This window comes from Leptopilina heterotoma, unplaced genomic scaffold (assembly GCF_015476425.1).
Source record: "Leptopilina heterotoma isolate Lh14 unplaced genomic scaffold, ASM1547642v1 Lhet_90, whole genome shotgun sequence".
Taxonomy (NCBI): domain Eukaryota; kingdom Metazoa; phylum Arthropoda; class Insecta; order Hymenoptera; family Figitidae; genus Leptopilina; species Leptopilina heterotoma.
Window position 1 is genome coordinate 226936 of NW_025111194.1, and position 251455 is coordinate 478390.

The following is a 251455-nucleotide window of genomic DNA, read 5'->3' on the forward strand; positions in this document are numbered from 1 at the left end:
AAGAAGCCTACATCTAAATCTCTAATAGATATACAGTCGAACCTGCATAAGCAAGAGTTCAAGGAACAGTCAATTTTTTCTCGTTTATAGAGGTTTATAAATTAATATTCAAGCTCATAAATTTTATAAAAAAGTGAATTATCCACATTAGTCGAAAATTAAAAAAATCGATGCCTTTAAAGTCTTTTTCTTGTTTGGGAATGGTTTATTTTAACCCAATCGAAAACGAACCAATGTATTCCGCTAAGTCGGTAATGTCAAATCCTACCAAATTTTTTTCTCAAATTTAAAGAAAAAATAGTAGTGGCACTTCGTAAACACCCTAAATAAGCAAATAGTGTAAAAATAACAGAAATTGATTTGCAAATTTCCTCTGCAAATTAGTAGAATGTTCGAAAAATAAGATATGACGCTCTCCAAACTTTAGGAAACTACAAACAAAAATCATTAATGAACACACCTTTTTCACGACAATTATTCTCGAGTACTTCAAAACTATATAAGAATCTTGTTAAAGAGACTCGATTCCCCTTTAATCAATCACGAAATCCAATAGAGCCGAAAAAAATAAGACAAGGTACAAGAGGAGCGAAAAAAAAATGATAAACTACTATGTTTCATGTTTATATAATGTCGACAATCATTACAGTTGCTAGATTAGGAGACTTCCCCCCTTCTTGCTTCCTTTTTTTGCACACGTCATTATCTTCACCCTGATGGTTGATTTTTCCTAAACGCGCCAGAGTTTGTGTGTGTGTGTGTGTAGAAAAATGTGACAAAAAAGAAAGGGCAGAGTCACGCGACTTTATTTCCGATTCATCGAACCGCCCTTGGCTTAACTATATGAATATAAGGGATGAATATGTATATCTATATAAGAAGCATCCGTCCTTTCGATTCACTACTTGAAGGATGACGATAATAACGATCATTAACCTCACTCACTCACTCACTCACTCAGTCACTAGCGAGAGCGAGAGGGAGAGAGAGAGAGGAAAAAAAACCTGATGGAATCTCACGTGAGGTGAGTGTGGCTCGAGGGTGAGAGTTAGGATGAGGGTTGGAAAGGTTTAAGGAGAGGGCAGAGGGGAGGGGGTGAGGTGGCTTGTGCGGGGGCTGAAGGGGCGGTTGGGGGAGGGCCACAGACAGTTAACTGTGTCGGACCGAAAGAATCAATAGCCCAGCAGTCGAGTGCATCGAGAGTGCGAGTTCATATTAAAGATGCCTTTGGAGAACACCCGACCCTTCCTATATCTTTCCCACAAAAGACCCTTTTCTCGAATGCGAGTCCTTTTGATCTAAACATAATGCACTTACTTTTCAAAAGGAGCCTTTCATATCGATTTAAGATTGGGGGAGAGCGCGACAAAAAATAATAATAAACTTGACACCATTGAGTCTTGTATTATATATAATACACTTTTTTGCAATGGAAAACTTATGCCTCCTTTATTTTCCTGCCAAACGGGAAGAATTATTGCATAGATTTCTACATTATCGACAAGCGAAATGCCAGCGTTCGAATTATTCTGCAATTTCGTGCAGATTCGGAATGAATTTGCGAACTGTATTGTATATATGCATATTCAGCCATTTGAAATAATTTGACCTTTACGAAGTACAAGAAATAATTCGTCGGCACAACTAAAATTTGCTTTTTCCTAACTCTTTCCTATAATTGATAATGACTACTGCCTTAACTAAGCATTCGTTTTTTTAAGATGTATTTCTTTACCAATACTTGAATCTCGATATACACATATATCTTGTAGTAAAAGATCTAAATAGTCGACTAGAATTCAAAGGTAATGTTCAACTATATAGTTTTATTTCTGCCCGAACTGCTTTGATCAGTTTCTTTATAAGGCATTTTTATTTTAGCTCAGATTTAAAAAAAAACCCTTTCTTTTTTTAAAAGAGTTGATTCTGACATTTATATAGTTTTGTCTCACATTGGTACAAAATTGATGACACCAATTTCTGCTCGTTGCACTGGTTTCCTCGATAGCTGCTGAATTCTCTGCATAGTATCATTTACATGAACATTTCTATTTTTACACCAATACACTGAAAATTGCAGATAATTAACGTTAATAATAAAATAGGAAATGTACAAAGCTTCTGTTTTGACATTAATTATTTATAAGGCCTGCCAACCGAAGAAGGTTACCTACTGCTGCTGATGTTCTGAAATATTTTTAGAATTCGCCATTCAAATGCTCTACATTGTAGGCCTCTTTCCCTCTTATTTATAATTTATAAGATTTAAAAAAATACTCTCCCTTCTTCGAAAAAAGATTTAAAAAAAGACAAAAAGAAAAGTTTTTCAATAACAACAGCAAAGGGTTTGACAAACTTTTATGACAATAAATAATAGAATAATACTTTTTCGCTTGCTTTTTAGAAAATAAATTTATTACCTACTTAAATTTGAAGACTAACCAGAAAAATAGTGTTATTTTTTGTTCGTTATATAATTTTTTGAAAAAGGGTCGAGTCAAGCCTTTTGAAGTATGTTTAAAGTGATTTCCATTAAAAGACACTGCTTTGCCAAGAGGCATTGCGAGACAAAACGGTGATTTCGTATAGTAACAGCTTGTCTGAATAGAGAGTCGTTAGTAGAGCACTCTATATTCGAGGTGATTTTCTAACGATGCAGAGTTTGTAATAGGGAGGGTGGCGCAAAGCAATCGATCATCTGCAATGACTCCTATATTTCCGAATTTCTATACCCCACTCAAAAAAAATAATCCCATCAATTTTTTAATTTTCATAGTCAAAATTCATACACAAAAAAATTTTTTTTGAAATGATTAAAATCACTGGGAAAACAAATTTAATTTTAAACACATCAATTTTTGAACTCAAACTAAATAGATACCTCGAAAGATTATTGTTATAAAATAAGAAAAAATAGATCGATTTCTTCATGTTTTATAATAATTAAAGATGCCCGAGTGATAAAATCATTATTTTATATTGTAAGAATATTTTTACTGTATCTTAGAAAATAAAAACTTGAAATAATTTCAAAACAAATTCAATAAAACTTTTTCAAAAAAATTAATTATACAGAATTGTTAATTAAACGAATGACAAATTCAGATTTTTAAAGATTTTAATTTTGAATTCATTTTTAAATCAATTTTTATTATAGAAAATTCTATGAAAATTGTATTAAAAATAATTGAAATTCTGCAATGAGTTTAATTATTTATGACAATAATTTGAATTCTTAAAAAGAATTTTATTATTTATCGACAATGATTGAATCTCTATTAGGAATTTTTTTATTTATTGAATTATAGCGGAGAAATTTATAAAAAATGCGTGTAAACAATTGAATTCCTATGAAATTTTTATTATTTATGAAAATAATTAAATCTTTGCGTAGATTTTTATCAAAATTTTTATTAAATAATTAAATTCTTTTGGAGAATTTTATTAAAATAGTAGATATTGAAAATCATTAAGTATGGATATAGTTGAAAGTATTAAAATGATTTGCAATTTTCATGAGAGAATATTTTCTATGAGAATTGCAAATTGTTTTAATATTTTATCATTTTGCTAATAATAAATGTGAAACTATAGTTGAATTTTATGGATATGATGACCACCTCAAAGCTTCGTGAGCAGACATAATATGAGTGTCACATAATTACTATTAACACGTAAAGTTCATATATTTATGAGAAAGAAAAAAGATATGTGAACTTGATTAATTTTTATACGTTAAAATAGAAGATAGGGAGAGTTTGGTGTTATAAATGCCAATAATTAAGTGACATAAATTATGTAATGTAGGAAAAGACAGTGCTATAAGCTTAATCTATACAATTATTATATTCAATTATAATAATTAATTATTGTAATAAACAAATACTACTCTTATAAAAATTAGAGTAGCATTATCTATAAAAAATTAATTATAATTATTTAATTGTAACAATTAATTCAATTTGAAAAGTTAATTATCCTTTTTGCCAAAATTAGAGTATAATCTATAAACAATATGGAACAAATGATTAAATATTTAAGACAATTTAACTTTCCAAGAAACAGATTTATATAAAATTTAAATGGAAAATTTATTTTCATAGAAGCTATAATTATGAAAAATTGATTACTTTTTATTGAGAAAAATAAAAGCAGGAAGCAATGTAAAATTTTGATTAAATAATGAAAAATAGCATTTCCTTTAAGTTAATAGGACTAATATTTTGCATAAAAATAGATTAAAAGAATTAATATTTTCGTATACCTTAATATGAATGAAAAATCAATATTATTAAAAGACGAAAATATTTTAAATAAATTATTCAAATGTCACACGTTTATATTTTAAATCTTTTTTTTTAATATATATAGCCAAAAAAATAACAGACAGTTAAATTTTTAAATGGTCTATTCGTTATAAATAAAATACCTTTTTTTATACCTACATGGACTCAAATTCGTAGCAGTGACCCAAAAAAATCCCGTTTAACAAGTTACAAGTTGTTCTGATTAATTTATCATTTTATTTTTATTGTCCTACATTTTGAATTAATGAAAAATTCTTTTTCAATGACCCCAAAATTCTCGAAATATTCAGTACTAATATTTTATGGAAAACGAAAAATTTTTAATTTCTTCTATTTTTGTTAGAGACGTTACCTTTCGACTGCGATGTCATTTTTACCGATTTTAAATCGGTCAGGATTTTTATTTTTATTACAATTTCAGTAATATTGGAAATATATTAATTATTTTTGTTAAATCTGTATTTTTGTACGTCTGTGAATTGTATAAATTTTATTTTTAAAAACTTACCCTCGCACTGTCCGGCTTTTCGTTGCGAATTCGACGAATCTTGTTATATGTACAATCCATCGCAAAAGTTTTTCGAAGTCCTTGATCGTGGAAAAATTCTTGAGTAAAAAAATTAACCGTAAATTAATAAACGTCTGGTTTTTTACTTTAGACCAAAAAATATACATTTTTACTAATAAACTTGTAGTAAAAGAATTTATTTATTTCGCTAAAATATAATTATTATTTTGTTGAAAACCGTGTGAGAGAAAATAAGTTCTATTAAAAGCAGTGCTGCCACCTGAATGAAACCATAAAAACTAGTTCTTAATCTTTTCCTCTGTGCAAATAAAAATAAAAATAAAAAAAAACTTGTTCACATAAAATTTATTATTTTACTTTCTTTATAGAATGCAAGTGCAAAACAGTAATTTCAATCTAGGAATCTAGTAAAATCTATTTTGTGTAAAAATTAAGTATGTAGCAAAAATAACAATCACTCACTCTTGATAAAATATCCTCTCAACGTTTCTTTCTTGCCACTTTTGTTCCTTTTGTCTTATTCAATTCTTCAAGCACACAATATTTTTCGAAAATTCTCCTCTTCATTTTCCTCTCTCGTACTTTACTTTTAAGGGAAATTTTCCCTTTAGAGGAACTCTTCCGACTAAGGTCATTAACGGTCAATGTTTATTGTCGTTAACTATAACAACATTAACTTCACTGTTCGTCGTCGTGTTTACCGGGCAGTCATCGATTGCGTCCCGTGAGGGGAAACAACCTTCTCCCACCATGCGGTCAGGGGCTTAAGTTTGAGTTTCGGAGCGAAGATAGCATCGGGATAGCACAATTATTATTCAAAATAATTTTTTTTGTCAAGAGTTAGTAATTAACAACAATTATTTGTTTAAACAATTGATAAATTATTAAAATCATAAATTATCTTCATTTTGTACTTTAAAGATTTATTAGTTGTAAAGTTAGAAAAAAAACTGCAAGTTTCCAACTGCTCTGTGTTAAGAGTTAATAATTAACAACAATTATTTGTTATTTAATTAATTAATTATTAAAAAAAATTGACCGACTAATTTTTTCTCGTGTTTTATTTTTTAGAAAGTTGAAAAAAATTATTTCTGACATAAATAATTTTTTTTTCAAGAAAAAATGTTTCTCACAAGCGGTGAAAAATTCCATCAGTTAGTATATAAGGACGGAGATTCCTATAGCTTTTGGTTGTTGTCGGGATGTCCCAGTCTCGCTCTGCGGACTGTGGACACAACCAGCAGAAACAAATTATACTACAAGTGGTTTTTGAACGAAGTAGTAGTTTTCTTGCTTACACGCACAGAAATGTGTGTGTATTTGAACGCCATCCCGACAAAAATGTACCTAATCCATTTGCCTTCTGCAGTTTAACTGCGATGTGCCTATGTCATTGATTTCATGTCAATGATATACCACGGAAGTATGAACTGACCAAGTATCATGCATCTGAGGAATGGATTGTTGTTTGAGGTACTTAAAAATATTATAGCTTTCTTCTTTATCCGAATGAAAGTTATAGGCAGTTTTATGCGACAACTCGATCGCACTGCCAGTCCTGAGTTCGGCTCGGGATACAGGCGTGAATCCTTTCCTAGTGGTGGAGGGGGATTCTGACTTCCCCTCACGGGACGGAATCGATGATCGTCCTGTTTACCCTTTAAAATATTTTTTATTTTAACGTAATTTCTACCTTTTAATAATTTTAATTGATAGGTAGTGAATTACTTTTAAGCATTAATAGTAAATTAATTTTAAGCATTAATAGTAAATTAATTTTAAGTAATAATAGTAAATTAATTTAAAGTATTAATGGCAATTTAATATTAAATATCAACAGTAAAATTAATATTAAATATTAATAATTAATAAACAAAATTAAACCAAGAAAGAAAAATAAATCAAACAATAAAACATCAATACGAATTAAAACCGAGATATGTAAAATTTTTAATTTTCGGTTTATTTAATTTTTTTCTTATCAAATTAAAAAATAGAAAATCCTACAAAAACCGGGAAAATCTTTTTTTTTTAATTTCACAATTATTATAAAGCGACTTAAAATAATAATCAACAACTAATATCTAATTGATAATAATATATTTTCTATAATAGTATAATCAATGCGTTATATATATTTATATATATATATAAAATCTATCTATATATAATTATATATAAAGGGCTGTACAGAGAATACGTAGTGGTATCGTTTTCCATTTTTTTTTTTATCTTTTTCTTTATTCTGAATTCGCGTGTTTTCTTGCACAAAATTCTTAATTAATAAATCGATAACGCTACAAAGAACCAACTTTTATTTCATCTTTTTCTTTTTGTTTTTTTTTTACTTTGTTAATTAAACAAATCGCAAAAACTATGGCAACTAACATAATAATGGCAAGTATTTTGCTGACAATAATGAAACAACTTCTCATGTGCTTCGACGTGGAATGAAGTGACGACGAAATTTTTCGCTATCGTTAACAATATAATAATTAATAATATAATTAATAATAATAATAATTAATAGTAATTAATGGACAATAAATACAATGCGCACGTTTTTTTTTATACCTCATTAAATAATAATAATAATAATACACAATTTGTCAATGAACGAAGAAAGGAAAAAAAATAAAATTTAAAAAATATATTCATACACGGATTCTATATAAATGAGGGACATGAAAATTGTATAAAATCAATCTCAATAAAATGAATTTTTTTTTGTTCAATGGCCAGGGAATGAAAAGAAATTCTCTGCGATTAAGATTGAAAATATTAAGTTTCAATTGGAAGATTTTTGTAAATGCTTCTTTGAAATTTCTTTTTTTTCTCTCAATTGTGAGAAAAGTAGATTTTAAAAAAAATTCAGAAAGAAAAACATTCAACAAAGAAACAATTGAATCACGTCTCAGCCTTTGTTCCTCGTCAATTTATTTTTCTAAGTAATCTAAATATGAAAGTTTTTTTCACACAAGTCACGAAAAATTTTTTTTTCACAAATTCTCATTTTTTCAGAAAGGAGAAATTTTTTCCGGACTTGTAGCACTGATTAATTAATGTTAATTATTACCAATTGCCAGTAATTACAATTATTTAATATAAGAGTATAATAATAAGTATTTTCAATAATTTATAATAATTGTTTTCAGTAATTATTCGTCATTATTATTAAATTAATACGAAACTTTAATCAATATTAATATTATTAATATTCCTTAATATTAATATTTATTACTATTAATATTCAATATTAATTTTCTCATTATCAATATTCAATATTAATTTTCATTATTATCAATATTCAATATTAATTTTCATTATTTATCAATATTAAATATTAATTTTTATTATTATTAATATTCATCAATATTAGTATTTATTAACAATCATAAATATTAATATTTTCTATTAACATTTATCAATATTAATATTTTTTCTTATTAACATTCATCAATATTTATATCCACTATAAATATTTATTATTTAATATTAATCATTGTGGCATTAAATGAATTTTTTTCATTAAATGAGTATGGGTAATTAATATTTAGGAATACGTGGTTAATTAGTCATTAATTATGATTTACTTATTGATTATCAAAATTCTGGCAAATTAAAAATCTTTGGAAGTAATTATACAATTCATAATAATCGGAAGCTGTGACGTGAGACAAAAATGTTTCGTTATTAATATAATTCTTTAAAAAAAGATTTAAAAAAAAATAGTGAGACAAGGGAATTTTCGAACTATTTGATAAAAACGAGCGAATTAAAAAAAATCAAATCAATATTAAAAATACATTAATAATTCCTATACATATACTTAAATTAATATTCACATTTTTTTGTTGTTGATACTAAACCTTTTGAGGTACAAAATTTTTTATGCGCCGAAAAACAAATTATCATAAATTATAAACAAAAGAAACAAATGGTATTATTGAAAACAACAAATTTGAACACAACATTTTGTTTACAATTTTAATCAGAAGGTGCAATTTATTTGAATTTATTCTTTTTTTAATTGTTTTTTTAAAATTATTCCTTTACCATTGCAATTTTTCCAAATCTAATTTTTCCGTTTCTACTAAAATTGAAATCACCTTCTCATGTGATAAAAATAAAAAAAATTACAAAAAATAATTGATAGTACAATTTACAAAATAAAAAAAAATTAATTTCGAATTAAAATATTTTTGCATCTAGTTTGTCATTTTTATAAAATTTATACCACTTCGTTTATTTTGTTTGTTTGTTTGTTTGTTTTTTTTTTGATAAATTTACAAATATTTTGTTTCACATTCGCCAAATTTTCTTTTTACTTTTAAATCGAAAGCTTTCACAGTTTATCTATTAAAAAAAGAAATCCCTTATCTCGTTCTTTCGAAATAAATTTTTTATACTGTTTTTTTAAAAATTTGTTTCGTGAAAAACAAGGACAATGTACAAGTAGCAAATAGAAGAAGAAGAAGAAAACCTAACTGAGCACAATATATTTTTTTAAATTAATTAGTTGAGAAAAGAACGTGAAAAAATTGCCTTTTCATGCTTGATATCGATATATTTCTATCTATTTTTGTTTATTTTACTTTTTTATCACTCACACAAAAACACGCTCACACACATACCACGTGGTGCCTCTACCTTTTCATTAATTATTTTAAAAGCAACTGTTCTTTATTCTTTTTGTATAACAAAAATTTTTGACACGTAATTTTTGTGAGAAAATAAATTTTAATTTAATTTAATTTAAAAATCTTTAGAATTGCAAAAAAATCGAGACTAACAAAATATTTAGAAAGTTTTGAATTCGGAACGAATTTATAATTTGAATTGAATTCTTAACAAAATTAAAATTCTAATAGTTCATATTTTATTTCTGTGACAAGATTTCCAAGTCCAATTATAGATTCGCGAACGCAATGCATTTGATTAAAAATTCCTTTCTGAATTCGCAATTTAAAATTAAATTTTATTTTTTTTGCAGAGAGAGAGAAAATTTTTTTTCTTTTCTAAATATTCCAATAATTTTTATTTACCAGGTAATTTCGTACCACGTGGTAGGCATATATATATTTTTTATATCATTATAATATAGTTTATACTATGTATAATATGACACTGTTGTGTATTTATTTAATATATTTATACTTTTGTTATAGTGACCTTAAGGTCCAAGTGTCAAAGGCAATTTTCACTCGCTGCTTTTCCATTTTATTGCGGGAAAACTTTTTTGTAGAATATAAAATCTCGACAGTGATCATAAAGCAACTTTTCTCTTGTTTTTGTTTCTAACTCGACGAATATATTCAGGAATTTATTATTATTACAAGATTATTATTATTATAGACTATTATTTGTTTTTCATTACTATTGTCATTAAAAATAATTATTTTCTACATATTTTTTTTATATAAAAATCATATGTATATATAAATGATTTTTTTTATTATTTACAATTGTGTATTATTTGAAATTTTCAAATTATAGTCACATTGTTGAAAAGGTTTTAAATGGTTGAAAAAGAAAAATTGGCCTTATAGAAATTTTGCCGAGTTTTGCTATAAAAACCGAATTTTTTTTAACTTTTTTCATTTTTTTTTTCTATAAATCTCAATATAAAATTTTTTTACAAGTATTTGACGGTATTTTTTTACAAAAAGATTCGTTTTTATATTTCTTAAGTGAAACAATTTTTTTTATTAGATTTTAATAGAAATAAAGATACTGTTTCAAAAATTTAACAGTAAAATGTTTACTTCTATTTATTTTTTATGTATAAATTTTTTTAATGAATATACATCAAGAACCGTGAACGTACTAAAGCCGCTGTTAAAATTTTATTTTCAAAGAGTAAATAAAATTTTCTCAAATAAAATGAAATTTAATAAATTGCGTGATTTTTTTTTATGAAAGAAATTTTGTTGATGAATTTCAATTTCCTCTCACAATTATTTAAATAGTCAAGTGTTAAAAATAGAATTAAACAAATCTTTCTCCACGAAGTAGCAAAAACAATTAAATTTACATTGTTAAAAAATTAATTTTCAACTATAGAAATTTTTTAAAGACAATAATATTGACTTTCGATAATCGCGAATTTTTAAAAATTGTTCCACTTGCTCCATAAATAGCAAAAAAATCAAGAGACAAATTTAAATAAGGCGAATTTTTTTTTCGTAAACGTTTACCAAGTAATTAATTAATTCGTTAAATATTCTACTTACTAAGTAATGGAATAATTAAAATGAAAATGAATCTTTGCAATGAATGAATTAGAAATATGAACTTGAATCAATATTTCTAAAATTATCATAAAGTAACAAATTTATTCGAACTAGTTGAATTATTAATTTGATTAATTTAATCAATTTCATCAATTATGATTAATTTGATTAAATAATTAACTTTTTAATGAAGTTACAAATTAATTAATTGTTTAAACAATTAATTAAAAATTTAAAATCGAAAATTTCTTGAAAATTAATATTCAGTTAATAATTAATTTTCAAACTAATTTCAATGTAATTCGGTAAAGAAAATTTGTTTTCAGTTTATCTCTGTTATTAATAATAGTTATCATTAATAATAAATTCCCGAAAGAAATGATGTAAAAATAGACGATGAAATAAAAATCATTTTACAAAACAAAAAAATTACAGAAAGCTGCTTTTCGATACATGATAAAAATTTGATTTCCTGTTTCACTCATTTTAAGAGTTTATAAATCGTCTTAAATTACGCTAGGTAGGCGGTTTTTTTCCATATAAGAAGATAGATTATAGAAATAGATAGAGATAGAGAGAAAGGGAGAGCGGGAGAGACGATAATTCTCCCCTTGGATATACAGTTTTACTATTTATGTATATATGTATAATACGATTAAATGTTAGAGCACTAAACGTAATATTTTATAAGTTCAGATTACTTGAGAAACTCGAGATTCATTTCTAGTAATTAACTGTATCGTTCGACAGTCTTTTTTTTAATTTTAATTGTTTATATCGCTTTTTTTCACTGGTAAACCACATTTACTTTTCTTTTTGTAGTAAAATTTTTTAAAAACATTTTCTCTCTCATTTTTCTTGATTTTTTTTTCTCCTAAATTAATGTAAATAATTTTTTTTTTATTTAATCATTATTATGCACTTCGCCCTTGGGCTGATTCTGAACCATCACAGTGAGAGGAGAGGAGGAGTCCATCCTTTGCTTTCTCATAATTTCATTTTCGACCGAATTTATTCTTCTTTTTCTAATCCTCTAATATTTAAATTTCATGTTCAATTGAATTTCAATTTATTTACAATCACATTTTTTGTTCATTTTGGTGTTTTTTTCTATTTTTTCAGTTTGGAGATAATTTCCAAAGGGAAACATTTTTGCTGATTTGACATGATAAATTTTTCGGATTTCTTTGTTGAAAAAAACATCCATTCTAATAAAAATAATTAATCTTTTTCTCATGAAGAAAAAATATTTAAATAATGGGACCCAATCACAATATTTTTATCTCTCGATCCATTTTTTACAATTTATGTTTCTTGAAGAAATTCTCAAATTCCATTCTCTCGAATTATTCACAATTTTTCCTCCTCTCAAATATTCACAATTTTTTTTTTCTCTTCTTGAAAATTCCTCTTCTCGAATATTAATTTTCTTCCTAATTCACGAGTTTTACTTTTCCTCCCCTCGAGTATTCACACTTTTCCCTCTTCTTCTGGAACATTCACATTCTTCTTCTTTTCGAAAATTTACAATTTTCTCCTCTTCTCCAACATTCACAAAATTTAATCCTCTTCTTGAATATTCACAAAAAAATATTCTTCTCTCCTCTTCTCTAGTCACACATTTTTTTAACACTTCAATTTCACTTTCTTTCAATTTAATTGAATTTAATTTTTGACGTAGAAAAAAGGAATTTGTGATGTGATTTTAAAATTGGAGTCGTGAGAGAGATGATGGGGGGGAGTGGAGGAAGGGAGACGTAAGTGCAGAGCTCTTTATTAACTCATGTATTAATAATAATATTATAATCAATCATAATCGTATGGTTATTGTAAAATGAATAAACTATGTACAGAGGTAATGATTTTACTCATTACATTAATTTTTACTAGCTTGAGTAGAACATTCACGATTCTTGATATATACTCACAAAAAAAAATTTAAATCGTGCAATCATCAAACTCTAATATTTTTTTTCCATCCAACGGAATTATTTCACCTTCCCCGATAAAATTATATCCATAAAAGAAATAATTTACCCTCATCAGTTCTCTCTGGTTTTCTTTTTTAATTTCCACATAAAAAATTCAATTGCCTATCATAAAAAAACAAAAACAAAGAAAAAGACCAGAGAATGAAAATAATTTCTTCCTTCTCATTTACAAAAATTGTACTCAAAACTCTACGAAGTACACAGCAAAAAAAAAAAAAAAAAAAAGAAAAAAACATAACTGTTAAAAACAAAAAACCTTTTTTCCCGGAAATGACAAAAAAATCACAGGCACAATTTTTTTTTATAACAAAATTTCCGGTGTAAAAAAACATAAATTTATTTTATTTTCAATTTGAAAATTAATGTAATAAATTGTTTTTTTCGCGCGGAAAAATAATATAAATATACACAAATATAATATGAGATTAAAAAAAATTGTTCTAGAATTTTTATCGAATAATCGATAAAGTAACAAAGAACTCTGCAATTTTCTGAGGGATTATATAGACAATTAATTGGAAATTGATAAGTTCTATTTCTTTCAAATAAATGGAGAAAAAAAATGATAATGGACTTACGGATGAATTTGGGGAGGATGATGTGGTCATTTGATTCGTTTTTTTAAGATTAAAAAATTTATGTTAGATCCTAGTTGACCATGAGTGTGTGAGATTCTATTGGAGCTGCACTATCGTAAAGAGTGTCAGTGTCTTGTGTTGGCTCGCCCTGAAGTTGACACTGATTACTCAATGTACCGGCTCCGCAGTCGCAAAAGAATCTGTCAAATTTAAATAAATGTTTAGAAACCAGAAAAATGTTAATTTTCAATTTTAACGTATAAATATTCAATTAAATAGCTAAATTTTAATTAAATTCATGGAAAAAAGAAACTCACCGATCATGTCGAATAAATTCTACATCGTGTCCGGCATGACAAACTTTTATACAATTAACGCAAATTGCGTTTCGATCGGTGGTGTTACAAGTTCTGCATCGATAAAAATCGTGCATTGGAAACGAGGTATACGAGGAAATTTTGTAGAGACATTGACTGTTGGCCACCGCTTTTTCCACTGCATCTTGATTATTAAATATTTTGTTACCTGAGGAATAAATTTTTCAATTTTAACAAAATATTCTCAATTTACACTTTTTTAATTAAAAAAAAAAAAATAAGAAAAACTTTGAAAATAGATTTTTCAAAAAAAAAGAAAAGATAAGATAAATATTTACCCCTCCTTGCAGGTTGAACGCCACTAGCGAGGCAAAGGCCGCCAAATCGATTATTGAAAATATGATTAAATTCTAAAGTGGCAGTCGCATTATTCGTGACTTCGACTCCGGCCGCGAGTCCATCGAAAATTCTATTTCTTCTCAGCACCGGATGTGACTGCGTCGATATAAGAACGCCCGCCTGTGCGTTTCTAAATATATCGTTTTCCTCCAGCATCCCTGAAATTAATTTTAAATAAACAAATTTAATATTATGTACTTAATTAGTGATTTCTTTAAATTATGAATCTGTAATCATTCAAAAAATGTTCATTCTTGAAAATATAAAATTTTTTAATTTACAAAATAATAATAAATGGAATACAGCGCGTATCATTTTCTAGTATAATATAAACTACGAAATATAACATTTTTTTTCGAATAATAATAAATTTGTCTTACCTTTGCCTCCATTAAATATACAAATTCCACCGTCTCGACCATCGAAAATTTTATTCCTCTTCAAGGTGGGATTACTGTCGGTTTTGATCCAAACGCCGGCCATTGCATTGTCGAAAATTTCATTTTGTTCCAACAATCCCAATCCGCTGTTGTAAACCAAAACACCGCCATTCTGACCACCCCAGATTTTATTTCCTCTAATCACAGGATTACTTCCGGTTCTAAAGGCAAAAAAATTAAAAAATTTTAATTTAAATTTAAATTCATTAAATTTATTAAATACTAAAAATGATTTGTGAAAGTAAACAAAAATTGACAATTTGGGAGAAAACAAACCTGATTTGAACGCCCGAATAAAGATGATTGAAGATGTCGTTATCCTCGAGCTTTCCATGGCCATTATCGTAAAAATAAACGCCAACCTGTTTACCACTGTGAATACGATTACGTCGTAAAATTGGCGTTGATCCGGTCGTAATCCATACGCCGGCCAATGTATTGGCAAAAACTTCATTCTCTTCAATCAATCCTTGTCCTTTTTCATGAACATAGATGCCACCATGCTGGCCATGGTGAATTTTATTGTGTCGAACAATCGGGTCCGAATTCGTTCGAATTTGAATTCCCGCCAGTGCGTTTCCGTAAATGTCATTGTGCTCTATTAAACCTGAAAGCAATTTTTAATTACAAATTAATAATTATTCCGAAATATCCACCAATTATAATTATTAATCGGAAATCAATATTTTCCCATTATGACAATTATTATTTCGAATTGAATTTTTGTAAATATAATTTATGAAATTAAATAAATATAATTTATGAAATTAAATAAATATAATTTATGAAAATAAATAAATATAATTCATAAAAATAAATTAATAGTACCTATAATTTATGAAAATAAATTACATTGTTCTGTAAAATATAAACAATTTTCTTATTAAAAAAAGAGAAGAGGGAGAAATAAGCGAAAAAACTCCTCAAGAAAAGACAAAGTAACGAAATGTATTCGTGAAAATTAAATAGAAGAGTCCGAGGACCACACAGGTTCTTTAAAAAGAATCCTAACGGTACCCTCATCACAAGTAAAAGGTAGACACAAACGGATAGAGTGAAAGTCGAAATACTTGGGGAAAAAAACTCCCAATAGAATTAAATTACAAGTAATAAATTCTTGACCTTGATAATGAAATCGAAATCAATATTAATTTCCATAGAAATTAAATCTCAGTCATAAAGGAAAGATTGTTAAAGAATTATCTCAAAGTGATAAAATTTTATAATTTGTTTCCCTACAATAAAACTTGACTAATCAATATTATTTTTGAATTAGAAAATAAACCTCTTGAAAATACAAAAGGTTTTATTAACTCAACGATTAAATATAAGAAATAAAAGTGTCAGAGCAATTATTTCTTTCGAAAACAAAAAAAAATTGAATAGAATAATAAATAATTACCTCTGCCCTCGCCGAATATATAAACACCACCCTGATGTCCATTATAAATTTCATTACGTCGAATCGTTGGATTTGAATTTGACGTAATCCAAACGCCGGCAAAATTATTCGAATGAATTTTATTATCGATAAATTGTCCCAATCCATTCTCGTGCACATAAATACCGCCAGTTTGTCCATGATGAATTTCGCAATGTACAACTGTTGGATTTGCGCCTGCTTTCACTTCAAAACCAGCGATACGATTATTGTGAATGTCATTTGATTCAAAATAACCGAGACCATTGTCAAACGTGAATATACCAACGTCACGACCATGATGAATATGATTACGTCGCATTATTGGATTCGCGTAATTCTTCACCCAAATACCCGCTAGGGCATTACGCGAAATTTCATTGTCCTCATATGTACCTTGAGCGTAATCTGTCACATACAGACCGACGTTCTCGCAATCCGAGATATCGCAATTTCTAATCACTGGATTTGCACCGACTCCGGAGACGCAGACCGCCGCACCAACTGTTGACACAGAAAAGAAGACAATTTTTTAATAACAATACTTTTAATTGGTTAAATAGATTTCAAACCTTTTTGAAATTCAACAACTTATAAGAATATATATTATAAAACGTGAAGATATCGATCATTCCGAGTCTACGACTCGGACTGATCGCTTTCTTCATGTTTTATAATAAGTAAAGATGACTGAGTGATAAAATCATTATTTTAAATTATAAGAATATTGTTACTCTAACTTCTTCAAAATTATTTTCATCACTTCAATTCAATTATTTTTTCCTAGAATTTATAACTAAAATTCTTCTTTAAATCAATTATTTTTAATAATTATTGAAAAAGTTCTTTTTAGAATTTTCAAATCCTTTCGTTTACAATTCAATTTTAAGTTAAATTTCAATTATTTGGAAATTCTTCAATTAAATAAATTAGAAAATAAAAAATCCAAATAATTTTAAAAAAAAATCAATTAAACTTTTTCAAAAAAATTAATTCTACAGAATTGTTAGTTAAATGTATGAAAAATTCAAATTTTCAAAGATTTTAATTTGAAACTTTTTCAAAATTCAATTATTTCTAAAAATCCACGCTATAATGCTTTTAATAATATTTAATTATTATCTAAAATTTTAACTAAAATTCATTTTTCAAACAATTTTTATTAAAAAATTCTGCGAGAATTCAATTATTTTAATATAAAAATAAATAATTTATGGAACAAGTGAATGTTTCACAAAATTGAATTCTAATAAAGAATTTTATCAACAAATTTTTAAATAATTGAATTATTAAGAAGAATTTCAATTTTTAATAGCATTTTTAAGAATAATTGAATTCTTTTAAAAAATCTAATTAAAATTGTAGTGAAATATAATTGAAATTCTGTGCTGAGTTTCATTATTTATGAAAATAATTGAATCCCTGTGGAAAATTTGTAAATAATTGAATTCTTGTGAATTTTTTATTATTTATGAAAATAATTAAATGTTTGTTTAAAACTTTATTCAAAATTTTTTTTACATAATTGAATTCTTTTGGAAAACATTAAAATAAAAGATATTGAAAATCATTGAATTGGGGAAAATTTTTGAAAATAACTGAATTTCAGAGAAGAATTTGATTATTTTTAAAAATAATTGTAATTTTCACGAGAACTTACAAAAAAAATTTGAAAATACATAATTGAATTTTTGCAAAGAATTTTATTACTTTCGAAAATAATTAGATTTCTACAATTATTTAAAAATGTAACTAATTTTAGAAGAATTTGAATTATTACATTTTTCCAAAATCTTAGTTCTTTAAAATTTCTAATTAAATTCATTCAAAATTGAAATTTTCTAAAATTTTAAATTAAAACCTTTTGATGTTAATTTATTTATGAAAATTGTAAATTCAAGTTTTTTAAAATTAAATTAATTTAGAAATATTTAAGTAAAATTATTCATTAAATAATTTCTAAGTAATAATTTTCGGCGGATAGTTCTTGAAGAATTAATTATTTAAAGAGAAATTCTTGTCAGAAATATAAAAAATTGAAGGTTTTGTATTAGAATTCGTGTCAATTTCACAAAAATTCAGAATTTTCTTATGAATTCTAATAATTTACTTTTTTTCAGTATACTTTTAATAAAAATCCCAGAACTTGTTTCAATTGGTTGAAAAGACAAAAAATTGAAAAAAGAAAAACTCACCAACACTGGAACTGCGAATAATGCAATGATCAATGGTCGGACTACAATTCTCGCCGACCTCGAGACAATAATGTTTATGATGTGGCACTGTACTCGCAACATCGGGAGTAAATTTAAGTGTAAGATGTCCAACGTACGCTTTCTTCGCTCCCTCAATGAACATCACTGTTGATTCGCTTTCACGCTCGAGTATAACGGACTCGGCAACATTTCCAGGCGCCGAACCAACCAACGCCACATCGTGATCAATGACCAAAAATTCACCGCGATAAGTGCCGGCGTGTAAAAATACTAAATGCTGATAAGTGTCCTCCGTTGTTTGTGTATTGCCGCAACAATTTCCAGAACTGCTTGAACTCGACGTGCTACTACTACTCGACGACGAACTACTGCTACTGCTATTACTTCGATATTCATCGGCATGATCAATCGCACTTTGTATTGTGTTGAAGTAAGGAAGATTTTTGAATTTGCTTCGATGATTTTGAAAGCCGGGCCTGACGTGAACGCCACGATAGAGTTGTCGAAAGCTCTCCTTCCAGGGATTCGCGTAGTCCGACTCATCGGGCGAGATGAATTCAAATTTACACGGCTCCGGATTGAATAGTGGAATATCGTATTCGTAAATTTGTTGATATAATGACTTCCATAGTTCGGTGTCGTTTGCAATTACTTGAAATCGTTTACAAACTTGTGCCACTCGACACAGGTCCTGTTCCATGAAATAATTAAATATTGTCAACAGAACCTCGTCCGGTAATTCGTACTGGAGATAATGGGCTGCCGTGTGTGTGTATGTGCCTGTGAAAATAATTGCATTAGTACCATTTTTAGATTTTATAGATTTCAAAAAAAAGCATTTTCTCTTTGAAAAAATGCATTTCGAGGGAATGAATTTAAATTGAATTTTATTCTTGACATAAAGTGTTTTAGCGAGAGAGATTGATTTGAAGGTGAAAAAAAAATTACCATCGATGGATAATGAACATGCTCGCCGGGGTCGTTTTCTCGCCGGAAGAGAGGATGAGACAAATATGGCGGCGGCGTAACTGCTGCCGCCTGCTGGAGGTAATGCAGAGCTGGTTCCGGGTGCCGGATCCGGATGAGGGGGACTTTTTCGTCTGAGGTCATATGGCGAGGAGTGCGACGACGAAGGCGCTGCGACCCCTGAAGTACTCGGAAAAGGTCCTCGACCTCCGCTTCCACCGCTGACACCGCCACCGCCTCCTAGTGCAATTTGATTCGATGCCGGGCATGGCAAATCGTACGCCTCGTCTGAAAATTACATTTACATATCAATTAATTTCACATTCATTTATACATGTCACTTCTTTTTATTTAATGCACCTCCATCAACGTGTCAACCATAAAACAAAAATATTTACATTTCTCCATTTTCTCTTCTAAGAAAATACAATATTTTAAATTTACTTTTCATTTCTAATTATTATTTACCATAAATTGGAAAATTTTCTCATGTAAATTTTACTTATAGAAAAAATGTTTTTAAAAAGACTTTTTTATTGGAAATTTCAAAAAAACTGAAAATAACACAAAAAATTCATTTTTGAAATAACGTTACGTAAATTAATATTTTTTTTGCTTCGATTCAAGTATTTTACACAAATCTTTAAAAGCATAAAAAAAGGAACAAAACGAATTATTGTGAAATTAGTTCAATTAAAATGAAATATGCAAAAATAAAATAAATTCTAGTGAAAAAGGCAACAAAAGAAGTGTTCAAAGATTTTAATTTGAAATTCATTATTAAATCAATATTTATTAGAAATTTCTACGAGAATTTAAACAAATTTTTGAAAATAATGGAATTTTAGAGAAGAATTTTATTATTTTTAAAAATAATTGAATTTTAAAGAAGAATTTTATTATTTTTAAAGATAATTGAAATTTGTACGCGATTTTTAAAAAATTTTTGAAAATAATTTAATTTTAGAGAAGAATTTCATTATTTTTAAAAATAATTGAAATTTTGACGAGAATTTTTGTAAATTTTTAAACATAATTGGAATTCTGCGTAGAATTTTATTAAATTTTTTTTTAACTAATTGAATTCTTTAATGAATTTTTATTAAAGCAGTAGATATTAAAAATTATTGAATTGAGGAAAGCTTTTGAAAATATTTTTCATTAAATTTTGAAAAAATATTTTTCATTAAATTAGAAAGTATGTTCATATTCGAAATTTTAAAAGGAATTCAACCAAAAAGCACTTATTCTGCAGATAAATTTAATTTTCGCAAACTCATTTTTTGCCACCTATAACAATTTATTTTTAAATTCAGGATCTTAATCTGAAAATAAAATAAAGATTTAGCTCCAAAAATTGAAATAAAATTCAGAAAAAAAATAAAATGTTAAAATTTAAATTAAATTCCAAAAGTAAACCAAATTTCCAAAAATAAAATCTTATATAAATAAAATACAATGAATAATTAAAATACAGTAAATAACAATACAGAAATAAAATATAAAAAAATAAAATTAAAAAAGATAATTAATTTTTGTTATTTAATATATTTAATTTGGGCCATAAGAGCAAATTTTTTTTCTCTTATAAGCCCGTATAAAAAAAATGTTTAGGAAGGAAATTACGAAATCGCAGGAATCGGAATTTTTGCGAGTGTATATAAAAAAATCAGAGGAGCATGAATATACGAGTGTCAATGGAAAAAACAGAATTAGAATTTCAATTGTCATAATTGTGAGAGCTGAACAACAAAAAAAATAAAATAAAAAGGAAAGGAAGGAAATTCCACGACCTTGTACTTAAACAAGGATTCATAATAATCTTTGAGTCACGGTTTATATAATAATAAACTAAATAGAAATATGAGAAAAAGTATTTGCAAAATTACATAATTTCGTTGAAAGAATTTATAATAATTTTTTTCCGCTTGTAAAAAAAGAAAAGAATTCCTTTTCACACGTCAAAAATATTGTCAATAAAAAAGAATTAATTACTCATTACTGGCGAGTGATAATAATACATTTCTGCTTTTAGCACAATTTTCTAATCAATTTTCCATACAAACTCAATAGAGTGAAAATTTTAATTAAATTACGTATTATTGTAGATGTTCTATAACAAATAAAACAAAATTGATAATAGGAGTATTTTTTAATATAAATAATAATAATAATAATAATAATAAATAATAGTAAGGAAATAATTGTCAGAAAATTAATAAAATGAAAATATTTTTTGAAATAATAACAATAACAAAAAAATAAGAACTTATCTTTTGTAATTCATAGCATTTTTTAAATTTATCATTCTGGAAAATTTTCAAATTATGATAAAAATAAAATACATTTTAACGAAGAATATGAAATGTAATTTATTCTACATTTATAATTCAAGTTGAGTTTTCCATTTAAATATTTACTAACTATAAAGAACAACTTTCTGATTGCCTTCCAAATTAACTATATTCTAATTCCGTTACTTATAACTCTCACGCTTTCAAGTGTTAATTCTTTGAAATTGCAGTGCTTTCAGAAAAAATTGTCCCAACATATTGCTCTTGAAATGAAAAAAATTTGAAAATATTTACCCAATTAAAATAAATTTGGCAAAGAAAATTACAATACTTCTTGTGTTTAAAACAATCTATAATTATTACTAAACGAAAATAAATTATTACGATTAATAGATAGGAGTCAAAAAATTGAAATTAGAAGTTTAATACACAGGAAAAAAGAAACAAAAGTGAAAAACTATTATTCACGCACAATACAATTTCGTCATTTTCCTACAACAATGTAAATATAGGAAAATTAATCACTAAAAAAAATAATTAAAATTCTAAAAACTGAAAAAGTTTTCTTAACTAATTTCCCGCAGCATCTTTAAAATTCCTCCGAAGAAAAAAAGAAATCAAAAAAAGATTGTCGAAACTCGAACAGCGATAATTTGTAAATTTATCTCAATCACGAAAAACTCGTCCAACTTTTCCCAATTGATAAATCGTGAACGGAGAGAAATAAAAAAACCTCAAACTTTGGTCCTACCATTTTAATTTTTTATCAGGTCAGATTTAAAAAATTTCTTTCATCACGAATTAAGAAAGGCCCGAAGGGATTTGGGAAAGGATCGTCGTCGAAAGCCGGAATTTGACACAAACCCATATTATACTCATCAAGGGAGAGAAAAGTCACGGGACAAAGGAGAATGTAAACTTCAATTTTTTTTCTCCTCTCAATTCTCTATATTCACAGAGAAAATTAATTTCTCACAATCAAAAAAATAGGGTTGAAAGGAAAATGCTTCAAGGAGAGAGTGTTGTAATAGTTGGAGAAAAATTGAAGAAATGTATTTTTAGCATATAGATATGGAAAGAGTGTTTTAAAAAAAAATTGGGGCTCGGCAGGTGAAGGCGAGAGAGTGTTAAAAAGGTATATAAAGGGGAAAAAAGTGGCGAGTGTGTGTGTTACTTACCAGAAGCTCTCGATGGTAAAGGAATCCTATTTGCACCTTTTCTTCGCGAACGACGGACGTAGCCGCGCCCAGAAAACGAGGCGCTTGGCATATTGGCGTCGTGAGCCCCCAGGTTGCGTGTAAAATTAGAAGAAAAACCAGATAAAACTCAACTAAACACTAAACAATGGCGACACTTCCACTGAGCACGGCAGCCATTTTGTCATTGACGGCAGAAAGTGAGCGATCGCAGCGCCAATTGGGTGTATGCGGTGATATTTTCCGTCGCTTCTGTCTCACTTGCGCTTCCTTTCTCGATAGTTAACTTGTCCTCGTTCCACATGCATCAGGTACGTAGCCAGTCATCACCGGGCCCCATTCACGTTCATCTGCGCAGGCGGGGTTTTATTTTAAGGATGACCGGTCGGATTTATCAATTTTTTTTCTGTTTCTCTCTCTCCTTTCCACGTCTCTATAGTGACTATCGTTCGGCTTTGTAAAATTATACCACAAAAAGGAAGAAAAATATTATTCGATACGATCAATAAAAACTTTTCATTGTTTTCTCTTTTTTGTTCATTTAATTGATTTCCCCCAAGTGTCAACACTTGTGCAGTATAAATACTTAAATCATAATAATTCAATCAATTTATTCAAATCAGTTATTCATTAAATTAATTCAATTAATTAAATAAAATTCAATCAATTTTTTGCAAACCTTTTTAAATTCTGGGAAAAAATATTTTAATCAAATGCCTCTGCATTATTCATAATCTGTATTTTATCTCGGAATTTATTACACAAGATCTTTTTATGAGACATTAATTAATAATCAATTAAATGCGGTCTATTGTCATTAATTTAATGTTTCTGAAATATGACGTTCGAAAAGAAATGGAATATTTTTCTTTCCTATTGTCCTTGAAATTAAAATTTTTTTTTATCATATCGAAAGTAATTAATCTTGTGTAAATAAAAACAGTCGAAAATTATTTTTGTCGTGCGACAATATTTTTTTCTGATAATTTCGATCAAAAACAAATATTTGAATTACCAGAATTAAAAATATAATTTATAATTAAAATTATTGGTTTAATTATTGAAGAGTTTTTATTTGATGTAAAGAAGGTTTTATAGGTTTTATCACGATCGTTAATAGAATTGGCTTTTTATAGGTTAAGATAAAAAATTCTGACTTTTATCAGCTGTCACTTTTTTCTAAGAATATTTCTTGAAAGATGATCCCAGTTTACAGAGATAGTGATAAAAATGCACACAAAAGAATACAAATTTTCAGGAAACAAAACTGATGATTAATTTATCAAAAAATTGATAAAATAGAAAAATCGGAAAAAATTTGCAACAAAAGAACTAGACGTAACGCTACTAATTACGGTTTTATGGTATCGGCGTATCGGTATGTCAAGTTCTTTGTAAATCGTAACGGTTATCAAGATTTGTTTCCACGATATAAAACACCAGTAATTTGATTATCAAGAATTAATAAATATAAACATACCTCAAAAGATTAGAAGGCTCTATGATAAAATTCATTTTTTTTTCGAGAGAGAGAAAAGGGTTAATATTTCACGCTTAGATAGTATACGCTCCTGGGCGGGGCCCCTCGCCCCGGTGCCCCGCTTCACCGTAAAATTGGAACGCGACACAAGTAAGGGGATCGATGTCAGTATGGAGTTATGGAGACCGCGGACAACAGAAATTCCTATTTACCATGTATTTCCGCGATCAGCTCGTGTCTCGTTCTCTCTGTTGTTTACGTGGCCAGCTTGTACGTTTGGAATTCACAACACAACAGGTATGCTCTTCTCCCACAGCTCCAAACAGTGCTCCGCTTTTCGGAGTTGATTATCTCTCCGCGATTCCGCCACGCACGTTTCCCTTACACTACACACACATATTTCCTGCCCACATCGAAATGCCGAAACTCGGCAACGCTGCACCGCGATCTTCCCATGGAACACAGAAACTCACATATACATAACCCCAGGGGTGTACGCAACAGCGAGTCAAATTTTAAACCCATAAAAGTGTTATTGGACGAAACCTGTTCTTTCCCCCTCTCTCCAAGTTAGTGATCACGGTGATCACCGACGATCTGCCGATTTGAGGTTAGGAACCATGTGCCGCCCTCTAAGATTTTCTCTCTTAATAAAAATTATTTCTTTTAATTAATAATATAAAATCTGATTTACATTAGTACAAAAAAATTTTTTTTTATAATTAAATATTTCTTAGATATAAAAAATCTAAATCATTCAAATCTGAAGTCTAGGTTAGGGATTAAATTTTCATGAATTTAATACTTAAACTGATATTATTTGAAATCGAAAAATTTGTTTATTCATAAAATTTAATTTAGAAGAAATTTTAATAATTTTAACAATATTTGGCAAAAAATACAAAAAAAAAAAGAAGTAGAATAATTGTGCACAGGATAAAATGCCTCGGGATAACGTTTTTGTAAGTACGGCTCTGGGTACGATCATTTAATTCATGTGAGAGACATGAATGACTGCTGATTGGTCAATTTCAAGTGTAGTTGTACTATGTTACTATGAATACTATTCACAACTTTCACTATATCCTTCACATGAGTGTGCACAAATCTTTTTTAAAAAAAAGAATTTTCTTTCACGGGAAAATGGAAAATTTACCAAAATTCGGAAATTTTTTAATGGAAAATAATTTTTCGCAGGTATTTGTTTTTTTATCAAGAAAACAATAAACCTTTGTTGTATTTTTACTAATTCTTACACTGTTTTAAAAATAATTTATGAAAATAAATAAAATAAATTAATGAATAGGGAAAATTAAAATTAATTTCTTTTTCAGGGAGCATCCAAGCACAATAAAGAAACGATTTTTTAGTTGTTTTGTTATGACACTAATTTCTCCAGCCTCACTGTACTTTGGCCTAAGTGAAAAAGTTTTTCAATCGGTAATACGAGAATTGATTAATTAATTAATATTATTATTATTATTATTAATATTATTGTTATTATTATTATTTTTATTTCTTATATTGAATTTATTAATTGTACATATTTTTTTTTAAACTTAACTGTTTGGAATTTTTTTATAGGCAACGATATGGGAATTATTGGGTCTGAGATGGCCTGGTTTTATTCAAGCAATCATTCTGCCTCTGTGTCTCACGATGATTTTATTTTTAGGACCGCTCAGCTTGCAAGTCATTAATGGAATTTGGAAATTATACGCAGGTTTTTATTCTGACCTAATTTCTCATCACAAGTACAAAAAAGGAAATAAAAAAAAATATTATTATTGAATTAATTACCTATTATTATTAATTTATTAATTTTTCTATTATATTTAGTCTGATTTTTTTCCTTTTTTAAAATAAAAATAAATTAATAGTTCACTATAATTTTTGTAGTTTGATATTAATAATAATTAAAATTTCTGCTAATTAGAGCCAATGTACTGGTTGGGAAGTGCGAGGACGTTAATTTGGTGGAGGAATCAAGTGATCGCTCCCCTTTCAGAAGAATGGACTTTTAGGGCGTGTATGCTCCCACTGCTTTTGCAGTGTTTTTCCCCAACGACGGCAATTTTCATATGTCCATTATTTTTTGGAGTCGCACATTTTCATCACGTTCACGAGAGAATAAAAATGGGAATGGAAGTCAAACACGCCCTCATCGTATCCTGTAAGTTCATTTATAATATTCATTTTTTATTATTTAATTTAATATTCATTTTTTATAGTCGAAAAAAAATTCTAACAAATTTTTTTCCAACAGGTTTCCAATTTTCGTACACAACACTTTTTGGCGCTTACGCCGCATTCCTCTTCTTTAAAACCGGTAAATTTTTTAGTAATTAAATAACTAATAAATAATTTCTTAATTAAATTTTAATTTACTAATAATTATTTATTTAATTAAATAATTAATTTCATATTAAATATAACTAAATACACTTATCAAAAAACGCTATTTTCTTTTTGAACAATTTTGGCGTTAACTTATTTATTTCTATTAAAATGCGTGATATTTATAAATAATCTTTTCGTGCATTTTTTTTAAGGACACTTTGTGGCGCCGTTCGCCGCCCATTCGTTCTGCAATCACATGGGATTTCCGGATTTATCGGAAGTCGCAACTTACGAGGGTCCATGGAAACGAGCAGGACTTATGTCCTTATTTGTTCTAGGACTCATTGCCTGGTGTTTCTTCTTAACGCCAATGACGAATCCATCTTTTTTTAGTAATAATTTATTTTGGCACAAACAACTCGTTTGAAAAATACTTTTATCGCACTCGTATTTTTCAAAATGAGAAATTATTATTTTAATAGAATAATACTCGTAATTTTCTTTTCAATTACAAAAATACTGAAAAAAAATTTCACTCACTTTTTTTAATTTTGAAGAAAACATTTTTGTAGTTGATAAAAAATTATGTGAAATCTAAAAGTTCACTTAATAATTTTTGTAATAATTACAATTTTTAATTATTAATTTTTTTTATTAGACTAATTAATCGACTGACTATTTTTACCAACGAAGCATATTTAGGATCAAAGAGTTTTGCATTTTTTTAATTATTACTTTGTAGAGTGAAACCCTTTCTGTTAAGTTAATGAAATAGTATATTCATTTCTTTTCCGTAATTTAGAATTTCTTGATCATGAAATGACAATTCGACAAAAGAAATTAGAATTCTTTAATTAGAAATCATTTTTTTATTTTTAAAAATTCTTTAAATAGACAAAAATTTTTAGAAGTATTCTTTAGAAGAATTCTTAAGAAGAATTCTTTACAAGAATTTTTTAATTAAGAAAATTTGTTAATCAAGAAACAACGATGTTTCTCAAATTCTAAAAAATAGTCGCAAATAACGAAATTTTTTCGTTTAATAAATAATTATTTCGAGGAAAGACAAAAGAAAATTCCTTAGAAAACTGAAATATAGAGGAGAAAATTTAGCAATTGTATTTATAAAATTATAAATTAATGTAAAATCACCGTTGTGCCTCAGAATCGAAATGAATTCGATCACTTGTAGTTATGTTGAAATGCCAAGAACCTCTGCCATTAAAAAAACATTGACGTTTGTGATAGAATATTATATACTCGATTGTAAAAATTTCAAATAGAAAACTACTCCTTTTGTATGCAAAAAGAAAGCGTTGTCGAATTCTATTTGAAATTTCCAACATGAAATTGTTCCGTATTTGTGGTAAAAACTAGTCATTACTTACTAAATAACATAATTAACAAATTTAATCAATTTTCAGAAAATTTTCCTCTCCTAAAAAAGAAAATTGTTGGCCAATTTTGCAATTTTTCAATTACTTTAAATGTAAATAGTCAAAAAATATTATTTGAATATTATTAATAAATTTTTAACAATTACAAATTTTTATTGTAAAATATAAAATAATTAAAAATTATTAACAAAATTAAACTTGAATATTAATAATATTTAAATACTATTAAGTAATTAAATTTTTCTAAAATTCTACCAATAATGCAATAAGGGGAGAATTTTCAAAAAAATTATTTAAAATTGAAAAACAAATTTTTTCCTAAAACTAAATATCAAACTAAACATATTCTGAAATTATAAAGATTCTGAAATAATATGACACTGAAAGCTGTTAATTTTTAACTCTTAAGAATCTGCGCATTTATTGATAATAATTCAGATCACAGAGAAAAACAGTTATTACAACGTCGTTACGATTTAAAATATTTATAATCACACATTCGAACGTAACAAAAATATAAGAGTTCTTACAAATAACAACTGTTTCATTTTTCTTCCCTAATTATTATCACCAGAAGAATTATTAATTTTTTTTCTCATATTTTAAATCCCCCCCCCCCATCAAAAAATCACATTTAATAAATAAAATTAATAGAACCTTCCTTAACCCCTTACAAAAAAAAGAAGGGAAATTTAATTATTTCATTAGAAAATGCCGTAAAAAAGTTCTAAATAAAATTATTAAAATGCGAATAAAGAAAATATAAAATTAACAGTTTCCATTCATTCTCAACAGAAAACCATAAATTGCACTTTACAATTATAATTATAAATTCGACTAATTTTTCCTGGTCTCAAAGACATAAAATTTGGACAAAGAATTTTTTTTCGAGATAAATATTTTCTCTTCTCTTATTAATATCAATCTTTTTTTCTCATTTTTGCTTGAATTTACAAAATAATAATATCTAATAATTTTACAACTAATTAATTAAGTATTGAAATCAACGAACAACTAATTATTAAATCATTGAAACTCTAGAGGAATAAATAGAAAAAATTCAATGTCGAAAGAACTAAAAATATATACAAAAACAATTAACTATCTGTTAATAATACTATTGTACAAAAATATAACTAATATAATTATAATCAATACGTAATGTAATTATTACATTATTATAATTTTTCTTGTCTTAATTATTACCATCATACAATAATACTATTAACGAAAAAATATCAATTTACTACAGTTAATAATTATTAATAAAATATTTACTTTTAAGAAAATAATCTCTCAGTAACTTTCGACTCAAAAAGAGAAACAATAAATACTGAAAAAACTGAAAAAAATATTCTAGTAAATAGAAAATTATTTGCTAATAAATGCAAAAAATTTAATAATCTTAAAATACTAAAAATTCAGATCGTGAGCAATTTTTCAAGTGGTAATAAAGAAAATAAATTGAGAATTTCTTTCATTGATTGTGAATTTCATTCTAAGTTTGACTCAGACTCGGAGAAGGTTCAACATTTTGAGATTGATTGAGAAATAAAACGTTGCTTGCCTTAATTCTCGGTCCAGTTGCCGCCATCGATGGACAGGGACTAATGCACGGGGTGGAACAATAGCTGTTACTTAAATCGCACTGATCCAAAAGTTTCCACAACTCCTCTGGTGTTGGTCCGCCCGAAAATTCTTTATCTAAAAGGCAAATTTCATTTTAATGCTCATTAATTTGGTGATACAAATATTTAATTAAAAGGAATTTTTTGCTGTCTAAAAAATTAATTATAACTGCAATTTTTATTGTCTAAAAATTTAACTATAACTAAAATGTTTACTCTCTAAAAATTTAAATAAAGAAAAAATCACAATAATGTAACTAAATGAATTTTTTTCTAAAAATTCATTCGATTAAATGAAAATTCACCAGAATGAATATTTAACAGAATAAAAATTTAGTTCGATATAATTTTGACTGAATAAAAATTCCTTAGAAAGGAAATTTAACTAATAAAAATAAACTAATTTAAAATTTAAGTAAATAAAAACTTAATAAAATAAATATTTGACTAAATGAATTTTTAACTAAATAAACATTCGATTAAACGAAAATTCTTTGGAATAAATATTTAACAGAATAAAAATTTAGTTCGATATAATTTTGACTGAAGAAAAATTCCATATAATGGAAATTTATTTAAATGGAAATGTATTTAAATAAAAATTGAAAAAAGAATGTAAAATGTAGTTTGAGAATGAAAATTAAATATTGAAATGAGTTGCTTTTTTTATTGTTATTTCGAAAGAAGAAGAAGAAGAAGAAGAAAAATGTGACAAACCGGGAACGGCATTGAAAGAGGGATCGAGGGCGGTTGTAAGGTCCCACATTTGAATAGCGCCGTTAGAATGACCGGTGAAAATAAATCGTCGTGGCCTGGAGCCCATTCGACTGGAACCTTCACATTCGTGAACGCAAAAAGAAGATATCACACTCCCATCCACCGATTGTATCACACAGACTCTTTTTCCATTAGATGCCAATCGTACGAACAATTGATCCGTTTCGGGAACAACTTTCTGGACGAAAACCTGCTCGTCATCTTGCTCACCAAATGGACCTGAAATTTCAATTTAATTTCAATACATGCATAAAAAATATATTTCCTTTATAATCTTCAATCAAACTTATACACTCGACATTTCGTATTCAAATTTTAAATATAGTAATGTAAAAATAATTTAATTTAATTTTAATCGAGTAATTAATTACTTCGTCGAATTGTGAATTTTTTTTATTTAGTTAGTTAATTACCGAAATCATTGCCAGCATTGTAACTAATGCAGGGATCGATGGCGTCCAAAGAAACGATTTTGAAACTTGCTTCGGGCATGGAACCGGGTTGAGTTGAAATCATACCACGAAATCTTGTCACTGCCCAACTTCGTACGTGATTATATTCCGAGCAAACGGACACTAAATATTTTTCGGACAGAGTTACCTGTTGGGAAGAAAATTAATATCAGAGAATTTTACATTTTACTAATTTTCCCTTTTTTCAACTCAATATAAATAATAATTTTTACTTCGAATTCAAATAAAATACAAAATTACAAATTTTTAACATAAAATTAAAGAATTTTTACTTCAAATTCAAATAAAAATACAAAATTACAAATTTTTAACACAAAATTAAAGAAATCAGGAAAGAAAATATAGAAATAGAAAAAATAAAAATATAGAAAGAGAAGCAAATAATTAATGAAAAAGAATTAAAAAGATAAATTTGAAAAAAATAGAAAATTAATATAAAAACAGAAACTAAAATATAATGCCGAAAATAAACTTTCGGCAATAAATATTGCCGAAATTATTTAATTATATTTGCTCGTTAATAATTAAATAAATATTCTCTTTGAAAAATTGATTAGAATTACTGTTTATATCGAAATTATATTTATTTCAACCTTGGTAACGCTGCTTTGATGGACCGTGAAAGTTTGAAAAAGTTGTGGTCCATGTCCCACGGTTTCCGGATGCTGAACGATTACTCTTACACTTCCAGATTTTGTTCCGTAAGCAATTTCGATCCAATTTCCACACAAACCTGTGAAATTGAGGAGTAAAAGTTATTTTTCTAATTATAAACTAAAAATCTTTTTCAACACAGTCTCACAAGTTTTCTACTAAATATTCATATTTTTATAAAAAAAATAATAAAACGTGCAATTTGACTTGAATACCAATTAATTAAAAGGTACAGGTACTTAGTCGGCCAAGCAATTAATTAATCAGTAATTTATTAAATAAACGAATCAAATAATTACTCAGTTATTTTGATACGTTTATCAAACAATTAAAACAGTAAATAAAAAAAATTTATTAATAACTGTAATTATAAAATATAAATTATTTTCTCGATATTTTTTTATCTTATTTCATTTTTTCAACTAACTTTATTCAATTATAATAACATTTTAAATTATGAGTTACAATAGCAATGATTGTAATTAATTAATTATAATATAATAGTTAACAATATAATGAATTTAAAATGAAGAATGATGTGAATGAATGATTTTTATGAAATGACGTTCAATTTAAGTAACATGCAACAAAAATAGAATTTTTCTTATTACGAAAAGAATAATAAATTCATGCGACGTAATAACATTGAATAAAAACAAATATTTTTAAAAAGCGACTAAAGCTCTCTAAGGCATAAAAAAATCTCGTCCTTGCAGGCGAAAATTCATAAGAAATAAATTTATAAATTTATCATTGAATGTTTCTTTTAAAAATTTTAAATAAATCGTCATTAAAATTTTCGCAAATAATAATTAATCCTATTATTGATATAAAAATAATAAATTTTTGGAAAAAAATATTTAAAAAGGAAGAAAATTTATATTGAAAAATAGTTTTAATAGTTTTAATAATAAAAAATAGTAAAAATATTTGAACATTTTTTTTCACTTAATAATTTAAAGGATCAATAAATACAATTGTTTTTCTGTTACCTTCCCTCCCCCTCTCAGATGCTGGCATGGAACATAATACTATGAATAGGGAGAGCAAGCAGGCAGCTCTAATAATCGAACCAATTCAAAGAATTTTTTTTTTATAAATATACAAAAAAAAAGAGAATCATATAATTAACGTTCATTGAACTTAAATATAAAATGCATAATTTTTGCATTAGTACAACTGGACACATGAGGATAGCAGGGTGCATTTTGCTATAGAATTTAATATTCAAGTGCCTGAAAAATTAAGGAATTATATCACACATCTCAATTCCACAATCTCTAATTAATTAATTAATTTATAATTCACTAGTTTAATAAACAAATTTTCTTCTAATTGCACATAAAATTTCTTTCCCCTTTATTTTAGGGAATTTTTTTCTAATTTTCAATTTAAAAATCTAAAAAGCCATTGTCGATTGCAAAGGAAAATTATTTTCGAAATTCTAGTACACAATATACATTAATACGATAATAGTCACACGTGGTTATGAAAAGAGAAATTAGACTGTCAATTATTTAATTTTAACTCAAGTTTTTAATTGATTTCTATAAATGGACAAATTTTTGAAAAATTATCTCTTCTTTCTTGATTTTAATCATAATATTTATTATGAATTTAATTTCAAAATTCTAAAGGGAAATTGATAAAATTTAATTCAAATTCATATTCATTCATACTCAAAATATTTTTAATTATCAAATAATTAAAAATTAGAAAGTCAAATTGTTTTCATATAAATATGAATATTAATAATTAAACTGAGAAAAAGGTAAAATTTTATACTTTTAAAATTCTCTTGGAAAAATATGTTTTAAATCAAAGTTTATTAAATTAATTCAAATTAATTTTATTAATTTTATTTATTTTTTCTTTTATTTTGTTTATTAAAATTAAGAAAACAAAATTGACATCCCATTTTCTCGGGGAGAAACGAAAAGTGTAACTACAAACGCAAATGCAACAACGTTTATATGTAGATAATATAAAAAATGCGAACGAGATGCGATGCAAGATAAACAATTGCGTGAATCAATGACTGTGATGATTGTTTGTTGAGACTAAAAAAATGATAAAGGTATTATTATTATTAACCCATACTTGCCTTGCGCTATGTATCCAGTTGTACGGTACGAATTTCAAGAAGCAAAAATAAAAAATGTATCATTAAGTTTTCATTTATTTCGGAGAGAAAAAAAAACCCACAAAAAAAATAATTGATCTCTGAGAGAATGAAAATGAATCTGAAATTATTTTCTCAAAAAACTAATTAATGAGCGAAAAAATGATGATTCAAGGCGTGAAAAATGTTAATGATCAGTGATTCAATTTTCCTTTTTCAATTATCCGCATTCTTATTATATAGCTGTTCAATAAAGTTAAAAATAAATCTTATACACTAAAAACTCGAGACTTTGAATATTTAGATATTTTTTATATTCAAATCAAAACTTACAGCTTAAAAAAATTTTTAAATCATTTTCAAATCATTTTTCAAAAAACTAAAAGAAACTGAAAAAATAGAGGACTAATATTGAAATAAAATTTTCATAATTTTGAATAAATCGTACAAAATCCGTAAAATAAATTTTAAAAGTTTGTCGTAGTAAAAAATCTATTTTTCTTTTTTTCCAAAAAATTTCCATTTTTTGCAATAAATAAATTTTCTAGCCTTCGAGTTTTTAATAATTAAAAAGCAAGTTTGCACTAAATAAATTTTAACTCACTTGTTTTTGGGGTGAGATACACCGAAATTGCCGTGATTGGATCGTGACTCGGATCTCTGTACAATTCCGTGACCAATAAATCGTTGTCTTTCATTCTCAGGGGAAATTTTTGCATATCTAAAAAAATTAGCGACATTAAATAATTACTATTATTTTATTTTTATTTTATTATTTTAATTTGACCGGAAAAAAATAATAATAAGTTACCATTAGCTATTTCGGTAGGAAAATATTACTATTTGAATAGTGTCCCCCTTTAGCAAAGAATCAAAAATTATTAAAAATGTTCAAAAATTCGAAAAACCAAATTTCTTAAAATTCAGCATTTTTTCTTTTTATTTACTGCATTTAGCTTCATTATTTTTGGGCTCTTCAAGAACACTTTACCCAATTTTTTTATCTATGTCCTTTGGTTAAAAATTTAAAATTATTAAAAATTACCAAAAATTCGAAAAACCGATTTTTTTAAAATTCAACATTTTTTCCTCTCTTTCATAGGATTTAGCTTTATTATTTTTGTGCTCTTTAAAAATACTTTACTTAATTTGTTATCTCCACCCTTTCGTAAAAAATCTAAAATTATGATAAATTAGCAAAAATTCAAAAAACTGAATTTCTTAAAATTCAACATTTTTCCTTCTTTTTTATTGCATTTAGCTTCATTATTTTTGTGCTCTTCAAAAATACTTTACTTATTTAATAGTCTCCACCCTTTGGTAAAAAATCTAAAATTATGGAAAATTAGCAAAAATTCAAAAAACTGAATTTCTTAAAATTCAACATTTTTTCTTCTCTTTTACTGCATTTAGCTTTATTATTTTTGGGCTCTTCAAAAACACTTTACTTATTTAATGTTGCCAATGTTACTGGAACATTACGTGCTACTAGGGAAGTAGAATGAAAATGATTATTAGGTATCAATATTTTCATTTCTATATAGGTATAAAAATATTTGAACTTTTAAATTTTAGATTTAAAATTACTAATTTTTTTTATTTTTATGATAAAATTGAAATATAGATATAGATAATAATAAAATCGAAAGCTCACCAATATAATAAATAGAGCCATTATTACAGCCCAAAAGAAGAAAAGAACCAGCCGTGTCGAAGGACGATATTGGCACGACATCTTGAATTTGCCAATGATGTGTCATTGCGTGCCAAACGCCAATTTTTCCAGTTGGCGATAGTGCCACCAATTGGCTGCCAATAAAGAAAAGATATTCAACGCGCACATTTAAATTGAATGTGCCAACGTTCGTTTTAATTCCACCCTCTGACACACTCCAAAGACGCACTTGACTGCCAAACGAAATTGCCACCATTTTTCCATCGGCGCCACTAATTTTTGCATTAATTGCCACACGTTCGATGATAAATTCAATATGAGGACTGGTGAATGCATGCTGCCAGCCTGAAGAATCCTTGAGGCGATAACAAGTGATAAAATGAGCGTACGCAATCACAATCCAATTGTGATGCGCCTTTATTATTTGTACACGTAAAGGATCAACCCAACCTGAAACTATTTCAATTAATAATATTATTATTTATTTTCTGAATAAATAATAACTCTCTTCTTGTTTGCACTTAGTAGTATAATTATCAGGTTTCGTCACAAAAATTTCATTTTGCTTTTCCTGAATTTTCCCTGATTTACAGACTAAATTTCGACTTCTTCCCTGACCCTAAATCCCTTTTTGATTTACTCTAAAAATTATTAAATATGTACTCAAAAAAATGTTCTATTACATTTATTTACAAATTTATTCAAAAGCAGAATTATATTGTATAAAATATTTAATTCAGCTGCGTAAACGAAAGTTGATCCATTACCTTGTTGAGGCCCAAAGACAAGGCTGATATCGTTCTTGAAAACCTTGTTCAAATCTGCAGAACTGTTCCGAGCATGTCGAAGGTCAAGCGAAGGCGTTCGTGAATGTGGAACACCTCTGGAAACCCGATAATCCAGTGACGAATTCCGAGCATGAGTTGGTAACGACGCTCTGTGATTTTGTTGATCTAAATGACAAAAAAGCGTAAATTAAATTATTTAGTAACTAAATTACAATTAACTAAATTTAATAAGTTAAAATTTAATTGTTTATAATTAATTATAATTTATTTTATTATTATTGCCTATTTTTTTCAAATATTGACAAGTAATTAATTAATTAAGAGTTTTCAGTAGAGAAAAAAGATGGAAAAATATTAAAAATCAAAAAGTATTAACTGTTGGAGTTGCTGGGCTGATTAGAAGAATTAGAGGACGATCCCGAGGATTGTGGAGCTGCAGCTGTCGTGGAAGTCGCAGCTTCCGTCCGAGGAACTTGAGGAGCACCTGCAGGTCTCCCATGAATAGAAACATCACTTATGCTCGCTGAAACGCTTGCTGGCTCTTGTAGAGGAACATCTGCAATTTTAAAAATAAATTTTCAAATGAAGAAAAATTTTAATCTATAAAAATTTTAACTCTTTCAATCATTACTTCGCTTTGCAACTAAATTCAATTCTTTCATTCAAAAAGTACCAAAAAAGTTTCTTATTCAAAAGTACCGAAGATTTTCGGTATTATTTATTTATAATAAAATATTTTCTAATAAAATAGAATAATAAAATAAAAGAACAAATAAATAAAAAAAAGAAATAAAAAATACTCACTTGGAGGTGGCAAATAGCCATAAAATAAAACATCACCACAGGAGGATTGCGACAAATCTTCGCAGAGCATTAATCTCTTGACGAGAGGAGTAATACCATAATATTCTGCCTCGTGTCTCAATGCACGAATATCAATATTTTTCAAGTCAATGTCCTTTGTTCTTAAATAATTGAGTATAATTGAAAATACTTTTGGATCGCGATCAATGAAAAGTGCTCCATTCTCGTCTCGACGACTCGCGATCCTGTTGCTCAACAGAGCGGTGAAAAATGAATCCGGAATCCACGATAGAGTTTGACGTGATGTCGAAAATCTTGAAAAAGAAAAATTATTAAATAAAGAAAAGAAAAACAAACAAAAAATTATTACTAAAAATTTCGATAACAAAAAAATTGTATCATTTTTGATACTTAAAAACAAGTTTAATTTCCAAGTGTTGAACAATTAAACAATAAATTTCCTTATTCTATTTATCAATTATTGCTATTCTTCATTCAATCATCAATTTTTATTGTCATAAAAAAGTAAACAAATTTTCAAGAAAACAGCTGTCATAGTAAAAATATCTATTTCTCGATTTCTTTTTAAATAAATAAAAAAAAAATAAAATAAAATATGTAGACAACTTCGAATAATGTGGAATTGTGCAAAAATAAATTGTAGCAATACCAAAGGGAGGAGAAACTAATATTAAATATTTAAAAAGAAGGGTAATAATACACAAGGGAAGGAAATCGATCTGATTTTTTTTACCTTGTTCCACCGACGTTCAAATGAATAATTTCACACAAAGAACCAAAACCTTGTGAAGTTGACATAATTACAAAAATTTTCGAGACAATAAATTTAAGTCAAACATGTCACTTTTTTATACAAATAAAAATAATAAATATCAAGAGGAAAAAGAAAGCGACGACGACATGTTGACATCTCATTTGTACTAAAGTTTAACTTTCACACTGTAGATGTCGCATGAAATTTTAACAAATTATCGATTTTATTTGTCGTTTTAAATAAATAACTAAAAAATTACTAAAAAAACTAAACAAAAAATTTCTTTACAGTTCCATTTCTGAAAAGAAATTTTTTGTTCTGTGTTTTAGTAAAATTCAATTAATAATAGTAAATACTTGAGACAAACTTTTATAAAATTATACATTTGACATTTTAAATTTCCCGCCATTTATACAGCGACACCTACTAATGATTAACTATTTAAAAAAATTACCTTTTTTATTAATTTATTAAATTTATTCTAAAAAATTAGAGAATATATTCTTTTTCACAAAAATTTATTCATATTTTGTAAAAAAAAAATAATTTTAAGTGTCAAATAGACGACGTCACGTTCATTTCCGGTTACCGGCAATTTGCTAAGCTAAATGACACGTGCAGTCAGTGAATTTTCACTTCTTTTCACTGTTGTCCCTTTAAGTAGTTTCTTTCTAATTGTGAGAATATTATCATCTACTTTTCCAAAAATTGGCACTTGATGTTTCAAGGAAAATGTTGCCAAAAGGAAAGAAGAAAAGTTTGACGGAGGAAATCAATAAATTGATGACCACAAAGCAAACGAATTTCGATTCAGATGAGGATGAATTAACGAAAGCAAAGACAGTCGAACGTGACGACAGTGATATTTCCGAAGATGAATATCAAACATCGAGTATTCGTAAGAAAACTGCTCCACTTTTAGCTGACGAAGACGAGAGGTAAATTTATTTACTAATTGATAATTTATTGTTTACCAATCGGACTGTTGAATATGCGAAAAACATAACCTCACTTTTTCAATTCTCGACACGATGCTTGTTTCGTTGGTTTAAATCGTTTGGTTTAAATGATAATTATTCAGTTTTAGAATTTAGATTTAAAATCAAGATTTAGAATCAAAATTTAAATTTAGATAAAAAGTCTTTTAAAAACGTTCATAAAAAATTGTTGTGTTCGGGAAAATTAACTTCAAAGAGACAATTATATTTGATTTACGAATTGTTTAATTTACACTTTTTCTTACAAAATGATAACACAATATTATTTATTTATACAATATATTTTTAAATTTACACTTACCATTCAATCTTTGCATTCTTATTTCTCTTTTTAATTTCGCTCTTCATGCTCTTGACGAAAGTCTGTAAATTTTCGGATTTTCTTTTGAAATTATTATTACTCCGTTGAAGTGATGTCACTTTTGAATCTAATTTTTCAATCAATTGTTTGGCTTCCATAAAATACAGGACTTTCTGTTTATCCGGTAATTTACTAAATGTCTCTTCGTTTAATGTCCTTACTGTCATTCTTCTATAACTAAATGGTACTTCCTCGACGACAGGTTTTTCTTCGACTTCACTAAAATTATAATGAAATTCAATTCTTCTTTTTACTCTTAATTTTTATACTAAAACTGTTATTGGAAAAAAGTAATTCTACAAACCTGAATTCGTCTGGACTGAATTCCTCAAGATTCTCATAATCAAAAGTTTCTGTTTTTTCCTGAAACGTTTCGATTGTTCCTTCACTATAATTATTACACTCTTCTAATGATTGAACATTCTCGATTATAGGAATTTCACTTTTGTTTTCAATTGTTTCGAAATTTGAAATTACTTCTAAACTTTCGTTTTCAATTGTTTCGAAATTATCGTCTGATTCCATATTTGTAATATCGTCTTCAGTTTCCAATTCTATGAATTCTTCCAAGGTTTTAATTGTTGGAATTGCACCTTCAATTAGTCGTGGATTTCCGGTATAAAAAGTTGGTTTAAAGCATTTTTGAGAAAAATGAATGGAGCAAAGGCGAGAACTTTTCGATAATTCTCTTTCAATATTCATATTTCTCATCCAAATTTTTCGTAAATCTTCATTCTTGGGAAATCTATTTTTTTAAAGAAAGACAAAATTTTTACTATTTTTAGTAAAATTATTATTAATTATTATTTTACTGTTTTTTTGACATATTATTTTTACGCTTATTTTCTTTATTTTGAGGTTAGGTTCTTACTTGTGAAACATGAGTTCTGGTCTTCCTTCTGCTTTTCCCTTACACACTATGCAAGTAACTGTCATTTTTTTTCAAATATAATTTTCACTCGATGATTAAATAATTAAATTTTAATTTTCCTTCATTTGTCACACTAGTAAACTTTGGACGCTTACAGCAATTTATACGATTCATACACTTGCAAAATTCTAGAAGTTTGTATGTGTCGTTTATTGATTATTCTACGATAACATTGATGCCCTTATTACCTTACCCTGTCGGTAATATCGTTTTTTCTTGATTACAATTCTTTATTCTTTTCGTAACTATCATTAATACTATTTTTATTAATATTTATTGATTTAATAATTAATTAAAACTTTGTTATTAAGACTTTATAAAATATAAACATTTTCCAAATATGCAAATATTGGGAAAATGTTTTTAAAATTCAATTTTAATTTTATAAATTCTAAATTTTATTCAAATTTTAGAAAATAATTGAATTCTATTGAAATTTTTTATAACAAATTAAGAAAAAAATGAAGTCTTTTGTGAAATTGTTTTAAATATAATTGAATTTTTGCAAAGATTCTTTAGTAAAATATTTTTGAGAATAATAATTTAATTTTTGCATAGATTTGATAAAATTAATTAGTAAGTTAGTTAATAAAAAATGTTGTAATTTGCATAATAATAATAAACTGAATATCTGAATGCTATAGTTAATTAATAAATTAAAATGTAATTATTTCTTTTTAATTTTTTAAAATTTCTAATTACAAATTCCTCAATATTTTATGACAAATTTTTCAAAGAAACTAATTTTATTATATTTTTTCAGATATGCCGGTAAAAAAATATCCCGGAAAGCTGCATTTGGCAATGAATCAGAAGACGAATTAAGTGAGGAATTATCTGATGAAGAATTAATTTCCGAGGACGATGAATCGATATCAGGCTCTGATAAAAAATCTCAATCACCTTTAGAATCTTCCGACAATTCTGACAATGATTCTCAATCGGATTTTGATGAAGATTTCAAAGAAAATGATGACGATGAAGAAGAAGAAGAAGAAGAAGTATCCGACGAAGAGAATTCATTCCAAGGCGAAACGGGAATTAAAATTATTTCCGACACAAATCTAAATTCTGAAGTTGAAAAAGGAAGGTGTGTGAAAAATCAATTGGAACGCTGGGAGAAATTGCTGAAAACAAGAATTCTGATGCAAAAGTGTCTCGCAATTAGCAATGAAATGCCTCAACACGATGTTCATGAAACATTCATGTCCAATTCGGAAAATAAGGAATTAAAGGCGAAAACAATTTCCGAAGTCTCGAAACTTTTGGATAATCTCTTGGAATTACAGAACAACTTTTTGGAGACAACTTCCGAAATTAAACGGTTTAGTTCGAAGGACAAAAAACGAAATTCAGAAGAAGATGAAGAAATTACGAGTGATGAGGATATGAACGAGGAAATTCCGTCAAATTCAGAAGACGATTCAGCTCAAGATTCGGAAGAAGATTCCGAGACCGAAATCAAGAAGCCCGTAAAACGAAGAAAACTCAACGACTACGAAACAATCATCAGTCAGAATCACAAACAATTTTTACAATTTCGTAACTCAGTAATTCAGAAATTCGACGACAAGACAAAAATTTCATCGGGAAAGTCAAACAAAGGTACACAAAACCAATCAGTGCTGAAACAGATAGAATTCGTTCTCAACGATAGAGAGAAACTTATGAAAAGAACTCAACTAAAGCGTTCGAATTACAAAACTTTGGGTAAAGCAAATATCATTGAAATGGATCAGGACGGAAGGCACGTGCAGGACTATGATCCAGAAATTTTCGACGACGACGATTTTTATCAGCAACTATTACGAGAAGTAATTGAGTCCAAGTGTGCCGAGAATACAGATCCTGTTCAACTCAGTAGACAGTGGGCTCAATTGCAAAACATGAGGAGTAAAATGAAGAGGAATATCGACACTCGTGCAACAAAAGGCCGACGAATTCGTTACGTTGTTCATCAGAAATTGGTGAATTTCATGGCTCCAATAACGTACAATGACACTTGGACGGATAGTGCGAAAAATGAATTGTATAATTCAATTTTCGGTAAGTCTATCAATAATTAGTCAACGAAAGAAAATTTTAAAAAATTGTCATTCCAAAGAGAACTGAATCATTAAATTTATCACTGTTGCAAAAAATTACAAATTTCATGTTTTATTAGATGTGACTCAAAAATTCACTCCTAAGATTAATAGTTAATTCGAAAATTTAAAGCGATCAAAATAAGAAAAATCTTTTAAGGATTTAGATTATAATCATAATTCGTAATATTTTCATATCGATTATTAATAATTCATTGCAAGTGTAAAATACAGAACAGTAAAAATAATTCTGTAAACCAGTTTTTTAATATTGAGAATCTTTAAAACGAAATAACGGATTTACTGAATTCTACATGTTTACACTTTGACACTTACTATTTTCATTCTTGAAAGTTCGTTTTCGATCTTTGGGACAATTCACTTCTATTCACTTTGTAAGTACAAACAAAGTTTAACTCATGATTTACAATTACTTTACGTAATTGTAATTAATATGCATTTCGATTTTCTAAAACAAAGCATTAATAGTTATTTCGAAAAATTACAGCGATGTGAAGAAAAAAACCCTTTTACTTATATTATTCATCATATTTTTCACTATTAATTTAGTGATTTCGATAAATTTCAGCGATGTGAATAGAAAATCATATTTTTATTAACCAATCTATACAGAATAATTTTAATCCATTCATTTCATTAATTCTAAAATTTATCTATTGTAATTTAACTCAACTGCCTAGTTTCTTCCTACAAACATTTTAGAAAATATTTCGAAAACTTACAGCGAACAACAATTAAACTGTTTTCTTAGTGTTGGAGTGTAATTGCAAAATTTGCAGTGTGTTATCTCTTTTAGAGGTTTATTCCTTTTTGATAAAAAGGACCAACTTTCACTTATTGAAAAAATTAAAGAAAAACAAATTTATGCTTTTTATTAGTTAACACATTTTCTACGCAAATAAATTTGTATTAAGTATTAATAAATTATGCGTCTTCTTGTTTCTTAAAGTAGGCATTACGTCGCATAGATCCATGTAAGTGGGTTAAAAAATTTTCTTTTAATTTAAAAAATATAAAATTGTATTTTTTCAACAATGAATTTTTTCGCATAAAAATATTTAAAATAATTGTATATATAATAAATTATTTTCTAAAATATAAACAAAATTTCTTTTTCTTTCATGGAATTTGTTTTTAATTTTTTCTAAATTTAAATCTTCTCTTTTTCTTAGTTTAAATTAAATCTTTGAAAAATTAAGATATATTTTTTTATCTCTTAATTTCATAATTATTAACTTATGGAATTGCTTTCTTTAATTCAGAAGTTCAAAATAGTTTTAATAAAAAAAAATAAGCAACAAATTGTTAAATATGTAAATCCCAATTTTTAATTGCAAATGCAGGTGATTCCCCGGAAGTTGGCAGTACATTAAACGGAATTGTAACGGTTGGTGCTTATGTGAAACGAAGGCGGGATTTTTCGAAAGTTTACTGAATTCTTTTCTGTCAAATCACACTTTTCGAAATTCTATTTTGCTTTCTAATACTATTAGGTAAAAATTGAAAATAACAAAATAACGAAATATTATTAAAATAAATATAATATAATAAATATAATTCATTCAATAAAGAAAAAGAAAAATAAATTAGAGAACAAAAGAAAAACTTCAGGTGAATATTAACGGTAAATTTGAAACAATTTGAAAGGGGAAATAAGCGATATAATTACCAATTTGATTTCCGAGTAAATAGGTTCGAGCTAATGGGTCAAATGGTCAAATGATGAAAATGAGAATCAAGTGTAAAAACAAGTGCAGATGAGTGACAGCTTCGAATGATGTATTCGAAAATTATACATCAGCCTCTCTTATTTCTTTATTTTTCTCACTTTTCACGCATTCTTTTTTCACCAAAAAAAATTTTAACCGAATTTTCTTCTTAATAGAAAAAATGTAAAAAAAAATAATAAAAGTTTAAAAACTTTTTCTCAATTTAATGATTTTGAATAAATTTTAATAACGTTTACCAAAAGAATTCAATCATTTAAAAAAAATTTTAATTTATAAAAATTTCACAATAATTTGCAATAATTCAATTATTGATATAAATAATAAAATTTTTTACATTTCTTCAATGATTTTCTTAAATAAAAAAATTCTCTTTAGAAATTCAATTATTTTTAAAAATTTAAATAAAATTCTTTATAAAAATTCAATACTGTATTTCGAATGCAATTTTAATTAAATTCCTCGAAAGATTTTAATTATTATCCTAAATTATATAAAATTTTAAGCAATAAAAAGTTAATTGAAATTGTTCTAGCAATAGTTTAGGACCAGGAAAAAATTTTGTGACTAAGAATTGTTAGTAAATGGAAGATAAATTCGTTCAAAAAATAGTTTTTCATCTTCTGCTGATTATCGGCTGTGGTTACTTTTTATGAATTGTGAATTAAATTAATTTTTGTGACCCAGATATTAATTGGAATTGCTCTAGCAATAGTTTAGGACCAGTAAAAAATTTTGTGACTAAAAATTGTTAGAGTAAACTGAAAATAAATTCGTTCAAAAAGTTTTTCATCTTCTGCTGATTATCGGCTGTGGTTACTTTTTATGAATTGTGAATCGAATTAATTTTTATGACCCAAATATTAATTGGAATTGTTCTAGTAATAGTTTAGGACCAGTAAACAATTTTTTTTTTAATTAAAAAAAAATTTCTTAAATTTTGCCTGTGTTTAAAGATTTTTAGGAAGATTTTAACTTAAAATTTAAAAAATGTTTTTTATCTTTTTGAAATTCAACAACTTATTTATTATAAAACATGAAGAAATTGATTACTCCGAGTCTTCGACTCGGAGTGATCGATATTTTCATGTTTTATAATAAATAAGTTGTTGAATTTCAAAAAGTTTTGAGTTTGAATATTTTGAAGAATTTTAATTTCTACGGAAAAATAATAATGATGAAATATTTATTTAAAAATAAAGTTATTGATGTTTTTGAATAATTTTACTTTTAGGTAAATAAATGCAATAGAGCATTTTTTGAAGTATCTAATAATTTTTAGAGTGAACCGAATTTTTTTTTATGGTTCAGGGAAAAATTCAAAATTTAGTCTGTAAATCAGGAAAAAGTTATGAAAAAAAAATTCTGTTTCAACCCTGATTTAAAAAACACGTGATAATTATTTTTTTTTTAATTTTGAAACGACTGATTTTTCCAATCGTGTAAATTATATGAAAATCAACAATCATCTCTTATAAACTATCAGAAGCTGATTGACATTTGACCTACGATATACTGTCCCAAGTGCCCGGTTCAGGGTTCGTCTCAAGAGGATTCCGCAGTCTCTCTCTCACCGATCTTATAAATATCATTCAATGATTTAATTGGTCTCGAGGAATCGGAATTGTCTCTCTATTAAGTTATAAAAAGCGAGCATTTATAGAAATTTAAACAATTCTTATAGAGAGTGTGAGTCAGTTACGCTTATGATTAACTACTCTTGTAATCGTTTATATTAAAGAAAAAAAAAAAAGAAAACTTTTTTCCGTCTACTTTTTTTTTATTCATTAAATATTTAATTATTGAAAATGTTTTGCTCGTCGTCGATCGAAGTCTGATTTATTTTCGTTCTTTGCAAACAGTTGTCAGGCTTTTAGCTTGTGATCATTATGTTAGTTATGCACTGTGGTGATGAAAATTACTCATTATTGGCGCATTTATAATCGAAATACAAATATAAATTTTTATATTAATTTATAAAAAAAATTCAGTTAGTGTACGTATAAAAGTTAAAGTGGGGAAAAAAATATTGTTTTTTCACGTGTGTGTAAAAAGTGTCGTTTTTTTCTTTAAAACAGTCAAGAAAGAAAGACCACGGATTATATTGGAAAACTGGTGAGATAAAAACTTTTTTTTATGTTTTTTCATTTACTTTTTTTGTTTGTATTTTTTTCTCACTTTTTATATTCAGTCTTCTTTTCATTGTTGACAGAAATAAGAATATTTCTCCCTTCTTTTGTTATCGCTGTATTTTAACTGATGACAAAAATTTTTTTTTTATTGTAAATAATTTTTTCTTCAAGATCCGAAAAGTGACTTTTTAATTTTTATTATTATTGTTATTATAATTATTTATTTAAACAATATTCGGGGTTATTATTATTATTACTATATCATCATTATTTATTTAAACAATATTGGGAGCTATTATTATTATTATTATTATTATTATTATTATTATTATTATTATTATTATTTCCGAATTAAACTTCTTTTAATTCTTAAATCTTAAATCTTCTTAAATTATTAAATCATAAATTTATTAGATATTTCTTATCATTATTTATTTAACATAAACGGTCGAAATATTAAAAAAAAAAATTAGAAAATGATTTTGTCAATAAAAATTTACTATTTTTTAAATTTATCTTTTATTCCGAGCCTTTTGACAAAGTGTCAGAAAAATAACAAGTATATGTACTTTTGATTTATGATAATATCTCAATCAACTTTGTTTTCTGTGTTTTTTTTCCACATTCTGATCAATACATTTCCACATTTTCTTCTTTACACACTATAAATCATACCACTACTTTTTTTAATGTTTATTAATTATTTAAAAATTTATTATTTAAAAACCTTTTTTAATTTCTAATTGAATTATCAAATGAAAATTGAATTATCAAATCAAAATTAAATTCTATATAATTAAAAATTAAATAAAAATTTTATTATAAGTATTAATATTTCTTGAATCAAATTTTTAATTTTCGAAAATCAGAAAATAAAATTTTCAAAAAAAACGTGACAAGGCTTAAAATTATTTTCAGTTTTCGTAATTTTTTTTAATTTCGTTTCAATGAGGAGATAATTTGTATATTAATTAAAAAGTTATAAGTAGGGGAAGAGGAGGGTATAATGAATGAATAGGGGAAATTTTAATTAATAAATTCTATAATTAGTTAAATTAACAGCGGAAATTTTAGTAAATTAAATATAAGATTGTGCGCTGTCCGAAGATTATTAATATTGTTGGTATTATTATTATAGTTTTATATCGATGTTTTCGTATAAAAACACAAGATGATCGATAAAATTTCTATTAGAATTTCAAGGTCATTTGATAACGAGGATCCAGATAAGGGAGGAGATGTCTGATTTATCAATAAATATGAATGCTAATTACATATCTGACAATAAACTTTGTTGCCTCAAGTACTTTTTTTTATTAGGAGCAAAAATTATATGTATTTTGTCACCATGAATCATATTCTATTTTTTTGTTAATTTTTTGAAAATAAATAACAAATAAAAATATTAATAAACAATAATAATAGTAATAATAATTTTTTTATTTGACAGATATTTAAGGGACAAGCCTTAATTAAGAATTAAATAGTAAAAATATTTAATTAAGAATAGTAAAAATAATAATAATAATTCCCCCATTTTTTCATAGTTTTAATTTATTTTCAACAATAATTATGTTAATAATAAATTATATTTATAATTATAATTTCAACTTTGCAGAATTTTGATAAAAAGAAAACGAAAAAAATTGAATATAAAGAAAATTAAAAAATTTTATAGTTGTAAATATTTAAAAAATATTTTTTATTCTTTTAAATTGATTGTAAAATCTTTGATCATAATTATATTTATAATTAGTTATAATTTCAAATAAAAAAAATTGAATAGAAAAAAAATTTAAAAATTTTGAAATATAAAAATTTTATAGTTGGAAAAATTGTAAAACATTTTTTATTCTTTTAAATTGATTGTAAAATTTGCAAAACTCGAGATTAAAAAGTTGTGTCTAACGGCGATAACCTTTTATTTAAGTTATATTTTATAATCATTTTTTTAGAAATAGTGGCTAATTGCTTTTTTAACTCATTTCTGTTATAATTACTTATTTTACTCTTATTTTACATAATTAACATTATTTTTACTTGTGTCTATCTATTTTTATCTGCTTTAAAATTATTTTTCAAAATTTTTTCTTTTTTTTTTTCTTTTATTTAAAATAAATTTAAATTCAAATAAATTATAAATTTGTATTTAACTATTGTGTTATTACACAATTTAAATTTTTTAAAATTTATAATTGAGAAAATTTTATTATTTTTGCTATTTAAATTTCAAAAAAAAAAATGTATTTTAATTTTTCTTTCATTTCATTTTTATTAAAATATAAATTTTAAATTTATTCAGATATACAATGTTATAGAGACTATTATTGTTTATCTTGTAATCATTAATTGAAATATATTTGTAATTTATTATTGAATAAAATTTGAAATTAAACCCGAAAGCTGCGCAAGCGCTTGTTTTGATTTCAACTCCATGAAAACTTTTTCATCAAACCTTTCAGTGTGTTTCGTATTTTTGACCGCGAAAGTTTTCCCAGCTTTCACACCCCCTGTTCAAAGAGAAAAAAATTAATTCACTTTATTAATAAAAAAAATTTTTCTAAACATGATCATTTTGCAAACAAATTCAAGATTTTCTTTTTTCAAGTAAATAATTTCACTGGATTTTAAAATTCAGTCTAAAAACTGAATCGTAAATTTTGTAATTTTTTTTTTTATTGAGAAAAAAGTAATTTTCAATGTTTCAAAAAATGTGTTTTGCTTTTAAAATTTAACAACTTATAAATTACAAATATTTTTTGTTTAATTAATTGTTAAGAGAAATAACAAATATTTTTTGGTTTTTTTATAAAGATATAAATTAAAAATATTTTTTGATTAAAAAAAAAATATTGGATGATTTTTCAAAATTCTGACTTTGATTAAAAAAAATTGGAATAAAATCAATTTTGCTTTCAGAGGAGAAATTTTCTTCAATAAAAGTGTATTATGTATAATAGGGTCGATGACACAATGATTTAAAGGCTAATATCAGCAGTGAAGGAAGTATCAATACTGAAGCAATAACTCAACTTAATTTGAATTATTACAAGATAATACCTCATTATCATGATCATTGTATTAAAAGGTACTGGTTATTTATAAATTTCTCTCATAATTCTACATTTTTCTCAATTTTTCCATTTTATTGCGTAAATAACGCAATTTTAATTTATTTATTTTAATTTATTTCTGTAACAACTTAATTAGTCCAATTAGTCAAATTAAAATAATTTCAATTAATTTCCTCCTCAATTATTTGTTGTCGAGAAAATTTATATCAATTTTTCGATAATTTTTCACACTATTTATTTTCAGATTTCGATTTTATAATAAGTTTATGATTTTTATTTTCTAACCGATGATTTTTTTATCGATTGATAAAGAATTTCTCGTAAATCCTAAAAGGTGAGTTTTTTGGGATCTTTTTGACAAAAAAAATTATTTACTTCACTTAATTTTTTTTATTTCTACTTTTTGATTTTTTAAAAATTCAATTAAAATTAATACTAGTTATTAATGAATATTAAATTATAATTATTAATATTAAATAATAAAATACAATTAAAATTTTAATAGAATTTGGTCGGGGAATTAAATAGAATGATCAAGTGAATTCGATTTTTTTTTTAAATACAATGACAAAAGTATTGTTAAAATGTCAAAATGATTATTTTTACGTGGTAAAAATTAGATGTAAAATATTATTTACTTGTTCGTTAAACAATTTTTTAAATATTTTTATATAATAATATAATTAAAAATATTTTGAGTTATAATAATAATTTAATAATAATTATTTATTTAATGAACGGAATCTTTTATTATGGTGCATTGGATTAATTTTTTTTCTATAAAATACTGGCTTTCCTTGACCCACGTCGTCGATCCGACTTGTTTCAATTTCTACAGTGTCACACTTAATTATCTAATAATTCAATGAGCAATTCAATTATACTTCTTCACGACACATCCGATTCAAAAAAAAAAAAATTAATAAGAAACAATCATTCAAGAAATAAAAAAAAATCACTAGAATTTTTCTAGCCCAATGAAAAAAAATTACTAATTATTTTTGAAAAATTTGGAAATTTCTATTATTTTTTGTCTAAAATATATTTGTTACCATTTTTTTTCTTTAATAAATTGAAAGCAAACATAGAGAAATACCTCGTGAACAATATATTATATAAATAAAAGAGATAAAAATAATTTGAAAAGTTTATTGGAATTATAGGAATTATATTTGAAATTAAATATTGATTTGAATGAAATGCGGAGAATGCGAGAAATTTTATTCGAATATAATCTTCTATGGATTATTTCCGGATTTTCGATGGCATACGTCGAACACAATCGAATCTTAAGTAAACCATTCAGTTCAAATATTTACAATGAAAATGACACTCGTGACTATTGTACTTCGTAATCCGTTTATTCGGTTAAGGAGCGACCTTGATGCGTGCCAATTTTTCTTTTCAGATTCAGAAAAAAAGACCGTCCCCAAAAAAGAAACAATTATTTCTGAATAGAATCATAATTTTTAAATTTCAATTAAACATTTTTTCACTTTTCACATTTTAATTAACAGTTACGAAAATTCTATTCTATTTATAAATAATATTGAAATTTATTTCTATCGAGAAATTACGCAAATTTACTAATTTTGATAATTTCTGCTAATATTTTAAACTTTAAAGTAAATAGTAAAATAAACGACTAATTAATCGAATCGATTAAAAGTAATTTGTTAAAATAAACTTTGTTGCGCTAATTAAAATTTTAGGTGACTCGGGAAAATGTCGATTATTGTGAATTTAAGTGAAATGGAGATGAATTTGACGAATAGCGAAAAATACTCGACGGAAATGGATCTTCCGATTGATATGCAATTTAATGACGGGCACGTCGTTAGTATCATAACATACAGTGTACTTATGGTAATATCAGCGATAGGAAATATAACAGTTCTGGTCCTCATTTGTCAAAGACGCAGAACTTCCAGGACGAGAATTAATACAATGCTGATGCATCTAGCGATTGCAGATTTATTTGTAAGTATATTTAAAACGTATGTTTCGCAAATTATTATTTATATCTTACCTTCGAAAGAAGTGCTTTTTCGTCTATGATGAATCGAATTATGTTCTTTATCCATTTCTCCAAATTTTCTTCTCCCGACAAAATAAGTTGCACCCAAGTTTCTTGACTACTTGTAGGTATTTATCTCGTGTTTTGACGAATTTTTCTCTTTCAATTTGTCATAAATTACTCCGTTAGGCACTAATGATAAACACTTTTTTCCTCTTTAACAATTAACACTGCACATTTTTACTTGTTTTTATTCTTTTTTTTCTTTGGCTTACTTGTTTTTATTAAAATGACACAAGAAAGCACCGGAAGCACAAAAGAAAGTTATCTGAAACTCTGAACAGAGTTGCCAACTTAGAAAACAGGGGTGGGTAGGCAAATACTTCACAAGGGTCATTAAGGCGAATTCACACGAATGCTAAAAAACGCGACAAAAAGTAAAAAATAGAATAAATGCAATAACTAAATGATAGTATTTCTACTAATAAAATTATATTGCACGAATTTTTCTACCTATAATTGATATTTTCCCCAGTAATAAACGTGGGCAAAACTTATCAGACTTTTATGATCTTGAATAAAGGTATAAAGGTCACTCGTCAATTGTGTCGCATTTCGGAGGTTCTACCGGTTCTACCTTAAAGTTCAGTGGAGGGGGAAAAAGGGAAAATGGAAAATTCGGGAAAGTTCGCGAGGTTCGCGATAAAAAAAAGACGTTATATTTATTCGAATTGTGTGATATTAATAAATATGAAGAAATTGTACACAAGAAATTAATATACTTTTGTTAATTATTAATCAGGTGACATTTTTAATGATGCCATTCGAAATCGGTTGGGCGATTACTGTCTCATGGCAAGCAGGCGATGTGATGTGCAGAATAATGGCTTTTTTCCGAATGTTTGGCCTGTATTTATCGTCTTTTATACTCGTTTGCATAAGTGTCGACAGGTAAATTAATTATTATTATTTTATTAACAATTATTTTAGTTTCTTTAATAACATTGTTTCATTAAAAATGAAAGGAATGGCAAATTTTTTCCTTCAAAGGAAGCGTTTCCCTTCAACTTCGATTGAATAAATTTTATTTAATTCGAAAGTTTCAAAAGGGAATTTTTCTATAAATTTAAAAACTATTTATTTACATTAAATTTTAGATATTATGCAGTAATAAAACCATTACAACTTGGAAATATTCAAAAAAGGGGGAAAATAATGCTTGTCGGTGCTTGGATGGGTTCTGTAGTTTGTTCGACACCTCAGGTAATGGGAAAATTGATTTTAATTTTTAACAAAGAAAAAGAACAAAGATTTTAATTTTTTTTTACAGATAATTATGAAATTGATTTAGAATAAATATGAATATAAATTTAGATACAAGAATAAATCTATTAAGTATCATCTATAAATTTTGTTATTCTACAGATGATAGTATTTCACGTGGAAAATCATCCGAATTTCACGTGGTATCAACAGTGCATAACATTCAATACGTTCCCGAGTTCTACGCATGAATTAACTTATTCTCTATTTGGAATGTTAATGATGTATTGGGTTCCACTGACAGTTATCATTTACACATACACCAGTATTTTAATTGAAATTTATAAACGCTCACGAGATTCCGACGTTGGTAAGAATAGATTAATTACACTCAGCTCGAAAGTAGACAATTTGTGTAAGTTTCAATATTAATTATTAGTTAATTGTTGATATGTTTCTTCTTTTCTTGTTTCTTTGTTACTTTTTTTCTTTTTTTAACTATCTCTTTTGTTTTCGGCTTTTATTCTCTTGTTATTTTATTTTTATTTCGTATTTTTTATACTACTTCTCTAGTTACTAAATTTACATTTTTCTAAATTTTTATTTTCTAAATTTAATTTTTAATCTGCTTTCTTTGTTTAACTATTTTAAAAATGAACTTTTCTGTTCTTTTTTTATTTAGAATTCATTTCTACACTTATAAATAGGAAAATAAATTTTTCCTTCTTTTTCAGATAAAATTCGTCGATCCTCATTGGGATATTTGGGAAGGGCGAGAATTCGTACTCTTAAAATGACAATAATTATTGTTCTTGTATTCTTCGTTTGTTGGACTCCGTATTACGTTATGAGTCTGTGGTAAAAAAAAATATTTTCTTCTATGTAATTGAAAATTATTTCTTCTATTTCTATTTTGAGTTTAATTCTTTTTTTTAAAGTAGAACAAAATTAATCAAGTAATAAAATTATCGAAGTAGTCGAATAATTTCAAAATAAATTAAATAAAAAATTTGAAAAAGTAAAAAATATGTACAAAATTGAATTTTTTACAGGTACTGGGTCGATAGAAGTTCTGCGATAAAAGTGGATCAGAAAATACAAAGAGCTTTGTTTTTATTCGCTTGCACGAATTCCTGCATGAATCCCATAGTTTATGGAGTTTTCAACATTCGTAAGAGAAAAAAGGTAAGAATCCACTAGTTTCTATTTTTTATTTTAATTACGCAATTTTTAATTTCTCGAAATGCAGCGTAAAAGCTTTTGGTTTCGTGAAAGCGAACTAATAATTAATACTCTTGGATTTTGTGTTGAAAGATCAGAAAAAAAATTAGTTTTTCCTCTAACGCTTCTTCTGAAAAAAATAACTACAGTAATAACTTCGAGTAAATTTGAATTCTATAATTCAACCCCTCTAACTTTCGTTATAATATTAAAAATATTAAAACTTTCCTCAATTGTTTTTCTGATTTTCAATAATAAAATTATTGAAATATTTTGTTTTCTATCTTTCTTTTTCATTTTTATACTTTTAGTTATTTAAATCAATTTTCTTCCGTTATTTTATTTTTATCTTTAATTTTCTTTCTCTATTTAAAGTATTTTTGTAAAAAATTTGGATTTGGATTTATTTTTTCATCTTGGAATTTTTATTTTGCTTCAAATTCTAATTGTTTTGGAATTGAAAATAATTGTATCCGATTGAGACTGTGATCGTTTTAGTGTTGTTTTTTCGCCTCTGGAAGATTATATAGCTTTCTGGTTGTTTTTTCTGGAATAAAAAGCCAAAAATATCTGTAAAAGAATATTCTATTAAATTTATTATAGGCGCCGGTTCGAGCGGGCACCATAGAAACAAGGGCGACTCCACTTTCACTCTCTGTGAAACTTCTTGGCTGACAGGAAACTGAAAACAGTCATAATAAGAGATTTTTTTAGTTCCTTCGAATTATTTTCGATAAATTTAATACTCAAAGTGATCTCATGAATATTCCTAACTTAATCACTATTTATATATAATAGTTTAATTTATTAATTACGAATGAAGATTAGTTTAATTTATTTATATTTAAGAAAAAATAGAATTTGTAATAAATTGACTACTTGATTTGATACTTATATTTTTTTATACAAGTAATAGAATCATATAATAAAAAATATTTAAATAAATAATTTTTTGTAACTTAAAATTTTTACCGAAACTTGATTTTTTGGTGGAAAAGTATTTTTGTTTTTCGAAAATTAGTTATTTTTTACGTAATAAGAAGAAATTTTTTTATTCAAGTTTTTTTTCTTAATTTTTTGGAATTAATAAATGTACGCAGGAACCAACGTCACAGAGGATATTGAGCACGGAGAAGAAAGCATTGCCGACTGATGTCCGGCAAGAATCCTGGAAAGGAAAGAAAAGTGTTAATTTCAAAAGTTATAAAAATTCATTGACCCAGAACAAAAATAATTCCACGGAAAAGATTAAATTAACTGAATTCGGTGTTGACATCTGCAACGTTCAAAAGAGTAAGTCAACATCTGCTTTCGTACACTAAAAAAAGAATTAAGGTATATTTATACTTTTTATTTTATTTTCCCCACAAAAACTATAAACTTTATCTGGAAAATGAATTTCCCCATAAAAAAGTATTTTTCTTTCACAAAAAATAGAGTATTTCGAAAAAATTCAATTCTAAAATTGTCTAAAAATATATATATAAGAAATCCTGAAAAACAAAATACTTTTCTAAAAATGTTTTTTGTTCTAAATAATTTTTTTTCTTTTGCAGTAGAAAATAATTACAACACGACAGTTCTTTAAAAACAAATCCAGAGGTTTCGTTCTTTCTTTTTCCAAACAAATTTCAAGGATTTCATTATAATAATTTCCAGCGGGAAAAAAATTCAAATACGTCAATTTTTCAAATCGGATAATATTTATAAATTTTATTTAAAAAAAGATGAAGAAGAAGAAGAAGAAGAAGAAGAAGAAGAAGAAGAAGAAAAAGTGGAGAAATGAAAATTCCGAAAATATTCGTAACGATAAATCTTCAACCCTGGATTGGGAATTTAAAAAGTTCAGAGTGAGTACTTTTTGGTTGATTTGAATTAAATTAATAAGTTCATTTAAAAAAATACTTCACTGCCTATAATTAGTCAATTTAATTAAATTTAATTTACACTTTAAAATTTTTTTGTAATTTTAGTAGTAAAATGATTTTTAATTTTTTTTTTCATTTTTAATAAAAGAAAAGTAAACAGTAAAAAAGTATTTTTTTTGTAATTAAAATATTTCTATTGATTTGTTTACACTTTTGGAAAATGAAAATAAAAGAAATGATGATTGTGTACTTTCCATAATTAGCAATATCGCGAATTGATTGAGTAATAAGTGTTAGGGGGATAAAAGCGTGTAGAAAAAAATTGCTAGCTGGTGCAGACAGGAAAGAAGAGAAGTTCTCTGATTCGAAAATACGAATTAAACGTTTCGTAGGTGGAACTACTTCCCACTCAATTGAAACTGGTACATACGTTTACTGTTATACATGTTGCAAGGTCGTATATGTGGAACAAGCCGCGCCTAAAAATTATTAAAAAAAAATAATGAAAAAAATTATTCGCCGAATAACAATTAAAAAGCTTCCATCGGAGAATTCAATTTTCACATATCGCCGACTAGCGCCGTTCAGTGGAGCTTTCGGATCGTTTATTTCAGTTCCAATGCCTCTCGTTTTTCTCAGGATAATTCCAATATTTAATTATGTTTTCATTTTTCTTTTATTTATTTTCTTAATACTTTTATTCGTATTTTATTTATTTTTTACTCCCGAACTATTTTTCTTTCTTTTTTCCATTTCAATTTGTTATTCTTTATCGAAATTCTTAATTTTTTAAAAAATTTTTCCGGAATTCTTAATTTTTTTATTTATTTAAAATAATTAAATTTTTCTACAATTTTGTTTTTTACTTTGTAAATTTATTCCGAATTTTGCAGTTAATTAATCAAATTGACTGCAAATCAACACGTTGGTGCAGTCCACAACGTTTACAATAAATGATTTCAGAAGAAAAATATTTTTTTACGCAAATTTTTATTACTCTTTGTATAGAAAATTTTTTAGTTCGTTTTTTGAATAATAATTTATAAACGAAATATTTATGAACAAATAATTTTATTCTTTTTGGTAGAAAAATAATTTTTTCCTTTCAATCGTTGATCATAAACGTTGCGAACTTCACCGACGTAAATTAACTGTGAATTAAATAAAAGACGAATAGAGTAATAAATAAAATTAATTAATCATAGTAAATAAAGTAAATTTATTTAATTTTTTTCAAAAAATATTTTACTGCTTCTAAATGCATCTGAGGGTTTTAAATTAGTTCATTTTTTTATTATTCACTATAGCGTTCAATTTTGACCCCATTTTTTCTTAAATTTCCGTGAAATTTTAATTTTCTTAATTAAATGTTAAATTTCTCGTGTTTAATAAATAATTGTTTAATTTTATTATATTTAGTTTCACTAACTTTTAGTTATTTTTTTCGAAATCTTTTTGATAAATTTCAACAAATTCTGGATGCATTTTAAATTTCCTTATAGTAGCAAATTTTTTTGTACTATTTCCAAATTTCAATTCCAGAAATAGAATTCAAATTAGTTCGAAATTTTATAACGAGATTCAAATATTTTTATTTTATTATTATTTTATTTATTATTCAATTTAATAATTATTACATTCTCATGTTTTTATTATTATTGTTGATATTATTATTTATTTATTTTATTTATTTAATAAAAATTATTATTATTTTGAACCTTTAGAACTGCAGAAAATGTATAAAATAAAAAATAATTTAATCTCATTGTTTTTTTTTATTTTAAAAATTTACCAGTAATTAATTTTTAGATATTTAATTAAACGTAAAAAATGAACTAATTCGCATTTAAATTGTTTATAATTGCAGGCAAAAACAATTGTGAATGAATAGTGAAAACGAACTCGAAATGAAAAAAATTAAAAATACCAACATCTTTCCCCTAAAGTCTTCAATATACAATGAGAAATAAATTCTTATAGGAAACACCGTGGGCGCCGTATAAAACGTCGTTGATTCGTTTCCGTGGTTCAGTGAGACCGGTGCTCCTGTGAATGGTCGTCTCGACCATTCTTATGTGCATCTTCATCAACTCTATTATTTTTTCGAAAAAAAGGAAAACAAAATTTTTATCTAAATTTCCTTTTTTTTTAATAGAATTACAAAATTAGAAAATTCTTTCGATTATTATTTTTTGTGACAGTGGAAATTGAGAAAAACGAAGGCAGTGTTTATGTGTTCTCTAAATTGTGATTGATAGTACTTTTTAATTAGTTTATAGAAAAAGTTTTTCGAAAAAAAAATTGTCGCGATGCGAGGTATCGCGACTTTTACCCTCCTGGGGATGATCATCACTCTTTCCGGTTCCAATATTGCGCCGGACGAAGGTACAAATTGATATTTTTCGTTTTTGTTTGTTTTTTTTATTTTATTTACAATTCATGTTTTTTATTCGATTTTCTATTTTATTGAATTTAATTCAAAAAATCGGATTTATTGTTACTTCGGTTTCGAATGTTTCTTAACTTTTCTTTTATCGATTTTTCTACCTCTTTTTTTTAATTTTCGGTTTCTTTTTTTACTTTCTATATTATTTTATATTAATTTCAACCCTCTGTCATTATTAATATTATTCTATATTCTTTTCTTTCAAATTTGATTAAAAATGTAAAGTTTATTTTTTGGAATTCAAAAATTACTTTTTAAAATTTTCATTAAATGAAAACTACACTTTAAAACTATTTTTGAAAATTAATGTAGGAAATTATATGCTGATTAAGAATTTTTAATTAAGGAAGATTTTCGACTTTTCGAACATTTTTGAAAATGTTTACCTTCCTCTTGACGTGTTTTTCAAATTAAAAAATCTATATTATTCAAATTTAATTAATTTATTTTCCAAACGTTTTTTTAAATTCACTTTTAATATTTATTTCAATTTACATTTAATATTTTTGTTAATTTTGTTTTAATTTTAATTTTTTAATTTTATTTGTTTTAATTTTAATTTTTCAATTTAATTTGTTTTAATTTTATTTGTTTCGATTTTATTTGTTTTAATTTTACTTTTTTTAATTTTTTAAATTTACTTCAAAATGTTTCAAAATATTTATAAAATTTTGTAAAAATAATTCCCAATAATAGCAAAATTTTTTAACATATATTTATTTCTCGAAAATACTTTCTCGTTTTCACTCTCTTAGAAAAGTTTCGTTATTTATATTTATAGGAAAGATGATGATTTTTTTTCTGTGAAATATATATTTGAAAATAGTGCTTTTGAACTCTTTATTACTTTCGGTTTTTTTTTTTTTTGAAACTGAAAGCAAAATCACAGTAACCTAAATAATTTAAAATAAAAATAGATACGCTTTTTTTCACAGTAAAATGTCGAATATATTTTTCTAGTCCCGATGAAACATATATTATTGTACATAATGTATTTTTAACCATCATTTTTACTTGGAACTGAGAAAACCCTCCCAATTATCTATTTTAGATTTCCAAGTTATATACTAAAACTGACACAGTTTTTACGGTTCTTATATGCGGCCTATTTACTCAATTAAAAATAAATTAGATACAGTCAATATAAAGGAGTTAAAAATAATATACGGTTCAATCAGAGTGAGGGAATTTCGTGCATTTAAAAACAGTTTTTTTTTCAGAATTTGAATTTCCAAAGTGAAATTAAATCTCGAATTAAAAATTGAAAAAATATTTAAAATATTAACTAAGAAAAAAAGAAAAAAATTTAAACTAATTTAAAATAATTACAAAAAGTGATTAATAAATAAATTTCAATTCTTTTCTAATTATAGAAGATGAAATTGAATTTGTTTCAGATTTTTTTCTTTTCTTATTTTCATGATAAAAAAGTTCGAATTAATTCTATTCGCGAGAAAATATTTGTATGTAAGTTTGTATAGTGTTACCTAGTTTTTTTTGTTTTTTTTTTTAGAGAAAAGTGTAAATATTGTAGAATTGTAGAAATGCATGTCAACTGTTTGTCCATCACACGTCGATGCAAGATCGAACAGGACAGTTTTGCACACATTGCAACACGATTGCATTACTGAAACCTGTCCTGAGTTTCAGCAAAAACCCCGGTAGTTTGCAGCTGGACTTTGAGTTCAGTAAACTTTTGTAAAACATTATATATATTGTTTATTCTGTTCAAATACATTTTTTTCTTTTAATTGTTTGATTTTTTTATATTTATCAGTATTATTAATAGTTTTTTCTACTTTTTCACTGAATGCTGAATTCATTTTGGTATTTTTATTTATTTTTTTTAATAATAATTTTTAATAATAATTATTTAAGATAATAAGAAAGAAACTATTTTTTTTTAATTTTTAAAAATTTATTTTACCAGTTGTAATTAATTTATTTATTCGCAAAAGCGAATAGTTAGGAAATAAATTTTTTTCTACGAAAGAATTCCCTTAAGAAATAAATTAATAAAATATATATTAAAATAATTTATAAATGGCAAATTTAAAAAAAGGGGTTTTCAAAAACGAAAAAATAAGTTTTTAATTGAAGTTTTCAGAATTTAATTATTTTGCATATGATATGAAAATAATGTCCAGAGAAAAAGTCAATAAACTCATTAATATGATCCTCGACATTCATCCAATGCTAATAAATTTTCACACCCACACCTTTTCAGTGTCATTCTCAGATAACGATCACTTTCTTCCTCCGTCTTCTCTTGTTTTGATTATTCTTATTGATTTGCAGCAATAAAATTGTTTTTCAATTGTTTTTTTTAAATACTATTCATTTATTTTGAACAATGCTTAAGTTTTCTGCATTGTAATTAATTTTTTCTAATTATTATTTTTATTATTATTATTATTACTTTTAAAAAATTAATTATAATAATTTTAATAAATTATTTTTACATTATTATTTTAATTATTAATTATATTAATTAATAAAATATGTAAATATTTATTTAAATTTAATTTTTTATTATGTAAATAACTTATTTTTTATTATTATTTATTACTATCAATTTTAATAATTAAGCATTTAAATTGTTTTATTTGTTTGATTTCGTTCGAAACTAAAAGAAGTAAATAAAATAGAAATAAATAAAATATTGTCTGAATAAAATTTGTTTGAAAAAACATTAAGTCTGTTAAAATAAAATGACTTTCTTAATTAATGATGATAATTAATATTTTAAATTAATGATTTTACCATATTAATTATAAGGGTACCGTGTCTGAATTTTCTTCAAATCATTCGACGTCACTAAGTGCAAGGCAAAAGCACAATTTATGGATGTTTAGAAATTATCGAAGTTAATTAATTTATAATTATATAAATTGTCATCTTCCTTATATTTTAAAAACAATTTTTTACGCTTCAATTTAACATAATTAGGCCTTTAAATTTAATTTAATTTTATAAAAATTATTGAAATAATAGATTATAAATAATAAAATTAATAAATAAATATAAAGCTTTTTTTTGCTTTAGATAAATTTTTATTACTAAACAAAAAGGTAATTTTATTGTTATTACATCGTTGAGTGGTTTTTTATTATTTGATTGTTTTGTTTTGTGTTGCAGTTCTTACGACACACCTGGAGAATGCACTGCAGGACGATAATTTTGCAATTTCTATAAATCACATTAGGCCTAAGAAAAAGCAAGTAGGTGGAGACGAAATTTTACTCGCCGCTGAATTCTCCAAGTCTAGAAATAAATTTGTACTTATGCTCGACAGGCACACCAAAAGAGGTATGATGACACCATTTTTCTTCTACAATAGAACAAAAAAAATTCAAAACAAACTTCTGTTCAATTTTTCAATTTTTCTCTCTTGAATTAAAAATTTGGAAACATTTTTTTTACTCCCTTGTGTTTTAATATTTGAATTGTAATTTGAAATTGAATTTTTTATTTTGTATAGAAATTTAACGTCCGAGAATAATAATTTAAAAATAAATAATTTTTTATTTGACAGTAATTCTCGAAACGGTGGAAAATGGTCGTCAACGATCGGAACATTTGGTGATTGACACATTGGACGTGATTGAACCTGTCAAAAGTCTCGTTGTGCTTGTTCGACAAAATCATCCGGCGCATCTCGAAATTTACATTGATTGCCTCTATCAGGGGGAAATTCCCATTAAAAAAACCATTAAAGAAATGTCAGAACGTGAGGATTCGTCCACGCTACGAGTGGTGAGAATATCAATTTTCTTTTCAATTTTTATTCTTTCGGAAATTTTTCGACATAGAAATGTCCAAAACCCGTTTATTAATAAATTAATTAATTAAAATAATCCTTCTAAGAAAGGAAGGACTTCATTGCTTCCAAGAAACAATAAAGAAAATAATTATGACAATAAGAATATAAATAACAATAAAAATAAAATAATTAAAATAGCAATAATAATTGTAATCGTAAACAGAAAAATAAATTTTATTAATTGGTTTGATAATAATAATTTATTCAAAATTTAGATTTTATTCTTCTTAAACTTTGATAAGCAGAATTTGATAAAAAATCGGAAAAAGTTAATTGTTTAGTTTTGATTTCAGCGATAATAATACGAAAATAATAGCAAAATGGAAAGTAGCCTTCGTCCGTGTTCTAGAAAAAGGGTTGTGTGGGCACTTAACCCACGTGCATTCCATAAAAACCGAGCGTCGTCGCATTAATTCAAAATTTCACGGTCTCTCTGGTGATACCTGCGATCATCGCGAATTTTGCAACCATAACTAATGCGAATACAAAAACTATTTTATCCACGCTAATTTGAAATTTAATTTCAAAACTATAGAAATATATTATTATTTTACTTTCTTAATGAACTTCATATTTATTATTAATTAGAATATTCGAATAATTTAAAGGAAATATTTTCAATTTCATGTCTAACTCTCATAATCTGTAAATCTTCTGATTATTTAGACAAATTGAAAATTTCAGTTTGGATTTTACGCGTTCGCGGCGCGGAACTTTAGATGAATTTTTTTCACCATTAGGTAAATTTTACGTCTTTCTTTACTGTTTGTCGCGAGTAAACAATTTTATTTATATGTATATACGATGTATATGTATAAGTTTACGCTTTGCTCGTGGGACGAAGTCTAGCCAAATATGGATGGCAATCAGTAAGGTTACAAAGGTTCTCTACACACACCGCCTATAAGCACTTGCCTAACCCGCATCCGTGACCAGCATCCCGATTTGCGATACATATAAACACTTTCAGAATTTATTCTTCTTTACTCCTTTAATGAACAACAATTTTTCGAGGACTATTTATGGACAGAGAATGCAATTTTCAATTAATATTTTCTATTATATTTTGATTATTATGAAATGAAAAAATTTATTATTATTATAATTATTAATTAGTCAATATGTTTGACGAATTAAAAGAAAAATGAAAATTAATCTTTTTTTCTATTGCAGTTCAAGGACAGAAGATGTAGAATAAAAATCCACAGATCTGGAAATGTGGAGAGCATATTAAGGGGTGAAAATTGTCCTACAAGTCTTACTGATGTTTTCGATGATCTTAAAGAACAAGAAGCGACGCAAGTTGATCGAGTTCGTCGGGATAGAGGAGATATTCCTGCTCCTGTTTATATCAGCTCATCAGGTATTTCTAATTTTTTTTCCTATGAACTTAAAAACTAAATTTAAAACTCATAAAATTAATTGAAGCTCCGCATCTTAAAAGAGCACTTTTACCATTTAAAATCAATGCTGAAAGTGCCCTTTTAAGATCCGGAGCCTCAATTAATTCAATTAATTATCAGGGTTGCCACAAAAATTTAATATTGTTTTTCCCTGACTTTTCTCTGATTTCCAGACGAAATTCGGAAATTCTTCAATTAAATATATAAAATTATAAAATAAAAACTTCAAATAATTACAAGAAAAATTGAATTAATCTTTTCAAAAAAATTAATTTCTAAAAATTTGATTAAAATTAAGCTAAAAATTAAAGAGCCCAAAAATAATAAAGCTAAATGCCATAAAAAAGAGGCAAAAATGTTGAATTTTCAAAATTTCAATTTTTCCCAAATTTCAGAAAAGTAGTTTTTTAACCAAAGCGCTGAGATAAAAAATTGGTTGAAGTGTTTTTGAAGAGCCCAAAAATAATGAAGCTAAATGCCATAAAAAAGAAGCAAAAACGTTGAATTTTCAAAATTTCGATTTTTCGCAAATTTCAAAAAAGTAGTTTTTTAATCAAAGCGCTGAGATAAAAAATTGTACAAAGTGTTTTTGAAGAGCCCAAAAATAATGAAGCTTAATACCATAAAAAAAAAGAAAAATATAAAATTTTCAAAATTTCGATTTTTCGTAAATTTTGTAATTTTTTTTTAACCAAAGGGCTGAGATAAAAAATTGGGTAAAGTATTTTTGAAGAGCCCGAAAATAATGAATCTAAATTAAAATTGCATTCAAAATACAGAATCGAATTTTTATAAAGAATGTTATTTAAACATTTGAAAGTTAGGTATTGAAATCTTTAAAAAAGTTTTATTAAAATTGTATTCCGAATAATTACATTTTTGCAAAGAATTTTATAATTTATGAAAATATTTGAATCCCTATGAAAAATTTCTTTATTTATGAAAATTGTAATTTAATTATTGCGAAAAAATCTTTAAATAATTGAATTCTTGTGAAATTTTTATTATTTATGAAAATGATTAAATGTTTGCGTAGAATTTTATTAACATTTTTTTTTGAAATAATTGAATTCTTTTAGAAAATTTTATTAAAATAGTAGAATTGAGGAATATTTTTGAAAATAATTGAAATTTCGACAAGAATTTTATTAAAATTGTAAACACAACTTTTTGCAAAAATTTGTTTTTCGATTTTTTAAGTAATATTAATTAATTGATAATTTAAGTAATTCATTATTTTCGTTTTCAGAATGTATCGGTCATGGAGAATTGGCTGACGTTATAAATCGTCTTGTGAAAAATGTCATTGCAATCCGCGACGAACTCAAAATAAACGTAAGAAACTATAATAGTAAATGCAATATGCAATAAAAATAAAAAAGTAATACTAACAATAATAATACATAGGTAATAATAACAAAAATATAATAATATTAGTGTGAAAATGAAATAGTTACTGCAATGTGAATTTTTATTTTCTATCATCTTTTATTTTTATTTTCTTCTTCTTATTTCTTATTTTCTTTTTCATTTTAGATGGAAGAAACACGTGCAGTGAGAAATCTTCTGGACACTTGTCTTGCTTGCAAGGGTAATTATACATTCTCTTATTATTTCTACCGGATTAATAATAATTAAAAATTGAAGGATATATTTTTAATTATGAGTTTTCCATTCTTTTAGTTCCAGCGCAACCAATAATAGATCCTTGCACAAATTACTGTTATCCTGGTGTTCGTTGTGCAAAGAATCAATATGGTGAGCCACAGTGCGGTTCATGTCCAGATAGATACAGTGGAGATGGTCGAAGATGCAACAGATTACCTTCGTGCGCTGATAATCCTTGCTCTGAAGTTGTTCAATGTTACGATGTACCGGAAGGTTTCAGGTAATTTATTTATTTACTTATTTATTTATTTATATTGAATAGTAAATAAGAAAAAGATTTATTTCAACTATCCCGAAATAATTGTCAATCATTTATATTATTGTTGTGTAGATGTGGTCCATGTCCAAGAGGATACACCGGAGATGGCAGACAATGTTCAAGGGTTCGAACGGGCTGCGACTTAAAGCCCTGTTACACTTCTGTCAAGTGTTATCAAAGAGATTCGTATCCATACTTCTCTTGTGGCGCTTGTCCTCATCCCATGCACGGCAATGGAACTCACTGTTCTCTCGATCTTTGCGATCTTGAAAGACCCTGCTCTCCATTGGCATCGTGTCACAACGTCGACTCCGGCTTCAGGTAACGAATATTTAACCCTCAATTTTGTTAAATTAATTAATCTGTCAACTTTATTCATTTCAAACCCCCGAAGGTAAAAATCGTGGTAAATTGTACCCTGGGTCAAAAATTTCGCTTGGAATCGAAAATAAAATTCGAATATAATTTCTACTGTAATTCAGCTCTGAATTTGAAAAATGAGAAAAAATCGACCTAAAATATTTTTTTATTAAAAGAAAAAAAAGAAAAGGAAGAAAATGTGAAAATTGCAGATGCGGTCCATGTCCAGAAGGATACACAGGAAATCAACCGCACGGCTCAAGTGTGGATGACGCACGAAGGAACAAACAAATATGCGAGAGAATAACCGAGAGCTGTAACGATGGAAGAAATGGAGGCTGTGTACCAAATTCGCGCTGCTACGACTCCGAGGTGAATTGTCCGTGATTACTCTTCTAAGCCAGGAACGAGTCAATCTTTCTACTTCTGGTCGATCACACCTTAAAAAACACAAAAATAATAATCTTGCACATAAAAATCAAACACTTTCCTTCGAAAGTTATCCTTTTTTTGTACTATTGAGAATATATTTAGTGCACGATACGAGAAAGCATGTTTACGTTTTCCTTCCTCCTTTTCTTCCTTTACTTTTCATCTTCGAAAGATAAAGTATTTTATATTTTATTTCTCGCCAATCGATCAATTTTCAGTTTTTAATTTAATTATAAATTCATGGAAGATGTTATTTAACCAAAGGAACTTTTCAAAATTTCACTCTATTTACATATATTATCTTTTCTATTCTTTCTCCTATATTTAAACATTTCAAAAAAAATTGAATGACTCTTTTGCTCTATTTAAAAAAAAATCCCACCTGCTTCAAAATATTCTATTTTAAAGTTATAAAAATAATAAAAGCATTTTTTGTAATTTAAATTTTAAAAAAACTAATATTTATGATTTAAAAGTTTTAAAAAGTTGTTTTTCAAAATAATAAGAAAATAAGAATTTTTTAAGTAATCGTTGTCTTTAGAAAATTGTTTTCTTTGGAAGGATAAATTTCCATTTTCCATTTTGTTTTGAATGTAAAACTTGTCTGATAAAAGTGAGGACGAAAAAGGAAGGAATTGTTTTTAAGAAGGCGTGTAAAGGATTCTTTTCTCAGGGGTCAGTTAGATGCGGACCTTGCAGAGAAGGTTTCATTGGCAACCAAACTGTCGGCTGTCATGTGGCCGCTGGATTGTGCGAAGACATGGTTACCAGGTGTGATGGACATGCCAAATGCGAATGTGTCGGTGTCAATCAATACATCTGCAGGGTAATTTATTTTTTCTCTAGAAAATTTACCAATTTTCTTTTTTTGTCTACTTTTTGTCAATTTTTTTAGTTTCATTCTTTCGCTTTCTTTACCATTTATTTTCAAAATTAAATCTATTTTTCTATTCCTCGTGGAGGAAATTCTTTTTAATGAACAAAAAATTGTCATGAACAAAATTGTTGTTTCTAAAAGAAAGAAATTAAAAATAATTTTATCTTTAGTGCAACATTGGATGGGCGGGAAATGGACACGTGTGTGGATTGGACACGGACAATGACGGCTATCCGGATTATAATTTGGCGTGTCATGAGGAAAGATGTAGAGCTGACAATTGTCCCACGACGTCGAACAGTGGTCAGGAGGACGTGGACAACGATGGCGAGGGCGACGCTTGCGACAGTGACGCCGATAATGATCAGATTGGAAATCTAGTCGACAATTGTCCGCATCACGCGAATTCCGAGCAGGAGGACAAGGACGGCGATGGAATCGGAGATATTTGCGATAATTGTCCCTCGGTGCCGAACGCCAATCAGACCGACACTGACAATGATCGTCGGGGTGATGCCTGTGACGAGGACAGCGATAATGACGGTATTAGACAATTTAATTAAACCTAATTTCTTTATTTACAAATAAATAATGTCAGGGAAAGTAGAATTGTTTCAAATTCAATAATAACACAATTCATTCGGATTTAGACAAAAAAAAATTTGATTGATATTAATTAATATTTGATCAACTATATTGAATTGTTTTTTTGTGTAGGAATTTTCGATGACGAGGACAATTGTCCGAGAGTGATGAATCGAGAGCAGGAGGATATTGACAACGACGGGATTGGCGACGCCTGCGATAATTGTGTGGAATACGCGAATCCCAGTCAATTGGATTCGGACAATGATGGAGTGGGCGATATTTGCGACAACGATCGAGACGAGGATCAGGATGGAATTCAGGATAATTTGGATAACTGTCCTCACGTTTCGAATTCAGATCAGAGAGACATCGATGACGATGGAATTGGCGACAGATGTGACGATGACATGGACGGCGACGGAATTCCAAATGGACGCGATAATTGCGTTTTTGTCTACAATCCCAGTCAGAGACGAACTCACAGTAAGCCGACAAAAATCACAATTGAAAATAATTAATAGAGAATAGAAATAGATTTCTATTGATTTTTTTCAGTTTCAAGGGAATAGAATAGAAATTAAATCCTTTTTTCTATTTTCAGACGACGTTTATGGAGACGACTGCTGGAACGATAACGACAATGACACAGTGATCAACAGTATGGACAATTGTCCGAATAATAGTGCCATTTGGACCACAGACTTCCGGCAATACACGAGAGTCGTCCTGGACCCGGAAGGAGAATCCCAAACGGATCCCAACTGGCAGATACATCACAATGGGTCCGAGATTGTACAAACTTTGAATAGTGATCCCGGTCTCGCAGTTGGTAAGCCATAAGAAAAAAATAAGATTTTTAAAATTTTATTACTTAATTATAATGAAAATAATTTTTACAGGCATGGACAGATTCGATGGGGTCGATTTCGACGGCACATTCTTTATAAACACGCCAATTGACGACGATTATGTGGGCTTTGTCTTCTCCTATCAAAATTCGCGACGATTTTACACAGTGATGTGGAAGAAGGCGTCGCAAACGTATTGGGAACCAGTGCCATTTAGAGCGGTAGCCGAGCCGGGAATACAAATAAAATTAGTGAATTCAGAAACGGGACCGGGAAAAATGTTGAGAAATAGTTTATGGAGAACTGGCGACACGGCGAATCAGGTGAAACTGTTGTGGAAGGATCCAAGGAATGTGGGATGGAAGGAGCACACTGCCTATCGATGGCGTTTAATTCACAGGCCGAAAATTGGACTAATTCGATTGTGGATCTACGAGGGTGATCGACTCGTGGCTGATTCGAAGAATATTTTCGACATGACCCTCAAGGGTGGAAGTCTCGGTGTTTTATGCTTCTCTCAGGAAATGATTATCTGGTCCAGTTTACACTACAAGTGTCGAGGTAATTTTATTACTTTATAACATTTTTTTTCTATTTCTTCTTATTTGAAATTTTGTTTCAAAATATTTTTTGTTTCATTAGAGAAGTATTTAATTGTAAAATATTTCAATAAGAGTAACAAAATAACATAAATTTGTCTATAAAAATTAGTTAATAAAACGATAAAATTGTAATTAATACTTTTCTTTCAATTTATTTTTGTAGAAGGAGTATCGGAAGAAGTGTATCGAGAACTTCCGGCAAGTGCGCAAAAGTTGATCCACAAAGATATTTATTCAGACGGCGCAGGATGGATGCAGCATTAATTTTTTTTAAATAAAATAAAGTTGTAAAAAAAATTCAATTTTCGGGCACAATTTATCAAACAAAAGGTTTTTTTTATCCTTTGGTTATGAGAAAAAGAAGGAAAAAAAATTACCGGACGTGACGTGAAGGAGGAATAATTAAAGACTTCCTGTCTAGATTTCTATATAAAAATCTTATATTTTATTGGTAGTTAAGATTTTTTAAACGAAATAAATGTAAATTATGAAAGTTATGAAATTGTGTACTAAAAAATGCATTTAAATGAATTGTACATTAATGGAATAAAAATTGAGGGAAAAATAAAGATTGTTAATTCTTCGAAAATGAATTATAAAAAATAATTTCTTTAGACCGACGACGAAGTTGAAAAAATATATGAAAGTTGAAGTAATGATCAGAATTTGATTAGGTTCCTAATTTGATTACAATAATTAAATTGATTTTCATCAATAGAGACTCGTTAATTAGTCAATTATCTAATTTATAATTTTTTTCGTTAATTAATTTATTATCTATTTCTTACTTGTCTAGTTTGTTTTGATAATAACTATTCCTTAGAAATCATTTTCTGCAATTTTGGATCTAGATCTCGATAAATTTCTTCTGTGACAGTCTCTGAAAAATTATTGTAATATTTAAATATTTAATTCAAAAACCATCTCAGTGATTTTAAATCTATTCTAAAAATTTAATATTTATTATTATTAATTAATTAATAATATTAAATTTATCAATAAATAAAAAATAAAAATCTCACCTCGACATTTGTATTCAATATTGGACCAGACAATATTTTCCTGTGAGAAGCAATAAACGCCGAGTTTTCCTCCTTTCAGGGTATTATCAAAAATATTCTGTGAATCGGCAATTAATTCCTGTCCACTGTAAAGTTTGAGTCTTATTAATCCAATAGAGGGTCGATGAACGAGATTCCATCGATAGGAAACAAATTGTTCCCAAGGAATTCGTTTTGGATCATGCCAAAGAAGTTTCACTTCTCCAGGATGACCGTCAGTGTTCCATAAACTGTTTCGTAACATTGGTCCCGGTCCACTTTTTGAATCAACTAATTTTATCTGAATTCCCGGATCTCCACGTGCTGGAAATGGTGTATTGACCCAATAATTTTGCAGTCCCTTCTTCCACATGACAACGTAGAATTTTTTATTGCTTTGATAGGAAAATATAAAGCCAACAAAATCATCGTCACCATTTGCATTGTTTATGAAAAATGTCCCATCATAATCAACACCGCCGAAATTTACTAAACCTATTTTGGAAAATTTGTGTATTTTATTATTTATTTTTATAAGAAACAAAAAATTAAAAATAAACTTTTAATCAAGATAAATCTAACACGAATCTAACCTAAAATTCGTTTGCTTCTTAGGTACCTTTCTTGGGAGCGCGTCACAATTAATTAGAAATTAAGTAAATTTGTTTAAGAAAAAAGTTTACAAACCAACGCCAATTCCAGGATTGCTGTTAAGCTTTTGTACAATTTCTTTTCCGTCATTATTGAATTCCCATTTAGGATTCTCCTGTCCGGAACCAACTGTCGGATCCAGAGCAATAGTGTTTATTTTCCTCAAGTCCGTTGTCCAAATGTCACTATTATTCGGACAATTATCATTGATGTTAATGACATTATCATTATCGTTGTCATTCCAACATGCGTCGCCGATTTCTGTGTTTGCTGATTAATAATAAAAACAAGAATAAATGTAAAGATTTAAAAATAAATGTCAGGGAATACCTACCGCGAAGCGATAGAACAGGGTTGGGCAGCGATGTTTCCTATTTTCAAAGTAATGGTACGTTTACACTTGCAAAGTAGTTTCCTAATTTCAACATTTTTGTGATTATGAACAATTAAGTACAAATTATTCTTCTATAAAATTCTTAAAATAGTATAGAATTGATGTTTTCTTTTATAAAATTCATAAATATTTACAAAAAAATGTAAAAAACGATTAAACCCATTGCTACCCAACTCTGTTATATATACATTCAGAATTTCATCTTTCCAACCCTGGTATAGTTGTTTTGACAGTTTTGGCAACATTTCACGCTCCGCTGATCATTATTGAACTTTCTTCTCGTGTGCAAATTAATTAAAAATTATTTCACAATATTTGAATGTTATTAATTAGCGTGAATTAGAACTAAACAGTTTTGGTTGTAAAACGATTGAATGGAATTGATGTTTTCATGACGATCGTAACTATAATTGACTTTTTTAGGTTATGTCATTTCAAATAGTATTTTGCTTTTTTGTAGTTGACAAGGAAATAATTTACAATTTGTTTATATAATTATGCAAAGATGCAAAAGAATAATTTTTTAAAAGTGATTTTGAAAGTGTTCGATATTATTTAAATCGTGTTTTTTCCGCAACATTTGGAAATACAGATCGGAGCGCTGATCATCGTATTAGGCCTACATCGTATTGTAAGTTTTTATCACGTTTTTATCTTTATTTTTATTTCACGTAATTATTTTCTAATAGTGAATATAAATAGTAAAACAAGTGAGTGAAATGATTGTCTTTTTTTGGAATATATTATAAGGAAAAAATATACTCACAGTGTGTCGCTGTCTGATCAGGATTGTAGACGAAAATACAATTGTCAACATTATTGGGAACTCCATCGCCGTCGATATCATCGTCACAGGCATCGCCGATTCCATCCTTGTCAGTGTCTTTCTGATCGGCATTAGTTACATTCCAACAATTGTCAAAATCATCCTGAATACCATCCTTGTCGGCATCTTTTCCAGTTTCGCAAGCGTCGCCAACTCCATTATCGTCTTTATCTTCCTGATTAGGATTCTTGACAGTTGGACAATTATCGCAAGCATCACCAACTCCATCGCCATCCGAATCTTTCTGATCCTTGTTACTCACTTTCGGACAATTATCATTTGAGTTTAAAATATCTGCAAAAGTTTGAAATTTTTTTATTGTGATTATTATTATTTTTAATAATTTTCAGTGTTAAAAATGACAGTGTTATTTCAGTGTTGATTTAGTTTATTCATATTACCATCGCCATCCATGTCCGTGTCACAGACATCGCCAATTCCATCTTTATCGATGTCTTCCTGATAGAAATTTGGAATAAATGGACAATTATCACAGGCATCACCTATTTTATCCTTGTCAGTATCCACTTGTTCTGGATTGACAATCAACCAACAATTGTCGACATTATTTGGTTTTCCATCATTGTCAGCGTCAGGATCGCAAAGATCGCCAATTCCATCACCATCGGTGTCCTCTTGACCACTGTTTGAAATTTTTGGACAATTATCAGCTCTACACTCGTGTGAACAGCATTTGAGTGCCTCATCTGGATATCCATCATTGTCCGAGTCTATTCCACATTTCCATCCATTGCCTGCATAGCCAACTAGACACTACGTACAAATTGAAAAATTAGTAATAAATTTTTTTTTATTCGCAATTTTTTTTTTAAAAACTAATTTTTGTTAAAATTACATTAAAACAATTAAAATTGAAATTAAAATTGTATTGAAAATATTAGAACCGTACTTTTTCTTAATAATTTCAAAAAATGATTTTTATCAAATATCAAAAAATGATTAAAGTGAAATTAAATTCGATTGTTATTCATATAACCAAAAATACTTGAAAAAACGTTACGTTCACTTTTAATAATACATTATCTATAATATATCAGATAAAATACGTAATTTAATTAATTGTTACGATATTAAATTTTTTTCCTGCTGTTAATTAATTATTACCCTGCACAAGTACTGATTAGATACAATTGGTACACATTTTGCATGATCGTCGCATTTTCTAATCATTCCAGGACATATATTTTCAATTGTATTTTTATTAAAAGATACGTCATGTCCTAAAGTTTCTGAAAGTAGCGAAAAATTATTTTTATATTCTGTCTTAAGTTAAATCAAATTTTTTTTTTATTTTCTTATGAGAAAAGAAGAATAAATATCAAGGAAATTAGTCTTTTTCAAATTTCCATATAATTTAAAAATTTGAAAAATTATTTATTAAACAATTGATACTTACTCTTGCAGGAGGAACATTCTTTTAGTAAATCAGGAATATTCAAAGCCTCAAAAGTCTGATAAAATAAGAAAGACAAATAATTTTGAAATATTATTTATTTTAATAATTTTTATATAATGATAATAATTGTTATTTTTTATATCATTTATTTATTTTTTTCTTAAACTTACGTCTATTTTTAATTTTACATCCAAGTGGGCCAGATTATTTAGTAATTGATTAAAATGATTACATTTTTTGCAAACTGTAATAGAAGAAAGTTAATTTTAGTTGATAATATGAAAACAGTTCAATAAAAAAGATTTTATTTAAAAATTCAAAAATAAGGAAAAACTGATGAATTCAATAATTTTTTTTATTTTTTAAATCTATTTTAATACAAATTGGTTCAATTTTTTTTTGGTTTAACAATTTTGATTAGAATAATAACAACAACTATAATAATAAAAATAGTAAAAGAAACAATCATAATAATAATAACAATAGAAATAATAAAAACAAGTAATAAAAATAATAACAATTATAATAATATTATAAATCGCAAATACCTGAGATTGAGGAATTATTGGAATATGCTAGAGCAACAATTGTTGCAAATATAACAATAGCAGCAATTTTTTGCATTTTTGAAAAAAATTAAATTACACTAAAAAAATAAAATTAGTTTTTTTCAACAAACATTGTTCGTGTATTTTTGTCAAATAACGGGAAACAAGGGAGTTGATTGTCTATTTATAAGAAATTCTAAGAGTTTTGTTATCAATTAAATTATCACTTTTGTTAAATCATAAAATATTTCGAAATACATATGTATATATAACGATAAAAAAATTAAAGGTAATTGTTTTTAGAAATTTGTCTCTATATCAATTTAGGAAATTTCATTACAATTTTTTTTTCGCAGTAATTTTTTTATCATCTTACATATATTGGGATTAAAATATATTGTTAAAATGTATAAGCAAAAAATTGTTTTTTGTAGATGAAAATTAATAATAATTCATAATTGAAATAAATTAAATAAAAATTAAAAAATTGGATAAATAAGTAAGAAAAATATAAAAGAATTGAATAAGTAAATTAAAGTATAAAAAAACCAAAAAGTAAATTTAAATAAATATAAATTAAAAAACAAAAATAATAATTGAAATAAAAAAAATTACAAATAAATAAAAAAAACTAAAAAGTATATATTATTGAACTTTTAAACAAATGTAAAATTATTAAAGGTACAGAGTCATCGAGTATGTATTGATGAAAAAATTGAAAAGACTGCCTTTGAAAAATTGTTTCAAATAAAAGTTCAAGGTTAAGACAGACTTATAAATCAATACTATTATATAAATTAAAAAAGAAACAATCAGTAATACATAATAGTCGCAGGTTAAGAACATTTTAACTTCCTATGGGATTAACGATTTTAAATTCACTGATTCATCAAAATCAAATTTTCGCAATAAAAACAAATAACAATTTTCTTTTCCTTAAATTATCTTTTAATATAAAAAAATAATATTAAATTATCAAATTAATTATTTACTATGAAAATATTATCAGTGTTTTTGTGTGTCGAAAATTATTGAAAAAAAGCATTATTGTCTTTATATAAAATAACTTCACTTTTTATCTGATAATAAACTTTTAGAACTTCAATATTTTACGAGTTTGACACAATTTTCCCAAAAAAGTAACATTTTCTCTAAAATTCAACGATGTAAACAAAAATATGAAATTTAAAGATTTTCTATTAAGAATTAAAAAATTCAATTAAACGGAATTTATTTACATTATTAATAAATTTTTTATATTAATTACACGTGAGATTTTTTCGCATTAAAAATTTTATGTAAAACGCAAAGGATAAGAATAAGTAAAAATAAGTTTTAATTTTTAAAAGTTTTATATTTTTTTATAAATATTATTTGTTGTTATTATGATTATTCCTATTATTATTATTACAGTAAAATAGTTTAATAAAAAATTTCATTTATTCAATATTTTTAACAGTATTATCACATTTTTACTTTTCTTATTGCTAAATATGATTTTTAACGATTAATGATTAATGAAGTATTAAATTATATTTAATTATTAATTTAATAATGATCCTCTTCCATTTGAACCAATTTCTGCAATTTAGGATCCAGATCTTTATAAATTTCCTTATTCACAGTTTCTGCAAAAATATTAAGTAAAAATATAATTAAAAAAATTTATGAAGGATTTAAAATTAAATTAATTAAAATTGACAAAACTAAAGTATGAAAGTTTAAATTATTATTTTTTTAATTATTATTGAACGAAATTATTTTAAATTAATAAAAATAATAATTTATTTACTCATATTTGTCAATTGAAATTATATTTAAATAATTTTGTTTTCTCACCTCGACATTTGTAATTAATATTCGACCAAATAATATTTTCCTGCGAAAAGCAATAGACACCGAGTTTTCCTCCCTTCAATGTACTGTCATAAATATTCTTCGAGTCGGCAATTAATTGTTTTCCATTATAAAGTTTCAGTCTTATTAAACCAATGGTTGGTCGATGATTGAGTTCCCATCGATACGATGTAAATTCTTTCCATGGAATTTTCTTTGGATCATGCCAAAGTAATTTTACTTCATTCTTATGTCCTTTTGTGTTCCATAAACTATTTCGTAACATTGGTCCAGGTCCTGTTTTTGAATCGACTAATTTTATCTGAATTCCCGGATCGGCGTACGCCTTAAATGGTTTATTCATCCAGTACTGTTGTTTTCCCTTTTTCCACATTACCACATAAAATTTGCGATTACTCTGATACGAGAATATAAAACCAATAAAATCGTCGTCCTGCTTTGTATTCACGTAAAATGTTCCATCGTAGTCGATGCCGTCGAATTTTTCTTTTCCTGCATTTTGGAAAAAAATGGAATATGTACTTACTTTGGTAATAATATTTTTTTTAAAGATGAAGATTATTATTTTAATATTTATTATTTTTTATTTTATTTCTTATTTGTAAGAAGTTGAAAAGTATTTTGCAAAAGTAGAAAAAACAATTTTTTCTACTTTTGCAAAATCCTTTCCTATTTCTTACAAATAGGGAATAAAATATTGAAAAGGTTGAAAAAGAAAATTACAAACCAATGCCAATGCCGGGATTGCTGTTGAGTGTTTGAATAATTTCTTGGCCATGATTATTGATAATCCATTTGGGATTCGCCTGACCGGAACCAGTCGTTGGATCCAGATCGATAGTCTTAATTTTCCGGAAGTCTGTGGCATGTATGTCACTATTATTTGGACAATTGTCGACACTGTTGATGATGGTGTCATTGTCATTGTCATTCCAGCAAGCATCACCAATATCCGTGTTCACTAATAAGAAATTAGAAAAATAGGAAAATAATCAGAAAAGAAATATTCTTGAAAAAATTTCCAACTTTTTAAATAATTTTTCTTTTAAAACGTTTTCAATTTTAAAATTAATGTACTGGAAATCATTGAATTATAGCAAAGATTTGAAAATAATCGAATTCATTTCGAGAATTTTATCAACATTTTTTTTTTCAATATTTGAATTCTTTCGAGAAAATGTATTTAAAATTGTATTGAAAATAATCTAATTCTTGGCAAGATTTTCATTAAAATTCTTTGTAATAATTGAATTGTTTTTAAGAATTTATATAAATATTCTTTAATTTTCTTTAATTAATTATTTTCAATAATTGTAATAAAATTCTTTGCAAAAAGTTAATTTATGAATAATAAAATTCTTATCAGGATTTCACTTATTTTCAATACAATTTTAATTGATTTCTTCGAAAATTTCAATTATTTTTAAAAATTGAATTTTTTACAGGAGTTCAATTATTTAAAAAACTTTAATAAAATTCAGTTCAAGAATTAAATTATTTTCATAAATAATGAAATTTTTACTGGAATTCAATTATTTTAAATACAATTTTAATTGAATTCCAGGGAAAATTAAATTATTATTTTTAAACATTGTTTTTTAATTCTTCGAAAGAATTCAATAATATCAATAAATAGTACATTTTTCACAGGAATTCAATTATTTTAAATACAATTTTAATAAAATTCTTTTCAAAAATCCACTTATTTTTTTTAAGTTTTGCAAAAATTCAATTATTTGTAGAAATTTGTTAAATGTAATTAACGATTTTTCTATTAAATTATATTAAAATTATTCATAGAAAATTGAATTCTTTTAAACAATTTTATTAGAGTTTTTCTAAATAATTACATTTTTTTAAAAATAATTTTAATTAAAAATTTTGAAAATAATTGGAATTTACAACAAATTTTATTAAAAAGTTTTGAGAACAATTGAATTGCATAGAAAAATTTTATTACAATCTTTTAAAAATAATTGTACCTGTAAGAGAAAGTTTATTAAAATTATCTTGAATATAATTGAATTTTTTCCAATAGAAATTTTATTAAAATTGTATTGAAAATAATTGAATTTCTCAGAAGAATTTTATTATTTATGAAAATATTTTAATTCTTTAATTCCTGCGGAGAATTTGGTTAATTATGAAAATAATTGAATTCTTGCGAATTCAATGCTCTCACCGTGTGTTGCTTTTTGATCAGGATTGTAGACGAAAATGCAGTTATCAACATTATTGGGAACTCCATCGCCGTCGATATCATCGTCACAGGCATCGCCTAAACCATCCTTATCAGTGTCTTTTTGATTTGCATTCGGAACTTTTGGACAATTGTCAAAGTCGTCCTGAATACCATCCTTGTCGGTGTCTTTTCCAGTTTCGCAAGCGTCGCCAACTCCATTGTCATCCTCATCTTCCTGGCCTGGATTCTTTACAAATGGACAATTATCACAAGCGTCACCGACTCCATCGCCATCCGTATCTTTCTGATCCTTATTACTCACTTTCGGACAATTATCGTCAGGATTCATTATTTCTACGGAAAAATAATTTTTTTTACTCGCTTAATTTATATTCACATTTCTAATTTTAATTATTCCAATCAATTGAATGATTAATTATTATTATTTATTGCATCATTTAGAGATTAATTAATTTAATTTTAGAGATTCAGGTAGAGATTGATAGAGATTTGCGTGAATTTTGAATAAAAAATACCGTCGCCATCCATGTCGGGGTCGCAGACATCGCCAACACCATCGCCGTCAGTGTCCTCCTGATCGGGATTCGGAATTGTTGGACAATTATCGCAAACGTCTCCAATTTTATCACCGTCTTCGTCTTGCTGTTCTGGATTTACATTTAGCCAGCAATTGTCATGGGGATTTTCAATGCCATCATTATCGGCGTCCGGATCGCAAACGTCGCCTATTCCATCGCCATCGGCGTCTTCTTGTCCGCTATTCGCGATATTTGGACAATTGTCGACGTGACATTCTCGCGAGCAACAATTGAGAGCCTTATCTGGATAGCCATCGAGATCAGAGTCTAATCCACATTTAAATCCGTTTCCCGCCCATCCAATCATGCACTAAAAATAAAATTCGATCATCACATCCTTTCTTTTTGCATTTTGAGTTTAAAATTAATTTAATTAATTTATCTTGCTAAGAATTTTATTAAAATTCTTTAAAATAATTCAATTCTCCTTCGGAGAATTTTATTGTTTGTTAAAATAATTCAATTTTTGACAAAGAATTTTATCGAAATTCTTTAAATTAGGCATTAAGTTTTTTAGAAGAATTTTATTATTTATAAAGATTATTGAATTCTGACCAAGAATGTTATTAACATTTTTGATAATGATTAAATTAATGTCAAGAAATTTTCGAAAATAATTGAATTTTTTCGAGGAATTTAATAAAAACTGTAATAAAAATATTCCAATCCTCATAAAAAATTAAATCAAAATTTTTCAAAATAATTGAATTCTTCTGAGAAATTTTATTGAAATTCACTCTCTTTATAAATAAATAAAGTCTAATAAGTGTAAGAAAAGAGAAAATATAATTAAAAATTCATTACCCTGCATAAATACTGCTTAAAACCGATTGAAATGCATTTGGCGTGTTCGTCGCATTGTCGAAGCATTCCAGGGCAAATATTTCCGGTTACATTCTTCAAACTGTTAAAGCTGAGATTTTCAATGTTTATAATACCTGAAAATATCGTTAACATTAATATCTTGAAATTCAAGTTATAAATTGTTTAAATATTTAAAAGAAAACAATTCGGTTTTTAATTTAAAAAAAATTATCCTCGGAAATCTTTTACTTTGCAGAAAAAAATGTTCTTATCCCAACAGAAATTTTCTTAATTATTAATTAATTACTTTAAATAATAAATAATTTCAATAGATTATTATCAATTTTATCTCGATTAGAAACAATTTTTTTGAATTGATTTTATTTATTTGATTTTAATTTCCGTATTTTAAAAAAAATTTTAATACTTTTTGTTTTTTCGATTCGAATTTTCTTGATTGAAATAAATTTCAATCTGTTAAAAAAATTTTTTTCAATCTAAAGGAAAATTTGTTGACTTTATAAAATTTGTTAACACTTTTTACATTAGAAACAATTTTCAAAATTGCAATGAAATATAAATGGAAAAAAAATTACTCACTTTGACAGAAAGCACATTCTTTTAATAAACTTCTAATATTCAAAAGTTCATAAGTCTGGAATGTGAAAAATTGACATAAAATTAATTTCATAGAAAATCTTATTTTTTTACTATAAAAAATAATAATTTAATACTTAAAAATACTAATAAATTATTTCGAAATTTTACTGTATTATTATATTTTTTTTTTATGGAAAATATTTATACTCACATCTAATTCAAATCGAATATCCAAAAACGCCAAATTACTTAAAAGCGGCTCGTACCGCTGACATTTTGTGCAATCTGTAAGTAGAAAAATTTTTTTAAAAATTTATAAGTGAAAAATCAATTAAATATTTTGATTTTATAAAAAGAAAAATACCTGTATTTGAAAAAACATGAGGAATCGAAAGAGAGAAAATTATAGCCAATTGTAAGACGCCAAGCGTCGTGACTTCTTTCATTGTAAATTAAAAACAGCCTTTCAATTTTTTTCAAAAACAATTTTCTCAAAATTCAAACGTAAAGTTCAAGTTTAATACTGCTAGTGACATAAGGAAACGAATTAACGTCTTTTTATATAGGAAGTGCATCAGTAACCACATTCTTATCGGATTATCTTCCGAGATCAAAGATTTTAATCCCTTACTGATAAAACAATAACTATTATTTATAGTCAAATAGACAAACAACTGTTTTTTTCATTAATATTATTTTTACTGTATATGAATACATTTTAGTTTTAAAGTCAAAACAGACAAAAATAAATACAAAATAGAAATTACATTACATTACGAAAATATAAAAATAAACAGAAAATCTAAGACAATCAATGACTTGATTATATATTTAGTTTCGATCTTAGTGATAACAAAACATTTTTTTACACGGTTCTAATTGCAATGTTGTGTTTTTCTTTAAAAATTAAGATAATAATTCGCATCTCCTTTAATCCTTCGTGACCGAGATAATGAAAAATTGACCTTGAATTTCTGATAAGCTTCCAGCAGAAAACAAACTTGGTCAAATATTAAATAAACTCTTTTTTACATTTTATAAATATCGACAAATATTTAACGAACAAAATATACTTTTTTTTAAACACTGTTTTTCAAACACAGAAATAAAAATATACAAACTTTCTAGAAGAAATTTTTCGCTTTTGGAAATTGGAAACTTTTAGGAGTATCTTGAAAATTTCGAACTACTGTAATTAAATTCTTGGAAATTTTCATTTAATGGACTTGATTTTTTTTCTATTGGCAATTCTTTAATGATTTCTAATAGAAGATGCGCGTGACTTTTTGTCAATTGTTCCAATTCTTTGGAATTTCGAAACTTTTCAAAATTACATTGAATTTTTGTCAAACACGCTTCTTTTAATGTTTTTGCCCGACAATTATCCGCGACCATCAAAGTATTCATCACATTATCGAAATTAATATTCGTTGACAGTGATTTTGAACAAATATCCCTTAATTCGCCAATTTCGTACAAATGTGCAACTTTTAAAATATCCAAAGTAGCTGATTCTGGCGATTTTTCAATTTTCCCTGTGTAAAAATATCGCAGAACTTTCATAAGATCTTCATAATTTACTTGGGTAGGATTTATTTTAATTTTATCCAATGATGGTTCATTTAAAAACATTTGATGAAATACTTTACTTTTCACGGACAAAATAATTTTGTGTGCGAAAATTTTTCTTCTTCCAATGTGAATAGTTACGTCACTGAATGTTTTGTCATTTAAAAAACTGTTATCGTTATTTTCCTGCTCTGTTTTTACATTGCCTGCTGTGATTTCTAAACAAACAAAACTGACGTCTATTTCGAAAACGAAAATAAGATCATTTTCGACTAAATTGTCAAGGAGGTGTCGATGGTCCAATAAACCGATTTTAAACCATTTGGCTTCAAATTTTCCTGTATATCTGTTGATTAGAGTTGATACTTCCTGATTTGATGAATCCATTATTGACAAACTCATGGTAAAGTTGAATAAATGCTCCTCGTAGGACTCCATTGAACGAACCGTTACGGAAACGTGATCGTTTATGTAAAGTTTATCTACATTTAAAAACCAACGCTTATAGGGAAAATTTTGCATTGTAAATGTCGGCGAGTTAAGCGATTTATCTCCAATAACTGATTTCTTGTAATTTCGAATTATCCACTTGAATCGTGTTTTATTATCCATTGTTGATCTGTAACAATCGTAACAATGAATCCGACATATGCATTTTTAGGTTATGTTCTTTTTTCATTTGTTTTAGAAATAAATTTATTTATTATAAATAATAAATTAACTGAATAGAATGAATAAAACTGAAAAACTGTATATTAAAAAATTTTATATACCTTTTAATACTATAACTGAAATATTTCTATTTTTACACAAATATTGTTATTTATATTGTTGCAGGAAGCGTGCAATTCCAAATATGAAAAATGAGACAGTGTGTACGTGACATAAGCAAATTTAAGGAGTATTCACATATCAACGCAGAAAACGTAAAGGTAAGTAGACAATTCTTAACTTAGGGTGAGATCCCATGTGAACAGAATATGTCGACCGAAAGCAGAAAATCTTGAGTGCAAAAGAGATATATAGATATTGTTGTTCTTTTCACTCTCATGATTTTCTGCTTTCGGTCGACGTATTCTGCTCACATGGGATCGCACCCTTACAATTTACAAATAACTTTATTTCTCTTCTTCCTGCTCTATTTTGAATTAATAATATTGGAATAATAATAATTAGATAATTAAAAAATCCCCATCAATAAATCTTGGTAGATTCTTTACGAGTTTATGGAGAAAAAATTTCTCCTTGTTTCTCATTGTAAACACGGCGAAACAAAGCGAAAATACTCCCAGGGTTGGGAACCTTTAACTTTTATTAAATTTTTTAGAAGAATTTTATTATTTATGAAGATAATTGAATTTTTTACACGAATGTTGTTAAAATTTTTGAAAATAATTGAATTCCAGCAAAGAATTTGATTATTTATGAAAATAATTGAATTCTTGCAAAAAAAATTTATATAAATAATATTTTTGTTTTTAATAAATAGTTGTTTTAATTTAATACGAGTGCAAAAGGTCTAAAATTTTGTGATTTGAAAATTTTAATTACTTTTAAAGTTCTATTTGAAAAGTAAAAAAAAATATTTCTTATTCGTAAGTTTTTATCGTTTTTATGAGTTTTACAAAGGGTAACCTCTATTACCTGAATAAGTGTCATACTTGTCGTTGATTGAATTTCAAAGATTGTAAATTTTATCAGCAAATATGTATTTTTACCATTTTTACATATTATGAAACTTGACCTCTGATAAATCAATAGATGAAAAAACTTTCATTATTGCAAATGTCATTGCTAAGCTACGAGGAAACAAACTTGTAATAAAAGTAATAATATCAGAATGCAGCTTGTTGTAAAGTTTGAACAACCGTGCAACAATAAGGTAAATGTAGAATAAATTAATGTAATTTTTATTAAAAAATTATTAAAAACATTGACATTTATCTGTTACGATAAATATTTGCAAAAATAAAAAAAATAATTTTGACAATCTTTGCACTAAAAATATTATTTATAGATACAAATGATGAAGCTGCAAGTTGTCGTCTTCATTTTTTTAATTATGGCGGATTTTGAAATTGGTCAGAATTTCAGTAGGTCTGAAATTATCATAAAAAAGAAAGAGATTCAATCAAAATGGACTCAACGAGTCATAACAACGATAAAAAATGATCCTAGAATTTATCAAATCATGTTGTTGAGTAACAATAAAAATGTAGGTACTCCCAAAATTGTCCAAGATGTTCAAGAAAATTTTCCAACCCTGCATTTCAATGATTCCTATCTTAAAGCAGAAATTCAACATCTGCAGAAATGGTATTCTTTAAGCAATCCACGAGATACTACGTTGTTTATTCTTGTCAAATTTCCAAACAAAAACAACACCCAATGGACAGAAGAGATGATGTCATTCATTAAACAATTGTCAACTGTTCGTATTCGACCAAAATGTCTAATTGTTCGCTTTTTGGATTCCCAACAAACCTCGAATTACGCAAAATTTCTGCAAAATATGTGGCGAGATTTATTTCTAGACGTCACAATTTTGGATGTTTTTCAAGAACGAGCAGTGATACATCAGTTGAATCCTTTCGTTAATTCCTACGAAGCAAAACCCTTTTTCAAAAAAACACCATTGTTTCCAAATAAGCTTCGAAATTTACACAGATATCCACTAAAAGTAGGAATTATGTACCGTCCGCCATACATAAAATTGAGTCGGAATTCGACAAATCATCCAGTTAATGTTTCTGGTCCAGATGCGGAAGTTGGAAGAATATTCGCTCAAGTAATGAATTACGAACAATTGTGGACACCGTCAACAGTTGAAGATTTTGGAATTTATTCTTGCGATACAAAGAAATTGACTGGTTTTAATTCTGCTGTTCAACGAAATGAAATTCAGTTCATTGGCGTAACTGGTACAACGTCTAAAAAAAATTGTCCGGTAGAAATGATTGAGAATACAATTCTTGCTGTAGATCACTATGTCGCAATTACTCCAATTTTTATGACGAACAATGTTTCCATTACTGTGGGAGAAACATTTTATTATCCAATTCTGCTGACAGTGTTGATTACAATGTTCAGCTGTATTATCATGAATGTCTTTAAATTTGAGAAAACAATTTGGAACTGGACAGTGGTAATTCAAATTTTATTTGGAATTTCAATAGAAACGCAACCGAGAAAATTAAGGGAACGAATTTTGTTCGTATGCTTCTTGATCTTAAATTTGTATTATTCCTGTAACATCTTGGTGTCGTTGACTGATTTTAATTTTCGAATGGGTGAGGAAAGGGAAATCAATACCCTGAATGATTTAATGGACAGTGGTCTTCAATTCAGTTCCGAATTAGATAAACTAACAATGCTACCGTTAGCCATCAGACAAGATAATTTTACCCAATGGGTTACAAGTGGTCGAGTGAGCACTTATGACCATTGTATTGAATTTCTTCTCGATTATAAGAATATAACCTGTATTATGAGATTATCCCAAGCAGAATGGCATGCAGGAATTTACAGAGAACAAAATCTCGTGAAATTCGTACCAGAGTATATCATTTCAGTGGGGATTGGATATTTTCTGGAAACCGGATCTCCGTATGTTGACAAATTTCATCAAATTCACAAATTATTGAAGGAATTTGGACTTTTGGACAGATGGAAGGTTGTAAAAATGCCGAATGCTAGGTTTCTTCAACTTGATGTCGCAACAAAAGATAAATTTGGTAATTCGGACGATGATGGTGAATGGAAATTACTGTCTTTGTTAATTGGAGTAATGATTTCTGGTTATCTTGCGTCAATTGTTTCATTTTTTATTGAATTGGTTCTTGACAAGTGGGATAGAAGACGAAGATTTTAATATCTTAGAAGGTATGATGGGATTGTTAATAATTCATTCGAATAGCTTTCAAAGACACTTTCTCTGCTCCAACACTTTTCTACATTGATTTCGTTTGATTTCAAACACATTTACAGAAATTATTGAACATTTTATAAAAATTCGATCGACATTTTATCCACCGCAATTCTTGTTGACTTTAAACTTTTAAAGAAATAATGCAATCATCATTACTTTAAAATATTTATTGACATTTAAGCGTTACAAAATAAGGTAATACTTTTTTAATCAATTAGCACTAATAGTTTTATTTCAAATTTTTAAAAAGATTACGTAAAGACACGCAATAAATCAATAAACAAAATACAATTTCTTAGTTGCTAAGATACCAAGAAAGAAACATATAACAAAAGAAATACCAACAATTCGACTGAATGATGTAATGTTTGCACAGTAGATGAAGAACTTTATTGATTATGCTGCTTAGCTGGATTGTCATCAAAGTCTTCAAATTTGAGAAAACAATTTGGAATTGGACAGTAATCTTTCAATTAATGTTTGGAGTTGGAGTCAATTTCAATCCGAGAAAATTAAAGGAACAAATCTTTTTCAGTTGCCTCTTGATCGTGAATTTTTATTATTCTTTCTATATATTCGAATCGCTAACTGATTTTAATTTCCGAATGAAAAAAGAAAAGGAAATTAAAACATTGAATGATTTAATAAAAAGTGGTCTACAATTCATTTCGGAGATAAACTCTGTAACAATTATGCCTTCAATCATTAATCGAAATGATTTCACAGCCTGGGTGAAGAAAGGTCGAATATTATCATTCGAGGAATGTATTGAATTTCTAGTCGATTATAGAAACGTGACTTGTATTATGAAATTGTCACAAGCTGAATGGTTCGCAGGATATTATAAAAAATATGATTTGGTAAAATTTGTTCCTTAATTTATTATGTCTGTGGGAATTGGCTTTTTTCTAGAGACTGGGTCACCATATGTGGAAAAAATGCGTAAAGTACACAGATCAATAACGGAATATGCGCTATTGAAAAAAATGGAAAGTCAAAAAAATACCGAATGAAGCGTGGAAAATACTTTCTCTGTTGATTGGGGTACTAGTTGTCGGCTATCTAACATCAATGATTTCTTTTCTGGTTGAAGTTATACTTGTTAAATGGAAGCAGAGGTGATCATTTTATTAAAATTGGATGCATAATTGACTAATTATCATGATTCTACTTATTCTAATAAGTTAGTATAAACATTTTCAAATTAATGTTCTTTACTTATTGCTGATTGAAATTTAGAGATTGTAAAATGCAGTAATATGACGTATTACTTATCATCAAACTTGACTTCTAGTGAATCAATAGACAAAACATTCTTTCTTGCCGTTACTAAGCTACAAAGAAAGAAACACACAACAAAAGGAATAATAACAATACAACTTGGTGTAACATTTCAATAGTCGTAGGGAACATACAGAATGAAGCTGCTAATACTCTTTACCCTTTTAATAGCAACACTAATTTTTGAAGTTAGTCAAAAGAATTATATAACAAAGTCTGAAATCATCGAAAACAAACGACAGAACCAATCAGAATGGTCTCAAGAAGTCATAATGACATTAATAAACGATCCAAAACTTTACCAGATTATGCTTCTGAGTAATAATGCGAAAAAATATATCAGATTTGTTCAAGATTTACGACAACATCTGCCTACCTTGTATTTCAACGAGGTCTATTTAAAACGAGAAATTCAGAATTTGCAGAAAAGGACTTCTTTGAGTCATCCACGAGATACTACGTTGTTTATTCTTGTCGAATTTCCAAACAAAAACAATACCCAATGGACAGAAGAGATGATGGCATTCATTAAACAATTGTCAACTGTTCGTATTCGACCAAAATGTCTAATTGTTCGCTTTTTGGATTCCCAACAAACCTCGAATTACACAACATTCCTAACAAAAATGTGGAATGACTACTTCCTGGATTTAACAATTCTCGATGTTGTTAAAGGACGAACTACGATTCACAGGCTGAATCCGTTTATTTCCTACCGAAGAAAGGTGTTTTCTAGGAAAACTTTACTGTTTCCACAGAAACTTCGCAATTTGAATGGTTATCCATTGAAGGTGGCTTATATCACCAGACCACCTTATGCAACATTGAAACGCAATTCGACAAATCATCCTTTTAATATTATTGGTCCCGATTCAGTAGTTGGTCACACTTTCGCCGAAATGATGAATTACAACCAAGTATTGGTACCATCAAAAAACGAAGAATTTGGTAATTTTTCTTGTAATGTTAATAAAATAACAGGCTTTGATTCGTTGGTTCAAAAGAGGATAGTCCATTTTATTAGTGTGACCACTACATTAGTTAGAACACTTTGTAAGAAGGAAGTAATTGAGAATGCAATTTTTGCATTAGATCACTATGTTGCAGTCGCTCCAATACTGAAGTCAGGAGATTATACAGTGACTATTGGAGAAACCTTTTTCTACTCCATTGCTTTAACTCTACTGATTACAGTAATTGGCTGGATAACGATGATAATCTTCAAGTTTGACGCACTCATTTGGAATTGGACGGTGATTATTCAAGTTTTATTTGGAGTGGCAGTAAATTTACAACCTACGAAAATAAAAGAACAAGTCTTCTGCGCAATCCTTTTTCTTGTGAATTTTTATTATTCTTTCCACATACTGGAATCTTTGACGGATTTTAATTTTCGAATGGATAAAGAAAAAGAGTTAAATAACATTGATGATTTAATGAAAAGCGGTCTTCAGTTCGGTTCAGAAGTAAACACAAGAAATATTATGCCTGGAGTTTTCGGCCAAGATAACTTCACAGCTTGGGTGAAAAGAGGACGATTATTAGCATTAGAAGAGTGTATTGAATTTCTTGTCGAGTTCAAGAACGTAACTTGCATTATGAAATTGGCACATGCTGAATGGTTCGCTGGATTTTACAAAGAAAATAATCTAGTAAAATTCATTCCAGAATATTTTGGATCTGTAGGAATTGGATTTTTTCTGGAACCTGGATCTCCGTATGTCGAGAAATTCGAACAAATTCACAGATCATTGAAGGAAGTTGGAATTTTGGAAAAATGGAAAATCTCGAAAAAACCGAATGCAACTAGGATTCTTCAACTTGGTATCGCAACGCAAGATAAATTTCATAATTCAGATGACAGTGTTGATGATTGGAAGATACAATCTTTGTTGTTTGGGATAATGATTGCTGGTTATTTTGCATCTGCTCTTTCATTTCTTCTCGAATTGGTTCTTGGCAAGAGAGAAAAGAGACGGAGACTTCAAACGGTTTGAAGGTATTATTAAGAATTTGAACTATTAGTCTACTGATAAATGTTCAATTCAATTGCCAAAGCTTAAAGTCATTGATTACCTGAGTATTCGATTTCATATTATTGTTCACAAACTTCATACTATTGTTGTCTATATAGTCAAATTTCCAATCAATAAGATGAAAGGAACCAGAAATCAAATATTAGATAAATCTTTATACTTTATGCTGCAGAAAAATAAACTAGTGTATTAAACTAAAGTAATTTACTTATAACTTCTGGAAAATAACTTTCCACTTGTCATCAACCTTCAAAACTGATAAATCAATAGATAGAAATCTTTAATTCTTGCAAATTGTTATTGCTAAGCTACAAAAAATCAAACATAAAACAAAGAAAATACTCAGAATTTGACTCAATGCAGTTAGTTTTACAATAGTGAATAGTGAATCTATAGTATTTTTGGTTCTCAAAATTAATAATAAAAATTACAATATTATTTAGGTTTATTTTAAGTTTTAAGAAATTGAGTTCGTAAAACTAAATTAATTTGTTATTTTAACTTAAGTAATTAGTTGTCCAATTTCATTTTTGGATTCAGGATCATAATAAAAATTGGTTTATAGAATAAAGAATGAGGTTACAGTTTATTCTGTTTCTATTCATCACTACGATGATTTTTGAAATTCATCAAAAGAATCATTCAACTTATTCTAAGATTGTTCGAAAGAAAAAAGAGATTACATTCAAATGGTCACAACTAGTCATAGAAACAATTAAGAAAGATCCAAGAATTTATCAGATCATGTTAATAAGTAACTATGAAAATGCAAACAATCCAAGAATTATTCAAGATCTTCAAGAAAATATTCCGACCCTGCATTTCAATGATTCCTATCTTAATGGAGGAATTCATCAGTTTAAGAAATGGTATTCTTTGAGCAATCCACGAGATACTACGTTGTTTATTCTTGTCGAATTTCCAAACAAAAACAATACCCAATGGACAGAAGAGATGATGGCATCCATTAAACAATTGTCAACTGTTCGTATTCGACCAAAATGTCTAATTGTGCGCTTTTTGGATTCCCAACAAACCTCGAATTACACAACATTCCTAACAAAAATGTGGAATGACTACTTCCTGGATTTAACAATTCTCGATGTTGTTAAAGGAAGAACTACGATTCACAGGCTGAATCCGTTTATTTCCTACCGAAGAAAGGTGTTTTCTAGGAAAACTTTACTGTTTCCACAGAAACTTCGCAATTTGAATGGTTATCCATTGAAGGTGGCTTATATCATCAGACCACCTTATGTAACATTGAAACGCAATTCGACAAACCATCCTTTTAATATTATTGGACCCGATTCAGTAGTTGGTCACACTTTCGCCGAAATGATGAATTACAGCCAAGTATTGGTACCATCAGAAGTAGAACGATTCGGTTCTTTTTCTTGTAATGTAAAAAAAATTACAGGTTTCAACTCTTTGGCTCAAAAGAGGAAAATCCGTTTTATTTGTGTGACTACTTCACTACCTCGAAGAATGTGTGAGCAGGAAGTAACTGAGAATGCAATTTTTTCATTAGATCACTATGTTGCAGTTGCTCCAATACTAAAGTCAGGGAAATATTCAGTGACTATTGGAGAAACCTTTTTCTACTCCATTGCTTTAACTCTACTGATTACAGTAATTGGCTGGATAACGATGATAATCTTCAAGTTTGACGCACTCATTTGGAATTGGACGGTGATTATTCAAGTTTTATTTGGAGTCGCAGTAGATTTACGGCCTTCGAAAATAAAAGAACGAGTCTTCTGCGCAATCCTTTTTCTTGTGAATTTTTATTATTCTTTCTACATTCTGGAATCTCTGACGGATTTCAATTTTCGAATAGATAATGAAAAAGAGTTAAACAACGTTGATGATTTAATGAAAAGCGGTCTTCAGTTCTGTTCAGAAATAAATTCAAATGAAATGCTGCCTAGACTTTTCGACCAAGATAACTTTACAGCTTGGGTGAAAAAAGGACGAGTAGTAGCATTGGAAGAGTGTATTGAATTTCTTGTCGAGTTCAAGAACATAACTTGCATTATGAAATTGGCACATGCTGAATGGTTCGCTGGATTTTATAAAGAAAATAATCTAGTAAAATTCATTCCAGAATATTTTGCATCTGTAGGAACTGGATTTTTTCTGGAACCAGGATCTCCGTATGTCGAGAAATTCGAACAAATTCACAGATCATTGAAGGAAGTTGGACTTTTGCAAAAATGGAAAATCTCGAAAAAACCGAATGCAACTAGGTATCTTCAACTGGGTATCGCAACGAAAGATAAATTTTATAATTTAGATGACAGTGCTGATGATTGGAAGATAGAATCTTTGTTATTGGGCATAATGATTGCTGGTTATTTTACATCAATTCTTACATTTCTTGTCGAATTGGTTCTTGGTAAGATGGAAAAGAGACGGAAATGAAAGTATTAGATAACCAGAAATTAAAGTATTAGTTAAATCTAAGGTTATCATACTTTTTGCTGCAGTTACATAAACTACTGTATTAAAGTATAAAGTAATTTACTTATATTACTTCTGGAGAATAATTTTCCACTTGTCATAAACCTTGAATTCTGATAAATCAATAGATAAAAATCTTTAATTCTTGCAAATTGTTATTGCTAAGCTACGAAGAATCAAACATAAAACAAAAAAAAATACTCAGAATTTGACTCAATGCAGTTAGTTTTACACCACTATAGTATTTTTGGTTCTCAAAATTAATAATAAAAATTAGAATATTATTTAGTTTTTTAAATTTTAAGAAATTGAAGTAGTAGAATAGTACAAAGAATGAGGTTACAATTTATTCTGCTTTTATTAATCACTACAACGATTTTTGAAATTCGTCAAAAGAATCTTTCAACTTATTCTAAGATTGTTCGAAAGAAAGGAGAGATTACATTAAAATGGTCTCAACTAGTCATAGAAACAATAAAAAATGATCCTAGAATTTACCAGATCATGTTAATAAGTAACTATGAAAACGCAGACAATCCAAGAATTATTCAAGATCTTCAAGAAAATATTCCAATCCTACATTTCAATGATTTCTATCTTAATGGAGAAATTCATCAGTTTGAGAAATGGTATTCTTTGAGCAATCCACGAGATACTACGTTGTTTATTCTTGTCGAGTTTCCAAATAAAAACAACACTCAATGGACAGAAGAGATAATGGCATTTGTTAAACAATTATCGACTGTTCGTATTCGACCAAAATGTCTAATTGTTCGCTACTTGGATTCCAATCAAACCTCGAATTACGACAAATTTTTGCTAAAAATGTGGCGAGATTTATTCCTGGACGTCACAATTCTCGATGTTATCAGAGGACGAGCTACGATTCATCGACTGAATCCGTTTCTTAATTTCTATAAAGCAAAATCCTTTTCCAAAAAGACACCATTGTTTCCAAACAAACTTGAAAACTTAAATGGATATCCACTGAAGGTGGGAATTATGTACCGACCACCGTATGTATTGTTGAAGCGAAATTCGACGAAACATCCATTTGATGTTTCTGGTCCAGATGCAGAAGTTGGCAAATTTTTTGCTACAATAATGAATTACAGACAAAGTTTTTTACCATCTAACGCTGAAGATTTTGGTCATTATGGCTGTAATATTTCAAAGCTTACAGGTTTTAATTCTGCAATTCAACGAAATAGACTTCAACTTATTACGATCACGAGCACCACATCAAGAAGTATATGCAAAAAAGAATTGTTTGAGAATACAATTTTTGCTTTGGATCACTATGTTGCAATAGCTCCTACTTTGAAGTCGAAGAATTTTTCAATTTCAATCGGTAATACCTTTTACTCTTCAATTCTGTTAACTTTCTTGATTACAATGCTCAGCTGGATTATTGTAAAAATTTTCAAATTCGAAGAAACAATTTGGAACTGGACATTGGTGATTCAAATTTTATTTGGAGTTGCGTCAAATTCTCAGCCGAAGAAGTTAAATGAACGAATCATTTTTGGATGTCTCTTGATTATCTATTTTTACTATTCCTGCAACATCTTGATTTCGTTGACTGATTTCAATTTTCGATTGGAAGAGGAGAGGGAGATAAATACCCTCAATGATTTAATGAACACAGGTCTTCAATTTAGTTCTGAATTAAGTAAAATAGTGATGTTGCCTCAAATCGTCGATGACGATGACATGAAAAAATGGGTGAGAAAAGGGCGAGTAACCACCCAAAGCGAATGTATTGAATTGCTCCTAAACTACAAGAACATAACATGCATTATGAGATTATCACAAGCAGAATTGTTTGTCGGATTTCACATGAAACAAAATATCGTAAAAATTGTTCCAGAGTTTATTATTTCTGTGGGAATTGGTTATTTTTTGGAACCTGGATCACCGTATGTTGAGAAACTTCATCGAATCTACAGATTATTGTGTGAATTTGCACTATTGGAGAAGTGGAGAATGAAGATGGTACCGAACACAACTTCGCATCAATTAGATATCGGGCCAGAAGGTAATTTGCATAAATGGGATGAAAAAGATGACATGCGAAAGGTTCTATTCCTGCTCATCGGAATTTTGATCGCTGGTTATGTTGGATCGATAATTTTATTTTTTATTGAACTGCTCTTTGCCAAGTGGAAGCGAGGAAAAAATTAAGTTACGTTTCATTTTTTGGTTAATAGCAATATTTAAATTTTTTACAATATTATGATAATCAGTTTGCTGAGTCTTTACGTGTATCTTTAAAAATATCAACTATGCGTGACAAAAATATTTTTTTTCGTCGAATTTCTATTATAATTTTCTTACTTCAAATACTTAACTTCTATCGAATGATAAAGAAAGTATAACAAATTTTTTAAATATTTTTAATATTTTTGAATGATAAGCTATTTATGGCACAAAGCAAGCAACTAAAAATCGTTATAAAATCTCATACGATAATCATAAAAAATATATATTTTTCTAATATGAGAGTTCAACTGAAAAAATAATACATAATTTTTTATAATTATTTTATTATTATGATGCTTTCATGTTAAGATTTTTATTTTAATTGTAATATTATCAAATATTTTCGTTGACACAAAAATATGTTCCTATAGCAAATTTTATTTTATTTTCTCTAAGTGAAAAAATTATAAAAATAATTATAATTTAATTATTCATTTCTGGAATCTCAAATGCACAAAAATAGTAAGTGCTACCATCATCTCGAATTACTTCCTCAACACAATAATCTGTAATAAATTATCAAGAACATTGTTTTATTTAAATATAATAATTTCAGTATAAATGTATTTTTTTTTATAAAAATGAAAAATTTACCAACCTTTGACTTGATTTATCCTGTCAGTAATAGGAATTGGACATTCATATCCCGTGCACTCGAAATAATTTAATCCTTCTACCTCTCTTGTGCAATTCACTATTATGGAATAGAAATTTAATTTTTAACTCTTTAAATCATATAATGAAAAACTGGAAAAAAAGAATTACTCACTAGCTGCTTCTTCTTTATTTTCGTATTTTTCACTAATTTCACTATCGAAGATATCCGAATATCCACTTTTGTTATAATTCAATGCTGAGTTTAAGTAAAAAATATTGAGAATTATCAGAATAATTACTAGACGCATGATTTTTTTCTTGTTTTTTATTTTCGAAAATTAATTTCAAGTAATGTTTGTAATTTTTTTTATAATATTTAAATTTTTGACAATATTATTATTTGTTGATGAAGTTAGTTTTTTTGTCGAATTTCTATTTTAATGTTTTTATTTTTGCATCACGAAGGAAGATTAAAAAAAATGTTTAATATTTTTTCCATTTTTTGCTTCCTCTTAAAGGAAGCCTTATAGTGATGTCGATTTCTGAATTTTTTAGAATCAATTATTTTTACAAATTTTCAAGTGTAGTATATATATAATTCGTCGAGAGGAACAAATGTCCGGATGTGTGTGTGTGTGTGTGTGTGTGTGTCACCGATTCTTGTGGACAAATTTTCTCTTACACGTCTTGACGGATTTTGATAAAATTTTGTAGGTGTATTACGGTCACGAATACCAAAAATCAGACAGAAGAATTTTCAAAAATATCTAAAAAAAAAATTTTTTTCAATAAATTTTTTAATTTTTGAAAAAATTAATTTTTGGATTTTTTGAAATAACTTTTTTCTATATTAAAATTTTTATTAATTCTTGGCAAAATTGCATACCTGACATAAAAACGAACGTAAAATCGTACAATTATTATTTCATTGCTTCAATTGTGGCAGAGAGTTTGCACAGTAATAGAAAGCGCTACCATCATAAGAAATAAATTCCTCAATGCAGTATTCTGTAATAAATTATTAAGAACAATTTTTTAAAACAATTCTTTTTTATATTAATTACATATAATTTTATACTGAAAATTAATTTTTTCGAAAATTAAGAATTTACCAACCTTCGCCATCTTTTATTCTGTCAGTAATAAAAAATGGACATATGTAATCCCTGCACTCGAAAAAACCTGGCATTTCTTCTGAATTTTTTGTGCATTCGCCTACATGTGGTATAAATTTATTTTTTTAGTATTTTTCAATATATTTAAAAAAAATATTATTATAAAATTATAAAAAAAATAAAATTTATAGGTATTATAATAAAAATACATTAAAATTAAAAACAAAAAAAAAAATATATATATATATAACCATATAATGCTAAATGATGAAACACTTGAAAAAAATTACTCACGAGCTGCTTCTTCTTCTTCATCATAGAATTCAAAGTCTGGCAGTGATATGCAACTGCAATAAAATGCAGAGAAAAATAAAAGAGTAGTGAAAAAATGCATAATTATATATGGTATTAAGAAAAATTAATCATAAAAACAATCGACTAACGAAATTTTGCAAAAAATAGAGAAAAATCTAAAAGATTCTTTTCGTGAATATTATTTTTTGTTTCTAAAAATATTTCCAGTCTTATAGCGAACAATTGAGCTGAATTTAAATTTTCATATTTATACAGTTGTAAATAACAAAAGAAATCTCCTTAAATTTAAATATTTTACAGACTTTGTTATTTGCAATAACTCAAGCAAAAAATGTGGTCTTTATATAACTCTAATTTATTAACAACTATATTTTAATAGCTATTATCTAATTTTTTTATAAAAATTATTATTGTTATTTTATAGAAATTAGAAATTTTTTATAATAATTATAGATATTTTATTATAATTACTAAATACTATAAATATGCTTTGCAAAATGCAAAAAATAATATTTTATACTTTTAATTAATATTTAATAAATAGTGAGACATTTTTTAAAAAAATTTTCTATTAACTTTTAACAGTTTTAAATAATTAAATTTTTTTATTTTTCCCATTTTTTCCTTTTAATTTTCTAAGTGTAATTATAAAATTAAAAAAATATATATCATTGAAATTAAAATGTTGTTCAGATAAAAATTATTCATTATGAATATTTTATGAGAAACAATTGCAAAGAATAATTATTCCGGACAATAAAAAATTAAATCAAGAATACATGAAATTCAATTAAAAGTTTAATTCAATTAAAACTAGATTCTAGATTAATTTATTCAAACTTGGATATTTAAAATATTTCTTTCTTTTTTATTCCTATTGTCTCTCGATTCTGGTATAAAAATTACGAATTTCGAAAAATTCTAATTAATGTAATAAACAGATAATAATTGAGTGTTTAGTAGAAACTTTATTCCATTACTGATATATTTAACATTTTTAAAAAAAAAAATCATTTTGGACGAAAAAATGCGTTTAATTGTTATTTTATTTTTGTTATCAATTTTTTACTACAACTGTGAATGTTACGATGTATATGATTTTGAAAATGAAGAGGAAGCTGCAGGTAGCGTTAAAAATTTATTTTCATTCAATAATTTTTTTCAATTGTGTAATATTCAAAAAATACTTCAATTTAAAAATTAATTTTCAAAAATACATTCAACATACACATTAAATATTAGATTTATTTTGAAAAAAAAATTTTTTTCCGGATAGATTAATTTAATTAATAATAGTTTAAAGAAATGAAATAAAAAATGAAATAAAATCAATTAATAAATAATATGAATATAATAAATGAGAACAAAAATAATAAATAATATAAAATGAAAAGAAATAATAAATAAAAAATATAAAAAGAATATATATTTAAAAAATTGTTTTAGAATTTTGCACACAAGAAGTGGAAGGGCATCCCGGTTTTTACGAATGCGTTGGTTATTTGAGTACAATGATTCCTGCTCGAAATCGAATTTCGACGGGTAAAGGTAATAAAATTTTTTTTATTAATTTAATATTATTTATTTATGATTCTTTACATAGTTTTAAAATACAAGAATACTGTTAATAAATAGTAAACATATAGAATATTAACTTTTAATTGAAAAAAATTAATTTTGGTAATTATTTTTTTCAAAATAAACAGGAACCTGTGTGGATGAGTTCATAACAATGGAGGGCAATACTTACTATTATTGTGCAGTTTCACTTCCAATACTAGACGGATTGTACAATTACTTACAAAACTAGATTTTTTCTAAGAAATCATAAATTATACGCCGATGAAAAAAAAAATTATTTTTTTAAAAATGATTTTTCTGAAAATGATAATTTTGAAAGCGATTTTTTGAAAATGATTTCTTTTTTCAATTTATTTATTGTTGCTTAAAATGAATTTTGAATAAAATATTTATTATATAAATGCGTTCATTTGAATTTCGCGCCTTTTTCAAAGCGTTGGCAATTTCTCTCTTCACGCCGCTATTTTGCAGAGTTTAGCAAAAAAAAATTATTCACCCTCATTTTAACAATTTTTTTTAGATTTACTTAATATTTAGTACTGGCTTTTTTGCTTTTGGTTATTAATTAGCTTTTGGTGAATCCCCGAAGTACAGAAAGTTTAAGGGTTCGTTCACACCGGATATATGCAATACACGTTGAATTTTATTGCACTAACTCAACCCTGATTGTCAAGGTTTGGATATAATAACCTAACCTTACAAAAAAATGTAAAAAAATACTTGTTATTGTGATGTTCTATTTTTTAATTTATATATGTATATATAATATATATAAATATATAAGAAAAATAATTTGTAAACAATGTCCTATTTATTTGTCCGTCCAAATGGAACGCCGTTGCAATTTCATTTGACTGATTTATCAGATAATTTGCTAATTCGGTATATATTTCTAATTGAGGTAAATATTTCAGTGTTATTAAAATTGATTCTCGAAAACCGAAAAGGTCTTACTTTGTTATAAAGCGAAAGCTAGATATTTTATAAAATAATTATATTGATCAGTTCTTTGACAAAATAAAAATACATTACGACAATATATTGACTCTGATCAACAAAATAATCTCAGTCGCTTTTTTTGGCTATTGTTAATTTCTAAACTAGAAATAAATACTAGATTATAAATAAATAATTAATTTAAATAAATTAAATAATTAATTAACAACTAGTTAATAAATTAATAGAAACAACGTAAATCGTCGTAAAAAATTGTGAATTCTACCTTAATTAATTATAAATTAAATTGAAACAAATTTTATTTCCAATTTACTAATTTAATATTTTTATAATAAGGCGGCAATAATTTTTAGAGCAATGGTGGAGAAGTTACACTAAAACCTGATGAACTTATTCTCACCTTCACTCTGTCGAAGTTTTGCTACAAATATCCAATTGTTTATAATATCGAATTCATCGACGATTGTTTAACAAGAAATAAACTTTTAGATATTAACGAATATTAGTAAGTAGTCAACAACTAAAAAAAAATTCCCTTAACGAATAAAATATTTTTTATTGTTTTGTTTTTGAAATTTTTAATAATAAATATAGGTAATAAATAAATTTATATTTATTGTTTTGGATATTTTCTTGTATAGCATTGGTGACACACGACATTTCAATGTTTGCAGAATGCCAGAAGGAGTGAAGGAAATAAAAACTTTTAAATGGTAAACTTATTATTTAAATAAAAATACAAAATTGAAAAATTCGGAATTATAATTATGAAATTTCAATTTTAATTAGCCCTGAAAGCAAAAAAGAACATGTTATGGAAGGAGAGCAAATAAAAAATTTGGACAAGGTAATTTGATAGTGAAATTTTATCATTTGTATTTAATTAAGTATAAATTATTATGACAAAATTTATTAAATTTCATTTTTTTTTAATTTTAATTAAATTCGAGATTTTAGTGAAATAATTTATCATTTAATTTACTCTTTTTATTAGATTTCTACTGTCGCCAAAAAATCTAATAAAATGAAACAAACTGTTTTTTATAAAAAACGGAAAAGCCAAAAAGAAGAAACACGCACTGAACGTAATTTGTGAAAAAAATTTTTTTTTCTTATTTTGAAAAAAAAAACGTATTTTAATATTATTTTCGGTAATTTCTATTAAAGATATGTAAATTAAATATGTAATTTCTATTAAAGATATGCTTTATATTTATTATTTTGTTTCGAATTATTTTTTCTTGAATAAGAAATTTTTGAAAGTTCGCGCGCAATTTTAACAGCGCTCCAAGCGGAGGAAGTGAGAACTTTCTAACTCTAACCTCAAAAAAACGATCATGTCGATAAAACCGTCATAAAGCAGATAATCGTTTATCCTCCCCCCTTCTCTCTAATATAATTAAAAGTAATTTATTCGGTGAGCTTGTAAAAGAGAAAATGTCATTGCGTGGGTGGTGGATACAGTGACAACGACAATTAAGAAATTTATGAAATTTATCTCTCATCATCCATTGTATGTGAGAACGGGTCAAATTTTTTAGCTTTCCTCTCTCTCTTTCTACAAATCAGAATTGTTCGGAACATCCCGAGCCCAACCGGCGGGCGATGCGCGAACAGCAATGAGTGCAAAGCGCGCCGCGTGCCCGACGGGTTTTGGTAATGTCGCGCTCGCGAAAATGATTATCGAATTCGTATACATATAATTATGCAGTGAGTGCTTTAGAATTAATATCACACGGCCACGAGGGACCTTGAAGAGACCATGTCGCGATACTGGTACAATCATTGAATATACCATATATAAATTCGAGAATAACAAAAACAAAGAGAGACACAAGGAATTGCAGAAAAGGTCGGGTATTTCGTTCACACCCGACCCGGCTGTCAGGACGCCATGTTTTTCAATCGAAAACCGATGGCGAAGTTTATCACGCTAACATTTTACTCTCTTCTTCTTGCTTGTGCTTCGTCTCAAAATGGTGAGTGTTTTTTTTTCGAAAAAGGAAATTTTATTTTTTTGACGTAAAAGAGATTTTTTTCATTGTGTTTTGTTCTTGAAAATGACGCTATAAGAGTGAAGTGGAAACGTTTTTACACCGATCGCCCTTATCGGCGACCCTTCTATGTGTTTGAATTATCAGGGGATTTTGGTGTCGTCGGGTCACTGATAAGGGATTTTTCGGTATTAAAGTTATTGGAATTTTTTGCTAAATAATTAAATGTATAATACACCCACGTGGTTCCTGGTAAATAACACGTGCTTTCCACTTTCAAACTTTTACCTATTCATAACAATTTGTTTTGAAAAAATTATTTTTTACTCGATGTTTTCACTTTTTGTTCACATTATTATTATTCTTGCTTTTGTTTGTAATTGCCTGTTTTGTATAGTGATTCACTAATCGTTTGTGTCATTGTTTATCGTTTTTTATTCTCGACAATGTAAAATAACTTCTTGAACATTGTCGAGTTTACAATTTTACAAGTTTTTGACTTTTTCAAGTAGTAACCTTTTTTTAATTTTACCGTGTTTGCAATACGTTTGTAAATTTACACGAGATTTACTATTTGTCGGTAAAAATTTACAAACTTGTGAAAATAGTTTTTTATTCCTTATCGTACAATGTAAATATAGATTGTTTTGTATCTATTTGACGTTTTTCAGTTGTTTTTTTTCTTGTTTCTTTCTTGTTTTCGAAAATATTTGAAACAGGGTGGCTACATGTCAGTAAAGTCAGGGAAATATCAGAAAACAAAATTTTTGTCAGGGAAATTAAGAAAATTGAGACTTTTTTCGACTTATTTTAAAAAAATGCGACTTTTTCGACTTTTTTTCCAAACATTGAAACAAAATACCATAATTTTTAGTAAAAGAGTGCAACGTATTTTGATTTTTTCCAATGTTAATAAAAAATCTTTAGATGTAAATTTAAAAATAAAAATTATGAAAATTAACTTCTAATTTTTATAAATTCAATACTTTCACTATTTTCAATTACATATTTCCGAAAAATTCAAATTGAATTTTGGAGAAGTTACAATAATGATTGTAGAAATTCAAGTATTTTTAAAAGTAATGAAATTTTCCCCAGAAATTCAATTATCTTCAAAAAATTTAGAAAAATTCTCGTCAAAATTTCAATTATCTTTATAGATAATAAAATTCTTCTCCAAAATTCAATTATTTTCAAAAAATTTAATAAAATTCTTGGTAAAATTTCAATTATTTTCAAAAATTTTCCTCAATTTTACGCAAACATTGAATTTATTTAGAAATAATAAAAATTTTACAGAAATTCAATTATTTACAAATTTTTTTAAATAAATTCCATCACAGAAATTCAATTATTTCAAAGGTAATAAACTTCTTCGCAAAAATTCAATTACGTTCAAAATTTTTAAAAAATTCTCGAAATTTTATAAATTTCACCGCATTAATTCAATTATTTTTTTAAAATAATGAAACTCATCGCAGAATTTCAATTATTTTTAATACAATTTTAATCGAATTCCTTGAATAATGTAATTATTCTTAAAATTCTTTAAAGGAATTCAATTTTATAAAATTTTGTTGAAAATATTCTTTATGACATATTTCCGAAAATTCAAATACATACATACAAAAAATTATAACATTTTAGAATTATTTTTAACATTTTGGAGAAAAAAACTCTTTAAAAATTTTTAATTACAATTAATTAATCATCAAAAATTTAATTAGTTTATGTAAATTATACAAAAATTCTTTTAAGAAATTCAATTATTTTAAAAAGATTTTACCAAATTTCAATTGTTTGGAAATTTTTCAATTGTATATTAATTACTATTAATTTTTCCAAAATTATTTTAGAATATTAAACAAAAAATTAATAGTAAGAATTTTTTTTAAAATAATTTTTTGAAAATATTATATTTTAAAAACATGGACTGTTACAATTTTCATAAAAAATTGAGTTTCTGTATTTAAATAATTGAATTCTAGAAGAAATTTCGTAAAATTATTTAAAAGCTAAATTATTTATGAATTATTAAAAGGTGAAGTTTAGTTGAAAAATTGTAGAAAATAATTGAATTCAGGAAGGGTTATAATTGTAATTTTTAGAAATTATTAAAATTCATAAAATTAATAAATTTTATGAATTTTCCGTAAACATTCATATTTTTCTGTAAAAATAATTTTAATATCAGGGAAATTGATAAACTGAAACTTGTGACCTTCCCTTTAAAAGTATAATAGAAATAAAAATGTATTTTTAGAAATATTTTGTTGTAAATTATAGATAATATTTGTGTTTGAAAGGAATTAATAAATGGCGTAATTTTTAACATTTAAGAGTAAATATTTAATCAGTAAACTATTGAATCAATAATCCGCGTTTGTTAGTCGTCGGTAAAGATTCGTTACACTAAGTTTGAAAGATCAACAGAGAGAATAAACAAACTCCATTGGGGTTTATTTGTCTTGAATTTTTTTACAATTAAAACAGAAATTTTGAAATAAAACAATTATTTTTAATTACAAATTAAAAAATGGAACAGAATTGAAAATAATATATTTTTTAAATAGAGAAAAATTAATAAACAATTAGAAAATGTTGATGAATTATGAAATTCATGAATTTCGATAAAAAATGAATTAAATTGTAGATTTGGGAGCAGCGGAAAATGCGGAAACAGGAAAAGAGCCGTCGATGCATGTTGAAGTGTCTCAGGATGCTGAAGGTATTGAAGCCGGTAGCACGCCTTCATTAACGTGTCAATTTAGCGAGCCAGGTCATATTGTTTGGCTTTCGCCAGGAAGAAATTTGACCTTCGTTAAAGAGTCAAAGGAAAAAGTGAGATTAGATCTGAAACCGGCTCGTCGACAAGATACGGGCAATTACACTTGTCGTGCACAAACGGAATCTGGCAAATTGGTCGATAAAACAATTGGTATTCGTGTCATAGGTGAGGACATAAAAACCAATTCAATTCATTGCGCCGAAAGAAAGCTAGAATTTATTTTACATTTCAATTTTATTAATTAGAAATTAGAAATTTTTAACTTTAAAAATTGTTTCCAGAACCGGGGAGAATAGAACCTGGGGAAAAAGTGCGAATAAAAGTATTGGAAGAGGCGACATTAACGTGTCATATTTACGGTGATCCGGTGAATAATTTGAGTTGGTCGAAAGGCAACGATTCGGATAATCAAGGACACTTGAAGGATCATATGAATATAACGCGTGTTAATGAGACTTATGTGCAATTGACATTGAATTTTCCGAGTGTGACGAGAAAGGACAATGGAACTTACATTTGTCACGCGGAAGATTACAGTAAACGAAGTCTGGCAGCTGAAGTGCATCTTTTTGTGATTGAAGTGCCACAAGTCAGTATTGACTTTATGAAGGCAGTCGGCGCTGGGAGTATATTTTTGAATTGGACCGTAAACAATGGCAATGAACCAATAAAAAGGTATTATATTCAGAATTTAAAGAAAGGCACCGATCAATGGCAATATAATAAAGAACAAATTGGAGGCGGTATCACGAGCTATGTTGTCAATGGATTAGAAAAAACAACGCCATATCAAATTAAAATTAGCGCCGAAAATTCTGTTGGTAAATCGCATATTCAAATTGATCCCCGATGGATTACAACCTTAGACGAAGGTAAGAAGTCATCTGACTAGTAGAAAATGTAAATTTCTTATTTGATGATAAGACATTTATTGAAAATTTGCGGAATTATTCCAATTTCATTTGATTAAAAAAGTGAATGTTTTTTCAGATCCAATTTTTATTCCAACTGTTGTGATGAATGGAGCGAATGAAAATTCGATAACAATCACCTGGACAACACCACCGGCGCATTTAAAGGAGCATGTACATTTTTATAATTTGAAAGCAACGCACAAGGAAGAAAATTTAGAGACGACTTATCCAGCTAAACCTGAATCTTATTATGCGTTTATGAATCTCGAACCGATGACAACTTACAATTTTAAAGTACAAGCGTGCAGTGAATATACGAAACAATGCGGAAACTGGAGCGCGGAGATAAATGGCACCACTTATGATGGAGGTAGTTTTTAAAACAATGTACAAATACTAACTTTTCAAAATTTAATCTTAATCTCTTTTTTTCTCCAGTGTGTTTCTTTATTTTTTTTGTGATTCATTCAATTTTTTCTTTTTTCTTCTTTAAATTCGTGTTTAATGTCTATAATAAAAATGTTATAATATGAATTACTTTTAGTAGAATTGGTTAGGGGAATCAGGGAACATTTAGAGATTTTTATTAAAAATACTGAAAAATATTTAATTTTTAGAATTCATAAAAAAATTCTGCGCAAGAATTAAATTATTTTCATTAATAATATATTACATCACGGGAATTTAATTCTTTTCTATACAATTTAAATGAAATTCCTCGAAAGAATTCAATTCTTTTTAAAAAATTATAATAAGAATTCTTTAGAAGTATTCAATTATTTTTAATACAATTTTAACTAAATTTCTCGAAAAAATTCTTATTTTCTTTGTAACAATTAGATTTATTTTCTATTTAATTGAAAAAAATTTAAATTTCTGGTCAAGAAATCAATTATTTTTAAAATTAATAAAATTTTTCAGAGGATTTCAATTATGTCCAAACATTTGAAACAAATTCTTGTCAAGAATTCAATTATCATAAAAAACAATTCTTTAAAAGATTTCAATTATTTTCATTAATAATGAAATTCTTCGGGGGATTTCAATTATTTTTAAAAAATTTTAAACAAATTCTTGTCAAGAAATCCTTTCGAATTCATCGCAAAAATTATTTTGAAAGTTATTTTAAAAGGTTGAAAAAATTCTTTGTTTAATTATTTTCATAAATAATACAAACTTCACAGGAATTCAATTATTTCAAAATTTTTTTATAAATTTATTTGCAATAATTCAATTATTTTCGTAAATAATACAATTTTTTACAGGGATTTAATTATTATTTTCGTAAATAATAAAATTCTTTTTAGGAATTCAAATATTTTCATAAATTATAAAAAGAATTTCAATTTTTTTAATACAATTTTAATTGAATTCCTTGAAAAATGTAATTATTCTTATAATAAAGTCTTTAATTATTCTTGAAAATTTTATTAAAATTAGTCAAAAAAATTCAATTATTTAAAAATTTGTTGAACGAAAAAAATATGAGAATTCAATTTTAAGAAACATTCGAGTATTCAATAAATTATTTATTTTTGTATTTAAATAATTGAATTCTCGTAGAATTTTCTAATAAACATTAATTTAAAAATTAATTTTGGTTAAAATTTTGGATAATTGAATATTAAAAGCTTTATAGCGTGAATTTTTAGAAATAATTGAATTTTGACAAGGTTTCAAGTTAAAATCTTTGAAAATTTGAATTTTTCATTCTTTTTTCCTGATTTTTAGAGATTATTTTTTAATTTTGTTTCACTTGAGAGTTCTCTAAATATTTATTTAGCGCTATTATTATAATTATTATTTTTTATTATTTATTATTAAATTATTTTTTTATTCTTATTTTGTTTTACATAAATAATTATTAAATATTTATTTAAAGATTTATCTTTTTTGTTTCTATTTATGCGTAGTTTGTGTAGAAAAAAAAATGATAAAAGGTGTGATTGTTTTGCATTTCTCTATAAAGAATTCATTGATATTTATTTGGTTTGTCTTTTTTGCGATTAGCTGCAAGTCCTCCACGAAATTTGTCCGTCACGTGTCGTTACGATAACATAAGCAGCACCAGTTTTCTCACTCTCAGCTGGGAATCGCCAGAAAAGCCGAATGGCGTCATTGATCGTTATGGTGTTAATTTGACGGGAATTTCTGTCTATCGAAACGACTTGGGACGACTGGAGGTCGATAACTGGGGACCGAGCGATAAAAATGCCCTCGGCACTGCACGTTCTTATCACTTTAATCAGATACCCCCTAATACGAATTACACGGTAAGCTTTATTTTATCAACTAGTATATTATTCACTATTAACTCTTATTGTTTCATCACTCTTGTGACTTGATTTCTTACTCATTATATTTAAATAATTTTTAAAAAATATTTTTCAAATTAAAATTTGTGAGTTTACGGGATTTTATTTTTATTTATTGTTTACGGACCTAGTTCGAGCCCTGCAACCTGGAAAATATAAATTTTATTTTATAATTGAATCATTTTGTATTCAATTGATTAAGAATTAAAATTAATTTAATGATTTTTTTGTTTAGGTAACACTGCGTGGAATTACGCGACATCGAAGTACAGGAAAGGAGGCGAGCGCGAATTGTACAATGCCGCCGTCAGTGCCGGATAAGGACAGTTTAAATTTACGAACATGGCGTAAAATTGACTATGAAGGACGAAAATTATTTAAACTCTATTTGCCGCGTATTTCCGAGAGGAACGGTCCAATTTGTTGTTATCGTGTATTTATGGTGAAATTAAATCAACAAAAGACAATTGCCGATTTACCATTGCCTGAGGATATTTCCGTTTATTCGTATAATTATGTTCACTCGGAGAATTCAAATGGTGCATATCTTGCGGAAATGTTTGACAGCAAGCATTTAATGACAGAAGTGTTTCTCGGTAATGGCGAATCGTTCAATGGAAGTAGCGAGTGTGATAAGTGCATTGGATTGAGACCAAAACCAATACCAACTGAACTTCATTTTATACCCGAGTCGAGTGGCGGTAATTCATCAATTACAACGTCGACGACGACGACTTTGAGTTCTGTCGGTGTGTCGAGTCCTTCACAGCCGGAAATCACGACGAGTGTTCCAATTGGTTTCACAGGATCGCCAGCGAGAAGGCGGAGAGACGAGGCGAGTGGAAGTGAGGCAGTGGAATTGCAACCTTTTCCACCGCAGGATGGATTTTTGGACGAGAAGGCAAATTACACTGGGTTCATCGAAGTTGTTGGTAAAGAATTATTTTTTTTATTTTAAATATAGAATTTTTGAATTCTGTTTATTTTACAATTAGTTTCGACTGATGGTGAATTTTGTAATAAGAAAATTAATTTTGGAAAAATTCTTTTTTCAGTTTATGGCAGCAAAGAGGGACAAGTACTGACAGCTTATAGTAGTTACTTTACACCTCTTTATGGTGGAGTTGAAATTTTGACAGCAGCTGCGGAAGATACAACGACTCTTGGTTTTATTTTGCAAATTTCGATTTTCATGGTTGTACTAATCGTCGTATTACTCGTTACCCTCTGCATTATGGTGAAATACTCGAAACGTTCTCAACAGCAAGGCGAGGAAATTATCACACTAACAGACAGTTTCAGGTGAAAATTTAACCATTTTTTAAAACAATTTATTATTCTCAAGTCTTTTGTTATTTTCAATATCCCATTTTTCGATTTTCTAACAGTTCTGATCTATCATTGAAATATTAAATCAAATTCCTTTCTAATTCACTAGAAAAGTATTTTTATTTTATTTTAATTTAAATATAAATTTTTGAATAATTTCATAATCAAAATTTTTAAAATTTACTTATTAAGTACATAATTAATTATTATTGTTTACATTTTCGAACATTTTAATATTCTTCGGAAGAAGAAATTAAATTTTCATCTTCTTCGAAAGAATTCAATTATTTTCATAAATAATAACATTCATCAGAAGAATTCAGTTATTTTTATAAATAATAAAATTTTTTACAAAAGTTCAATTATTTTCAAGAAAATTTTAATAAATCCTTGGAAACAATTTAATTATTTTTTAAAATAGTAAAATCTTTGCAAAAATTCAATTATTATCAATAAAATTGAATTCACGAAAGAATTCAATTTTTTTCTTAATTCGTTATAAAATTTTCCCAAAGAATTTAATTATTTTTTTAAATTTTATTAAAATTCTTCCTTAAAACTCAATTATCTTCAGCATAAAAGGTAAATTTCTTTTAAAGATTACAATTATTTTCCTAAATAATAAAATTTTTTGGAGGATTTCAATTATTTTCAAAAATTGTAATAAAATTTTTCCCAAGAATTCAATTATCATCATAAAAAATAAAATCCTTTCGAAGATTTCAATTATTTTCATTAATAATAAAATTCTTCGGACAATTTCAATTATTTTCAAAAATTTGAAACAAATTCTTGTTAAGAATTCAATTTTTTGCATAAATAATTGAATTCTTTACACAATTTCAATTATTTTTAAAAATTTGAAACAAATTCTTGTCAAGAAATCCTTTCCAAGTAAAATTCATCGCAAAAATTATTTTAAAAAGTTTAAAAAATTCTTTGTTTAATTCAATTTTTTTTGAAAATTTTCAATTAAAAGTATTAAAATAAATTAGATTATTTTGAAAAAATTCAAAGAAATTCTTCAAAAGAATTTAATTAGGATTTTGAAATATTTTAATAAAATTTTTCGCAAGAATTCAATGATTTTCATTAGATTAATTTTTAAATTGACAGGGTGGCCACATGTCAGTAAAGTCAGGGAAATGTCAGGAGAAAAATTTTTGTCAGGGATTTAAATTTTCAAAATGTACCTACAATTAAAAAGATTTTGAATAATTAAAATTTTTTAAAATTGAAAATAATTAATTTTTTTTGAAAATATTTTGTTAGAATTTTCAAAAATCAACTTTTGAAGAATTTTAATTGAAAATTTTCAAAATAATTGAATTATCAAAAATGTTAATGAAAAATCTTTAAACAAAGATGTAAACATTAAAATTAGTTTTTAATTTGTTTAAATTATAGTATTTTCAATATTTTCAATACTTTCAATATTATATATTTCCGAAAATTATTTAAAATAATTGATTTAGAGATGAAGTTTAGATAAAAATTATAGAAAATAATTGAATTCAGGAAGGGTTATAATTGTAATTTTTAGAAATTAATAAATTTCATAAATTTTATTTATTTTCAGTAAACTCTCATATTTTCCTGTGAAAAGAGTTTTGTCAGGGAAAATAATTTTAATGTCAATAAATTGTCAGGGAAATTGATAAACTGAAACTTGTGATCATCCTGAATTGAAAATATTTAAAAAGAAAAATTATTAAAAAAGTTAATAGAAAGTACTGATAATTATTTGAAATTTTTATTTTTTTTTTTTGCAAATTTTGTTTTTTATAAATATTGAATATAAATTGTTTTGAACTCTGGAAGAAAATCGACAAAAAGGACATTGAGAATAACGAGAAAAAAACGGGGCAGATGAATCGCTTCAAAATTTTTTCTAATTGACGCTTTCATTCTAACAGACATCTTTGCAGAAGTTTAAGAGGTCGTCATCAATTGGTGGCGGCGAGTCCTCCGGACATGCCACCGGTTCAAAAAGGAGAACTCTATCAATCATTCATCGATCGTCATCGAAATTCTGATTATGGATTTCAGCATGAATTTGAACTTCTACCAGATAAATTTACCGATCGTACAACGCGTGCCTCGGAAATGCGTGAGAATCTCTATAAAAATCGTTATCCCGACATAAAGTGTTACGATCAAACACGCGTTCGTCTAACACAAATTGACGGCATTTGTGGATCAGATTATATAAATGCAAACTTTGTCCTTGGCTATAAGGAACGAAAGAAATTCATTTGCGCTCAGGGCCCAATGGAGAATACTGTTTGTGATTATTGGCGAATGATTTGGGAACAACATCTGGAATTGGTATTGATGTTGACAAATCTTGAGGAGTATTCGAAGACGAAGTGTGCAAAATATTGGCCCGATACGAGTGAGACGAAGAATTTTGGTGATATTACGGTGGATCATGTGAGAGAGAGGGCGTATTCGGATTATGTTGTGAGGGAATTGAAAATGTCGAGAAGTGGTGAACGTGAATCGAGGACAATTGTTCAATATCATTTTCTTGTTTGGAAAGATTTTATGGCACCTGAACATCCGCACGCTATTTTGAAATTTATCAAGAGAGTGAATGAGGCTTATTCATTGGAGAAGGGGCCAATTTTGGTGCATTGCAGCGCTGGTGTTGGACGAACGGGAACGTTGGTTGCATTGGATTCACTTCTTCAGCAATTGTCCGACGAGGGACAAGTCTCGATTTTTAATACTGTTTGCGATTTGAGGCATCAACGAAATTTCCTCGTGCAATCGTTGAAGCAGTATATTTTTATCTATAGAGCTCTCATGGAAATGGCGCAGTATGGCGATACGGAAATTCAGGCTTCGCAAATGAAGGCCGCGGGCGAGAGACTGAGGCAGAGGGAGAACGGAAAGGAAATGTGTCGAATGGAAGAGGAATACGAAGTGAGTTATATTGTATTTAATTCAAAAAATATTTAATTTACGAAAGTAATCTTGAATCAAAAATAGAATATTAATACAGGGTTGCCACGCAACCTGGAAATATTAGGGAATTTTATAAACCTTGAAAAAAAAACCTGATAAAGTCAGGGAATTTTAATCGAAATCCTGGAAAATTGTTATTTTCTAAAGTTATTGTGTTTATTCTTGAAATCGAATTTTACTGAAATATTTCAAAAATTAATTCAATTTTAAAAGAGTTGCGATTTAAATTTTCGTAAATAAATAAATATAAAAATATTTCAATTTGGAATAAATTTAATTAGAATTCTAAAAAAATTAGTTTTTTTGAAAAATTTTAATAATTCAATTTTTTTCAAAACAGTTTAATTAAATTCAAAAATTAAAAGAGAATTATAGTTAAAATTTGAATTATCTTTATAAATAATATAATTCTTCTCCGAAATTCAATTATTTTCAAAAATTTTAATAAAATTCTTGTCAGAATTTCAATTATTTTTATAATACAATTTTCATAATTTGAAGTTTTTAATTTCTAATTTATATTTAATTGAAGAATGTCAGAATTATCGAAATTTCGTAAAATTAAATTGTAAACAAAAAAAATTCCGTTTTTTAACCTGGAAAACCTGGAAAAGTCAGGAAATTTGAAAAGAGGAAAAGCGTGGCAACGCTGTAATAAAATAAAGGATTCTTGAATAAAATAAGAATGAATTTTTCAATTAGAAATAAAATAAAAATAAAATTGAAGGTAGTATTGAAAAAAGAATAAAAAAGAATGTAAATTTGATTCCAATTTGTTTAATTTTAGAAAATTGTGGCAGTCTTGGAGGATCGAAAGTCGTTTTCGGTTGGCGGCGCAGATGAGAATAAGGGGAAAAATCGTGATGATTCAGTGATACCGTACGATAGAAATCGAGTGATATTAACCCCAGTTCCTGGACGAGAGCATTCTACCTATATTAATGCATCATTTATCGAGAGTTACGATAATTCCGAGTCATTTATCATCACACAAGATCCAATGGAGTCAACGATCGCCGATTTTTGGCGAATGATTTCCGAACATTGTATATCGACAATCGTCATGCTTTCAGATGTAAGACACATTTTTCTCTTCTCTTCTATTTCATTTTTTTAATACTATTACTATCGCAATTTTTTTCAATGTGAATAGAATATGAATTATAATTCTAATTCTAATATTTTCAATATTTATTATTTAATTTAGAAAAATCATTTATTTATACATATTTGAAAAAAATTGTTTTATATGTTGTTTCTTTCATTTAGTTTGAATGAAATTCGTATATTTAATTTTTCTCCTTTTTCGAATAGTTGAACGAGGGATACAGAAAATGTCCGCGATACTGGCCGGACGATGAGACAATGCACGATCACATAAGAGTGCGTTACATACAAAGTGAGAGTTGTCCATATTACACGAGACGTGAATTGTGCGTTTCAAATACAAAAATGGATGAAAATATTGTCGTTACACAATATCAATATCATGGTTGGCCTACTGTCGAGGGTGAAGTGCCGGAAGTCACTAGAGGCCTCATTGAACTCGTCAATCAGACGCAATCGAATGGCACGGAAAGTACCGGACCACTAGTCGTTCACTGCAGCTGTGGCTCCGACAGGAGTTCCATGTTTGTAGCCCTTAGCATATTAGTTCAACAACTCAGAACCGAGAAGCGAATAGATATATTCACGACGACAAAGAAATTACGATCGCAGAGGCACGGGATGATCAGTTCTTTCGTAAGTTGCATTTTTTTTACAATTTACAGGGCTCGAACCGCAGTGAAAGTATTTAAAAATACTGTCTTACATGGACTACATTTACGAACCAAACATGAAAAATTACGGACCAATTATTGACAAAAATATAACCAGTCAGAGTCAAATAAGAGAACATTTTATTAACAACTATAAATTAAATTTTTTATAATAATTAAAGATGACTCTAAATTATATCTTATAATTTACGAACTTTTCGCCTTTTCTCAATCAAATTACGGACTTTATGGACCTTTTTTTAAAAAAAAACTGACTTTTACGAACTTGAAACAAATTCACGGACCTAGTTCGAACCCTGAATTTATAAAAATTAAACAAAAATTAAATTTACAAAATAAAATCTAATCTTCATTTAAAAAATTGCAGGCACAGTACGAATTTCTGCATCGAGCAATTGTGAATTACTCGGATCTGCACAATCTTGCCGACGATGAACCAGCCTCTTAATGAAGGGAGGTGAAAGGTTAGGCCCGATGGACTCTGCAATTTATTTTCCTTTGCTTTACGGTTTTTGCTCTAAAAACACAAAAAAAGGTAATTCTTTTATTTTTCGATTGGCGTGAAGACGCTTTTCTTCGTCTCGATTTTTTTCGCTACTAATTCGAGACGTGAAGGGAATTCACCTTTTTATAATTTTTTTTTTTTTGAAATCTTTATGACACGAACGATCAAATCCACGATTTAAAGAGATAATAAATCTGGTTAATTTGAATATTAATTAACATTGAATAGAGCCATTGTTATTACTCCTTGTATTATAGAAATCGATTTTGTTCGATATATTTATCTGGATAAACTGTGCGCGTTTTCTCTCCTCGCTAATTTCTTAATTTCATTTTACATTTCATTGTAGTGAAACAAGAAGAAAAAAGAACTTTTCCTTTTTGAAATTAGTGACTTTTTTTAATTTGATATTTCCAAACTTTGTATCTTTCGATTCAAATTTTTATTTAAACTTAAAAGTATGTCAATTATCTGTTTCGTTTGCAAAATTTTTATTATTTATTGAAAAATTAAAAAGAAAAATTAATTTCTTAAAAAAAAAGAAACAAATTTTCTTTTTCAGTTCTGTAATTTTTTTCCCTCTCGCTTTCAAAACAGCTTTTTAAAAAAATCGTTTTATTGCAAAATGATTATTGAAAATAGAATTTGGTGAAAGATGTAAATTTTCGGAAATATTTTTTTCGACCCTTTTTTTATTTTGTATTTTTTTTCTTTAAATTTGGTGAGCAACGCAAGTTTTGTACGTAGAAACCTATCAAGAGAAAATTAAAAGGAACCATCTTTATTATCTTGGAAATCGTCGAGGATTGTTTTTTGTCGTGAAATATTAAGAGTATTCACTGGATCGAATCTCAAGTTACCCACAAGAAATGAAGAAAAAGGGCTTTCTCACAAACTGAAAATGTTGAGGCCACCGTTTTTGCAGTAACTAGTGAAAAAAAGAAGCCCAGGAAGTGAAAAAAAGAAAAACTACGATTATCATCATTCACAAGTGGAGAGAAGAAAAAACTGATTAGTTTTACAAGTTTATTTTTTGAACGCGATATTTTTATATATATACCATTTAGATATATATATTGTGTACTTTTGTATAAATTACTAATTGCCAATTAGTAATGAAGCGGTTTTTTATCGTCACTTCTTTGAGAATCTCTCTCTGTTTTTCTACCAGTGATTTTATAATTGGACTTTAATCAGGAGAAAGGTGAAAATATTTCTTTTTATAAGCATCGTATCACAATGATAAATAAACTATTTTCTATGTTTATTACTGAAAGACTGATAAGTCTATTCGCACAATTTCATATTAAGACAATTAAAACAAAAAAAGCAAATTTGATTGCGAAATTTTGTCCATAATTCGAAAAATCTGTTTCTTGTTTTTCTATTTGAAATCGTTTCTTTCTGTAAAGATTTTGCCAATTCGTATTTTATTTCAATGTTTTTGTCCCGTTTTTAAATATTTAATTGTCTGAAAATATATTTAATTTATATTTAAATTAAAATTTATATTTTTAAAATTTTTTATTCGAATTTTTCTTATTTTTTATTTTATTAAAAATTAAACTAAAATAGATTGTTTATCCAAAAGAAAAAAACGTTTTCATACTTGTAAAAAGGAGAAAATATTATCTACGAAATATGAAATTTGGAAAATTAAAAATTTCCAAAAGAAAATTTTAGAAATTAGAAAAATTTACCGAAATTTTGAAAGAAATGTGTTTTTTTGATAATATTTTGTATCAAGAACAAAAAAAGAGTGGAGGATGAAAAGTGAATATTTTTTACAATAGTTAATTAAATGACGACCAATAAGAATTAATGTATCGACAAATATTATGTAGTTACTGTGAAGACGGCGCCTATTTTTTTCCCCTGTCTAAGGGGAAGAATTAGTTTGTAAATGAGTAAAAAGAAAACAAGAAAACCCGGCGTGTGATAATGTAAATGATCACTATTTTCGAAAGCAACTAATTACTTTGTAAAACTAGTCAAAGATGTCTCGTGGCTTTCAATTTATTTGAAGAGTCAATGCTATACATATTATACAAATACCAACGTATATATTATATATATTAATATTCTACAATTTATATTCATATTGGTGATATATTTTTTTTTGTTTATTGAAGCGAAACAAAAAACTCAATTTCAATGTAATACCAGAGACGGCCTAGAATTTTATTATTGAAAATGAGTCGATTTTGCAAATTTTCAACACTTTGGATTTTGAGAATTTGGAAAGAGAATTTTAATTTGACAATTTTTTCAAGAATTTCAAAAAGACATTTCTTTTGAATTCCATTTTGAAAGAAACGTTTCTTTTCTTCAAACAGAAATTGAGAAAAACTGGAATAGAAAAAATTTCTTGAAAGAAAAGAAATTTTTCTTTCACAAAGGAATTGAAAAAATTTCTTATAAATTCAGAATTGAAAATTCTCTGTGACTGAATTTTGAAAAGATTTAATTGTTTTTTATTAAAGGAGAGAAAATTTTTCCAATTTCATAAAATGTGAAATTTAGTAAAACTTGTTTTCTTTCAAGAATAAGTTGAATAATTATTAACGTAGAAAATTTAATATAGACGGATTTTTATTGTCTTTAAAATTAAAAATTTGCTTTTAAAATGCTTTTTATATTAAGAAGCTTTTTATCATTTGAAGTTAAAAAAAAAAATTTTTAATATCTGGACTTCCAGAAATTTTTTAAACTTAGTAAAAGAAATTTTTTTAAATTTTTACAGAAAAAATTTTGTTTTTTTATGTAATAATTTTTAAAAAATTTATTAAATGACTTGAAAGTGATTAATTTGATTTACCAAGAAGAAAAGTGCAACTTTTATTCAATGGGCATAAGTGAGAACAAGTTGTTCGACAATAAAAATTTTCGAGACAAAGATATTCTTTATTCTAAGTCGATTAAAAAAATTATTTATAAGAATTAATTTTAATTTTTATTTGAACTTTTTAATTAGCTTATTTTATGTAATTATTATTTTAACATTTTATTTTAATCGAGATTTTAATTTTAAAGATGGAAATTTTAGAATTCGATAAAAAAAAAGTTTGTTTAAAAATAGTTTAAATAAAAATAAATCAGATTTGTTTAAAAAGGAAGTTTCAACATGAAATTCTTGGTGTGTAAGAAAAAACTTGTTTTGCGATTATTGTCCCTCGGGCTAGAAGTCAAGCCACTAGAGGAAAAGTAGCGCAATTGGAGAATTTTTTTTTCACTTGCGGTTATAGACTCTAGTGACCCGGAGCCGAGACCCTTGTAATGAGAATAAAACTACGTGCAAGTAATTATATAACTACTTGAGAGAGCCTCTTTTATTTTTTTTCTCATCGAAAGAATTTTTAGTTATATTTTACTTTTTTGATATAAAAAATTCGATTTTTAATTAAATGAGAGAGAGACAAAAGAACAAAAAATTTGTAAACATTCTAATATGCTTAAGAATACTCAAATATTTGCGAAAACAAATATTTTTCTTAGATAAATAAGACGACTCAATTGTTCGACGCGGAAAAATTTTTTACGAGAAATGTATTTTTTGATGTTAGAAATTATTTTAACGATACTATAAAAAAAAAACTAATGAATTTTTTTAAATGTATTTTCATATCATGAAAAAATTTCGTACACAAAAGTCAAGAAAAGAAAGTTTTTTTTATAGATGTTAAATAGTTCTATCATCAAATGATAATAAATAATCGAAAATTGTTCAATGTGCCATCAAAGAAAAAGATTCGATCCTGAGAAAAATAATTTCTTATCCTAAAAAGAAAAAAATCGCTATTTTTTCTTTTGCTGAATTTTTCATAAGTTTTTGGATATGAAATAATTATTTTTCTCAAACACAGGTTTTTGCGTACGCTTCGCGTGTGTATACTTGTATGATAAATGGCTGAAAATATTTACTTAGGATATAAGATTTTTTATAATAATCGATAAAAAAAAAGGAAAAAAAATGAAAAAAACGTAAATATAATGCGAACCAAGAATTTTTTATCACTTGAGTGTTTGTAATTACTGAAAGTGCAGTAAATTTAATTAATCACTAAATTTAATAATCTGAAAATTTTTGTAATTCAATTCGCAAAATTTTTTTTTAAGAGAGAATGAAAGAGAGAGTAATTTTGAAATTTTTGATACTTGCGTGAATGGAAGATTCGTATTAAGAAGAGAAAAAAAAATTAGTAGTAAAAAACTGCACTCGATGTGAAATGTGAAAAACTGCTCGACACAAAAAAAAAATTAACAGAAGAAATTTTACTGTATTTCTCATTTTACTTTGATATTATCCGTTAATCTAATTGTATTCTTTTTAATTTAAAAAAAGGCGTTTCCTACGAATAATAATATTGTACATAAATCTGCGACAAAAACGCGCTCATTTGCATATTTTTAAAAGCAATTTTTATTCTCCTTGACTAAATATCGAAAGTTTTTGTAACAAAAAGGAAAAAAACGGATTTTTCGAATTTTTAAATTGATTCAATTTCAACCAATAAAAATAAAAATAAATCTTTCGATATTTAGTCGAAAGACAACAACAACGCATTGAAGAAAAAAAGTCAACGAATCAGTGACAAACCAAAGGAACTTCTCTTTTTTTCTCTCAAATCAAAAATATTGCGGGGGAAAAAAGAGAGAATTAATAAAAATGCACAAATTTTTTAGATTGAAGCTTTTACTGGTTCGTTAACTTTGGGCGATATTTTCAAATATATATGTATAGGGACAGAGTGTGAGAGAGAAGAGAAAAAAGAGAACAATGTTTTTTTTGCGTTTTCACGTAAAATACAACGGAGACTGAACAAAGAGAAGTTTTAAAACAAGTTTTATTTTTGTAAATTATTTTCTTTTTTCTGTTCAAATTGCTTAATACCACTATCGTATTATTCTGCTGTAAATCGAAAGACGCTGAATGAAAAAAAAATGATTCAATGTAATTATCTGTGATTTGTAATTTGTTTCAATAGATCTACGTCTGCAGAAAATGACTTTATTTTATCACTAAATACCTAAAAGTAAAGCGTTTTTTTCGAGAGTTCATTTTTTTAAATTATTTAGATTTAAATTTAAACTAAATAAAAATTAAATAAAAATTTAAAAACTAATTTAAAAAAACCTAAAAAGGAAAATTGTTTAAAAAATTTTCATTGTTGTACAATATTACGTTTACGGGTAAAATTTTTTCGACTACGTCCCATGAAGGGATTTCGACGATTATCAATAGCTTCGAAAACAATTTTTGTCAATTGAAGTAAATCGTCGTTCTGTTGATTTCTCGGGATAAAGTTTCTCACTTGTGGAAATATCAAAACACCCATCATGAATAGTAAAGCCATACCGATAAAACTGCTGACAGCCACGAACAGTGGATTTGTCATCTCTTTGTTCGTTTCCATTATTTTTGTCTCCTGCATTACGTTGTCTGGCTGAAAAAAGTGGGAAATTTCTTTTTAAAACATTTTTAAAATAAAATTTTATAATGGATTTTTATCCATTTTATCGAATACTGAATATAGTGGAGAAGCGGAGAGGGAAAAATGTTTCCTAACCTAAAAAGTTGAATATTTTTCCGGTTACCGATGTTTGTGCGGAACCATGCGGAACTGCGGGAATTGTGCTTTTAAAGTTTAAATGCCTTCGGAAAGAGTTTTTAAATATTTAAAGTCCAGTGTGAAGTCATTCGGTAATTTGGCGTGATTTCTATTTTATCGACGTATGTCGGTAAAATGAATATCTGCACTTACCTACCTAGACGTCAAATAAATTAAAATGTTCGTAATTATATTTTTACAAATCATGCAAGTACATATTTGAATTAATGACAAACAATTTATTACTGATAATAATTACTAACTATTCTTCTTGTAATAAGCAAAATAGAACTAATTTTCAGTATCGAAAATTCCCGCTAGATGGCAGATCGGTGCGCGTACAGTTTTACAATTTTCCTTCCTGACGTCGTGTACTTAAATAAATTTTCATTAATAGTTTTAACCAAAGAAAAGTATATAAAAATTTACAATATTCGGTATTGTTTTATCTTGTGATGCGATAATATGTTCGAATTGCGAAAAGAAAACTCTGAAATACGTATATCGCCGCCATTTTGGATCGCGTGCCCGCACTGCGCCTGATCATTGTCGAAAAGTCCCTTTCTCAACTTTTCTCATTTTCTCAGTTTTAAACAGTTCTGAACAGTTCTAAAAAGCACGTGGGTCACGTGGGCGAATAAATTTTCTTCAATTTTGGAAAAGTAATCAGAAAAGTATCGGGAAGTGTTCGTTTTTAAAATCGCGAGTGTAAAAATGAGAATCGTCGTCTTCCCCGTTTTGTTCAGGAATATTTCATGGATGATGACTAAATTTCAGATTGCAACGACAGGAGGACTCAATCGTAAGTTTTTTGTAATTTAAAACTATTTATTTAAAAAAATATATTATATACGTAAAAATGGTGGATGGTGGATAAGAATATCAAGTTCTCCACTGCGGATTTTTGAGGTTATGTTTCAATTCGTGCAAAAAGTAAAGTGACATAAAGTAAAACTTACAATTGTTTTGTATCCATAATTATTTCTGAGTTCATTCCCAAATGATTTGAGGGGAAAAAAGTAGTAACTATATTGAGGTGAATACGGTATTTCCAGTTGATTGCTGGACGTGACTTTTGGTGCTTGTTCCGCTAAAAGTGACGTCGTCAAAGGTGCAAAACCAACAGGTGAACCTTTTTGCAAAGCTTTCTCATACATCGCCGCTAACTGAATTTTTGTCAAGCCAAGTGCTTCTTCTTTCCATGATTTATTAATCGCCTGAGGTCTCGACACAATTCCCTATGTGTCAAAAATATACGAATAAAAAAATTCTATTTGTATTAAAAGACAGTTCAATTTAAAATTCTATTTTTCTCGCAAATGACATAAAAGAAAACGAAGAAAACCATTTTCTTTTTTAGCATAAAAAATTGAATTATTATTACCTGATTATTCGTGACGATGGGAAAATCGTTGTCAATTTTCTTAATGGATATTTGATTACCAGGATATTGATTGTAATCAAACTGATAATAATCGGGAGATGTTTTCCAATAACGATTGTGAATAGACCCACCTCCAACTTTTTGTCCATTACGTAATGAAATTTTAGAATGAGAATGATCGGGTGGTGATGATGATGATGAGATTTCGTATTGATTGTGAAAAAGGGGATTATTAAATGTTTGCAGTTCGTTCATTACTGTTTTTAAATAAACGTCACTCGATTCCTTGTCGATTGCGTTGATTGCGTGCAATGGTAACAGTGGCATTATTATCATCCAAAGTGATGAACCAATTCTTTTTAATCTCATCTTACTCGTCCCAATCTACAGTCTCTACGTACTTCATTAATTAAAGCTCGACTAAAATCAGGGTGAAAAAAACTTTTCTTAATTACAAAAAAAAATTCTCCTCTTTCTCGTTTAAACTCTAAAATTAGTCCTGCTACGCTTTGCTGAATTTAACACAAAAAAAACTGAATTGGACGCTTTTAAATAGTTTGGCGAATTTTTTTTTTAAATTCAAAACTGTTACTTTTTATGCAGCAGAAAAAATAACAGTTTTGAATTTAAAAACAAAAAATTCGCTAAATATCTAAATGGAACAGGCTTTGCAAGTTTTGATACTTTTTGAAATCAGGAAACTAGAATAAAATACAAATTGTTTGTGAGTAGAGGGGAAAATTTATACACTGATTTCTGTTTTTAATTAGACTAAATGAATTCGCATGGTTCGTGTATTAATTAAAGCGAATCTATTAAATTTCTCCTAATTCGAAATTATTTATCGCCTCTCTTAATTTCCTATACACGCGTGTTAAAATGAACATTCCCGTCAATTAAATTAATAATAATAATAATAATGATCATCAATATTTTCCACGAGTTTATCGTTTGTTATTTAATATTTTAATTAAAATTTGGAAATGATTTTTTATTCAATACCTAATATCATCAATTCATTAACAAGAGTTAGTAAAGTAAATTTTGTACATATATATTTTTTTAATTATTAGCGATAAATGTCGAAAAGAATTATAATTCTCTAAAAATCTTGATTTAGTAACAATTATAATTAATTCTAACAATTTTAATTTATTTTAACATTTTTAATTATGATTAATTTTTGTTAATTACTTTTACGATGAAATTAAATTTTTTTATAACAGTAAAAAATCGGTAAAATTTAATAATTCAATGAATTAAATAGAAAGAGAATATTTTAGTTCAATTTTACAAATAAATTAGTTTAATTAATTAAATTAATTATAGTAATAATAAATAATAATTAATTTAATTAGTTTAAATTAGTTTAAATTAATTTTCCAAATTATTGTAGTTTGTATTAAAAATTGGAAAATTAGAAAAAATGTTAAAATTAAAATTTTTTTGAGTGCAAATTGAAATTCTGTTAAAGTTAAAATCGAAAATTTCCGACTACTTTATTAAAAATAAAAATGATTAAAAAAGGCATTAAATTTATTAATAGAAAAATAAATTTAAAGAATAAATAATAATAATAATAACGACAATAATAACAAAATAAATAAAAAATTTAGAAAAAATTAACTTTTCTTAATTCAAAATAATGATTAAAATTGAATTGAAAATTAAATAAATTATTATTTAAATAATTTAATTTCTTTTAATTAAATTTTTTAAAAATATTAAAAATAAGTTTTTTATCTACATTTTGTTGATTAGATTGATATGCTTGACTGAAATTTTATTGGAATGAAATTGAAATTTTATTTTTTTTATTGATTGATACTGTAAAAATTTAATTTTGTAAACTTACGAAAATTTCAATGAATCACTTTTTAGAGACACACATAAATACACAAAAAAAGAATACTTTTAGGCAAAAAATTGATCAAATATTTGCCAATTATTGAAAAAGTTATTTGCAATTTTTTTTTGCATTTTGAAAATTAATTAAATAATTTTGTCTTCAACGAACACTTTTGATTACGAACACTCTCATGTTGATTGAGTTCATGAAACTATGTACATCATATTCGATTCCATGAATACAGAACCGGTAGCGCTTTCTGATCTTCCCCTCTTTAATTTTTCCCCACACCATTTTATTCCAATCAAAACTTTTGATATATGTTCATATTTTTTGTTTGCAATTTTTAACAATTACTTGCTAATAGCAAATATTTAATTGTATCAAGTAATTAAAAAGGCCAATTAAATTAAATTTGGAGTCAATTAAATGGTATTTTTTTTAAATACTGAAATTATTGATTCAATTACAATTTAATTGATTTGAATAAATAATATTTTATTTAAGAAAAATTTATTTGAATTAAATAAAATTTATTCGATTTAAATAAAAATGATTTGATTTAAATAAAATTTATACTATTTAAATAAAAATTTTTTGATCTAAATAAAAATTATTTGATTTAAAATAAAATTTATTCGATTTAAATAACATTTATTTGATCCAAATAAAAATTATTTGATGCAAGTAAATATTATTTGATGCAAGTAGATATTTATTTAATTATAAACAAGTATAATCGGTTATTTAAATGAAATTAATTTTTTCCCGTGTGGATTTACTAATATGAAAATGTTTTTTTTTATTTTTGCAAAGTAAATTTAATTTCAAAGTTTTTTTAAGTATAAACAAATTTTTTAAATTCTATTTTCTAATATGTTCTTTTTTTCTATAAAGTATATTTTGATATAATGTAAGTTTCCAATTATTTGCAATTGAGTAATAATGGTTCATTAAAGTTTAATAATTACATTTTCAATCAAATTTTCAATTACATTTTCCTGTCAGGCAAATTTGAAATTTAATTCCCAATACGAGAATTTGCTATTAAACTTTCAAATCAAATGAAATATGAAATTAAATTCAAAAACTTGTTCTTTACATGAATAAATGTATCTTTACATGAATTTAATTATTTTCCGTAAAAAGATCATTTTTGGTACAGATGACAATTTGTTTTAGAAAATTTATTTATTTATTTAGAAAAATTTATTTTAGAGAAATTTTTCCCTATTAATTATAATTTTTATTATTTATTCCATTATTTTATTTATTACTTTTATTTTCTTTTAAGAACTTATTTGTTTTTTTCAATAATAATACCTAATAAATAAATTTCGGCATTATTATTATTTTTCTATAAGAAAATTTTTAGACTTTTTTCAAAGAATTCAAATTTGATGTGAAATTTTCATTCCTATATAAAATATTGAAAATTGCATAAAATTTTACGAGTTTTTATTTTGTTGCAAATAAAAGAGGAAAATATAAAAAAATTGGTGAGAACGATTTTAATAGAAATTTTTTTTTTTTTTATCTTTTTTCATCATCGTACTTGTTTTACGACGCAATGTCGGACAAATAACGACTGTACGCATAACGGAAGATACAAAACCGGGTCTGAGGATACATGTTGTTTCTCTAAATGAAACACGTATTACGCACATGTAACACTTTCAGAAAACATTTTTACACATTTCGATTAAAATCGAATCTTGTTAAACAAACAAACAAATTTTTCTATTTTTTTTGACAAACAAATTTTTTTTTTCGAAATTTGAACAAATAAAATTTCTCAATTGCAAATAATTTTATTGGGTATAAATTTTTTTATTTATTATATTATTATTATTAATATATTTTTATATATTATTTTGTTATTTTAAATTAATATTTTTTTGATTTATTAAAATTTTTTTTAATTCAAATTGAAAAAGATATTTATAAATTTTTTCAAAAAATTGATTTCCAAATTTTCGTGTCGAGAGTTTTTGAGAAAATAGAAATATGAAAATACGTGCGTAAATTTTTTTCATATGAAAAGTGTAAAATTTCAAGGCATTCCTGACGCTTTTCTTATTTATTGTTGCGAGATGATAATAAAGAAAAAAAATATATTGTATGAATTCTTGTTGGTACATATATATTAAAAAATATAAAAAGTTTTTTTTTTGCAAAAAAAAAGAAGTAACCACTTACATTTGAAATCGAGATGTATACAAGCTTTTCATGGTGAAATGTGCGCCATTGAATTGAACATGCCTTTTACAAGAGTAGCAATAAAAAAAAGAAAAAAAAGTGAGCTCATTCACCAAAAGGGAGTCTTTTATCGTCGTTTCCGCGCACAAATATTCTTCACTGGGAAAAAAAGCATGTTTTTTTTATTCTCTTTAAAAGTATTCGCACCCTCTACACATTTTTCTCAAGTGTGTTTTTTTCCCGAGAGTTTCATTCGTGTCATTTTTTTCAAGCGATAAAGAAAAACTTGTCAAATTCACATACGTACCTTTATTATGTCTTTAAATTGCAAAAAAGTTTAATTTTTCCTTTCTCTTTGAACTTTAGGGATTTTTTAATTACTTTTGCAATTTTTTTCTTTCAAATTTAAGGGAAAATGTGTTAAAAATGGTTTAAAAATACTTTTAAATGATTTAAATAGAATTAAAAAGAATTAAAATTAATTAAAAAGACTTAAAAAAATTTAAATGATTTTAAATGATTTAAAAACATCAAAAAAGAATTAAAATGATTTTAAATGATTTAAAAAGATTCTAAAAGAATTAAAATGATTTAAAAAGATTTAAAAATAATTAAAACTATTTTAAATGATTTAAAAAGGATTAAAAAGAATTAAAATGATTTTAAATGATTTAAAAAGATTCTAAAAGAATTAAAATGATTTAAAAAGATTTAAAAATAATTAAAACTATTTTAAATGATTTAAAAAGGATTAAAAAGAAATTAAATGATTTTAAATGATTTAAAAAGAATTAAAATGATTCAAAACGATTCAAAATGATTTTAAATAAATTTTAAACGAAAGTTAAATTGAATTTATAAATTAAAAACGTTTTCCATTTCGTAAAATTATTTTATTTATAACTTTTTCTTATTGTTTAGCGAGATTAAGTAGTTTTTTTCTATTTTTAGAGCTAGGTTGGCCGAGCGGTCTAAGGCGCCAGATTTAAGCTCTGGTTCCCGAATGGGAGCGTGGGTTCGAACCCCACACCTAGCAAAAGTTTTTTTTTAATATCTGTAGTTTTTTAAATTCTCCACTAATTAAAAATAAATTTTAAAAAGTCGGTTTGAAACTAAATTTTTGAATTAAACATTTTGTATATAAAAGAAGGATAATAAAAAAAGGAAATAGAAAAGCATCAAAGAAAATAGAAAAATTAGCTTTTGCTAATTTTTCTATTTTCTTTTATGCTTTTCTACACTTTTGTAGTTTTATTTTTAAAAAAAAATTTTTAATTTTAATGACTCATTTCTTTTTCTCAAAATTTTACAAACTTTTTTGAGTGCTTTGTGATAAAAAGCTTTTTCCAAAGCTTGTAAATTAAACATCTCAATCATACATATAAAAGCATTGTAAACTTTTAAAAACCCTTTTAAAGTTTATGAGCGCTAAAAATTTTTAAAGCCACTTGAAGATTTTAAATTTGCAAATTTTACGAGCGCTCAGATTATGGGAAGATTTGAATTTTTAACTTTTTATTCTAAAAAGAGGAAAAGAAAATAAAATTTTTTATAAAAACAATAAATTTTTTACATTAGAAAAATATTTTCTATTTTAGATAAAATTTTTATTTTACGAAAAGAAAGATTTTAGGAATTGAGAAAATAAAACTTTTTTTATAAACGAAATAAATTTTTTACATTAGAAAAAATATTTGCAGTTTTAGATAAAATTACAAAAGTAGAAACTAGTGAGAAAAAATTGTAAAATTATTTTTTAAGAGCTAAAGAAATATTCTTTTGTCATTTATCGAGTGATGTGGTATTAAAAAAAATAGGCGGATTTCTGGTTCGACGATTTGTTCCTTAAGTCCGTTACACTCGGTTTGACTATCATTTGTGACATACTCAATAATATAATGATAACTTTCAGAGAAAAAATAAAAAAGATTCCTGACATAAAATATAAAAATTACAGAAGGCGCAATTGAACATGTCAATTATGCGAGAAAAAAATTGAAATAATAAAATACTTCACTTCCGAGTTTCTTGTTAAGAGTTTATATTCATTAATTCTTGGTAAAGAAGATAATTTTATGTACAAAATTCGTTAGAGAATTACAATCTATCAATTGGGAGTGTTTTTAATTTTATTCAATAAAATAAAATTTTTTTTAATGAATTACAATCTATCAATTGGGAAATTTTTTAATTTAATTTAATTTAGCGGGAAAATTAAACAGTATTCGAGTTAATTAAAGAAAAGTTATTTTTTAATAAATTAATTGAAGGAAAGGAAAAATTACGTTTGAGGTTTGAATAAAAAACTGCGAAGAATTTGCGTGGTAGAAAGTGGTTTAATAATACCCTAACATTAAAAAAAGATCTACTAAAACTACATTACTGTTTTTGTTCAGTAACTCGTCACAGTTAAATTACAAAAAAAAGTCTAAAAAAAATTATTCGCGTTTCGGCAGGTAGAATATTTTTTTAACGAATCGAAATGAAAACGACGATAACTCGTTAAAAAGGTGACGCGAGAAAAAGAATTAGTTGCCTTTAGCGGCGCGTATTATTTTGCAAATTTCAATCCAAGTGCGTCCATAGGAGCTGCAAATATCGCAGACTTTGGGCGAATTCGAGGACGTTGCTTGACTGCTACTTTGACATCCAACAGTGCTCGATGACGAGAGACTGACACGATCTGAGGATGACGTCGTCGTCATCATCGTGAATGCTGTCGCTGCTGCTGCTGCTGATTCTTCTTCTTTTTGTGAATTTTTCAATGTCAATGTGAGATTACGTAATTCTTCCACGGACGGAAGATATTTTTTATTATTGCGAACGCGAAGCGATGCGGGCAATGTCGCCGAACTGAATGTGCTGCTGGACCTCGATGCAAGTGCGCTCGTCGGCAATAATAATTCGTCGATCTGAAGTGGCGATCGTTGAATGCCAATTGAACGGCCCGACGGCGATGACGAGAGGCGCAAACAGTGCAAAAGACTAAGTCAATCATTGAGCAGACCTTGCGACACGTTAATCAGTTGATCCTTCAGCACGCGGAACGATGGTCGCACTTCGGGATTGTGGGCCCAGCAAATTCGCATTACCTGCAAAAGAAAAAAAATTGTTAATAACATTGTTGGAAAAAATTCCCATTTTTCGAAAATCATTTCTAAGTTTTCTATTCTTTTCGAAATTAATTTCGAAAAGAATTGAAAACTTGGAAATGAATTTCGAAAAATGGGAATTATAATGAAAAACTAAATTCTCTGAAAGATTGACACAAACCTCGTAAACTTCTTTGAAGCAAGCTTTCGGTTTTTCGAGAATGATGCCACGTTGAACTCGCTCAACGACTTCGGTGTTCTTCAGTCTTCCGTAAGGCATTTTGCCGCATGTGAAAATTTCCCACATTAGAACACCGTAAGCCCAAACGTCGGACTTGGAACTAAATCTAGTGTAATTCAAAACCTCGGGAGGCGCCCATTTTATTGGGAATTTGGTACCACCGCTGCTGGTGTATTGGTCATCCAGAACATACCTTTGGAGAAAAGAAAAACACAATTTTAGTATTCAATTAATATATTTTTTAATATTTAGGTATTTATTTTAAATTTTATTTCTTTCTTAACTACAAATTTATTATTTAATTAATATATTTAATCAGGGTTGACAAAAAATTTTATTTTGTTTTTTTCTGACTTTTCTGATTTCTAGAAAAAATTTTGACTTTTTCCCTGGCTCTAGAGAATATTCTGATGTGCTCTAAAAATTATTAGATAGGTACTCAAAAAAATGTTTTATTATATTTAATTACGAATTTCTTTAATTGGAAAATTATTCGAAATCTACAATAACTTATTTTTTGAATAAATATTTAGTCATTATTATTGTTTCGTAGAAATTAACATTTTAATTTGAAACCTTTTCAGAATTCAATTATTTCTAAAAATTCACCCTATAATGCTTTTAATATTCAATTATTATCTAAACTTTACCTGAAATTCATTTTTTAATCAATTATTTAAATACAAAAATAAATAATTTTTAATTTTTAATTACGAATTTTAATAACATTTTTAATTAATTGCATTTTTCGAGAAATTCGATTGTGAAATTGTATTAAAAATAATTGAAATTCTGCGATGAATTTTATTATTTATGAAAACATTTGAATTATTCGGTAGAATTTTTTTTTTTAAATCATTGAATTGAGGAACATTTTTTTAAATAATTGAAATTTTGCCAAGAAATTTATAAAAAAATTTTAAGAATAATTGAATTCTTTGGAGAAATTTTATTGAAAATAATTGAATTCATGAGAAAAATTCAAAATAATTGAAATTCTGCAAAAATATTTATCAAAATTTTTAACAATAATGGAATTCAGATATTTTATTAAAATTGTATTGAAAATAATTGAATTCATGCAAAGAATTTTAAATAATTAAAATTTTGACAAGAAATTCATACAAAATTTTAAGAATAATATTGATTTCTTTCTACAAATTTTATTAAAATAGAAAAAATTGAAGATTTTGTTTTAGAATTCGTGATAATTTCATAGTTTATGAGGCGAACAAAAAGACACAAAAATTCAGAATTTTCTCACGAATTCTTGAAATTAAATCTTTTTCAGTATTTTTAAGAAAAATTAATTTCCCAGATCAATTCTATTTTCCCTGATTTTTCTCTGATTTCCATGACTTTTCTGACCTGTGGCAACCCTGTAATTAATTTATTCATTAAATTAAAAATTAATAAATTCAATTTAATTTTATAATTTAATAATTATTTATAAAATTAATAAATTCAAATTAATTTTATAATTTAATAATTAATTATTCAATTTAATGAATTAATTAGTTTGAAACAATTGTTGAAATAAAATGATTCATCTCAAAACGAATTGTTTGCAATTTTGTAAATTAATTAACATTTAATAGACTTCTATGTCGAGCGCAAGTAAAGTTTGTGTGTGTTCATTTTGGCGAGCCTTTATTTAATTAGAGTAAAGTATTTAGAATAATAATTATAGTAGTACTTTAGAGAGTAAAGTTTGCAGGGAAAATTGTGTTCTTTGGAAGATTGACAAAAGTAAAGCGAGTGTAAAATAATTGCGCGAGTAAAATAAGAAAGACCAGCATAATTTCTCTCGTGAAAATTCCTTAAGAGTAAGTGAGAGACATTTAGAGAAAGACACGTAACGGAGGAAAATATAGTTGTGAGACAAAAGATTTAGTGAAATGTTACCTGGCAAGGCCAAAATCAGCTACTTTGACTACGTTCGCAGAGCCAACGAGGCAGTTTCGCGCCGCGAGGTCCCTGTGGATGTAATTGTGTCTTTCCAAGTAAGCCATTCCCTTACAAACCTGAAAAGCAAGAATACACGTGGGATTATGTTATCTCGCTGACAATGACTTTTTTAACAAGAGAGAGAGAGAGAATATGCAGCATCACTCGCTTACAAGACAATAAAGAATAAAAAAAAAATCAAGAGCCAGGGGAATCGATTTTAAGGGAAAAGAGAGCAATGACGTGGAAATTGGGAAAAATAGCAGCAGCCAACGCTTTACAAGAGAAATTTTCCTAGATTAGTTATACAAATACCGCAATTCCGTGAGAAAAATTCTTCTTTAACTTCCGTTTAAAAAAATAAAATTAAAAACTAAAAAAAATATCGTCGAAACGCTTACTAAATAAATTGAACCAAAAGTAAAATAAGTTGAATGTATTTTATTAAATAAAAAAAATTCTTCCTTTAAATTCTGTTTAAAAAAATAAAAAAAATAAATTTTAAAACTAAAATAAATATCGTCGAAACATTGCTTACTAAATAAATTGAACCAAAGGAAAATAAATTGAGTGTATTTTATTTTAATAAATTTAATAATAAATTTTTGCACAATATTTGGAATTTATAAATTGAAAAACAAAAATTTAAATTAAATTAAAATAAAAATTTAAATTTACTTGCTTCAAGTAATAAATATTATTCGACTATTATTGAAATAAATTATTCGACTATTAATGAAAACATTTATTTACGCATCAAATAATTATGATTAGAGTTGAATGAATTTTATCCGAGCCAATAATTACAGTGTTTGAAACATTTAATTGTCTCAAATAATAATTATTTATTATTCGCCCGTAAACTGTTAGCTATACGGACAATGAATGAATAATAAATAATTTTTTATTATGAATCAATATTTAGATGATAATAAATTTTTAAAAATAATGTATGTTAATGGTCAATTTATATGATTATCGAAATATAAATAAATAAAAATACTAAATTATTAATAGTCGAATAATTTTTATAACATTTTTATTACAGATTAAAATTTTTTTTAAAAAATTGATTTTTAATTAAAGAATTAATTTTTCAGTATAAGAAAATGTTTAAATTACATTTTTTTCAAATGTGAAGGGCGCAATTTTATTAAGTAATTAAATTACTGCGAAAAATTTGATAAATTATGAGAAGAATTGAAATTTTGCGAAGAATTTAATTAAAATTTTCGAAAATAAATGAATTTTTTTGAAATATTTTCAATTCTCATAATTATAATTGAATTCCTTGGAAGAATTTTATTATTTGGGAAAAAAATTGGAAATATTCAAATTCTTTAAATTAATCGTCGAATAATTTTTACAACATTTTAATTATAATTAAAAATTAAAAATAAAATTATTATTTAATTAAGAAATTAATTTTTAAGTATTTCTTTAATTTACATTATTTTCAAATGCAGAGTAGCAATTTTCGTAAATAATTGAAGATAAAAAAAATGTCGTTCAAGACTTTAGAATTGTTGCTGGATTTGCATTTACCATCGACACTGGTACTTTCAATAATTTGTCCTTAACGGTAAATTATAAGCCGAGAAGAGGGCTAAATCCTTGTATTGTTTTTAGCATAAATTTTATCTTTTATGTCCCCGTGAGAAAATTGTAAAAGTAGAGAGGAGAAAAAAAAGGAGAGAAGAGAGATATTCTCCGGAGTAATAGGAAATAAAGCTTCAAAAAAAAGGTTCTCTTTCTCTCGAAATAGTGCATGCTCGACTATATTTTTCCCTTTCTTCCTTTTTTTAAACTCTCTTATTCTTATTTTTTGCGTTTCTCTTTTTTCTTTCCTCTTTACGAGAGAAAATCGTCGCGTTAAGTAATTCCTTGAGAATTCCAATGGAACTGTTGCATTTCATGATAAAAAAAAGAGTTTATCTGCAAGTGCAGGTCCATTCGTAGCGGAGAAAAATCATTCGAGTGTCGTTAAATTTCTTTTCATTGCCACTTTACTTTTCGTATATAGATAAAGAGTGAGAGAGAGAGAGGGAAAAAAGGTGAGAAAGCAACTTCTTTGAAATGGTTTTTCAGAAAAGTATAACAATTCCTTTTTTTCGACCCGATTTTTGTATTCCTTAAACTATTTTCTATTTTTTGGCATAGATTCTGATTTTTCATTCTTATCTCGGTAATTTTCTTCGAGAATAAGAAAATGTTTCCTTTTTCTTCAAAAATGATGTGAAATATATTTTTTCAATGTCGGAAAAGATTGAGAATGAGAGATAAGAAAAAAATTGATGGAATTTGCGTATGAGGTGATATTTTCTTTTCTCACCTGAATACACATATCCAACAAAAGTCCGACATTTGTTCCAAGAGTAGATTCGTGTCGACGGAGGTAGTTTAGGAGCGATCCGTGTCTCATGTACTCGGTGACTATATAAATTGGTCTATCTTTACTGCACACGCCATAAAGTTGGACTAGGTTTTGGTTCTGCAGTTTTCTGGAAAAGAAAAACAATGCGAAATCCATGAATTTACCGTCTTTTCTTGCTTAGAATGAAAAACTGAGAAAAATAAGAAAATTTCATACAGAAAAAAAAGGAAAAATCTATTCATTTCAGAAAAAATTATTTGGTTCACTAATTAATTGTAATAATTATAATAATTATTAATATAATTTGTTACACTTACTTAAATAATCGAATTTTTTCGAGATATTTTATTACAATTTTTCTAAATAATTGAATTTTTTCGAAAAATTTTATTACAATTTTTTTAATTAAAAATTATTTAATTGAATTCTTTCGAAAAATTTTGTTACAATTTATTTAAAGAATTGGATTTGTTCAAGAAAAGATATTAGGAAAATAATTAAAATCTTGATAAGAATTTTATTAAAATAATATTAAAAATAATTGAATTCTTATAAAGAATTTTACCAAAACTTTTCAAAATAATTTAATTTTTTCGAAAACTTATATTATTTAGGAAAAGAATTAAATTCTCATTAACAATTTTATTGAAATTTTTCAAAATAATATTTTTTTGAAGAAAATATTAAAATTCTATGAAATTATTAAATTCCTGCAAAAAATTTGCTAAATTATGAAAATAATTGAATGTCTGATAAGAATTTAATTTAGATTTTCGAAAATAATTGAATTTTTTAAGGAATTTAATTAAATTTGTATTAAAAATATTTCAATTCTCATAAATAATTTTATTAAAAAATTTTCAAAATAATTGAAATCCTGCAAAGAATTTTATTAAAATTCTTTAAAATAATTAAATTCCAGCGAAAAATTTGCTAAATTATGAAATAAAATTGAATTTTTGCGAAGAAAGTAATTAAAATTTTCGTAAGTAATTGAATTTTATCGAGGAATTGAATTAAAAATATTTCAATTCTCATAAAAAATTTTATCAAAAATTTTCAAAATAATTAAATTCCTGCGAAGAATTTAATAATTAAAATTCTCGAAAATAATTGAATTTTTTCCAGGAATTTGATTAAAATTGACAATATTTCAATTCTTATAAAGAATTTAATCGAAATTTTTCAAAATAATTGAATTATTTCGAAGAAATTTATAAAAAATTTGTAAATAATTGAATTTCTGCCAAAGAATTTTGTTATTTATGAAAATAATTGAATTTATGCGAATAATTTCATCAAAATTTGATTTTGAATAATTTAATTCTTTTGGAAATTTTTTTTATAAAAGTAGATATTAAAAATCATTGAATTGAGGAAATTTTTTGGAAATAATTGAAATTTTGCCAATAATTTTATTAAGATTTTTTTTAAATAATTGAATTTTTACCAAGAATTTTATTAAAATTTTTGAAAATAATTGAATTCTAGCGAAAAAATAGATAAACTATGAAAAGAATTGCATTTTTGCGAAGAATTTTATTAAAGTTGTTGAAAATAATAAATAATTATAATTAATCAGTAAATTAATTGATAATTGAATTTTTTAAAATTTTGAATCTAAAGTTATTCTAAAATTGAAATTAATGTATGAAAATAAATTTAGTTTATTTAGTTTGCATAATAATGAATGAAATACCACGTTTTGCCCACTGGCTAGTTAATAATAATAGTAATAACAAAAATATTGGAAAACAGAATGAAAAAGAAGAAAATTGTACGAAAGAAGAGAAAAAGATTGAATATTTTTGTAATTTGATTTCTCCGATTTCTCGATTTCTCCCTGTCGTGTAAAAGAAGAAATAAAGGGAGAAATTTATTGGAAAATCACTCACGTCATCACTTTAGCTTCTTCAATAAAATCATCCTCAGACATGGTGCCTTCTTTCATCATTTTGACAGCAACGTCAATGGATCCACGCCATGTGCCTCTTCGCACGACACCAAACTGGCCAGAGCCGAGCTCTTCCAATAAATGCAGCTCGGCTGGATCAATTTCCCATTTATCTGTAATGGAAAATCGGAGATTTTCAAGCTCAACCTTTACATTTTACAGAGCGAGGCTTTTGTTATACAATATATATAGGAAGAGAAGAGCTAGTATCTGATGCGGGCAGATTTATATACACCGGAGAGTGAAATTTCCCTGAGAAACTCGTAATATAGGTATATAGGGAAGATTAGTTCATTAAATAGGTGACACTTCCTAAAAGGAATTTTTAATTGGACTTTTAATTGATAATCAGTTCCCAAGCGCACAAATGACATTTGTCTTGAAATTCAAATTCCTAATTGACACTCTTATAAAGTACAAAAAGAAAATAAATAAAAAATCGATGGGGAAAAATGTTCATTCACTTTTATATGAAAATTCGAATAAAGTGTTCGACAAAATTTTTCTTTCTAAAAGTCATTTGTGAACAATATTATACTTTTAATTTCTATTTATTCTTTTTTATTACTATTTATTATTTTTTGTTAAAAAAAATTACAAAAATTTATTTATGTATTTTATTGTATTGCACTCTTTATTAATTTATTATTGTTTCCATTTTCTTTACTATTTCAATTTTTATTTCAATTTTACTATTTATTACTAAAAAATTATTTTAACTATAAAAAAATTAACAAATTTTTATTTTTAAATTTTAAATAAATTAAGTATATAGAATTTTTTTTACGTTAAAAATTTGCATTTAGGAAATGTTTTTCAAAATATTTTTATTATTATCCTGACATTTATTACAGAAAATATTCTGAAATTGTGTTCGTATTTGAAAAGTTCTGGATTTCTTCTTATTCTTTGAAAAATTCCATATCTTTGGAAAAAAATGGAAAATATGAAAATTTATATGTTCTAAGAATTCTGAAATAATGAATTTTATCGAACAATATTGAAAATCATATTTATCTGGAATTTCCATTTTACATTTATTATTTTTATAAAAAAGAAATAACCAGGTCATAAGAAATAAATAAAATATTTTGAAATTTATATTCAAAAACATATTCATAGATATTTTGGAAATATTTGATTTGAATAATTTTGGTTTTGTTGTTTTTGCGGAAAAATTGTAAAATCTCGACAAAAATATTTCCGAATACATAATAATTTTACTGGAAAATTTTTATTTTGTGAATTTAATGTATTATAAATTATAATATTTATACTTATATATAAAATATAAGGATTTATTATTATGGATATAATAATTATTAGAATATTCATGAACTTTTCATAAATCGGAAAATAATTACAAAATATTCTGAATTTCTGATGGAGCTTTTTTTTGAAAAACAATTTGTAACGTTAATTTTGTATAATTCAACAACTCATGAAATTATTCATCTAATTAATACATAAAACTCACAAAACAGAAGGAAATTTTTTCATCAATATTATATATAAATTAGTCTCTGGAATTTTTGTAATACAAATTTTCTGTAATTTATACGTTTTTCAAATATTTTACGATTTTACCAGGAATATTCATTATAGAAGATTTTTGAATTATATTTGTAAATGTTATGAGAACGCTTCTGAAATATTTAATTATAAAAGTATTCTGTATATTTCATTACTGGAAAAATTTTTCAACTTACTTACTTATTATGAAAATTTGATAATAAATTAAAAAGCTTATTAAAAAGCTTATTAAAAGTGCTGATTTAACCATAGTTTCAATTATGCAAAAATGATTCACATTTTGAGTGCTGGGAATTTTTCCAAAATCAAATTGAATTAAATTTGAATTAAATAAAATAAAATTTAATTAAATGAATTAAAATTGAATTAAATTAAATTAAGTTAATTTTATTGAATTCAAATTGATTTAATTTAATTTAATAAATTGATTAAAAATAAATTGTCGAGTTTAAATTAGCAGTGTTATTGGGGAATAAATGAGATGAATAATAATAGTAAAGAAATTATCGTTGCTCACCATGACTTAAACCAGCAGTGGCTGGAACTGGACGATCACAAGGGCTGGCTTTCAGTCTACTGGCAAGTCCACCACTGTTATGTTTGTGATAATTGACGAGATCCGGAATAGAAGAGGCGCAATGCTTCTCTGACAGGTAGAATTCTCCTCTCGAATTTTGTTTGATGTGGTAGTGTTTGACATGGGGATGGGGACTGAAATTTAACCACACGGTAATTCATTAATCCAAATAATTTCCCGTCACTCAACCTATACCTTTCATCGTTAAATTAAAATTCCCCAAAAACCAATTCTCATATTTCATAACAATTATTATTCTTTTTACAAATATTTCAAAGAAAATCGAGAATTAAAAAAATATTTCAAAGTATATTTTCCATACTTTACTATTTTTAATATTCTATTAATAAAATTTAATCAAACATGAAACTAATGATAATAAGAAATAAATAAAAATTAAATTAAATTTCGAATTAGTTGATTATTTTGACACTTTGAGAATTCGTTGTATTGGAATTTAATCAACAATTTTGAAAACTGATTTTCATGAATTGATTAATTAATTATTTAAATATTAATTAATTCTACATAACTGAAAATGAGTTTTTTTGTTTAGAAATTAATTATAGAATTGAAAAAGGAAACTGACAGGAAATCTTAATGTATAATTTAGAATTTATCACTCGACACTTGAAAGGCCTTTGTTTCCATTTCGATTTGATCTATTTTCGTCATTAATAAATGTAGCTTTAAAGCAAAAGCTCTTTGCACCTGAGAGTGACAAATGTTGAATTGGCAAAGTCTACAGTGAATAATAGAGACTAATTTATAATTTTAAATTAATACCCGCGACAAATCCCGTATTATAGAATCTTACTTGAAATTCTCTCGAATATTATTTTATTTCATTCACAAGACGAAATGAAATCAGGGCTCGAACCAGTAAAAGTATTTTGTTCTTTGACAATTTTCAAAAAAAATTAATTTCCATATTCAATTATTTCAATTATTTCAATTTACGGACTTGAAGCAAATTTACGGAGCTTTACGGGATTTACGGACCTAGTTCGAGCCCTGAATAAAATTCTTGATTCAAAGAAATTGTATTTAAAGGAATAAATAGAAGTGTTCCTTTTAGAGTCTAAAAAATTAACAAAGAAAATACAATAATTCGTTTCGTTTTCTTTAAAAATATCGTGAAATTGAAAAAATTGCCGTAGGAAAAAATTGATAATATCTCTCTTGGGGAAATTTATTCCCTGGGGAAAATTTTTGCTGTTTAGAAACAAAAATATTTTTCGTTAGAAAAAGGAAAGAGCGTGTTATATAAAGTAGAAAGGATTTGAAGAAAAATATTCTCAGAAAAGGTGAAAGAAAAAGAAAGAAACATCTTGGGGAGAAAAAGTTGGATTTAAGGAAAATTATTTTGATAGAACAAGAGAGAGAGAGAAAGAATGAGATTAAAAAAAATAGTAAAAGAGAGAGAAAGAGAGAGAAAAGCAAGCAGGAGACAATATAAAGTTTCGTGTCTTAGTTTCCTGATTCAATTATTCACTTTAAAGCTTCCATCCTCTTTTTGGTTGTTACTTGAAGGAAACTAACATTTTCGTATAAAGAGAGAGTGTATAGAGGCCTTTAGTGGAGGAATTACGGACGACGAAACAGCCCTCTTTCTCCTCCTGTTTCAGCAGAGACTCAGCCCGCTGCCGCGACATATCGCCAACGTACCACCTGCAATGACAAAGAGAATTTTTTAGAAACGTGTCACAAGTACCTCGTTGTAAATTAACAAGCGTGCTATTTTACAAAAGACTCTCCTATTCTGCTAGTATTATGAAAACGCTTAGCGAAACATCCACAAAACTATACATATAACGAGAATCGAGCAAACAATATGTTTTCTTCATTTTTCTTTTTTACTTCATTCCATTTTTCCGTTTCGATTACTAAAATTATTCACTCGACGAGTTTTGTTTTTTTTCTCTCTCACTCTCTCACTCTCTTCGGTGTAAAGTTTAATTAGCAACGGCGCATAAATTTCGCTAGAAAATTAATTTTTATCTTCTTGACATTCGTGTGTTGTAAATTTTACTTTCTCGGAAATGTTTTTCTGCTCTTTATTATTAATAATAATAATAAATTCATTTTATTTTGTCTTATGATGTAAATAAATATTTTATTTCAATTAAAATCCAAATTATTCTTCGTAGGGTTTCGATTGTTTTCAATTCAATTTTAATACAATTTCACGAAAGGAATTCAATTATTTTAAAACAATTTTAATAAAATTTCAGACAAGAATTAAATTATTTTTAAACTATTTTAATAAAATAATTCGTTAAAATTTAACTATTTCAATAAATTATAAGACTCTAAATAGGAATTCAATTCCTTTCAGAAATTTTGATAAAATTCTTATCAGGAATTAAATTATTTTTAAAAATTTTGATATCATTCTCAACAATTCAATTATTTTCAAAAATAATATAATTCTTAGCAGGATTTCAATTATTTATAATTCAATTTTAATAAAAATTCATAAAAGAATACTTTTAAAAAAATTTTAATAAAATTAATCGCAAAAATTCAATTATTTTCGAGAATTTTTTTAAAATTCTTTATAAAAAGTTATAAAGTTATAATATTTTCTTATTTTTTTTAATTTCTTAATTTTAATTTATTTATTATATATTATTTTAATTTTATTACTATTTATTTAGTATTTTTATTTATTTTTGATAATTGATTTCCAAATTGAAATAAATTTTTGATTATTTGCATTTGAAAATGTTTCACTGCCTAAATTAATTACACAACGGTTTTGCGAAAATTTTCCGTAAATAAATTTTTAATTAAGTTTACGTTTAATAATTCAATTATAAATTAATATCGATAGCAACAAGAATTTAATTTCTCAAAAAGAAGAAAACGAACCTCAACCAAAAATTATATTGAAAATTCAAATTTTAATTAATATGAAACTATACTGTAAGTTTTATATATCGAAAAACGGAAAAACGTTTTCAGATTTTTTTTCTTATTTTTATCAGTAGAAAAATAGAAAATAATTTAAATAAAATAGAATAGAAAATAATTTATTTGAAGTAGAATAGAAAATAATTATAAATAAAATAGAGTAGAAAATAATTTAATTAAAGTAGAATGGAAAATAATTTAAATAAAATAGAGTAGAAAATGATTTAATCAAAATAGTATAGAAAATAATTGAATTAAAATAGAGTAGAAAATAATTAATATGATTTAATAATTGAAATAATAATGTAAAGAAACTAGAATAATAGAAATAAATTTTTTAGTTTAAACATTAAAAAAAGTGGAGGCAATGAGATATGCAGATTTTTATTGACGAAAATAGCAATATCATTCTCAAAGGAAAAGGTTTCTCTGGTAATGATGTAATTTTAATTCACTAAAGGCAAAGGCACACTAAGTAATTTGCACGAAAAGAACATTTCGGTGAAATAAGTCGCCTCACTTATTGTGCAATGATGCGAAAAGCGACTATCCCTTTGCACGGCTTAGCATTATGAGATTGCTAATTTTCTCATTTTCCTTTTTTCTCATTCTCATTCTCATTTCATTCTCTCATCTCATTTTTCTTTCTTGCTCGATTTCGTCTCCATTATTTAAATATCCACACGAACTTCTTTTATTTCTTCTTATTCTTCTTTTTATTGCAAAATTCCATTTTTTTTATATATAGAAACAAAAGTGCGCAACAAACTTTACGAGTTATTTAATTATTAGTCGGAGAGGGAAGAAAACTTTTGTCTATATCAACTTTATTATTAAAGAATGAGAAATTTGTATTTTTTTCTCTTCTGCGCTCTTTTTTTCTCTATTTTCTTTTTCTACTTACTCGTATTTTTGCAGACCCAGAAGTTCCTTTTCCTTCACGTAATTGCTTGGTATATATCCAATGGAACTGAAAGAAGAAAGAAAAGAAAAAAAGAATTGAGAACGTTTCTACTTTTAGTTTTTTCTGGTTTAGATCCAATACAATAAGCATTTTCTTGAAGGAAAATTAGCTTTTTATTCTCCGCGAACAGTATATGGGAGGGAAAAAAAGAGAAAAACAGAGTAAAATCCGCTTCACGTCTATCTTTTGTTTTATTAAGAAAAAGAGAGTCACTTTTGTTTGTATAAATAATTTGCAACAGAAAATTAGTTTTCTAAAGTAGATTAGCATTTTATGAATTTTATTTCCATCAACTGTCATTTCAATTTCACTTGTTTCACTTGAAAGTCAATAATTTTTCAAATGGAAATTTTCCATTTTCTGGAAATTAAAAATTTCGATTTCAAGTGAATTTAAAATTTAAACAGATGAGGAATTAATTATTAATTTGTCATGATCTACAATTTTTTAACGTTTTTCATAAATTATTGTTTGTAATCAAAATTAAATACTTTTTGATAGACACAAAAATTAAATTTCAATTGTTAGAAATTAATTCAAATTCAGAACTTTAGGAAAAAAAATTGTTTTCAAAAAACGATTGATTATCGAAATATATTTTAATCGTTTTACATCGTTCAGAACTAATTTTCCTCTAAAAAGAAAAAATTGCTTTCAATCGAATTAATTTTGGGGAAAAAATTGAATTGCTCACCCATTTTCGTCTTTGACTTTCCACCAATGCTCCTGGGAGTCATCGAGAACCTCGTACTCTTTACCCTGAAATGAAGTAAACGAGAAATGAAAATTATGAGAATTTTATTTGAAGAGATTTTTTTTTTTTGAATGAAAAAAAAAGAATTGAGTGCTCGATTGCTCCGAACTATTTTTCACTTTCTAGTAAAATTAAAAAGAGATTGGAGCAGTGGATGCAGTCTAGTGTGTTCAAAAATACTTTCCGAATGGTTGTTCAACAATTTGTAATTAATTGAATGTAATTAGTCAGTAGTTAGTTACCTTTACGAGAGACAAATCGCCGCCCTCGATGGCTCGGAATGGATAAAGTGCCACCACAACTTTTGTTCTCAGCATCAATTTCTCCTGGAAGACACACAGTCAGATTAGTAACTTCTGCAAAAATCGAAACACTGATCAATAAATAAAAAAATAGCATTAACAGATTTTTATATTTAATTTCTTTTTTCAATTAAAAAATAACTCTTTCAAAAGGCTTTCGAATTAAAATTCAAACCATTTCAATAAAAAATATTTTTTAATTTTACAATTTCAATATTTTTTTTTTCAACAAATCACTGAAATTTATTTTTATGATTTGTTTTGAAAAAAAATGTATCAAATTTTTAAAACAAGTATTATCAATGGAATAAAATTCAGTAGAGGAAATTTTTTTTATCAAAATTAAAAAAGTAAACCATTTTTATCATTTTTGATTGAATGCAAAAAAACGTACTTTATATTTTTATTAAAACTGTCAAATAAAAAAATATAAAAATACCACAGATTGAAGTTAAATTCAATAGAGCAGGAAATTTTTGAAAAGAAATCTTTCTTGTTTTTGACAATATAATAGAAAAAAGCGAAAATACACGAAATTGAAAATATAGAAATAGAATAAATGCGGAATGAAAATTGAACAATATAGAAAAAGAAATGAAAAAAACAAATACAGAAAATAGCAAAAACGAAGATGAAAGTAAAAATACGAATCAAATCGAAAATAAACTGAAATTAAAAGTATAGAATTTAGAAAATAAAAAAGAGGATAAAAATTTAAAAAGGATAAAAATAAAGAAAAGATGAAGAAAAAAATAAGAGAAAAAAAAAGAAAAAAACAAAAGAAAAAAAAATAGAAGAAAAGAAATAAAAATGGAAAAATATAACTATAAATAGAAAATGTAGTAAAATAAATAAAAGATAAAATTGAGAAAATAAATAGTGAAGAAAAACTGAAGTAAAAATAAAAATAAAAAAGCAAATGTGGAAAAAGGAAAAAAGTCTATTCTCATTTTTTTTCTTTAATCGAGAAATTTTTTTTTCCATGAGGTTCCACGAGGACTTTCAACTCAGCGAAAAGTATTTTCAAACGTTGATCCCATAAAGGATCCCAGAGAATTATTTCTTTTCATTTAAAGTTAAGCTGATTAAAAAGTGATTTTAATCATTATCGACTTTTTCCGACTGACTGAGTTTATTTTCAGAGAATAGAATTTTTTCTCTAGTTTCAAAGTGCATATGACGATAAATTCTAAAATGTATATTATTTCTTGTCAAAAATAATTTTTTCCTCAATTTCGAATTTTTATTGCTTAAAAATAGATATTAATTTTCAATCATTTGACATTTTCCACGAATTCCACGAAACATATTTAATTATAAAATTATAGACTTTTGAAAACTAATGATAATATTCGAACTAATTAAATTTTTAATTGGTATAAATTTAAATATAAATTTAAATTCAATGTTCAATTTAGTTATAAAATTTTCATTCACAATTTATAGTAGAGAAAAAAAAAGTTGGAAATGAATTTGTAATGATGATGATAATAAAAATTTTTTATAATATATATAAATTTGTACAGGTATTGTAGGGAAAATGAGATTGCGCGTGTATGAAACAAAATCAAGAAGAGCAATAAAAAGACAGTCGTAAATTATAATTTATTGTCACGACTTTTTAATTTAAAAATGTCGAGAAACGAATATAAAATGTCAAAAGCACAATAATTCACTCGTCAAAAAATAAGGCGACGCATAGACCTCAAAGTTCCCAAGCTAATTATGCAACTCGCTTTGCCAATCGTATATACATATATATTGTATATAAAATCCATTCAAGTCCGCGCATGAAACTTTTATAATAATCTCAAATAAGTATTCAAAGTTTATTCTATTTTGTGGCGATCGTAAATCCACTTTGACTCTTACGATCATCATTATTCTATTTTTTTCCTTTATTTCTATTTTCTTTCATTTTTTTCGTATTTTTTTATTTGTATTCTTTTTTTATTTCTTCTTCTTTTTTTTTATTATTATTATTGTATCTCTCTGGTTTAATTTTGATTTATTATTTCATTTTATTCATTGAATTTTCTGAAATATTTTATTTATTTTGTTTTCAAATATAAAATTAGTTTTGTAATGATAATCGTAATAATTACGAATCTATTTTTTTTTGTTGCATAAATTTTTTCGACCACGGAAAAACGAAATAAACAACTAAAAGTTATTTTATTTGTTTTCTTTTCGTGAATTCTGTTTTTAGGCGCACTGAAAGTTTATTCAAATAATCGATCAAATTGATTAAAAAAATTATTTTCAAATATTTGTTTCAAATGAAAAAAAATCTCTTATTTTTCTAGCGGATTTTTTCGTATATTGACTCTCGCGTCAAATACTTCTGGCAAAATAATTTTTAAGTCAAGTAAATAAAAAAAAATAAAAATGTAGATAAAAATGAATATTTGGAAAGAAAAAAATATAATAAATAATAAGAAAATAATAAATAATATGAAAAATAAATTAAAAAACTATAATTTATTCTTTTGCTTTGAAATATGCTTTGTAAATAAATACTGGTTAGTAAGTATAAGAGTCGCAAGTAATCGATTATTTGAAGTGAAAAGAAAAGCAATTTTCCCTGATATGAATGCGTTTAAAATTTGATCCTTGACAAGAAGTTTATTTCTGTTTTTTTTTCTTTTGAGTATTTCGTCTTTTTCCCCTCTTTAATCTATGAAGCTATAACGGTGGCTGCTGGGAGCTTGTATGAAGTTGAAAAAGAGAAAAGTTTTGATGTTGATGTACCTTGGCTTTTGATGAAGGTGTACCTGGTGCACCGCCTGGCATTATTGGAGTTGAAGGTGTTGCTGAAACAAAAGCAGACAATTTTCATGCAAATTGTGTCATCGTATTATCATATTATCGTTTATTCTACATCTCAAGGACTAGTCGGGACAAATATTTTCCTTTACTACTACTTTGACTCTCTTTCTCTCTCTCTCTCAAACTATCTCGAAATTTCCATGGATTAACCAGTTTAGTTAAAGACAATCTTCAATCTCATTTTATGTAATCGTTTACAGCTTCCAACTAAATTCACAAGTTTTCTCTATGAGAGAGTTGAAATTTCATTTTCAAATGAAATTTTCCTAAACCAGTAGTAGCTTATATTAATCCGCTCTCTCTCTCTCTCTCTGTCTCTCGGCTTTTGGTCTTCAAATTTCAGCAGATTTCGAGAATTCAAAATCTCGTTTGGCTTTAATTTCAGTTTAATCTTTTCACAATTTATACCAATATACGAATCGATTTTAAATTTTATTTAAATTTCGATAAAGGAATTTACTAAATTCATTGAAAACAAATTACAATTCACAAATAATGAAATTCTTCGTTGAAATTAAAATATTTACAAACTCCACAATTTTCATAAAATTTCTCAAAAAATTCAATTATTTAGAAAAATTTTTATAAAATTCGTTGCAATAATTTAATTATTTTTATAAATAATACAATTTCTCAAAAGAATTCAATTATTTAAAAAAAAAATGTAATAATAAAATTTGTTGCAAAAATTCAATTATTTTCCTAAATAATAAAATTCTTCACACGATTTCAATTATTTAAAAGAAATGTAGTAAAAATTCGTTGCAAGAATTCAATTCTTCTCAGGATTTCAATTTAAAAAAAAATTTAATAAAATTCGTAGCAATAATTCAATTATTTTTATAAATAATAAAATTCTTCACAGAATTTCGATTATTTAAAAAAATGTACCTAATAAAATGTTTGTTTCTAGAATTCAATTATTTTCCTAAATAATCAAATTCTTTACAGGATTTCAGTTATTTTCAAGACAATTTTAAGTAAATTCTTCGAAAAATGTAATTAATTTCAAAATTTTTATTAAAATTCTTTGAAAGAAATAAATTAACAATTATCAATTATTTTTAATAATTTTTGAAAAAGTTCTCTGACAATTTTCAAATTCATTTGTTTACATTATTCAATTTTACGAATTTCAATTATTCGTAAATTATTCAATTAAATTTTTAGAAAATAAAAACTTGATTTTTTACTTTGTGTTACAATTAAAATTTTTCATAAACAATTTTTTCTCGGAATAATAATTGATTTTTTTTTTGTGGTAAAAATAATATTGTTTGACAAAATAAAGAAATTCTCGTACCAAAATCGATTGAAAACTTTATTTGGATTCAGAAAAAATTTACTGAATGAATTTTTTGAAGACAAAAAATAAAAATCATTTGGTTTTTCAAATAATGATTTAAAAAATTTTGTTCCGAAAACAAAAGGTTTTCTTATTTCTAAAATTTTACCTCAATTTCCAATGCTTTTAAACTTTGCTCACATCTTCTCGAGAATATGTAAAAATCTAAAAGGAAAATTCACTAAAATCACAAAAGGAATTTTTTTCAAACCGCACAAAGAACTTTTTTTAAACAAATAATGTTGTTAAATTAATTTAAAGAAAAATAAGTTTTTAACAATTTTAATAAGAGAAAAAATAAATGGGCGATCCAAAAATTTTAAAAAATAGAAAAAAAGAAAATAAAATTTAGGGGGAAACAAAATGAAAGTGACTAAATTTTTTTTTTTTTGGGAGGAAAAACGAAAAGATTAAAAAGAACAACGAACGAGCGTGTCCTCCGCGAAACGACCCGAGATAAACTGGATTAAAATACTAGACCAAGTGTGTGGCTCTGAAGGAGTCGAGGAACGATGATGAAAATAATAATAATAAAAAAAAGTCGAAAACTGTGGATGGAAAAAAAAATTAACTATATATATAGAAAAAGGACGAAACACGTGTAAAGGGCGCGTGCGTACGCGCATAGACGTTGGGACATTTTAGAGATTTAAGAGAGAGATTCTGCTGGAAACTGGCTCTGGAGAGAGTGAGAGAGAGAGAGGGGATCGAGGTTGCATTGATTTTGTCTAGACAGGGTGGAGACGAGGAATATTCTCTTCCTCAACATTGATAAGAGAACCCTTCGCATGGCCTCAAATAAGCCTACAGATTTCACTGCTCTTCCTCGAGGGCTTCGTCACCATTTATCACTCATCTCAAAAAAAAGTGGAAGCAAAGAAAAAAATTATGATGACAGCACCGTGTTTAATAGAGCCCTCCACCTCTCTCTTTCTCTCTCTCTACTTTATAATTCAAACAATGATGATCGATTATTACTTCAATGATGAGTCATTGAGTAGTCAATTTAACAGTAGGAACGAATTTATTCTGGAATATTTAATATTCTACTTATAACAAAAAGCGAAATTTTTTTCTTTCGAAAAAGTCACTCACACTGAATTTTATTTACAATGAAAACAAATTTAATCGATTTAAATTTTAGGGTCTGGGGGATAAAGTCAAAATAGTACTTTAAATTTGCATAAAATTTAAAAAAAAAAAATTAAATTATTTACAAAAAATTTCAATAAAAAATCCTTCATAAGAATTCAATTATTTTTACAAGTAATAAAATTCTTCACAGGATTTCAATTATTTAAAAGAAATATAGTAAAAATTCGTTGTGTAAGAATTCAATTATTTTCATAAATAATAAAATTTTTCATAGGATTTCAATTATTTTTAATACAATTTAAAATAAATCCCTCAAAAACCAGGAATTATTTTCAGAAATTTTTTGCAAGAATTCAATTACATTTCACAAATAATGAAATTCTTCGCTGAAATTGTAAAATATTTTCAAAATCTACTATTTTAATAAAATTTCTCAAAAAATTCAATTATTTAGAAAAAATTTTATAAAATTCGTTGCAATAATTTAATTATTTTCATAAATAATAAAAATAATAAATAATACAATTTCTCAAAAGAATTCGATTATTTAAAAAAAATGGAATAAAATTCGTTGCAAGAATTCAATTATCTTTCTAAATAATCAAATTCTGCACAGGATTTCAATTATTTTTTAATATAATTTTAAGTAAATTATTCTTCGAAAAATTTAATTATTTTCAAAAATTTCATTAAAATTCTTCGAAAGAAATAAACGCACAATTATCAATTATTTTTAATAATTTTTGCAAAAGTTCCTAGAGAATTTTCAAATCGATTTGTTTACAATTTAATTTTACGTAAAATTTTGATTATTCGGAAATTCTTCAATTAAATATTTAGAAATTAAAAACTTGAAATAATTTAAAAAAAAATTCACTAAACTTTTTCAAAATTCAAGTATTTATAAAAATGCATGCTAAAGCTTTTAATATTCAATTATTATGTAAAATTTTTACTGAAATTAATTTTTAAGACAGTTTTTATTAGAAAATTCTCCGAGAATTCAACTATTTTAATACAAAAATGAGAAAATTATAGAATAAATGAATGTTTCTTAAAATTCAATTCCCATAAAGAATTTTATCAACACATTTTTAAATAATTGATTTCTTTCGACGAATTTTAATAAAATTTTCAAGAATTTTTCAATTTTTCAAACATTTTTTGTGGAATTTGGTTAAAATTTTATTAAAAATAATTGAAATTCTATGATGAGTTTTATTAATCCTGAAAATAATTGAATCTCTTTAAAAAAATTGTATTATTTATGAAAATAATTGAATTATTGCGAAGAAATTTATAAAAAAAAATTTGTAAATAGTTGAATTCCTGTGAAATTGTTATTATTTATGAAACAAATTTAATGTTTGCTTAGAATATTTTTATAACAAATTTTCAAAAAAAATTGGATTTTGGAGAAGAATTTTATTATTTTTAAAGATAATTGAAATTTTGTCGAGAATTTAAAGAAATTTTTGAAAATACCTAATTGAATTTCTGCAAACATTTGTAACTTCTTTAAACTTCAATTTTTTAGTGTTATTAACTAAAATTCTTCTATAAATCCAGGATTTTTAATAATATTAATTAACATTATATATTATTACAAAATTAAATAAAATTAATTTCAGAAGAATTGGATTATTAAAATATAATTCAAAAATCTAAATTCTTTCCATTTTTTTTTTATTAAATTCATTAAAAAATTAAAAATTGAAATTTTCTAAAATTTTAAATTAAAACTAATAATAACTTTACTGATACATTATATTTTAAAATTTAGCGTGGTAATAACAAAAAGATGTTATTCATATTCTCATCACATGTGAAGATATTTTTAGGTAAAGTTATTATTATTATTTTATTTATTATAAAGTTTGTCGAAAATAGAGAACAATTTGAAATGAAACGGAGAAGAAGAGGAGAAGGGAAGGGGGGGGGGGGTAATGAATAGAAATTCGAAAAAGAGGAATCGGCATTCAATAGGATATAACTACACACGGGAGTAACAATATCTCGGAGTTGTAATTAATAGCAAATAGCAGCTTGTTTGGAATTTAATTAACAATGAGTTACTTTTAAAGTTTTCCCTTAGTTGGTTTTAATTAGCTTCCACTAATTGAAATCGTAACTCGAGATTTTATTTCACCCATCGTCAATTGTTGCCTCTCGTTAAAATCTACTTCTCTTAATTCCAAATCTCTCTCCCATCTAATGAAGTGTTAACTTTGTTATTATCTTTTTCACATATCATAATTTCTCATTACATTACGTTTATTATTCGCACATGTGTCATCAAATTATCAATCAAACTCTATTCACAAATCATTCAAATTTTATTCCTCAACCATTTTTTCTTCTTCAAAAATAAATCTGAATTAATCCTTTTTTTCTAAGAAGTCAAAAAAAGTCAAAAAATATTAATATTATTAATTATTATTAGGATCAATATTATTAATAATAATAAAAATGTAGTAAAACTATTTTTATTTTGCAATTTTCGCTCTCTTAATTATTAGTTGTCTTTCTTTCGAGAATAATTTAATTTCTTTTGTTCCCCCTCCGAAACAAAAAATAAAAATGGAAACGATTGAATTTCAAATTGACAATAATTAAAATTTACATAAAGTCGATTGTTTTTATATATAAATAAGAAAGAAGTACAAAAGAATAAAGAGAAAAAATTGAACCTTGATTTTTATAAACATGGACTGTCGATAAAATTAATTCCAATACGTATATAAAAATTGTAATTGTCCACCTTCGAAGAAACGTGCACACGCATGACCGATGATTATTTATCGCTTACATAGAATTTCCAAACAATTGTTTACTTCATTTTCACCATGGCCCACTTATTTCTTTTTCATCTTGAAAAAACGCCAAAAAATCTAACGTAATGTCAATTTTTATAATTTGAATAATATTTTTCATTTTATAATTTTTAAATCGTGGAAAAAATATTTTTTCCTTTAATTTCAACATCTCTTCATCGATTTCTTTTAAATTGAAAGAAAAATTTTTATATTCTTTCCTAATCGAACTTATAATGGATGCTTATTCGCTTAGTGTACCTATATAATTTATTATTACTAAATAAATAAATGTAATTCATAGAAGTTTTTTTGCAACTATTTCTCTAATTATTGTAAAATTATTCGAAAAAATGAATAACTTCATTTTTAAGTAATATTTAATCATTATTATTTTTCCTTAGGAATTAAAATTGTTTAAAAGATTCAAATTCCAACTTTTTAGAAATTCAATAACAATAACAATAACATCTTCATGTTTTATAGTACTTTAAAATTCCATGAAATTTTTTGATAAAAAATTAAATTATTTACAAAATTTTTAAAAAATCCTTTGCAAAAATTAAATTATTTTTATAAATAGTAAAATTCTTTGCAAAAACATTCAATTATTTTTAATACAATTTTAATAAAACTTCATGAAAGAATTCATTTTTAAATCAATTTTTATTAAAAAATTCTATGAGAATTCAATTATTTAAATAGAAAAAAAAAAAATTATTAAATAATTTGAAATCTTTCGAAGAATTTTAATAAAATTTTAAAGAAAAATTTTGTTGACAAAAACAATAAAAGTTTTCTAAAAAAAAATCCAAATACGAATTTAAAACCTTATTTTTGGGGATGATAATAAAAAACAATTCTAAGTGAATAGAAAAAAAATAATTCAAAAGTATAAGAGATTTTTTTTTTATTTTTCCTAAATATTGAAAGAAAACTTCACTATTGGATAGAAGTAAACAAAGTTGTGTGTTAGTCGTTATTTGTCAGGTCGTTTAAGAAAATTTTCCCAGTAGAAGGCCCGTGGCAGTGAAGTTTTTTCAGCAAACTCAGCCAATTTTTTTTTCTCAACCTAAAAAGCTTGACGAGCTTATCGGAAAAAAAGACGAGGTGCCACTTTGAAGTGACGCCTGGAGCTTCAAAGAGGTCAAAGACGATCCTCTCTCACACTCTCTCTCATATATGCATCAAAACCTGGCTCACTACACTGACCTCGATTTCCTGGACTTCATTTAACTTTTTAACTGGCCGCGCGTCTCGCCCTTATGCCAAGCGTAAAACAAAAGCGTTGAAACGATAAAAAAAAAGAAAAAAAATGCCGAAAAAAATAAGCTTGTAACCATCAAAATGATTTCGCTCTAGAAATCGCTAAAAGGCTTTTCTATTCGTTCGTGGATGACTGACGGGGGACAAAAAAAGAGACGTTCCAATCGTCACTGATTCAACGATTCGGATATATATATTTATTCTCCTCAGGAATATTTTCAAAAGCACGAAAGGAAAATAAAAAAAAAATATATCGCCTCTCCATTTTTCAATCGAGTCATAAAAAAATATGTTCTATAAAAAGGAGAAAAAATTTCCTCAAATTCCCTCAAAGGGTCAAATTTATAGAAAAAAAATTTCCCACAGGGAACATTTTCAAAAGGAAAAAATTGTTGATGAAAAACATTTTAAGAAGCAAATTTTAGATTTTTTTTTGTCAATTTGACGAAAATTCTCCCAAAGGAAAAATTTTTCAAAAAAGTTTTCCTAAAAGTAGAAGAATTTTCCCGTTGAGAAATTTCCAAAAAGAACAAATTTTCTTAAAGAAGTTCTTTCTAAAAGAAGAAACATTTTCCTAGGGAAATTTCTAAAAAAGAAATAATTTTCTCAGAGAAATTTTCCTAAAAGGGAAAAGTTTCCTAGAAAAATTTGCCCAAAGGGAGAAAAATGTTTCAAAAATAAGAAAGTTCTCTCTAAAGAAACTGTTTCTCAAAAAAAAAAAGTTAAAGAAAAAAAATTTTCCCAGAGAAATTTCGCCAAGAGGAGAAAAAGTTCTCCAGAGAGAAATTTCCCATAAGGAAAAAGTTTCCCTGAGAAATTTTTCCAAAAATAGAAAAATTTTCCCAAAAGGAGAAAAATGTTTCAAACATAAAAAAGTTTCCTCTAAAATAAATTGTTTCTCAAAAAAAAAGAAAAATTGAAAAATCAATTATTTTTCTCAAAGACGTAATTTTCTCTCTCTCCATTATTTTTGTCGAATTGAGTGGCAGGGAATTTCGCGTCTGATGTGTGCATATAAAGAAAGGGGAAAAAATTGAAAAAGTCCAAAAGGAGTAGGTATAAATATCTGAGAGTGTGAGGAGGAGAATCCAGTGAAGATACTCTCTCTCTATTCAGGTTAAACGAGAAACACTTTTCGTAACTTCGCTTTTTGAACGGCACGACAATAAATGCACTTTAGAGTGCCGCTAGAGTTTTATCGCAGTAGCAATGTTGTGAAGTTGACCAGCCGCCGTGAAAAGCTCCGGGAAAAGCTCCTTTCAATTCTTCTCACTTTAGTTCTACTTTTCCTCCTTCTTTCAAATTCTCATAACTTCCACTCCATCTTATATAGATGCATATAAAAAAAAATTATAGAACAATCGTATATTATATAAAATTGTCTTGTCTCACATTTCTTCAACAGTTTTCAAAAAAAAAAAAAAAAATTGAAACAGTATTGAAATAAAATATTTTTTTTGGTGCAGAAAAAAATGGTTGGGGAAAATAAATTTTGTAAAGAAAATAATTAAATTATTTCGAACAATAGATATTATTGAAGGTTTTGACAATAATTTAATTCTATCAACAAATTTCTTCAATTTAATGAATACAATAATCGATTCTATTAATAATTTTGTAATTAATATAATAATTTTACTATTAAAATTTTATTACAGTTTTTGTAAATAATTAAATTCTTTTGATGAATATCTTTAATTTTTTTTTTAATTTTAGAAAATTTCAATAAAATTCTCTTGATATTAAATTATTTTTAAAAGAATTTAAAGTAAATTTTATTATTTCAAAAATTTTCAATACAATTTTTTTAAGCTTCAATTTTTTTTAAATAGAGTTTTTGAATTATTTTAATTGAAAATTTGGAAACTAATTGGATTCTTTCGAAAAATTGTATTGAAAATTAAAAATAAATTGAATTGTTTCGGATTTATAAAAAATATTTTTAAAATAATTGAATTTTTCGAAAAATATTATTAAAAATTAATAAAAAAAATTGAATTCTTCCATGAAATTTGATTAAAATTGTTTTAATAATTGAATGTTTGCGAAGAATTTTACTATTTATAAAAATAATTGAAAACTTTTTTAACTAATTACGAAACAAATTCAGATTTAAAAAGAGTCTAATATTAATTTAATAATAATTAATAATTCTATTATCTATTAATAATTATTTCTATTTTTTGTAATTAAACTTTAATAAAATAATTTAATTTTTATTTAAATTTATTAATATTTTCAAAAATAGAAGGAAATTAATTTTAATTTTAATATATTATTTCAATCGTATATAATAATTGATATTAGTATTTATTACTGATAAAAAAATATTTAAAGTTTCATTAAAAAAAAAGATATGTTATTAATTGAATATAAATATTCATTATGAGGATGGGGCAAAAAATGGGAGAAGTTGCGAAAAAGCGTTTTCAATTAATGACCCGTTGAAAAGTAGCGATCAATTGTAAATTCTAATCTTTTCATCGATCATTGTAATTAAGCTTTGCTCATGAGAAATAATGATTGGCCAATCAACAAAAAGAATTTCCTAATCGAATTCAACACTGGAGATGTTTGACATTTCAACACACACCACACACACTTTTCTTATTATCCCACGTGAATAATAATATAATGTTTATATTATAATCATCATCATCCGCATATACAGGATAATTGACAAAAAAAAAAAATAATTGACAAAAATTTATACCCATATATTTCACGTTGACAAGAAAATGAAAAAAAAAGATTTCATTGTTATAAAATTTTAATGTAACTTTTCATTATCATTTCCCTTTATAATATCACGAAAAAGAAACTCGAGAGGAGATGGATAAAAAGTTTGTGTGTATAAGAGAGAGGGAGATGGAGAGAAATACTCACATTTGAATAAATCTCGTTCAAGGAAAAGAATCTCAATAAAAACTGGAGTGTATAAAAGAGAGTTTCCATAACCTTTACTGTTTTTTTCAATTTATTATACTGTTTATAGAAGTAATTTAGATGAAGAAATTCATATCACATTTAAATATAGAAATTATACAATGTTACATGTATTTATAAATATAAAAATGTTGGATCTAAAAAAAAAATTGAACGCAATTTAAAAATTTTGAAATTCAAAATTAAACCCAATATTAAAAATTCATTAGAAATTTATAAATTAAAATGAACCGATAAATGCGCGTGTTATAATAAAATTTGAAAAACAAAATTGTCAAATTCGTTACGGAATTGGGAAATTTAAAGAAAAACACGATAAAAATTTCAATAATATAGAGATATAAATTTCAATGAAATAATCTCTTGAATTTTGAATTAATATTTGAAAGGTAACTAATTGAGGTAGTAAAAATCTTGGATGTCTTTTTCAGAGTATAAATTAATAAATTATCAGTAATTAGAACAAATTTAATTTTTATAGTATATTTATAAAAAAAAATTTATAAAGTAAACAATTTCAAATATACGTCTAATTTAAATTTACATTTTTAAATTTTCATTTTAAAGATTTTTCGGTAACATTCTTGGAAATTCAATTATTTTGAAAAACTGCAAAAAATTCTTTAGAAATTAGATTATTTTTAATTCAATTATTTCAAAAATTTGCAATTGAATTCTCTTGATATTCAATTATTTTTAATAGAATTTTGGAAAATTTCAATAAAATTCTCTTGATATTCAATTATTTTTAATAGAAATTTTGGAAAATTTCTAAATATTCAATTATTTTTAAAAGAATTTTGGGTAAATTTCAATTATTTCAAAAATTTTCAATATAATTCATTAAAACTTCAATTATTTTAAATTTGAAATATAATTTTAAGAAAATTTCAATTATTTCAAAAAATTACAATCACCCTAAAATTCTTCAGACATACAATTATTTTAAATAGGTCATAATAGTACATTTCAATTAATTGTTTATAACATTTCAATTCCCTTTAAAAAACAGAGCAGAAATATTTAAAAATCTTAATTATTTAAAATATAAACAAATAAAATTATTTATAACTTCAATTTTTAAACAAAATTTCATATTGAAATCTTTTCAAAAATTAACAGACTTATAAACATTTTGATTACAACAATTTTGATAAGCGACTGACTTTTTGCTTTTAATTTTTTAAATTAGTAAATTTTACTTATAAATACTACTCTCTAAATCTGAATATGTGAAATTTCACTTATTGTACGTTATAAGTCGTCCTCTCGATCAATAAGTGCATATACACTTATAAATAAGTGAATTTTTCACTTATTCTGAGTGAAATTTCACTTATTATAAGTGTATATGCACTTATTGATCGAGAAGACGACTTATAACGTACAAATATGTGAATTTTCACATATTCAGATTTAGAGAGTAATTTCTACTAATTTATTAGTAAAATTTACTTTTTGCTTTTGAATTAGTAAAATTTATCAGTAAATTTTGTTTTAATTGGAAAAATCAGCATACTAATTCAAATTAGTAAATATTTTTACTAATAAATAGCAATTTCTTCTATAATTTATTAGTAGAATTTACTAATTAATAAAAAATAATTGAATTGAAAATGACAAATAAAAATAATTAATTATTTTCTAATAAGAAATAAATTTTTCTGTACTTCTAATTCTCTAAATTTTAATTAGTAAAAATCGTTTACTAATTTGAATTAGTGACTGACTTCTTGATTTTAAGCAAAAACTAATTAATTTTACCAATTCAAAAGCAAGAAGTAAAATTAGTAAAATTTCTAAGTTTTTTACTAACATTTCAGTATACGAAACATTGGAAAATAACTGACTATTGGCTTATACACTGGGAAAAAATTTATTTGAATCAAATTAAATTGACTTTTATTTGATTCAAGTAAATATTTAATTGATAATAGTCAATTAATCGGTTATTCGAATCAAATAAATTTTTTTGCAGTGTAGTTGAATATTTATTATATTACATATTTCAACAGTTTCCTTATAAAAAATACCTTACACCCAGAAATACTAAATCTGTTAATTAAATTTTAAGTACAATGATGAAAATACCTGAAAATAAAGGCGGAATGATCAAGTGTAAAATCCTTGGAGTTCGCATGTATAAATAAAAAGGAAACGGATAAAAAACTCTTTATTCCTTTTTCTCAAATGGAAACCTGAAGATCCATCCAAATTAGGAATTTCCTCTCCAGTAGGTCAGCAAACAAAAAGGATTCTCAAACCATCAAGATCCATATAGATGAAACCAAAAATTATGTTTACACTGCATCCCAATAGTGTCTTAAATTCTCGTTATCAAAATACACAAACTCACATTTTTCTCACTTTGCGATTTTATAAATAAATTGTTGCGAATGTTCTTTTCAAAGGCTCTTTCGTCGACCACGATTTATATTATATACAAGAACTACAGTTTCCTCGACTTTCTCATAGAGCGCCATTTACCAGAAAACTAGGCAACTCGAGTCTTAGAAACAGGATGCTCATCGAAGAGTGTGCAGCAAAAGAAGATATTTTAATCTTTTAAAGAGCAAAACAAGAAGAAGAAGAAGAAGAAGAAGAATTTAAGGACAGATGTAACGTACCTACATGCAAAAGGTTTGCTATTTTCTTCTGTAAATTTAGTCGACGTTGGTCTCAGAATAAGTAAATGCATGACTGGGCCCTCAACGGGCAAAATAACCGAGTGAGTGAGTGAGAGAGAGAGAGAGAGAGACGAGCAAGTGTGTCGCGCGCGATACGCAGGCTTTCACTGACTAAGGACCTGTAACTGTTATAAAAGGCGACTTTCGTGTGGCCTCGTGGTGGAAGAGAAGAGAATCGAGTCGCCAGTCACTCATTATTACGTCTGCATTGTACAATATTGTAAACTATAATTTTCTAGATTGTAGAAGCGAGAAAACTTCTTGGTTCATTATATTGTATTTCGGAAGCGAGTCATCATTCTCCCTTTTATAAACCATTCACCGCATCCTTTTTTATTTCTTTCCTTTTTTTCTATGATCCCCATTATACAACAATAATATAATTTTATTTATTTTTCCTGAGACTCTTTTTCATTCTTGGTAATGGATATGAGCGAGAAAAAGAAGAAATACAGAAGATACGCGGGAGATTGATTATTAGCTATTATTTCTTCTTCAATTGAAAAAAGATTTATTACATTCTTCGAATTTGACTTTCCCTCGTATAATGGACTTGTAATCACAATGCGAGAAATTTTGAAACTTCTTTTTTCTATAAATGACATTCATTTTTTGTTTGTAGTGATTGCTTGATGATGATGGAATTGCTACTTGGCTCTGGTAATGGGAAGAAAAACGATTTCGACAAAAAACGATGTTTGTCTCAAAGGACAGCTTAAGCTTTCCAAACGTCGTTTTCACCTAAAACCATATACCCCAAAAAAACTGATTTCTGATTAATATCGAGGAAGTTATGGCTATTCAAAGACACCTGAACTTCTTTTTGAGAAATCGTGTCTTTTATTCGAATGGCCATATCTTTTTTTGCATTTAGGATATGATGTTCCGGTTTGCCTCAAAAAAAGCTTATCTTTGTACCTAACTGTGAGCCATGTGCTTAAGCCATTTCTGAATCATTCTAGGAAAGTTACAGCTGTTTAAAAATAGTCAAACTTCTTTTTGAGAAACAAAGATTTTTGTTCGAATGGCCATATCTTTTTTTTGTATCAAAGATATGATGTTCCGGTTTACCCCTGAGGAAAGCTTAACTTTGTACCTAACTGTGTGCCATGTGCTTGAGCCATTTCTGATTAATTTTGAGAAAGTTACAGATGTTTAAAAACAGTTGAACTGCTTTTTGAAGACCAAAGATTTATGTTCGAATGGCCATATCTTTTTTTGTATCAAAGATATGATGTTTCGGTTTGCCCCAGAAAAAAGCTTAACTTTTTAATTAATAATTTCATTATTCGAAAAAATGTTTAGATCATTGATATCGAATCCTAAATTCATAATCACAACCCTGAAAAATCCACTAAAAATTTTCTAAAATGAAAACATTAAAATGAAATAAGAGTAAAAATAATTTTTTTCATTAAATATAATATTATTTTGAAAAAAAACTATCTATTCAATAAAAAATATGTATTTTCGAGACGAGCTTTCGAGAATTTAATTAGCAATGTATATATATACGTACTGGGGGTCTATATATTTATATATTGACACGATTATTGGAAAACTTTTGTCCCCTCGATGAAATAAGTTTATATGTATATAGATGTTAAAAATATATATCAAGAACGCGAGTGACGTTTCCTTAATAAAAAATCCGGCGCAATTTCCTCCGCCAGTGCAAAAAAAAGGATACCTGTCACTGGGAAAAATTCAGAGTTTGTTTGCTCTCATTTCCAATTACTGGCTTACAAAAAGAATTTTTTTTTATTTTCCCTTTTAATGTACCTATGACGAGAAAATATGAATAACTTGCAAAATAATATAATAAACCACATTTTTTGCGAATTTATTCTAATTAAGTTTAATTTCAAAACTAAATTTAAAAAAATAACGAAAAAAAATGTTTGCTGTATGTAAATTGAAATTAATTTCAAAGTTTGTTTTTGTTTCTTTTTTTCGAAAAAAGAAGAAATTTTTCTAAAAATAGAAAAATGAAACAAGTGAAATATGTTTGAAAAACAAAATAACAATAAATATTGTATTATTATCTGGGAGAAGCTAAAGGCGTAACATAAAACGAGGTTTTCTTGAATTTTGTTTTCGACATTTAGATGTTGAAAAAGAAAGTTGAATTTCTTGGAAAAGTTTAAAAATGTTCAATATCATGTTCCTTTGTCAGAAGCTCGCGGAAAAAGTTTTCCTGTTTGAAACTTGTCGATTTTTAGTTTTGTATCAACGATGATATAGATGGAGGAAATTTTTTTCTTCCCCTTTCGCCCTGTGTCTTTCTCTCTGCGCTCCAATTTTTCTCATTTCAAGTCATCGTCTTCTTTTTTTTTAATACTTTTTCTTTTTATGTTCAAAAAAGTTTTGTCAAACTTTCGGCTAGTTGAAGAAAGTTTGAGAAAGAATTTTTAATTTAGAGTAATTCGGCCGAAAAGTTGGGCATTTCTCTCTTTTACAGCAGCAATAGGTTCTAAATGAAGCTTTATTCGATTTTTGGAAAAAAGATTTTAGTGAAAAAATAAATTTAATAAAATAAAATTTAATAAATAATTTTTGTGACTAGAAATTTAATTATTTTACGATTAGTTTTTTCGACTTTTTTGTGATGATTGTAAATTGATGAAAATATGTTTTAGTTTTGGTGAGGGAGGAAATTAAAGGAATTTATTCGTCGAAAATGTTCATTAAGGGGCCGGGCTTTTCAATTCAAGCTCAAATGCTAAGCTCGGCTTAAATTTCGCCTCTCGACGCTCGACTGACTCGATTAAATTCAGTCTTCGGTCAAGCTTAACTTTAAAGCTTAAGTTGCAATAGCGCACACTGGGGAATAAAATCCTCCTCAATTGTTTCATCATGCCTCTCGAATAAAACTACTTTGCGTCTCGTGTCACTTGCCTTTATTTCCAGTTGCAGGTCTCGAAAGTGCCATATTGATCTACATGAAGGCGTCAATTTACATTTTCTAAAATACAAACTGCCGGGAAACTTTACGAGAACTTGATATGCACGCGCTTCATTGTAACAAGTGTTTCCACTTGAATTTCTAATTTCATTCACAAACCGCAAAAATTAATTCAATTAAATGTTTCTCGAAAATATTCTCTCATGTAAATTTTACATAATTTAAATTAAATTTTATTAAAATTAAATTGCTAGCCACATATAAACAAAAAAAAAAGAAAAAAAATTTCTTAGTTTATGAGGCAAACAAAAAAGACGACAAAATTCAGAATTTTCTTATGAATCCTAAAAATTTAATTTTTTCCAATACTTTTAATAAAAATCCCTGACTCTTCCCTGATTTCCCTAACCAGTGGCAATCCTGAGAACATTAAATAAAACAGTTTCATGTATTGAAAAGGAAGAAAAGCTTTTTCCAACCCCTACTCTCCAAGGCTTTCAAATTCATTCACGTGCTTTTCAATCGATTTCGAAACTTTTCCGAGTAAACAGAACTCGTTCGGCACTAATAGATTACTTAATGCTCCGCGCGCGTTACACCGCTTTGACAGTAAAATTGTCCAGCATCGTAATGAGTTGAAAAAGAAAAAAAAACTTTTCCCCAAAGTCCAAATCCTTCCATATGCAAATTAATGAGTTAGATCGAGGAAGAGTACAAAAAAAAAGAAAATCTGCATTATCCAGGCAGAAAGATAAAAAAAGCGAAAAAGAAGAATCTTCAATAGCGACGACAAATTCTAAATGAAGTTTCATTTGACTTGAAGCGAGAAAAATACTCGTTTTCTCTCTTATTTCAACCTGAATTTTCTGCATATATGAAAATTCCTCTTTTTCTCGACGACTCTCATCATAAAAAAAAGAAGAGGAAAAAAAGATAGGCGACTCTTCCTGATTAAAAACGTTAGACACGAGAGAGTGAGAGAGAGACGACATAAATTTCCCGTGGCGAGCTTGAAATGTTGCTTTAAGTATCTTCTTTATTCTTTAGAATATTTTTCTCTTCAACGAGACTTCAATTATCGTTAAATAAAATGTTTTCATCAAAGACTACGAATGTCTTTGAGAAAAGAGAGAAGAGTTTATTTTCACGAATGAACCCAATTTTGGATTTTCTTTTTAATCCTACTTTCGATATTTGCTTCTTTTTCAACCAGTAAAATAAATATTTAAAGGGAAAAAATGTTTCTTTTCGGAAGAAAAATTTTTTAAAAATATATTTTTATACTAATTTTTTCTATTCTTGAAAGATTTTACTAAAATTTTTCTTTTATTTATTTGTCACTCAAGCAGACTTCCCACTTGATACTTAATTTTAAAAAAGTAGCAAAAAGTATCTTTCAAAATAAAAAAAGTAGTAAAAAAGTAGCTATCAAGAAATTAAACTTGACGACCAAAAAAACTCGTTTTAGACACTTTACAAAACTGACGAAAATTCCATTCCATATTTTTTATTTTCCTGACTTTTTCCTAATTTTCATAAAAAATGTTTACTTCTTTCTTATTATGCTGATAAATTTAATTCCTGCAATGAATTTTATTATTCATGGGCGAATTTCAATATTTATAAAAATAGTTTAATTATTGCGAAGAATTTTTTAAAAATAACTTAATACTTAAGTAGAATTTAAAAAAAATTTTTTAAATAATTCATTTTTTTCGACTAATTTTATGGAAATTCTAATTTAAATAATTGAATTCCTGAGAAATTTTTATTATTCATGAAAAGAATTGAATTCTTACGAAGATTTTTACAAAAATTTTTTTAAATAATTGAATTCTGTTTCAAAATTTTATGAAAATAGTAAAGATATTGAAAATCATTGAATTGCGAAAAGTTTCTAAAAATAATTAAATTTTTTGAGAATAATTGAATATCTGTGTAGCATTTTATTAAATTTAAAAAAAAATAATTGAACTCCTGAAACGCATTTTATTATTTATGAAAATAATAGAATTCTTCCGCACGATTTTATTGGAATTTTTTTAAATAATTGAATTTCCAAGAAGAAATTTATTACTTCTAAAAATAATTGAATTCTTGTGATGAATATTATTATTTATAAAAACAATTGAATTGTGCAAAAAATTTTATTTATTTGTTATTTATCTTTAATAATAATTAAATTCTTTCGAAAAATTATTTATGTAAATAATTGAATTCTTGGGAAGAATTTTATTAAAAAAATTTAATTAAAATTGTATTTAAAATAATTGATTTCTTTCGAACAGTTTTATTAAAATATTTGAAAATAATTGAATTTCTGTGAATAATTCTAATATTTTTGTAAATAATTGATTTTTTCGAGGAATTGAAATTAAATTTTTAAGAATAATTACATTTTTTAAGCAATTCCTGAAAAATTGTATTAATAATAATAATTGAAATCCTGCGATGAATTTTATTAAATTGAAAAAAATTTTGAAATTAATTGAATTCCTGTGGAAATTTTATTATTGTAGAAAATAATTGAATTTTGGATGAATTTTATCAATTTTTTTTAAATAATTGAATTCTTTTGCGAAATTTCATGAAAATACTGGATATTAAAAATAATTGAATTTCGAATATTTTTTGAAAATAATTGAATCGTTTTAAAGAATTTGATTATAATTTTTAAGAATAGTTTTTTGATTTCTAGTATTAGTGAATTTAAAGTAATGAAAATTAAAAAAAAATACCAGAAATAGTATTCAGTATTTGATTCAAATAAATATTTATTTGATAAATTAATAATAAATAAAAATTGATCCTAATACTTTTTAACCTCAACGAAAAGTGATAAAAGTTTTTCTTCACAATATGCGGAAAAAAATTACTTTTCGCGAGCTAATCATAATTATTCCAATATAGACTTTATACTTCAGGGATTAAAATAATAATAAATGACATTGTTTCGTGAATTTTCCTATTAATCAAAAAAAAAAAAAAAAAAAAAAAAAGAACAGGGACTTTATAAATGGTCAACTTTTAGCTCGATTTATTGGGAAAAATGCTTTTTACGACATGGTTTACCACTCCTCGTAAATTAAATAAAGCCGAGTGGACGAACCGGCGTGAAAAAAAAAGAAATTGAAAGCGCACCCAAGTGACAAAAAAAAATAACAAAAGGATTTAAATTTGTATTTGTTCTACGAAGAACAAATATCAACGGCTTGAAAATCTCCCAATCGTTTGTAACATAATTATTTATATTGTCGAATAAAAATAGTTTACTCCATTCGAAAATTGAGACGAAAAAATTAAAAACTTTTTCTCAAATAAAAAAAAAAAAAATTCCAAATAAACGAATGAAAATAATTTATAAATCAAAATGAAGTGAATTAATTGATATGAAATTAATTCGTAAATAAAAATCGTAAAAAAATATGCAACTCAAAATATCGTAAAAGGGAATAAAATCTTTTAATAGGAAAACAAAAAATAAATACCTAAGTAAATTGAAAATAAAAATATAAAGAAAGCATTTAGTTAATAAAATGAGTAAAATATTGATCAATTTCTATTCATTCGTAATTTTCGCGAAATTTACAATGAGAAAATATTTCCGAGGGCGAAGGGGGGAGAAGGTTGATTCTTGAAGGGAAAGTTTTGTTCAATTCAAAAGTTATAGAATCAAAAGTTTCGAGACTTTTCAGCTCACACAAAAGTTTTGCTGTAAATTTAACTTTCGCACTTTCAAAAGGCAATTTTCGGTCGGGTCAGGGAAATTATTATTATTATTATTATCATAATGTTCAAGAATCTTTTACAAGACAATTTACAAGTTCTTTGTATATCTATACCATACAATTGAGAGATAGAAATACACTGTGCTCTCGATTGAAAATTTTCAATCGTTCCTCTCTTTTAAATCCAATTTCCTTTTACTTTATAACAACTCAATTCAATTTCAGCCTTTTTTTTATTCAACATTTAACGTTATAGGAAACAAAAAAAAAAAAAAAAAGTTCTATACAATATCTCTGGCACAGAACATGCGCTAAAAACGTTTTTAATTACTGCCTAAAGCTTCTTTTGAGAATGAATATTGCAAAAAAAAAATATATATATCTCTTTCTTTAATCATAAAAATTTTGTTGAAGAAAAAAATGTTTTTTGAAATACGATAATAATAACAGAAGTAAATGATACATTTTGATTTTCTATTCTTTCATTGTTGCACTAAAAGCTTTTTTTATTTTGTTCCTTTTTCTGTTAAAAACAGTAATTACTCATCTTTAATAATTTCTAAAAATTGTTTAATTATTAAAAATCTTATTAAATAATACGATCGGAATAAATATGCATAAAAATTGAAATTCTCCAGTTTATTGGATATTTGTAGTGTGTGAGAAAATTTCAAATGGATTTTTAATCAAAGAATTTCTCGAGTATAAAAAGGGTGAAAAAGAGCTATTGAATATTTAAGTATATTGGAATTTTGAAAACGATTCAAATCAGCAAATAACGGACTTTAAAAGCCTTTTCTAGTTTCTAAGAATTTTGAGAAAAAGATTTTTATTTTTTTGCAGCAACGTTTAATGGTTAATGTACTTTTTATCCTTTTTTTTATACAATTATGGATAAATTTTAGGATTATGAATCCTTTAACTCTGTCAGAAGCAGCAGGTGTGTGAACCGTGTAATAATTTATTGAAACAGCCTGTTAAAATTGTGGAGCAAAATTCAAATAACGAATAATTGCTTATTTGTGATTCATATGTACTTAATTTTCTTAATGGTTTTTTTTCATTATTAATTTTCCATAGAAATTAAGATTTTCGAAAATTTCAAATTCAAACCTTTTTGAAATTAAATAACTCATAAGAATATTATCATAAAACATGAAGAAATTGATTACTCAGAGTCTTCGACTCGGAGTAATCGATGTCTTCATGTTTTATAATTTCAATTATTATTTTCTTTAATTTTTAACTAATATTCTTCATTAAATAAATTATTTTTAATAATTTTTTGAAAAAGTTCTTTAAGAATTTTTAAATCTATTTGTTTACAATACAATTTTACGTAAAATTTCGATTATTCGAAAATTTTCCAATTAAATATACATTAGAAAAGACTTCTAATAATTTAAAAAAGAATTTAATTAAACTTTTCCAAAAAAATTAATTCTACAAAATTATCTTAAAAGTATGAAAAATTCAAATTTTCAAAGATTTTAATTTGAAACAATTTCAAAATTCAATTATTTTTTAAAAGTTCACGGTATAATGCTTTTAATATTCAATTATTATTTAAAATTTTAACTGAAATTCAATTTTAAATCAATTATTATCAGAAAATTCTACTAGAATTCAATTATTTAGATACAAAAATAAATTATTTATTAAATAATTAAAAATTATTTAAAATTGAATTCTCATAAGGAATGTAATCGACAAATTTTTTATAAATTAAATTTAAATTAAAAACAATTGAATTTTTGAAATGAATTTTAATAAAATTTTTGAAAATAATTGAATTTTTGAGAAAACTTTTATTATTTTAAAAGATAATTGAAATTTTAATCATTATTATTTTTTCTACCAGGAATAAAGATTTTTAAAAAATTCAAATTCAAACAAAATTTTTAAAAATTAATGAAAATAATTGAATTCTTGCAAAGAATTTTTATAACAATTTTGTTTAAATAATTAAATTCTCTCGAAACCGATATAAAAATTGTATTTTTTATAATTGAATTCCTATACAGAATCTATTATTTTTGAAAAATAATTGAAATTTTGCCAAGACTTTTATTACTATTTTTAAAAATAATTGAATTTTAGTGATGAACTTTTATTATTTTTAAAGATAATTGAAATTTTTACAAGAATAATTTAAAATTTCTAAAAATAATTGAAATTTTTGCAAGAATTCTATTACAATTTTTGAAAATAATTGAATTTTGCCATTTTGGTGATGAATTTTATTAGTTTTAAAGATAATTGAAATTTTTACAAGAATTCTTCAAAATTTTTGCAAGAGTTTTATTATAATTTTTGAAAATGATTGAATTTTTTTAGTGTTTTTTACTAAATTTCTTTTATAAATAAATTATTATTATTCATTAATTAAATATAGAAATTCAACTACCTAATTTCAAAAGAATTTGAATTATCATTATTTTTTTCAAAAACTAAGTTCATTACAATTTCTAACAAAATTTATTAAAAATTCAAATTTTCTAAATGAAAAAAATGATAGAAATTCTAACATGAAATTTATCATCATTTTTAAAAATTATTGAATTCTGATATTTTATTAAAATTGCATTGAAAATAATTGAATTCTTGCAAAGAATTTTAAAATAATTGAAGTTTTAACAACAAATTTTTATAATAATTGAATTCTTTCGAAAAATTTTATTGAAAATAATTGTTATGAAGCAAAAAATTCAAAATAATTGAATTCTATAAAGATATTTATCAAAATTTTTAAGGATAATTGAATTCAAATATTTTATCAAAATTATATTGAAAATAATTGAATTCTTGGAAAAAATTTTTAAATAATTGAAATTTTGATAAAAAATTTTTAGAATAATTGAATTCTTTCGAGAAATTTTATTGTAAATAATTGTTATCCTGCGAAAAATTCAATATAATTGAATTCTGTAAAGATATTTATCAAAAAGTTTAAGAATAATTGAATTCAGGTATTTTATTAAAATTGTATTAAAAATATTTGAATTCTTGCAAATTATTTATTTATTCATCTATTTTACCAGAGGAATTTAAAATAATTGAAATTTTGACAAAAATTTAAAAAAATAATTGAATTCAAATAATTTATTAAAGGTGTATTGAAAATAATTGGATTCTTGCAAAGAATTTTTAAGAATAATTGATTTCTTTGGAGGATTTTATTGAAAATCGAAATCTTATAAAAATTAATTAATTTATAAATAATAATTTTATGGTTCTTGTTCAAGAATTAAGTTATTTAAAAAGAAATTATTATCGGATATAGAAAAATGTGAAGGTTTTTCATTAGAATTCGTGGTTATTTCATAGCGTTTATAAGGCAAACCAAAAATACACCAAAATTCAGAATTTTCTTATGAATTCTAAAAATCACTAACTTTTCCCTGATTTCGATGACAAATACCAATATTTAGAACCGATTTTGGGTGTAAAATCGCCATTTGATTCAACAATAAAATTTTAACACCAGAAAGCGATAATTTATCACTTTCTTGTTACACGGTACAGAATTCCAAAAGAGAGAGAGAAGTGGAAATTACATTTCGAAATTCCATAAATAATTTTGATTTTCCATGAAGGGAGACTAAATTCGACTAAATTTTTTCTTTGTGAGAGACTAAATTTTGCGGGTTTAATGCATACGTAAATGAGAAATTGACTTACTATTGGAGCGTGCCTGGGAGGATTGAACGACGGGATTATTGTTCGCCTCGGCGTTGTTCTGTTGTTGAACACGATCCGTAGTGATGTTGGCAGAGGTCATCAAATTTGATGACTTGGACGACCAGTTGGTGCACACGTCACAGCCTTCCGCCGAGCGGGTTGTCATCCGGCAGCAGGACCACCGCCTTCCGTACCAAAGACCCGTGTGATAACGACCACTGAGACTAGAATTCTCGTTGCACACTACGAGAGAATCAAATGAGAAAAGTTCTCTTTTCATATCAATGGTTATTTTCAAACATTTTCAAACATTTTCAAAACCCACCCACACACACACACACATATAACTAAAAGCACCCAGCACAAGCATCTCCAATGAAACTGGGACGCTGATGGCTCCAAAATTTCCATACAAACGTGCTCGCTCCTCATATTATACTCGCGTGCTACTTCAACCCTCATCTTTACTTACTTGGGTCAATAAAATGCTAATTTACAATTTCTCACGTTTTAACGTACTGCTTCTTTCATCCCAAGTTCAATAAATTTACCCAGCCAACTGTATTCTAATTTTCTTATTTCAAAAACGAATATTGCAAAAAAAAACCCCATCGTGTAAAAGTTAAATTTTCCTCGAAAAATGCAGACAAAAAAAATTGATAGAAATTGCATAAAAAGCCCTGTGAAAAAAAGCGACAAGAAAAAAGAATGAAATAAAATAAAAAGCGCTGTTGGACGTGCTCAATTAAATTTAGTGCAAATTTAAATTTGCAAATTTTCCCAGAAATTATACACGTGCAAATTGAGCTTTTTACCGCAGTTAACTATTATTAAAACATTCATTCATTCTTCAACACTTTTACGAAATATTTCCGCGCACCTACAATTAAATATTATTAAAACTCAATATTTCATTTTTGATCCAATTTTTAATACCTACAATTAAATATTATTAAAACTCAATATTTCATTTTTAATCCTATTTTTAATACCCTTTAAAAAATATCAAAACAATTTTCCAGTTTTCTGAAAAAAAGAACATGCGCGAAGGATTCGGCAATTATAGGGGAGAGTCTCCAGTTGTGAGACACCTCCAGTTGTGAGACAGTCAATTTTTTTTAACATGCAATATTAAAAAGCCGATTGGTTTATATAAAAACATTTCTTTTTATATGAGCCAACTTTTTCGTGTACGCCGAAGCGGATATATAAACTGTTTTTGTTAAATACCAACACTGTGTGTGATAATCGACTAAAAAGCGTTTTTTCAATAAATACAAAGTACTTTTTTTCCAAGTTAATTAATTGGAAAAGGTAAATGTAATGCATTTTCTTTTAGTGTTTTCCTTATATTTTGTGATGCAATATTGCATTGTTCCAATCTACGGTTGAAAATAATTTAATTTTCCTTTTTCAAAATAGCGCCAATTTCTGGGTGTGAGACACAGCATATCACCAGTTGTGAGACGGTGTCAACACCCATCTGGGCAGCATAAAAAATACGACTTTGCAGGCATACTATTTAAATGTTGTTTTGATTTTTTTTCTAGAATTTTTGGGCATGTCAAGTGGAAAAAAGTCAATTGATTCAGAAGAAATCAATTTTAATGCTCTTGTTCAAGCTATTAAATTGTGTTTATTTGATAGTCATATTTTGGCGAATAAATATTATTATTTAGTATATAATAATATATATTATTAATATATTTAATTATTTCTACTAAACATAACGTTTTATGTCAAACTTATTAAATTTTAGCAATTTTTAATGAGTGTCTCACAACTGGAGACATTTTTTTTTTTTGAAAAAAGCGATGTGCTCGGAAAATGTATCGTAAAATTTTTTGAGTTCATCGAAACACTATACTTTCTTTTAATAAAAGTTGCGTATTTCTGTTACCTTTCGAACGGTGTATTTTATTAACAATTTCGTTTACCCGTTTACAATTTACGGGTCAAAAATGAAACCCGTCTCACAACTGGAGACTCTCCCCTACAGACATTAGGATAAAAAAAGAACGAAAAAATTGACAAATAAAAAGGAAACATTCAAAACCGAATTTATCGAAATTAGAAAACCAGTTCAAATAATCAGAATGAAATTGGAATTTCAAGGCATTTAATTAAGAAATTTTCGAAGTTGAAGCATTATTAATCATCGAAGATTCAAACTGGGAGTCGTTTCAATTAACAAAGTTTTCAACTTTGAAGCCCTTTTAATCAATAAATCTTAAAACTCACTTCCAATTTATCAACGCTTTCAACTTTTGATTAAAAATTATCATCGTAATTTCACTTTTAATTATTGACAGTTTTCTATTTTAAAGGTCAAGAATCGTTTTTGTGACGAAAATTAGGGAGAGGAACTTTTATCCCTTTTTCAAAATTCAAAAAACCGTATTTTTTTCTAGTTTTATTTAAAGTAAATATTTAATTATTACTATTTTTCCATAGGAAGATTGTTGCTCTAAATTTTTCAAAGTTATTTTCATCATTTCAATTCAATTATTATTTTCTACACTTTCTAACTCAAATTTAAAGAATTCAATTAAAAATCATAAAAAAAAGTTTACATTAAATATTTTTTATGGACTGTAAATAATCTAGATTGTTGCTAGGATGTTGCTAAACAACACCCTGAAAAATAAAAAATTTTATTAAAACTTTTAAACGCTTAATTAAATATTTGAAACCACAGCCTGAAACTAGCAGAAGATCAAAATTGTCATAAAGAGCAATTAAAACTAAATTCTTTTGTTTTTTTTAATTTTAAAGAATTGCAAACAATCTAGATTGTCGCGGGGATGTTGCTGAACAACATCCAGAAGAATAGAAAAATTTATTGCAACATTTAAGAACTTTTTAATAAAAGTAACCACAGCCGAACTCTAGCAGAAAATCAAAAATTGTCATAAAAATAATTTAAAATTTAATTCTTTTCAATATTAATAATTTTAATGGATTCCAAACAATCTAGATTGTTGTTAGGATATTGCTGAACAACATCCAGAAGAATGGAAAATTTAATTGTAACTTTTAAGGTCTTTTTAATAAAAGAAACCACAGCCGAATTCCAGCAGAAGATCAAAATTGTCATAAAAAGAAGTTTAAATTAAATTCTTATCAATTTTATTATTTTTTATTCAATGGAAATGATCTAGATTGTTGCTGGGATGTTCCTGAACAACATCTTGGAGGATAAAAAATTTTATTGCAACTTTTAAGTACTTTTTAATAAAAGTAACCACAGCCGCCAACTAGCAGAAGATCAAAATTGTCAAAAAATAATTTAAAATCTAATTTTTTTCAATATTAATAATTTTAATGGATTGCAAACAATCTAGATTGTTGCTGGGATGTTTCTGAACAACATCCTGGAGGATAAAAAATTTTATTGTAACTATTAAGTACTTTTTAATAAAAGTAACCACAGCCGAATTTCAGCAGAAGATCAAAATTGTCATAAAAATAATTTAAAATTAAATTCTTTTCAATTTTAATAATTTTAATGGATTGCAAACAAACTAGATTGTCGCTGGGATGTTGCTGAACAACATCCAGAAGAATGGAAAATTTAATTGTAACTTTTAAGGTCTTTTTAATAAAAGAAACCACAGCCGAATTCCAGCAGAAGATCAAAATTGTCATAAAAAGAAGTTTAAATTAAATTCTTATCAATTTTATTATTTTTTATTCAATGGAAATGATCTAGATTGTTGCTGGGATGTTCCTGAACAACATCTTGGAGGATAAAAAATTTTATTGCAACTTTTAAGTACTTTTTAATAAAAGTAACCACAGCCGCCAACTAGCAGAAGATCAAAATTGTCAAAAAATAATTTAAAATCTAATTTTTTTCAATATTAATAATTTTAATGGATTGCAAACAATCTAGATTGTTGCTGGGATGTTTCTGAACAACATCCTGGAGGATAAAAAATTTTATTGTAACTATTAAGTACTTTTTAATAAAAGTAACCACAGCCGAATTTCAGCAGAAGATCAAAATTGTCATAAAAATAATTTAAAATTAAATTCTTTTCAATTTTAATAATTTTAATGGATTGCAAACAAACTAGATTGTCGCTGGGATGTTGCTGAACAACATCCAGAAGAATGAAAAATTTAATTGTAACTTTTAAGGTCTTTTTAATAAAAGTAACCACAGCCGAATTTCAGCAGAAGATCAAAATTGTCATAAAAAGAAGTTTAAATTAAATTCTTATCAATTTTATTATTTTTTATTCAATGGAAATGATCTAGATTGTTGCTGGGATGTTCCTGAACAACATCCTGGAGGATAAAAAATTTAATTGTAACTTTTAAGTACTTTTTAATAAAAGTAACCACAGCCGAACTCTGGCAGAAGATTAAAATTGTCATAAATAGAAGTTTAAATTAAATTCTTTTTAATTTTATTAATATTTATGGACTGTTAACAGAATTTTCTTATGAAGTCTAAAAATTTAAATTTTTCCATCACTTTTTATAAAAATCCCTGACTTTTTCCTGATTTCTTTGACCAATTCTACTTTCTCTGACATTTTCCTGACTTCCATGATCTGTGGGAAAGGAGTGGGGACAGCGCGTCGTGATAGGATCTCGTCTGTTACTCCCACTCTCTGAATACTGCGCGCGCAACAAGAGACGAGTAGGGATAGCGTACGTTCAACCTGGACGCTATCCTCACCAGAGTTTTTCCAAATTAACCCCCAAAAACACTACTCGAAAATGAATTCCAAATGAATGAATTGAATTATATTAAAAAATGTAATAATTACCAGATCGAATAGCGCGAATCCACTCGCTGCGTTCCTCTTCTCTTGCTGCCAGCAGGTAAAGAGTATAATCCTGTGCAGTCTCACGATAACCCACTTGAAACGGAAAGCCAGCAGGTGCACCGCCACTTCCTGTTCCACTGGAGCTTGATACCGAATCACTTCCGTTAATCTCGTTGTTACCAATCCCAAGATTGGCGACCTCGACTATATGGACATTTTCCACTGCTATTCTACCTCGCTCCTTGCGTCTCTATAATCAAAATCGATACTTCATTAGGCATTAGGAATATCCCGAATTACCGATTTGATTTCGATCTCTAATTTATTGGGCGCTCAAATCCCTTGCACAAAATCCTTTAGGGAAATCTCTCTCGCAAATCTAATTCCAGAAATTTTATTACACATCCAATTGTCGAATAAAAAAAAGCAAAAGAGTTTTTCAGAAATTCGGTTGAAAAATAGTGTCAGAAAGATATTCCATAATAAATATTCCATAAGAAAAAGTTTCATATAAGCCAAAAATTTATGATAGCTCATCTCACGTTTTAAGACTTAATTCTCAGAATTGAAATTTTCCAAGGGCGATGATAATAATAATGAAAAAAAAAAAGAAAAACTGTCCAAGTTGATAAAATTCTGGATGCGGTTCGTTTTATAAATCCTTGCGCGGAAATCTCGTTTGCATTAATAACTTTGTGGTCTACTTTTTATCAGTATAGGAGAGTTCTGATAATTATGTTGAGATTCGCGTATGATTATAATATATTCTGCACGCGACCCAATTTTGCCGCAGATGATTAACTCTTGATGTTTGTACAATGAATAATTTAAAATGCAAAATGCGCATTGTTGAATATATAAATAGATAAAGGTTGAGGTGGGGGGGGGAGGGAAAAGTTAAAAAAAGGAAAAAAAACAATCACAATTCCTGTTGTGTACAGTGAACTTTGCTGAAATTTATTACCAAATTTATTACATGTAATTTTAATTGGAATTAACGTATGTGTAGTATGTACATATTCTTCGACCTTTTCCAAATATATATATATAATGAAACATTCGATTTAATTCCGTATGGATTATTTAACAGTAGTTGATATGAAGTTAATATCGAAGGTTCTTTTTAATTATGTAGAAACATGATTTCTACTTTATTTTTTCGATTCTTGGCAAAATTTCAATTTTTTTCAAAACTTTAATTTTGCTATTCATTTATAAAGATAATTGAATTGTTGACAATTGTTTTTAGATAGAACCTGAATTCAATGGGCAATCCACTTGCAGCATCTTGATTGGCATATGCAAAATTTATCGCCAACAGATTGATCAAAGTCCAGTGCACAAAGTTTTTCTTTTTCAATAAAACATAATTAGAACTGATGCGCAACAATTTCCCACAAAATTGACAAGTACCATACCACTCATCTCCACCTTGTTGAAACTTTGTGTTGCAGTTCACAATTAGAAGCAACTCTCCGAAATCTCCCAAAGAATAGACTCTCAGATGCAGCGTTTCCACACAGCGGGTGGAAATTGAAAGTTCCCTGAAGCGTGGAACTGTGCGGATGAATTAAAGGAAACTGCAAACTAGAACTTGAAAATACTTGTTGTCGAAGATGAGCTGTCTGCAACTACTTTTCCCCATCCTCTAAGTACTTGAAGACACAATATATACTCAAGAAACAACTAGCGAAACAATACTTCCAATTAACTTTCAAAATTGATAACCTTAGTTGAATTGTGGTCGAGGAGAAATAATAAACGGATAGGAAGAAAATGACATTGCTAATCTTAATTCTTCTTGGAAGTTGTTAACTGATGCTCTCTGCTCTCCACACCCTCTATACTTTAGGAATTATTTAAGGTAATGACCTAAATTATCCCCGAGGCATCGAACCCGTGACTGATCGTTCAACTTCTTGACAGAATCGATCAACATTATCCAAATTGCTTCTCAAAATCTCGTTATTGATGAACTTTATCAACTTTTCGATTGGAACTCTCTTCTCTCTATAGTGTTCATTTAACTGAATTTTGCCACCGCCATTCATTTAATCGATTTTTTCATTTTTCTCTATAATCTCTAAAAAGAAAAAAAACGAATCTTTATGGAATCTTTTCTGATTCTCATAATAATCAAAGTATTGAATTACTTTTCCTATTGAGAAAATGGTTTCCATCTGGAGTAACTTCACTTTTGTGGTTTATAATCATCTGAACAAAAAATTTTTGTCTTCCAAAAGAGTCAATGTTTTATTGGCAGAAATTTATAAAATTCGCATCAAACTCTTCACTCAGGGGTTTTTGGGGTCTGATCACGAATCTAATACTAGATTCTAAAAATTCAAGAAGACGTCTTCGTGTGAAATTGGTTCGATTTTTAAAAATCGTTCTTGCAGGAATATTAAAGCAAATATTGACGGTAAGACAGAAAGGAGAATTAAAAAAAATTGTTTTACCTTTGTCACTGAAGGGAAATATTGATTGAGTAAATTTGGAAGACGAACCAGAAATAATTCATTGAATCAATATGGAATAAAGTTTCTTTGGGCAGAAGTTGCTCATCGAGGTTGCGAATCTACTTCAAGTGGAAAGAGAGTGATAGAGAGTGAGAGAGAGAGAGAGAGAGAGAGAGAGAGAGAGAGAGAGAGAGAGTAACAAGAGTTTAATACGGGTGGTTTAAGTGAATCGATTATGTGCTGGGAGTGAAATGTCAAGACTAGTTGAGGACTTCGTTAGTAGAGGGTGGAGACAAAGTTTTCGATGCAACTTGCAAGCCCTCGCAGATTTGGTCTTCCAAGAAAGACTCGCACACACCAACCCTCCACTGATTAGTCATGCACAATTTAAATCAACTTGATCCATCTCTTCCATGAAATCACCTGGAAATTAGAAATCATACTCCTTATACTTTTATACTTAACAAAAATGTCAAGAAGTTCTTTGAGAAATTCTCTCATAAATAATATATATACAAATTCACTGACACGAACATTGTGCGGATCAACTTTTCGAAACTAGTTTCATATGCTTTGAGAGAGAAATATTTCATTTAATCAACGAGATGAAGAAGCCATTAAAAAATGAAATCCAACACTTTCCGCTTATTATACAAAGTGCAAGTGAGAGGAGAAAATTTGTTATAAAACTTTTCCATAAGGATTTTTTTTTAACAAAAATTTCTTCCAACATAAACATCCAAAAAAAAAAAATACAACACAAATAATATCGAAAATTTTCATAAGCAATGGTAAATAAAAAAATTCTACGAGAAAACCAGAGATACGAGAAAATACACGCAAACAAAAATTGAGGAAAAAAAAAAGTCCTCAATTTTTCTTTCATAAGAAAATTTTTCTTCTCTCTCATTAAAAAAAATTTTTTCTTAACGCGTCCTCTTCATCCTTTACCGATATTTTTTTCTTTACAAGTAAAAAAAATTTTTTTTTCCTGAACTTTATTAAGCTCTAAGGACCACTTTATCTTTTCTTGCTCCAATTTTCAAATCTCTTTTTAATCTCTTAAGAATATTGAAGGTAGAAATATAATAATAAAAAAGAAAATAACGGGAAATAAACTAGAGACGATACACAACAGAACACTATAAGAGGATTTCAGCATCTTTTCAACGGAGAAAGAAAAGCAATTTTTAATTAAAAAGATAAATTCTTCAAATTTTTAATTTACCTAAAAGATTTTTTTCTTATTATATTATTATTATTATTTTAATAAAAAATATTTTCCTCCTGAATGAAATCGAAATGTAAACTTGGAAATTATCTTTTTAGAATATGATTCGAAATTACTAATTAATATATAATTAAGCTAATAATTACTTATTAGCTTAATTATTTATTAATTATTAATTAATTAAAAAAAATTTTAAAAAACAAAAATTATTTTCATTTTTGCATAAAGTGTACAAATCGAAAAAAAGAAAATTCTAAGGAAAATATATAAAAAAATGGAGAATTTTCCTGATTATATATAAAATAGTTGAAATATTTTCTTTCTGTTCAAGAATAAAAAATTGGAAAACAATCCAGAACGTGGATACAAAGCGAAAAATATCACAGACTGAATATAAATCATTCCACATGAGAAGAGTAATTGCAATTAGAAAATTCTATCCAACCTTTAGAAAGGAACAAAAAAAGGGTAGAAAAAAATTATTGCAATATTTTTTCATTTGAAAAAATTTTTAAAAAATAAAAGCGAACGAAAATTTATAGAATAACAATTACAAAAAAATATAAAAATTGAAATTAAATTAAAAATAAAACACGACGTTTCCTGAATACGTCAGAATTTAATTATTAAAAATCAAAAAGTAATTTAAACTTGATGAACAAATTTTTTTCTTCTGAAAGGAACTTTCCGTGCATAAACACAACAAAAACTAATTCAACTTCATAATTGAAATAACTATAACTCATTATTATAATAAAAAAAATAAATAAATCTAGAAATAAAAGATTTAAAATGTAAAACAATTTTTTTAAAAAAATGTTTCTGAGAGTATTTTAATAACTTTATAATTGAAAAAAAGGAAAAATTTTTATTTCTTCACAAAGAAAATTTAAATAAAAGCTGAATAAAAAAACAAGAGTTTGTGAGAAAAAATAATAAAAAATTAATAAAACAAGTAAAAAATAAATAAAATAAATAATAATGAAGAAATAAATAAATTTTATGAAAATAAAAAATTCTCCGAGGCGAAAATAAAAAAAAGTTTGCAACAAAATGTTTTAATTCAATACCCTGTAAACGAACGGAGAAAATACATTGACAACTTGTCTGAACAAAAACTCTTTCAATTCGGGAAAATTCTGAAAAATATTCCTCAACAATAAAAATGAAATCGATGCATATAATAGGCAGCAAAAAAAAAAGAATAAAAACAAAACAAGAAGTCAGTCAGACAAAACGATAAATTTATGTATAGAAATATATCTCTATATATAAAAGATAGAGTTTTTCCAATTTTTTAATATTTTAATTTTTTTTCCAAATATGCTTTAAATTTTTTCTATATATATTTTTTAACAATTGCTTTATTAGATTTTGTATATTTATTCACGTATAAAGAAATATTTATTGACGGAAATAATGAAATGACGAGGGGAAAAAAAATTTATATAAAAATAGAAATTAATAAAATTGCGTGAAAAATAATATAGGGAGAGAAAATGATCATATAAATATTGATAAAGTGAAAAAAAATGAATAAAAATAATTATGGGAAATATAATGAAAAAAAAATTATAAATAAATGAAGAAATTTATAAATTTCTGTTCATTTCTTTTTTGATAGCTTTATATTATTTTTATATTCATCAAAAATCTGAATTATAGTAAAAAGCCGTTCAATAATTTAAATTCGTAAAATTTTCTACTAATTTTCATTGGTTTTTGTAAATAAACAAATAAATTTAAATTATTTTTCACTAAAATTTTGTGAAATAAATAAATAAATTTTAGTTATTTTTCACTAAAACTTTTGTGAAAGAATAAATTTTAGTAATTTTTCACTAAAATCGTATTTTTATAAATAAATAAATAAATCCCGAAATAAATTTTAATCATTTTTTTTATTAAACTTTTGTGAATAAATAAATAAATTTTAGTCATTTTTCACTAAAACTTTTGTAAAAAAATAAATAAGAAAACATAAAAAATGAAAAATAATAAAACAAATAGAAAATAAATAAGTAAATTTACGAAAATTTTTTTAAATATGTTCCGTTTAGAAATTCCAAAGCAAAAATTTTTATTTCTCCTAAAAATTAGTAATAATTTTCTACTAATTCGAATTAGTGGATGACTTTGTACTATAATTCAAATTAAGAGATAAAAAAATCACGTAAAAAATTTAAATTATTTTTTTTATTTACAGAATAAAATCATCTAAAATACTGGAATTTCTGCAACATTTACTATTTTTTTTAATAATAAATTTTACCAATTTTTACTGAAAATTTCGACTTTATAAAATTCAAACTCTGGAAATATTAAAAATAAAAATAGTGAAATTTTTCAGAAATTCGAGAGAGTTTATAGATTTTATAGCAATGAAAGTATAATAAAAAATATTATATTCGTTTTTCCGGTGTTAAATTTTTTCCTTCGTAAGAAAAGTGAAAAAGTTTTTAAAATGCTTTTCCATTAATAAAATTTGAATAAAACAAATAAAAACGAACTTTTATAGAAAACTAAACAAATTTTAAAATATTAGGAATAAAAAAAACTATTAATAAAATTTGAGAAAAAATAAATAGAAACGAAAATAAAAAACGAAATATTTAGAAATTTCAAAATTGTAATAATTCGAATATTTTTCAATTATTAATATTATTGTTAAAAAAAACTTGCAGAATGAAATTTGAGAGAAAATAAACAGAAACGAAAATTTTCATCAGAAAATTATAAATTGTAATAATTGGAATATTTTAAAATTATTTTTATTATTATTAAAAAAATTTGTTGTAATAAAATTTGAGAAAATAAATAGAAAGGAAAATATTTAGACAATTGAAAATTGTAAAAATTAGAATACAATAGTATTCAATTATTATTATCATTATTTTTATTATTATTAAAAAAAACTTTTATAATAAAATTCGAGAAAATAAATAGAGAGGAAAATATTGAGAAAATTGTAATATTTGAGGTTGAAATTGTTTCTCAAATATTGGTACTAAAAAAAATCTATCTCTTTAATAATAAAAAAAAGGGGGAGGGGGCGACGGGAGAATCTATATAAAATTTCACGACATCAAAAAGAAGATGAAGAAATAACTAACATGATATTAAAATCATACGATATACAAACCAAAATATATATATCGCTAGCAGAATTTCAGTATCGGTTTTATCGGAGGGATGCTGGTTGTTGCGAGTTAAAACGGAAATTGAAGGTCGCTTCCGCGAGAGAAGATCAAAGAGCGTTAACGCCTGCTCGATTTCCGGAATCGACCCTGCCCTTGGTCAACAACATCCGCCGATCGATTTTACACACTGACAGAAAATATTTTCCCTTCAAATCCAATTATACTATTTTTGCCGAAAAAAAATTTTTTCAATTTAAAAACAAAAAAAAAATAGAAAAAATTGTTCCTGAATTTTTTGTAAAGAAAAGAAAACTTTCGTACAAGCTAATTTTTTTTTTGTTTTTCTTTTTTTAGAGAAACAATGACAAAAGGAGAGAAACAGAGAGAAAAATATAGAGAGAATAGAGGAGGAAAAAGTTTGAATGCAAAAGTAGCGAAACGTTGGACTCTCTGGCCAGGAGAGAACTGAATTGACCGCGGTGGCGGCGATGGGAGAAGCGAAAAGAGAACTTCCGGTAGGATGGAAGAGGAAGGACGGAAGGAAGGAGCGAAACGGGGTGAAATCTCTGGAACGCTTGCGCGATGTACCAAAATTGTTCAACTCTCGTTCATCTACTTGCTATCTCTTCTATATCGTCATGTATATACACAGGTATGTATATAAACATATTTGCCTGCTTCTAAAAGGTACACACGTGTCAATGTATTTGTCAATAAAGCCAAGAGGGATGGGCAAATTACAACGAGAGAGAAAAAAAAGAGAGACGTAATTAGTGGCAATTTACTCAAAGAGGAGAACACGCAACCAAACGCGCACCATTCAAATTTCAATGACGATTCGAAAAATAAACAAATTAAAATAAAACGCACTTTAAACACGTGGAAACGAATCAAAATCAATTATACGGGATAATTAGCTCAAGAGCGAGGAGGAATTTTTTTTTATTTTATTCCTTTTTTTAATTTCAATGGATATTATTATGTAAATGAAAAGCTGATAAAGGAACAATATGTAACTGCAATTTCCGGAACATCAATTTAAACTTTAAATTTTGTCTGAATTTTAAATGTTAATATAACAATAAAATTATAAAGTAGAAATTTTAATCGAAAAAAAAGAAAATAATTACATGAAAAAAATCAAAGCTTAAATAATTTTACTGTTATAAATAAATAAAAAATATTTGGGAAATTATGAAATAAAAGTAAAAAAAATTGTGAAATAAAACTCGAATTTCACAAAAATTGAGGGAGAGAGAAATTAAAAAAACTCTAAATATGTAAAATTAAAAAGAACTTAATTAAAAGCAAAAAATTCCACAGCGATATTAATAAAATTGTTAATTAAAGAAGACCCTCAACAATATTTAACAGCAAAAATTTTACTGGAGCAAAAAAAAAAGTTCCACTTGTTTAAAATCATCCAGCATAAAAATATTTTCCACGAATGAATAATAAAATGAACACATAGATGAAAATTTGCGCTACCTTCGTGAAAAAATTGATGCGATAAAAAAAACCTATACAAATAAATTTTTTCCCAGGAATATAATTATTTAAAGAACTTTGAATTTGTTTCGATAAAGAAAGAGAAATAAAATAATAGCAAAAATAACAGCTTTTTAACTTTAGAGAAAACGTATTTTCTAAAATTGAACCTGGAAAAAGCTGATAATTTAATTTTGCTCGGATTTTAATAGGATTCGATCGTCAACTTCGCTGGTCGATGTCCACCACCCGCGCTTTATATACAATAAAACTCTCCCTATGAACTGAAGCTTTAAATTTGAATGGTTAACGTGAACAATTTATCATTAACGAGATTGGCACACACTTTGCATTCATTGTAAAATACGTCTCAACAAAAAAATGTCTATTATACACGAATACAAAATTCTATTTTCAAATACTGATTATTATAAAATTTTTTTTCATTGATATACCTTTTACATATTCAATCTAATTAAATTTAATTTATTAGCCAGAAAATTTTATTCCAAATTTTAATTCAAAATTTAATTAATATTAAAATTATTCAAATTTCAATTCAAATTTAATTTATTTATGCAAAAAATTTTTATTTCAATTCAACATTTAATTAATATTCAAATTATTCGAATTTCAATTGAATTTTTTTTTTAAATTCAATTTAAATTCAAAATTTAATTCATATTCAAATTATTCAAATTTCAATTCAAATTTTTTTTTTTGAAATTCAATTTCAGTTCAAATTAAATTTAATTGAGTTAACCAGCAAATTTTTATTCCAAATTTCAATTCAACATTTAATTAATATTCAAATTATTCGAATTTCGATTCAAATTTTTTTTTTTAAATTGAATTTCAATTCCAATTAAATTTAATTGATTTACCCAACAAATTTTATTCCAAATTTGAATTCAACATTAAATTTCTATTCAAATAATTCGAATTTCAATTTCACAAAAATTATGAATGTTGAAATGAACTAAATTTTCATTTTGTTTAAATATTTTTGAAAACTTTGGTATATTAAATTGTAAACGAATTTAAATTCATCGTTTGTTTACTTACTTTTGAATTAATTTTTTTAATTTAAAAAATATTTGTTTATAACAAAATACGAATCAAAAGTAACGGAAATATTTAAACTAAAGAAATTCTCTTTAATTAAATGTAAAAAAAAATTCTTCAATTAATTGTAATAATTTTTAAAATTATTTAAAGAGAAAAAAAGGTTCAAGGGAACATTTAAAGTTTTTCTGAAATTGAAATTCGAATAATTTGAATATTTATTAAATATTGAATTGAAATTCGGATCGAGAATAAAATTTGCTTAATGAATTGATTTAAATTAATTAAATTTAATTAGATTGAAATTTAGGTGAATTGAAATTCAAATAGAGGAATAAAGATTAGATTTGAATAGAAGAATATAGAAATTGTGATGAATATGGAAAATTCGTGCGGATATGAAAAATATAGAAGAGTGATAATAATAATATGAAGATAATTGAGTATCATCCGGGCAGGAATCGGATTAATAAAGTGATAATTAACGTTTTGGGGTGTTGTTTAAAACGAAATTGTCGTCGATAGAGACGTCGAATTGCTGATTGTCAACTCAAGCCTTCAAATTGCCTCTTGCGCACTGACCCGCTTGTGGGAGTGCTTATTTACGTTTCACTAACAATACCTTCCAGGTACATGAGCAGGTCTTTGTTGACACATCAAAAGTGGTGTATGCACCTGTTTATTCAGAAATTCCTGCTACTTAACAATGACATTTCTCCTAACAAAGAAATAAAATTTAAATTAAAAGAAAAGTTTTTCAAAAATTCCAAAGTATAATATTAAACATAATTATGTACTTTTAAAAATAATACAATCTTGAAAGTTCCGAACGTTCAAATGAAGGAAATTTATTTTTTCTTTAAATTGAATTTTTATTGCCATAATTTTGCTTGACTGTCAAAAATATTAATTAAATTTCTAAATGTAAAATTTGTAAAATTAAAATTTTAATTTTACATTTAATTAATTTATTTATTTTATTTGCAATCAGTAATTTGGGAAAAATATGAAAAAGTATTTTTTTTCAGTTGAATATTCAAAATTTGGAAGATAATGTAATATAAAATTTTAAAAATCAAAAAAATTAAAATTTTTTTAGACAATTCGAATGGAAAAATATTTTCTTCACTCGAAGGTTCAAAACTTGTTGATCATAATTATAATTAGTTTTTCGAAAAAACGATATAATTGTTTGTAGAATTTCAAATTAAAAATGTCCCTCCGAAATTTACTAATTAAAGAACATTTATAATAACACGTTGCTAACGAAAAAAAATCATAGTCAATTTAACAGATTTTGCGCATATTTGATTGATTGAATATTTGATTATATTTGCCATCGCTGGCAAAAAAACAAAATAAATACGAAAATAGTCACGAGATAAAAAAATGCATTTTGAAAGCACTTTGATTTTTCAATTGTTACATTTTTCATTTCTGTATTTTACATTTTCAGCTCCGAATTTTAAAAAAAAATTGTGAAAAATTTTAGAAATTTAATTTCTTTCTGTAAAATTCCTTCATTTCTTTCAAATTTTATTATTTATTCCGAAAAAGTTGAATTAACCATTTTTAAATAATAAAAATTTCAAAAAAGGAGAAATTATTTTAAAAGAAATTAAAAACTGAATTCTTTTTAATTTCTTTTTAAAAAACTAAAAAGAATTCAGTTTTTAGTTTTGAAAAATGTTGAAATTACTTGTTCGGCAAAATTTTAAGGCATTTAAATATAACTTTGTGTCTGCATTTCTACAGTTAATTAAATTAGGTTTAACTAAATAAATGAAATAAATGGAATAAATGAAATTACTCAGAAATAAAAGCTTGCGATTTGAAATTTCCATCTAAGTTTACAAAATTAAAAAAGCTTTCAATTTAAAAAAAAATTAAAAGTTTTAAAATAAACTTTGAAAATTATTTTAAAAATTAAACTTTAAAGTTGATTACTTTTTAACAATTTAGCTTTTTCCCTTTTTTTCAGCTCAATTTCATTTTCTCTTTCTTTTTCACCTTTCGCATGAAATAAATCTGGAATTTCCTGAAAAATTTCTCAGTTCGCTTATTTAAGTGCAACAATTTTCATTTTTCTCCTAAATGAATTTTTTAATCTCGTGACTTTTTCCTCCGAAAAATAATTAGGTTTCAAAAAATGTACCTAAAAAATTTGAAAGTATTATTAAAATCGTATTGATGATAATTAATCAATTTTAATTGCTTCAAATAAGTAAATAAATAAATAAATAAGTAATTAAATAAATAAATAAGTAAATAAATAAGTAAATAAACAAGTAAATAAATAAATAAAAAGTAAATTGAATTAAATTGAAAAAAGGGTGATAAAAACTTTACCTCGCCAACCCCGTCGTAATAAATGAGATGTCGACGTGTCAAGACAAACCATCGTTGCTTGTAGTTAACGGGGGTGAATCGCTTTTTATTTTGGGATCTTTTCACCATAAGACCTTGTTTTATGGTGACATCGCCCCCTTTCGACTCTGCCTTCCCATCCTTCCCCGCCATTCTTGGGAGGAGGGAGGGTCCCACCCTGAAAAAAATTCATTTCATTATTTTTACATCTAATTAATTACACAATTATAACAATTAAGAAATTTAGATGTATTTTTTAAGACCTTTTTATTAAATAATTAAAAAAATGTGCTACTCAATTTTTTTTATCAATATTTTCGTTACCAACAGAAAATATAATTCAAAATATTTGTTGTTTACAGAAATAATATTTCAAGTACTTAATAATTAATATCATTAAATAAATTTCCTTCTTTTCAAAAATGTTTGAAATTTTACTTCTTTATTTAAAAATTTCGCCTTTTTTCAGATTTTAATTGTGAAAAATGTTTCTTTATACTTAAAGATAAAAAATAGCTTTTATATCAATATTTTAAAAATAAAACTTTGGAATTTACATTTTATGAATTATCTCCGAGAAAAGATAAAAGACTTATTTAATAGAAAGAAAATAAATTCTTTGAATTTTTATTTTGTAGAAAATGTTATTATGTTAGCAAATTGACATTTTTTTTATTTAGTATTGGAATGGAAGGGAATTTATTTAATTTTTAATTTATCAGAATATCAACATTGTTTTTATATTTTTTTTCATTTTTCTATCTTGACACCCAGACACAAAGGAAAACTATTTAAAAAAATAAATTTCGCCCACGTTTGCGGGATTTAAAAATAAGATCCAAAAAAAAATTGAGTACCATATAATTTCTTTGGTCAGTGAACGTGTTAGCCACTATCAAGAGGATATCCGCTGACCTTTAAAAATTTTGTAGCATGAACACACTGCTTTTAATCTTTTACAAACTCAGCAAAGTCGCAAGTTTTGAATTTCTTGTTGACCTTGCGACACCTTTCAAAATATTTACTGTTTCAAACTTTCAATAAATTTCCGTGATGTAACAAAGCAATTTTAAACCGTTAAAAATCTATAGCCAATTTTTGCAAACAATAACCACATATGTATATATTTTCTTTGGGAAAAAATTCAGAGTCTGCCTTGGTCTGGAACTATTAAATTTACGAAAATAAAAAGAATTTAATATTTTTACATTCTCATTTTTCAATCTTGTTATAACTTGTTTTATTCTGTTATTAAAAAGAAAATTATTGATGGCAACAAAGCTTTGTTTTAATCAAAGAGATTTAAGAAATAAAAACAAAATATTAAAAGAGAATTAGCAAACGGAAAATATCTCTTAGCAATAATGAATATTAATAAAAATCTCCGGAGGCTCGAGTCAAAAGAGAAAAGAACAAAGTCAAAAGGAAGATGAGGATTCTAAAAATTGAAACCATCTTATTTCCAGAAGGGACATTTTTTTTAGTCGACTTTTCGAGCACACACACGGCAAGAAAACAAAAGAGAGAAAAAAAACATAAAAAGCAGATGCAAAGTATGTATATATACTCAACATATATATATGTTTATAATTTACCATAGAAAATTCACTTTTTCCGAATATAAATAGAATAAAAGGAATAGAGAATAAAAGGTCCATTAAATAATAATTGGGAGAAAAAATAAGAAAACTATGATAATGACATACCATGCACAGCAGTTTAAAGCCACTCCGACAATGAGGAATCACACTTGGTAACAACAATCGAACATGATGACGACCGGTGCGGAATTAAAAACTTCACGTGGAATGTAAACCGAGTAAACGTGCCGACAATCTGTTAAACGATAAGGTCGGAAATTCACGCGATAAGGACCTGGTGCACGGACACATTCGATGCATCCTCCCATGTATCTCTTGCAATTAGTTTTTTGCCTGTGTTTGTGTGTGCTGCTGCTTCGCGAAGATATACACGACATGTAAAGCAGGCAAACGTGTATATATATATGTAGAACTTGTCCGCTACAAAACTGAACAAACAAAAGAAAGGGAGGGAATATTCGCGGACATCAACACCTCTCTCACTCTTTTTCAGCACGTTTAACTAGCGATTATTTTATTCACTACTTTAACAATACGGTCGACAATTAACACTTTGTATTTTTAATAAATTAAATAACGTGAACGATGTCATTGTGACATTTTTTTCTCACGATTTTTATCGATTTTCGATAAGATTTTTAGAACTCGGTGTTTTGACCTGCACTGTGAGGTTAGGTTAGATATTGTTTTTCCACTCGGACCAATTGGATTCGAGGAGGTAGCGGTTCGTTTTTCTATTGGTGGACGAGTGTGTCACGTGATTAGTCCTTCGAGCGCGCTCTTATGGCGGGAATGGGAACTAGAATTTAAAAAGGGTAGACGAAAATAATTAAATTTAAATATTAAAAGAAATCAGAAAACTTGTTTTGTTGAAATTGATACAAAAATGTGAAAAGTTTCGCACTTTGTTACAAGTTTCGTTCGCATTTGTCCTATTTGTAATTTTGTTATTTTTCTAGTCGAATAATTGCTCATTCGGGTTTTTCGATTGATTCCAAGATGGACGACGACTTTTGTCGTCTGCAACGTGCGATTTTTCGTGAATGTAAAATTCTGTTTTTTTTATGAGAAAATTGTGAATATTTTTTCATCGTAAAACACTGAATTGATAGTTTGTTACGTAATTGGATTTATTAAAATTCAGTGACTATTTTTTATTTCATCATGATTCATTTTCTGTCTTAGACGTAAGGTAAGAATTTTATTTCTCAAAATTATACCCACAACAATATAATTAAAAATCTTTCAGTAATCTTAAAGTTTGTTTTCATTATTTTATTTGCATAAATTAATTAATATTATTATTATTATTTAATTTTTATTTTAAGTTGTTATTTCCCATTGGTGGGGAGGAGACGAAGGTCGATTTGTATTTCAAAAATAGTTATTTTTCATGGCCGATGTCATTGTTTTTGTATTATAATTATTTATGTAAATGAAAATCATTTCCATTGCATCTTTGATTGTATTTTTAGAGTTTTTCTTTTATCTTTAGTTACATTGTTAAATTCGGATTGTTTTTCTTTTGTTTCTTTTATTCTGTAATTTTGTTTTGCTTTTTCACCTTTTTTACTATTTTGGCCATTTTGTTATAATTCGTTTTTTTATTTTTTTATTACTGTTTAAAATAATATATTATTATTATTATTATTATGGAATAATATATTGTTTTTTATTATTTATTGTTATTATTTTTTCTTTTATTAATAATTATTAAATAATTGCTACTATAATTACGTAATTTTACTAAAATTGAATTCTCTTTTTAGCAAAGAAGTTGAATAAAATATTTACATAATAACTGTGGAATAAAAAGGAAAAAAAATGGTCGTGGGAGTTTTTCCAGCCCTAAAATTGGGCGTTCTTTTTATCAAACAAATAAGCAAACCAATTGCCAAATTACTTGTCACACAAGCGAAAAATCATCCGGTTTTTCGGACATATTTTATTATTCCTCCAGCCCAATGTAAGTATAAATAATTTTTCTATATTAATTTCTTTAATTAATAATTATTGAATTAAAAGATATTTAAAATAATTAATTAATTTTTTTTATTAATTAATTATTGAATTAAACGATATTTAAAAGAATTTTGATTCAAAAAATCAAATTAATTTTTTTCTTCGCCAGTTTATCATTGGGCGGAAGTGAAGGCAAAAATGTACGTGATGAATCTTGGAAAACCGACAAAAGTGGCAAAATTAAATGAAGCAATGGCTATTGAATTGGGAGCGAATTTAGTTGGCGAAATGTTTATATTCAGTGTTGCCGGCGGTTGTTTAATTCTCGAATATAATCGTCAAGTGGCGAAGGAAACGAAAAAGGAGGAAATTCGTGTACAGCAAGTGCAAAAATTCACCGACGACATACAATCGCTCATGGAAACGACGAGAATTCAAGAAGCCGAAATCGATTATTTGAATAAAACTATTGTCGATTTGGCGAAAAAATCCAAAATCCAATTACCCGAGAAACCCGTTTTTAAACGAATCGAAACAATCTCAACTGAGTCCGAAAACAAGGAAGATGTAAAATTATCCCTTGTTCAACAAGCATTGGCCTTTCTGAAGAAAGACGAGGCAAAAAATGACAAACTCAGTTAATAAATTTTGTTTTTACATTCACTCGATTCTTTGAAGATCAACAGGTATTTTTTTTGTTTTCTAAAATACTCGAAGGAAACTTTTTCCCATTTTTATAAACGGAGAAAATTTTGTCCTATTGTCCAAAAATCTTTTTTGGATAAAAGGATTTTAAGTTCTAAAAAAATACCTATATATCTAAATTGCCTTTTTTATAAAAAGGTGAAAAATTCATAATCGAAATATTTCTAAGAAAAAAAAATAGGGCCAAAAAATGAGGTTTCTGGTCGGAAAGAAAACTGAGAATTTTTTTGCTCTTGACTTAATTTTATTTTTTTTAGAGAAAAAAAAAGTTTACAAAATTTGGAATTTTCTTTTTTAGAATAAAATTTATAAATTATTTATAAATCGTAGAGGAAAAATTTTTTAGAATGAATTAATTTAAGAAAAATCTTAAGTTTCTTAAATTTTTTTTTGCTCTCCAATTGTGACTCTTCATTTAAAAAAAGCCTTTTTTGTAAATATTTTAAAGTTACTACTTAATAATTAGCGACAATTTGCGAGCTCGATGTATTATATAAATATATTACATTGTACATACAAAACCATTTTTTTATTCTCATACAATTTCAATTAGTAAAAATTGATTCCCTCGTGAAGCATTTTCTGAAGAGTTCGTATCCTAGTTTCCAGATTTCGTAAATCGATCTCTAAATTTCAATTCATTGTTTAAATATTTTTAGTTATTTCGATGTTTTTATTTTAAAAAAAGAATTATAAAGAAACATTTTTTTAACGATTCATATAAATGAATGAAATATTTTTGGTTTGATTGGATCTTTTTCAATTTTAGAAACAATTCAAAAAAGATATTTTTTTAACGATTCACAAATGAACGAAATATTTTTGGTTGATTGGATCTTTTTCAATTTTAGAAACAATTCAAAAAAGAATTTCAAACAAACATTTTTCTAACGATTCACAAATGAACGAAATATTTTTGGTTGAATGGATTTTTTTTAATTTTAAAAATAATTCAAAAAAGAATTACAAAAAATATTTTTTTAACGATTCACAAATGAACGAAATGTTTAATTATTGATTGCTATAAAAATTAGAAATTAAAATGTTACATTTCTGGACTTTAATTATTGTTCTGATACTGATTCAAAAATAAATAAAAATTTAATTTGAAGAAGTAATAAATAAATTTTGAACATTTAGAACTTTAGAATCATTTTTTTTTCTAAAAGTAAAAGAACTAAAAACTAGTTTAAAAAAATTCATTACCTTTTGTTTTGAGTCGATTGGACTTTTTAGCGATACGTCGAGGCGATTCCTGAGATTTTTTCGACTCAATCGAGGAACCTGAGAAAAAATAGATCTTTAAGTTCATAATTTTCTTATTTAATACATTTAATTTTTTATATTAATTATATTTGTTTTTTTTTGAGAATTTTTTGTTTTAGTTACTTCTCGACAAAGTGGAGGCTTTACGATGATTGGACAATGCCGGCGAAGGGCTACGACTTCGACGGCAATTTGGAAAACTTTGCGACGAACGTGGAGGAGTTACTCGTCGTCTGATGAACGAAGATCGACTTCCATTTCCCGATACCTTACGATTTGCTGCCTGTTGCGTTAGTTGACGAATTTTTGCATTGAGAGACAAATTTTCGGCACGTAATTTTTGTATTTGCGAACGAAATGAAGCTCGCTCTTCGGCAACATTCTTCTCCAGCAATTTCACTGAATTCAACAGGTGCCGAGATCCTTTTCCTGCGTGAGAAATTTCAATTTTTTTGTGCTGAAATTTTTTTTATTTTTCCTCTTTTGAAATGAAGCGAAAACGGTAAATTACTATTATTTTGTTTTTTAAGAATTTTACCAGAGGATATTTTTTGTTTTTCTTGAAGGAGTTTTCGATTCGCTAACGTTAATTGCTCGACTTTTATTTGCAGATCCTTATTCACTCCGGTGGAATTTAGTCGTTCGATTTCAGACTCGAGTCTTCGGATCGTCGCTTGTAGAATTGCTGTGTCCGGAGGTCCGCAATATTCCAAAGGTAATGGATAATGGATTCTTAAGGATTTATTATTTTTATTACAAAAAATTGATTTGGAATTTTTTTTTCTTTTTTAATTAAAAAAAAGTTTTTTGAAAAATTAAAATTTTTAAATTCTTTCAAAAATTGATATTTTAAAATTTTGGAAAGTAAAAAAGGATAAAAAATTTAAATACTATAAAAGAAAGGTAAAAAATACGAACGAATTTAACGAAAATTGTCCCACTTGTTAGAAAGAAAAAATTCTCTTTATATTCGAAATTTTTTTTAATTAAAGAAAAATAGAGTTTCGAGGATTATGGCAAATTGAATTTTTTTACCGATCAAATTCGACTGTATATGTGAGAATTAGATAACGTCGATTATTATTTTTGCAATTTACTGGAGGATTAGAACCATTGTCAGCTCGACGCGCTCGTAAAAGTTCTAAATCCTCAAAAGTCAGGAGATCTAGGCTGATACTCTCACTAGTCTGAAAATTCATCCAATATTTCATTATTTCTTTTTATTTCATTTTGTTTTCCTATTTAATTATTAATTCAATTTTTGTTTGTACTTTTTATTTCATTTTGTTTTCTATTTAATTTTTAATTCAATTATTTTTTGTACTTTTTATTTCATTTTGTTTTATATTTAATTTTTAATTCAATTATTTTTTGTATTTTTAATTTTATTAGTTTTCTCAGTTTTTAATTTAATTATTTTTTGTACTTTTAATTCGATTAGTTTTCTCAATTTTTAATTTAAAATTAAAATAAAACTATTTATTTTTGAAATTTGTTTCTAATTACTTTTAAAAGTCCTGATTGTAACATCGCCACAAATATGTCAAATTGCTTATAATTTCCTGTTTTGTGAGTCAAATTTTCAATATCTAGAAAAATAATTGCAAAATTTTCAATTTATTTTGTTTATCAAAACCAGAACAAGACATTTAATTAAAAAAAAACAGTTTAATTAGAAGAAATTATTTTTTACAAATTGTATTTCTGGAAAATTGTAACTTTAGATTTTTAGAATTTCAAATTTTCGCGCCACTGTTTGGAAAGTTGAGAACTTGTCCGCCAGAGTTCGGCGAGTTGCCAATCAGTGACTCTCAATCATTTGGAGAAGACACTTGTCAACCTCCAAACAAAGAGATTTTTTTTTATTAAAAAAAACTGAAAAAATGCTCACACGCGATATCGTAAGCCGAGTGCCATTCCTCCCCAGTGTATTTATCAGCCACTGATAAATCCAAACTTCGTTGAGAATTCCCGCGAAGTGTCGTGACTTTTATTTTCAAAACATATTCTTTACCACCTTTGAATGAATACGTTGTTACCAAGTTGGGAGCCGTTTCATTCATTTCTTAAAGTTAATAACTAATGAGAATTTCGCATTTGAGGTGCTTTTTTATTAATAAATTCTCTATTTGCCAATAAATTTATTTTTCCTCTTTGATAAATATTTGTACTCAGGATATTTTTCGATGTTTGATAATAATCACGTGACCCGACGACTTAACGTCAGGAAATTTTAGGCGGTGAAATTTCGCCATGCGAGAACTTTTCAAGTGTCAAAAAAACGTCAAATTGACATTACTAGACTCAAAAATAGAGAGTGACGTGTGTGTAATCGATGCTTTACTGTCAATTATGATTATTAGTAATAGTTGTTAATTTTTGTGAGGGGAAATGAAATTTTCTCTCTTTATTGAAATACTATAGAGAATTGTTTAAATAATAAGAAATAAGAATGTGGTCCTTTTTCTCCCGTGACCCTACCAAAGATTTTCCTTATGAAATTGGAGAACCGGTCAGTGGTTTTACGAATAAAAGTATTTGGTCACTTCATCGAGCAAGACGAAAGGTACACTTAATTACTATTTTACATTTTTTTCGATCTATAACAATTCAGAATGATTTTTTACTAAACAAAAATTTTTGAGGTTATGTTGAAATTGAATTCTTGAATTTTTAATAATTTAGTTTTTGTTTTTATTTTCCTCAGCGTTTGATTTTTTTGGTCTTATTCATTAAACTTGTTTTTTTCTGTTAATCTATTTTACATACTTTTTTAATACTTTTTGTACCAAGAAGTAGAAATTTTGTTTTTATCAATTAATTCATCTTCATATTTTTTATTGTTCATTTTTTTTCGTCACATATGGAACTTACTGCGTAAATAAATAATAAAATTGATTTTAAGAATAGAAATAAATGTATTTTTTCCATAAAACTAATTTCAAATTTTTTTAAATAATAGAGTAAAGATTTTTTAAAAATAATTTCTATTATTGTTTTGCTTTCGTTTTAATTGTTCGTTTATACTAGTAAATAATCTTATAAAATTTAAATAAAGAAATTCTTTTTTTAAACAGTTTTTTAAAATTTAATTTTTAGGGTTCAACGGGCGATGCAGAAGTGTCAGTTTTTGTTTTTGACATAAAAAATGGAGGAGAATATCAGCTCGAAATTGCTAGAGCGGCGGTAAAGAGGCTAAAAACTCTGAAGCATCCGAATATACTTTCATATCTTGATAGTTTAGAGGTAAATTCTATTTTTATTTTAAACACATTTCAATTTTGGAATTTTAATCATTTTTAGTTTTTAATTTTTTCTTGAAATTTCAGACGGAAAAAATGGTTTATCTGGCGACCGAAAGAGTGAAACCTTTGCACAGTCGTCTTGCGACAATATCAGAAATTGGCGAAGGATCGAAACGGGAACTCTACTTTTCCTGGGGAATATTTCAAATAACGGTATTTGAATTAATTTTTTTTCGTATTTTATATTTTGTATTTTTTGTATTTCTTTTGCATTTTTTCAAGGTCAATTTGATATTTCAAAGTTATTCAATTTTTACTAATTTCCGTTTAATTTTATCTTAATGAAGAATCAAATTGCTTCCTAATGTTTTCTTTCTTTTGGAGAGATGAGAATTTCTTGTAAATTGTATTTTAATTTCTTTTAATTTTGTGTTACGATTTTTTTTTCAAAATAGAGAATTAAATTTTTGAAAATCCCTTTACAGAGAGCTTTGAGCTTTTTAAATAACGATGGAAATTTGCGACACAATAATGTCAATATGTGGTCGGTGTTTGTCAACGAAGAAAGCGGAGAGTGGAAACTCGGTGGCGTTGAATATATGACAACAATCGATTCCCTTTACACAATGTTGCCAGCAGCTTTACAACATTATCGTCCACCCGAAGCCAAAGAAAATTCAAAAACCACCACCAAGTGGTAACACTCTTTTTTTTAATTATTTTACTCAATTTTTTTATTTAGACATGAAGAGAAAATAAAAAGAGAGAAATAGAAATTAAATAATAAAGATTATTTTATTCACAGTTCGATTGACATGTGGGGTCTGGGAACTTTAATCTGGGAGACATTTAATGGACCACTTTCTTCCACAATGAATCTTGAACAGAAAGAAAAGGTAAAAAAACAAATAAAGAAATAGAAAAAAATGTTAATTTACTTATAATTGTAATTTTTCAGATTCCACGACAATTGTTGCCAGTCTTCCAGGAATTGACGGGACTGAATGCGGAGGGAAGACCAAATCCAGCGGATGTGATTGCTCGTTGTCGGAGTAATGGGGGATTTTTTAAAAATGATCTTGTCGATGCTCTCTTATTTTTGGAGGAAATTCAAGTGAAGGAACGCGGTGAGAAGGGTCGATTTTTTTCACAACTCGCGAGTCAATTGGATTCATTTCCCGATGGCGTTGGAAGATATAAAATTCTTCCGCTACTGGTGGCTGCCTTTGAATACGGCGACGCTGGCAGTGCCGTTCTACCGCCACTTCTTCAACTTGGTCGTGAATTGCCCGATGCTGAATATCAAAAACGTGTCGTTTCCTGTGTCGTTAAATTATTCGCCTCCAATGATCGTGCGACGAGGCTTCATCTTCTTCGACAGCTCGATCAGTATATCAATCATTTGCAGTCGGCGACTGTTAATGAGGCAATTTTTCCACAGGTGAAAAAAAAATGTTTTCTCCTTCATCTTGAATTTCTTTCTTCTTGTTTTTTAACTTTTAATAGTTTTAAATTAATTATTTTATTCTCTCATTTCTTTTCAGGTCGCTCGAGGATTTTTAGACACAAATCCAACTGTTCGAGAGCAAACGGTAAAATCGATTCTTCACCTGGCGCCGAAATTGGACTACAATAATCTCAATGTCGAAGTTTTGAGATATTTCGCGAAACTTCAGTCAAAAGACGATCAAGGCGGAATTAGAACAAATACGACAATTTGTTTGGGGAAAATTGCTCAGCATTTGCATCCACAAATTCGACAAAAGGTTATTTTTTTTCTCTTTCTTGAATCGATTTTAATTTCTACGGAAAAATAATAATGATTAAATATATTTATTTAATTCTATTTGAAATAATTTTGCAGGTGTTGATAGGAGCGTTTATAAGAGGAACGAGAGATCCATTCCCACCGGCAAGAAGCGCAAGTATTTTGGCATTAACGGCAACGCAACAATATTATTTACTGCAGGAAGTGGCGCAAAGAATATTACCGGCCATGTGTCCATTGACAACTGATTTGGACAAAGGAGTGAGGGACAATGCTTTCAGGACAATTCGAGGATTTCTCTCGAAGCTCGAGAGAGTTTCTGTTGATCCAAGTCTCCGAGAATCAATGGGTAAATAAAAAATCGTAATTTCTTTGAGGGATTAATTAAATAAATTGATAAATTATAAATAAATAAATTAATAAATTAAATTAAAAGAAATTAATTAATTTATTTAATTAAATTAAAAGAATATTTTGGTAAATTGTTTTCTTTTTTTAACAGAGGCGGATGTGAATACGGCGACTCCGAGTTTGAGTAATGCGGCAGCGACCTGGGCCGGATGGGCCGTCACAGCAGTCACGGCAAAATTCTATCGCAGTCAATCCGACACGCCAAAATCTTCCAATGCCTCTAGAATTTTACTCAATAAACCCGCGTCACTGGGTAAATTTTAATTTAATCACTGTACTAATTATTACTATTCTTCTAATCACGAAATCAATTTAAAATATTTGAGAAATTGAATTTATTTTGAAAGAGAATTTTTTTGAAAGATAAGAAATAATTTTGAATTTTCAGAGCAAGCGAGTAGTTCGCAGAGTAGTGCGAGTACAACAGCGACGACGAGCAGTGCGACGAGTATGACGTCGTTGGACCACGATCACGAGCACGACCCCCAGGTGAACGTGAATCCGAATCAGGAAAACGATTGGGATACCTGGGAGAATGGAGACTGGGGCGATCTGGAGCAACAGCCGTCGACGGGAACTTCGACGAGTAACGCTTCGCCCTCCTCTCATTCGCTGAAAGTTCACGAACCCTGGATCAGCCTCGAGGAAAAACCGGTTCGTTTTACACTATTTTTCTTTTATTTTTCTATTTATTTTGCTTCCTCTCAAAGGAAGTTTTAATTTCTTTTTATTTTTAGTTTCTCTAAAATTTTATTCAAGTTTAAGTAATAGATTTTTTATTTAATTCTTCTCCCTATTTTGTTTTCTTTAAATATTTTCTATTGAGTTTAAAAAAATAATAAAAAATAAAAGTAATAAAACATAATTTATTTTAACCCTTTTTAATAAAAGGAGGAAGAAGCAGCAGAAGGAGGTCAAAATACAAAAGAATCATTAGAAATCGGTTGGGAGGATGGAGAATTTCAACCATTAGAAGAATTCCCCCCACTCGAACCTGGTAAGCATTAAATTATATATTTTTAATTTCAAAAACTAAAAATAAATTTATTTCCCCCCACAGTCGTTCTGGGACCAACAAATCGTTTAGAGGAGACAAAGAAGAAACGCGAGGAACGAAAATTGGCCCGACATCGTGAAATCGAAGCAAAACGAGCCGAGAGACTGAAAAATAATGCGTCTCATCAAAAAAGTCTGATTTAATTCGATAAAAAAAAAGAAAATCAAGACTTTGAAATTTTTTCAAAAAATTAAACAGTTAAGTAAACGAAATAATTTAGCAATTTAAAAATATCCGAGTAATATCTAATAATCATTACATGTGAATAAGTTTTTAAACCGAATAATTCAAGTTCCATTATTTCCAATATTGAATTATTCGATTGTATAGAAATTTTACTAAATTGATTAATTCGATGATTAGTTTAAAAAAAATGTATATTAATGAATGCTAATTACTATGGAAGTTAATTAATTGCCTGTACTTACAATTAATTAATTGACTATTACTAATTTGAAGAAAATTATAATTATACGGAAAGTAATTATAATTCAGATTTATAATAATGGCAAAAAGTGTTTAATTTAACTTCAGTTTCTTTTGAAAAAAAATCTTCCAATATTTCTATCGTTTTTTTTTATCAAGGACACAAGTGATTTCATTTTTGTAAAATCCTTTTTAAAATTTTATTCTTGAAAATATACATTTCTTGAAATCGTTCGTTTTCGAAAGTCTTTATTCTCGAATGAGATTGGAATGATATAAGAAAAATATTTTAAATGATTTTTAAAAATTAACAAAGTGAGATTTCAAACTTTTTTATAAAAATTTGTTTTTAAATTCTATTCATCTACAATTTGAAATTGATTTAGAATTGATTTGAAATTGATTTTAAAAAGTAATTTTTAAAAAATATGTATTAAAACAAAAGTTTTTTTAATTTTCTGGTATAAATAATTTCTGTTAAATTATAAGTGGAAAAATTAGCGAACTACTGCACAATCATAAATGTGATTGTTCAGTTTGATTGAATCGTGCGTTCATTTGATTTCCATTTCCAGGTTCGAGTACGAATCCTAAACTTTCGTAGAATGGAATCAATTTGTCTTTACAATCGAGCGATAATTTGTAACATTTCAGTTGCCGTGAGAGTTGTGTCACCGCCATCACGAGAATTTTCCCCAATTGTTGTCCCCGATACGTGGAATTTACAACGACGTCCTCCAATCGACCACGCTGAAATGGATTTCAGAACTCAATTTTTTCGTCATTTTTTTCCAAATGAAAAATTTTGCAAAGGTTTTTATTCAATTTTTTTTAAATTATATTTTTTAATTACTTTTTATCGTTACTTTCAAAAGGAAACATTTTTTCTTTTTTCATTTTATTGCAAGTTCAATGAAAAACAATTTCTTTTTCTTTAATATTTGATAATTTAGTATTTAAAATGTTTAATAATTAAATATTTACAATATTAATAATTTACTATTTTAAATACTTATTAATTTAATAATTACAATTTTTAATCATTTAATATTTTAAATGCCTATTAATTTAATATTTGCAATGTTTAATAACTAGGTTAATTTTTTAATTATTTTTTTTATTTTTAATAATTCAATATTTTAAATATTTAAATATTAGAGAAAAATTTAATTTCCTTCGTTAGATTTTCAATAAAATGAAAATTTATATATATTTTTGAAAAAACTCACCAAACCGCAATTGTGAATGAATTTCTGTTCAATTACTAAAGTAGCGCTGCCTATAATTTTTCCAATATTTCGATCTTCTATCACAATTACATAATAACCACCGGAATTTTTCATTTTTGCAAATCTACCTGAAAAAGGAGGAAATATTAAAATTTTTTTTATTCTTCCTTTAAAAATTAATTGTGTAAAAAAGTACAACTTACTGATAAATTGATCTTCTCCTATCGATCCGACTTCCGTAAGTTGGCTCAAAAGTTGAGTGAAACCTAATTAACATAAATTTTAAAAAAGTTTAAATCTTATTTCATTCATAATAATTGGAATTTTTTGAATTACAATCTTTTTTATTCTTTTGTTCCGGATTTTCTTTAATTTTTAAAGAGTTGAACTAATTTTTATTTTCTTTCTTGCAATATGGGAAATTAATAGGAAATTATGTAAATTTAATTAATTATTAAATTAAATTATTAGAAAATTAAAATTTTACCTTTTCCATAGTCATTCGTGTTTAGAGGTCGGAGAATCAAACTGGGATCTCGAGGCAATGTTTTTAATTGATTCAGTAAACATGAACTAAATAAATCCATTTTTTCGGTAAGTGAATTACTTTCTTTGAGCTGAAAAGATAATTTCAAAATTTTTATAAACTTGGTACTTGTTGACTTGGTTTATTTTGTTGACGTGTAGAAATAAAACACTTGAGTTTTATATATATTAAATCGTCCTTTATTAATAATATTAACAGCACACGCTAACTTTAAACGTAATCTCAATAGTACTTTTTGTTTTTTTGTAATTAATAATTTATATTTCTTTGTTTACTCAAAACAATTATTTAAAAATATTTTATATGACATTCTATTTTCGCTTTTTCGTGAGTTTTTTTTATTTTTTCGTTAGTAATTAACGTAATTAGTTAATTAATTAATAAATAGTAATATTCATTAATTAATAAATAATAATATTAATTAATTCCTTATTAATAAAAGTTAAAAGGTAATTAAATAGAAATCAATAATAAAAGGTAGGTAGGAGTAATTAATAAAAGTAAAAAATATAAAGCAATGTGAATAAAGATTATTACTAAATATTTATTATGCAATGAAATAATTTTTAAAATATGGAAGTAAAATCTCACCAAATTCGGTACAAATTTTAGAAAAAATCAAACTAAAAACAAAATTGAAATATTTAAAAATTTAAAAACAAGATCCTTATTGCGCTAAAAGTAACGCGATTTCACTGTAGATGAGACACGTCACTTGGTTTTGATTTTTTTCGAAAATAATCTCCAGTAAATAAAAAGAAAACAGTATAAGAAGAAATATCAGGTTAGGTTAGGTTTAAATCAGAACCTGTTTGTTTTGAAATACCTTAACACACGTGTCAAATTCCGCAGTTTGACAGTTATAATCACAAGAATATAAATTTTTAATCAGTTTTTCGATAACAATGAAAAATTTGAAAAAAATAAATTGAGGATATAACATATGGACTTACCGTCTCGGATACATCCATAATTCAGAAATTTTTTTCTCTGTCCAAAAAAAACTTGTTTTCGCCTACAAAGGCCCTTTCTTGTTCTCCCACTTTTGCCTTCTCCGACACACAAATTCCTTATGAAGGTTTTGACATTTGTAGACTTTCACGGAAGATTGAAAACTATTACAAAATAATTGTTGCCGCAAGGGTCTTTCGACTTTTCACTGTCAAGGCAGGAAACGCAGGAAACTATTTTTGCTTTTTCCGAACCTCTCGAACGATAAGGAAAATTTACTTTTCGTCAAAGATAAAGTTTATAACGATTGATTACGATTTAAAAGCTAGTAATCCTAATTGTCATTCAATTGACATTGAAAAATAATTATCTTTAGAATTTTTCTTAATTTCACCTATATCTTTCTTGATAAATTCAATTTTTTTTATTGTAGCGATTTTGGTAGTAGAAATTCCAAAAATATTTGTAATATTTTACAAACAGTTTCTTTTTCATTTTATACATTCTTATAATTTTCAGATTTATGTCAATACTATTTTACATTAATATTAATAAACAATGCCCCACTTTACAGTAAAAGAAAATTCCCGCCGAAAATTTAAAATTCGGTCGATAATGCATTGTCACTGTTTTATCGACTGAAGGATGCCACACTTTTGAGGTTATGTACGTTATGGCGCATAGATGAAAACACTGCCGAAACTTTGAAAAACGGAGTAAAAGTTTGTAATTCAATTAATATAACAGTAATTATTAATAATTGCAGTGGATCTATAAAGAAACGGTAAATTAATTTTTTCGTTTATTAATTAAACATGGGAGTACCCGCATTTTTCCGATGGCTAAGTCGGAAATATCCGTCGGTTATTGTCGAATGCATTGAACAAAAGGTTTGTATTTTCCTTCACTATTGTTTATAAGTAATAATTCATTATTATTAAGATTAATTTCATCTTTAATTTCATATAAAAAATGATTACTTTTGTATTAATTTTATTTTTTCTCATAATCACATTGTCGACTCGCATTATCGAGACTCGGAATTTTTAGGTTATGTTTTTTATTTGCACTTTTGCAAAGTGGTTTTTTTTTTATTGATTTCTAAATATTGTTAAACACATTGCGCATGGGAAAATATATTATTTAATTAATTTTGTTTCTATTTAGTAGTAAATTCATTAATGCGACTAAATATTGTTATTTTATGTTATAGGTTATAAATTATATTTTTCATTAATTATAGGTGTTAATTATTTAGTTTTAATTTTAATCAAACAGCTTTTGGGGTTTTTTTTTTTAAAATAACTTTTTTCATGTTATTTCGCAATGTAACGTTTTTTGTAATATTTGGAATGTAAATTTTTTTATTTGCACATTTGCAAAATGTTTTTTTTTTATTGATTTCTAAATTGTTAAACACTGTGCATGAGAAAAAATATTATTTAATTAATTTTGTTTTGCAATTTCGTTTATAAATAAAATAATTATATAAATATAAATATGTAAATATAAATAGAAACATAAATTATAAATAATTTTGCTATACATTTTATTAATTAGGTGTTGATTATTCTGTTTTAATTTTTAATCAAACAGCTTTTGGGGTTTTTATAAAAAAAATTACTTTCTTTAATTTTATTTCGTAATGTAACGTTTTTTGTAATTTTTGCAATGTAAATTTTAATTATTAGAACTTTTAATTATATTTTGTGAAATTTCAGTCAGTGACGATTGATGACACTCAGGTGCCGATAAATTCGGCCGAACCGAATCCAAATGGGGTGGAATTTGACAATTTATATCTTGATATGAATGGAATAATTCATCCATGCACACATCCGGAAGACAAGTAAGAAAAAATTTATTATAAGTGTAAATAAAAAGAAATTGAATATTTAAATTTGCTAATCAATGAAATTTACAGACCGGCTCCAAAAAATGAAGACGAAATGATGGAGGCTATTTTCGAGTGCATTGATCGTTTGTTTCGCATTGTGAGACCAAGAAAATTGCTCTACATGGCCATTGATGGAGTTGTAAGAAACCTTCAGTTTTCTAAATATTTTCAACATTTAATTAATTCTATTAATTTGATTATTTTAATTTAAAATTTTTTAGGCGCCAAGAGCAAAGATGAATCAACAAAGATCGCGTAGATTTCGTGCCTCGAAAGAAACGGGTGAGAAAATTTTGGAAATCGACAGAATTCGGAGTGATTTGCTATCAAAGGGAGCGTATCTACCACCGGAAAAGCCGAAGGGCGAACACTTTGATAGTAATTGCATTACGCCGGTAACTAAATTTTATTTAATATATTTTAAATATTTAAAAATTTATTTGTTTCAAATATTTTTAAATTTATTTATTTATTATTTCTCGAAGTTAATTGTTCTGTATAGATTATTAATTATTGGGAATTTTTAGGGAACACCATTCATGGCGAGACTGTCGGCATGTCTTCATTATTACATCCACGATCGATTAAATACTGATCCGGGTTGGAAAGGAATTAAAGTCATTTTAAGCGATGCGAATGTCCCAGGTGAAGGCGAACATAAAATCATGGATTACATTCGACGTCAAAGAGGTATTTTTTTTAAAGAACTAGAATTAAAATTAAAAAATAGTTTTGAACATTTGTTTTAACACCAGTTTTTAATATAAAAGAAAACAATTTTTATTGATATTTTCAAATTAGTAAAATAATTAAATTAAATTAAACACTAAATATTCAATGAAATTTTAATTTAATTTTCTATTCGACAGCTCAACCGGATCACGATCCAAACACACAGCACGTGTTGTGCGGTGCGGATGCCGATTTAATAATGTTGGGACTCGCGACTCACGAGCCGAATTTTACAATTATTCGTGAGGAATTCAAGCCAAATAAGCCGAGACCATGCGATATTTGCGGACAATTGGGTCATGAGATGAAGGATTGCACTGGCTCTGAGGCAAATGCACAGGGCGAGGAAACATTTGGCTCCGAGTGTCAATTTATATTCGTTCGTTTAAATGTATTACGCGAATATTTAGAGAGGGAATTACAAATGCCAAGCTTACCGTTTAAATATGATTTCGAAAGGGCAATCGACGACTGGGTGTTTATGTGTTTCTTTGTAGGAAATGACTTTCTACCGCATTTGCCGTCCTTGGAAATTCGCGAGGGCGCAATTGATCGACTCGTTAATTTATATAAGAAGACTGTATATAAAACGGGGGTAAGTTATTTTTTCTTTTCTTTTTTTTGTTATCATTATTTTTCTTAGCTCAAAAGATGTATTGATAGTTAAATTCACTTAAAAAATGTAATTTTTTATCTTTCTTAATTTTTAAAAACTTTAATTAAATTATTTTCTTTTCATATAAAAATTTCATTGGAAAAAATCCACTTTTCAGGGTTTCTTGACCGAAAATGGTGACGTAAATTTGGACAGAGTACAATTAATAATGTCTGACTTGGGAAATATGGAGGATGAAATTTTTAAAAAGCGACAACAGAATGAATTGGCATTCAAGCAACGGGAGAAAAATAAAAAGCGAAGAATGGAGGCAATCAGTAATTTTAAACCGCAATGGGTTCCGTCTGGACAATTTGCACCTGTTGTGAGTATTTTTTCTTAAATATACACAGTTAGCCTCATTATGTTTTTTAATTTAATTATTTATATAATTTTAATCATATTTTCTATTCAGTTATAGATTAAATAATAATTAGCGATTAATTAATTATACATTAAATACTAATTAGCGACTAATTAAAATTAAATAATAAAATAGAAATAGAATTGAAAAGATTGAGGAGAGTAATTTTATTTTTGATTTTTGAATATTTATTTAACTATGTATAATTTTTCAGGCTCTGGGAAAATCTGTGAATCCGGTTCATAATGCTAGACAGGAAGCATATTTAATGAGAGTAGAGGGTAGAAATTATAATACGAATGCAGCGGATCGAGCATTAAAAGGAATAGATGCTAAAACTGCTCTTCACAATATGATTGTTCCTGAGGTGATTGTAATTTATTTTCTCAATATTATTATCATCATTTGTGTTGTTTTAACTACAATTATTATCAGTATTATTATTATTCTATTTCCTTAATACTGGGTATTATTCTAGTATTTTAGTTATTATTATAAAATAATTACTATTATTTGCTATTAAAAGGGTCTAAGTACTGTATTATAATATCTTTTATTTTTATTATTAGAAAATAATGACAAAAAAACGGTTTTAACGAAAAGGAAATAATTATTATAATAATGAGTAATAATAATTAGTAAATAATAATTATTATTTTTGAATAATAATAATAATAATAAAAATAATTTTAATAATAAAGTAAAAATATATTTGTTTACTTTAGGATTCGGATAAAAGGGGGCAAAAACGTAAAGCCGACGAAGGAGAGGAGGAGGATGATCAAGCACACGACGAAGTTCGATTGTGGGAGGATGGATTTAAAGAACGATATTATGAATCGAAATTCGATGTTATGCCGGAAAATTTTGCATTTAGGTTTGTTATTTTCTTTTTCTAAACTTGAATTGGAAAAATATTTTTTTTTAATCGTATTACTTTTTTTTCTATTTGAAGTTCTTTTTTTACTAATTTGAAATAGGTAATATTATTGATATTTGTTTTAAAATTTTAATTAAAAAGACAAATTGGCTACTTATTTTTTAAAAACGTAATTGAATCATAAGTTTTACTAGAAATGAATGAATCGTAAGTTAATTCGAAGAAATATTTTTTTTTCTCTTTTAGAAATAATGTCGCGTTGCAGTACGTTCGTGGACTTTGCTGGGTGTTAAGATATTATTATCAAGGATGCGCGTCTTGGAAATGGTATTTTCCTTACCATTATGCGCCATTCGCGAGTGATTTCATCAATATCGGTGGCCTTTCCACGGAATTCGAAAAAGGAACAATACCTGTAAGTTTCTTTTAACCATTGGATATTTCTCACTAAGTAGTGATTTTGATGGTATATTTTTACCTAAAATTTCAAATTTTCAATGGTAATATTTTTACCTAAAATATTTATTTAATATTTTAACATTTTTAATTGCTTTCTTGTTTAATTACTTTTCGTTAATTACTTTTTCAATTTTTTTTCTATTTTTTTTACAATTTACTACATTATTTTCTTTTTAAGACTTTTTTTATATATTTTATTATTTTCTCATATTTCATCTATTTAGTTTTATTAAAAATACTGTCGTTTAATTTCTTTTTCATTTCTTATTATTTTTAGTTCCGCCCTCTGGAACAATTGATGGGCGTGTTTCCGGCAGCGAGTAGCAATCACGTGCCAAAACCTTGGGCAAAATTAATGAGCGATCCGGTAAGTTGTTTAATTAACGGAATAACAATGTTTATTTTCTTTCATATTTTTAATTATCATTTAATTTTAATTAATTATTACTTCCATATTTTAAATTAATTTATATTTGATTTATTTAATTATATTGGGGTAAAAGAATTAGTTAAACTATCGATTTTTCTTCTTGGATAGACAATTTATGTCCTTAATTATCTTATTTTTAATTCTCTGTAATTTATTTGAATAATCTAAAGCACTATTTTTTGAATATTTTTTCAGAAATCAACAATTATTGATTTTTATCCAGAGGATTTCAAAATTGATCTCAATGGAAAGAAGTTTGCGTGGCAAGGTGTCGCTCTATTGCCTTTCGTTGAAGAACAACGATTATTCAAAGCCTTGGAGCCTTATTACGAGTGCCTCACTGAAGCAGAAAGTAAATTTGTAATTTAATTCGTATTTAAAATTTCTTCATTTTAATTTTCTTTTTAATTTTTATATTTTTTTATTAGGTATGCAATTTATTTTTTAATTTTTATTTCTTAAATTTATACGTATTTGGTTATATAGCTAAAAGCAGAATGATATTTTAATATGTTTTTACATCTTTATTATTATTTACTTCGAGTATTTATCTTTTTTCAAAAAATTCGTTTCTATTTTTTATATTTTATTTGCAAATTTTCGCTCCCCTTTTTTCATTCTTTCCTCCATTAAAGTTTTATTATTTAAAATAAAAGAGAATTATTTAATTTAATTTTCAGAGAGACGTAATGTGAGAGGTGACGATAGACTCTACGTGGAGCCTTCAAATTCGCAATTTAATTTTATAAAAGGTCTTTATACGAATCAAGTGAAGAGAGATGAGGAGGTCGAGGTCTCAATTGACGGAATGCGAGGAGCTGTCTTATTGGCCGATGATTGTGTCACGGAAGGTGGAACACTTCCGTCGCCTACAAATCTTGGCCTTCCGGTTCGCGGCAATCAAGTCTACTGGTAATTGATTAATTTTTATTAGCAAATTTTTTCCCTTTCTTCTGTAAACTTTGAGTTTCAATGATTCCAACCTACTTCCACACTCAATAAAACTTGTTTTCTATTATTTTATTTATCTCTTCTGTTTACAGTGTGAGGTTTAGAGATCCAAAGTACGCGGACTCTTTTATATTCCCAGCGAAGAAATTGAAGGGCGCCATCGAGCCACAGAAAGTTTTGAAACCACAAGATTTTGAGCAAATGAATCGAAACACCGGAAATCAGTGGAAGCCTCAAATTGGTTTCACTCGCTCTAATCAGGTTGCATCTCTCGGAACGGCTGGACATCGAATGCTGGGGTAATTTCTTCATTTTTTAAATATCAAAATTTATTTAATTTTGTATTTTATATTTATTGTCTAATTTTGTATTCATTGTCCAACATTACATTTATTAAATTGAAAATTTTTGCTTTACAGACATCATACAGACAATAATAGAACGCCTGGAGTTTATGGTCATGTGCCACCACCGCAGAGTTTACAACAGCACCAACAACATCGCGGTAAGTTTTTCGAATTTAAATTTTACATAATTTTTAAGGTGGAAGGCATTTTCTTTGGTAAAAAATTGTTTTTGAAAAAATCAAAAGACATAAAACGATGATTTTTTTCAACTAATATCGATATATATCGAGAAAGTGTAAGAGTGTCCCATGATCATAAAAACAAAATGCGAGGGTCAAAATCGCGGGTGTGATTGATATACGGCTGGCGTAAATGCCAAAAACACGCAAACTCAATGCCTATAAGTTCTTCAAAAGGGGGGAAAAATTGTGTGTCTGGACCGGGAAAATTGTTACATTTCACGCCAAAACAGTGTTGCTATAATAAGGGATCAAATTTTTCCGGTAGGAAAAAAAGTTTTGGACATGAAAAATGATGGAATATTATTCTATGATGAGAAAAAAATATATTTATATATAAAACCAGAAAAATACGTGACGGAAAATTTTAACAGAAATTAAGAGTATTAAATTTGAAGATAAAAAAGCGAAAAGAAAATTAGCTAATTAGAATCACAAATTTAAATTTTATTCATTTTTAATTTTTTTCGAGTACAGTAAAGTGATTTCAATAATTTCAATAGAAATTAGGAAGACTAGGAGAGAAGGGGCAAATTCTTGCGATCCTACAGAGAATATAATAAGGGGCGTGGGCCCAGTGTTTGCACATACATCAAATTTACGACGAGGGTACAAAACGAGGGTGAAATAGGGTTCAAATACCCCCTCCCCCTCAAATATAGTCTCAAAAAGTCAGTCAATCAATCGTTTCTTCGTCAAAGCTATAGACATACAATTCTCAGTTCGTGACATTGAGAAAAGAATGGAGCAAAAAATCAAGTCGATTGGTTCGTGGGGTTATTTATTTTTTTATTTTAAAAGGAACGACCGGTCGGCGGTAGAGGGCGGTTCGAAAACGCACGCGACCTGCTAGGCAGATCACGGCTCACAAACTTCACAAGTGAGTCTTCATTGTTTCATCACCCCTCGGGGTCTTGGGTGATATCGTAATCACCCTCGAATTATTTTTCCATTTGTACACCCGTGACCCTGCATTTGTGTATTTTGTCTAGGTACCCAGAAATAAAAGGGTTGCTCTCGCACGCGATCTCTGATTTCTCACCTACTTGACCATTCCAGTGTTTAAATTGCGCTTGGATGTAAGTTAAAAAGGCAATTTTCATACCGACTTATTTTTTTATATTCCACAGTTCCAATTTCAAAATAAAAATAAATCTAATTACACAGGGCTCGAACTAGGTCCGTAAATCCTGTAAAAGTCCGTAAATTTGTAGACAAAGTTCGCTCAAAACATAATTTTTCATCTTCTGCTGATCATCGGCTGTGGTTACTTTTTGTGAATTGTAAATTAAATTAATTTTGATGACCCAGATATTAATTGGAATTGTTCTAGTAATAGCAGGGTTCCTACAGAATCTGGAAATCATGGAAATGGTATGGAATTTTTAAAAGGTTTCTGGAAATCAGGGAAATCATGGAAAAGAACTGGAATTTTAAAAGTTTATAAATTTTTCCTGTTTTCCATTTTATCTCTTGAATAGAAATTCAAATAATAAAAAAGTTAAATCCCATAAAGGAGAGGAAAAAATGTTGAATTTTAAGAAATTCGGTTTTTCGAATTTTTGATAATTTTCGATAATTTTAGATTTTTTACCAAAGAGTCGAGACTATTAAATAAGTAAAGTATTTTCCAAGAGCACACAAATAATGAAGCTAAATCCCATAAAAGAGAGGAAAAAATGTTGAATTTTAAGAAATTCGGATTTTTGAATTTTAGATAATTTTCGATAATTTTAGATTTTTTACGAAAGCGTCGAGACCATTAAATAAGTAAAGTATTTTCCAAAAGCACAAAAATAATGAAGCTAAATCCCATAAAGGAGAGAAAAAAAGGTTGAATTTTAAGAAATTCGGTTTTTCGAATTTTTGATAATTTTCAATAATTTTAGATTTTTTACCAAAGAGTCGAGACTATTAAATAAGTAAAGTATTTTCCAAAAGCACAAAAATAATGAAGCTAAATCCCATAAAGGAGAGGAAAAAATGTTGAATTTTAAGAAATTCGGTTTTTCGAATTTTTGATAATTTTCGATAATTTTAGATTTTTTACCAAAGAGTCGAGACTATTAAATAAGTAAAGTATTTTCCAAGAGCACACAAATAATGAAGCTAAATCCCATAAAAGAGAGGAAAAAATGTTGAATTTTAAGAAATTCGGTTTTTTGAATTTTTGATAATTTTCGATAATTTTAGATTTTTTACCAAAGAGTCGAGACCATTAAATAAGTAAAGTATTTTCCAAAAGCACAAAAATAATAAAGCTAAATCCCATAAAAGAGAGGAAAAAATGTTGAATTTTAAGAAATTCGGTTTTTTGAATTTTTGATAATTTTCGATAATTTTAGATTTTTTACCAAAGAGTCGAGACTATTAAATAAGTAAAGTATTTTCCAAGAGCACACAAATAATGAAGCTAAATCCCATAAAAGAGAGGAAAAAATGTTGAATTTTAAGAAATTCGGATTTTTGAATTTTAGATAATTTTCGATAATTTTAGATTTTTTACGAAAGCGTCGAGACTATTAAATAAGTAAAGTATTTTCCAAGAGCACACAAATAATGAAGCTAAATCCCATAAAAGAGAGGAAAAAATGTTGAATTTTAAGAAATTCGGATTTTTGAATTTTAGATAATTTTCGATAATTTTAGATTTTTTACGAAAGCGTCGAGACTATTTAATAAGTAAAGTATTTTCCAAAAGCACAAAAATAATAAAGCTAAATCCCATAAAGGAGAGGAAAAAATGTTGAATTTTAAGAAATTCGGTTTTTCGAATTTTTGATAATTTTCGATAATTTTAGATTTTTTACCAAAGAGTCGAGACTATTAAATAAGTAAAGTATTTTCCAAGAGCACACAAATAATGAAGCTAAATCCCATAAAAGAGAGGAAAAAATGTTGAATTTTAAGAAATTCGGATTTTTGAATTTTAGATAATTTTCGATAATTTTAGATTTTTTACGAAAGCGTCGAGACTATTTAATAAGTAAAGTATTTTCCAAGAGCACAAAAATAATGAAGCTAAATCCCAAAAAGGAGAGGAAAAAATGTTGAATTTTAAGAAATTCGGTTTTTCGAATTTTTGATAATTTTAGATAATTTTAGATTTTTTACCAAAGAGTCGAGACCATTAAATAAGTAAAGTATTTTCCAAAAGCACAAAAATAATGAAGCTAAATCCCATAAAGGAGAGAAAAAAAGGTTGAATTTTAAGAAATTCGGTTTTTCGAATTTTTGATAATTTTCAATAATTTTAGATTTTTTACCAAAGAGTCGAGACTATTAAATAAGTAAAGTATTTTCCAAAAGCACAAAAATAATGAAGCTAAATCCCATAAAGGAGAAGAAAAAATGTTGAATTTTAAGAAATTCGGTTTTTCGAATTTTTGATAATTTTCGATAATTTTAGATTTTTTACCAAAGAGTCGAGACTATTAAATAAGTAAAGTATTTTCCAAAAGCACAAAAATAATGAAGCTAAATCCCATAAAGGAGAAGAAAAAATGTTGAATTTTAAGAAATTCGGTTTTTCGAATTTTTGATAATTTTCGATAATTTTAGATTTTTTACCAAAGAGTCGAGACTAATAAATAAGTAAAGTATTTTCCAAAAGCACAAAAATAATGAAGCTAAATCCCATAAAGGAGAGGAAAAAATGTTGAATTTTAAGAAATTCGGTTTTTCGAATTTTTGATAATTTTCGATAATTTTAGATTTTTTACCAAAGAGTCGAGACTATTAAATAAGTAAAGTATTTTCCAAAAGCACAAAAATAATGAAGCTAAATCCAATAAAGGAGAGGAAAAAATGTTGAATTTTAAGAAATTCGGTTTTTCGAATTTTTGATAATTTTCGATAATTTTAGATTTTTTACCAAAGAGTCGAGACTATTAAATAAGTAAAGTATTTTCCAAAAGCACAAAAATAATGAAGCTAAATCCCATAAAGGAGAGGAAAAAATGTTGAATTTTAAGAAATTCGGTTTTTCGAATTTTTGATAATTTTCGATAATTTTAGATTTTTTACCAAAGAGTCGAGACTATTAAATAAGTAAAGTATTTTCCAAAAGCACAAAAATAATGAAGCTAAATCCCATAAAGGAGAGGAAAAAATGTTGAATTTTAAGAAATTCGGTTTTTCGAATTTTTGATAATTTTCGATAATTTTAGATTTTTTACCAAAGAGTCGAGACTATTAAATAAGTAAAGTATTTTCCAAAAGCACAAAAATAATGAAGCTAAATCCCATAAAGGAGAGGAAAAAATGTTGAATTTTAAGAAATTCGTATTTTTGAATTTTTGATAATTTTCGATAATTTTAGATTTTTTACCAAAGATTCGAGACTATTAAATAAGTAAAGTATTTTCCAAAAGCACAAAAATAATGAAGCTAAATCCAATAAAGGAGAGGAAAAAATGTTGAATTTTAAGAAATTCGTATTTTTGAATTTTTGATAATTTTCGATAATTTTAGATTTTTTACCAAAGATTCGAGACTATTAAATAAGTAAAGTATTTTCCAAAAGCACAAAAATAATGAAGCTAAATCCAATAAAGGAGAGGAAAAAATGTTGAATTTTAAGAAATTCGTATTTTTGAATTTTTGATAATTTTCGATAATTTTAGATTTTTTACCAAAGAGTCGAGACTATTAAATAAGTAAAGTATTTTCCAAAAGCACAAAAATAATGAAGCTAAATCCCATAAAGGAGAGGAAAAAATGTTGAATTTTAAGAAATTCGGTTTTTCGAATTTTTGATAATTTTCGATAATTTTAGATTTTTTACCAAAGAGTCGAGACTATTAAATAAGTAAAGTATTTTCCAAAAGCACAAAAATAATGAAGCTAAATCCCATAAAGGAGAGGAAAAAATGTTGAATTTTAAGAAATTCGGTTTTTTCGAATTTTTGATAATTTTCGATAATTTTAGATTTTTTACCAAAGAGTCGAGACTATTAAATAAGTAAAGTATTTTCCAAAAGCACAAAAATAATGAAGCTAAATCCCATAAAGGAGAGGAAAAAATGTTGAATTTTAAGAAATTCGGTTTTTCGAATTTTTGATAATTTTCGATAATTTTAGATTTTTTACCAAAGAGTCGAGACTATTAAATAAGTAAAGTATTTTCCAAAAGCACAAAAATAATGAAGCTAAATCCCATAAAGGAGAGGAAAAAATGTTGAATTTTAAGAAATTCGGTTTTTTCGAATTTTTGATAATTTTCGATAATTTTAGATTTTTTACAAAGAGTCGAGACCTATTAAATAAGTAAAGTATTTTCCAAAAGCACAAAAATAATGAAGCTAAATCCCATAAAGGAGAGGAAAAAATGTTGAATTTTAAGAAATTCGGTTTTTTCGAATTTTTGATAATTTTCGATAATTTTAGATTTTTTACCAAAGAGTCGAGACTATTAAATAAGTAAAGTATTTTCCAAAAGCACAAAAATAATGAAGCTAAATCCCATAAAGGAGAGGAAAAAATGTTGAATTTTAAGAAATTCGGTTTTTCGAATTTTTGATAATTTTCGATAATTTTAGATTTTTTACCAAAGAGTCGAGACTATTAAATAAGTAAAGTATTTTCCAAAAGCACAAAAATAATGAAGCTAAATCCCATAAAGGAGAGGAAAAAATGTTGAATTTTAAGAAATTCGTATTTTTGAATTTTTGATAATTTTCGATAATTTTAGATTTTTTACCAAAGAGTCGAGACTATTAAATAAGTAAAGTATTTTCCAAAAGCACAAAAATAATGAAGCTAAATCCCATAAAGGAGAGGAAAAAATGTTGAATTTTAAGAAATTCGGTTTTTCGAATTTTTGATAATTTTCGATAATTTTAGATTTTTTACCAAAGAGTCGAGACTATTAAATAAGTAAAGTATTTTCCAAAAGCACAAAAATAATGAAGCTAAATCCTATAAAGGAGAGAAAAAAAGGTTGAATTTTAAGAAATTCGGTTTTTCGAATTTTTGATAATTTTCGATAATTTTAGATTTTTTACAAAAGAGTCGAGACCATTAAATAAGTAAAGTATTTTCCAAAAGCACAAAAATAATGAAGCTAAATCCTATAAAGGAGAGAAAAAAAGGTTGAATTTTAAGAAATTCGGTTTTTCGAATTTTTGATAATTTTCGATAATTTTAGATTTTTTACCAAAGAGTCGAGACTATTAAATAAGTAAAGTATTTTCCAAAAGCACAAAAATAATGAAGCTAAATCCAATAAAGGAGAGGAAAAAATGTTGAATTTTAAGAAATTCGGTTTTTTCGAATTTTTGATAATTTTCGATAATTTTAGATTTTTTACCAAAGAGTCGAGACTATTAAATAAGTAAAGTATTTTCCAAAAGCACAAAAATAATGAAGCTAAATCCCATAAAGGAGAGGAAAAAATGTTGAATTTTAAGAAATTCGGTTTTTCGAATTTTTGATAATTTTCGATAATTTTAGATTTTTTACCAAAGAGTCGAGACTAATAAATAAGTAAAGTATTTTCCAAAAGCACAAAAATAATGAAGCTAAATCCCATAAAGGAGAGGAAAAAATGTTGAATTTTAAGAAATTCGGTTTTTCGAATTTTTGATAATTTTCGATAATTTTAGATTTTTTACCAAAGAGTCGAGACTATTAAATAAGTAAAGTATTTTCCAAAAGCACAAAAATAATGAAGCTAAATCCCATAAAGGAGAGGAAAAAATGTTGAATTTTAAGAAATTCGGTTTTTTCGAATTTTTGATAATTTTCGATAATTTTAGATTTTTTACCAAAGAGTCGAGACTATTAAATAAGTAAAGTATTTTCCAAAAGCACAAAAATAATGAAGCTAAATCCAATAAAGGAGAGGAAAAAATGTTGAATTTTAAGAAATTCGGTTTTTCGAATTTTTGATAATTTTCGATAATTTTAGATTTTTTACCAAAGAGTCGAGACTATTAAATAAGTAAAGTATTTTCCAAAAGCACAAAAATAATGAAGCTAAATCCAATAAAGGAGAGGAAAAAATGTTGAATTTTAAGAAATTCGGTTTTTTCGAATTTTTGATAATTTTCGATAATTTTAGATTTTTTACCAAAGAGTCGAGACTATTAAATAAGTAAAGTATTTTCCAAAAGCACAAAAATAATGAAGCTAAATCCCATAAAGGAGAGGAAAAAATGTTGAATTTTAAGAAATTCGGTTTTTCGAATTTTTGATAATTTTCGATAATTTTAGATTTTTTACCAAAGAGTCGAGACTAATAAATAAGTAAAGTATTTTCTAAAAGCACAAAAATAATGAAGCTAAATCCCATAAAGGAGAGGAAAAAATGTTGAATTTTAAGAAATTCGGTTTTTCGAATTTTTGATAATTTTCGATAATTTTAGATTTTTTACCAAAGAGTCGAGACTATTAAATAAGTAAAGTATTTTCCAAAAGCACAAAAATAATGAAGCTAAATCCCATAAAGGAGAGGAAAAAATGTTGAATTTTAAGAAATTCGGTTTTTCGAATTTTTGATAATTTTCAATAATTTTAGATTTTTTACCAAAGAGTCGAGACTATTAAATAAGTAAAGTATTTTCCAAAAGCACAAAAATAATGAAGCTAAATCCTATAAAGGAGAGAAAAAAAGGTTGAATTTTAAGAAATTCGGTTTTTCGAATTTTTGATAATTTTCAATAATTTTAGATTTTTTACCAAAGAGTCGAGACTATTAAATAAGTAAAGTATTTTCCAAAAGCACAAAAATAATGAAGCTAAATCCTATAAAGGAGAGAAAAAAGGGTTGAATTTTAAGAAATTCGGTTTTTCGAATTTTTGATAATTTTCGATAATTTTAGATTTTTTACCAAAGAGTCGAGACTATTAAATAAGTAAAGTATTTTCCAAAAGCACAAAAATAATGAAGCTAAATCCCATAAAGGAGAGGAAAAAATGTTGAATTTTAAGAAATTCGGTTTTTCGAATTTTTGATAATTTTCAATAATTTTAGATTTTTTACCAAAGAGTCGAGACTATTAAATAAGTAAAGTATTTTCCAAAAGCACAAAAATAATGAAGCTAAATCCCATAAAGGAGAGAAAAAAAGGTTGAATTTTAAGAAATTCGGTTTTTCGAATTTTTGATAATTTTCAATAATTTTAGATTTTTTACCAAAGAGTCGAGACTATTAAATAAGTAAAGTATTTTCCAAAAGCACAAAAATAATGAAGCTAAATCCTATAAAGGAGAGAAAAAAGGGTTGAATTTTAAGAAATTCGGTTTTTCGAATTTTTGATAATTTTCGATAATTTTAGATTTTTTACCAAAGAGTCGAGACTATTAAATAAGTAAAGTATTTTCCAAAAGCACAAAAATAATGAAGCTAAATCCCATAAAGGAGAGGAAAAAATGTTTAATTTTAAGAAATTCGGTTTTTCGAATTTTTGATAATTTTCGATAATTGAGTGCTTGGATACAACAAGGGGACGTACGCTCGGCGAGCCGCTTTAAAGTCAGTCAAAGGTACCGTAAAGTGTAAAAAATGAAAATTCAAAATTTTGAATTTTGAAAACTGCCATCTTATAGGAAATAAAAATGCGCATCTTTTTTTTCTTTGAAATTTCTTTGAATAATTAATATTTTTATATGATAATGGAAAAAATGTGATTAATTTTCAATGTTAAATTTTATTGAATTTTAAAATATAAATCGTCGTATCTCCGACAAAAATGAATGAATTCTTTTGATTTTTGGTATAGAAATGCATTTGGACCTATAGAAGACGACAATATCACGAAAATGTTAAAAGCAATTAATTGTTTATTGATTTTTAATTGTTAATACTGACCGGTCAAAAATAATTTTTTCTTATCTTTGGCTGCAAAAAGTATGCGGGGAACTTTAAAATTCAAACAACTTCCAGTGAGACATTTGTTTATTACGATGTGAAGAAGTTTTCTGTAAAATTGCAGAAAGATTAGTTTTATATTTACAGAAATACAATAGTTTTAAGAAAAATGCTCGCGCCGCCAACGATCCCTACCGCACAGATTTTAAGGTTAGTTGCACGGTAAAGTTTTATTTATGTATAAATATATGTGTGTAATATTTGCATTGAATTATTTATTAACTATTACATACTATACAACATAGGTATACACTTTTTTAATAATTTTGTAAAATATTATGTGTATGAATAAAAATATTACAAATAATTCTAGCAATATTTAATTAAATTAAGATTAATATCTGTGTTAAAAGAAATGTTTTTATTTTAAACATTATTAAATTTATAAAACGTTTTTAGATGTTAATATTATTGTTTAAAAACTAGGAAAAATTTTTATTTTAAACAATTTTTGACAATTGTGATATTTTGAACTATTATATTTTAATAGATATTATTAGATTATACTAGATTCAACATAGTATGTAATTAAAAAGGACATTAAGTGTTGTTGCAGCATATTAAGTAATAGTTTTAATACATTATAGAGTCGATAAAAATTGAGTTGTAAATAAACGATATACTAACAAAAATAAATATCAGAAATAATCTTAATTTAATTAAATATTGCTAGAATTATTTGTAATATTTTTATTCATACACATAATATTTTACAAAATTATTAAAAAAGTGTATACCTATGTTGTATTGTATGTAATAGTTAATAAATAATTCAATGCAAATATTACACACATATATTTATACATAAATAAAACTTTACCGTGCAACTAACCTTAAAATCTGTGCGGTAGGGATCGTTGGCGGCGCGAGCATTTTTCTTAAAACTATTGTATTTCTGTAAATATAAAACTAATCTTTCTGCAATTTTACAGAAAACTTCTTCACATCGTAATAAACAAATGTCTCACTGGAAGTTGTTTGAATTTTAAAGTTCCCCGCATACTTTTTGCAGCCAAAGATAAGAAAAAATTATTTTTGACCGGTCAGTATTAACAATTAAAAATCAATAAACAATTAATTGCTTTTAACATTTTCGTGATATTGTCGTCTTCTATAGGTCCAAATGCATTTGTATACCAAAAATCAAAAGAATTCATTCATTTTTGTCGGAGATACGACGATTTATATTTTAAAATTCAATAAAATTTAACATTGAAAATTAATCACATTTTTTCCATTATCATATAAAAATATTAATTATTCAAAGAAATTTCAAAGAAAAAAAAGATGCGCATTTTTATTTCCTATAAGATGGCAGTTTTCAAAATTCAAAATTTTGAATTTTCATTTTTTACACTTTACGGTACCTTTGACTGACTTTAAAGCGGCTCGCCGAGCGTACGTCCCCTTGTTGTATCCAAGCACTCAATTTTAGATTTTTTACCAAAGAGTCGAGACTATTAAATAAGTAAAGTATTTTCCAAAAGCACAAAAATAATGAAGCTAAATCCCATAAAGGAGAGGAAAAAATGTTGAATTTTAAGAAATTCGTATTTTTGAATTTTTGATAATTTTCGATAATTTTAGATTTTTTACCAAAGAGTCGAGACTATTTAATAAGTAAAGTGTTTGTGAAGAGTCCAGAAATAATGAAACTAAATCCTTAAAAAGAGAGGTAAAAATGTTGAATTTTAAGAAATTCTGTTTTTTGAATTTTTTCGAATTTTTGATAAATTTTGATAATTTTAGAATTTTTACCAAATGGTGGAGACTATTAAATAAGTAAAGTGTTTTTAAAGAGCCCAAAAAAAATGAAATTAGATTTAAAATTGCACTGGAATTTCGTAAAAATTTGACCTGGAAATCATGGAAAAGGTATGGAATTTTAAATTCGGATTTCTGTAGGAATCTTCAATAGTTTGGGACCAGTAAAAAATATTTTTACTAACAATTGTTAGTAAATAGCTGATAAAGTTTGTTAAAAAAATAATTTTTCATCTTCTGGTGATTATCGGCTGTGGTTACTTTTTGCGATGTGTAAATTAAATTAATTGTGAGTACCCAAGAATTAATTGGAATTGTTCTGGTAATAGTTTGGGACTTATTATAATTATTTATGACTTATTAAAGAAACTAGGTTCATTTGAGGTGATCCTTATTTTAGGTTAGGTTTCACGATTCAAGTACATAGTCCATTTCAGCATTTTTGTTTATTAGAAAATACAGATGCAAGTATGAAGAGATGAACGGGAAGGTATAGAGTATGAAGAGAATGAAGAGTTATTTGGAAAACAAAATAGTGAGTGCATAGGTACAAGAAGCAGAAAACAGTAGGAGACAGTGTGTATATAGTGTGTACAGAGAGAAGAGTGAGGATGAGGTACATCGCTAATTGGATAATTACGGAGCGTACCGCGTTTGTTTTATAATTGGGCGAAAGCGAACAGAAGTGTTGGTTCATTTCTGCGTCTCGTCTGGCTCTCACTTGTTCGACGACGTGACAAACAACGAAACGCTCAGAAGTCACGTGCTACGTGACAAACTACCCTCGTGGCCAATTGCGAACTTCGCAATATATAGAAAGAATAAAGCAGTAGTAGTTTGCTTCGCGATTCTCGAATTTTCATTTTCCTTTTCTGTCTTTGGACACTTATCTCTCTCTCTCTCTCTCTCTTTTTCTTCCTTCTTGGAAAAGTAAAAAAATGGAAAAAATTGGGTGAATTCGAACCCTAGGGTTTGAATTTACCTAATTTTTTCCATTTTTTACTTGTTTCTATACTGATATTGTATTTGGGGTTAAATACCTTTGTTGTAAATATTGTCAGTTTGTGTAATTTTTTCTGTGCTTGCATTATTCTATGTGTGAATGCAGCTTAATCTGTTTAGTGTTAGTTGTGAATGCACCTTCAGTTTCCATTCCATGTACAGTTGCGCGCGCACCGATTTGATGCGCGCGCAAGTCCATGAGGTAGAAGAAGAAGAAAGATATTTCTGTTCTTTCCTCTCTCATTCTTATGATTCAAGATAGCGATGTGCTTGAATTATAGCCTAAGGCGAATAGAAACGTAACCGAATTGCAAAGAAAGGAAGAATAAGACAAGGAAAGGTATATTTGATCATAATGGTAATGTTTTAATTTTAATTGTAATGGTAATTTCGTCAGTCATTTTTAAGTGTTAGTTGGTGTTCGTCATGGTAATATTTTCGAAATCATCAAAATTTTCTTTCGTATAAAGCGACTATTTTCCTCTCTTTCTCTCTCTTTGCTACAGAATATGACTGTTTCTTGTATTTATTTTTCCAAGCGAGTGTATTGGTTTCTGACAAAGACAAATTCAGATATAGTGCCTATATATGTGAAGACATATAAATGCCTGTGTGTATATGAGTGTATTTGTGTGTATGTGTATCTATGAGTTTGTATGTGTATGTAGACGTATATCCGAAGGTTTCTTCTTTGCGCCCGGTTCCGCGAGGTCGGGCCACCTCGAGTGTTTGCAGTCCACTTGAAACCCGTCCCGAACAAGTACGGGAGTTCGCCAGCTACTACGTGGGGAGGCCAGCGAGCCAGGAGCGGAGCTTAATTTGTCTAACGAGGAACTCCACCTGTCATGTGATAGAGAGAGAGAGAGATAAATGCTTTTTCTCCACCCCCGTGATGATGAATTTCATTCCCCTCTTATTTCTTACCCCTTTTCTCCCTTTTCCTATAAATATACCATTTGTAGACGAGAGTTTGCTTGCCATCCTTTAAATGACATGTTGGACATCCAAGATAGGTATGCAGTATGTATACACGTCACGAGATCTTGAATATTTCTTGGTGTATACACATCGTTTACACGAACACGTTTTGACGAATTGACGGAAGCTACGTGACATTTTATTTAGTTTTTTGTTTTGTTTAAGAAATTCAAACATACTTACGAGGATGACTAAGGAATTATTGAGTTTATTGAGGGAATGGTTTTGTATATGCGGATATAGGTTTTATTTGTAGGTGTCTTATAGGTTTTATAGATGATTATAGATTATATATACGCATATATTGGAGGAATTAATCTTGAGGTGGGTAGTAATTAGAGGAACTTTTAATTTTGGGTTAAAATTACCATTTGCATTATGCTAATTAGTATTATACCGCATTACTATAACAAAATCATATGCTAGATATGGTGTTTTTTGACCTAAAATTAAAATGTGGACTTCTTCGTGCGCGGTACAAATAATATTAGGCACTATTGATGTTTTTGGTGTTATGCATATAAGACATTAAAACAGTTTTTACAAAATTCAAAAAGCGAGTAAAATTATATACATATACTAAGATTTAGCAATTGAGCGACAAATTGTAACTTTTTTTATCAAAAGAAAAGAAGAAAATCTCTCATTGTCCATTACACGCACATTATACATCATTATCCATCCATTAGACGTTTAAGGGATTTAAAGGACGGTATATTACTCTCGACTGGTTGCAATCCTTATATATAATATACACTTTTGCTTTTATCTTTCGTCCTCTTTTTTTACGCACTCCCATACATTTTTATCTGTGGTTTACTCTGTCTGCCTTTTTATCCATTATTTCTCTCTTCCTCTTTCTCTTTTCTTTTATATATATATATATATATATATATATATATACACTCAACTCTTGTATTTTTGAAGAGTAGTCTCCCACACGTGATGTGTGTATGTGCTACCAGAGCTACACCTAAGAATTCTCAGGTATTGCTTTTCAAAGCACCCATTCATATGTTATCCTTTTCATCGTCCTCATCGTCTCTCTTTTGCTTACAAACCCACATTCTTTTCGTCGAAACTCCCATTAAGAAATTTCTCATTCGATTTCCTTGTGGTGATAAAATATGTTTAGCTATTTTTGAGGTGTGTTCTTCTGCTGATGGTATGATGATGACTTTTCTAGATATATAGATTTTGATGACATAAGAAGATCAAAATCATTTTTATTAAGTAGATAGTAAGAATGGTAGTAGCATAGCAATAGTAGTAGTAGTATTATATTATTATTATTAGCAGTAGGAGTATTAAAGTATAGTACACAGTAAAAAATGATTAACTTAATTTAATTAGTTTCAATCTCCGAATCTTGATCGCTTTTTTATTCTCTGTCTCTCTTTTGGTGGATGTAATGTAATTGTGGCATGTGATGATAGTCGACAGGGGTATTGAATGAAGGAGAATAATCGAATCGTTTATAGTTTGGGGCTATAGGCCGATTTCTATGGGTGTGAGGATGACGGGCGTCACCGGCAGTGTCGTGGCTAATTTCCCCCGGCATTGAATTGTATTGTGCTGCAAATCGGTCCTCTGCCCTCTAAAATCTATTCGTCCAGGCCGACGAACATTGTGTTGCCTCCCTACTTCATTGTCATCCTATTCAACACGTCCACATAGGACACCATAACATTTTATGGCAGGTCCATGCTCCCATGATTCCTCTTCGCAATTTACTGTATGCCGTAATTTTTATTTCAAAACAAATCCTATTTTTTAAATCCAACAAGTAATCACTATTCTTTCCTCTTATAACTTACAATATATAGTATATTAGAATTAAGTAGATATTTCGTTCCATGGAAGGTAAAAGTATAGACATAGTGGTTTTATGTCATATTTTTTTTATTGATAACAATAATTAATTACAACATAGTAGTTTTACTAGAAGTTTGACTATAGCAGTTTGACTTGTAGTTTGTATTTCGTATATTGTTTTTTAAATACAGGAATTTGAAAATAGAGCCTGATGGCAATTTTGTGAAATTCTTTTTGGATTCTAAAAAGTGTAGAGTACGTACGTGTCCTCGCAATGGCTTTCTCGCTAATGAGGCGCGGCGTAATTAGTGAGACTGTCGGAATGGGCACTTCAAGTGAGGAGGCGTCACTCTTCCTTGTCCTCCTCTATCTCGACCCTCTTCTTTTTTTTATAACTTCCCTTACGTACATATATATATTCGTCCTCGCGAAAGAAAATTCTTCTTCTTTGCAAAAAAATATACTGCATTCTGAACATAGTGAAAAAAGAAATATTCTGCATAGGTACTTTTTAGAATTTTGTTTTGTATCAGTTTTTAGTGGATCTTGACTTTTATCTTTACTTTTTTAGATTCTGAAAAAAATAGCGAATATCGAAATTCTTCTGTTGGTATTGAATGAATGAATTCCAAATTTTTTTGGGGACGAAATTCACTTTCATGGAATAAACATGAATGTCCAAGCCACACAAAAGGTAAATGATCCGCATATCCGAGGTTTTTTTTTCTCAAGAGCAAAGGACAGGTTCACCTGTTTTTGAACCTTTAATTTTCTTGTCTATTTCGAATGTGGTCCTCCTTCTTTTGATATACAGTCGATCAATGGATCGTTATTCGACAATCAAAGTCGGCTTTCTTTTTTATAAGATTTTTAGTTTTCTTATTATACTTTCTGTTTCTATAGTTTCTTATAACCATAAGAAAGAATTGCTGCAAAATATATACAGAAATGAATGAAACTATTGTTGGTGTACATCAGTTTTTGCTATCAAATGGAGTATTTTTCATTTGCTATCGAAAGCAAAAAGATTTTTTTAAACATTTTATTCCTAGGAGCAATAAAATGATAAAAATGTTAGTGACAAGTAAAATTTGTAAGATGATAATAATTGAGATAACAACGAAAAATTTTGCCAAGTGATTTAACGTACTATCCTCAAGAATAGCATCTTTAAAGCATAGTGTCCTTATCTGATGGTTTTATTTTCTGTTTTTCCTCCTTTTGACTTTTCCCCTCGTCCTCCTTTCGCTCTATACGCGTATTCTCTTTTTTTCTATTTCAACGACGTGTGTCTCTTTTCATCCTCAGTTTTGCTTTCATTCCAATTAACCTTGAAGCCACAGAGCAGCACTGAGGATCCTTGGGGCGCGCACTTATGGTACGATAGGAATATGCAACGACGAGTAAGAGTGAGTGGGAGACTTGTACAAAGGAGGCAGTCGAATGAGATTAATTCTGAAATGATGATGAGTTTTTTGCTCTCTGCTGCTTTTACGATTCAATGGCGACAGAACGAGAAGGAAGTAGGGGAATATTTACCTGCTTCACTCGAATTTTGATTTCTTGTTTCTCTCCTGTTACGTATATATGAAATTCGTAACTATTTTTAATTTTTTAATCCCACCGCTGCCACCACTTTGTAAAATAAGAAGTTTGATTAACAAATTATTTAATTTGTTAATCAAAATTTTTATTTTACAAAATTCAAAATTCATTTTTAACACTCTCATACATTCTTCATTTATTTATAAAATGAAGATATATAATTCTAATCGCAAAGTTTTGATTTCAATTTCATGAATGCATTTTTATGTTTTTGTATAATTGGAAAATTAGGGTATTACTATTTTAGCGTCACTTTTGTGTTTCCGCATAATTGATAAATTGGGGTAATATGAAACATGAATAGAAATAGAAAATAATACTGAATGGTAGTGAAGAAAATTAGGAGAGGAGCTTAAGATTGTATTTTTTGAGCAGTAATAACGAAATCAATTAGCAAATGGTTGATTTTAATTTGAGAATAAGCAAACGTGGTAAATTGGTATGGTTGTGGTTTATTTACTCAGTGCACCTTTCTTTCGTCCTCTCGGTGGTGTGTGTGTTCGTAAAGGCCCTCGTGGATGTTAACGCGCGTTTGACAGTAGCCTCCAAGTGCCCCAGAGTGCAAGTATGCACAGCACCTTCGCCATCGTGCTCCCAAGTGCACTCATATCCTGGCAAGGATTCTCGAATCCTGAGGAATATTCGAACCTAACTATACATACGTTCTTGCCCCCTCCCCCTTTCTGTAGTGGCCTCTATATGGCGACCGTCACTATGCATATACTGTAATAATCACTATACATAATGTACATAGTATATATAAATATTTTATATATATTATATTTTTGTATATATTTTATATTTTTATATACATATCTAATATTTATATATAGATATATGTTATCTATGTAATTATATTTTAATAGATCTACATTATATATATAGATATACGTATAGTGTTGTAGTTGCGGGTGATGGTGATCGCGGCTGATATGCCAACGGAAGAAAGGGTGGGTCTCCCATATTCTCGCGATTGCGCACCTCTCTGTACCTCATGCAGCCATTTCACCTCGTGCTTCATCCTTTTCCAACCTTCTCCACCTCCTGACAACATTTTCCATCCTCCTCTGCGATGCATATCCCCTCTTTCCATATATATATATATACCCTACTACTGCTCCCATCATTTTAACTCCCATCTCCCACTGATTTCAGTTTACCAACCTCTCTGTGCTTATCAGCCTCCACTTTGAACTCCCTCTACTGCTGTGATCAACTTTGTATTCCGCAAGTTTAAATTAAATTTTAACTTTCAAAATTGCTTTGGCGATATTTTTTTCTGCATTTCTGATGCTGATGGATATTTTTAACTGATGATTTAAATTCTAAATTTTGTCTCTTCCATACTTTTAATTTTTATGTAGATTCAGGTGGTACTCGGTTTTTGCTTCAATATTTAATATCCTTAGAAAAACTGTGATAAATAAAGATTTGAAGGAAAATTATTCGATGCAAGTAAATGTTTATTTGATAATAAACAAGTAAGCGGCTATTTGAATCAAACTTTTTTCATTTTAATGATTTTTATATCATGTGGGATGCATTCCACCAGACAATCATTTTATAAATATACAGGAAACAGGTCAAAAAATCATATATTCTTATATACTTGAGAGAAAAATAAAAAGATACGGAAAAAATAGAGAAACGCGGTATTCATTGGTGCGTGAATTTTGATTGAGGCGATTTATATAAATAGAGTATTAGGAAGAGAGAGAAAGAGAGGAATATCAAAAACCGCATGAACAGCCGAGAAAGATTCAAGGGAGTGAATACGATGAGCCTTGCGGACAATATATATAAAAGCGAGAGTCTTCTAAACCAAGGGTGCGGTTTTCCACCTCATTTCAGAGCGAAGTGAGGGAAAACGCGATTACGATGAGGACTTTCTATTCTCACAGGCATTGTGCTGCATTTTTTTTTTTTTATTTTTTGAGGAGGCTTGGATCATCCGTCAAATCGGATTTGAAAACTTGCCGTGTGCTGCAAGGCCGATTATGACAAGAGATCGTACAGTAGTGCTCACCTCTCTCTTCCCCCTTTCTCTCTCTCTCTCTCTCTCTCTCTATCTCTTTCTCTCTTTATGTATATAAGAGAGAGAAAAATAGTCCAAGAATTCTCGTTCAATGAGTGTCTATACATACCCCTTCAACTATTTTAAACCTTCATCACACTTTATAAGTTCTTTCATAAAAACGAAAATTATTTCCTCTCTTAATTTAAATCAGTGTAAATTTTACTATTTCAATCTGTAACATAGATTTTCAGCCGGCATAATATTGGTTGGTTTGGTTGCGGTTTTGGTTAGTGCGGCCTGTAGGAATATAAAACTAAAAATAAAAAGTGTATAAAGTAACACAAAAATTAGAAAAATGCAATGATGTTCTATTTGTACAAGAAACGAAAATTATATATTTGAGTATATATGTTTAAGAGGGAAATTGTGGTAAATTTGTTATTTTTGTTTTGTTTGCATTCTAAAAGAGATGAGGTGTTACCTTCACTTGAAAAGAGGAAACACTTTTGTTGGGATCATTGACTTGCTTTGATTCAAAAAATATCGGATTACGGATTCTTTCGTCTACTACTATTACTACTATACCAGAGATCCCAGAGAATTCGAGTGTTTGGTCGACCGGTTGACCGACCTCAAACCTATCAAATTTCTCATGCCTTTCGACTTGTGCGAACATTTCAAAGAATTTGACTGACAGGTCGTAGAATACATTGGGGATGAAGGAGATGAAATTAGGAGGATGTTTTAATAAGGAGATGATGGTTCTTCATTGCCGGATATAGTGTCAATTATAGCACTTCCTTAATGTAACATATATGTAATTTATACTCCAGGAATCATAACCTGATGTTTAAATTGCTTTTATTTATCTGATGGGTTCTTCTAATAAACATTTGTGAAAACAATAATATTTTCGGTGAAGAAATTCAAAGGAAAAGTAATTCTAAACTCGTTTTGATGTTGGATTGCGTGATGTGAAAAAGGAGTACATAACCGTAATCACAATCAGTGTGCGCACTCCTTAAAATTGGCTCTTGTTCCTCGAACACCTCTTGGAATCTTTTGCGTTCGTTATATGCGCACTGAAATCGTCAACTCCTTCAACGTCTATAGGATCCCCCGCTCTCGAAGTGCACTTGATTCTGCAATCTGCAGGAAAAGTCGAACACACACATATATTCACTCTGTAGGAAGATCTTTTCAATATAATAGTGGTAGTGAGAAGCATGTTACTCACAATCAGCAATATGCGTGGTGTGAGTATGCATAAAGAGAGAGAATGACATTTGGTGCGCGGCATGTTTACAAGACGAGATGAGGAAAGTGGAAAAAGAGGGGAGAGAAGGATGGAGAGTTAAGAAAGAGGAGGATGGAACTGAAGGATCCTCGACTGCTCTAGGATACTCCTTGCTGGTATATCCTGCGGGTCCTTGGAGCACAAGGATCATCCTCTTCTCCATAGTGTACTCGGTCGCCTTGATTCCCCTCTTCTTTTTGCTTTCTTCTCTCTCTTTCTTTCTTCCTCTCTTTGTTTCTCTCTATTTGTTTCTTTCCCCATCTCTGTTTCTCTCTTTTTTTTTCTTTCTTCACCTCTGTGTCTTTCTCCATTTCTGTTTTTTTCTTCACCTCTGTGTTTCTTTTTTCATCTCTGTTTCTTTCTTCATTTCTGTTTCTTTCTTCATCTCTGTTTCTCTCTTGTATGCGCTATTCACCCTTTTGTCTTCAATGGTCATAATCTTCTTTTCTTTTTCGTGTAAGTCCTCACCCTTGACCATGGGCATAGTTTCTTTTATTGCTCCAATATCTGATATACTTTTCTGTCGTATGTACTTCACCACCACCTTATGGCCACTACGACTTACTAGGTTGTTACACTGAACATCTGTTTTATTTATTAACGCCCTAGTATTGATGGCTTAAAATTTATAAACTGGAGCATCCTACAAGTTTACAACTGTAGTATCGTAAAAGATTACGAAAGGAAAAGAAGAAATTAAGGAAGAGGAAAAAAAGGAAAAGAGAAAGGAAAACGGAAGAGAGAAAGAAAAGGGAAAAAAGAAAGAGAGAAGCAGAGGGAGAAAAAGAGAGATTTGCAGTACACGCAGTCAAAAGAGTTTCGAGAAAATCAGGATGCACTTTAGAAGCACGTACTCGGCTATAGAGGGGCATTCAGTCAGACAGGGAGTTTTGAGTCAAAGCAAGGACCCTTGCCTCACACTGGCAGGAGTGCTTACACCCACACCTGAAACCACGCCTACAAGCACTCACACCGATATGGATAAAGCACCCTTCGTCAAGAGATGGCCACCCCACAGTCTCCTTACTTACGACTCCCTTTCTTCAGAAGCCTCTTTCTCTTCTCTTTCTCTTCCTCCCTCTCTTATTCGGTCTTTCGCCATTAGCGGATCTCGCGAGGAAAAAGAGAATATATATGTATATACCTCTCTCATAGACGACGCGGAGAGTCGACTCTCATAACTGATGAAAAGATCCTGGCCTCTTGGTTACACGTCTGAATCGCGTCATAACAGCCCACTTCTTTTTTTACTATCCGGAAAAAGAGCTAAGGTAATAGAGATTTTTTGACCTGTTATGGAGATTAGAAGATATCATTACCCTTTGAAAGCACTCGGAGGTCTTGAGAATTTTTTTAAAAGATGCGCTCTTTTGATATTATACTGTGTATTCCTAAAGGATGTTTCAGCATATATATCTCTTATCTCTAATGTTAACTCGAGGATCGTTCATTTGCTCTTGGCTCTTCAGGAACACTTTATCGTTTGATTCCAGGTGGTCTGTAGTGAACTATAAATTACTTTGGTTATTAGGTATTTGCTATAAAATGCGGATCCTAGTCTTGATGGCTCATCGCTAACACTGTTGACTTTTGGGGCCCCAACTTAGTAGTATTAAATTGCAACGAACTGATACCAAAAATGTGGATCTAATTGAAAATTCTTAGGGGATTTTAATTTCGCGAACTTTATAACATGTCAACGCGTTATAGTCCGTATAAACAATTATTACCGTAATTAATCACATTACTAATGTACAAATTATTATTATCATTATTCGAGGTGCCCTTTAATATTATCACTTATACCTATTTAGAGTGCGGGGAAAAATATGTTTCCAAAAACTGTAGTTTTTGGAAACATTTTTCCCGCGCACTCTAAATAGGTATGGACCCTCGAATTCTTATTCACGGAGCAGTTCACATTCTGAATGCGTTGCGCGGTTTTTATATGGAACAAGATTCGTGTTATCATCATAATTATAAAAAACCCTTTTTTTGATGTTGAAAAAATCTTGAGAGAAAAGAATAATGCATAATATAGAGACCCTTGTATGTATGTCCGCACACGTGAGTGAATGAGGGTATATCGTAGCCGGTTTTTCGCGGTCCAATCTCTTCATAGGTGCAGAAGTAGCTGTGTTGATTTATTTGATAAATGAGTAGTGGATAGGGCTTAAGGGGGAGGAGGAGAGCTCTCCAACGGAGAGTCCTACAACGACGAGGGCACTCCTCTTTCACTCTTCTCCTCCCGCGCTCTTTTGACCTCTCAACCTCTCTCTTTTTCGCTCCTTCTCTTTCACTCTTTTCTCTCCTTCTCTTTCTCTCTTTTTCTCTCCTCATCTTTCCTTCCTTTTCTTTTCACTCGTTTTCCAAAGCTGAAAATCAAATCCATGGCGAGTTAGTCCACTATATATACACTCGACAGGCCTCAAGTATACTCGCAATCTCGATTCAAACCCGTAACACCCACTGTGCTTTATTATCCCCTATTTCTATCCTTTATGTCCATGAATAATGATATAAAGAATTGCTTGATGGGCTTTTAGTGGCGAGAGAGCCAAACTATGTTGTGACATTGTTGTTGTTGTTCTTAATCTTTGTGGATGATCTGCGACTTTTGCTACTTCTTTTGCCTAATAAGTTTCTTTAGTGGTTTTTTTATTACTCTTGGAGAAGGGAAGTTGTTTTGTTAGCAGATTTCCGTAATCCGAGAGATAATGCATCCATTGTTTTTTGGAACAATGCCGGGGAGAGGAAGATGCTAGCAGGGACATTCGATATGTTATGCAATCGGTTTTCTTATTCTTTGGTGATAGAGAGAAAAGAGAAAAAGAAGAGAAAGAAAATAGAGAGAGAGAGTCTCTCTTCTGAGAGGTGAATCCTCTCTGTGAGAGGTGAATTTAAATCCTGTTCCCATTGACCAAGAGGAAAGTGGTAGGATGAGAGCATGTTAGAGCGTCAGAGAAAGCGCCGTCGTTGATTGGATCACGGCAAGAAATCGATACTCCTCCCTCTACTTATTTTGTTCACGGTCTCTCTCTCTCTCTCTCTTCTTGGTTATATATATATGCGGCTCTTACTTCCGGTGGTACTCGGTTTCTCTCGCACTTTAGGAATTCTCCCGCAACGTCCTTCTCATCCGCAGGTCGACGCTCGCTCCTTCCAATTTCCCCGTGACGGCCTCCTGGAGGATCCTCGAGTGCCCTCTCATCGCCCTCCGAGCCACCCACCCGAGCTCTGTCCGGCAGTCTCCATGCCAACACCCGCTCGATAAATTTATTGGGGCCTCTAACACTACTGCTGGGTTTCTCCGAGCCGCACTCCGAGCTTTTCTTCGCCAGGGTGACAAAGGTCTTGTACCAGGAGTCGTGTTCTCTCCCCTATAGAATTTTTTTTGTATTCCTTGTAGCCTATTAGCAACATTTGATGTTCCTTGTAGCATCTATTAGCCAAATGGCGATTGCTATTAACCGTATGGTTACTAGATGCTAGGAATGGCTAATAGATGCTAATGTTGCATTTATCAATTTAACAAAGGTTTTATTGATCCGTCAAATTCTGATGATTTTTGTTAATTTGTTATTCGCTTTCAGACCAAAATTGGAAATTGAATTTAACGCATGCGCTACTTGTGTACGTAGAGAATTGTCGAGATAAAGGATATATGATGCAACGGAGACAGAAATTACAGTTTGGTATAGGTTATTCCCCACCACATATACACCCTCGCATTTATTAACGCGCGTTCGCGCTCCGACGTCGAGTTTTGCTGGCACAGCATCAGCAGCAAGCAGGGTCAAGTGTTTTACCCTCCCCTCTCTCTCTCTCACTCCACTTGAGCATTACTCTTTCTTTCTTTCTCATTCTCTGGAAAATTTCCTCTCTTTCTGTCTCATTGCGAAACGTACATTCCCTTCCGCGCGCAGCGAAAACCTCCCACATCCCGCACCAACGAAACTCAAGTGCTTCGTGCCGTCCCACACCCCACATCACTATTTGCCACACGCTATACTTTGTCGGCCAAGCCTTGCGGCACATAGTCATTAAATGCACTCGGAATTAGTTACAGAGAGGGCGTGTGTGCGCTAACTGATTGAGAATATAGTCGATATTTATTGTAATCTAATTACTATTCGCTCTTTTCTTTCTTCTGGAATACTGCTTTAGAAATATCAATTTATACAAAACATGGGCTAATGAATGATGTTTCATCCCTTCGGGAATAAAAAGTATTCTTGAAAGTGGCTTTTCATTAAAACAGGAGATTTTAATTGAAAACCATCTCTGGTGGTCTTAATTTGAATCCGTTAGTTGAATCAGTAGTTGGTGCTTTGAAACCATTATGGGCTAATTAGAAGGTCTTTATTATACAACTCATCATACATGCGATTTTGATAAGATCGTTTAAATTGAATACTCTCGGGTTGTTGTGGGTACTTTGAACAATAGGATTCGTGTTTGTACTTCGAATGTGGTACAAACGGTTTCTGATGCTATAAAGATATGTTTCTGTAACTGCTTCATGTATATATAACGATTTTTATGATTCCTTTTTGAGATTTTGCATCTTTTTTCATAGCATCTTCGCTTTATAAGCTTTTATTAACCTAAAGAATAAGACTTATAAGCCTTAAATTTTAATTTATGTAAAAAGAAAGTTATTAGCTCATCTTCATGTGAGAGATTCAGAAATTTTCTACAATTTTGAATATGAGAGTATACAAATTTCTGCAACAGAAAAAAGTAAGAAAATGCAGTCACAGTGGCATGCTCCGACGAACCGCACCCTCGCGCTCCTTGCGAGGTGGTGTATTTTCCTCTTGAGCAAATCGCAGCAGAGTGAGGTATATATAGTGCGCGGTAAACGTCTCCGTCTCTCGTTTCTTTGCCGTTTTGTTTCGACCAGGGTGCGCTACTGAGATTTCGAGGACCTCCATTACAGTCGTCTGTGTATAAGGAAAAATCTCAAGTTTCTGCGGTGCCTTTTTTTGCACTCCGTATACGAGACGAGAAAAGCGGCGAAAATGAATCTTCTGACGAGAAAATTTCAAAATCGCTTATGGAAGAAGAATTTTATTTTCAAAACAGAAAATTCGATTTTCGTACAGAAGAAATAGTTTAAAAACGGTTATACTCAGAACAAAAATGATTTTTGTTAATAGCAGTATAGGTAAGTTAAAAGTTATTTTTGAAAACAAGAAAAGACAATAGATAAAAATTAATAGAGAGGAACGTAGTCAACGTTGGACCACGTTGACAGTAGGTAAGTTAAAGGTTATTCTTTGAAAACAAGAAAAGACAATACATTCGAAGTGATAAAAATTAATAGAGAGGAACGTAGTTAACGTTGGACCATACCTTTTGAACTCTACTGTTTATAAATTTTTTTAAAATAATGTCTTCTAGTCAAATTAGCTTCTTTTGTAGAAATAGACTTAGATATATTAAAAAGAGGACCAAAGTATATTTCTGATGATTGGTTCTTTTTGGAAAATTGTTGTGGCTTGTAACAACTTTGTCAAGTGGGCAATCGAAGATATAGGAGTATATTTATGACTCGCGTATTTTTCTTAAGCAGTACCTTACATCTCTCGCTTTATGTGCTTAGGTATCTGTAGGTAAACATTGTAAAGGCACGTGGTGAACTTAAGGAAAGCTAAATATGTGTCCTCTTACATGGCGAGCACCTTGGTTCAATATACGCAATATGGTTAAGAAAAAGTGCCAAAACCTTCTCCACTCAATTTTGTTTACCCAAATGTGTTAAACGTGTAAATAATGTTAAATAGTGCCTCTGTCCCTTTTACAACACACTTGTGAACAATTTATCTTTTCTATATATATACTTTATTAGATGCTGCCTTGAAAATACTAGTTAAAATTTTTAAATTAGTAAAAATTTATTTCCCACTTATGACACTTCACGAAAAAAGTATAACTTTAGGATCACAGTTTTTCTGTATTAGATATCAAATTGAGACGAAATACGAATCAAAACGTTTTGATTCATTTTAAATTCAATTTTTCAATTTCAAATCTGCAAAAGAATTGTGATCCCTAAACTTTTTAGGCCTAAGGTCCCTTTTAGTGACTCAAAAATCAATAAATATATTTATTAGTTTTGGGTAAAATTCGATAGATTCAGTAATTTACAAACAAATAGCTAATTTAGTAAAAAAGAAATATTGAGTTGGCAACTTCTTTTTTGAACTTTCATTAATGAAATGTCTCTTGATAATATTTTTTGAGTTTGTAGAAAACCAATCACTATACATGTACCACTTATGCACTTGATGGCTCAACAAAATATAAAAAAAGAATAAAAAAAATGAAAAAAAGGAAGAACGATATTGAAACTGTAGGGAAGTAGTGGGAAAATGTAATTTCAGTTGGGAAACAGGAGAGTAAGAGAGAAAGAGAATCGAACAGCAACCGCTAGTCGAGCCACATCGATGCTTCAAGTGTTTGTATTGCTGACGCGGCGATCCAATTCAATCCAATACCCGTATATAGTATAGGTATACTGGGCTCACGTCAATATATATATACATATATTCAAATACATATAGATATATAAATACATACATAGATATAGGTTCCATACCTTTTGTCGAGCAGAGACATTCGAAACGCCCATAAATAGTATTGGAACAATGTAGAATTTAATCAAAATTCCTCTCTTCAATTTTTTAAATTTAAATTTTGCTTCTAACCCTTGGAAGCAGGAAAGGTTAAGCTTTCTGTAAATTTTATTCATTTTATTAATTATTAATTTTTATTTAATAACCTGAATGAATTGGATGTTTTTCGCTATAAAGTTGACCTAAAATCTGATCCTAAGTCTTGAATCGGATCCTATATATGCGCAATGAAATGAAGCGTGTGTATTTTTCTTTCAGCGGCAATGACGCATGCTAATCCGATAGCTCCTAATAGAATGCGATAAATACGGGACTCTATTAGGGTGGGTTGTTGATTCCATTTCCACTTCCATTCTGTCATCATCATGATAGAAAAGGAAAGAATGGAAGTTCTATCATCACGATGGAAAAAGACAGAATGGAAGAACTATCATCACGATAGAATAGGACAGAATAGAAGTTCTACCATAATGATAGAAAAGGACAGAATAGAACTAATATGGTTGTAATATCAATATATGTGCTATTTTGATCTATCATCAGAGATTCTCATGTTGAGAAACTATCGCCGAAAATGCCTCTCGCATCACTTTCGACAAGCGTTATTTTTGTGCTTTCCTTCTCTATCAACGGCAACAATAACACAACCCCACCGCCGCCCTCTCTCCGCACCTTTATTCTCCTTTGAATTCCGCAGAGGGATTCGGATTCTTGTCGTCGTGTAGGGTATTTGGGGGTAGAAACTGGTAATCCTCACCCTCGCCTCGGAAAAAGGGGTCCAACAGTTTACTCGACGGATCATCCCTCGTTATTGTTGCGTTTATGATAATAGTGCCCACCGTCTACGGTTCCTGAATCCTCGAACTATAACCGTTTCAACCCCACCGGTCAGGTAGCAATTAGTTCCGATTAAAGGAAGTTCTCTTCTACTTATTCTTTTTTCCGCATTGGGTATAAAAATACATATACTCAAATCTTCTGTTATTTTTACTCCTATTGTGGTTTTTCGATTTTCTATTTTGTTAAAATTGTTTCGTTTTACAGTTTTTCTATGAGGATATCAAATTGAGAAGAAAAAATGTTAAAAAGCGTGTAAAAATGATTTCTGGATCAATTAGAAAATAAATAGTTGACAAATCAAAGTGGGAAGGAGTCGCAATTATTTTGCGCGGCCGGCAATAACAACAATAACAATTGTAAACGATGGGTGCGAGTTAGGTTTTGACGAAAGGCGTCGATGTCCCGTTGCCCTTTGCGAGTTTGGACAATTCGTTATTAGCATCGTGAACGTCGGTCATATTATGACGTTTCGTGATGCTGGCAAACATACGTGCTCCTCATCTCACGACGCATATGAACAAGACACGCGGCCGGCACGCTCCCATTCAACTTTAATATCATGTTGTACGTATACCTACAATGAGAAAGCAGTCTACAATCGTTCTAAGGTTTCTCTCTCTCTCTCTCCTCTCTCTCCTTTTTTCACAAACCATGTTTATGAACTGCAATTTGTCTTTTCTGACTCTTAATTGATCGCTTGTTTTTATTGCCCAGAAGGAACCCTTAATTTCCTTTTGATTGTTTCGCCCACTCTGATTATTTTTTCGCCTAAAAATCGTAATTTTTGATTTTCAAGTAAAGTATTAAAATAAAAATGTATTTTTATAGAATAGAAAATAAATAAATTATAATAAAATAAATTAATATATTGTGAAATGTATTTTTGATTTCAGGCTATCAAAGTGGATACAGTTCGGGATCATCTGGTGGACGTTACAATTCGCAGCACTCCAGCGACTCGAGGCAAAGGGATTATCAGAGTTCTTCAAATCATCAGAATCGTCACGGCTATCAGTCTAATCAGAATCATCGACACGATCATCGAAGCAATTCTGGTCAGTCGGGTTATCAAAGTCAACGAGGACAGTTGCCAAGTCCCGCCTGGTCTAATAATTACAATTACCAGTCGAATAATCAACAAAATCGAGGAGGACAGCAACAACAACAAGGTCGTGGACCATCTCAATCCTGGGAATCTTCATTTTCAGTGAGTACTGCAAAGTTGATAATATTATACTTTAAAACATCTTTCATCTCAAATAAAAAGAGTTTCCACAAATATGAGTGGATTCTAATTCACTTATATTCGTTATATTTATAGAAAAATTGATCCACTTTCTAAAGTGGATCGATTTTCGCACTATTTTAGGAATATTTTCGAGATTATTATTTCTATTTTAAATAAAATCTGAATTTTACTGTACTTTTGTATGCCTAAACTATGAAATTACCACTAATTCTAATACAAAGCCTTCAAATTTTTCTATTTCTGACAACAATTTTTTTTCAAATTACTTAATTCTTGAGGAACTATCATAAAATTATTACGGCTTAGAAATTATTTAATGAACAATTTTACTTAAATATTTCAAAATTAATTGAATTTAAAAAGAGTTGCGTTTACAATTTTCATAAATAGATGAACTTCAAAAGGTTTTAATTTGAAATTTTATAAAATTTCAGTTATTTGAATGAATTGAAATTGAAAGAAGTTAGATTTTTGCAAAAAAATTTTAATAATTCAAATTTCTCTGAAATTAGATACATTTTTAAATATATATATTTAATTAGTTATTAAAAATAATGGTTATATCCAAGAATTTTAGTTAAAAATACTAAAAAAAATTCGAATTTTGGAGAAGTTACAAAATGATTGCAGAAATTCAATTATTATTTTTAAAAGTAATAAGATTCTTCGCAAAAATTCAATTATGTTAAAAATTTTTTTTAAATTCTCGTCAAAATTTCAATTATTTTTATAAATCATAAAATTTTTCTCCGAAATTCAATCATTTTCAAATATAAATTTGAATTTTAATAAAATTCTTGGTAAAATTTCAATTATTTTCAAAAAAATTTTCTTCAATTCAATGATTTTTAATATTTATGATTTTAATAAATTTTTCAAAAAGAATTCAATTATTTAAATTAGTGTTGATAAAATTCTGCGTTAAAATTTAATCATTTTCATATATATAATACAAATTTTACAGGAATTCAATTATTTACAAATTTTTCATAAATTTCTTCGCAATAATTCAAATATTTTCTTAAGTAGTAAAATTCTTTTTTGGAATTCATTAATTTTTTTAAATAATTAAATTTATCGCGGAATTTCAATTATTTTTAATACAATTTTAATCGAATTCGTCGAAAAATGTAATTATTCTTAAAAATTTTATTAAAATTCGTCAAAAGAATTTAATTTAAAAATTTATTGATAAAATTCTTTATGAAAATTAAATTTTAAGAAACATTCAACATTTGAATATTTTATTTATTAAATTATTTATTTTTGTATTTAAATAATTGAATTCTCATGGAATTTTCTAATAAAAATTGATTTAATAATTAATTTTAGTTAAAATTTTAGATAATAGAATATTAAATGCATTGAAGCATGAATTTTAGAAATAATTGAGTTTTGAAAAGGTTTCAAGTATTTTTAAAAATATTTTTGGTCGCTGAATACCCTTTATTAAAAGTTCATTCGTTGTTTGATTTTTTCTTATATTTCTAACCTCAAAAAAACGGACTTTTTGGGTACATTGTATACTACAATGGTAAAACGCGCGTTAATTTTAAAATTTCGACCATGGACTAATATTTATAAGTTAAAATTACATAACAATTAAATAAATTGTTTAAATTCAAAATGGTGGATCCAATATGGCGGACACGAAATGGTGGATATTTTTTAAATTTATCCACTTCGCTCGAAATTTCATACTTGGGGGTTTTTGGGGTCATTGATTACGAATTTGGCGTCAATTTTCAAAATTCCGGAATAATTTTAAAAAATTAATTGCATTACCTTGAAATTCGGTTTTTGGGATTTTTCGAGTCGGTTAATTGTAAGCATAAAGTGAAAATTTTGAAATTTTAATAGCGAATTAAAAATGGTGGATGGAATTTAATATTTTATATAGGATTCGCTTAAAAACGTTTAAAATTTGAAAAATATTCGCAAATTTGTTGCTCGAGTTTATAAAAATATGATTTGTATACTTTGGCCTATGTGAAAAAATTACTCTAGTAGCACCTTTAAGATGAAAAGAAGTTTTGGCATAACCAGAAAAATTATCGCCAGACTTGGAATTTGCACTAAAACGACGGTAATAAGAAAATCCCTTTTTTTATTTACATTTTTGCAAGAATTTAAATATTTAAAATAAACTAAATATATTTAAGTAGTATATAATAGTTAAAAACACAAAATTGAAAGAAATTCGAGTGAATTTGGTTTTTATTTTACAGAATCGATCTAATAATCATCCATATGGTGGAAGGGGTGGTAACAATAATTCCGGAGGCTATAGACGAAGATAAGCCAAAGATGATTTCTTATATTTTTCTTTTTGTTCATATTTTTGGCGTGCAATTTTTTTTATGCGTGAATTGAACGTGGAAAATTCATTAATAATAGAGCGAGAGTGACTAATATTGTAAATTAAATGTAAGTATTGCGATTTAATTCGTTAAGAAAAGCGAATATTTTACTTATAATTAATCAATTTACGTCATCGAGACATTGAATTTTACTCTCGGAGATTATAAAAATATTTTTTGATACTTTTATTTAGGATTAATGATAATCATTAATTTTTAAGTATCTCAAAAAAAGTTATTATTTAATTAGAGTTGAAAATATTTTCGAGACATCGGTTTTTTTATAGCAAAAACAATTTTTTTTTAATTCCGACAAAATCCACTCTATTTTTTCATTAATTGTAAATTTATTCATTAGGAATAAATGTGAGATGTTTATTGTCTATAAAATATTGGACATTACAATGTGACACGCTCTGAAGAAAGGTAGCTAAGAAGCAAAGAATTTTAAGGTTATGTTTGTTTATTTACCTTAATTAAAGATTTCTGTTTAGAATTTAAGACAATATCAGTTTTTATTATTTCAGATGCAATGAAGACAAACATCAGTGATTTATAAATTGAAACTTGATTCCTCTTTTGTATTTTCATTCAAAAAATTACAAACATAACCTAGAATTTTTTACTTCTTTGGTATCTTTCTTCAGAGCGAGTTACCGTTATTCTAAGGATTTGGGATAAAAAAAAAGTATCAAAAATTGTTGTGATACAAAGTTTTGATACGTTTTTTGTGTTTCAGATCTTTAGGAAAACAGTGAATTGTTATACATAATAGCAAATTCGAATATTTTGAATTTGTCACAATTTTTGTGAATGAGAGTTCAAATTGAATTATGTATTTATAATTAATTAAGGTAGTGGGAAATAATTTTTTTTCAATTCATAATGAATGATAATTTATGTAATTAAGTGGTATTTCAGTTTAGTTTGTAATTCTACGACATAATATTTAGTTTAATGAAAAATGTTTCTTATAAAAGTATATAGAGTGGATGTGAAGTATTTTCGAGAATCGACTGAACTTTTACTCCGTTTTGAGTTGCACGTTAAATCATATATGCCAGATAAGCTAAAATTATATGTCGGAAGAAGAGCGAGGGAGGAAAATGAAATAAAAAATGTCAGCATAAATAGGTAAAAAATGTATTTTTATTATTTTGGTTTGATTTCATTAAGTTTCAAAAAAATGTTATTATCCTCGAATTTCCAAATTTTTTTTCAGATTTATTATTAGAGAAAAGGAGATGTTTTTTGAATTGGTAAGTAAGGTTTGATATTAATTTTTGGTATTAATTGAGAAATTGTTAAAATGACCAGATTGTCTCTCACTCTTTTTTTTCTTTTTTGAGTTCGTGCACATCTGGTTGCAGAGCAAGCCAGCGAGCATTGAACCAGAGAGTGCCACTTGAGAAAATAATAGCGAGCTGTGCTCTTGTTCTCTCCTCTCCTCTCCTCTCTTCGTTCTTCCTTTTTTTCTGCCTTTCTTTCTCGCTCCATCGTCACCCCGAAATATGGAACCTATACGTCCGCATCCTACCGTGAGATAAGAGCACTACGTGAGAAGTGAAAGGCAAAAATTGTGCTAAAATTCAATTTCTCAATATCTCCGCAGGTATTGGCGATACTTCTTTTTATTCATCGAGAAATATTTTTACATTTATGGTAGAAAAGGTACTATTTTTGATCGAATGAAAAATTTAACTTAACTTTTGAGACATTTTTTTATAGTTGAGAGTACAGCGTAAAAATATTTTTTATTTTACCTATTAATCGTTTTGTTTTATTTGATACTAGACAGTATAATGAGTATTCTTTCGATTTCTTTATTCTAATGTTTATTTTCTGTTTCAGGTACGTAATAGACGACGACAAAAAGAAGATGTTGAAATTAACAGAGGGTTATTCTTTAGAAACAAATCGTAAAAATCTATATGCTTCGATTATGAAAGCTAATAAGTTGTCGTCCATAAACTTCGAGAAACTACTATAAACTACTACCATAAACTCATCGAGAATCTACTATCAGACATGCTGCGTCGAGATTTATACAAGTAAGTGTTGCATCGCAACCTTTCACTTCGTTTTTTGTCTCAATTTCATATCCTTAGAAAAAGTGAACGTTCAGAATTTAGAAACTTTAGTAGGAAAAAAATGAAATTCATTTAGAAGATTTAAAGAGGAATTTGATGTCATTTTGGGTGGTCTGACGTGTGTGTGTGTTTTTTGCTTTCTCTTGTTTCGACGAAGTTGAGTAGCAAAGTATAATTTTGCCCCTTCACCCCTAGACATCAGAGACTCCAAGTCATGGTAGACGCGTACATCGTTACCACCACGTCGTAGGAGGTGGGCTCAGACACTGGGATGACACAGCACCAGCTTCTGGCTACCTCTGCCCATTGTTCTCCCCGCATTTCTTCTGGGGCTCGTGCTCAAGTGCTCGATCGCAACCCTAACCTCTTCGGGACGATCCCCTTGTTGGCATTTTTTTTCCCAACCACGTACACTATATACGCGTCCAGGTAATTGCAATCTACAATTTTTCTTATTTTTTATCCAATTTAAAGAAATCCGAATTTGATTTTAAAATTATAAAATTATTAATAATTTAAAATACAGTAAAATATTTATAAAAAGCATGTACCAAAAGTTAGCGTCGATTCAGCTTCAAAAACTAATTATTCTGGTTTTTAGAGATCTAAAACCCAAAATTTTACTAAATTCGACTCTTTTAAGGTACCGTCCCATGATGGCGTGAAAGCGTCGGCGTAAAGCGTAAACCATGTGAGTGAGTGAGAACGTGATATCTGTTCATCTCTTTCTATCGCACGATTTCTGCTTTACGCCGACGCTTTTACGCCGTCATGGGACGGTACCTTTATTCATCTAGGGGTACCTAGGGATTTCTAGGGACAGCTAGGGAGTTAACTTTTCTAGAGTACAGCCAGATGCATTAATGCTGCCTTTCCGGTTTGTAGGCAAAAGATTTTTTTCTGAGGCTCAAAATTGACGCTAACTTGAGGTTTCTGAAAAGGAAAGAAATAAGAATTAGTATAAAAGCACAGACAGTGATAGATCGGAAGTTTTAGTAATTAGGTGGTAATAAATAATTTGAAAGAAATATACTAAACGATAAGTAGGAGCCGTTTAAGGACTACTGTTTGTGTAAGTAAAAATAAATATATCATTGTAAAGGCTTGTAAAGCCAGGACGTTGGATGGTTGAGTTGTGAAGTGGAAGCAGAGAGAGCTCTTGTACACCCTTGAAGAAGAAGGTCCAGGTGTAGCTGGTACCCTATCTTTATATATACACACAGAATATGCTCTATAGTTCTATATACTATATATATTCCAAGTACTATAAGTACTTAGAGAACTACTCACCTTTACATGACTCTTTCTCACTCTCTGACTTTGCCCCTCTAAATTAATTTTTCTTTTCTTTTTTATCGACCAAATTCTTGATTGAAATTTACAATACTTTTATTCGATTTATTTTAACTTACAAGAAAAATTTACTTCTCTAGCCTATATTTCTGATTTAAGCCCTTTATAAGCCCTTATATATTAAGATGATGAAAGAACTTAGAGGCAAAAACTTATAGGTTATGTTTCAAATGTCCAATAGGAGTTAATTTTTATTTTATACTATTTTATACAAAACTTTAAAAAAAGTAATGTGAAATTTAGTAAAGTTTCATATTAAAATAGAAGTGGGCGCGCTGTTTAGGTTCTAGTATAAAAGAGTAGCCTTAAGCTGAAAGATTTTCGATTGAAAAAAAGGATTCGTTATTTATAAATATATTAAACATTAACTTTAACATTTTTTTAAAGTCATATCAGAAAGAACTATTTAAAAGACCTCAGAAAAGTATTTCTTTTTTCCTTTTATTAAAAGCCTCTAACTGTGACTTGGAAGAATTGAAATAGTGATCAGAATGAGATTGCACATAAAGTGCCCTATCTCAATTGAGATGTGGGTTTCGGATCATTGAACAAGGATTGCACACCATCCGCCCTACAGCATACATAGCGTTATCTCGGTTTTTACCCCCTTCCCCCATTTTTGATGAAATAAAGCGTTATCCGCGTACAGATCTACCCCGTTTTTTTACTATATATATATGTGTGTATAGTCGTTGTGGTCTCGACTCACTCTACACTCTTATATGCTTCAAGTTCCCGTCGCTATATATAGGACACAATGCAGCAGACCCTTACGTCTCCCTCAAGTGTTCGGATTTCGCTCAGGGTTGCAAAAAGACCGACAGAATTCTCTAAAATTCTAATTTGATTGACCCTCTGCACCCATTTACTCTCAATGTTCTCAATTTGCAAAAATTTTAACTTATCCTTGACATTCATTTCTTATTTTTTCTTTTTGAAAATGGAAATTTTGAGAGAGAAAAGGAGAGAGAAAGAGTTTTCTATTTTTTTCTAGCTAATGTTAAGTTCGCTACAAGATTTGGTAGTAGGTACTTATTTGAAAAGTCGTGTCATTTCTGTCAGAATGTTTTTAATTACAACTATTTTTACCTTAAACTAATTAGTAACTTTTACTAATTTACTAATTATAAAAATGTTAAGTGGAATTTCTTTTATTAGGATGAATTCCATATTCGAAAATATGTAAATTTTTTTCGGTAAGAAAATAAGATTTCTTGGGTATATCTGGTTGTGTGGAGATTTTTGACGAGTTACCACCGAGAAGTAAAAGGTGACGAGAGGCGGCCCCCCGCGATCGTTCCCGCGCGGGGCACCCGTCTGTCGATAATGTCCCGCACCACTTGTGACAGTCTTTAGTCAGTGACTCGCGGTTGGGCCCCCCATGCGAACCATGGCCCCCCGTCTGGCCCACCTCAATTCCTTCACTCTCACCCTGACTTGTCCACTCTCCCGGAAATATCGCTATTTTCGTCTGGAAATCATTCACTCATATAGTAATTATTCCATGCACTTCGACATGTGAAACTATTTTTTGTATATTTTTCTTCAGCTCGGGGAACTTCTGTTCCAAACAAAAAGTTTTGGGTTCATTTACCTATTCACTTAATTATTTAATATTATTTATTTATTTGCTTTATTATTTGATTATTTTATGGAAGACCCCTTAATAGTTAATAAAATTAATACAATTCCGTTCTATTTGATGTTAAAGAGTTAGTGTAAATGTACCTTTAAATGAATTGAAATTTCACCTTCCCAACCCTGCACTCTATTGCAATTGCAGACAGACCTATACAAGTTTTATAAATGTCAGACCAAACTAAACATCCAGCAATACTTCAGAAAAAAGGTTTCTTTCTAAAAATCTGGGCTTTGATAAAATTAAATAGTAGAGGACCGAATATAGTGGCGCATAAATTAAGAAAATCTTGTGTGAAAATCAAAACACAACCTGTAAAATCGTTAGCCCTCAGCGTCAATTGACTCTTTGTTACCATAAAATATTTGAATGCCTGAAAGGGCGATTTGTAGATGCGGATTAGCGATCTGTGACTAATTCACTGACTTCTCTCGAATGAGGCCCCGTGATTTGACGCTACTTCATGCACCCGGGTCGATCTCTCTCTGTCTCTCTCCCGGTAGGTCCCACCGTGTGTGGGAATTGATCGCAATTTTTCGCGTCAATCACCTACAGCAACTGACGAATCTCAAGAGGTTCCTTTAACACATTACGCATGTATGGTCCTCACACGCATTTGTATATATAAAATCTATGTGAGTGTAGTACATATGCGAAAAGTGTATTTTATATATATGCGAGGGCATGTAATAACCCTCCCATGGCCGGCGGGCCCGTCTCTGCAATTCTCGCGCTTGGCATATATATTTTTTTTTCACAAAAGCTCCCAGAGCAGTATATATATTCTCTTTCGTTAAACAATATGCTATCGTGTACGCGCCAACGGGCCGACGAGTGGTCGCTGCGTACAATGCCATCTTATGACATTTTTAAGTTCAACCGTCGCCACTTAAGTGCTCGTTAGACGTCCCGCGTAAAAGCTTTTGTGTTAAAAAGCCATGGCATGCGTACATTATACATGCATTCTCGTCAAAGGCAAGAAATTTTAACGGTCGAAATTGACATTTGCTTCTAACGAACCTTGTTGAAAAAAATTGATGATTCGATAGGAATTAAAATTCCACCTTCCCAGCCCTGCTGTATTGCTGTCCTTCCGGTCTGACGGAATTTTTAAAAGTTGTGTCATTTCTGTATTATTAATAAACATTCGTAAGTCACGGACTAAGAATTTTTTGTTATAAATTATAATATTAATAATAATTACAAGCGTATATATATATGTTACCGGTAAAACCCGAAGTCCAGGCATTTTGCGAAATGCCTAGGCAAATCGGGAAATACCTAAAATCTTAGGTATTACTCGAATTTCCTGGACATTTTTAGGTATTTTCCGAATTGCCTAGACATTTTCGTAAATTTCCTAGGCATTTCGCGAAATGCCGAAGTCGATTTAGGCAAATTGAAAAATTTATTGAAACCTTAATTGTGAACATATATTTTTTGCTGGTTATTTGTTGCAGCATGTCAAACTTACAGGATTTTTGCCGTATATTACGAATCTGTAAGTGAAATTGTCCCATCACGTCTCAATTTTGAGAAAAACGGGGTCAAAGTATCAAAATATCCCATTTTTGGCACTTTTTGAAGCACTATAAAAAAGAACGCGACGTCATAGAAAGCTCAAATATGTCTTAAATGAGAGCTCGACCCCTCAACTTTAACATCCAAAAACAAAAAACAATTTTGAGTTATTTCTACATGGTTTTTTGCTTTTGGATGTTAAAGTTAAGGGTCCGACCTCTCATTTAAGACATATTTGAGGTTTCTATCACGTCGCGTTCTTTTTTATAGTGCTTCAAAAAGTGCCAAAAATGGCATATTTTGACACTTTGACCCCGTTTTTCTCAAAATTGAGACGTATTCTTGTAGCAACATTTTGTCGAACAGTGTAATAGACTAATAATTTTGTAAACAATCTGTTTACATTAGTATGCGGTTTACAAATGATCAACTTTTCATTTTGCCTAAATCGACTTAGGCATTTCGCGAAATGACTAGGTATTTCGCGAAATGCCTAGGCAATTTGAGAAATGCCTAGAATTTCTAGGTAAAACTCGAATTTCCTGGCCACTTTTAGGTATTTCCCGATTTGCCTAGGCATTTCGCAAAATGCCTGGACTTCGGGTTTTACCGGTAACATATACAAAGAGGAAAGTAGTGAATAATCTTCGGCCGACAATTATTTGATCAAAGTGCGTCTGTCGAGATTTTCCCTCGAGTTTTCTTAATTACACTTCACTCTTTATAATTAACGAAGCGATAATTGATCATTACAACCCGCATGAGGTGTTTCATCGTCTCATTTTCTCGTTTCTCATCAGAGAAAGAAAGACACTCGACTCGATACTTCCGATAGCCCGCATCCTATATATACAGCTTCTTCTCCTTCGGCTTTCAGTTTTGTAACGCTCCTCTCCTTTCACTTGTCTCTTGTTCCTTATACTTTTTTATATTTTCCAGCCAATAATATAAAGTTCCTGGCATTATTTACTTTCTGTTCTAAAATATGATTTCTATCTTTTGTATTCAGATCAGATGGATAAGTGTGGATTTTAAGTTGAATGACAGCATATAAGCAGTTACCTGTATGGATACAGGTAACTGCTTATATGCTGTCCTTCGACTTAAAATTCACATTTATCCGTTTGATAAGTGATAAAGGACAGCATATAAGCAGTTACCTGTATATCCATATAGATAACTATACTTATATGCTGCCCTTAAAGTTTTTTCACCATAATTTCATCAATTCTGAAAACAAATTAATAAGACAGTAATATAACTGCAATATCCTCATATCTAATTAGAAATTCATGTAACTAACGTACTTGAAAAGAAAAATGACAAGAGTCCTCTAATTTGCAATATGAACGAGTGGCTAGTTTTAATTTTTAATTTAATATACGCTCAGCTCCCCATAAAATCAGTGTAATGCATCGTATAGAGAGAGAAAGAGAGAGAGACTTTTTTTCTCTCTCCAATGCGGGATAGATGCTTTGACATAAAAATTCATCGTCAGCTGCTTGATCTTTCCGCTTCGCCTCGCAACTCGTGCATGAGGCGGTATAGACACACTCTTAGCAATGCGTAGGCACTTATCAAATAGCGGCTGTCGAGAGAAACGAGTGAGAGAGAGAGAGAGAGAGAGAGAGAGAGAGAGTGAGAGTCCAAAAAGAATAAACCGAGATAGATCATCGAGGTTTGAAAGGGGTTAGAGAGAGAAAGAGAATGGGAGAACAGAGAGTACGTACTTGGCTACTTGGCATTTACATCCGCCATCCATTTTATGCACAGTACTTCAGTCCCTTATTCTTTTACCTTCAGGTGCTGCTTCCTGAATTCCATAACATTTTTCAAGCTCTGTCCCTCAACTTTTTATTCCTTTTGTATGCTTTTGGAATTTTACTTATTTGTAAGTTTTATTTATTTGCTTATATTGTAGTCTGTATTTTTATTGTCAAATGTGCTATTTTTACCATTTTTTGTCTGTTCATCCCTGTCGATTTAAATTTTTAACGTTTTCTTTAGCTGCTTAACTCTGTTTAACGAAATTTTTTAATCTTAAAATTCAACTATAATAAAGGCCTTTCTTCAATAGGAGCCCATAAGAGCATTTCGCAAATGCGTCGCGTTTGCAAAATATGTTCTTTGAATCCTACTATTGCAGAAAGGCCTTAAGCTTTGTTACTTGACAAAAAATGACGCATTTGGCAACTACCCAACCTTGCTAGATGAAATTCTTGTCAACGGAAGTTGCCACGGGTCAAATGCACCATTTTTTTATTTTTTCGTCAACTGCCCAACCCTGTTGAAAGAGTTTTTTTACATTTTTTGCTAACTGACCAACCTTGCTAGATGAAATTTTCGGACATTTCAATAAGCAAGGTTGGGAAGTTAACATAAAAGTGGCGCATTTGGCAATTTACCAACTTAGTTTTGCAAGGTTGGTTATTTGACAAAAAAAGTTGAAAATGTTATCTAGCAAGGTTGGGAATTTGCCAAAGAAATCTATTGCCCAGATGCGCATTTGGTTGGATACCGCATTTATAACCATCAGGGTTGGGTAGTTAGTTATTGCGTTTGCAGTTGCAAATTCTTTCTTGTAAATTTAATTTTATTAAATGTTAGTCTAAAGTCAAATCCACATTGTCAGAATTTACCGAAAAGTTAAAATTATCAACAGGGTTGGGTAGTTGACGCGTATATGCAATTGAACCTTGTTAAGTATATAGTTCATAGTTCAACCCTTGTGGCATAAAATCGTAAATTAATTGCCTAATTCTATTATCAAACTTCATTATCATAAGTCTGCCCCGTCTGCCCATTTTGAGTATAATTCAAAAGAAGAAGAAGAGTATAACTCATAAAGCACTAAATTAAAAAATTAATTTAACTAATTAATTAAAATTAAGGTTATTATTAGAAGGATAAAACAGAAATTAATTACCAAAGTTAAAAATAAAATGAAAATTTTTCGATTCTTCCCATCCGAGGTCGAAGCCTGACTGTCGACCATGAAATCTTGCGGGATCCCCCTCCAGGTTCGCGCACACAGTCGATGAAATAATGGGCGGTGCACACGTAGGCGTGGTTGCTGTACCGCAGGGGCGCGACTCCACTAACTGCGAATCCCCACCACTTTCTTTTTAGGAGACTCGTGGTTTTTTTTGCGAGTGTGTATATAAATCGAAATGATGTGTGTCGATGTGCGTGAGTGTTTGTGTGTGTGTGTGTACGGTCCACGAAATCTGTGGAGTGTGAGTTTTAACCAGCAAAGGGTCAGAAGATAGGGTCGTCGCACACACCCCCACTGCGATTTTACGAAATCGCATCGCGATACCAACGATTTCTTCGGCTTGTCGTCTAACAGTTTTGTCGAATCTCCGCGGTGTTTATCAATCGCAATCATTTTTCCAAGAGTTTTGAAAATTATTTTCTTTTTCATTTTATACTTTTCTACTTATTTTTTAATTTTTATACTTTTTGTTCTTTGTTTTATCTTTTTATTGTGATCTTGCTTGGTGATTTTGACTCTATACGCATTGAGTGACGATGGTGATTTATTTCTTCTGAATTTATGGAACTAAGGACATTTTTGAAATAATTGTGAATTTTCTTCGCAACTAGATTTTTGGGAAATAAAGCATTCTGTTTTGATTTTAAATCAGTGATATTGTAGTAAAAGTTTGTAAATTATGGAGTAAATAATTGTAAATAAATTCTGATATAGAGGAATTAAAGGCTGGAAATTTCATCTTAAATAAAAATTTCTATCGATGATAAGAAATTTTTGGTTCTGGTTTGGTTTATATTAGTTAAAATTTCTAAAATTTCTGTTGTTTGCATTTGATTGATAAATTATCCTTTTAGAGTGTACTATTTGTGAAAATTTCTCATTTTTATCGTTGATCTTTATCTATTTAAAAAACACGTTTCTTATGGTTTAAATTTGATTTAGAAAAACAGTCTGAAACCGTTTACATCTTAAAACAAAAATTATTGAAAAGTAGTCTAATATATTTTAATCTTTCAAACTATTTGTGTCAAAAACTTTAGGACTTAAAATCATATACTTTCAAGGGTAATATATGAAAAAATGGTTAGAATGTTGGTTCTAAAATGTTTCTAATTTATTCAAAAGTGGACCGTAAGTTATATTTATATTTCTAACAGTTCAGAGAAAGAATTTTTTATTTTGAAAAATAATATAAAGTTATAAATCTTTTTTCATTTGATTGTTTATAAAATTGTGAAGCAATTAGTATACATGCGAGATATTAATGAAAAATTTTATTTTACCGTCATCGCTATTATCGCAAAATTCTAATGGGATTCGAATAAATTGCACCCTTGTTGAGCAGAGCGGAAGCAATCCCTCGCGCGTTCATTTATATGGCGTTCGAGTAACCATGGTAACGAGAGCAGAGGACGACGAGTACCTGGTGGTACCTGCCGCAGGTATTCCTCTCACAATTGCGACTCGCTGTTGTATATATAGTATACATTTAATTCCACGTCCATATATACGCGCAATACCGAAATGCCTACTCGGATTAAGCAATGTTGCAATCCAGCAATTAACGTGCGCGCCGAGGGTATCGAGTAGCAATATCCCGATTGGAATGCTTTGACGAATATAATAGTATTACAAATTTTCTATATCAAATTCGAGGCTCAAAACTAAATTGTAATTTCGTGTATTGAAATTTTCTCTTTATCGCGTATAGAAAATTGTATTTTAAAAGGAAGAATCCGTGATATGAAAATTAAAGTTAAAAATTAAATTTTAATTTCTTAATTGCGGTCCTGGTGGTTTAGGGACCCTTGCCACCCAATTTTCCTTCAAGATTCATTTCCAACATTAATATTTATAATTATCGTTGTAATTCCAACAGATATATATGTTTTATTTAATCTAATAATCCGAAAAGTTTCGCTAAACTCTGGAATTTATATTTAGATTTGTAGAATGAGATTTTTCTGTTTTTTCTGCGCTGTTTGTGTTTCCATTCAATCCATTTTTTTCAAACCACCCTCGATGTCTTAGAATGATCATTGTAAATTCATGAGTCTAAAACGACTCCCGGAGTTCATGAATACGAGAAGACGAAATCATGGGGTTGTTTCATGACTATACCGTCTTAGATTTGAAGAAGAGGCGACGTGGTGGATCCTCAGATGCTAATATTCTCGCTTTTCTCTCTCTGTCTTTCTCTTGTACAATATCCCGGCCTTAACTCCTAGTTGATTTCGCCTGCCTTCTCCCGCGTGAACTTCAGCGAGCGAAAGGGACTCCAAAATGTATTGCAAATGCAAAAGGGTTGACTTGTTTGCGTAGGAGGAGCCAAGTGCAGGTGTTCGTCATTCATGGGGTCATGTATTATATCTGAATTTCCCTCAGGCTGACAGCAGTTCAACGTTCATGTCAGGTTTACGCACTTTCATCCAATTAAATTGCTGTTAATCAAATCTACGTCTCAATATTTTCACAATTTTTATTAGTTAGAAAGGTTTATTATCATTGTTTCTTTTGTTTTTGGTTAGTAATTTTTTAAAGGTGCAAACCGCGTAAGGGCAGGCACATAAGCACTTACCTGTACCAAATGAAAATCGAATGAAATAAGAATTAAAATCGAACCGCATCGTGAAATTTGTAAACACTCCAAGTACTTTTTAAGATTTATTTACAGAGAAGTATTTTTTTCAAGATATTATATTATTAAAGAAAACTTGTTGAGTTTGTAAAAGAGGAGAGCACAAAAGAACATCATGTATTCATGCGGGAGTGGGAGGTAAGTTATTGAATCGAGGGGTAGAAGAAAAGCTTTGATGGGCTTAAGAAAAACAATCCCATTTTTTTCTGAATAGCAATAAAACTGAGAATGTTTCATTACATCTCGTCGTTTTATTTTTTTGATCGCTCGCGCGCCGCCCGCGAATAAGATACGATGAGTGAGGGTGATCGCTGACTCAGTGACTCTGCAGAGAAAGCCTTCCATGGAAACGCCCCATTTAAAGACCCATCTCGCTTAAAACGTAAACCCTTGCTACAAATCTACCTATTCGCGTTTATTAAGGTAAGCCGATCTCGTACACGTGCGCACGCTTATGTATAGGTGAAGGTTAATCCCCCGCTCTCATATTATCCCAACGATCCAAAACTTGGTTGTGCCTTGTATAGTCGCACCGAGACTAATTGCTGATGGACAATTTTGCTTGGACCAATTTCTATAAATTTTGCTTTGGGGTGAAATTGATCTCTGGGTGGAATTAATTGATGGACTGAAATTTGAGGTTAGAGTGTCGTCGCCACTCAAATTAAACCTCAAATTTCAGTTATTTCACTATTGCAGTAGTGAATGTGGAGCGTGTGTTAGAGAAGGATGCCGAATGTGCGTTTGTCTCCTTCTGTCCGACTGCGCAGGCGCGAAAAGCCACCACTGTGGTGTAAAGGTGCATTCACATGGATATACAGTAAAAATATTGTAAAAATACCGTAAATACAATAAAAAAGCAGAAAATACTGTATGAAAACAGTAAAAAGGGTAAACACGCAGTAAATACGGTAAAAAATGAAAAAAGTTGGAGAAAATTCTTTGAATAGCGTAAAAGAGAAAAGTTTGAAGGAACAAAAAAGGTGTATTATAGTTAATCGTATCAAACGAGGACAAATGTACGTTGGACCCGAAGGGTCCGTGGGCCACGTGCTGCTGTCAGTGGCACATATTATATTATATAGGAATGGCAGCGAATAGGTGTAGATATAAGCACCGGGAGGCAGTTAATAAATATGATAATGGTGGGTAGGGTGTGATAGGATACCAGTGTATAAGAGTGACCACCAGAAGGTTGGCCTGTCATTGTCAGGCACCCTCGTATGTCACATTGCTCACACCACCCCTCGCCAATCCGACGCGTGCATGCGGAAAGATGCGTCTGTCGAATTTTATTCTCTCTCCTTTTTTTCTTATTTACTTATTACAACTTTGTCTCTTCAAAATAATAACCGTTCGCCATAAAGTATTTAAAATTTTTTTTTTACATTGGTTTGCATAATGCAATCTTTCTATGGCACATGGAGTGTGACCCCTACTGTTATTTCCAAATTTTTCTTTCATACATTTCTTGGTTAATTTTGGTTTTCAGTAGTGAATTAATTCTTTATAGTCAATTTGGTATACTCAATAACATATATACTTTCCTTCCGGTTTGGACAACTTTTTGAAAAGTGGTGTGCCTTCTATAAGAATGTTTTAAGTCTATGGACTTAAACCACAGACTTAAGCCATAGACTTAAAAAATTCTTATAGAAAGCACACCTCTTTTCAAAAAGTTGTCCAAACCGGAAGGACAGCATATATGTTATTGAGTGTACTTCAATTCTTTTCCTTAATAGGCGAATGATATAAAAATTTTTTTAATGCATTGAGTGTATTGTGAACTCACCTTTAAGTACAAATGCGCCACTGCTTAATTTCCAATTTTCTGCCAACTGCCCAACCTTGCTATCTGAGATTTCATCTATAAATTAGTTGGTTCTTGGTTATTTCCAAAGTTGTTAAAATGATGCTTTCGAAGAATAATATTTAATTATTTATCTTTTCTCACAATTAAAATCGGTAAGTTAATTTATGTTTTCTATATATATAAATTCCGATTACAATGAAAGTTATTATCAATTAATTATAACTAAACATTGCACTACAGTCGTAAAAAATCCTGACATAACTTTTTAGTAAATTATAACCTCGAAATCTATTCATTAAATTGATAAAATTAAGATTAACTTAAATATAATCAAGATTAAATTGATAAAATTTATCATTCATTATTATTTATTTATATCATAACCTCAAAAATATTATTGAAAAAAATTAATAACCGTGTTATAAAATAAATTTTCGTATAAAATGTGAAAAATATCATACATAGATTGCATACGATTTGATATGGTGAGTTCCATCATCGAACGATTCAAAAAAAATTGTATTCGGGAACATCTCGTGAAAAAGCTCTTGACTATATATATTTTTCGATTGGCAGGATTTAGAGAGTATTAAATGCGTCTGGCATCGTATATTTTTTCCCTCTTTCTGTATACCTATATACATGTATAATATTGCATACATAAAATTTATAAAGTCCTGAAAAATAGAATATAATAAAATGCATCCACTCGATCAAAACCAAATTAATAAAAAAAAGTTATTTTTCATTTTTCTGTTCTTTTTAAAAGGGAAAAAATGTGAAATAAAATATACAATGTTTTTAAAACAATATCAGTGAAATGGAAACAACAAAATTATTTTTTTGTTTTAATAATTTTATATTTTAAAAACTTTTAAAAAATGTAGTTTAAATTAAACATATTTTATTTTCTTTACAAACTAAAAGTTCCAATGTACAGAATATCCTATTAAATCATTTAACTTTATAAATTAAATTAACTATATTAATCATATTTAATAATATTATTTACACATAAATCACAATCTTGCCATTGGTAAAAATTGTTTTAAAAAAATATCGTCATTTAATTCGGTTTAATTTGGAATTTAGACGAATTACAAAATTTCAAGTGAATCAGCTGTTTTCTTCGTCCGCCGCCATTTTGTTTCTGGTAATTCTTAGAAATGACGGAATACAGCACGAAAAAGTTCATAAATTTGAAAAAAGTGTTGGATGTCATTTGGTATATTTATTGGAAATAAGAATGATTGGAACTTTTGGCTTTTGGAACAAAGAATTATTGGAACTAACTGAAATAAACATTTTAAATATTAAATTATTAATTAAAATTATTAAATATTTTTACTAATTAAAATTTAGAGAGTAAGATAAAAAATAACAAACGAATCTAAAATAAATGGAGAGTCATAAAAAGTCCATGAATGACATTTGCATAAGTATTGTTTTATTAATATCTCTTTTTTCGGTATTTACAAAACTTTATAATAATAATAATATCTCTAATAATCCTTGTATCTTTGTTTTCACCATCACACACTACTCACTATTAATTACCTTTTTTTCAATCATAATCAATTATTTTAATTGTTTTTTTTTCTCTTTAATTATAATTACGCGCTAGAGGTGCTGCTGCTGCTCAATCTCGCTAACGTTATACGCATTTTTATAGTAACACCGTGTAATGTGTATCGAAATCGAATTATTAAAAATTCGTTGATATACGAAGATGAACGGCGCCGAAAATTAATTAATTAACCAATTAATTATTTACATCTGTCGTGTGATTTCATATTTATCACAGCCAATAATCAGCATTTCACGATCCCCTTTATTTATTAAATATATTTTTTATATTTATGAAATACTTGAATTTGTTTTCGAATTTTTAATTTATCCTTAGAAAAACGAAAAATCATTTTTTAGCAAAAATCTCTTTTGTTTCTTTTATTTTGATTTTATACCTTTAAAAAAAAGTAAAGTGTATAGATTTTTTAAAAAATACAAAAAAAATTTCTTTAATAAAATTCGTTAATAGGTAATTGTTGAAATTGATAGAAGTTAATAAAAAAAAATTAAATTTAGAATGGAAAAATATATTTATCCCTCCGTGAATCGTGAACAATGCCGGTTGTTGTGGCTTTTCTGTCGCGGTGGAAAATGTAATACATTTATATACAGAGACATGGTTCGCTGTTTCGCACTATATAAATGGTCGAGTGTCACTAAATTACTATGCACAGTGGCCACTTGGAGTTTCACGTTCGTTTTGCAAAATTAATCCTCTCTCTCTCTCTCTATATGTATATACACTGACGTCACAGATCGTGGTGTATGGTTTCCCGTTAATTTAAATTAACATAACTCTATAGCCGCACACCAACGGAAGTGCGACCAACTTTCAAGGGTTCTAGAAAATGTAGATATTTACGGACAAAAGGAATTTTTTTAATCGAAAAATTTCCATACATAATTTTGCTCGTGAAATGAATTTTTTTGTTTAAAAAACAAATTTATTAAAATGGCTAAAATTTCTGGTAACAACATTACTTTTGTAAAAAAGTTTTTTATATTAAAAATGAACCATTTCTTACTAAAATTTTATTTTTTTTATTGAAAGGCATATGATATTTTTAATAAAAGTATGAAAGTTTTATTAAAATTATTATGTTTTTATTAAAAATTAAATTTTTATGAAAAGTTGTACTGAAAGTCATGATATTTTTATTAAAAGTGAATGTTTTATTAAAAAAAAATCATGATATTTTTATTAAAAGTTTTGCTAAAAGTTATGATATTTTTATTAACAATGAAAGTTTTATTAAAAATCATGATATTTTCATTACAAAATTAAATTTTTATTAAAAATCATAATTTTATTGAGAAATAAATAATTATTTAAC

At 27.4% G+C, this 251455-nt stretch overlaps 22 protein-coding genes and 1 non-coding gene across 38 annotated transcripts; 13 read left to right on the forward strand and 10 right to left on the reverse strand.

Moving 5' to 3' along the window:
• Positions 1-13415: 13415 nt before the first annotated feature.
• Positions 13416-24717, reverse strand: LOC122511842 (F-box only protein 11). 3 transcript variants are annotated; one of them, XM_043627357.1, is made up of 10 exons: positions 24579-24717; positions 22869-23236; positions 19379-19684; positions 18410-19210; positions 16197-16718; positions 15071-15401; positions 14735-14955; positions 14294-14512; positions 13956-14163; positions 13416-13838 (listed from the first exon to the last, which is right to left on the reverse strand). In XM_043627357.1, the coding sequence occupies exons 2-10, from the start codon at positions 22957-22959 to the stop codon at positions 13709-13711; spliced, it is 2829 nt and encodes a 942-aa protein (XP_043483292.1). In that variant the 5' UTR covers positions 22960-23236; positions 24579-24717; the 3' UTR covers positions 13416-13708. The 3 variants fall into 3 exon arrangements, with proteins under 3 accessions (XP_043483292.1, XP_043483294.1, XP_043483293.1); XM_043627359.1 differs by having other exon boundaries at positions 22869-23339; positions 24579-24715; XM_043627358.1 differs by lacking the exon at positions 24579-24717 and adding an exon at positions 24367-24505.
• LOC122511843 (CAAX prenyl protease 2) lies at positions 24520-27211 on the forward strand. 2 transcript variants are annotated; one of them, XM_043627360.1, is made up of 6 exons: positions 24520-24663; positions 25701-25806; positions 25951-26089; positions 26303-26539; positions 26633-26695; positions 26919-27211. In XM_043627360.1, the coding sequence occupies exons 1-6, from the start codon at positions 24545-24547 to the stop codon at positions 27131-27133; spliced, it is 879 nt and encodes a 292-aa protein (XP_043483295.1). In that variant the 5' UTR covers positions 24520-24544; the 3' UTR covers positions 27134-27211. The 2 variants fall into 2 exon arrangements, with proteins under 2 accessions (XP_043483295.1, XP_043483296.1); XM_043627361.1 differs by lacking the exon at positions 24520-24663 and adding an exon at positions 25289-25563.
• A 1282-nt stretch (positions 27212-28493) lies between these two features.
• LOC122511844 (BTB/POZ domain-containing protein KCTD3) lies at positions 28494-37971 on the reverse strand. Of its 3 annotated transcripts, none has more exons than XM_043627364.1 (11): positions 37779-37971; positions 37025-37338; positions 36597-36776; positions 36200-36385; positions 35412-35882; positions 34362-34478; positions 33740-33745; positions 31575-31714; positions 30922-31108; positions 30449-30727; positions 28494-29807 (listed from the first exon to the last, which is right to left on the reverse strand). In XM_043627364.1, exons 1-11 carry the CDS (start codon positions 37841-37843, stop codon positions 29602-29604), a joined length of 2151 nt encoding a protein of 716 aa, XP_043483299.1. In that variant the 5' UTR covers positions 37844-37971; the 3' UTR covers positions 28494-29601. The 3 variants fall into 3 exon arrangements, with proteins under 3 accessions (XP_043483299.1, XP_043483297.1, XP_043483298.1); XM_043627362.1 differs by having other exon boundaries at positions 35412-35888; XM_043627363.1 differs by lacking the exon at positions 33740-33745 and having other exon boundaries at positions 35412-35888.
• Positions 37972-38382: 411 nt separating this feature from the next.
• Positions 38383-43296, forward strand: LOC122511845 (protein AATF-like). The gene is made up of 2 exons (XM_043627365.1): positions 38383-38737; positions 40853-43296. Exons 1-2 carry the CDS (start codon positions 38532-38534, stop codon positions 42153-42155), a joined length of 1509 nt encoding a protein of 502 aa, XP_043483300.1. The 5' UTR covers positions 38383-38531; the 3' UTR covers positions 42156-43296.
• Positions 39005-40246, reverse strand: LOC122511846. Its single transcript, XM_043627366.1, has 3 exons — positions 40030-40246; positions 39463-39903; positions 39005-39377 (listed from the first exon to the last, which is right to left on the reverse strand). The coding sequence occupies exons 1-3, from the start codon at positions 40092-40094 to the stop codon at positions 39095-39097; spliced, it is 789 nt and encodes a 262-aa protein (XP_043483301.1). The 5' UTR covers positions 40095-40246; the 3' UTR covers positions 39005-39094.
• A 2129-nt stretch (positions 43297-45425) lies between the features above and the next one.
• LOC122511851 (gonadotropin-releasing hormone II receptor-like) lies at positions 45426-54567 on the forward strand. 2 transcript variants are annotated; one of them, XM_043627372.1, is made up of 10 exons: positions 45426-46036; positions 48973-49141; positions 49372-49461; positions 50840-51107; positions 51947-52095; positions 52302-52407; positions 52570-52822; positions 53142-53265; positions 53460-53592; positions 54232-54567. In XM_043627372.1, the coding sequence occupies exons 4-10, from the start codon at positions 50853-50855 to the stop codon at positions 54301-54303; spliced, it is 1092 nt and encodes a 363-aa protein (XP_043483307.1). In that variant the 5' UTR covers positions 45426-46036; positions 48973-49141; positions 49372-49461; positions 50840-50852; the 3' UTR covers positions 54304-54567. The 2 variants fall into 2 exon arrangements, with proteins under 2 accessions (XP_043483307.1, XP_043483308.1); XM_043627373.1 differs by having other exon boundaries at positions 45435-46036; positions 52570-52777; positions 54232-54561.
• A 662-nt stretch (positions 54568-55229) lies between these two features.
• LOC122511847 (cartilage oligomeric matrix protein-like) lies at positions 55230-69391 on the forward strand. 2 transcript variants are annotated; one of them, XM_043627368.1, is made up of 15 exons: positions 55230-55478; positions 61081-61251; positions 61478-61698; positions 62939-63128; positions 64418-64503; positions 64705-64759; positions 64852-65056; positions 65168-65416; positions 65668-65827; positions 66561-66713; positions 66935-67307; positions 67482-67835; positions 67954-68181; positions 68252-68761; positions 68966-69391. In XM_043627368.1, the coding sequence occupies exons 2-15, from the start codon at positions 61227-61229 to the stop codon at positions 69064-69066; spliced, it is 2910 nt and encodes a 969-aa protein (XP_043483303.1). In that variant the 5' UTR covers positions 55230-55478; positions 61081-61226; the 3' UTR covers positions 69067-69391. The 2 variants fall into 2 exon arrangements, with proteins under 2 accessions (XP_043483303.1, XP_043483302.1); XM_043627367.1 differs by lacking the exon at positions 55230-55478 and adding an exon at positions 57515-57881.
• Positions 69392-69531: 140 nt separating this feature from the next.
• LOC122511849 (cartilage oligomeric matrix protein-like) lies at positions 69532-73830 on the reverse strand. The gene is made up of 9 exons (XM_043627370.1): positions 73679-73830; positions 73301-73374; positions 73131-73185; positions 72839-72963; positions 72115-72487; positions 71654-72007; positions 70530-70763; positions 69825-70337; positions 69532-69682 (listed from the first exon to the last, which is right to left on the reverse strand). Exons 1-9 carry the CDS (start codon positions 73752-73754, stop codon positions 69615-69617), a joined length of 1872 nt encoding a protein of 623 aa, XP_043483305.1. The 5' UTR covers positions 73755-73830; the 3' UTR covers positions 69532-69614.
• LOC122511903 lies at positions 70770-98920 on the forward strand. The gene is made up of 8 exons (XM_043627471.1): positions 70770-71518; positions 82127-82221; positions 96733-96834; positions 96993-97768; positions 98178-98329; positions 98466-98537; positions 98614-98671; positions 98819-98920. Exons 4-8 carry the CDS (start codon positions 97670-97672, stop codon positions 98918-98920), a joined length of 483 nt encoding a protein of 160 aa, XP_043483406.1. The 5' UTR covers positions 70770-71518; positions 82127-82221; positions 96733-96834; positions 96993-97669.
• Positions 75145-82162, reverse strand: LOC122511848 (cartilage oligomeric matrix protein-like). Its single transcript, XM_043627369.1, has 10 exons — positions 82063-82162; positions 80085-81908; positions 79932-80005; positions 79721-79775; positions 79121-79254; positions 78254-78626; positions 77718-78071; positions 76263-76496; positions 75518-76027; positions 75145-75306 (listed from the first exon to the last, which is right to left on the reverse strand). The coding sequence occupies exons 2-10, from the start codon at positions 80164-80166 to the stop codon at positions 75227-75229; spliced, it is 1896 nt and encodes a 631-aa protein (XP_043483304.1). The 5' UTR covers positions 80167-81908; positions 82063-82162; the 3' UTR covers positions 75145-75226.
• Positions 86613-88589, forward strand: LOC122511850. Its single transcript, XM_043627371.1, has one exon. It carries the CDS (start codon positions 86636-86638, stop codon positions 88493-88495), a length of 1860 nt encoding a protein of 619 aa, XP_043483306.1. The 5' UTR covers positions 86613-86635; the 3' UTR covers positions 88496-88589.
• Positions 91300-92511, forward strand: LOC122511902. The gene is made up of 2 exons (XM_043627470.1): positions 91300-92348; positions 92495-92511. Exons 1-2 carry the CDS (start codon positions 91331-91333, stop codon positions 92509-92511), a joined length of 1035 nt encoding a protein of 344 aa, XP_043483405.1. The 5' UTR covers positions 91300-91330.
• On the forward strand, positions 92567-93252 carry LOC122511853. Its single transcript, XM_043627374.1, has one exon. It carries the CDS (start codon positions 92636-92638, stop codon positions 93179-93181), a length of 546 nt encoding a protein of 181 aa, XP_043483309.1. The 5' UTR covers positions 92567-92635; the 3' UTR covers positions 93182-93252.
• On the reverse strand, positions 93563-94250 carry LOC122511854. The gene is made up of 3 exons (XM_043627375.1): positions 94029-94250; positions 93858-93953; positions 93563-93765 (listed from the first exon to the last, which is right to left on the reverse strand). Exons 1-3 carry the CDS (start codon positions 94162-94164, stop codon positions 93683-93685), a joined length of 315 nt encoding a protein of 104 aa, XP_043483310.1. The 5' UTR covers positions 94165-94250; the 3' UTR covers positions 93563-93682.
• A 219-nt stretch (positions 98921-99139) lies between the features above and the next one.
• Positions 99140-113901, forward strand: LOC122511855 (tyrosine-protein phosphatase 69D). 5 transcript variants are annotated; one of them, XR_006302560.1, is made up of 12 exons: positions 99140-99803; positions 102472-102771; positions 102888-103478; positions 103597-103890; positions 105531-105793; positions 106071-106767; positions 106891-107137; positions 109081-110092; positions 110922-111209; positions 111449-111877; positions 112283-112450; positions 113143-113901. XR_006302560.1 is itself a non-coding variant. In XM_043627377.1 (11 exons), the coding sequence occupies exons 1-11, from the start codon at positions 99719-99721 to the stop codon at positions 112361-112363; spliced, it is 4287 nt and encodes a 1428-aa protein (XP_043483312.1). In that variant the 5' UTR covers positions 99140-99718; the 3' UTR covers positions 112364-112806. The 5 variants fall into 5 exon arrangements, 1 of the variants encoding a protein (XP_043483312.1); XR_006302561.1 differs by having other exon boundaries at positions 113147-113901; XR_006302562.1 differs by having other exon boundaries at positions 113168-113901.
• A 1192-nt stretch (positions 113902-115093) lies between these two features.
• Positions 115094-121483, reverse strand: LOC122511861. Its single transcript, XM_043627384.1, has 4 exons — positions 121269-121483; positions 119414-119833; positions 118989-119267; positions 115094-117864 (listed from the first exon to the last, which is right to left on the reverse strand). The coding sequence occupies exons 2-4, from the start codon at positions 119780-119782 to the stop codon at positions 117583-117585; spliced, it is 930 nt and encodes a 309-aa protein (XP_043483319.1). The 5' UTR covers positions 119783-119833; positions 121269-121483; the 3' UTR covers positions 115094-117582.
• A 2930-nt stretch (positions 121484-124413) lies between these two features.
• Trnal-uaa lies at positions 124414-124497 on the forward strand. The gene has a single exon. It is a non-coding gene; the product is annotated as a tRNA-Leu (tRNA).
• A 1280-nt stretch (positions 124498-125777) lies between these two features.
• Positions 125778-184218, reverse strand: LOC122511859 (tyrosine-protein kinase Btk29A). 4 transcript variants are annotated; one of them, XM_043627380.1, is made up of 15 exons: positions 183648-184218; positions 181924-182119; positions 170192-170441; positions 165411-165653; positions 142867-142928; positions 140056-140139; positions 139754-139818; positions 139000-139065; positions 136722-136850; positions 135120-135313; positions 133011-133182; positions 131074-131242; positions 128700-128818; positions 126735-126987; positions 125778-126553 (listed from the first exon to the last, which is right to left on the reverse strand). In XM_043627380.1, the coding sequence occupies exons 2-15, from the start codon at positions 182092-182094 to the stop codon at positions 126452-126454; spliced, it is 2079 nt and encodes a 692-aa protein (XP_043483315.1). In that variant the 5' UTR covers positions 182095-182119; positions 183648-184218; the 3' UTR covers positions 125778-126451. The 4 variants fall into 4 exon arrangements, with proteins under 4 accessions (XP_043483315.1, XP_043483316.1, XP_043483317.1 ...); XM_043627381.1 differs by lacking the exons at positions 165411-165653; positions 170192-170441; positions 181924-182119; positions 183648-184218 and adding an exon at positions 154501-155181; XM_043627382.1 differs by lacking the exons at positions 165411-165653; positions 170192-170441; positions 181924-182119; positions 183648-184218 and adding an exon at positions 144399-144540.
• A 296-nt stretch (positions 184219-184514) lies between these two features.
• Positions 184515-186167, forward strand: LOC122511862 (putative OPA3-like protein CG13603). The gene is made up of 3 exons (XM_043627385.1): positions 184515-184734; positions 185312-185508; positions 185674-186167. Exons 2-3 carry the CDS (start codon positions 185367-185369, stop codon positions 186144-186146), a joined length of 615 nt encoding a protein of 204 aa, XP_043483320.1. The 5' UTR covers positions 184515-184734; positions 185312-185366; the 3' UTR covers positions 186147-186167.
• Positions 186168-186709: 542 nt separating this feature from the next.
• Positions 186710-189538, reverse strand: LOC122511864 (centrosomal protein CCDC61-like). Its single transcript, XM_043627389.1, has 7 exons — positions 189367-189538; positions 188982-189064; positions 188511-188662; positions 188014-188207; positions 187599-187904; positions 187416-187493; positions 186710-186835 (listed from the first exon to the last, which is right to left on the reverse strand). The coding sequence occupies exons 1-7, from the start codon at positions 189536-189538 to the stop codon at positions 186759-186761; spliced, it is 1062 nt and encodes a 353-aa protein (XP_043483324.1). The 3' UTR covers positions 186710-186758.
• Positions 189278-194616, forward strand: LOC122511858 (N-terminal kinase-like protein). The gene is made up of 12 exons (XM_043627379.1): positions 189278-190041; positions 190575-190721; positions 190805-190933; positions 191206-191417; positions 191526-191616; positions 191679-192161; positions 192265-192486; positions 192585-192837; positions 192991-193152; positions 193288-193553; positions 193791-193896; positions 193960-194616. Exons 1-12 carry the CDS (start codon positions 189928-189930, stop codon positions 194097-194099), a joined length of 2325 nt encoding a protein of 774 aa, XP_043483314.1. The 5' UTR covers positions 189278-189927; the 3' UTR covers positions 194100-194616.
• Positions 194569-197441, reverse strand: LOC122511863 (probable glucosamine 6-phosphate N-acetyltransferase). 2 transcript variants are annotated; one of them, XM_043627387.1, is made up of 5 exons: positions 197112-197441; positions 196099-196228; positions 195815-195877; positions 195612-195739; positions 194569-195132 (listed from the first exon to the last, which is right to left on the reverse strand). In XM_043627387.1, exons 1-5 carry the CDS (start codon positions 197127-197129, stop codon positions 194899-194901), a joined length of 573 nt encoding a protein of 190 aa, XP_043483322.1. In that variant the 5' UTR covers positions 197130-197441; the 3' UTR covers positions 194569-194898. The 2 variants fall into 2 exon arrangements, with proteins under 2 accessions (XP_043483322.1, XP_043483323.1); XM_043627388.1 differs by lacking the exon at positions 197112-197441 and adding an exon at positions 196750-196907.
• Positions 197442-197760: 319 nt separating this feature from the next.
• On the forward strand, positions 197761-235645 carry LOC122511856 (5'-3' exoribonuclease 2 homolog). Its single transcript, XM_043627378.1, has 17 exons — positions 197761-197999; positions 198831-198958; positions 199034-199145; positions 199228-199401; positions 199534-199696; positions 199876-200333; positions 200512-200718; positions 200972-201124; positions 201483-201634; positions 201884-202052; positions 202374-202463; positions 202722-202878; positions 203207-203438; positions 203570-203776; positions 203897-203982; positions 231788-232101; positions 234372-235645. Exons 1-17 carry the CDS (start codon positions 197925-197927, stop codon positions 234441-234443), a joined length of 2949 nt encoding a protein of 982 aa, XP_043483313.1. The 5' UTR covers positions 197761-197924; the 3' UTR covers positions 234444-235645.
• Positions 235646-251455: the final 15810 nt, after the last annotated feature.

Bases quoted from the DNA above. Each gene is read 5' to 3' on its own strand.
- LOC122511902 (XM_043627470.1), top strand. From the start codon at position 91,331: ATGAGGTTACAATTTATTCTGCTTTTATTAATCACTACAACGATTTTT.
- LOC122511846 (XM_043627366.1), bottom strand. From the start codon at position 40,094: ATGACAGTTACTTGCATAGTGTGTAAGGGAAAAGCAGAAGGAAGACCA. The intron at 39,904-40,029 runs GTAAGAACCTAA...TTAAAAAAATAG, and splicing joins CCAGAACTCATGTTTCACAA to ATTTCCCAAGAATGAAGATT. The intron at 39,378-39,462 runs GTTTGTAGAATT...TTATAATTTTAG, and splicing joins TTCAGTCCAGACGAATTCAG to TGAAGTCGAAGAAAAACCTG.
- LOC122511864 (XM_043627389.1), bottom strand. From the start codon at position 189,538: ATGAATGAAACGGCTCCCAACTTGGTAACAACGTATTCATTCAAAGGT. The intron at 189,065-189,366 runs GTGAGCATTTTT...TTATTTTTCTAG, and splicing joins CTCGGCTTACGATATCGCGT to ATATTGAAAATTTGACTCAC. The intron at 187,494-187,598 runs GTAACTAAAACA...ATTTTTTCTCAG, and splicing joins AGCCTCCACTTTGTCGAGAA to GTTCCTCGATTGAGTCGAAA.
- LOC122511903 (XM_043627471.1), top strand. From the start codon at position 97,670: ATGTCCTATTTATTTGTCCGTCCAAATGGAACGCCGTTGCAATTTCAT. The intron at 97,769-98,177 runs GTAAATATTTCA...AATAATTTTTAG, and splicing joins GGTATATATTTCTAATTGAG to AGCAATGGTGGAGAAGTTAC. The intron at 98,672-98,818 runs GTAATTTGATAG...TCTTTTTATTAG, and splicing joins AAATAAAAAATTTGGACAAG to ATTTCTACTGTCGCCAAAAA.
- LOC122511855 (XM_043627377.1), top strand. From the start codon at position 99,719: ATGTTTTTCAATCGAAAACCGATGGCGAAGTTTATCACGCTAACATTT. The intron at 103,891-105,530 runs GTAGTTTTTAAA...TTTTGCGATTAG, and splicing joins TGGCACCACTTATGATGGAG to CTGCAAGTCCTCCACGAAAT. The intron at 107,138-109,080 runs GTGAAAATTTAA...TCATTCTAACAG, and splicing joins ACACTAACAGACAGTTTCAG to ACATCTTTGCAGAAGTTTAA.
- LOC122511853 (XM_043627374.1), top strand. From the start codon at position 92,636: ATGAACACAGGTCTTCAATTTAGTTCTGAATTAAGTAAAATAGTGATG.
- LOC122511851 (XM_043627372.1), top strand. From the start codon at position 50,853: ATGTCGATTATTGTGAATTTAAGTGAAATGGAGATGAATTTGACGAAT. The intron at 52,096-52,301 runs GTAAATTAATTA...ATTAAATTTTAG, and splicing joins GTTTGCATAAGTGTCGACAG to ATATTATGCAGTAATAAAAC. The intron at 52,823-53,141 runs GTAAGTTTCAAT...CTTCTTTTTCAG, and splicing joins CTCGAAAGTAGACAATTTGT to ATAAAATTCGTCGATCCTCA.
- LOC122511850 (XM_043627371.1), top strand. From the start codon at position 86,636: ATGAAGCTGCTAATACTCTTTACCCTTTTAATAGCAACACTAATTTTT.
- LOC122511844 (XM_043627362.1), bottom strand. From the start codon at position 37,843: ATGTCAACTTCACAAGGTTTTGGTTCTTTGTGTGAAATTATTCATTTG. The intron at 36,386-36,596 runs GTTAATACTTTT...TTTGTCATTTAG, and splicing joins TCAGCCCAGCAACTCCAACA to ATCAACAAAATCACAGAGCG. The intron at 29,808-30,448 runs GTTTGTCACATT...TTTGCCTTTTAG, and splicing joins CTCTTTCAATGCCGTTCCCG to ATAAAGAATTTTCGGGCGGA.
- LOC122511856 (XM_043627378.1), top strand. From the start codon at position 197,925: ATGGGAGTACCCGCATTTTTCCGATGGCTAAGTCGGAAATATCCGTCG. The intron at 198,959-199,033 runs GTAAGAAAAAAT...TGAAATTTACAG, and splicing joins TGCACACATCCGGAAGACAA to ACCGGCTCCAAAAAATGAAG. The intron at 199,697-199,875 runs GTATTTTTTTTA...TCTATTCGACAG, and splicing joins TTACATTCGACGTCAAAGAG to CTCAACCGGATCACGATCCA.
- LOC122511859 (XM_043627380.1), bottom strand. From the start codon at position 182,094: ATGGCGGGGAAGGATGGGAAGGCAGAGTCGAAAGGGGGCGATGTCACC. The intron at 165,654-170,191 runs GTAATTATTACA...ATTCTCTCGTAG, and splicing joins GATTCGCGCTATTCGATCTG to TGTGCAACGAGAATTCTAGT. The intron at 128,819-131,073 runs GTGAGAAAAGAA...CTTGCTTTTCAG, and splicing joins TGTTGGATATGTGTATTCAG to GTTTGTAAGGGAATGGCTTA.
- LOC122511849 (XM_043627370.1), bottom strand. From the start codon at position 73,754: ATGCAAAAAATTGCTGCTATTGTTATATTTGCAACAATTGTTGCTCTA. The intron at 72,008-72,114 runs GTAATATGAATA...AAACTTTTGCAG, and splicing joins CACGGACATGGATGGCGATG to ATATTTTAAACTCAAATGAT. The intron at 70,338-70,529 runs GTTTGTAAACTT...TTTCCAAAATAG, and splicing joins CAATCCTGGAATTGGCGTTG to GTTTAGTAAATTTCGGCGGT.
- LOC122511847 (XM_043627367.1), top strand. From the start codon at position 57,806: ATGCGAGGTATCGCGACTTTTACCCTCCTGGGGATGATCATCACTCTT. The intron at 61,699-62,938 runs GTGAGAATATCA...TTTCTATTGCAG, and splicing joins ATTCGTCCACGCTACGAGTG to TTCAAGGACAGAAGATGTAG. The intron at 64,760-64,851 runs GTAATTATACAT...CCATTCTTTTAG, and splicing joins CACTTGTCTTGCTTGCAAGG to TTCCAGCGCAACCAATAATA.
- LOC122511854 (XM_043627375.1), bottom strand. From the start codon at position 94,164: ATGCGTCTAGTAATTATTCTGATAATTCTCAATATTTTTTACTTAAAC. The intron at 93,954-94,028 runs GTGAGTAATTCT...ATTCCATAATAG, and splicing joins AAATAAAGAAGAAGCAGCTA to TGAATTGCACAAGAGAGGTA. The intron at 93,766-93,857 runs GTTGGTAAATTT...AATTTATTACAG, and splicing joins CAGGATAAATCAAGTCAAAG to ATTATTGTGTTGAGGAAGTA.
- LOC122511858 (XM_043627379.1), top strand. From the start codon at position 189,928: ATGTGGTCCTTTTTCTCCCGTGACCCTACCAAAGATTTTCCTTATGAA. The intron at 190,722-190,804 runs GTAAATTCTATT...TTGAAATTTCAG, and splicing joins CATATCTTGATAGTTTAGAG to ACGGAAAAAATGGTTTATCT. The intron at 192,162-192,264 runs GTGAAAAAAAAA...ATTTCTTTTCAG, and splicing joins ATGAGGCAATTTTTCCACAG to GTCGCTCGAGGATTTTTAGA.
- LOC122511862 (XM_043627385.1), top strand. From the start codon at position 185,367: ATGGTCGTGGGAGTTTTTCCAGCCCTAAAATTGGGCGTTCTTTTTATC. The intron at 185,509-185,673 runs GTAAGTATAAAT...TTTCTTCGCCAG, and splicing joins TATTATTCCTCCAGCCCAAT to TTTATCATTGGGCGGAAGTG.
- LOC122511863 (XM_043627387.1), bottom strand. The intron at 195,878-196,098 runs GTAAAATTTTAA...TATGTTAATTAG, and splicing joins CACGAATGACTATGGAAAAG to GTTTCACTCAACTTTTGAGC. The intron at 195,740-195,814 runs GTAAGTTGTACT...CTCCTTTTTCAG, and splicing joins AGGAGAAGATCAATTTATCA to GTAGATTTGCAAAAATGAAA.
- LOC122511842 (XM_043627357.1), bottom strand. From the start codon at position 22,959: ATGCCAAGCGCCTCGTTTTCTGGGCGCGGCTACGTCCGTCGTTCGCGA. The intron at 19,685-22,868 runs GTAAGTAACACA...TGTAATTTTCAG, and splicing joins TTTACCATCGAGAGCTTCTG to ACGAGGCGTACGATTTGCCA. The intron at 14,164-14,293 runs GTAAATATTTAT...TTTATTCCTCAG, and splicing joins CGTTCAACCTGCAAGGAGGG to GTAACAAAATATTTAATAAT.
- LOC122511848 (XM_043627369.1), bottom strand. From the start codon at position 80,166: ATGAAAGAAGTCACGACGCTTGGCGTCTTACAATTGGCTATAATTTTC. The intron at 79,776-79,931 runs GTGAGTATAAAT...TTCACATTCCAG, and splicing joins ATATTCGATTTGAATTAGAT to ACTTATGAACTTTTGAATAT. The intron at 78,072-78,253 runs GTATTTTTTATT...ATTTTTCCGTAG, and splicing joins CCCCGACATGGATGGCGACG to AAATAATGAATCCTGACGAT.
- LOC122511843 (XM_043627360.1), top strand. From the start codon at position 24,545: ATGGAGACCGCGGACAACAGAAATTCCTATTTACCATGTATTTCCGCG. The intron at 25,807-25,950 runs GTAATACGAGAA...ATTTTTTTATAG, and splicing joins GTGAAAAAGTTTTTCAATCG to GCAACGATATGGGAATTATT. The intron at 26,090-26,302 runs GTTTTTATTCTG...TCTGCTAATTAG, and splicing joins AATTTGGAAATTATACGCAG to AGCCAATGTACTGGTTGGGA.
- LOC122511845 (XM_043627365.1), top strand. From the start codon at position 38,532: ATGTTGCCAAAAGGAAAGAAGAAAAGTTTGACGGAGGAAATCAATAAA. The intron at 38,738-40,852 runs GTAAATTTATTT...ATATTTTTTCAG, and splicing joins TTAGCTGACGAAGACGAGAG to ATATGCCGGTAAAAAAATAT.
- LOC122511861 (XM_043627384.1), bottom strand. From the start codon at position 119,782: ATGAGATTAAAAAGAATTGGTTCATCACTTTGGATGATAATAATGCCA. The intron at 119,268-119,413 runs GTAATAATAATT...TTTGACACATAG, and splicing joins CCATCGTCACGAATAATCAG to GGAATTGTGTCGAGACCTCA. The intron at 117,865-118,988 runs GTAAGTTTTACT...CACTTTTTTCAG, and splicing joins ATTATGGATACAAAACAATT to CCAGACAACGTAATGCAGGA.